This window comes from Strix aluco, chromosome 6 (assembly GCF_031877795.1).
Source record: "Strix aluco isolate bStrAlu1 chromosome 6, bStrAlu1.hap1, whole genome shotgun sequence".
NCBI lineage: Eukaryota > Metazoa > Chordata > Aves > Strigiformes > Strigidae > Strix > Strix aluco.
Window position 1 is genome coordinate 34,618,438 of NC_133936.1, and position 288,358 is coordinate 34,906,795.

At 43.6% G+C, this 288,358-nt stretch overlaps 3 protein-coding genes and 2 long non-coding RNA genes across 11 annotated transcripts; 2 read left to right on the top strand and 3 right to left on the bottom strand.

Moving 5' to 3' along the window:
* The first annotated feature begins 30,089 nt into the window (after nt 1-30,089).
* TMEFF2 (transmembrane protein with EGF like and two follistatin like domains 2) lies at nt 30,090-163,356 on the top strand. Its single transcript, XM_074829581.1, has 11 exons — nt 30,090-30,370; nt 31,767-31,876; nt 37,913-38,042; nt 40,836-40,862; nt 107,612-107,708; nt 127,348-127,496; nt 128,654-128,713; nt 154,506-154,629; nt 156,155-156,313; nt 161,597-161,683; nt 162,090-163,356. Exons 1-11 carry the CDS (start codon nt 30,193-30,195, stop codon nt 162,184-162,186), a joined length of 1,218 nt encoding a protein of 405 aa, XP_074685682.1. The 5' UTR covers nt 30,090-30,192; the 3' UTR covers nt 162,187-163,356.
* Nucleotides 150,342-179,550, bottom strand: LOC141925407 (uncharacterized). Of its 2 annotated transcripts, none has more exons than XR_012623863.1 (5): nt 179,342-179,550; nt 155,956-156,033; nt 154,349-154,493; nt 152,308-152,399; nt 150,342-150,603 (listed from the first exon to the last, which is right to left on the bottom strand). It is a non-coding gene; the product is annotated as an uncharacterized LOC141925407 (long non-coding RNA). The 2 variants fall into 2 exon arrangements; XR_012623864.1 differs by lacking the exon at nt 179,342-179,550 and adding an exon at nt 157,163-157,196.
* Nucleotides 179,551-188,201: 8,651 nt separating this feature from the next.
* Nucleotides 188,202-213,366, bottom strand: LOC141925406 (uncharacterized). 5 transcript variants are annotated; one of them, XR_012623858.1, is made up of 4 exons: nt 205,192-205,361; nt 193,843-194,055; nt 192,362-193,546; nt 188,202-189,204 (listed from the first exon to the last, which is right to left on the bottom strand). It is a non-coding gene; the product is annotated as an uncharacterized LOC141925406 (long non-coding RNA). The 5 variants fall into 5 exon arrangements; XR_012623859.1 differs by lacking the exon at nt 188,202-189,204 and adding an exon at nt 191,093-191,234; XR_012623860.1 differs by lacking the exons at nt 188,202-189,204; nt 205,192-205,361 and adding an exon at nt 213,256-213,366 and having other exon boundaries at nt 191,189-193,546.
* Nucleotides 190,728-201,281, top strand: CAVIN2 (caveolae associated protein 2). Its single transcript, XM_074829583.1, has 2 exons — nt 190,728-191,180; nt 198,687-201,281. The coding sequence occupies exons 1-2, from the start codon at nt 190,788-190,790 to the stop codon at nt 199,479-199,481; spliced, it is 1,188 nt and encodes a 395-aa protein (XP_074685684.1). The 5' UTR covers nt 190,728-190,787; the 3' UTR covers nt 199,482-201,281.
* A 32,756-nt stretch (nt 213,367-246,122) lies between the features above and the next one.
* NABP1 (nucleic acid binding protein 1) lies at nt 246,123-255,566 on the bottom strand. 2 transcript variants are annotated; one of them, XM_074829585.1, is made up of 6 exons: nt 255,253-255,566; nt 254,977-255,115; nt 251,789-251,860; nt 250,301-250,373; nt 249,976-250,033; nt 246,123-248,515 (listed from the first exon to the last, which is right to left on the bottom strand). In XM_074829585.1, the coding sequence occupies exons 1-6, from the start codon at nt 255,341-255,343 to the stop codon at nt 248,328-248,330; spliced, it is 621 nt and encodes a 206-aa protein (XP_074685686.1). In that variant the 5' UTR covers nt 255,344-255,566; the 3' UTR covers nt 246,123-248,327. The 2 variants fall into 2 exon arrangements, with proteins under 2 accessions (XP_074685686.1, XP_074685685.1); XM_074829584.1 differs by having other exon boundaries at nt 249,976-250,039.
* Between the last annotated feature and the right edge of the window lie 32,792 nt (nt 255,567-288,358).

A 288,358-nucleotide genomic window follows, 5' to 3' on the forward strand; every position in this document is an offset into this window, starting at 1 on the left:
AAATACTGTCCTCCTTTCACGTGCATTCAGTTTCAGGGCTTTTTCTCATGGCAGCCTCTTTCAGTTGTCTGTCTGTGGCCTGATGCTAATGGAGCTGATGGTCACCAGTATTCAGAATGTCCTGATAAGAGTGTTTGGGTTCAGACAGCCATTCCATCTGCAACCCTTTCCTCTAAAAACCTGTTTTTCATGAAGCAAAAGAAATGCAATTGAGGTACAGGGGATCCCATTTTATGCTACCTTCTTATTTATCCAGAAGTTTTACAGGCTGCTTGAGAAGCTAATTAGTCATTTAGTAGTTGTTCAGATTCTATTTTAAAATACCAGAATGCAAACTTATGTATCCATTGGTTTGACTCTGGTGTGAATAATACCAAGTCTCTAGTGTTCCCCATTGATTTTCTTCGGAAAGAACTCAGATTGGATGCAGCTGCTACAATGAGAGCTACTACACTGCATCTAGAGCAGACCTGGGTGCTATGTCTACCTACATGATCCACGCATCCAGATTTGAGACATAGAGGCAAAAAAATGGTGAAACTTAAAAATAGACTGATCTTCTATTTCCTGGCCCTAGCTAGGGAACAGAGATGTCATGGAACTGCAGAGTTGTGAGATGCAGTTTTTGTGGGAGTTAAAGTTCAAACCCATTCTTGAAAATAAACAGCTTCTAAATTTAGCATGCTTTATCTTCTCTTTTTCAAGCTCATCACCACTTTTCACCCATTAGGCAGTGACATCCATCATACCCTCAGTGCAAAGAAGTGAGAGATCAGATCGCTTTAGCTAGAGGTGGGGAGGGAGAGCCTGACATCATCAGCGAGTGCCCACCCGGGCAGAGTACTCTGATCTCACTCTGCTTTGAGATATTTAATTAAAATAGGTGTAAAGGATTGACAAGACCCACAGAAAGTGGCTGAGTATTTCAAAGAAAAGAACTTGTCATGCTGGGCTGTAGGGTGTAGGAATCTACATAGGAGGGCAAAGAGAAAAAGATTTTTAGTTATAAAATATTCAGGAATATCTTGGCTCAGCTGGGGAAGGAGGATAGGAATCTGCTGCTGGAAGAGAAAGCTCATAAGACAAATATTTCAAATTTAAACATATCTGTATTATTCATCCTAGCTTGAAAGAGATCAGACATACCCTGTGCTTGGAGAAGCTGATTTTTTGTTTTGAAAATCCTGGATTTAAATCGTGGCCACTGTGGCCAGCTTGCCACCACTGGGTGGGGTGTTGTGAAGTGGGTACAAATCCTCTTCAGTTTGAAAAGGTGAATTTGCAACCACAGGTACAGAAACTACAGCCAGCCTTTGCACTGTTTATTTGGCTGACTTTTCAGCTGTATATTTTTCGAATGTGTGGTTGGAGATTTGCTTTATTCAAGTTGCTCTGAAGGCTGGTCTAAGGCAAAAGAAGGAACATTTCCTCCTCCCTTCTTGGTAGACTGACTTCAGGCTGATGGTTGCTTTCATGCTCCCCTGACTCCATTCACTAGGAGTTAAACTGGGATGATAGCCTTTAGTTACTCGTCACAAAATTACAGTTCATAATTCCCTCCATACCCACTAAAGAAGCATTTAAAGATTTTTCAGCTTTTGAGTATGTGATGACAATTTCATGAAATTACAAGAATCATGAATTTACAATCAACTTGTTATTCAAATGAACAGCCACAAGCTACACTTGCTGTCATGAAATGTAAGCAACAGTGGATTCCCTTCAAATCTCAGTTTCTCTGGTGGTACTCGAGCACCCTTAAATAGTTACCTGTCAGTTACTTCCAGCAGGAGCTGCTCTTTTCTTACATGCTATAATGGATATATAATAAGTTGTTATGAGAGAGGAATAAGGAATAACTGGACAATCCTCCTGGATCCATGAGTAAGGGGATCTAGGAATGCAGCTCAAAAACATTTAGGAAGAGATCAGCGAGGACATGCCAAGGTCCCTGTAGCTGCAGCATCCTCCTTTGTTGTTGGCACAGCTCATAATCAAAATAGACACAGACCTGGGCAACTGCCTGGAGAGAATCTCAGCAAAAGTTAGCAGCTCTTCCTCACATCCCTGGCAAACACATGTACAAGTCTTGTTTCCTCCTGTCTGGTCTTACATGAAGAACTCTCCTATATTTACAAGATGCTTAAGTTCCCTTTTCTCCACCCTACCGTATTTCAGGCCCCACCTCAAATGCCAGTCCAGGGCTGTGAAATGTTGTTTCCTGATTAATTGCTCACAGCCAGCATGTACGTGTCCTGCTGTATAAATGATTTGCGGGAATTCTTTGAAAATGACATGCACACATAAATCTTGAGATGATTCCTACTCATGCTGGTTTGTGGGGGCTTGTCTTTGTGAATTTACAGTTTACAGGAAACCAAATGAGCACCCTACTAGAAATTACTGGAAGGAAATGCTAGTCTTATTTAACTGGAATGTGGAAAGCAGTTTTTCTAGCACCTTTGCAGATCTTCTAAAAAAAACAGTAGAAAAATTATTGATACTGCATTTCTCTCTTCCTCCCTTGGTATGTGGAACACACAGCCTGCAGTTTCTATGTGGCTGGAAGTCTCTGATTTCTGACTTCACTTGTAAGAAGTGCTGGTCATCTCCAGCTTGAGTATCTTCCTGTGGGTTTGCATTTTAGGGGCTCTAGTCTTCTACGTTGGGGGATTCAGGCACCTTCCTTGGTCCTGTGGTTGGAAGTATCAGGAAGTCCCACACCTCTGGGTGTTCCTGTCACTTTTTGAGATCTTTGTGGCTGTCCGGGAGCTGCTTTCATAGGCATCTTCTCTTGAGATGCCTGTCAGGTGCTGTATTTGGGGTGGTAGGACAGACAAGCTCCTGGCTAAGGCAAGAGAGTGCAGGTCTCCTCTGCATGCCTGGTCACATGCAGAGTGCAGCCCCCAGCCTTGCCATTGCAACCTGGAAGAGCTAAGAGGTTTCTCTCACCCAGTGCCTTCTCTTGGTCAGAGCCTGTATCGTGGGAAGAGAGGGGAGTCAGGGAGGAGTGTCATCAGTGAGCATGACTGAGCCCTACCTGCAAGAGGATGGGAGCTCGTCCAGTCCCATGTCGTGCCAGAGACCTGGCAAGCAGGCAGGAGTTACCGCTGGGAGGTTGCTTTGTAGCCCTGGCTGTAACTGTTAAATCTTTGTGTAATTCTCCTGAGATTTCTCAGTAAATTCCCATTAGCAGGGAAGAACGTGGTGATTCATTGTGTTACCGTATGCACCAAGAGCAGTTTGCCAAAACCACAGAGGCTGTAAGCCACTGTCTCCTGCGTCCTGATTGGGGGGGACTGCAGCGCTCCCATGTTCCCATCGACACCTCCAGCTTCAGAAGGCACCTCTTAGGGTGGTACAGTTCAAGCTTCAATGTGGGAACAAGGAGAGGGATCTGCTGGACATGTCCACTTAAAACAACTATTAGGGATGCGCTGATCTGAGCTTTTTCCTCAGCCACTTTTCTGGCTGTGCTTCACATTAGGCTTAGCTGAGCTTGACTGAGTTTTTGTGATAGCTCTCCAGTGCTCTTCTTCCTTTATCCTGGCATGAGGGTCAAAGATGGCTCTCTTCCCTGGTTTGGGTAGAACAGGCTAAGAGATCAGTTGGTAAAATGCTGCAGCCCCTTCAACTCTGGGAACAGGCAACAGTTCAAGAAAGGATTGAGAGAAGAGCTGAGGGGACTGTTTGGAGGGGAGAAGGTCAGACAGGTTCATGGATATTGTCTCCCTGAATTAGTCTTAGCCCATGTTTGTATCCAGATCACAAACTGTCGAGTATCTGCATCCTTCCTTTAAATAAATGCTTTTTTCCTTCAAAAATGCATACTGTTTTACAATTAAAATACTTTAAGAATGTGTTCCTGCTATTTCTAGATCACTCATTTTATGGTACCCCAATAGTCTTTAGGATGTCACTGCCACTGTGCTGGGTGGATCTGAGCGGTTTGGTGTTTATACGTAGATCTGTGCCTGGCTTCCCCCCCTCTGCTTCATTCATATAGTGGATACAGAGCAGATCTAAAACTCTTGTTTTCCACGATATTTCAGAATGGCTTTATTCTTGACTATCCAGTGGAATGTTCAAATAAAGAAGTCTTACCCAGCTTCACAATCAAAACCTTCTGCATCTTCCAACATTAAGTGGAGAGCTTTGTTTTGGTTTGTTATTTAAAGAACAGATGGGGCCTGGCATTCTGTTAAGTGACAGCTGAAGTCATCCTGGACATGTTTCCTTGTGTTTCAGGATGGAAACCACACAGTGTGAATTGATCTGTGTGCTCATCCACTCTCTTGTGCGCACACCCCGAAATGCATGCCGTGCCAGTGTTGTCTCTCACAGCTCAGCAGTAGGGTTGCAGCTACCACAGGGTCTAGAAAGGGTCTAAACCTTTGTTATTTTAAGGGAAAGCAGATCTTGGTATTCTGAAAATGTTGGTGAAACCTGACATAATGGGAGAGGCAGCTGTGTCGTGGCAGCTTCCTTGTCCAACAGTTAAGAGTGGGAGTTCATACTCCTCGGCTTGTCCCTGTCTCCTGTCAGGGACAGGAGGAGATGACAGCTGGTCATGTTCTGAAGTTCAAGATGGAATTTATTAGAGAATGCTGCTATTAGCGCTGGTATTTCTGTTGACAAACAGGCGTGAGAAAGTCTCTCTTACCACCTTGCTCTCTCACAGGAAAGCATTAAGAGGAATTAAGTCTTGGAGAAGATAATCATTAAATACAGTTCTGCCGTATCTCAGAAACTCCTAGTTACTCAACTGCCATGGAGCTGGTCTGTGCTCTGAACATGCCAACTTGTTGCCTGAGATGAATAAGGTTATATTCTGCGCTGAGGTAGCTGGCTTATCTCCATCAAAGCAAGTAGAATATGGTGATACACATCCACAAATGTTCTAACTTTTAGACAGGTCATTACGAGTCTACTCCCAAATCTGCCAGCTTCAGTGGACTTTGGCTTAGGCCACGTGTCTACAAGAACATGGTTCTATAACACATAGTAATTTCCATAACAGCAGATTCCTGGGGCAGAAGCAAGTTGTTCTGTTTTCGTTACATCCACTGTTGTGTTTCAGTTCTAACACCAAACTAGAAAGGCCTCTGAAATATTCCAGTCAATCTTATAACATCTTAAAATATCTCTCCCTAATTAAACAATATCCAATTCACTCCTTGCGTAGAAAGAGAATGAAGCCATTCATCTGTGTCATGGTTTTGAGCCTGCTCTGGACAGTGTTTTTTACTGTGTGGACTGAATAAAGATATTCTAAATTATTTCAGATTCTTCAAGCTTAACCCTGGCCTGCCTCTCAAAATACAAAAGATGCCTTTGGATACAGTATCAATCAAACACTTGTTTAAACTGTTGTATTTGCTATCATGCTGGTTTATTTTGATAGCTTTTGATGTAATCCTCTTTAACTTTGTCAGAAATTTTTAATTGTCTTATATGTGATCTAATGTGACCCAGCAGATACATATTCAACAATATAAATTCCACCAGGACAATCAATATATTGGTACCAAATAGGGTTTGATCAGTGTATTGCTGTTGAATCTAAGGATGTTCCTAGAATTAAATGAAGCTAGCAACATGGAGTATTTGGCTGAAGTTACATGCAACTCCACCAGAATGTATTCATGGTGTAACATTCTGTGTTGTCATATTGATTATTTAGCTTATTTTACAGATGTTGGAAAGGATCATAAATCAGAAAATTGTGAGCATAAGTAGTGGAATTCCACATAACTATCTTTTCCTAACTTTTCTTCAAGATCTTTCTCCATCCTACTTGGTTCTGCAAGCAATGTCTTAAAATGAGTTTAGATTGCTACTAAACTCTCAGCACTCCCCAGCTCTTATTTGAAGCCAAATTTATAATCATTTTTTTAATGTGTTCTGTACTGTGCAATTACTTCAGGACAATGGTGTTAAATTAAGCAATACAGAATATTTGGAAAGGCTTATTAGGTGTGTACAACTGCTCAAAGAAATGCCAGGTGCAAAGATGCAGTCTGGAGAAGTTGCCACCTACATTGAAACATGATGTGAGCCGCGAAGATCATGAATACAGTAGGGAAGAAGCACTAAAGTTAAAGTTACTCCATAACTCTATGATCCTTGAAAACTTAAGCTCTCCAGCAACATTCAATTGAGCAGTTCTGTTAAATATAGCGATCTGATTTAGCCTTTCGTTTTGGCTGTGACTGAATTCTCATCCAGCCTCCTCCACTCTGTCTGTCTTGGTAGTTTTCCTGCTTCCTTTTCCCCACTCTTGGCTCTCTGCTCCCTGGCTCCCTTGCCAGCCTTCCCCCATACCCGCTCTGCCACGGAGCACGAGAAGGGGCTCGGTCACAGCAGTGGTCCTGTGAAACAGGACACTTCCTCCTGTGAGGGGTCAGGCATGCCACAGGCTGCACAAGCACTTTCTCTTCAGATGGTTGAAAAGCAGATATCTCACAGCCTGTTTTGTAGCTTTGGGAAAGAGAACAGAGAATGATAAGGGCTGCTTTTTTTTTTTTTTTTTTTCCTTCACCTCACAATGCACCAGCCTCCTATTTCTTTAAATCTGAGCGGGAAGATAGGCAGGAGGCTGGGAAAAAAAAAAAAAGTTTTAAAACCATAACAACAGGTCTCTAAGAAAAGGGCAAATTTTACCTGCTTCAGCTGAGGCAGCCCGTGAATTGAATTCTGCCAAATTCTTTGTTCATCTCGCTTTCCAGCAATGCCCTCGCCTGCTCTGAGCACGATCCTCAACTTCTCTTTTCTTTGACTATGCCCACATGTTGGAGGAATTCACATGCTCATTTAAAATGCTAGTATTGCTGGCTCCAACTTCTCATATTTTCTTTTCTTCAGACACTTCCAATACTTGGATGTTTTTTTCTAGACAGAGCTCAAGAATCCCAGGGTTATATGAAAAGCTGTTTTTATTTAAAGACAGTATTTTTCTGGACTTTTTGAACATGAAGAAAAGTTTGCAAAATAACTTAAATGCTCTCTACCGATGCTCAAAAGGCAGCAAGGGGGCAATTCTCTACTTATTAATATCTTGGGGTTTGATCAACCTTGTGGTTTTAGGCAATGTGACACATACTGTTTTACAGCTGGAGATTAGTAAAACTGCGTGCAGGGGCTGTTCTCTACATCTACAAAGAGAAAAATCAAGACCCTGCATCCAAACACCCTGGAGTTAGATGTGGATTCACTTTCCTGTGCAGAGTCACCTCTCACCTCGGTACCAGTGTGATCTGAGGTACCACACAGATGTCCCTTAGAAAATATGCATCTAGTTAAGGCTTCAGCAAAATGACCCCATATGAAGCATCCAGGCCTGATGAATGTATCTTCATGCCAAGGCTCATGCTTTCTCCCTTAATGCTGCTGGTGACTGATGGTGAGAGTGGACTGATGACCCAGATGGCAGAGCCGCGCTCTCCTGTCTCGCAAGGATCCTGGGAAGTGTAAACAATGCACCTCACTGGCACGGACAGGCTCCCCGGTTCACGATGTTCCTGATGACTGCTGAATTGCAGAGCTTTGTGGAGCCCAGGCTCTCCTAGACATCAGCTGCTTTCGCTGTGCTTGAATGGCTGAAGGAGGTGCCTGTGCCAGGGCTAGGAGATGGAGATTGCTCCCTATGGGGAATAATTGCCCATCTGAGGAGCAAGGAGCAAGGGGGCAAGAACTCCTTGCCGTAAGTCTCATCAGGTCCAGGTGAACTGAGGGGACAGCACATGTTCATTTACCTGTGCCAAAACCCAGAAGAGGCCAAAAATAAAATACTCCCATTAGCAATATTCCTTTCTCATAGCAATGTGTTAACTCTGTAGTAACAAGGACTGAGAGAAGGTAACCGCCCTAATATAATAATTTTCTTTCCATGATAAGAAACAAAAGCTCTGCTCACCTAGAACAACCTTTCTGCTATTTGAGAGAGAAGCACGAATATGGTGGGTCATGACACTTGTGCTGGGGAAACTTTGAAAAGAGTAAAGACAGTATTCTTATTTCTAATGCCTTGACTGTTCTGTCAGTGGACTATATGAGTACATATTAAGCAGTATTATCATATACTCCAGCAGTAGCCCTCCAAAGGGAGCTCACTGGTGGTGCTGTGTTTATGGATTCTAACCCGTATTTCTTCAGAGGTCATGTAACATCATCCAGAAGCTTTGTGTGTCTCTGCCCTTTTTTGTGATGGGTGAGAAATGGAAATCTCTAGGCAAAGTCTGTTCTGTGCACTTAAGCTCAGAAAAAAAAAGAAAGATCCAGATTTACTATCCCACCACACCAGCTGAGAGAGCACAGTCACCACTGCTCTGCCTGAGCAGTGACCACAAGTCCATAGACTCTGTCCACTTGTAGCTAAAATACAGCTAAAATACAGGTGGAGAGGGGTCACACTGAATATTTTACCTTCATGTGCTCCAGCAGTTTCTTGCAGAATGGCAAAAGCTTAGTGCTCTAGGCCTGCACAGGTCCCTTCACACCACCAGGATTTTCACCCTAGAAGGGAAGCTTAGCAACAATTCAGACAGTGCTGTGGAAGGGTTGAGGGGGGCAGCCTGTTTTATTCTGGTTTATATGGTTTATGCTGTTCTTGGCCCTATAATATTGAACACTTTCTACTTTCCACCAACATATCAGGCAATCTAACTAATGACTGGTGTTGAAACAGTTACCCAGTATTTTTGCCTGAAAGCAGAGGCTGGGTATTTCTTTTTTATAATGGATTTGTGTAGTCCATAGAAAATGGAGCCCATATCCTTAGGTGTGCTAATTCAGTGACTGATGTGATTTGTTTCCTTTAAATTATGAGTACTCACATGGTGGTTTGATGTACCAAGTCGGTCCTATGTTTATTAAAGCTTTCATTTTATATTTGCTTCCTTATCTTTTTAATAAAGTGAGCATATTACTGAATAAACGTGGTACAGTTTCACTGATATAACCAAAAATTGATGCGCTGACTGAATCTTGGCCACAATTAAATAGAACAGATAAATCCGGAGACTCAACTGAGCAAATCACAAGATTAATATGGCAGATAACTTGTCAAGGGTTATGCAAAAGATACTTGCTTTGTGGTGCTTTGGCATGAGGGAAAGTTGAAGGAGACTATTTCGTCTCAATCCAGGACTTGAGCCCGTTCTAGGCAGCATGGTGTAGTGACCTAGACAGCAAAGATACACCAGTCCCTTCTGGTCTTAGACCCTTGCCAAGTGAGACTTCCCAAAACAGATGGTAATCCATCCTGGTTCGTTTAATTTGCCCTCAGCAGCTCTACGTGAATGCTCTCTCGTTAAATCTCACTGTTGTTGCAAGTTTCTAATTTATTGTTGTTTTTTTGTTTCTTCCCCCTTCTGCACAGTAACACAGAATCTGTCAACACAAAGATGCTATTTAAATCCTACACATTAGCAGTTTTTAAAGAATGTCCCTTGCTAACTGTGGACTATATATGCAGCTGATGGTGGCAGATGCAGAAAAGGGGGAGGAATGGAGGAGTGTGCTTTTGAGAAAAGAGAATAGCTAAAAAGTAACCAATATTAAAAGTTCCCTAAAATCCATGTTGTTCACATTCACTACTGAAATATGAAGACATTTTTTCAACGGGATAAAAATAGAATGGCTTTGAATTTTCTCTGCTTTTTTTTTTTTTTTTTTTTTTTTTTGGTGTCTGAATGTCCTGTGGTTCCTGGGATCCAGGCGATGAGCCCCTGCCGGAGGTGGCAGCACAGCAGCCTGTCTCTGCTGGAAGCTGTCTGTCAGGTTTTTGGGGGGCCTGACCAGGCAAGAGAGGAGAGGCAGTTACTCAGGTGACATTGATGCTGGCCAGGGAACTGGCGCTATCCGTCCTTCTGGCCCACGGTTTCACACACTCATTTCCCAATGAAGTGGCTTTGGGATCTTTAGTGCCCTGAGCAGTCTGGGTGGGAAGAAGACCCACTCCCACTCCCCTTGCACTGGTCACTGGTGGAATCCAGGTTACAGTGGAAAATCCCATAGCCAAATAAGTACAGTTGCTGTTTTCCAGCTTAATTTTTTTTCCTGGAATTGGCTCGCTCTGCTGTCACCAGGTGTTCTTCCAGAAATGCGGATTACGGAGAGGCGGTGGGTCCGTGCCAGGAAGAAGGGTGTTAATGCTGCCACTTAGGTTAATGGACATTAGTTCTGCTGACTGTGGGTCTAATGATCTAATCTGCACAGTCACTGCCTTTTCCTTACAGTTGTTATTCCTTGATCTAAATTAGGAAACTAATAGTTGTAAGATCATAACTTGCTCTAATGACTTTTAACCTAGAATCAGAAGCTGCTTTTGCATGTCTCAGAATAGATTGCTCTTCTAACTAAACAATTAAAATTTTCCCAGCTCAGCTGGAAGCTGAGTCAGTGTCCCTCATGTGTAGTCTAAACTGTATGTAATTAGCTCTTTAATTTCTATTAGAACATGAAAAGGCAGCCTAAGGTTCGTCAAAGACAAGACAAATCCCATAACCTTTACACAAGTGGTAGTAGTTCAGTGTTTGTGTGATATCGGATTGTGGTCACCGTGGCAATTCATTCAAAAGGAGTTTTGCTGCTCTTTGCAAGGACTCCAGCTTCTATTTTTTCCCTAAAATCCCTGTTTAGGTGAGTTGATCCTTGGTGATGATGTAGAGAAAAGAAAAAAGTATGCGTCAGAGAGAAGTAACCAATCTGAAAGTGGGCAGGAGCTGAGCAGGCACTGGTCTGTAACACGTGGGTTTCTGCTGTTGGAAAAATCTTTTCCCCTTCAGAAAAAACCTTTCCTTCTGCCCCCACCTCCTTATTTTACCTCCTTACCAGGAGCAGTGCTTTCAAGTGCCACACCAGGGGAGGACAGGTGGACAGTCAGACAGGCTGCGAGGACAGTGGGTCACCAGCTCATTTCTCATTTGTGGAGGCTGAGCCCAGGAAAGGGGCAGATATGTCCGTAAGGCCATGTAAAACTTCTTGGAAACACTTTCCTGCTTAACACCTTTCATCAAGAGTAGCTGATTGTCAGTGCCCTGAGAAAAGGGTTGATCTAGCTTCAGTACATGTTGCTCTTGACCTGTCTTCTTTTAATATTTGTCCCTCTCCTTAATGGAGGGGGATTGAGGAATAGTACATGCATTGGCTTCTGTATTCAGCCTCTTACTGCAATTAAGTGTTTAAAATGTCTTCTCATCCCCTGGTACCATAAATATTTAGATAGCTTATTGTATGATTATATTTTTGCATGCCTCTTGTGGTATAGGCTGATGAGGATTTTGAAAAAAATCCATAATGCCAAGAAATTGGGGAAAACTGAAGAGGTCCGTGGGGTTTTGTACATCTCTAGGCATATTTGTTTGTGTTGCATGTAGCACACTATGCCATTTATACAGCTAGAATATTTCACAATTTTTGCTTCCTGCAACAATTACCCTGCTAATAGTAATTTTTCATTCTTTAGACTGCAGTAACCCAGGTGTGCTATTTGTGTTCCAGAGGCAGAAGCTTTGTCTCCAAGACAGATAAAATCTAGAAAGGATGTAGACACGGAAACACAAAAGTAAGGGCGGGGAGCGTGTAGAATCGAATGATCACAGTAAAGGCTGGGACAAATCTCATCGTGTTAGAAGTGTGCTTGGTTTTCTGTGTTAAATACATTTATTTCCTTTTCCCCATCATATAAAATCAAATCAGATAAATATACTGCCAATGTATAGTATGCCAATTCATGCAGACTTATTAAACAAGCCTTCAGCTAATGTGAACAAAGAGAAATCTGTCAAACGAAAAAATCTTGGTAAAATTTTAGTTTAAAAAATATCAGTGGATATTTTTTTTTTGCCATTCACTATTGTAGGGCCAAGACCCAAGTCACCCCTTCTACTTCACAGCAGGTCAGGAAAGATAAAATAGCACCCTTATTTTTGTCTAAAAATGTCCTTTATTAGTCAACATTGATACTGTGTCTTGTGTATATTTTTAAAGGATCCATCCCAATAGCCCGTATTTTGCTATTTCAAGATGCTGGCCTCTGGTTTGTCGCCATCCTTCGGGGTAAATCCAGAGCCATTTGACTGAGGTCAGGGGAGTTATACCAAGCCAGTCTAAATGACAGATGAATCAAACCACAGAGCTAACTCAGACAAAGTTTATGCATTGCTTGAGTTGGGTATAGATTTTTTTTCTGATCTTTCTGCACACAGATGAATTTCGTTTCCAACAGTCATCTGCTGGGAAAATAGAGATGCTGTATTTAGCACAGTCTAACTCAAAGTGCAATGAAGTGTGCAGAGACATTCCTGTTGATAACTATGAGTTTTAGGTTGGACTCATACAGTTTTGAACAAAATTCACATTATATTGATTAATCAAACTCTCAAAAGCAGGAACATTGTAACACCTTCCAAATCGCATGACAGCTGCTTGCAGAGGTGGCCTTCCAGCATATGGGAAAAGCAGTTTCTGTCCAGCAGTCTCCTGCAAATGAACCTGTATCACAAAGCCAAAAATTGCCTCTAGTGAGCACCCTCTGACCAAGGAGAAGGTAGCTAACTAACAGCTGTTTTCCAGCTGACTCAGAGAAAACAGCTGCTACCAAAACAGTTGCATACCACTCAGCATAACTGCAGCCAGGTTTTTTGAAGTGCCTTCTAGGTATAAAGCCAGAACTTAGCAACACAGCATCTGTAATTTGCAGGCATAGGTTTATGTGTAAGGAAATGGAGCCAGCAGGAAAAAAAAAAAAAAAAACAAACCACCAAACCACAAAACCCAACAACAACAAAAAGTCAAACTCTGCTTGCACAGTAGATGCAAAGTGAGTTTATGTTCCAAGATGGGGGAGAAACAGAATGTCACTTCTCACTTTTGGGTGACCATATATACAACAGCTGTTGTATCTGCATAACTTTGTGAAAGATGTGGCTACCTTTCAGAAGGCAACTTACACCAGATGTCCTCACGGAATGAGCAATTCAGAGGTGTAATTGGAACCCAACTTTGTGAGCAGATGAATGATAATTCAGTGGTCCATCTAGAGCTGGCAGATACACCTTGTTTTGCTACCCAGAACTTTGTGTTGGTTTGGCCTTCTTTAGTTTGGCACTGTAATAGAGAATGTTACCCAGGTATAACACCAGGAGGAGTCTGCTCTTTTGAGATCCACTTAGCTATTTGCAAGCTGTGTAATCTGTTGATCTGCTTAGGTATGAAAAATCGTGGATAGTTATTAAGTATGCATTTTAAGTGGAAAACAAGTGATCCAGCAATATAGGAGTGCCATTCTTACTTTTCATTATCCTCTGCACAACAGTAAGATGATCTATGACTAGATATAAAGGGATCTGTGGGGAGCCACTTAGTTTCTGTCTTTGTCCTGGACTGCCTACTGTATATGAAATGGGTAATTCTTTCATTTCATCCAGATGAAATAAATAGAAGTCACCTTACTTAGACATTTGACATTTCAGATTTTTTTTTTTTCCAGAAAGGGAGATGGTTTGAGAATAGCAAAAGGTGAAGAGAAAATGAAAAAGATGATCCTAAGCAGAGCAGAATTTCCACCAATTAACAAATATTGAACTTCAAAGAAAAAAATAATGAAGTGGAAGGGGAAAAGAAAAATCTATACACTATACATTTGAGGATATATTTGTAGTGCGTGCGGCTGAATCCTGGGATGCCACCTCTTTAGATGCTTTGGACTCTTTCCTAAAGTTTCACTCTGCAGCCACAAGCTGTTCCTCTAGTGTTTCCCAGGCCAAGTACGTATATTGAATCACCTGGAAGGAAATAATTGGTGACAAAGGATATCTGGTCAAAAAAAAATGAGAAATGAGATATGTAAAAATAATGGGGCTAAAATCTCGAAGACAAGTTACACAAAAGTGGAAGAAAAGGAGGCCTGTATGGTAATTTCACAGTTTTCCCCAGGCTTAGGTATCTTAATTTTGTCTTTGATATGCCCCCTTTATGTCCCCACACTGTGTGAGTACCTTACTATCTGTAACATGTTTCTTTATACAGGCCAATGCTGTCATCCTCATTTTATGGATGAGGATTTGTACAATGATGCTAAGATCACCCAGAAGTGTGTGGTAGAGAACTAATGTCTCCCCAAATCTTAGGAGAGTGTCCTAACTTTGGACTACCCTTTCAACTTATCAGACATTCATGCAAAATGCAAGGTGTACACAGCAGCTGAGGGCAGCTGGTACAGATTCACTGTGGCAAATCTCTGCTGTGACTTCCTGATGCCTCAGGGCACACATGAGGAACAGCAGAGTTTGCATGGCTGGAGGAATCTGTGCCTTTACCATTCCTGTGCTGCTGATTGAATCCAGTTCAGAGCGGTCTGGTAGTATGTCTTGGACTCAGAAGTTGTCGAGCTCTAAGAGCATCAGTACTAGATTTGTGTCTAATGACCTTTGACAAAGGTCAAGGTTTCACATGGATTTTACCTGTAGTTGGGATCATTCAAGAATCTCCTCTTCAAGTCCTTTGGTATCTATTAATGAGCTTCGTTCCGAGCATGTCTAGGGTCTCTGTCCTTTTCCTATTTGTCTACTTCAATGAAACTTGTAGGAATTTAATTACTTTTGAGAAATTTGTGATTCTCTACTTTGGTTGAAAACAGACAGTGAAATAAATAATGGATGAGGGAGGAAAGAGTTGCATGCTCATAATCAGTGTGATCACATAAGCCCTGTTTCCACTGGAAACAAGGCTGAGACCTGACCTCCTCACTGTACCATAAAGCTGTTTGACATTTCTGATTTCAGCAGTGGGGATGTGGCAGTAGTTATCTGTGCTAAAAATGAGCAATAACTGAAGATGATTAATGCCTCTACAAAGAAAGCACACATAAGAACTTAATACCTGTTGTTTCTTTGAAGTCCTGTATGAAGCTTTTTCCCCTGAAGTTTTCACAGTGTACTTTTATGAAATTATTTAGCCCAGACGGGCACATACACACAAAGCAGTCTAAGGTTGCGGAAGTGTATGTGTGTTGTAACAAGGTTAAATAATTTCTCATGACACGTTAGTTCTCTTGTGGTTATTCCTCTAGTTAGACACGAGCCAATGGTGATTTCATTAATAGCTTGCAGTGTTCTAGTACTAATGGAAGTCCTGATTTGAGTGACTTAGCTTTTCTAGCAATAGAGAGACAATCTCATTATCATTCAATGAGCCAAGCAACTTCTGCTGGTTTGAACTGCTTAAATTGATGGGACAGTGATTGTCATCGTTTTGAGTGTTTCTGTGATTACTTCCTGAGGGTATTACCTGGGAAGACTCTCTTAACATCAAACACCAGTTACTGTTTTGTCCACTGTTGCATGATAAATAACAACAAAGAAAAGTCTGTAATCTTTCTAATCTACTCTTTGCCAAGCTGTACATTTTATAAATAGGGCAAGAGGAAGACAAACCACTCCTTCCCATTTCTCAGCATAGATCAAGTGACAGAGGGTGATTTCCTCTGTATTCCTAAGGTTTCATTACTTTTTATAAAATACAGTGTAGCCTGTTAAGAGGAATGATAAATTATTAAACCTAAATTACAGTTCTCTAAATCAATACACAATATATATTTTGGTCACAGTATTTTTTTTTCCTCCCTTTCTTCACTTAGTAATTAACAAAATTCTGTAATGTGCTATGGGTCTCCTAGGTATTACAAACAGAGAGAGTATGTGGTAATTGCAATTGAAAACCCCAAGCTAGCTATTTACTTAATGCTGATGTATCTTCATGCTTTGTCACTATCTACAGCAGTGCTGTAATTTTGCTTTGATTTTGTACATTTTCCAGAAATCTTCCTTCTAAGCTGTTTGATGGTCTTCAACAAACACATTGCTCGCAGAATGCAGTAGAGCATCTGCCTCTGGAGCACCAACTTTCACGGGTAGGGGTTCTTCAGATAAGTAGTCTTGCCTCTGATCCTCCACAAGCTTATGCATGCCCTTGGTTGCTGCTGATCTGGGCTGGGAACCCAGGCAGAGCCCACCACCAGCCCGTGTGGCCTTCATGCCACGCTTGCTGCAGGACTGCCTGGCACAGGGGAGGGACAGGCCACGTGCTCAAGTCTTTCCCCGGTGTGAAGTCAGAAAGTCCATCTGAACCCACATTTGGGAAGCGTTCCTGAGTTTAGAGCCAGCCACTGCTTCCCACCTCTTTGGGTCAGCTGTAGCCAGTGAATGTGACTCGGGTGAGCGACGGTGGGCAGCTCAGGTCTGTCCTGTGCAGCTTTTCTAATGAGCTAGGGAGATGTTGTCTTTTACATCTCTACCAGGGCTGCTTCCTGGCACAGAACGAATTTCTGCAATAAAAGTGCTTGTATGCTGTCTTTAGGAACTATATAGAAAGGTAGTGGTGCAGACATACTGTTGCTTTTGGGAAAGTGTTTTCTCTATGTTTCAAGGTGCCAAGCTGGTTAAAAGTGCTCTTGAAGGTCAAACAAGAAAACAGTTAATTTTGGTTCAGCAAAACAACCCAAATGTGCTTATAACAATACTAAAGAGGATGTGACCAGGCAATCCAGACCTCCATCCCCAAATCTTTTTACGTTCTCTGAATGATACCTGCAAAAGTCGTGGCTATATGTAGGACAGAAGAATATGATTGGGAAAACGGTTTGGACTGGATCTTCCCCATTACTATTACAAAACAATACACTGTTATGGCAGTGCAAATTCTTCACAATGGTTAAGCCTAAGAAAGAAGAAACAAGTATTTTATTATATGCAAATAATTTTTACTTTAAATAAGTATTATTGGCACAAAAAAGGGCAGCTTTCTTAGTCTGAGAAAAAAGTGAATAGTTCTAAATAAAACTTGCAGCTTGAGGTGTTGAAAATCCCCAACACTGCCAGAAGGTCTGTTGTACAACAGCTAGTACAAGGATCACCGCTTCCTACATAGAGTCAGGGTCCATTACAGGAGGACTGCAGAAAAAAATACTCCATCTGGGTTCATGAGCTCTGAAGGGTTCATATAATGACACTACATTTAGTGAGCAGTGTTAAGAGCAGTACTGCTGTTACCAATAGTTCTGCCTTTTGCAGTCCTGAAAGCCTCGAACCTGTGATCACTTTGCTTCATCTGCTGAAGCTGTTGGCACTAACTTCGTCTCTGAAGACATGTGATGCTAAAGAATTTTGTATGCAATGTTCATATCCAATCCAGATTGTTTTAGCTTTCTATATGGATAGAGCTTAGAAGGTGCTAATCACCTTTCTATCTCCCAAATACAGTTTGTGCCAGCATGCAGCATTAACAGGCCCCTTATATTTGATTGTGCACAGTTGGAAAGCGTTATGCCTCAGTATCAAAGAACATTTCAGGCAGTAAGCTATTAAGGCAGCCATCATTTAAATTAAAAAAAGATGCTTTGGCTTAAGTGTGGGTAATAGGCACTGATCTCAAAACAAGGGCTGAAACTTCCTGATGCCACCCTGCAACTGAGAGAGGGTCCATGCACTCACACAATTAGCTTTTCCTACTGTTTGCATTTCCCTCACATAACCTTGGGTGTTGGGTATAACTGGGATGCACTAACTTTGAGAGGGTAACCAGACTGAAGAGGGCAGGCACTGAGCAACATTGGGACATTCAAACCGCTCTGATCCCTAAACATTGCTCGGACAATCTTTCAAGTAGTCTGGTGTGCAGAATTTCTGCCTTCTGGTCACTCAGAAAATACTTTTTTTCACTTGTGGTCCCATATCTGTTTAGAGCTGGATTCAGGAAGTACCAAGATAAATGAAATGGTTTTACTTGTCTGCTAAGTAGGCTTTTCTAAATCTCCGATGCTGTACAGTTTGCATTAGTTTTAGATTAAGTTTATTTTTTAGATTATCCATACTGGTTCAGCAATCCCTTCTAAAGCCCAAACGATGCAATAAATAATAGCTGAGGAAATCAGGAACCAGACTCCACGTGGAAGAATCTTCATTTTTAAGGCACACCAGATGTTCAGAATGGGAGATTGAATCAGGGCATGGATCCATAAAATGAGAAGTATAATAAGTGAAACTCTGTATTTCATTTTTATCAAATTAGTGTTCAAATATTCCCATCATCCCTCACTGCTACCAGAACAGTTCTGTAGGGGAAGCCATGAATTCATTAGATAGCCCATATTTGCAGAAGAACCACCTTGTCTTCTACACTTCAAGGTGAGATTTTCTTTAATAGATTCTAGTGCTGTAATAAAAAGAAATGAGCACGAGATTCTCCAAAGTTCATAGGAAGATAATAGTATGTAAATCAAGGACTAACTATATTAGTCATGAAAGCTGATGGAAAAAAATCCTGGCAAACTAAAATAACAACTAACTCGCATTGATTTCAGTGGGATCAGAATGTCATCCAACTTTTTACTGATGCTAACACCAGTCTCTACCTCCTTATATGGGAAGAATTTTGGAAAAAAAGATAAATTATAATCTTGTGGAAGAATGGAAGCTCTTTTACATGACTCCCAAAGCTCATGGTACCCCTATTAATATGTTAAAGGCTGCAGTTCAGGGATGTAATTTACACTGACGTAGTTTAACAGTTCTTTCTTTAACCTGAGAGCAGACTTTCATGTAAGGTTTTGAAGAATACCATGGGTTGAGTGACATTCATCTTCTGTAAAAAGCACAGTGCAAAAACCAAAATAAAGCAATTTGATCCCAGCTCAACTCAGCCCAACTTCTCAGCTAAAGTTCATCCTTTTCTTAAAACAGGCTGTAATACGAGAAGTCCTGCCTGTTTTGCTTGAAGGTACACCTAACTTACCTGGCAAAACTAACTCAACTGCTTTCCTTAAATTCTCTCTGTAGCCTGTGCTAGGAGTGGAGTAGGAGGGAGCAAGAGGAAACACACATACACACGCACACAGACTTAGGAGCAGGACCTGAAATTAGGAAGTATTGTCCCTCTGGAGGACACAGAAGGAAGGCAGATCACTCAGGGGACTCCAAACACTGGACAGTGTCAGTATATGCCCTGTGCCTTCACCCTTATTTTGCTTGTGGCCATGTACATGGTTTTGGCATGCTGTGTATGACAATAATACTATATATTATATCATTCTACTGTATTATATAATACTGTAATATTCTGTGTACTTCCACTATTGCTTGCTGGGGGGAAAAAATACTACAAGCCTGCATTTCTCCTTCCTATTATAATGGGAAGCAGCAGCTCTACACCTTCACTTCTTTAGCTGCCTTTATCAGGCAAGATTGAGAGAAAAAGGTATCATTAGTCTAATAATGAGTGTGTGAGCTTTTAGCAATTACATTTTCTCCCTACTTTGCTCCCGGAAAGTGCCAGGTACCTATAGGGAAAGAGATTATGAAAGTAAGTTACATTTTCTCACTAGCCTAATGAGTACAGATACATACAGAGAAAGTGTTCCCTTGGCTAATTATTTAGTCAGCAATCACTCCAGTTGTCCCTGCCATGAAACCAAGAAACAGAAGGAGTATAATAAATATAGACTGGGATTGCTGACCAGGAAAATATATCACAGTTGGGTGGCACAGGCCTCAGGACATGCTATGTGGAAAAACTGCATTTAAAACATAGACAGAAACAAATTTAATTAAAATTTGAATACATTTTCAAGCAGAATTTCTAGTTCATATGGTACATGGCCAGCTGTCTGAATAAAGTTATGTTGTACAAATCCTCTCCCTTGCTTTAGGAGTGATTAAATAGCTGGAAGAATTTGATTGCTTTTGCTTTTGTTATCTGTCTTAGTTCAATTCACAAAATTTAGGCTTGGGATATAAATCACTGCCCAGCTTGAGAACAAGATTTCTCTTCTCCTCCCTTCTCTCTCTTCTCCTCCCTTCTCTCTCTTCTCCTCCCTTCTCTCTCTTCTCCTCCCTTCTCTCTCTTCTCCTCCCTTCTCTCTCTTCTCCTCCCCTCTCTCTCTTCTCCTCCCCTCGATGGCAATTAAATGTTATCTACTGCACTCATACAGTACTAAAAATTCATTTCAATCCTCTGTAGAATTGCTAACTGTGAGCTTCCCTCCTGGACCACCTCCCCTTAGGGGTGTTAGTTCATATGCTTGAAAAAAACAACTCTAAATAGACATGGCTCAACTGTTTAGTTAAGAAAATCTAACTTATTAACTACATAACCCTGCAGGGACTGGCAATACCTCTTCTTGCACGGAAACAGGGGTACTATAGAAGTATTCTCTCGGCTTTTTCCAGTCTGCTTAAACAGCCCTTAAAAATCAATTAAAGAATTAAAGGGGAATTTCGAGCATGCTTTACTGAAAGGGGTTGCATTTTTGCCTTGAATTATCAAAAATAACTGAGAACTTCATTTTTGGGCAGGTCTGGAGAGACAATGCCCCAGTTTCACACAATCTCTGTCCCTTCACCTTCCCAAAATACAGTTTGAGTTGTTATTTTCCTCCCAGCATGCAACAAAAGCAACTATTATTCAATAACCAAGAAGTTGTCTCAGTCCTGTGAAAGACATAGGCCTCATATCTTGAGAGCCATCTACTGGCACCTTATCTATTATCCACATATTATATATCCACACATCCTTCTCAGTTACAGAGCTGACACACAGCAGATTTTACATCTTTCTGCTATGACATAAATAAGAGCTATTTAAAGCAGTCTAAAGTCATAAATCATCTGCAGGGGATCTCTTGGAGACTTTATACCACTGGTCTCCTCCATGCCTTGTTTGCATGGCGTACAGCAAGGCAGTGGCTAATGCAGGACACGGGACTGCAGAGAACTTTTCATAACTGCCATGTATTTCTTCTTCACAGCAATTAATAGTAATTGTCTTGCTCCAAAATTGTGGCACATTTTATGAAGCAAAGGAAAAACACATGGCAAGGCTGTATTCTGGGCAGAGTGTGCCATTTCCATAGGAAGTAAAAGCCTTTGCCATTCATATCCTGCTTCTTCCCAGCCCACTCAGCTGGGATTGAGACCCTCCACTGGGGCTATGGCAGAAGGAGGGTGGACACTCGACCAAGGTGGCTTTTTGTACCAGAAGGTCCCACTTCTCCCAGAAGCATGGGACCATTGGAGAGCAGGGTGCATGCTGTGCCTCAAAACCTTGTACAACAGGGCCTGGGAGTGGAGAGGGGTCAGCAAAGACACAGGTCATCAGCAGAGCTAAAAAACAGTTGAGAGATTATGGAGAGGGATGAGTAACTTTGTGAATATCACAAGTGCAAAGACATCTTGTTCACCTTCAGTTTGGGTCTCCCAATATTAGTAGATGCAAAAGGCAGTTTTATTTTCATGTGTTCGGCGATGAATACCCAGGATACTTTCTGTTTATGCGTGTCACAGACCTATGAAAAATGACTCTGTGCCACCATTTTCAGAGTAGATAGGAATGGTATTTAGGGTTGCACTCTGCCTTTAATTCCCCTTTCTTTAAATGGAAGCTATTAAACTTTCCATTTAAGGCAGCAAGGGTCTCTTTATTATTACAGAGCTTTACTTGATGTACTTTACAAGTCTCCTTTTTTTCTAAGTTACCATTTATATGTATCATTTGACATCAATATTTTAGCTAGTGAAGTACCTTCATTTGCATTTTTTACTGTTTTGAGTTGGTATGCCTTCAAATAATTTCTAAATAAGTTACTTTTGCCTGACTAATCATAAAAAATATTTCTATCACATACAAGCAATGACATTTTGAATAAAAAATGTATTACGTGATAGGAAGTGAAATGTTTTCAGGTTTCAACAATGCTTCTCTGTATTGCTGTTTTGTTTTGTTTCAAGTAAAGTTAAATATATGAGTGATAGCTTGCAAATCAGATAGGAAATTAGTGTGGCTTGATAAAATACTACACCTGGTTAAATATTGCTGCTCTACGTTAAATGGGAAACAATATTAGTTTTCCTTAGAACAGCATCTCTGTGCTAGCTGTTGTTAGTTTGTTGTGTACAATGTCAGTATTGACAAAACATCCTTTTCAGATCCTTACAGAGAAAATGCCAAATGATCTGTTTTTCAGAACTATAGCTCTTCTGGGCTTTTCCCTTCTCAGATATAGAATTTGATTTCATAATACCTAAATAGTGAATTTTTATGTACATGTGTGTGTAAAAAAAATTTCTAAGGATATTGACTTCTGATCCTTGTGAGAATCCTTCTTATGCACATCCTTCAAGAGTCTTAGCACTTTCTCTGTTATACTTAATTTTCATTGCTGTCCCATTCTCAAGAACAATCAGAAATGCTTCCGTGACCCTTCGTTCTCTGGCTTGCGACAGGCCAGACGAAGGCTGCCCATCAGCCTTTCACTGGTTAGTGCATGGGATTACACCACCACTCTGGCATAGCGACCTTGGCACAATACCATGACAGAGTGAAGTCAAGTCCACATTCACGTGTATCTTGATATTCACCTGGAGCTTACGAGTGCCCTTTGTTCCCAAAAGCCTCATGTGTGACAGGTAACAGTGTCTCTGGGTACATGCTGTGGTACCCACACCATGTGCTCAGTTACTGTGGCAGGGACACTCATACTGGCAGTGCACACAGCGGTCAGACACTGCCCACTGATGCTTCTCCTAAGTAGGGATGCTGATGGTAGATCTCCATCCATACGCAAAAGGAAAGCATGGACAGGCTGTTATCTGTTAGAATGATTTAGCAATGTATCAGGAGACATGGAGGAGGGCTTACCAATATGGGCTGGCACAAGGTGCTGAATACAAAATGGTTGTTTATTGTTTCATAATGCATGAAGTAGGAGTTTCAAATGATGTTACCAGGTGCCAAGTTTAAGAAAGTTATCTTCTCACACAGCACGTGAAGCTCATGACCACAGGTCCTCCCGGCTGCCATATGTTTGTGTGGTTCATGGGAAATTCATGGAAAGAAAATCTATCGGGAGCTATTAACCACAGAGACATTAGCTCTTGTCCCTGAGCAGTCCCAGCCTCCAGCTGCCTGGGAGAGTACAAGGAAAACATCACTGTAACCTTGCTCTGATCTCCTACTCTTAGCTACACATCAGAGGACCCATATGAGGTATTTCAGTACAGTGTGTAGTGTCTTCTGTGGGCCTTCAGCAGTGCTGTCTCTCTTGCAGGAAACAGTACTCCTCCTTCACCACATCTGTTAAACAGCTGAGCGGTACAATCTACCTGTCCTCAAGGGTCTCCTGAAAACAAGCAGAAATGGCTCATACATCTGTACGTTGAGCAGTACTACATCTGTCTGCGGTTGGGCCCTCTCGCCTCTACAGACAGACACAGTTCAGGTGTTTCTGTTGACAGCATTGACACATGGAGACAGGACTGGCTAAGTTGAACTGCTTGGGATTTGTTCAGTTAAACTATTAATTCCCCTTGGTGGTCTGCAGGAATCATATTGAGGTAGACGGATACTGTGCAGTCAGTTGGGGTGAGCTGAATGTAACTTCTGCAAGATCCACCTTCACAGAAGGTGAACCTAAAAGTTGACTGAGATATGCCATTTGAAAAGGCTGGTTTATGTCTCCAGGTTGTTCCTCTTTTTCACTGAAACAGTTCCTGCTAGGAAAAAAAAAACACCACTACAGTTCCAATGAGGTAACGTAGCTAGAGTAGCTAGACAGACCAGTGGTATGCTAAGTCTGTACTTACTCTTTCACATTATAACACTTTCATGCTCTTTGTCTTCAGAACAACTCTGGGCAAAAGAGCCCAAAGATAGAGAAGGAAAATAATGGGAAATAAGAGATGGATGTTATACTGCATCAGACAGAATAGTTTGCACGGCCAAGGAACTGATGTCACCTAGAAATGGTATCAGTGAATAGCTGCCATAGGTTTTCTCCTTGCAGGCCCCAGTTCTGCATCTCCATTCGGAACTGTGCTGGGAAGAGATCTGCAAAAATAAAGCTCAAGTATCTCCACAATGGTGAAGGTCCCCACCACCACCTCCACCACCTCTTTCTGTATCTGACTCTTTGAAGAGCTGTCAAGCCACTGAACCCATTATAGTGCTTTCTGGGAGGTGGAGGTGATTTCCACAGCTGGTAGCAAAATGTCCAGTGCTACAAAGGTGCTTGTAGGAGCAAAGCTCTTTGTAAATCAATGATGAAAGACTGTTAAGTTGGGTAACCCTGGGAGTAAATCAGAGTTATGAATTTCTTCTTCTCCCTGGAAGACATTTGTTGCTCTTCAGGAATAAACACTGCTGAATAACCATGACTTTATATAAATAATACACGCCCTCCTACAAGCTGCATGAAATGTTAAAACTCCAGAATGGACTATAAACGGATGCATAAATCTTTAGGATCCATGCATTTCAATCCATCTATTTAAAACTGAAGGTAAAAGGATCATAATATTTATTAGCATTTTCCATGCCCTTTGTGCATTTTTTTTCTGACATCAATTTCATGTGTGGAGCAGTGCAAAATAGTCTTCCAGTATATATTGCAATACTTTGTTCTGTTTCTTGGCATGTGCCAGCACATTCAGTTGAAAGTAAAGTATAACACAAGACAGCTTTTTTGGCACAACAGGTCACCAAAGTAGTGGAATGTTTCAGTCAAAACTCAAAGTGTGAGACACAGTGCTGAAAGGCAAGTTGTCTTTCAGGAAAAGCTGAGACCTTTCTTCATCTTTATACATGAGAAGTCTTGCTCTGAAGCAGTTAATTACAATGAAAAATACGGCACACTTTTCTCATAACTGGCCATGAATTGTACTTGGATTACACACTAGTTCAAGTGAAGAATAAGAACCATATTTCTCTAACAAGTAAGGGGAAAAACAGTCTGACAGTATGTAGATGAATGTCATCTACTTGTTTACAGACCCGAAGGATCCCTCAGAGCATTAAAAATCTGTGTGATATCCAAGAGTGGTATACTTTGCATTGAGATATGCAATTTAGCTGAAAGCTGTATAAAATCTGTAAAATTGCATGTAGACAAAGACTACTGTACTGCCTGTGCATTCAAGTGAAGCCATGTGTACTTTTCCTGCACACATGAAAAATAGATGATCATAAAATCTGCTTGAGATTCACAAACTTCTGACGGGAACATGTGTGTAGGCTAAGTCTGCCAACTTTTGGTCAAACCAGGCCTGAAAATACACAGACCTGAAATAAGCATTGTTCTTCCATGGTGGGGAGAAACTCCAGCTTCATACACAGCAAGTCCATACATGTTGTGTGTCCTTTGCTGGTCTTCTGCAGGCAACATTCTTTCCTTCTGGGTTGGGTCTTCTAACTGGCAACTGGGCTCCCAAGCCTTTTCTGGTGAGGTCTTTGGAATCAGACCTGCTCTTCTATCAAGAGGAATTTCCATTGAAAATAGGTGACCCCTACACTCTATTCTTTTTAGTACTGGCTAGGACCTTATTTGGTCAAGTCTCTTGTAGATTAAATAGATTTTTTCACTTTTTTTTTCCTAGGAAGTAACACTGGTGGTGGTACCTTGCGGTAGCTCATGCACATGGTGTGGCTCTCATTCTCTCAAGAACTGTGCAGCGTGTTTTGGTGGGTTTTTTTTAATTCTGTACATGTGTGTTTCATAAACATATCGCAACATGGTGTCAGTGGTGAAGAGACTAACTCATATGTCCCTTGTACATTTGGGGGGATTTGTTCTTAGCAGCTGTGGAACTTTATCCTGTACTTTTAGTGCTGACTCAAGGAAAATGTTGTTAATAAAAATTAGCTGGACTGTAAGAAGCCTTTTTTCATTGGTATTCTTGGCCAAGGTCACCTTCCCAGGGCCTTTAGAGACATCAGACACAGGCCATAAAGTGTTTTAAAGATAAGGATCCACAAACTCAGCTTTATAGTCTTTGGGTAGACAGAGCAGAATGAAAACGGTGGTTGTGTTCCTATAGCTTGTATTGCTAAGGAGGTTTTGCTACACTCGTCTGTTCCATTTGGCTTGTCCCAAGTTCTGGGAAACTTTTTGGAAACTGCAGGCTTCCAAGATCAGCACAGCCAAGATATAATACAAGTGTGAATAACTGAGGTTGCATAATTTGTCGCTAGTACACCATCTCCTAGCCAAGCACAGCAACAGAAGGCATTACTCACAGACGTAGCTATGTGGGACTGGGATCAGGTGCAGTCTGGCCCCAGGCCTCAGCTGCTGGCTACTGCTGCCCAGACCTTGCTAAAGGAGTGCAGGGTACAGCCAGGGCAGACCCTGCCCTCACCTTGAGATCTCAACCAACTGCTTTTCATCTGAGAGCTGCTCTCTTCCCAGCACTGGTCCATGTGGCATGACTGCGTGTACTGGATAAAACTGTATCAGTATCAGCTGCCCTTGAGGCCTCTCATCTGCCCGTTTCTTGTAGTGTAAGCATCTCAAAACTGCGCAGGCCTCAAAAAAGCTCCACAAGTAACAGGTTTAGTACTTGAGATGTAGTCTCCCCTCATCATGTACTAGAAGGGCCCTTCCAAGAAGGATTCAGATTGCTTTTGCTGCTTATCTGGCACTGGAGCCAAACACGTAACCACAAGGAAGTGTACCAATGGCTGTTGGTCTTTGGTACTTGGTTTGGACATGGAGAATGGGGGGCCAGGGCACACATGTTGTGACCTCAGTATCTCACTGAGAAGATGCTGGTTGCATTATGTACCTCAAACTAGCATAACGCCACCTGTGTGGTAGTGGACCCATCGCATGGTTTAGAAGTAGTTGTTTTTGTGTAGCTGTGAGATGGGATGGGGACGTCAGGGAGTACGAGACCGCAGGTGTCAACTAACCTAAGTGTTGAAGTACAGCTGGGAGTAATGTCTTACCGAGAGATTGTGTGCACAGTGTCACGTTAACAGGGCAGAAGAATGTATGCTTTGGAGCTAGGAACTACATGAAAAAATGATTTTATCTCAGTCTCTATAATTCAGAAGAAATTGCTAGAGAGCGTAATGGAGAAATGGGGCTCGTGGGTCCAGCTATCCCTTTTGGAACACTGACAGATGTATTTTTGTCATAAAAATGTTTTCATAAGTAAAGTTTTCATATCAACCAGGAAAATCTTTTTACAGAAAATACCAGTGCTAGTCACAGTAAAAAACGTAATACCATGCCTTAAGCAGACTGCCCTTCAGACAGCTTCAGGTTCATAGTTCAAGCATCATGTTGTGACAATTACAGGACCTCTGGTGGAGCTTCCATATTCCAAAGTCAGAAAACAAGTATAAAAATAGAGGGGCTCCTTTGTCTCCCCAGGCAGTGCCTGTTTGAGTGGCTGAAAATAAAGCAGGGTAAATGTAAGTCAGAGCCGTGTGCCTGAGTCTCGGTCGCTGCGGTGTTATACGGCACTCTGGGGACAACACGGACTGTAGCCAGGCTTCTGCTGCTGTATTTAATGCTACTCTGTGAACGCCGGATACACTTGCGGTATCATCTTGGGCGTGAGTTACAGTGACAGGAGAGACGGATCAGAGAGGACCTGGCTGCGAGACTGGGAAAGAGTGGCCTAATAGTTTCATTCCCTGTATAGTCTGGTTAAACTGGTCTCTAAATGAGGAGGCCAGTGATGCCTTTATGAGCTTGTAGCTATGTGGAAATGAAAGGGGTTTGGGGTGGAAGAAGGGAGGAAGTGGAGGAAAAGAAGAAAAAGAGAATGACAATAGAAACTGTGGGCCATGGTAATTGCAACCAGGGGACAATAGAGCAGTGAGACCAAATAGAGGAACCAGGGAAGTGGGAAAAAGAAAGGAGGGGGGAGCAGAAAGAAAGAGCAAGCGAGCAGGACATTCCCCTGGTGAGGCCGTGTGACTGTGGTACGTGGCCAGCCAGGACATTTTTTATTTTAAGCACCTCAGTGATCAGCCAAGCAGAGAGCTGAGTTTCAGCAAGCAACAGATAATGAATGTGAGAAAGAAGAAACAAGTTAAAAACAAAAAGAAAGAGGTGAGAGGGGGAATAGAAACAATATGATAGTAAATGGAATAACAGAATGCCACGAAAAAGTGAAATAGAGAGCTGAAGGGAAAGAAAAAAATTGATCTGGCACCAGGTGTTCAGCTGACAGATGCTCAGTAAGCCCACGGAAGATCAAGGATGAGATTCAGTGCAACCACTAGCAGGCAGTAAAAATTAGTATTTCCTTTCTGTTAGGTGCTGCTTAGAGCTTGATTAGTCAATGGGAAACAGTAGGCACAGGGATTTCTGTGGATCTTCATCAGAGCCTTAGCACATACTGGAATGTGCAAATTGATACCCTTTTAATTGTAGCAAAGGCTTCAGGATTACAGGTGGGTAGATGGGGTCAATGCAGATGGTGGCAGATGTACATGTATGGGGCAGAAAGGAGGCAGAAGAAATCCCGTCTTATAGTTTATGGAGAAGCTAGATAGGAATTATATGAGCATAAAGTATTCCTTGGCTCTCGCATACCAGGCCCCCATAGGAAGGGATACTAAGCAGTAGTACTGTTGTATGGATTTGTGTAGACCCCTCAAAGCATACTGGCACCAAAGATGTCAGCCAGTATCCTTGAAGAGCGAGTCTTAAATCTTTAACTCAAGGGTCGAAAAGGAGGTCACCCTTTCGGGGAAAGCAAACTTTCCAGCTGGGTCTCCCCCACGCTCGTTCCTGGGTCTCAGGGGCAGCGGGCAGACCGTGCCTACTCCCGCCCTCGGGGCTCGCCCCTGCCCGCCCGACGGCCGCTGCTGCCCCGCCGGAGCCCTTGCTCGGGGGTCTCTGCACCCCGCAACGAGCTGGAGGGGCAGGGCGAGCCTCCTCGCTGAGGCGGCCGGGCGCCCGCCCCGAGCCCCGGGGTCCTGCCCGGCGGGCCGGGCTGCTCCGCGGGCGGCTCCCGCCTCCCGGGCCCGGGGGTTCGCGGGGGCTGAGCGCCCGTTGTCTGGAAAGCACTTCCCTGCGGCGGGACTAGGGCAGGGGCCGGGGCGAGCGGCTCCAAGAACCGGCCGCAAAGCGGATGGCACCGACAGCACCGACCGGGGGAGTTGGGGGGCGGGGGGACGGGACGACGACAGGCTGCTGCTGTGTCCCCGCAGCCCCGGGAGGGTGGGGGAGTCCCACCGTCCGTCCGGGCCGCCGCCTCCCAAAACTAAAGCTCCGGAGAGGAGGAGGAGGATCCGCGGCGAAGGGCGCAGCGGGGGGAGGCGGCTCCCGCAGCCCCGGGGTCGGCTGCGGCGGGGCTTCCGCGCCCCCCGAGCGCATGTTAGGCGTGGGGGGGGCAGAGCAGCGCTCCGTGCCGCCGTGATGGTGCATTTTTTCCTCCGGTTCCCTCGCGGGGATGGTGATGCAGCCCGGCAAGCCCTTGGCCGCTGCCTGCCGACGCTGGGCAGGATCTTCCCCCCCCCGCTCCCTGCTTTCCCCGCTGCGCTCGTTTCTCCCCCTCGTCACCTCGCCGGCCGTGTGCCCGCTCCAGACCCCGCCGCCGTGGTGGTGTTTTATTTTCTTAACGTCGCATCCGCGCGTGATTAAATACCGGCCCCCGGGTGCGCGGCCAGCAACTTCAGCAGCGCCCGGGCGCCCAGCGAGGGGGGGGGGGGAAGATGTGTCGCGTTTGCGGACGGCCGCGCACCCAGGTGAGCGGGGAGCTGCCACCTGCGGCTCTGCGCCGGCCGGGGGGCGACTGGGGCGCGGAGAGCGGCGCGGCGCTGCCCGGCCCCCGCCCCGTCGGGGGTGCCCGTGTCCCCGCGGCGGAGCGGCGCGGCGCGGGGGTCGCCCCGGGCTCGGGGGTGCCGAGGGCGGGCGCGGCGCTCCCGACCCGCTCTCCCGCCCGGCCCGGCTCGGCCCCGGGCGCTGCCCGCGGGGCGCAGCGGCGGCCCCGCCCGCCGGGCCCCGCATCCCGCTCGGCCAATGGGGGCGGCGCGGCGGCGGCACGTGACGCGGCGGGCCGGGACCTGCTGCTTCCCCCGCGCAGAGGGATGCGGGCGGCAGAGCGGGGCAGGCGGCGGCGGCGGCGGCTGCGCGGCGGCGGCCCCTCCGCGCCCTCCCCCCGCTCCCCGCCGCCCGGCCCCTATGGCAGCCGCTCCCCGCCCCGCCGCCGCCCGCACCCCCGCGCCGCCCCGCCGGGCTCCGCCGCTCGCCCCAGCGTCGCGCCCGCGCTCGGCCGCCGCTCGCTGACCCGCCGCCGGCCGGGGCCCCGGGATGCCCAGCGGCCCCGCCGCCCGTCCCTGCCGCCCGCCGCGCCGCCCGGGGGGCACGCCGCCGCCGCCGCCGGAGAGTTGAGTTAGGAAGTCATGGTGCCCTGGGAGCCCTCCCCGCCCCGGCAGTGCGGCGGCGGCTGGACGCTCTGCGACTGCTGCTGCTGGCTGCTGCTGCCCGCCGTGCTGCTCGTCCTCGCCCGCCCCGACAAGCTGGCGGCCTTCCCTACCTCCTTAAGCGACTGCCAGACGCCCACCGGCTGGAACTGCTCCGGTAAGCCCCGCAGCGGCCCGCGCCCGGCCGCGCCGTGCCCCGCCGGGCGCTCCAAGTTGCGCGGGGGAGGGAGGCAACTTCGGAGGGTGATGCCGCGTCCCGCTGAATACGCGTCAAGAGACGAGCCAGAAAGTCCGGGGCGTCGGGGCTCGCCGCCCTGCCCGGCGTGGCCGCAGCCCCCGGGCGCCCCGCTGTCCCCCGCTCCGCGGGGCCGGGCGCGGCGGCCGCGCCCTCCGCCGGTGCGCAGCGCCGCGGCTGCGGGCGGTTCCCCCGCGGCGCGGAGCGGCTCGGCTCCCGCCAGTGCGCAACTCCGCGCGTAAACGGGGCAACTCGGCGGGCGGCCGCGGGGAGCCGGGCCGCGTGTGCGCAGCCTGCGGGCGGCTGCGTCCGTGCGCACCGAGCCGGGCACGGACACCGCCGCGCCGGGAACCCGCCGCCTGGTCCTTAAAGTCGGGCTGACCTTTCTAATGAGTTTCCTATGTAGGTCAGCAGCCGGCCCTGCTCCGGCACGTGAAGTAATTCTGAAATTAGACAGTAATAGCCTTGCACGGGAAAGGGCGTTATTTGGGGTAACGTGGGCATCGCACAGAATACGTGAGATCGAGGCGGAATTTCCACCGTAAGCTCTTCATTTTGAACGTGTAGCGATATGGTTAAGAGCGCTCGGATGCTTTTTCAAAAAGAAAAAAAAAAAAAGAATCGATGGATTTAGATCTTAATGGGTTTGGAGTCTGATATAGCTTTTTTGTTTAATACCTTGCTGCACGCTGTTGGAGTGGGAAGTCAGCTAGCGAAATCTGAAATTCATGCTTGTATTCGTGAACTGAATCTTCAGTCAGATCTGTTGGTTTTTCCTGGAGAAAATGAAGGCAAAGAGCTAGGTTCACTCAGCGGCTTGTGGGGAACCTGGCACTTCTCCTGTTAACTTAGAGGTGATCAATCTTCATTGGGATCAGGCAGACCATCACGGAAAACACACAGCCTGTTTGTCTTTATTACTGGGGGCTTTGTTGCATCACGGGCTGGAGAAATTCCAATTTGGACTTTTGTCCAACAGATTTGCGCTCGGATGGGGATAAGTTGATGACATTTCCAACCCAGAGCCATGAAATAGCATAATTACCGGGTCACTTTTGAGGAAACAGAGTCTGTGAAATAGACAAAAAAGTGTGTGAGGTAGTGGGGAATAAGGACTAAGAGAGAGACTGAGGGAGAAACAAGAGAAAAAGTGGAAAACTGAGGACAGGGAAGGACAAGAGAAAATCTGGACTCTATCGTTTCATCAACAAGGTTATTGTGCTGTGTGCATTAAAATGCAATCATCCCGTGTTGTTCCTCTCGCTAGACCAAAGCTGACATCTTTTTTTTTTTTTTTTTTTCCCTCTTTACATTTGAGGTTACGATGACAGAGAAAATGATCTCTTTCTCTGCGACACCAATACCTGTAAATTTGATGGGGAGTGTTTAAGGATTGGAGACAGTGTGACTTGTGTCTGTCAGTTCAAGGTAAGAAGATTGATATTTCATTCTCTAATTCACTAATGAGAATACAAATCAAGGATCTCCCTTTATAACCTATCACTTGGCAATTTATTTCTCTACGTGCAGACAAGTTAGAGGGAAAACCTGGCAGCATGTGTAAAAGCTGGCAGGAAAACCAACTGGTGTCAAGAAGACATAAGTTTCTCTGGGAAAATGCAGATGCTGTGGCTTTAAATGTCCCTTCAGGTCTGTGGTTTCAGGTTGTGCATTTCTTATTTTTTGTCTCTGCCCTTTTAACAAGGATTTAGAGTCCTTTCTAAATTCATTTCTGATACAGATCATGGCTTATTGTATTCGGAGTTCTGATCTAGTTAAAGAAATGGATCTGTAATGTGCTTATGCAATATTTTCAGGAAGGGCTGCATAGTGACAATGCTTCTGCCTGTTTATCTGCCCAGCTGATCAGATTAAGGAGCAATCCCTCTGTTCCAAAATCATGGAGCTTCCTTTAGGTTTTATAGAGTTTTAGGGGTGCTATTACTGAGTCGTAGGGGTTTTTCCTTCTATTTCTTGTCTCTCCTTCTTGCAGCTACATCTAAACCTCAGGCATTCTCAAAGTCAGACGATTTCATTATGAAGGATTCCATTTAATATGTTTTAGCCAACTCACAAAACAGCTGTGCTTTACATAATGACCTGAATAAAAACTGGACAAATTAAAGGGGTTTTAAGCATGTACCAGCACGTGTTGTATGTATGTTTATGCCTCTGTGGTTTCTTGCATTTTAATGTGGATCTGTGAAGTTGTGGAACTTGTAACACTGATTTGAATGTTTAGAGTAAAGCAGGCCAAATAGTGCACAGTTCAAGATTGTGCACATCTGTAATGATTAATTTATTATTGAGCTTTGATAGACTATTTGCTTTGAAGCATGACAAGTATCGTTTATATTTCTAGAGCCAAATGTGTCTTTGGAGAAAAAAACCTGAGTGATAAATTCCTTCATTTAAAACAAAGAAGGCGTTTTCTGTAATAAGACAGTTGTTTGATGAAGTGCTCGTGTTTCCCACTTTGGAAGAGAATTCATATTGACCATGGGGTTTTTTTAAATTCTATTTCTAGTTTGCGTGCAATCAGAAATTCAATGTGAGAGTGCTGTTTTGAGCATTTGCCTTGGCTCAGCATGTGCAGTGATTTAAGGGTTGGTCTGTTTTCTCTTTCTAAGAAAAATCTGTAATGCAGTGGAACGTCTGTGACTTGTCCCATTGCCTGATGGTAAGCTAGGGCAGATGTGCTGTGAGCATTGGGAAGTTAGAGCAGCCACAGAGAACGCTTGGGTCTTGTCTTTTGTCCCAGTTAGGTGTCGCCGTTTGGCATAACGTGGTAGACTCATAGCCTAGAAGGAGCAAACTCAGAGGCTGCTATCGACAGGGAAGAAGGCATTGGAAGTGCTGTTTTCCCAAGGTAGGATGCTGGTCCCTGGTGATTCATGGTAAATGAAGCTAAGTAAACCTCTCTGGGCCGTGTTGTCTCCTCTTTGAGAGGTGAATGCTATATATATGTTGAGTTGAGCAGTTCTGTAGGGGGCAGCTGAAACAGATTTAAGGAAATCAGATAATTAGTATGTGAATATGTAAATGAGATCGAAAGAATGAGCTGGGCAACTGTGGGCCAGATCACTAATAAATGGGTTGAAATCAGCAGTAATCTTTGGTTTCAGTGGCCTTTGGATCAGGCCCTGTAAACACTTGGAGCTCTTTATCTTGATTTGAGCCCTCCGTGGAGCCGCAGGGCTGACTGTGACCTTGGAGGGCAAATTACCTGTGGCTGATCCTGTGCCAGTGCTGCGAAGGGCGGTGTGGTGCCGGGGGCTTCTGTAGTCAGACGCGTCCGCTTTGATACAGGCAGAGCTTGGGGGGATGTTAGCTTCTCTTGCAACATCAGTGGACAATGTGACAAGCCCAAAAGATACACCACCAGAGTAGAAAATTAATTTCTAGCGTGGAGTCTGAGGCTGGCCGAGTAAGGCAGAGCCGGCCAGGTAATTTATGTCATGAGTAAGGGGGTCCTCCATCAGAATTCAGGTCCCCTGTTTCAGTGACAGCTCTCTGGGGTGATAGTGAGCAAATCAATAGCAGACTCCTCATCACTATAATTACTTTTTATGTTTGCTCCAGAATTTGCCAGGGGCTTTAACTGCAGCTTGAGAGAATAGACAGGGCTGGAAAGCTAATTTTGCCTCTGTACTGTTGAAAAGTCCTGGGCTGGCCAGCCTGTGTCTTGAGGGGCTGGGAGAGGCAGAAGTGGGGAGCGCAGGGCTGCTGCAATCTCAGTTTGGGTTTTTTCAAAACAGAATCACAGATGCATCATGTCTGTCCAAGCAGAGTTAAAATTAATTTATTTTTTATTTGAAAGGGCAAATATGATCAGACTGCTCTGGAACACCTGAGTTAGGCTTCGATCCCTGGAGAGCTAGCAGGCGTGTGCTGAGAAAGGGTTTCATATTGGTTGGCTCTCTCGTAGGGCTATGCTGCAAAATGAGAGCCCATTCACTGACTCCTTACGATGAGACATGTATTGCATTGGAAAACACCGTGTCCCACTCTGATCAGTAAATGCAGACCTGTCCCCTGCTCAGGGCAAGCCCAGACCTTGGTGCCGTCAGGGAGGGAGGGCACTGGGCCCGTGCTGGCTCCAGCAGTGGGGCTGAGCATGGGGGTACCACCACCCCTCCCCTCCCTGCACTGAGCAAACTCCACCAGAAGGTGCAGAGCTGTGCCAGTGGGCATGTGGCTGGAGGTATGGCTCGCTGGGATCTGTACCCCAGTCTGCCCAAAGCCATAGGTCTGGCGGCCTGGGTTCTCTTCCTCTTAAATTTCATGAACGTATCCAAAAATATACTAGGGTATTTCCAGCAATGTTTCATATCTTTTCTCTTTAGTCACCAAGATTGTGGACATTCACTGTTCTTTATGTGAGGAAGGAGTCCTGTTTTCATGCGTGTTGAATCCCTCACATGCTTCCGTGTTTGTGGAGCTGGAACATCACCTGGCCAACTTGCAGCTTTAGGTTGTATTTCCAGAATATATTTTTGTGCTACTTGGTTCAAGACATAGGTGGCGTTTTGGGAGTAGTTAATCCATGAGAGTAGGAGGAGGTCAAAACCTTTAACAGTGTTACCAGGAGGAGGAGTTACACAAGTTGCTATTTTCTTTAGAAAACAAACCTTATGCCCAGCACTGACCCCAACACTTGCAAAGCTGGTTTGTCCCTGGCTGTGACAGTGGACACTCGAGGCTGGTAGTGTTGAGGAAGGCAGCCTTTGATGGATACTGGGCTGAACTGGGTAAGTCCGTTTCCCTGCTCTACAGCTGTATTTTAAAAACGTGAATGTATAGAGGGAATGGACAGAATGGAACTATGCTGCTGGTTTTAGTGGGAGTTTTGCTATGGATTTCACCGAGTGCTTGATCAGTCCTTACTTGAGGGATGGAGAATCATTCCCACATCTAGGGCTTGGTCTATTGAACCCTAAACCAATGCCAAAAATATGTCACTAGACTGAGGAAACTGACAATGTCTAATATTTTCTAGTATTAGCAAGAAGTATTTTATGACCATGAAGAGCTGCGAGTACTGGATTCAGCATGGTCAAGTACAAGAGTCTAACTCTAGCGGATTAGGAGTAACCTGGTGGCTAGCATCACAACCTTCTCATTGGTGGTCTTGTTTTCTTTCCTGGGTAACTTTACTACGGTTTCCTGGTCGCTTTCAGAGCAATCCCAGCTCAAAGCCAAGGCAGGATCCATCTGGAAGATCTCACTTCTTTTGTTCCTTGTGACTCCTGCCTTTTCCGTCAGAATACTAGTTGTCCAAAGACAGTGATGGGAAAAGTAGGCAGCAGATGAAGAAATACATCTTTGACCAGCACAGTTTGAGAGAGAAAAGGATGCATCACCTGTGCTCATCATGTAGTACCCGCCACCTCCACTGGCCAAAGCCAAGTTTGAGTGTGGCAGGAGCCACAGAAGAGATGAGGAAACTTCTGCCAGAAGAGTTAATCCTTCCTGGGGCCCTGGTGTCTCTCAAATGCATTTTAAAATTGCCAGGCTTTGGAAGAAGTTCCAGCCTAGATCATAGCAGCTCTGGCACTCGTTTCTGTGGATCAGGATTTCACTCTCGATGCTGTATGCGGTTAATGTAGGGCCGTCTGGCCTTTCAGATTTGCAGCTGAGTCAGTGTAAAAGATCGTCCCTTGCTCTGGGCAAAACCAGCAGAGAGTTTGCCACTGCCTTTCTTGGGAACAGGATTCAACATTGTTTCTACATGTAACAGAGCCTCTTGAGACACTTTGGGCCAAATCCTTCACAGATTACTCTGGCAAAAAGTCCCATGGGTGACAAGCAGATAGTATGTCTAAAGCAAGCGTGATTTGATCCTTCATGCGTTAAAAATTTTTACATGATCGTGTTAATTGTCCAGTTAAGTATTCCAGATCAGCCTCCAGCAATTGCTGTTGAGCTTCTGGATGAGGTTGGCATTTTCTGTGTGAAACATTGCTCAGATTTGGAACATAATGGTGAAAATAGCGTAGAAACACTTTTTAATCAACTGTTTAAAATCTCTGCGTGGAGGAGCCTTTTGTTAGGAGCGAAAGGAGAGGATTTCTACTGTTGTGGCTGCTGGTTTGTTTTCTTGTTCCAAAGGAAGAGAGCGCTGAGGGTGGGCAGCAGCTTGGGAAGATTTAAGAAAATACAATGCATAAGGAAAATGTCATTTGATTTGGCCCAATCAAAATGTCACTCTGACCAACTATGAATAATTTCTTGGCAGCTGCTCTGTGTGGAGGCCTGCAATTAACGCAATCTATGCAATTGTTTGTGTTAATCACTTCTGTAGTCATTCACTTCGAAGCATATTTGATGTTTGTATCCTAGGGATTTCAGTCCTGCATTTTACATTGTGCCTGACGAACACACCTCAGACACTTTGTGGCATAATACAGCTAAATAGGAAGTATGATTTCTTTTTAATTTTTACTTGGATTTAAGCAGAGGTGAGAATTTGTAAATAATAATTGTGATCATTCCATTTGTTATAATTAAACAATGAGGCATACCAGGAGTACGGTAATCATGAGATAATCATATCCCTGGTATAATTACCATGTACAGGGTACATCCAAGTATTTCTAAGCCTCCGAGTGTGATTATCTTACGATAACTGCACCCGGTAGGTTGCCTAATTTTCAATATAAAATGGAATTATTTTTATTAAAATGAACAAGAGAGGGCAAAGCTGTCTTTCAGTGATAGAAAGAACAAAGCGGGTCGTTTGCAGAGCTGAGCAGGAGTTTGAGCCGAAGGCGGGGTGCGTGGTGCGACGAGTAACTTCTGTGCTCCTTGGCGAGATGGCTGCGGTGCTGCTGCTCCTGCCCGCTGGCCACTGCGAGGAGAGCTTGGACCTTCATAGAGCATCCCAGCTGCAGCTCACTGGGAACAGAAATGTCTATGCAGAAAGAGGGATAGGTTTTGATCTTAGGTCTCTCAGAAATCATTTCCCTCTGTCCAATCGGTTCTAATTATAGCTAAGAACTTAGAGAGTTATACACGCACAGGCAGACACTTCTGTGTATGCAAACGGCTGTCTCCGTAGCAGTGAGGGTGTGTGTCTATGTGCAGGAGGAGAGGAAAAGCGAGCCTGTTTGTTACAATTTGTCTGTAGCCATGGAGTGGAAACACGTGAGCTGCTATTGCAGATGTGAGGAGCTGTTTGCCTTGCCCCTATGCCTTCCCCGGGAATGCCCCCACCTTGCTCTCCCAGGCAGAGGCTTTCCCGGGAGCAGTTATTGAATGCTTTGCCCATTCAGGTTATCTTTTTAAAAATCCCCCCTTCCTCTCCCCTGGTAGCTGTAAAGGTGAAGAGGAGGGTCGGCGTCTCCCTCTCAGTTGTTTTCCTAGGGTTTTAATACTGGAAGGGGGCGGGAGGGGCACCCAAATGGATGCTGTGCCACCCCGCTGGTGTGACTAACGCTGCTGCTCTCTGTCCATTCCCACCAGTGTAACAATGACTACGTGCCCGTGTGCGGCTCCAACGGCGACACTTACCAGAATGAATGCTACTTGAAACAGGCTGCCTGCAAGCAGCAGAGCGAAATACTCCTGGTGTCCGAAGGGTCGTGTGCGACTGGTACGTATAACGCACTCCAGGCTGCATGCGGACCTTGCCATGCCCCCGAATGAAATAACCTGTGGATGGCAAAAGCCGTTTGAATCCCTGCTTTGAATTCTTTGTGTGAGAAGTTGCTGCCATCCTTCCCTTTCAAGTAACTAATTTAGCATAGGCTCACAGTCTACCTTGACACTGTTTTGAAGAGTGCAGCACGGAAGTTGATTTCTGTTTTTAATACGTATCTTATGCCCCTGACCATCCTGTGCACTGCATAAACTTCTGAGCTGTTACCACAAGTAACTGGAAGCAGATTAAATGAGCAGATGTCTGATAAATGGGCATCTGGATTACCACAAACCTCTCCATAATCTGGAGAGATAGAACTGGAGTATTATTGCCTGCAATCCAGTTTCTTAGGTTTTTCCTTATGCATGTAGGGCCAGATTCCCAGCTGGTATGATTCAATAGACCACTGGTTGTAATGAGCTCTTCCAGTTTATACCAACTGAAGATTTGGCCCAAAACCCACTTAACGGACAAGTCTGTGCAACAGGGTTTTTTTTTTTTTCTGGACTCGTTGGAAGAATTCATTAAAGAACATATGTGAAAACCAACTGGCATTTGAGACGTCTTTGCTTAACTCTGAGCATTGTGAGCTATTTGTATCTGCTTTTATGAAACAGCTAGAAAGGTGAATGTGCAAAATCACTCAGGAAAACTGAGTTGCTTATGTGCAGGAGTTCTTGATGTTTTTTCTTTTGTGCTCAGTATCTGTTAGAGGTGGGCAGTGCAGTTAACTTGAAAAGAGCAGGAGGAGTAAGTCTTTGTTCTTGAGAGTTCTTTAAACTTAAAGCAGAAGTTTTCTTGGCTGAGGATGGAGGAGTCAATAAAAAGTGCATTAGACAAACTTTTTGCAGTGCCGTAATTTTGTGTTTTGTACACCTGAGAGAAAATAAACTTCTTCCCCTGGAAATGTGGTTCCTCTCTGAAGCTGTTACCTGACAATTTTCAAGAGGGGAAAAAACACATGCCGCAATTTTTTTGTCTATAAATTGGTATTAAATGGAGCTCAGACTGACAAAGCCTATTGTGGCATAGCATTTGTTCAACTTAGTAAATTCTCTCAGCACAGCAACTGGTCTTTTTTGGTTCAAACTTTTTGACTAAAGGGATAATTGTAGTGTGTTGCTACATCTTTTCTTAAACTTGCTCGCCTACTGGCAATGACCATGTTGGAAGCATTCTCTCTGAAACACATTGTGGATTTCAGAAACAGAGAAGGAGAAGGAAAAAAAAGGGGCTTTCCTGATGTCTTGACCTTTGGCCTCTTTTTCCTTTTCCCAAGGAGGAGGCTCAGCATAGACGGGAGCAGCCATGTACCTCAGGTTTTCCCTGTGGAAGGGGGCAGAGAGAGGGTGCACAGGACCCCCAGCAGAGACCTGGGCTGCTGGGAGGTCCAGCGGTGAGCAGCACCCCTGGCCGTGACTGGCAGGGGTGTGGGCATCGTCAGGTAGGGGCAGGAGGAGAGACATGAGGTCCTTTTCCTCCAAAGAGCCAGAGAACATGGTAGTTCATTGTGGGAAGCAGGTGCCAGCAGGCATTTGTTTCCTTCTCTGTGCTGGGGAGACCTGGCACACCTGGAAAAGCAGTGCTTCCCAGAGCCATGAGGGCATTTTAAGGAAGACCCCTTGCTTTCCTCTTTCCTCAGTTGCCCATTTGGGAAGGAGCATCAGGACAGAAAATCAGATCAGGAAAATGCAGGAGATGGTCACTGGGAAAATGCCATCATTTTCTGTTCTATTTTCCAGCCCCCTTTCGCATCTGTCCTATGCTACCATTTTAAGCCATTCTTGTGACAGGTTTATTTAAATAAAGATTTTCCTTTTTCTTAATTTGGAGCAACGATGGCATGTACAAGCCACCAGACCTTGCTATATCAGTAAATTAGATCTAACAGTTCATAGGGTAATTGGATCCCAAAGCAGCCTTTCCAAACTCTTTCTATTAATCTTGATGTTGATAAATGGATAACCCCTCCACTAAGGGGGAGGATGGGACAACAACTGCCCTCCCTTCCCAGAAAAAGAAACTCCTCTTACGGATTATTTTTGGTAACCCTACATGTGTGTGCAGTTCTGTGCTTTGCCTTGCCTAGAAAGTTTCATAATGAAGCTCCAGGCTTGGCAATTTTGTGATGCTGCGCTTTCTAAATTTGTGACTCTCGTCGTTCCAGCCAACAAAACATCTACCAGAAGAAAAATAAAGATAAATCAATCTGTTTTGAAACTCAGCAATAACCTCGACAAAAATAATTTATCTAAAGACTTAGAATAATAATAATTTTAATGGTTTATTCCAACTAGTTATGATCTAATGAGATGTCACTGTCTTGTAAAGATAATGACATGAATTTTCAGTTGGTATGGCCTCAAACAAATGGGTTTAAAAAATTCTCTTTGATGGTGAGTGTTTAGTAGTGGCCAAGTGAAGTAACTTTGCACAACTGGGGGGGGGGGTGGGCAGGAAAGCTTTGTCACTCTCAGTACAACAAAACGAGGCAGAGGCTTATGAGGACATTACAGCACTCCAGGGCTTATGTTATTTTAGTCTGACATAGAGACTTTAAAGAAAAAGAGTTGAGACATGAGAAAGATGGTTTGAGTGAACTATGTTCAGATTAGATCTCTATAATTTACCCAGGAATGACATCAAACATAAGGTACACTGCAATACACTTAACAGTCTTGCTTTGCATGCTTAGAGGACATACTGTAGCACATGAATATAAATTTCTTTCTGTTCTTTTCTCAGATGCTGGCTCAGGATCTGGGGACGGAGGTAAGAGTCATCTTTTATTGTCTCTGTGCTTATGTGTACACACATTGTCTTTCACAATTTCAGATTGTAAGTGGATATGCTTTGCAGTTTAGTTGTTACACTGCATACTGTTTTTCGTTTAGCTTTTTCTCTGAAAAAAAGTGATATTTTGCATTTTAGTCAAGCTGGAACCTAACAATGACAGGGTGTTTTCTAGGGAAACTCAGAAAGCTGTGTTACTCCTAATAGGACTTGGAATTATTCATAGGTTGTGCTAGGAGCTCTATCTCCATCTACTGTTACAATTGCACTCATTTGTTTTATGTTTAGAGTAATATTTCTTCTGTTTTTAAAACATGAGCCAAACCCTTGGCTCTTCCTCACTGGAGGATTCAAGCCAAATATTTTGTGGTAACAGAGAGCATTCTTTCAAAGATATGAAGAAATGCCACAGGGAAGGAACAATGTTTTTATAAGAACAGCAGCAGCAAAAATGAACATGGAAACAGTCCAAACCATTTGCTGCATACAGGGGATACTGTAAAGTGTAGGCAAACTTGCATTTAAGTTTGGGGTTGTTTTTTTGTTTCTTAGGTGCAGTCATTTATGGGTTTGCTGGTTTAACACTGGTCCTAAGGGTTGAGACTGATCCTTCTTGGAAGTAGAAGTGTTGGGCCTGGATAGTGACCTGCCTTGGGTCAGGGAACATGACTTTTGGGAGCTACTTGAATGCTGGGGCTTGTGGGTCAGGCTTCTCTGGGAACTAGGAGGGCCAGGGCTAGTTTGGGTTGCTGTGGAAGGTTGTCCTTAAAAATTATGCTCATTTCTGCCCAAGCCCCCTAGGTAAGCTCTAGGAGCCCCATAGCAGGAGAAGGGTGAGGTCAGCATCAGGCTGGGATGCCGCTGGGCCAGCCACCAGGAGCTGAGCCAGCTTTCTGCATAAGACATGGACAGCAGGTCTGGGCTCTTACCTAGTTTTATGCCTGGTCCTGGTTGGATTCGGGTTTTTCAAATACAGTCCCATTATTTGGTAAAATATCACCTAGTCCTTGTGTAGTTTTGGTAACCAGAATATTAGTGCAGTGTGTAGGTAAAGTATTATTTTTACCTATGGTCAACAACATGAGCATGAGGCACTTGCAAGGGACCTAATTTTCCAATATTGGACTCATTCTGCTTTCTGGAAATCAGGACGCATTAACATGCTTCAAATCTGGTTTCCCAGAAACTATAACCTAAAATATTGCTGTTTGTTTTCAAAAGTTTTGTCCAGCTATTCCTGTTTTACTCTAATGTCCTTTTAAATTGTCTTTTTAAACTGTTACACCGAAGAAATTCCTTATTCAGTGCCTAACAGAAATCTGGTGATGGGGTTTTCACACATATGGTCAATCAGTTTTTGAATGAAGTTGAACGAAATTCATCATGCACGTACGAAGGAAAACACATAAGATTTCCAGTTTGTTTTATAAGTGGGGAGGCGGGGAAACAAACTTGGCCACTTTCTAAAAGTAATGAATTCCATACTCAAAAAGCATAGGAATTTAAAAACATGATTTCCAAACAGTTTCATTTTAAAAGCTAAAGTTGACAAAAGACGATCAGAACAGGACCTTGGGGACTGACTGGGCAAGATCGTAAGGAAGCAGATTTGTGAAGGAGACAGAACCAAGTTGGTGCGTGTGTTTAAAGGTCTACAAAGCTGCCTTGTATTATTCAAGATTTAGTAGGCAGCTACGGCTGTTCTTAAAGTACAAAAGTATATTTATGTGCCCTAAGAAGCTAAATCCAGCCAAGTAAATGTTGTCACTACATCACTCTTTACTAGACGCACTCTTGTTGTAAAAGCTGTAATAAATTTTCGATGTCATCACAGTAAGTCTTGTAAAATCCACTCCAACAATCATGAGTGGGATGTTTTTCTATGAGAAGCCTGAGGTCTTAGGCAATCTTGTGTGTTTTCTGCTTCTGTGAAAGTTTTCCTTTCTTATGCTTCTTCAAGCAGCCTAGGTTTACAAACTGTTAACCAATCCAGCATAATTTTTTTGCAAAACTACAGCCATAGGGACCCTCCCAGCTGGCCATACCTCTGCCTAAATCAGCAGAATGGGGCTGTGCTGGATGCTGTAGGTATTTGCAGTGAGGTCCCTGAGGTGTCTTGGACGCTAGGAGCCCCTAGGAACAGCCATTCTCTTGGTGATTTGCCGCATTTCTTGTTGCCATCGAAGTGCTGGCAGGACACAGGCTCTGTTTGCTCTGTGTTGCGTCTATATATGTTGTGTTTTTCAGAGCTGGCAGACTTTCTGGCAAGACTCAGGTTTGTGTGGCTGTTGTGGTCTGTCTTTGGGAGGTTCCTTGCAGCCAGGGAGACCCAGGCTGGGAGCCCTGAGGGGCTGCTGTGTGCAAGATTAAGAGGCTCTGGTTAAAAAGACAGAGTGGATGGACTTCTTGAAGACATGTGTAAGGGCCGATTCTTCAGTCTGAATTGCTGAGAACTGTCCTTAGCAGCAGGAATCTCTACCTTTCAACACTCGTAGGTAGAAAAGGATGTTGCTTCTTACCAGAGTCTCTCCATATTATTCTCATGGGTTCCCTTAGTGGTTTTGTGTATCACTCTGCAAGCTGTGAGATGAGGGAACCAGCTTTGCAACAGAGTTTTATCTTGTGGTTGGATTTCCTTGGTCTGATAAGGTACACATCTAATAGGAAATTAACTCAAATTGTGGACTAGTAGAGGACATCATGTTTTTCAGGTTCTTAGAACATGGCAATTTTCTTGCTTTGAGGTGGTTTCCCCCATGACTGACACCAGTTCAGCTCTCAGTACTGTTTCTCCCTCAATGGATCTCTTGTCACATGAAATTATAATTGGTTAAGGGTTCAGAAATTGCTGGAAAGGGGTTGGTGCAGTGGCCAGACATACACAAACACACAGTGTGGGTCACACAAGCCTCATTTTCTTAGGAAACTGGACAGAGCAGGAACAGGACAACCAGGGGCCATGTTTTGCCTGCCATGTTTCTCTTCCATGTGTTGCTACCTTGGTTTTTGCAGAGAAGTCTTCTCAATTTATTATCTGGAATTCGGGGTTTTCTGCTTTCCTGTCAGGGATGCTGGGATCACAGACGTCCCAGCTTCTTAGCACTTCAAAGATCTTGAGGGCTTTCCAGAGGTGATTTTAATCCTTTTTTTTAATGCAGCAATAGCGTACAAAAGTCCCCTTATTTGTAAAGTGATGGGGAAGTCTTAATCTCATTTGATTACTGAGCCTTCAGCAGGCACTTTTGGGGATATCCAGTAAATGGGTAAGAACAGTAGGTGTTCAAGTTCCTTACTGCAGAAGACATTTTCCCCTGTAAATGAAGACTAAAAATGCAGAATCAAGAGCCGTTTCTGTGTTTTGATTGCAGAAGCGAGGAGTATGGTGTGGAATTACTTAAAAACCCATATCCCAGAAAGATACTAATCAATGGCAGAAAGAATGAATGTGAAAGAGTTTATACAGAGAGTAATTTAAAGAGATTCCATTCATTTTCATCTACGCTGTTCTCTAGACAACTGGGTTTTTTTAGAAGCCAATGATTCATGTTTTGGTCTTGAGCAGCTTTATAATGAATTCTTGCTCGTTTCCTAGCTTCCTTCAAACAGCGACAAACTCAAGATGCAGTATTTCATTATAGCTCTTAATGTGCTAAGAACATCTCTCCTTGGTTTCTTTCTTATGTTGAACACTTCTTTCCCCTCCCTGCATTATCTGTATTCTTAGCTCTGTTGATTGACTTGCATTCACAGTCCGATGGATTTACTGTGGGTGACTATCGCACTAGGTGTTTCTGTGATCCTCAGCATGGCAGTGCATAAACACCTACGTTGAATTAGTTTCAGAGCCTCATTCAATTTCCATTCAAGTCCTACTGACTTCAGTGGGAATTGCATGGGGCCCCTGGGTACACAGATCTTATCCTAGTTTGATTTTTATGTTAATTCTTTTGATCTAGACTAAAGCAGAATAAAGAAAGAAATCATAATTCATCAATATCATTGTCACCATTTATTTTATAGTAACATCTAGAGGCACTAATTATAAGATTAAGACTCTGGTGTGGTACACCCTCATACTGTGAGGCACTTCTTTCCAGTGAGGGAGAGAATAAAATCTGTGAAGCAGAGTCTGGATATCCGAGTTGGGCAAAGCTGGAAGTTGCACCACACTTCAGCAGCTGAATTGGGAATAACACATGCTGCTTTCAGAGCCAAACCAGTGCTGTGTCCTTTGAACCACACTGTTGTCAGCAGACCCATATGTAATCCAGAAAGAATCTGAGATTATACTGCTTTTAAAATTATTCCTAATTTGTTAGACAAACCTGGAAATCAATAACCTTACAAGCCATCTTCTTTTCCCCCCTTTGTCTGTCTCCCTCGTTTTGTGTGTGTATTTTAAGGATGAGAGTGGCTTTGTTTATTTGTTTGTTCTTTCAATTTATCCCTTCAATCTTATCCAGAAAAATTGAAGTCCTGCGGCTCTTTGTAGGTGCCAACATGTAGATTTAATGATAGATTTGGAATTCTGGTCTGCCTTTCCTGTTGGCTTAGAGATGTGTAAGTAAACACATACATATTATAAATCTGTATGGAGCAGCAGTCATCTTGAAACATTAACTCGGAGAAAATAGGGAGGAAAAAATTAACACTTTGAAGACTAAATTATTTTTTAAGGCAGACTATAATGCAGCACATATATCTTTCTTTAATTGACAGGCAAATGGCTACTTTGACCCAATTGCATTTGTACTTGTCTCCATGCTGGTTTTGTATGACTAACTTGAATTCAGCAGCTCTGCTGCTTTTCCACTGATTTCCCTTTCTGCTTTATTACAATGTTGATTGATGGGCAGGGCTATGCAGAACACAATGAATATTGCTGTAAACACTGTCCTAGCAATAACACTTGAGCCAAAATACACCGTAAAAGCTGGAGTGTGTGTTGCTTTGAATGAAGCAGTGTATAAAATGCAATACCGATAAACACACACATACACACATGTTCTCAATATATGGGAAAATACTGAAAGTGTTCTAGTTTAACCTCTGAAAGAAAGGGAATTCATATTTTGAGCTACAGATCCCGTCCTTTCTTTGCCTGGGTGTAACAGGTGATAGAGGTTTCTCTTGTGAATTTAGAGTATCTGCTGACCCCATGTGCTATCATCAACTGCAATGAGGCAATAGGAAAGCTTCTTCTACTCTAATTTAATTTGGGAGGTATAATTTAAAGCAGCATCAGAAGGTACAGAATCAACTATAAGCAACGTGCACTGACTGGGTAAATACCTCTGGAGGGCATGTTTAAATCTTAAATGATTCACCTGACTGTGGATGGTCAAATATACGTCTCCTTTGTTAAACAGGGTTTTACCTTGTTAACCTCAGCATGGCACTGAGCCCAAACCAATAAGCTCTTTGAAAGGCTGGGTTTATTAGCTCAGGCTCTTCACTGTCCTAACGTGATTACATGACTTTTAGTTCAGGGCTGCTGCGCATCTGACCTATATAAGAGTTAGGTCAGGAAAAGGCAGTTAATGTCTCTTTGTGGCCCTTAAAAATTAGGAAAGGATGAAGTCCCTATGTTTTTGTTGACTAGATAAGAAGCATGTGGGCATTCGCAAGTGCTGAACTTTTAGGCCCCTGCCGTGGGCATTCTGGGCTGGGTAGGATGCATTAGTGGTTTTGGAAATCCTAGGGAGGTATGGGAATAGCAGGAATACCAGCCTTTGGATTCCTCTCAGGCTGTCATTTGAGCTAAGTAATCGACCCTGCCTGACTGAGATGTTCCAGCAAATCCCCACAGCTCCTATGAACTTGAAGTTCTCCAGGGTTATATATGAAGTATCAGTCTGGGAGATACTGGGTTTGGATTTAGTTGCCTGGGTTCTGCCTATGTTTCACTTTCTGCTTCTACTGCTTCTGAAGTTAGAATGCAAAAATCCAATGAAAAGTGATGCTTTTTAATTCCTGCACTTGCTTTGTTATTAATGGGCCAAAGTCCTTGCTGAGTTCTTGGTGTGAATGCACAGGTCCCATCAAGCAGACTCTCAACACTGAGAAATACCATGGGAAAGAGTTGACCCATAGTGAATGATTTGTGGCCCATTTTCAGCCATTCATGCAAAACGGAAGAAAATGAATAGAAGATGCCATAAAGATCCACAGACTTCTGTAGGCGAGAAGTAGCAATGACATCTATTCATAGGCTCTTTCCTAAATTATGCAGTCCTTTGTGGGTTTTAGCACTTCTTTTAAGTAGTTCAGAGCTACACAAGGAGACTGTGAATGGAAGATGCTCACCTACATCAGAAAATACTGAGGATGCTCTGGTTTTGCTTTAAAAGTCAAAATTGCCTGTCCACATCAAAACAGAGAAAAAAAAAATCCAAAATATGCTGTCTAATCATGTGCAATCTGTAAATCCACAAATAACTAAGTCATCAAACAGCAAGCAAATCCTATGATATTCCAGCAAACAGATTAAAAAGGGGCATTCGATCGCTAATACTCATTTATTGGTCTGTTACTGTAAACACAACGAAACAGACACATAGTGGACTAGATTTGCCTGCTACATCTCTGTAAACCTGGATTAATTTTCCTTTTGACAACTGTGGAGTCACTGGAGATTAGCTGTGATGACAGTGAGAGGCGAATGTAGCCCACTGTTTCGCTTTCCTATGCAGGGAGTTCTTCCATAGGGGTGAAAAGTGCTCCTCATTTTTCAGATGGCTCTACCGTGCTTACAGTGAACACCTTACTTCATGGGGTAAGAGCATGCGTTCAAGCACATGCTTAATTTTTATCACGTGCTTAAAATGCCATCAATTTTAAAGTTTTCTTCTGAATGTGAATGTCTTGCACAAGTGGGACCCGAGGCAGCCTTGGAGTGACCAGAAATTCTTCAGATCTTTGTGCATCTCTTAGTTATATATTCTGTGGTTTAGTGATTGAAGAAGCTGATTCACTATGCGCTTGCTTTGAACTGTTTCTGGCATGACACAGGATTTTGTTAGATGCTCTCATGAGATCTTGAACAAATGGAATGAAAACTGCCAAGTCTTTCTCAAGGTTCATGTACTCGCTTTTCTTTAACTCTTACATTTCAAGCCTCAACTGCATCTGGCAAATTTAATATGTTTTGCAGTGATGTTTAAATTCCCTTTTGTCTAAGAGGCTTTCTTTCCTTGCAGAGATTGTGAAATAAAACCAGAAATCTTGCCTGCTGGCTTTGAAGTCAGTGGGAGTTTATCTTCAGGAAGGGCATGACTGATTCTCAGACACTTAGCAAAGTGGCGATTGCCACCTACTTTATGTAGGTGCACGTGCAGGACAAGTTTAATGAGTGTGGTGCAAGCAAGAATCCAGAACAGTTCATAATCAAATCCAGACAAGTTAAAATTTTATGGTACAGTGCTACCAGTTCTTAAGATGTTGCCACAAGCCTTTCAGCTCAGGTTTTTCAATAGTGTTATACAAGATGCTTAGTTTTTCATTTAAAACAAACACATAAAACATTTTAAGTCCTCATTGCTCAGGAGAATACTTGAATAGAAGCCCAAAATGCTCAACAGCAGGGAGAACTCCAAACTGCATTTTAAAAATATCACGATTCAGGAAGAAGAGGTCAAAACTCTTCCATGATATTTCATGTGATTTTTTTTTTTTTTTTTTTTAATGCCTTGGACTTCTTGATCTCATTTGTTCCAGCTGCATGGGAGTTAGATAACGATGGTGCCTACTTAAACCCATTAAAAAAGCAGCTCCCTTTTTACCTCGGCAGCCCCAGATATCTTGTAGGCAGGAATTTAGGGAGAGCTAGTTAAGGACTTTAACATTGGTTTTTGATAAGACTGAGAACATGGGAAAGTTCTAAAGGTCTGAGAGAATGTGGGTGTGTCATATTAAAAAGGATAGGGGGGAAAAAATCCACATATTTATAGGCATGTCAGCCTGACACTGATTGAAGTAAAGCAGGACATGCAGACCCAGACCTGCTTAATAAAGAAATAAATGAGAACTAATGCTGAGCAATATGGGCTGATGTAATAGATTTTGTCAACTAATTGAAATGTTATTTATGAAGCTACAAGTTTGCTTGATAAAGACAACAATATTGATGTAGTGTACGTGGATGTCAGTGAAGTATTTGGCATGCCACTACATGACACTATGATTAAGGAACAAGAATCATGTAAAATTAACGTGGTACACAATTAGTGGAGTAAAAACTGCCTTTCACAATGTAATTATAAGTGGATTTATCATTATTAGACAGACAGCATAGAGATCAGCCACATGCTATTTATTTATTTGTTTTACCAGTGACCTAGGTGGGCTTATTCTTTCCTCGTTGATCAAGTTCTCAGCAGATATAACTGAGGAAGTAAGAAACAAACAGTTCACTGACACAACCCAATCTGAGTTACTAGATACACTAGTACAAGAGCAGGCCTTCTGATGTGGCCAAATGTAAAGCCACAACCATAGAACAAAGACAGGAAACCAGAGGAGCGAGATGTGGAAATTCCCCTGGAAACAGTGATGCTACAAAGAAAGATAGAGTCTTGGTAGTTAGGGGCTGTTGTGAGAATCCTTTGCAAACACAACAGACCAAAGGGCCACTGTTATCCTGGTGTATTTCAGAAGCAGACTCTTGAGCAAGGATAAGGATTTCAGATTACCTCCACCTTTACTGGAATTGGTGCCTGCAGCTCCAAAGGTACTGAGAAGCAGGGGAGAAGGCTGTGCACAGCCAAGGGCAGTGGCTGGCAAGCAAACTTTTCCATGAAAGCTTTGATGCCCTTAGCTTTGTCAAGGAAAAGGAAAGGGGTGTGTAGGTCTTGATTAAGTACCAGTGTGGGGAACAGAAATGAGCAGCAGGGCTCTTTATGCTGACAGACAAAGGTCTAATGAGATGCAATTAAAGCTAGACAAACTCAGAGTACAGTTTAGATGCGTGTTTGTAAATGAAGGCAATAACACATAGAAGTAAGTCATTAAAAGTTATGTAGGATTCTGTGTCACTTGAGGTTTTGACACTTGGATGACTACATTGCTCTGCTCAAACAAGGATGAGTTTGAAAATCTGGGGCCTCTGTCGTGTGGGAGGTCACAACAGATGCTCAGTGGACCCTTAATTCTAGGTACCATAAATTAGTTTACACATGAAATAGGCTGAGTTTAGCCTATTTTGTTCAGCAAGATTTCTGTGTTAAGTAGTCTGGAAAGGGATTGATTATGTGGATACATTTGTTCATTTCAAAATGCACACAAGTGTTTTTCTCTCTGCCCTCTCCCATCTCATTGTGTACATTTACATATGCAGGTAATGGAAGAGATGTGGGCTTTAGTAGCAAGTGGAAAACCTCATGCATAATGCTCTGCTAATTGCTCTGTATTTAAAAATAGGGCACGCTACGCTGCATTTCATCCTAAGACTTCTTTATGTTGTCTGGCACTGGATAAGTTCATCAGCTCCCAATCTCATCTGAGTGATGACAGGCCCCTTTGGGCTTCTTTTTGTCCTGCAGTGCTGCTCTGATTCACAGTGTAATTACTGGTCTACCCCCAGTTGGTGCTTGGAGGGATTCCTGAGGAGGATCACCAGCTATCTCTGGAGGATCTGTCCAGGATCCTTTTCCTTCCCATTTCTCCTGGTGTAAGGGGGCAAGAGCAAAGGGGAACATTGCACCCAAAGAGCTCTGAAGTTGGAACCCCTATTGATCATGATTAAATATAATTTGATTTTTATCTGTTATTACAAAGATCCTCCCCAGCTTTGATGTATTAGTGTATGTGATGGGTTTGGGAGGTGAGAGAGAAGGTACCAGAGTAGGCTGTAATTGCTTTGGCTCATATCCATTGTCTACTAGATTCAGACAGAGAGGCATGTTCATCTTTGTTATAATAGAGCCTTGATAAACAAATAACTTATTCTTTTGTACAGTGCCCGAGATCTTCATCAAAAGAGGAGGGGGCCAGTTATATGAACCACAAGGCCAGTCCAGGACAAGTCTATGCTGTAATTCATTTAGACAAATGTTGAAGTAAATTGATGGACTCAGGTTTATTTACATTAGTGGCGTTTTGAAAAATGAGTTGTCCTGTGTGTACAATTTTTCAATCTCTTTACATCTAATTAGCTGTTCAGATTAGCTAAAATTAAGTGATGTCACTTGTAATGCATTCAGAGGTGAAGATATGATAAAATAGGCTCTTTTATAATCTCTTCAGCAAGTGGCTTGGAGCACTGGCATAGTGTGAACTGAGGGCGTATGGAAGATCAATCTGTAATGGGGAATCAAATATAATCCAGCTGCCATCTCACAAATGTAATGAATAGTCTATAGCATCTCTCCTGTACTTATTCAAAGAGGGGGCAGGTTTTTCCATCATCCTCTCCCACGACTTCTTTTCAGTAGATTTGCCTGGATGTCTGGGTCATGGTGTTGGGGTGGCTGCCCCTGTACACTGGCATCTATACCTGTTTCACTATTGATTCCTGTGCGCTAGATATTCCTCCCTGGAGACAAGTCATTTGAACAGCTTGGAATCTAAAAACTGACTGCTGCAATGTCAGGTTTCTAATTCTGCAGCTCAGCTGACAGCTCTGGAAAGTCCCTATCAAAGGCAGAAAATACAACACTCTTCAGCAGACTTTGTTCTGCCACCATACGGCCCCAATTCTATTTTACTGCTCCAAAGCCTACAGACTTTCACATGTTTCTGACCGAAAATTCTGCTATTAATATGTAAGCTTCTCAGCAATTAAGCTGTGCTTATTTATTGCTGCATCAGTGCCTTTAGACCGTGACCAGCAAGCAGTACCCTCTGTACAGCAGCAACAATTTAGTTCTCATGCTTAGTCATTGATACATGTCTAAGGAGATTTTGGCACAGGTTTTCTCAAATATTTTTAAAAGTTTTTGTTAGTCTTTTCTTTCTTCCTTGGCTCTCTGAAGGCTTTTGCTAGCAATGTGCAGAACACTCCCCTGCTCTTGTGCAACAATCCCCAAGACTCACAGGACTTGAGTATTTGCCAGACTGTGAGCTTTCCCATGGTGGATATAAGGCGCTGTCACCTGGCTTCTGCCTCCAGCTTCCTACTGCATAGCACGGCAGTGCTGTCCCCTCTCAGGTGGCCACTTGGCCCCAAAGCACAGCGTGTCATGGGGAATGGGCAGGTTCCCCTGCCCCATTTGTGCGAGGAGCTTCAGTGGGGCAGTGGCCCCCCTCCTTGGTGTCCCGTCTCTCTTCCTATGACCTGATGCGCCAGGATCGGTGGTGATTCACTTGATCATGCTGGAAATGAAAGCTGAGCTCAGTGGCTCAGGACTTAAGCAACAGGGTCCTGTCTTTCACTTGGGTGCCACAGAAGCAGCAGAATGGGAACTCTAAAAGCTGGCAGGAAGATTACCCTCTGAAGCCTTTGCAGGCAGTGCTGGAGAGGTTCAGCAGGTGACTTGGTGACAGCACAGCTCGTGGCGAAGATGGCCTGGGTGATCCAGTCCATGTGCAGGAATCAGGCTGGGAGCTTCTACCTAGACAACAGCAGTGAAAAGTCCAGCTGACACCTGCCCAGGCACCTTTGTCATCACAACCCCTTCTGACTCAGCTCCCTCAGGTACTGCCTGTAGCTGCTTTCTGACCCCTTCAATTTCCCAAAAGGAGCTGAGGGTGCTCAGCAAGTTACTGGGTCAAATCATGAGATCCCAGGTGCCAGGGCTGCGCAAAGCTTGGCTACATCCTTGCTGTTGGAGCTCCTTCTGCTTTTCTCCTGGGGTTTCTCTCCTCCTGCCCCAGTGATGGCGACTGTCCCCTTGCTGTAGCGGTGGTGACTGGGTCAGGCAGTGTTCCTTTGTGTCAGCAGGGGAAACTTGCATCTTGCCTGTGTTGTGGGTCCTGGGAAAAAGCACTTGGTTATTTTCCTTTGATTTTTCATTTACCACTTTACAATAGGGTTACAGCATTGATGGATAAGGGAAGAGCAACTGACGTTATCTACGTGGAATTGTGCAAATGTTTTGACACTGTCCCACGTGACATCCCTGTCTCTAAATTGGAGAGAGATGGGTTTGACAGATGGACTACTCAGTGGATAAGGAATTGGTTGGATAGTCGCACTCAAAAAGTTGCAGTTAACAGCTCGATGTCCAAGTGGAGAGCGGTGACAAGTGGCATTTCTCAGGGGTTGGTGTTGGGGCCAGTGCTATTTAACATCTTTGTTGGCGACATGGACAGTGGGATTCAGGGCACCCTCAGCAAGTTTGCCAACAACACCAAGCTGTGTGGTGCAGTCAACACACTGGAGGGAAGGGATGTGCCATCCAGAGGGACCTGGACAGGCTGGAGAGGTGGGACCGGGCAAACCTCATGAAGTTCAACAAGGCCAAGGGCAAGGTCCTGCACATGGGTCGGGGCAATCCCAAGCACAAAGACAGGCTGGGCCATGAGTGGACTGAGAGCAGCCCTGCGGAGAAGGACCTGGGGGTATTAGTGGATGGAAAACTGACTTTGAGCCAGCAATGTGTGCTCACAGCCCAGAAAGCCAACTGTGTCCTGGGCTGCATCAAGAGAAGTGTGGCCAGCAGGTCGAGGGAGGGGATTCTCCCCCTCTACTGTGTTCTCATGAGACCCCCCGTTCAATGCTGTGTCCAGCTCTGGGGGCACCAACATAAGAAGGACATGGACCTGCTTGAGTGGGTCCAGAGGAGGCCACAAAGATGATCAGGGGGCTGGAGCACCTCCCCTGTGAGGACAGGCTAGGAGAGTTGGGGTGGTTCAGCCTGGAGAATAAAAGGCTCTGGGGAGACCTTATAGCGGCCTTCCAGTGCTTAAAGGGGCTACAGGAAAGATGGGGAGGGACTCTGCATCGGGGAGTGTGGGGATCGGATGAGAGGTAATGGTTTTAAACTGACAGAGTGTATATTGAGATTAGATATAAGGAAGAAATTCTTCACTGTGAGGGTGGTGAGACACTGGAACAGGCTGCCCAGAGAAGCTGTGGCTGCCCCCTCCCTGGCAGTGTTCAAGGCCAGTTTGGACGGGGCTTTGAGCAACCTGGTCTAGTGGAAGGTGTCCCTGCCCATGGCAGGGGGGGTGAGAACTAGATGATCTTTAAGGTCCCTTCCAACCCAAACCAGTCTATGATTCACATGCTATACCCTATCAGGCTGTATCCTGTGGGGTGGATCAAATCTGAGGCCCTTGATCTCAACACTTCAGCATTCTTCTAAAGGTGAGGGTGGCAAATGCCTAAGCAGTATCTATAGGCAGCAGCAATAATGTGATGTGATGTTTTGTTTTTTTCAAAAAGAGCATTTTACATTAAGAACTCTTCTAACCAGTAGAGTAAATCTGTATCTGAACCTGTTATTGTTACAAATTTCGATTGGAAAGCAGCAGCATCCTCTAGCTCCTCTGTTACAAGGTACTCGTTTCTGGATGTCTTTAGCTGGATGACAGGTGCTTTTGGGCTGAAATCTTCCTTCTATTGTTCAGTAGGATTTTCTTGGATTCTTTTTTTACTTGAAAACAATACCATGAGCCATTTTTGAATTGACAATACTATGTATGAAGTGAAAGGTTTTGTTTTTAAGACATTCGTTCTTACTATTTGAAAACAGCAGTTTTAGCAGGCATGAGCTAGTGCTGGGCAGTCTTTAACAGATTTTCTTTGTGCCTATCCATCTACTCTCTACTCAAGTTTATGTACCTCCTTTCCATCTCAACTTCTGTGCTACATTTGTTGGTTAAAAAAGATCCTCTTGATTTCATTGGGCAGTCAGGCAGTTGTGTTAAGATAAGCCTGTTTTACAGAGGTCAACTAGATGGAGAATAATCTATGTTTGTTACAGTCTAAAGCCAGTGCCAGGGCGGATGAAAAGTACCCTTAATTTGGAAGTAATGCTGAGAAAATCTATCAGGAATTTATGTATTGGAAAGAATATCTGATGTAAGTTTCTAGAGCATTATAGTTATTTGAAAACAATTATAAACATAGACCACAAGAACATTGAGAGTTGATAACAAATGGGAAGAAACCTCTACACATAGTAGCCTGAAAATTCCCTAGGCTACTTCATCATATTTTCCTGTCTTCATCTTTAGGTCTTTCTGCTTCATTCCTTTTCAATGTAATTCATAGGAAGGAGAGATTTTGCTCTGTCTTAACTAAGAAATTGAACAGCTGCTAGGGGCAGGAAAAATGGTAGCACAAACAATCTTTCATCCTATTTCATGAGAAACTTCAGAAGTTTCTTCTTTCTTGAAGAGATTGCTCGTGCTATCTATGTAGTTAGGCATATGCACCCCCGTTTATTTTAGGCGATACGCGGTGGTGAGGCATATAATCTGCATTTTCTCCCTTATTGTAAAAGTGCCATGACTTCAGGATCAGGGCTTCAGAAAGTCATCTCTGCTGATTCTGTGTTTAATGGCATTGTAGAACTAACTGATGAAATGCTATTAATTTGAAGAGATGTAGTGGGAACATAAGATCCTTAGCAGACTGATCTGACAGCAGGTGAACAGCATGGGGAGCTGTCAGATTGCACAAGTTTCTAAGGTCAGGTTAGATTAGTGCCCAGCAACTTGTACAGTGGTAGTAAGTGCTAGCATGTATGATACAAGTGTCACTGTATAAATCCCTGCAAATTCCAGTCTTAAATTAATGTCATGGAGAAGTCATTTAGCCATGTCACTTGTCAAACGGCAGTGTCTCACAGTGGGGCAGGCAATGAAAATTCTTTGTGTTTTTTAGGACTTAGTGTCACTTTTAGTGTATCATTTGTAAGGGGTTAGACTGGTTGAGCTTGATGTCTCAGCTGAGCTTATAAACATGCTGAAAGTTCCAGTAACCCTCATCTTCATTACCTCCCATGAGGAGAAAAAAATGGTGATGAAGGTGCCATCATCTTGTGGAGACAAAAGCAAGCATACTCTCGTGATCATGTATGTACATACAGAAGAGAGGGAGAAGACATTGCAGAGTACCCTGGCCTGGTGATCAGCCTTTGGGACCACTGCTCAGGGGTGCGTGCTGGATATGTCCAAGGGAGGCAGTGAAGGAATACAGTGAAGCACAGGAGAAAAAAAAACAGTAGTGAGGGAGGGAAGGCTCTTCCATTAACTCATCCCCCTTGCTATGGTTGCACTGTTATTGTCTGGAAAGATTTAGTGCCAGAGGGCTTCATAAAAGACAGCAATCCTGAAAATGTAGTGGAGAAGGTTGTTACAGAACTTCTCTTCCTTTAAGGTAAGCTGTCGCACAAGGCTGCTGTAACGCGGCTCTTAGCAGTAGCAGCCAGTTATGCCATAAACACTGTTGAGACAAATGTAATGTTTTACCAGAGGCAGCCAGCAGATGCTTCGTGTAAACCTTAGTCTGCTGCTGGCCAGATTAATTTTTGGTATATTTTACATTGTATTGTCTTTAAACAAATACATTTAAAATAATAATCCTCTGGTAGCTTAAGTTTCTTCAAAGTGCTCAATAAAGATTCCCCTCTGTTTGAAGGAAGGGCAAAATTTGTGCTTTTTAAGAGCTCCTGTTGTAATCGCCAATTCACTATATAGTTTACAGGCATTGTAGAGGATTAGCTACAGAGTACTCCAGAGGTGCTCTTCAATTGTCATCCTACAGCTGACAATGTCAGTTGAGGGAGAGGAGTGTAGGTAAGCAATGCAAATAAGCCAAAGAGAGTGAAAATGTTGCTTTATCCTTTGGCTGGTCTTTTGAAAACAGAAGATGTAATTTCTGATCCTTTAAACCTACCCATGAATGAAAGAGTGTCAGTGGATGCTCCAAAACATTTGGCTACTAGTGTCTCCTATGTAGTACCTGTTCTGGGTTTGAAAAGCTGCACCTCTGCTTTTATGCTCAGAGTAGTAATATTGTAAAAAATGGAAGCTTTACCACAGTATCCGTGTGATGAAAAGAAGAGAAAGTTCAGTGAAGCTTGTCCTTGATGAGAAACAATCCCAACTGACGTTCAGAAAACTGCAATGGTAAACTAAGCTGTGCTCATGTGTAGCAAAAAACAATCAAGCTTTTCACTCATTTCAGCTGCTTCTGGACAATTCTTTTCAACTAGATCTAGTCTTCATCTAGACTTAATTGAGAAGCTGGTCTTGCTAATGAATTTGTATGAGTTTACTGGCCCTGGCAGTTTTCACTGTAATGCACTCAGTATATTATATTAAAAATGTATATCACAACTGAAGCAGTTTTGTAAAACAAGCTTTAATGCAGCATCTGCTTATTTGTGCCTTGGGGATGTGAGACAACAGCAAACTGCTTACTGCTTGAGAAATCAGCACACCACCACAGGCGTTGCTCTGGTGTTAGAAGTCAGGGCAATGCCTTAATCTGGATGCAGATCAAATTGTTGTGTTGATAATTAGACGACAATAAGCCTGCATGAAATTGAACCAAGATGTATTAAAATCAGGTAGTAATTCTCCTTATTCCTGGCTGGAAGTAAGCCATGTCAGAAGGTAACCAGAATGCATTATTGTTTGCCATTATAAAAAGGTCCATTTAAATAGCTCTCTGTCACCTACGGCTATTTAACCTTTTGTAGGTATGAGCATTACAAGGGAGCCTAATGCATATTTTGTGTGCATTATTGTGCATAAATGCATGCTGACAATTTTTATGTTCCTATGTGCATAATTCATCATGAATCAGACTGGGGTCAGTGTATTTCCAAATCATGTCACCGGTGATAGCCAGGAGCAGCTGTTTCCAAAGAAGGTGAAAGAAGCTTCATCCTTGAACTACCATAGTGGGAAACTGCGTTATAAAACCTACCAACGAATGCTCAGCTTGTGCGTCGAGATGGGAGTGTAAATGTGAACATGCATGGTCTCTCATAAAAAACCATGTTTGTATGTGAGAATCAGCAGTAAGTACACCTAAATGCTGGGGTCTGGCGATACGATAATGAGCTTAATAGCCCTTTGCTGGAAAGAAACCTGTTTCCCTGGATGTCCTATTTTCCTGGGATTCTGAAAGCTCAGCATCACTCAGGCAGGAGGACAGGAGACACGTCCTGTGGAGCTTGGCCTCCTTTGGCCAGTGATGCCAAAGTAATGGAAAGAAAAGAAGAAGCTTCCCATTGACCTCTCTGCTGTTCTCAACTCCAGAGCACCACTTCAAGTGGTGGTAGCAATACAGGGCAGAGTATTAAGAGAAGATGTCATTTCTGTTTGTGTTTGTAGTGTTTATTCAACTATCAAAAACATCAGTAGAAGCTCTTGCTGAAACTGAAGGAGTTACCGTGCTGTTCACTTAAGCAGAAGAATAAGGAAGATTTTTAATACCCTTTATCTACTCCATGCCAGAGCAGTCCAGGTGCAGGCTAATAGACAGGACCAGTGACATTGGCTGGAGATTTATAGCTTCCAAGTCTGCAGCTCTAGGAGTGAATCTTGTCGTGTAGCTCTGCCTGAAACCTGAATGCTAAACTGATCCATATTTAATGCTTTCCTTAATCATGTAATAGTGCAAAAGGCAGTACAGGTGGTCTGAAACTTGGATCCTTGAAGTCTGATGCCTCAGGAAATGACTTTGTTTCTGAATTGTGTGCCTCTAAGTAATTATTCAAGTACTTACGGACCATTTGGTCAGTTGCTTACACAGCAGATGAATTCCTAAAAGTATGTTAAATGTTTTTCATCCATAATGCCTTGAAAAAAAATGTGAGGTAGCCTCATCAGATACGGCAGTTTGTGCCATTTCTCAGCGAGTCCTGGATTCAAACGAGTAGCCCTTAGTGCCTTCTTTTCAAAGGCATTTAAATGGCTGATCCTTTTCCTGCTTTGTTCTTTTGGAAGTTCTCTTTCTCTAAATACAAGGGTAAAGATTGTGGCATTTTATCGCTATTGCTTAGACCAGTAACAAAAGGCGAGAGGATCTGTGTGAATGTCAGTGTTTGTATATGTAGCACATAATATATGGGCATACACTATAAGACCACTACATAAAATATGACATATTTTTGTTAAAAAATCAAAATAATTGTTTAATTTATTTTTAAAGACGTGAAAGCAGGATTGTTCTTTTTTCTTCCTTTTTTTAAAGGCCTGCAGTAGGCATAGACTGTGAAAACCCGCATTATTAAAATTCACAATCACAATAATGCTCTAAAATCCACGGGAAGAGGCTCTGCTGATTGAAAAGCCAAGGAAACCATAAGTAGTCAAGGGCAGACAGGGATCCTAAAGGGATTCCAGCTTGTAGAGAAGAAATAATACACCAGGAAGTAACAAATGGAATTAATTGGTTCTTCAAGTAGAACAGTTACAGGAGGAAGGAGGATTATACATATGTATTATTATTTAAATAATGCAAATGAATAGAGGACTCCAGACCTGCGGGTAGCACACAAACTCTACCAAGAGACCCTGGGCTGCTGAAATAAATCTGCATTACAACTGGGCAAGGAGGGAGGAGTAAAAAGGTACAGCAGCTCCACTTGAACTTATTTCAGCTGCTGATGAATTTGTTAAAACATTAGACCTTCAGGTTTTAAAATCCCATTTTTGAACACTGAAAAGTTCCATTTGTTTTTCATTTGTTTGTTTATTCACGGGTCCTTGGTTGCTCTGAAATAAGCAGCTTCAGAGTTGGAACTCTGCAAGCCTGACATTTAAATGGCAGTTTCAGTTGTATGCAATTTTCTTCTTCAGTTCTTTTGGGAGTATTTTAGTGTCCTGTTAAGCAGTGACTGTACTACAAACTAAAGTTGTCTACGTACTGTGGATTGCATGTCCTCTGCATTTCATCACTGGCTCTAGGCAGGAGTTCTGTGGGGGAAGCTTACAAGATTTGAGAGATGTTGTTGCTTGTAGTTTGGCTCTTTAAGCATGAAGGTGTTGGATAAACATAAAATACTTTCTAATTGTAAAGTGGAAAATCTTCAGCAAGTTTTAAGTCAGAAACTTGTCATAACAGCTACACTATTTCCATTAGAGGAAATCCCTATAGCATCTTCCAGATAGACTCCGTGTGTTTCTCCTAAAAGGCATAAACCAACTTTTTGCTTTTCACTGCTCTGATAATTAGCAGGGATAAAAATGTTCAAGATTTCAACAAGCCTTTCTGCTGGAGTGCAGATGTGATTCTTGGTGACTCAAACATTTCCCAGAACTTAGTTACCCTCTGTGTAATTATTCCAAAGAATTATCCTTCCAAAATTAGAAGAAAAAAACATGTAATTACAACTGCAATATTAACATACTTAATGTCTGCCTAATGTCTGAGCATCAAGTCAGAGGCTGTATTTTCAAGCAATATACACACTGTAAGCAAAATGAATTGGGCCACGCAATTTCTTGAACAAAGATGCTAAATATATGAGCTCTGCATCATTTATGCCATGATTGGCCATGGAACTTGAAGAGAAACTGAGGAAAGTAACGTTTCTTTCTAATTACTCTTTCTCTACCCTCTTTCTCCTTTACATATTGATCTGGCTGTTTTGTCAAGCGCAGCAATCTTGGCTCATCTCACTGTGGGCTGCTGAGGTCCTGCCCTGCGTTTTGCTGGCCTTGCTGTTTTCCTGGCCCCTTGCCGCGTGCTTTCAGTACACAACCCCGCAGAAAATAGCTTGTGCGTCTGTCCGTAGCTTCGTCCTCTGATGACTGTTGCAGGGAAGTAGCTCAGCACAGGGCTGGGCACAGGCCAAAAGCGCCTCAGGGAGGGGGCTGAGGAAGGGCAGCGCCCACCCTTGCTGGAGGGGTGGCAGCAGAGCTGGAGAGGATAGGTGACCCTGTGTCTGATGCTATGCTGCATGGTTAAAGAGTGGTCTCCAGGCACCATGGTTGTCAGTCCCACTTCTCTCTTCCTTACTGGGAGAATTTGCTTTTTAATTGGAGTGAGTGTTGCACCCACCAGCCCTGAACTGTTGTGGAAAATGGGGAGCAGGAGACAGATCAGGCCAGAGGTGTATGTACTGGCAACGGTGGTGGGAGAAGAGATGCTGTTGAAAGCCTTAGAGACGCATTTTGTTGAAGGGGTTGGTTAAATAGAAGCACTAGAGCCTTAGATAAAGTCAGGTTGCATTAGACGTGCATCATTTATGAGTCATTTCTCTTAAAATCTAGCACCTGGTTCAACTCCTTCTTTTTTTCCAGAGAACTTTGTTTTGTGCTTTATACTTCTTAATAGATAATTTGACTTCACCTGTTTAAAAAATGAGTTTTCAGATTGCTCAGCCTGATTAAATCTTGCTGTACTTTTGTTTGCAAGGAGCTGTGAGAGCTGGAGTGAGTGGAGAGGAAGGCTGCATGTTCATATATGCGCTAGAAAATGTAACTTGCAGCACGGTGTTACATTTATGTGACACGACATGCTCATGTGAATCAAATGTGCTATTTTTACGGCATATATTAAATGTGAAATTGTGACTCGTGTTACTCAGAGCAGTGCCAGAACTCCTGCCAACATGCCATGTAATTTTATTTTAAGAATGAAAGGTCTTGAATGAGAACCCTGTATTTCCAGCAAATTTATTCCATTTGTCTAGGGTCAGCTATGCCCATAGGTTGTTGCCCCCTTTTTGTTTGATTTCTTCCTTACACGACACTTGATTTCATCTCAGAATATGAGCAGAGAAACCTAGATGGCTTCTGCAGCCGTAAAATCATGTACAGTGCAAGGGAATGTCCCTTTTGTACATAGTGTGCTCCACATCTCCAGCTAGTGTTGACTGAAGTCGCTGGAGCTGTGTTGGTGTATGTAAGCAGAGGATGAGCCTAACCCAAAAGGCGCAGCTGGTCGATGGTACCCTTGGCTAGGAGATAATAGTTGGGTTGGAATTCATGCCAAAACTCATGGTACTATCTATACTGCAAACCTGGGCCAGGGGTGTGTTACTAATATGGCGATTAGTCCCAGAGTGTGGTAAGTAGTTTGTGGATGCCTAACTTGAGACATTGTGAAGGGACCTGTTTTCTCAGAAAAACTTGAGATTTCAGAGGAATCAGCTACTTCAAGTCATGTCATGCTGTGCCAAGGAAAATACCTGTCTGTTTTTAAAATGTAAGCATGGCTTTGATCCTCTGTCACAATGAGTTGATTAACACCAGGGACAGACTGAGGAAAGGAGAGTCATGATGGCCATCAAACTGCTGTGGGCCCCCACCAGCTGCCACCACGCTGCAGTGTGGGCCAGGTCAGGCGGCAGAGGAGCTGCAATGAATCACTGTTTTGGCTAATTGGGGTCTGTCGAGTCCAAGTACAAGACGGGATCACTGGGGACAAAAGGAGGCAATACACAGATGAGCTCAGTGAAAATAAGAGTGAGGGGGTTTTAATATTTACCTCTGAAGTATTTCTCGTCTCTCATATGTTCACCTGAAGTTCATATCTCTTAAAAGAAAAAAAAAAAAACAAAACCCTACAAATATAATTTATGATTTCAGGGAATTATTTTATTGTAATTATAGCTAATCCAATTAAAGGTGATTTGTAATGACTGCAAATTAATTACAGAAATACTGGATTTTATGAGTGGATTACTATTTGTTTTGATAAAAGAGAAAATGCAAATACCAAGCTAGAATATTTGGTTCACTTAGATCATGCTGAGCTCGATACTGCTGGATTTACAGAGCCATTTATTTCCAAAACGAGGGAGAGCATAGTCCCAGCTGAACACATCGAGACAAATATCAAGCTCTTTTCCTTTCAAAGAGTGTATCTGTACGACAGGGTCAGACTTTCTTGATTTTCTTATAATGGAAATCAGATGTGTTGTCTGAGGTCAGAACTTGGTGTGATGCATTGGGAAGCAGAGAAGTATCTTTTTTTTTTTAGTAGGTTTTTATCTAATTTTCAGTATAAGCTTGCTAGCTTGTACATTGGGGGCTGCTTGACAAGAAGTTTCCACACCACGTACCTTTTCTCCCATTCAGCAAAAAGCTGAATCATTGCTGGCTTGCCTGATCCTGTAATGAGTAGGATATGTGGAGAAATGACAAAGCATGTGATCAGGCCAAGCAGCTGACAGCTCAGTAAAACCAAGGTGCGAGGTAGTGGTCACTGGCTCTGCAGCAGGTGTGGTGGTGAGCAGTTGGGGCAAAAGGCCTCATACTGACGCTGCAAGATGATAAAATTCATAGGTGCATTGCATCCCTCAACCCTGAAGCAAAGCTGTCCAGTGCTTTGCTGGGTAGCGTTTTGTGTAAAGGTGTTGGTTGGGAGACACAAAGCAGGTACCACAGCTCTGCTTCTGTGCCTTCTTGATCAGAAGTAGTGTGAGGTTATCCTGCTTCCTACGGGACCAAAACATGGGAGATTCAAAGGCTAGCACTGAGGGCTGCGTGTGTGTGTGTTGAAGGTGGAAGAAATGCTTGTTGATAAGGTTCAAGTCTTGGGAAGTCAACAGGTTTACAAATCCAAGAGGAGCTCCCACATTAGAAAATACAATTGTCTTGAGGCTCTGATGGGGTAGTCTCCCAGTTACCAAGTATTGCACAAGTAGAAATGGAGAGTCTTGTTCCAGACATGTGCACAGACATTGGCCAGGTGGTTCCTTAGCAGGTGTGCCATCATCACCGCTTTACATAACTCTTCCCCTGCCTTTTTCTCCTCTCATCAAACCTCACTTCATTTTGTCTGTCCATCTGCTTCTTACATAAGTGCCACCACCTCGCTGTCCTCGTGCTCCCCTGCACGTGGCTCGGACTCACTTCATCCTCAAAGCCTTTGCAGCTGTAAGTCAGTCTCTAAGTCTGGGTCATGCAATTGTATTAGCGGATTTTTTTCAAGCAGCTAACTGTTTTGGTTATGTTATCAAAGGTGATTGACTAGGCAAATGGAAATGAGCTTCCTTCCCAGCAGCTCTTGCAGCAAATTAGGTATGGAGCAAACTCTGGTTCCTAAGGAAGTCAGAAACTACTGAGCAACCTGTAATCAAGGTTCTCATAATGTTGTGTTTTAAGTAGACCCATTATCATAGCAATGTCTTCCTGAAAGCATTTAGACTTCATTACCCCATTAGAGAAATTAACATATTTTAGCTGATAAGCTTCTGGCACATTCAAAAACTTGAAATAATGCTGGGTGTTGAAGCTACTCTAAAACATGCTTTCATTAAAGGGGTCTTGTGCCACATAGGAAATATATAAATAGGAAAACCATAATTAAAATGCCACATTATCTTGTTCTAAACTTAGTGTGTCTTGAAATTTAAATATACAGCACTATCTTTAGAATTTTCCATGAGAATTTTCCCAATTTTATGAGCATAGCAGAAAAGAAACTGGGTGGTGATGGTGTTTTTTTTAAAAAAAGAATGACTGAATTTCAAATGTGACTGTAATAACTGTCTTTTTAATTAAAAAGTTGGAATAAGTCTTTTTAAACCGGTCACTGATTCTAAGAGGTAACTGATCATCGTTGTGGTATTCAGAGCAGAGATTGCACAAGAGCAAGTCAGGAAGAAATGACAAGGAGGATCAGCAGGGTCAATGCAGAGCCAGTGTAAGCGTTGTGTGTAATTGCAAAGTCAACAGAGAAGAGCCAGTTTATGCCAGAATTTGATCTTGAACAGAAATGAAAAATAACGAAGTCCATAAATACGGATGTAAGAAGGCCTTCTTTTTTGCTTTTTGCAAAAATAGCCAAAATTCAGATTTCCAAATGCTTTCATGGTCAGAAGAATGTATAAAGCTAGTTCCTGTGGTTTGGATTCACAGCAGTTCTCTCCTCCAAAGCTCCTTCATGTTGCAAGTACAGCACAATTTCTAGTACAGCCTTTCCATCAGTGGGAGCTCCAGTTGGGGTATCTCATCTGAATGAAGCCACTTATGAGGCTTGTAGGGAATTAGTATTCTTTTAAAATCTGATCCAAAAGTTGTGGGAGTCATGCAGAGACAGACGGAAAGAGAAAATCAAAAAGTTATTGTGCTTCTCTAACAGTGATAGAAATGGCATGTGATCGTTGGAGGGCAAATCTCACTATAGAAGAGCTAAAAGGTTTTTGTATTGTAGGTATCTGTGGTATTTGTGGTGCAGGGCTGCCCCGCTCTGTTCCAAACCAAATTCAGTGTCTTGCTGTAACGGAGTTGTGAAAGCTCAAGCTACAGCCGATATGGAGAGCACTGCATGGGCCCTGGGGTAAAAGGGAAAGCATCAAGGACAGGTGATCAATAGTGACTTGATTAGCAAAAGGGTGATGCAGAGCGTAAGGCTGCATCATTGGACAACTTCTGATTTTAATTACTGTCACCTCTTCCAGGTCATTTCATGCAAAGGGAGAGATTTTACAAGTTTTGCCTTTTGAAATATTCTGCAAGTGTTTAAAAAAACAAGCAAAATAACCCCACCCTCATTCCTGGTTCATGCACAGAAATCTTTGGCTCATTATTCTTTTCACATTTTCATAAGTTAAATACCGTTCTGCTTTTTAAGAGGGACTGCAACAGACACAAGGAGGCATGCAAACACACTCCTGTCCGCATGGGGCACTGAGAAACCTTACAGATGCGAGTAGAGGTTTGAGTGTTCATACTACTTAATGGTCCCTATAAATGACCTTCTGTATGCTTCTAGAAAATTATACCGTGATCAATTGTAGGCATGTTATGTATTTTTGTTTGTTTGTTTCTGCTGATAGGGAACACCCCAGAAGCGTGGTCAGAGGCAATCTAGATGCCATTCCCTCGGCACAGCTTTCTGATGTATTGGCCGAGCTTAACGCAAAAGGAGCAAGTTCTCATTCATCAGACTGAGCTTCAAAAGCATGGCAGGGAGAGAGGGTTGTCTCTGTGCTAATGATCTAATACACACTGTTTGTATCAAAACTGTCATAGCAAGGACACTGGTGGGAGTAAGAATGCAGTCAACTCAAAGCTGTGCTTCTGGCATTATCTGGCACATTTGCAAAATACATCCTCAAAAATGTAATTATACTGAATTCACAGAGGTCTTGTGAAAAATGTGTCAAGTTGGATGTTTATTCTGATGGTAAACCAACTCTGACATTCCTCTCTGTTGAAATGTGATCATCTGTGGGTGTGTAATGATATGTATGCATACACATATAGGTATCTCTGTGTATTATATACAGACAGAAAGTATATGTCAGTGTCTGGGTGCATATTTATGTATTTGCTCTCTCACAGATGCAGCAAAGTGGTGATTAGATGCTGAGAATGCTAAATTTTCACAGTAACTTTGTAAGGCCGATCTGTAATTATCTGATACTGCATCTTATATAAAAAACCATGTGGCTTAGGCCTAAATCCTGTCTTCCTCAACTGCTCTAAAAAGTTGGTAAATTCCGTATTTCAAGTGGGGTTTTGAGGTCATGGGAACCACCTCACATATGCACCACCACTGAGTTACATGCATAGACGGGCAGGCGGGCATCAGGGTGTGACTGCAACTCCCCCCAGCACTGCACTGGGCAGAGGACAGCCTGGGAACCTGATCCTGGGCTGGAGCAAAGACCCAGGTACAGGTAGTGCAGGGACCAGGGAGTGCTTCCAAATGCTGCCTTTGGCCTCTCCGTGCTTGACTTTTAGCACAGCGTTTGACTTATACGGCCTCTGCTAAATTTATAGACATGGTTATGCCAAGAAAGTCTCTGCTCCAAAAACGCTTACGGGCTCCGCAGAGAAGACAAGCAAGTGGGCAAGGAAAAAGTAGTAGCTCTCCTTCCGTTTTACTGCTAAAGAACTGAGATGCAAGAGATTAATGGATGTGCCCAAGGTCATATTGGAAATCTGCAGCAGAGCCAGGCACTGAATCCAGATACTCTGCCTCTCAGTTCAGTGCTGTAGCCATATTTTTTTTTTTCTGCTAGTATTTAAAAGAAATACTGTTCCTGGAGAGTGAAACAAATCAGAAAAATAAGCTGGTAGTGTGCGAATGAGAAAAGGTCATTTGTCCTGTTTCATCACTTTGTTGTCGAAAGATCTAATTACTTCTGGAATTACCTCAATGGCTTTCAATCAGTGCCTGTCTGTCTTAGGTCATTCTACACACCTCACCTTGTCAGTTTAAGATCTTTCTAAAGATTTTTTTTTCCCCCCTCTTAATTAAAAAATAATGCTCCTGGCCAAATCTTCTGCACATGTTTTTCAAAGCTATGCATGAGGCTGAATACTGGTAGAACCGAGCACTTGTACTCCTGACATCTGATGATTGCTGTGTAAGAAGCGAGGTGATTTTACCTGTAATATACCAGAGCTTTCCACAGGTTGGAGATGACTTATAAATTACACCGTGGAACTTCTTCACCTGCAATTGAAATGTAATCGCCATGGTGCTGAGAGGTGCAGGCCATTTAAGAACACAGAATTTCTACGCTGTGCAGTCCCTCACAGCACATTTCAAAATTGGGAATGACTTTAAATCAGCTTGTTTTAAAATAATGTGTTTCAGTTCTGTTATTCCCTTTCAGTTTCAGGATCTTTAAGGGTGCATTTAAATTTTCAAGTTTTTTTCTCTGCAGTCATAGAGTTGGGCAGGACTCCTCCTCAGTCCTTCCCCCACCTGCTCCACGAAATCACTTGTGTGTTTTCTTGGTTCCAGCACCCAAGGCCTCCACAAAACTGGCAGGTATCATACATACCACAACAGAGCAGTGATTATAAGTGGTTCTCTGCATATGGCAGGTTATGCAGGCAGCTGACCTGGAAGAAATCGAAAATCAAAAAGAATGTGCTCATTCTCAGTGAATAGCACTTTCAACCTGAAAGGTAGTTGGGATCATTAAGAGATCTTCCCCCCTCAACTTCGTAACTCTTCCAATTTTTTTTTCACTCTTATCCAGATTCTGGATGACTGATCTTGGGTAGGACCATGTTTTCCTGAGTTCCTAGGAAAAGCTTTTCCTGTCCTGGCTGCTGACTCATGTGGATGTCTGCACAGGGAGGATGGTTACCTAATCTAATGCCAGAGATACTGGGATTTCATGGAAGGACGATTATTAACCTGAACACTTTAATTCTTCCCACTATACCTCATAAATCTCAAACCACATTCTGCCTTGCTAGCTGTCAATGCCAAGTGAGAGCTTCAGAGGTCCTCTCCCCGTGGGCACAGCTCCTGGCACGTGGCTCACCGAGGCTGTCTCACCTTCATGGCGTGGTGGGTTCATACACTGGGGCCCAGGAACCCTGGTCAGGGACACAGACCGCATTTTCCAAGACACGCAAGTACAGGGAAGAACAAGTAATTGCCCCCAGAAGTTTACAATCTAAGTAGGTCAAATCTCAGTTAATGGCTTGAAAATAATTTTTACAAAGCCATAATTAGGTTAGATTGTACCTTACCCTCCTTTCTTTCCCCCTTCTATGAATGGAGTCAGTGACCTAAAAGCTCTGCTAGACTCCATCCCTTTGTTTCTATTATTAACATTGTTTACTTAATATTTCCCTTACTGCTGAGAGGGACAACAGATTTTTTTTTTGTTCCCCTTAGATGCAGTTTGCATGATACTGTATTTATTTAGAGTTACATGACAATAACCATGTCTATTCTAGGCCCTTTTGCAATTCATCAATCTCCCTCAAATTCTGTGTGCAAGAATGAGCTCACTTGGGTGGCAGAGAAAAGAAGAGTAAATCTGCCTCGTTCCACAGCTTTCCCAAAAATGTACCCTTGTTTTCTCAGCTCTGCTTCCTCCTCTCTGCCTTCCCTGGTTTGCAGAGCAGCTTTCCTCGCTCTTTGTCTGTGCAGTCTGCTGAACCTGATTAGTGTATTGCAAACTGATCTTTATCTAAGAGTGTAGTTGCAAATTTAACCCAGAATAAGATTAAAGTGGCTTCTGAAAGAAAAGTAGAGAGCAAGACACTTTTTCAGCTATGCCTTACGGCATTTGTTCAGTCGGGGACGTAGAGGAATGAACTCTTCAAAGGAAAAAGTTTGGCTGTTTTCTCAGACTTTTTGCTTATTTAGTGTTAGGACATTAGCTTTTATCGAAGATCTAAAAAGCGATGGACAAGCCAGTTCAGTGGAGACTAAGTAGAAAGGAGCAGCAGGTAAAGCCCAGCAATTCTGTACCAGCTTCTGTCAGTGTGAGAGGTCACAGATCATTATTGCGCTTATTGTAGAGGAAAGCACCCAGCTCACCTGAGCAAAGGAAACACTAAGAAAACATCAGCCAGTGAAACAGAGACATCCACTCTGCAGAGCTCTGCAAAGAGTGCCAAACACCAGTTGGCAACGCAATGAGGGTGATGGTGAAATGCTAAAAATGTCAAGAATGAAAGGTGTAAGTCAAGGATTACAGTAGCACTCCGCTGAGGTGCTCTTATTTGTTGGCAATTCTGTATCAGATTTACATCAAGTCCTAAACTAGCAAGTCCCAAATTGAATAAAGCTGTGTTACTCTCCATTTCTTCTTTCATGTCAGCAGCTAATTCAAGTTACCATTGACCAAAGGTCCTTTCACAGTCACCTGGCAACTTCTACCGTATCACATTAATAATCCTCATAAAGATGTGCAGAGGTGGAAGAGCTTTTACCGGTTTCAGACTGAAAGTGTATTTTGAAAGAATAAATAGAATGATTTTGTGGCATTTAAAATACCACAGTACCACGCTTCAGTCTGCATATCCTTGGGTGAGTTTAGAGTTGTCCTTGCATTAAGCACAGTTAATGGGTCTCTTTAATGTGTCTTTAAAACAGTCTGCTGTAATACATACAAAGGATCACTTTTTTTCACTCAACGGGACAAGAGCAGCAATATCAGTTTTGAAACTTTTAGACTGATCCGTCAGCTTAGTCCTTTACTCAGCATGACCTTTATTATCCCATATCTCATTAGAGCCAGAGATTAGTGATTTGTCTTTTGAAAGATCAAAATCATCATTTTTAGATGGTGTTTCATATCTGTATATTTATATCATACTCTTTTCCTTGGCATTTCAGTACATGGTATGAAGCATTGGTTTTTAGATGTAACAATTCTGAGAGGGGAAAAGTGAAACACTAGTAAAATGTCAGCATTATTATGGCTTAAAGAAGAATATTACAGTTTTAGTAGTCAGATTGTACATCTTGTGATGAAGTTAAGTTCCTCTATGAGAAGAGTACAGTTATTTTCATTTTACAAATAAGCAACTGAGATATAGATAAGTATAATAGTTTTCCTGAGATCGTAGAAGGAGCTTTGAGAGAGCCAGTTCACCCCTCATCAATCTGACCCTGACTAAATGAGCTAATGGAGGAAAAAGATTTATGCAAGAATAGAGAAAATGGAAATCACTGGATATGTGTAAGAAAACATCCATAACTGCCCCAGATCAGTGATTTCAGAAGCATCATTCTTTGTACCTGGAATTTGGTTTCTAAGCATTTACTACAGTGGAGTGGAAAGTGTTTGTGTTTATTAATACTTCTTGATCAAAATCATGTAGTAAGAGGTATTATTGGTTTGTGGTCATCATAAACACTAGTACGAATCTACATTTTCACATAGGCATAGTGTCAGAATTATATTTTGCCTTTTGAAGGGATGGTGTATCATTAACCAAAAAGCACGCAGAATCACAGCTTCTTACTTGCTTCTCCCTTGATAATGTGTTACTTTTGATACTCGTGCAAGGGAGATGACAGGTTATGATCCCTGCCTCCCTCGCTCATTGCAGGGTGAAGGGAGGCAGTCGCCTTGTCCACTTGCCTCTAAATGTCAGTGCCTGCAGGGGAAGCTCAGCCTCTGCGGTTAGCCCCGCACACAATAGCGAGTGGGACAGGCGGGGCCAGAGGGTCTTCAGAGCACTCAAATTAGGCTTTTCCTCTGAATTGCTATATGCCCTCCAAAGTCTAGGGTGACTCAAGGAGAGCAGTGTTTGTGAGCACCTAGTGCTTTGTCTCTGCTGGCAGGGGCAGTGGGGAGATGGCATCAAGGCCTGGCCCCTCTCCACCATGCTGGATCTACCTGTCCAGAGCAAGCATTGCCCTCTCCTCCCCTGTGCAGAAGGGCTGTGATCAGGGGTGGGCAGAAGGCATAGTTTGTCCTACACTGGTCTCCTATATGATGGTGTGGGGAAAGTTTTGACCTTCTTGGTGCTGTTATGAGGAGGTCCATCTGGAAACAATGCTCAAGGACTTTGTGATACATCTGGGGTTACCCATGGGATATGACAGGCAGAGAAATATGCACTGACGTGGGTTAAAGTCAATTTACCATATGTGGCAAGAATTAATGTATATCAGTAGTACCCAGAGAAATTGAATATAACTGCAATAGCTAGAACATACCTATTTATACAGTGCCTGGCACAACTGAGTCATGGGCTCTCCTCAAAGCATAGCAAGAACTTCCCACATCACCAGTGCCTCTCTTTATGCCAGTGGAGGACATGTTCCAGCCTTATTTAGTAGTGAAGTATCAGCCTGTAAATCAGATTGACCAATGTTGGGTTGTGTATGTAGCAGTTCTCTTTTTCTTGCAAATAATCATGACCAAAGCTGGACAGAAAAAATTGTGGTTCATACATTAAGTATGGCATTTTATGAGTGTTCCACACAGTATTCTCATAGTATAGAAGGGTAATATTTAGGCCACGTGATAAACCTAAAGCCTGATAGGAAAGACCTTTTTTTTCTTTCAGAAATTATATTTTTTTTAACAAGAACCAAACTCTGTATTATTTGTTGAACAAAATGCATGAAAGTTTATTAAGCAAAATAAATAAAGGAAATCAAAATAATTAATCACACAACTACAAAAGGAGAAATGAAACAGCTTGGCGAATTGCATTTGCAGCACAGTAAAATGTGTACTGTGTCTGCATAATAGTAAATCAGCATTTTTATAGCAATACTATGTGAAGCCACAAACTAGATATATGTAAATATTACAAAGTACAGATATATTTGAATATAAGAAGGTAAATACACCAAACCAAAGTCCAAAATTAGGTAATCACCTCCTAATAATTATTTGTAAACATCCTGTTAATCTTAGAACTCTTTATTTGATGCTTTAATACACTGTTCAGTGATGATACATTGAGTCTAAGACTACATTCAAATATTCGCTAGTTTGGAAGTTGCTGTCGTTAGCAGGATACCGAGAAGATAAATGATGAATTGTGGTTTCCTGATTCCATCTTTTCTTTGCTCCCTGTAGGCTTCATACTGTCTTCTCTTGATTTATGCCAGAATCAGAGCTTGTTTTCAGTCTGACTGGTCTAGTCCGAGTACAGAGTCACTTTTGGGTCTGTGTCAGGAAATCAAACCTTTTGGGAGCAGCCACACATCTTGCCTCTGGGGTCTGAGAAAACCTCCATGTCAACACCGCTGGTTTTCTCTTCAGTGGCTCAGAGACTGGCTGTCTCTAGAGGCCTGCTCCGGAGATCATTAAAAGCGTTGGGAATGCTGATATTGGCTTAATAGGTTCAGATGTAGGTATGTATTGTCAAGAGAGCTGTAAATAAATGCTTTGGGAAGATGGCTTCTCTTCCAGCTGTGCATAGCATGGGGTGGCACTTGCTGCCAAGTTTTGTGGTTTCATCATGGGCTCTGTGGTATTTTGAATTTATGCGCAAGCTTAGGATCCTCTGCATGTGATTTATTGAAGATCTGAGCTCTCTTTCATTGTTTTTAAGGAGATTCTCTTGCCCCTCTGTGGTAGAAAGCAAGCTGGCAATGCAATGTGGAAGCCCAGGGAGAAAAAGGTGGGCCTCAGATTTATTATTTTTGATGAAAGACTTTTTTCAGCTGGTCTCACAATTCATCATCAGTCTCGAATTCTTGTCCTTGTTCACTGAACCTTTGCCCCGCAGCAATGCTGCTTTGCTTTCTCACTCCTCTTAACCGTGCTGAGTATTAATGTATTTTATCCTGTATTCACCCAGTTTACAGTCATCCAAGGTAACTACAAAGAGAGAAAACACAGAAAGGCCTAAATGAAGCCTGTGTTTAAAATGAAGAAGAGTAGCTGTGGAAGGACAGCTTCAAGGATTCAGTCCAAACAGCTCAACAGAAATCTTTTAACTGCAGATCAGGCCCTGAACACAGATGTCCTCTTCTTTTTCTTTGAGTCTGAACCTTGACAAAGTACCTTGATGTGAATACATTTTGGGAAATAAACATCAGGTTCCCAGTACAAGGCAGTTGTTCCAGCACAACCTGAATAGTGGAGGAGCTGCTTATCACTCACGGCCTCTGCCAGTGCTTTGAGAGAGTACAAAGAAGATGGAGAGCCAAAGGAGGGTGGAACCTGAACAGGAACTTGCTCCAGTTAGCAGAAGGCATCTCATCAGGCTGAGCACTGAGCGCGCATAGGGTTAGCTCCCATCTCGCCTTTCCCCTTGAATAGTTACATAATAAGTATTTGGAAGAATAACTTTGCTTGGCAGAACACGGTGTATGGAAAATGAACTCATTTCTCATGATGATTTAGATGCCATGGAGATTATGATGTTAAGGCTCTTGTTTTAAAGGGTTGCAGACTTTTAACAGAGATCACAAGGAACATCTTCTTTTGGGATTTAACATTTGTTCATTCAGTTCATCAAGTACTGATATGCACATAGTACTTTGTTGCAGGCATCACAGTGCTGATAGTAGCCTGAGGTTATGAACAAGAGATCTCTAGACAGTATAGAAAAGGTTGGCCTTGCGTAGTTCCAACCCAGTCGTCATGTAATATTTTCTTAGATCTGACTTGCACGTTTTGTACTTTGAACAAATACATGCAGTGCTTTTGCTCACCTCCCCTGCTTTCTGTTTATAAAAGGCTTTACCAACTGATTCTCAAGGCAGCTGTGAAATGGGTGACTTTTCTTTCCAGTGAGTTTCAGCCATACTGAGACTGTGATAAAATCACCAAAGCCCGTCTGTTCTGAACACTGAAGCAATCCAAATGAACATACTACTAATTTTAGCAACAGACTTTGAGTTAAAATTATTAAACACCTTCTATTCCTTTGAAAACGTTAACTTAGCCTGGATCTCATTATTTGCAGAGATTGTACAGTAACCAGAGCAGGGTTTCAGCTGAGTTCATAATGTCAGAATTTCACTGGCACCATTCAGGGGGAGAGAAGGGGACATGACAAATATGGTGTAATGTAATAAAAACCAATATTCATTGATTTCAGCAAGGAATAATATTTCCATGTGCATTTCCTTCCCTCTTGCACTCTCTTTCTTTCCCACTTTGGAAGATTCTATAACAGGCTTTAAAATGTTACAGAAATGCCGTAAATTTTTCCAGAGGGGTGAAAAGTTTAATGTAAAAATTCCAACAGAAAAGTTGAATCTCATGGGAATTCCTGGGTGTGGATCCTCTGTCAGGAAAGAACTTGGCCAGGGTCACCCTCCAGATCTTCTCTGATGAGAGCTAGCTGAGTAGCTCATATAGAGGTGGCAGAGACCAAAAGGCTCATTGATCCCAGTTCTTTCCAATTCCTGACACATATCCTCTCTCTCCACTCCCACAATATCCCATGATAGCCATCACACTTCTTCTCAACCTCTGTCTTAGGTCAAACAGGCTACAGTCTCATGTAATTTCTCTATTACCCCTTACCCATAGTCAGCTAGATTCAGAAATTTGGATTCCTTGAGCATGGCTAACTAGAGCTTAGCTCAGCCCTCCAATAATAGTATTAATACTTCTCTGTTTCTCTTGATGGTGAAAATATGTCATCTCAGAAATCCTAAGATTTTGTTGCCTTTCTCGCAGCCAGATGTCTCATGGTCTGTCCATCACTGCCTCATTAACCCTGTCGTGCTGCTATATCCACAGTGTTGTGGTCATTGCTGCTGCCATCTAAATTTGACTCTAAAGTCTGGATGCTCAAATATGAGTGGAAGTTAGTTGATGCTGGAAGTAATTTTACTGTTGACTTCATGGGGAGGTTTTGTGCCCAGACAGTGTGTAGCAAATTTGTTAGTGTCCATCTACCGCTTTGGCTGGTGACAAGTTGTTCTCCTGTGTCACTCATCTCCAAGGAGGGAAGGGATGCAGGTCAGGCATAGGATTGCACATGAGAGTGTCTTAATTTTGTCACAGGTACTTCCTGATGGATAACATGAACAGTGGGCTGTGCTTTGAAATGCACTGTGGCTGTTGCTCATTGACACTTTTTCAGCATTTTGCTGAGTTGGGGTAGAAGGATGAAGAGTATGTTGGTTTTTCTAGTCAAGAAACTGATGATAGTTGATGAGCTGGATGCCATCAGGCTTGTTCTCCATTAATGCTCTTTACAACTATACTGCACAGTGCCAGGATCTGCTGTATGCAATGTGTTTTCATTTGTGCTAAGCTGTTTGGTGTTTTTTTTCTCAGAACTCCGCTCTCTGTATATTCACAGTACTATTATCCTAAAAATCTTCATGAAAGGTTATTGCAGTTGTAAGTTAATTTGATGAAATGACACTCTTAATGCAATTATTCATGATAACAATGATCATAGAAATGAAGAAAATACATGTTGAAAAAATTTATTATAAAACTGGTAAAAGCAATATTGCTCACATTGTTACTTTAACAGCATTCAGTTGCTTTGCATTGCTTCCTACATTGAAATCAATGGCCTTGTTCACGCTCTTCTTTTTTTCTATTTGTGTAAATACAATCTATGTTAATGAATATGGTATTTGAGCACATCCAAACTGGTTTGTCTTGGAGACTATAAGTAAAAGTTTATTTATAACCTCATCGGAAGCCGATCAACATCCAGGCCAAGCTTTTTTTCTCTCTCTTTATTAAGAGAATGGAATAACTTTCATACAGTAATATTTATGTTGCTAGAATAGAAATCACGTAGTGCTGGGAAGCTCACAGCACTGGATTATTTGCCGTGTCACTAATGTTTTCAGCAGTGCTGCAAGCTAACCGTTTAGAAATCAGTCAATGCTTTTACTAAATGGTAACATTTAATTTTTGAGTGCTTTTACAAAATCCACACAGTTGATGAAAGCAGATTAAAGGAGCATGAAATTAGTGGGGCTTACATCTCTTTATGGCTTGTGAGCTGAACTATTATTGGTCTCCAGACCTGAGTCTGAATCCCAATAAACGAAGGCCAAAGTTTCTTATATTTAGATTTTCTAAATAAAAGAGCTTTTAAATTACCTTCTTCACACCAGATGAACAGCAAATCTCTTGTACATTTGTGTATGAAATTACCCTCTGTCCTTTTTTTTAAGCTGTAACAAAAAAGAGCAAAATGTTGAATGAACTAACACTTTGGCATGAAATTTAAGGGCCAATAGTGATTACTAGGGCCTAGGGGGAAGCATTCCCTGGGGCCACATTATTGCCTTGATGTCTAATGATGGGCTGGCGCTGACTGCATTTGGAAATCAAATAATGCATCAGACTGTTAAACTCCCATTAAAACCACAGTGTCTAATACTTCTGTGGATTGGAGCTTGCATTACTATAGAAATTCCAGTTCAGAGTTAAAGAAGAAATGCTCTGTAGGAGCACCTAGAAAAGATCCCTGCTTGTCTACTGTTCAAGAAGACTATATTATACAACTATTTTATTATTTATTATGATAATATTCATACTCTTCTGGCTGAAAAGGAAGACCCAGAGTTCAAATTCTTAAAGCAGAAAGGTGAGTAAGTGGAGACTGGCATTGCAGAAAGGCTGCAGGATGCAAGCAAAGCTGTAGAAATTGTTTGTGGTCACACCTGAATGTAGTAACTTCCCTCTTACTACATTGCTGATTTTATTTCTCTTTTGAAGTATGATTCACGATAGAAAATGATGTTCAGGAGAGGTGACATGAGGGTTTATTGCCTTTATAGGCCTTCTATGAAAGGAACGGAACAGTGAATGTATGGGTTTGTAATGGTTGTAAGAGTCAGAGACATGAGAAGGGAATGGGATGGACACCAGATGACCAGGAAGGTGCCAGGGATTCAAGCGCATGAAGGAATGGGGGAAAAGTGTCATGCTGCTGAAGGAGGTGTAATGTAAAAGCAGTATTGCTCCCTGGAGAAAGGGAGAGCTGATCAAAATACTGGTTTGAGAATGTTTTCACTGGCAGAGAATCTTGTGTTTGCAGTGTTGGAGTGCTAGGCTGTAAGACTGCATGGAAAGCCATGAAATCCCAAAAGATAGACTTCTAGAAGCAAGAAATGGCAGGTGGAGGAAGATCCCCACTGTGTGATGCAAGACAGCAGGAGCTTCAAAAAGTTCGGATCAGTGGTGGGTTTGGGCAGGTGGTTTCAAGTGAGAGGTCTCTGGGATTTATTCTATTCTTTGGAATATTATTCTTTTCCTAAAGGTGGTGTCTGAAGAACTGTCTGACAAACTGACAGCTCTTTTCTGCATGGTCTTCATGTATATGGAAGCTCTGTTGACATTTTGGCATGTTGCTCTCCCTTTATACGCAAGAATATATGGCACATACACTTCACCCTCTTCAATGACTGTTCAGAGGTGTGAGGGTAAGGGCCACATTAATTCCAGCAACATGTCTGAAAGGCGGTGCAGTGACAAAAATGTTTTGTTTGCTATGAGGTTTAAAACTCGTGCTGCCAAAACCACTTCAGTGTTTAGATCATCTGCTTTCATGCCAAAATTAAAAAATAAAAATGTTTCTGATGCAATCAGCAGCAGAATGATCTGTGATTCCTAGAAAGCTCAGCTAAGCAAGTTTCCACAAACATGAGAGGCTATTGCTTAGAAAAAAAGAGAGGAAAAAGGAACAACCTTTTCCATATGTGAAGTTACACTTGCACTTTGACTTCTGCTATTATTTTCATTTTTAAAAAATTCTTCCAGTGCCTTGATCACAGAAAATCTGGTTTTAAGTTTGAGGCTCTTAATGATCGTGGATTCTCAGCCACCCCCAGGTAGTTTTAGTTTTTGAATATAAAGGCCTTTATTCTTCTACCTTGCTCTAGTTACAATTCTGTAATTATTATCTTTTAAGAGAAGAAATACTTTTTCATCCTCATTGTCTGTAGAGATACACAATCAAGTCCTACTGGCATCACCATACTAAGAAAATATGTAGCACAGAATTGTATCCCAGATATTTCTAATATAAGAAAAATGCCAACTGAATTGCTGCCTATGCGTGTTCACTTAATGTTAGCACAGTGGTAGAACAAATATGTTGTAACGGCTGAGGATGGCAGGGGGTGTTGTCATTAAGAGGAAACCCTGAAAACATCAGTTATTTGCAATGAGCCTGACACCATGGTAAAAATGTACAGTTTGAGTCACCTAAATATGAAAATAAGTTCGAGTTCTTGCACAAAAAAATCTGAATTTTCCTTTAAAGCAGAAACCTTTGCATTGAAAGCCACATTTTGGTTAAAAAAGACATTTTTCATTGAAGGAACATGTTAAATTTTCAGTCAAATTTAGTTTCTTATGCTTTCATTTTTCATCCATCCATCTATCCATCCATCCATCCATCCATCCATCTATTCATCAAGCTCATTAGCTATATCTATGCCACCTTTGGTTGCTGCGATCAAGTTTGTGTTTGGCTATAGAGAGCCACATGTCTGAAGATATCTGTCAGTGATGCTTCTAATGGGCAAAGTCTGAGTGTGATCCTTTCCATCTCCCAGGCCTAAAACTGCCTTTGCAGAGAGCTGGAGGGTGAACTAGCAAAGCAGACAAGCAGTCTCCACAGCAGAGAGTTTCACCTGAAGCCTTTTTTGTGTTCGTTTTTTATGTGCTGGGTTATTGCTGAGTTATTGCACTCATACCAAGGTACATAAACGTTGTGGGGTTTTTTTCCTTCTCCAAGTGCACAGCTGTAAAACCCTCTTGCTGGGAGAAAAGGCAGTCCTAACAACTACGTTTTCTTCGATCTCTTTTTGTTTCTGTTTGGTCCCTCTAGCTGAAAAGTATTTCAGTCATCAAAGGTTTGATCCAAACTAAGAGAATATGCACATCCCTCTGTTTTCAGTGGGAACTTATATTCATGAATCATTTTTGATTAATATTAACATCAGGTTTTAGATTCTCAGTTCAGATGACAGAAGAGACCTTTGAATACAGCTTGGCTGCACTGCCTGCATACTTAAACATCTTCACATATTTCAAGACCATGAGCAAAATCAGCTGTGTGCCCACAGTGGTACTTTTGAGGTGGGGGACTCGGAGGAAGGCCAAGAAGTGACCTCTGAAGAGATCTCGCAAAACAGACAGGGCACTGTGTTATTATGCAATATCACAGGGAAATAAATCTGGATGAATCCTTTTAATCAAATAAAGATCAGAACATTAGGACCAGAAGATAGCTTTTTCATCTACAGGATATGAATTCCTGATGAAAAATTCTTGACAGGTACTCACAAATGTATGCTCACTTCCAGCTAACATAAGAGCAAAGATCAGATTTACCATCTCACCTGTAAACAATTAAACAAGTGAGAACTAAAGGAACCATCTACCAGTGACCTTAAAATATGTCAAAACCTGAAATTTCTGGCAAACTTGATGTGAATCTCAGTCCCATTAAGTTCTCATTAGGGATGGGAGTTTAATGTTGGCACCAAGAAAAAGTAACTTGGCAAATGATGGGATAATGTGCTAAGTGTTAAAAGTAACAGTGAAGCTATTGTACAGTTTGCTTAGAATGTAATGAATTAACTCAAGATGGATCCTCTAGGCTAGGTGCTCTGTTCATTGATGACAGTTGAGATCTTCATGGCTGGCAGAGAAGCTCGCTGATTTATTCCACCTGAGAAATTGCCCAGCTTTTCCAAACCTGATTTATTTTGCCTTTGTTTGTTTTAGGATACTAGATTTTTTGAGGCCAGGCTACCACGGGCTATTATGATTTCTTTATCTAATATCCTGCCCAAGAAAAGCATAAACCAAAATTTTCTAAAAGGTCAGTCATGGTATCTCATTTACCTAATCAGATCAACACTCAACAAAGGGACATGAGACAATGAACTGTGCAAATGCCGTTCTGTGGATGGTAAGCTGTTATAATCTGGTATGTGAGGGTCAAAGCACACAGAGATCAACATAAAAATCTCTGTTAATTTTGGTAGATCATACCCTTGGTTTCTAAGGCTTAGCGACACATGCAGTTTTTAGATCTGGTAGCAAAGAATGTTATCTATGTTCGCCAGCAGGTAATACCTGATGCATGAGCAATACTCTAGATCTGAATGGAAGACTCTAAAGGCCATTGGGATTTCTAGTTTTTCCATTCCTCTTTTTTAAAGTACCATTTGTTATCAAAATTAAATTCTGCATTTTATTTGTAATGATTGGTCTAGCAAACAATTGAAAACACAGGTCACTACTTGTCTGAGCGAATGGTCTAGAAGTCCATTTAAAAGAAATGGATTGGCCAAGATAAATCTAAAGGCATGCGTGGCAAAATAAAAATTGTACATGGTTTGCTTGTCATTTTTTCAGCTGAAGATTTGTACCCCGATATTAATATCTGAAGATAACAAAATTGGTGCAAAGAACATACAGTATCTGTTGTGTTAATGACTGTATTAGAGTTGTCTTGCCGTACATGATTTTCTGATAGTCCTGTTTAATTTACAAGAGAGTTTTTTTATTGTGTCACACAGGGATATATTCTCACTAATTGTAATTACTAGTAGTATTTCTGATTTGATGGATTAATAAAGAACAGGTTGCCAGAGTCCCTTTATTACTTGAGTAATCTGTGTAACTATTCCTACTATAGTCCATAGCAGTCGGATGTGGTAACTGTGTATTTAGTCTTAGATCCTTCTGTTGCATAGTCCAAGAATACATGTATTGCAAGTTACCACAAAGTTCATGATACATATTATACTTTAAAGTAGGATGCTACTAAGCTGAATTTATGACAGGTCTGTGGAGCTCCTTTTGTGAAAGGTACTGAGTTTCTGGTGTTCATAACTTTGAAGTCAGCCTTGAAGAAGGTGAATCGAACTTTCTAGACTCAGTATCAGTGATGTGATTATACGTGTGAACTTTCTTGTGATTCTAGAGAACTGGACCGAGTGACTCAAGTCCCTTTCAAGCCCATTTTTCTACAAGAAGCAAATTTCTGAGATGGTGGGAATGGTGATTTGGGATTTTCTCATTGGATCTAGTATCGGGCCATTGCTATTAAATGATTGTAAAGGCCACTGTAAGGGGAGAGGTGCTGACTTTCAAACACAACATCATTAACTTGTGGTCATTAGAAAAATCCCATGATACTTTTTGAAAAAGTAAAGTAGTTAACCTTGGTGGCTTGGCCAGGCTCCAGCTTTTGTAATTGCATCCTGCCTAACTAAAATTGCATTGCACGCATTCAATTGGATGGGGTATTCTTCACCTTTTACCCTGAGCTGCTGAGTAGTTCTGTTCAATATTTTCTATATTTCAACCCAGAAATGTCTTCATTCAGCGTTATTTGTTTTGAATGATAGTTCATAAAGTGCTTTGAAATCCTCCTGGCTGAAAGTTGCTGTCTACTATAAATGTAAATTTTCTTTGTTGCCAGCTGTAAAATCACACAGGATTTGACATCAAAAGATCTATGCCTTGCACCGTTATGATTTGGCTTGAAGAGCTCCTGAAAACCTAGGCAGAGTATGCATTAAACACGCCATTTTCTGCAAGGGTGCCAGAGATAGAGTGCGTATCTCCTGAAGCCAAGCAACTAACATAATCTACCTATGGATCAATAGTATGCCCTTCAGGGACACTGATACTCTGAGGCAGTCGGAGAATTAGCTACGCGATGTGCAAATACTGTGTTGCTTTAAGAGACCATGGTCATGCTTGAAATACTGTAGGAGGTTAAAATTCATCACCCTGGTAGACTACTGGCATGTCTGAAATGTAACTTTTGTAGTCAGCCAAGGGAAGCCTTTGCTTGTTTGCACTGAAACCTGTCAGGGGAGTTTGGAGTGGACTGTGGTCTAAATATAGCGGTGATGGTTTTCTAAGCAAATCTTACTTTTTTTTTGACAGAAGTCTTCCATCCATGCATCAAAGCAAGTGCACTTCAAGGGGCTTTATCTGTGTAGATAAGGCTATGTGATACAGGAATTAGGAGAGGAATAAAGCTGGAATTAGTGCTAAATCCACAGTAATATTCTGCTGTGAGGTACTTTGACCCACAGTTCTTTTCAAGTTGTACTGTGTGGACTGCGAGCCGGCTGTATGTGCTTGTAATGAAACATTAAGGAAAGTTTCAGGCACCTGAGGGAGAAAATCACCTGTTTATTGTTCTCTGAGTAATATCTACCGTGAGAGTCAAAACCTGCCTGTGTCCCCAGAAAACAAACAAAGAATTCAAGGGTGAACGTGAAAAAGGAAAGAAAAGATCTGCCCAGGGAGAGGGGTAATAAAGACAAAGCTTTGTGCTTTACCCAAGTGTAAATTCAGGATTATTTTCCCTTCAGATAATTCTCTGTACTTCTCCTTGATTTTTTCTTGTGGGACGTGGGCAGACTGCACCAGCACAGTCAATGCTACTCTTGGGATGGCCTTTGCTGGCATCTGTGGCTTGATCCAAAGCTGACCAAAGGCAGCGCAGTGGTCCCTGTGGACTTTGGGGAGTTTGAGAGTAGAAAGCTCGAGTGCTCCAACGGTGTCTTTATTCTGCCAATCTCTTCAGAGGGAAGATGCTTAAAAATGCTTTTCATCCAAAAAGTCTGAAAGTTTTCAAACTTTCACGTGTGCAGACTGGGCAAGTTTTCTTACCTTTTTTTACCATAAGCCTGTGGCCCCTCTTCATAAGCACATAATCTGTTCAGCATTTGATGTGTCCAAGTGGCATATCTTAATGTAGGGCTTATGTGGAGCCCAGCAGATCTGCAGCCTGTGAAGGGGGTGCAGGCATTTTCCAGGCAGTGCTGTCTACTGTCTTGTGGAGCATTGCCACTCAACAGGCAGTATTATATTATCTGAGACACAGCTTATAAATGTCTTTAGAGGACCGTTGGGTGTAACAATCATGGTCCAAGGAGCAAGGATAATGATGGCTTTGTAGCGAATGTGGGGCTGATCAGGGACCCTTGGCACAGATGATATTTTGGAGTGCTTTGCCCTGGCATGAATGACAGGCAGAGGTGACAGCCTGCCTGCAGCCTCCGTTGCAGGGGTTTTCAGAAGCAGGGAGACCTTCTCTCATCCATCATGCTGCTTTGTGGTGAGGCTGGAGCAGGCAGGGAGAGGGGAAAACATCGGCAGTTTATAAAACAAACAGCCGACCTCTTCAGTCTCCTGGCAGCACGACTGCAAATCTGATTTCAGATCATGTTCCAATATATGCAGTGGCAGCCGGGTTTTATTCACACACAGCCAAACCCCCTTCCTTAGTGTGATGACTTTCCTTCCCCACCCAAGGAAATATGGTACCCACCCTTCTTCATTTCCACAAATGGTTCATATTGAGCCCACAAGGCTTATTTACTCAACTACGTGCCTAGCTTCATGAAATGCTGAAGTCTATGAAATGAATCATAGACAGAGGTGGTTTGGATTTTTTTAAGTACCATAATTAACTTTTGCTCTTGGCCCTCTTAATAGCCACTTTTATTCAGAGCATGCAAAATTGCTACCCAGACAGTGTTGCTACAGTATCCTAGATTGCCTTAGAAATGCAAAATTCATAGAAATATGAACTTTATAGTTGAATTTAGAAAGTTGGTCATTTTGACAGGTGAAAATATATGGTCTTATTTAAGTGGGCAAGGCACAAATCTTGGTGTAGCTAGCATTGTTCCTCCAAAACCTGATGATGGAGGCTCTGGTATTCTTTGTCCTTATACACTGTGCTTTCCATGTGCTCTGGCAGTATAGGCCAACCTTCTAGTTATCTACACACCCACCTGTTTTTCTCACGGATTCTCCAACTGTGTAGCCATGAAGATAAGTTTGTATTTGGCTTCACAGAACATGCCGCTCTCCTGAGAAGAGCTCTTCTACCTCTAATGAAGTCATGTAGTGTTGCCATAGTAATTTCTTCTTACCTGTCTGTGAAACATCTACCCTGTTTCATCACCACAAGTCCTATCTTCTAAAAAGCCTTCTGCTCCACACTGGGATGCTAATCTTCAAGAGGAACACTGGCTGGTGGTGAGAGCATTAGCCTGGACTTTCGGAAAGTTGAGTTCAGAGTCTTACACTCAAAGACTATGCTGAGAGTGGCCATGTCCTGTCCCTGTATAAGGATGGCATATGGTGCATAATCTGAGCCCCTACCCTCAGTATGTGCAAAGTGAGAAAATCCAGGTTTGTCACCCCTGAAAGAAGCCAAGTCAGGCCACAGCTGGGCAGTGGGACCACACAGCACTGTAGTGCCCACACAGCAGGCAGCCTTGGCATAGCCTCCCTGCTTAGGTCTCTTCATGTGAAATGTGGACAATGATACTCTTCCTCTAGATGTTCCATGTAGATAGCTATGAATATTTAAGATACTTCATGGGACCATATAGCTACAAGATATGTTGCAATAGAAAGGTAGGAGCCAAAAAGGCAACTAAGAGCTAGTGAGACACTATGACTGGCCATCAACACTATCCTCTGTCCCTTTCCATTGCCTTCAGCATCACACAACCACTGTAGAGTAGATGCAAACCATGCAAAGCCACCCTATCTCCCACTCAGGGTATACGGTGACAGCCCTGGTGGTTAACATGTGCATGGGAGGAAATGTTTCCATGATGCTATTGCTGAGTTCTTCTCTGGCATTCAACAGCTTTGAGAGTAGATGACAGGTAAATGAGAATGTGGTAGCTATGTTTTGGTTACAACAGTCAACCTGCCAGAATAAATCTTTGGGCTCAAGGGATAAGCTCAAAGTCCCCCCTTCAGGGGACAAGCTCTTTGATGTGGGTCCATGGCAGTTAGTCCTTGTGTGACAATGGTGGGATCTTCTACCATGTATCAACAGATGACATCTTCTCTTTTGAGCTTTTCTAGCAGATTCTTCATCTGGTAAAGGAGGGGTTATCTTTACAGTTTACAAATAGCTGCCTAGTCCTAGGAACAATAATTTCAGCACCTAAAATCCCAAACCCAATTAAGGCATGGGTATGGGTGCTAGAATACGTAGAGAGAAGAAAAATATATTAGCAATAGCATGAAAGCATTATCTGCACCCCTTAGCCTGTTCTGTGCAGGCAGGGTACAAAATTGCTATGAATTACAGATCTACTTAAGAGGTCTAAAAAAATAGATCTGCAACAAATACTGTGTTCTGAGTAGTCGGTGGAAGTTGTGGTTCGCTCCTTCCCATCTAACTCTGAAGTAAGAGGCGATAGTGATGTTTAAGATTCGTGGAAGCAATTAAGGAAGAAGCTGTGGTGTTACGAGGCCTATTCAGGATTGTGGGACTGGTTTATGGGCTCACTGGAGAGTGCGAGCAGACAGGGAGGCTGGCGGCTGCTCAGACAGCGGCATGGAAAGGGGGAATATCAAGAAGGTTTGGCCTTTCGCACAGTGTGCACCAGTGAACGGTGCACTGAAACATTATATAGGTGCTAGGGAATGTCTGCTGGCTTGAGGCCAGGTGCAAAAAATAAATAAGAAATGGAATGATGTGACCAAAGACTCTCTGGGAATAAATCACTGAACTCTGGTCAAGTCTCTGGGATCTCGAGCCAAAATAGTGCAAAGAAAGAATGTGGGTAGGCTACGGGAAATTGAATGTCTCCTAGAAGGACCTGTATCATTTTTTCCATTTGTTAATGATACCTTTGATGTGATTTAGAGCTCAGCTGGTTGGACTATTTAGATCCATCCAGTTGGATACTGGTAGCAAGAGGGAAGAGTAGCTCACAAAGGCATAGTGTTTATGGCCTGGCAAGGATTTTTGCAGCTGATATAGCATTTTTCGTGTGGTTAATGTCCTTGTCGGCTTTGAGGTTCTGAACCAAGTATTAGAGAAGCGAGCGTAAAGCAGGTGCACTGTTTTACCTTGGCAATGGTGAGAGAGCAGAAATGATTCAGGATGGCATTTACTCAGATGCTTAGGTTTGCCACTGTTTTAGAAGGATCAAAAATAATATGATTCAAAGCAAAAGTAAAGTAATAGTACTACTAGGTAAGTAGTAATATGTTTCATCATCAGATCCTGTATTTGAATAGGGATCAGTTCAGAGCAAGAATAACCTATTCTGGACCTGTCAGAGAGGCAGTGACAATCAGTAGGTATAGAGTGCTGTACAAAATGGGGAAAAGATAAGTACCTATCCCACAAGTATGCATGACCCAAAGCTGTGCTGAAGCTTTCTGATGCTTCGTAACTTCTGTTAATCTATTTACATCGTAAATAAAAAGTAACCATTAAAAAACCTTAATGCTTCCAAAGGGAAAATAGATGCTCTGTAAAGGTTAATATCCAGAATCAAGTCTAAATATGGACTTCTGTTTTTAAATATATTTTGTAAAGGGCAAGAATAAAATTGAGTAAGAACAAAAATGTAGAAGCTGATAGAAAATATAATGCTGCAATTTTTCTTTTTTTTTTTTTTTTTTTTTACTTGCTCTAAATAATGGTAGTGTGGTAGAATAGCTTTATGGACACTTTTCCTTTGATCAGATGCAAATCCAAGGGCAAAACAGAATCCACTTAAGTAGGATATGCATATATGTCTTATAGGTCACATACTGCAGGGGGTATTTCAGTAAACCTGACCACATGACCCTAGACACTACTTCCGATAGCAGAGAGTGTCTAATGCACACTGTTCTTGAGGGTAATTACCAGGAAATGCAGAGGGATCAATCATGCTTGATGCACTGAGCAATTATATTTTATCCCCTGAAAAGTCTTTTACTGTTCAGGGGATGCAAAGTGTATGAATTTCATTTTAACACAGAAATATTATTAGGAAAACAGCAACATTAACAAAGCAGACAGGCACAGTGTAAGACCATGAAGCTGCTGGGATGTTAGGGAGGTGCTCCCTATAAAATAATCCCATTTTAGAACTAAGGGAGAAATACTGCCATGGGAATTTGCAAACTGGGAGGAGGTCTTTGAGAAGAATAGTCCCCTGCACACAGACCCAAACCCTGCAGGGGCAGACGTTGTGCCTCTGTCAGTGTGGACCCTGAGATGGGAACAGTGGAGAATGTGAACCCAGATCCCAGCAAGAAGGTGGGATGTGATGAAAATAAGCTGCAGCTGATGTAAGAGTGATAAATACCAGGTTCTTTGAGAGACTAGAGAACCATGTTTTGTGCTCTGCTGTAGGGGTTTGGATATGCTGGCAGGGACTTGGAGCTCCTTGTGGGCTTAACTTCTGGAAGTGGACCATCATATTGGCAGAGTCAGGTCACCTGTTTTGCAGCCAGCTCATCTACCAACTGTTGGGGTGCTGGAGGTTTCTCTTACTTAAAGCATCTTTCTTGGAACTAGTGCAATGCGTGGCTGTATTTTCTCTGCTTGCTTTGTTAGCTCTTTCATTAAGCTACCTGTGATAGTAAGGCTTGAAGAGATGATTTCTGTTTTCATTAATACAATGGTTACATGGAGCTAGGCAGAGTATCTGGTAGATGCTGGTTATTTGGTGCAGCTGGGATCCTCTCGGATAGCCTCCTGCTGTCCACCAGCCCTCTCCAGACTTCCGCAGCTGTCCGTGGCATGCTGTTGATGCTCCCACCAAAACATTGGAGGGCAGAAGAGTTCTGCTCTGCCGAAAAGCGAGGCCATCTGCAAACTTCATACATCCACAGTTATCTTAGAAACGGGCCATCAGCTCTGGTTTGGGCGGCCAGGATTTTGTGGCCTTTCCAGATCTCAGGCAGCGATACAAAAACCTGTACCGTCGTCCTTGATCTGGTCCCCCACGGGTGTTCAGTCTAAAAAGAAACTTGAAAGAATAAATTAAAACTGGCAATTGCTTCTGTTTTGTTTGGCCAATATGATCAGAAAGGTGATGCTGCCTGGAGCTCAGAGCGTGGCCTGTGAGCCGATGGCAGGTGGCGAGGGCTTGCTGCTGCCGTCCCATGGCAAAGGCAGGAAGAGTCAGCACCGATAGCTTTTTACTTGAAACCACAGAATGAGATATGTGACACAGACGCCAAGTTTTGTTAAGCTGAAAGAAGCCTTATCAGGTAGTGGGTCAGAGATTTGGGTGGGTTTGATTAATCACCTTCAACCATGGGCAGGAACACCTTGCACTAGACCAGGTTGCTCAAAGCCCCGTCCAACCTGGCCTTGAACACTGCCAGGGAGGGGGCAGCCACAGCTGCTCTGGGCAACCTGTGCCAGTGTCTCACCACCCTCACAGTGAAGAATGTCTTCCTTATACCAAATCTAAACCAACCCTCTTTCAGTTTAAAACTGTTACTCCTCATCCTATCCCTACACCCCCCGATGCAGAGTCCCTCCCCATCTTTCCTGTAGCCCCTTTCAGTACTGGAAGGCCACTATAAGTCTCCCCAGAGCCTTTTATTCTCCAGGCTGAACACCCCCAACTCTCTCAGCCTGTCCTCACAGGGGAGGTGCTCCAGCCCTGTCATCATCTTCGTGGCCTCCTCTGAACCTGCTTGAGCAGGTCCATGTCCTTCTTATGCTGGGGGCCCCAGAGCTGAATGCAGTACTCGGTGGGGGGGGGGGTGTGTCTCACAAGAACACAGTAGAGGGGGAGAGTCCCCTCCCTCGACCTGCTGGCCACCCTTCTCTTGATGCAGCCCAGGACACAGTTGACTTCCTGGGCTACGAGTGCACATTGCTGGCTCACAGTCAGTTTTCCATCCACCAATACCCCCAGGTCCTTCTCTGCAGGGCTGCTCTCAATCCACTCATGGCCCAGCCTGTGTTTGTGCTTGGGATTGCTCCGACCCATGTGCAGGACCTTGCACTTGGCCTTGTTGAATGCACTCCATGAGGTTCACACGGGCCCACCTCTCCAGCCTGTCCAGGTCCCTCTGGATGGCACATCCCTTCCCTCCAGTGTGTCGACCGCACCACACAGCTTGGGGTCATCGGCAAACTCGCTGAGGGTGCACTCAATCCCACTGTCCATGCCTCCAGCAAAGATGTTAAACAGCACCGGTCCCAACACCGACCCCTGAGGAACGCTACTCATCACTGGTCTCCACTTGGACATCAGGCCATTGACTGCAACTCTGAGTGCAACCATCCAGCCAGTTCCTCATTGCAACTCATTGCAAGTATGTCTGCAAAGCATGCAGGTGCTAAGAAATTAGGCAGGCACAGAACCTGTGTGAGTACTATTAAGTGAAGAGTCATGCCTGGGAGCGCTGTATAAACCAGATCACATATGCCACACAAAGTCCAAACCTGTGTTTGCTCTTCACCCCTTCAGTCCATTAACATGATTCCACTTGCACCCAAAATGGAAAAGTGGCATAAAAAAAGCTTGGAAAATAAAGCAGGCAAATAATCAGGCTACAGAGAAGATGCGTCTGGTTTTTTTCAAGTGTACTCACAAGTTAATTCAGGTAGGAAATTATTCTGACAGGTAGAGAGTAAAGTTTACTCCCGTGGGCTATTTGTGCTTTATTTAGGGCTTAAATGACGCGCAAAAGCTCATGAAAGACAGAAAATCCTTCAACATGGAAGACAACCCTCTGGAGGTGAAATACAGCTAATCTAATGCCACCTTCCCTCACAATGTTTGCAATTGCTGCCTGAGAGCGCTACAAGGGATTGGCAGCCCCTGTTAATCCCAGCCTGGGGACCGGGGTCAGAAAGCCAGTTTCTCCAGTACCTCTCTCCACATATAAATGGTCTCTTTTAAGCTCACTTGTGCACGCTTTGGGGGTGCCAGGCTCCAGGGAGGATAAACACCCCTTGGAGACACATGTGGTTGTTTTTTAAAACTACGCATTGCTGTCAACAGGGTTATAAGCAGAGGCAGGCACCCACCTTAAATTGAGACAGCTCCTGACCACTGGTGGCCGGCAGAGAGAGTGGTTTTTAACGTGTGGTTTTCCCCTCAAATGAGTAGTCTTCTGTTCTTCCTATGGTTAAAACACAGACATGAGCTATGCACCTTGCACTTACATTTTAATGTGGAAATACTGCTGCAGAGTCTGAGGTAATTACCCAGTTGTACTGCATGTAATTACAACAAAATACTATGGGGATAGTTTATAGCAACTCAGTGTAAAAATGAGGCACATGAAAGCAGTGGTCAGGTTAGGTGATGTTTACACTGCTTCCACTCTGAACAGTCTTTTGCAAAGAAATGTACCCACATCCACCATATGCTAATTGACTTCTAAGAAATTTTTCTGGTGAACACTCAGGGCTTGGTCCGAACCTGTTAGGAGGCAGCTCTGCTCCACTGAAGTCAAGTGGGCACCCACCTGAGAGGAGCTGAAAGCTGTCCTCTCCTCCATGAGCTAGGAAGCATTTCCTCCCCCTTCACTCTGCTATGTCTGAGGCCACAGCATTTCTTACGTTTTAGACCAGCACATGCTGGATGGAATTTATCCCAGGGGTTTTCCTGAAGCCAAATTCACACAGCATTTTGAGCAAGAAAAACATTGCATCTTTTATTGCAAATACTTAATATGTGATAATGTTTAGACTTTTCCCCACCACACCGGGCCACAACCTTTTATTTCCGTCTCTGTGTATGTAGACATGGGGTTGCACTGCTTAGCTACATTTACATTGCTTGGTTATGCTTATAGGGTCTGGCTGCCTTCTGTGTGATTCTTTTTTTTTGGTCCAGATCCCCTCTTCCCATGTCTGGGGGGGAAAACACAAGGGGTTTGCTCTCTGCTGAAATAGCAGCCATACCATCTGTATGTGTTCTATGTGTATTCATACATACAGATTTACTGCACCAAGGTGAGTTCAGGTGACTTACCTGATGCTTAGCTGCCATTCCAGGGACTAGGCTTTCTTGCTTCTTATCTCTGTGCTGTATCTACTCAACCAGACGTAAAGGGTTTAATGTGATTGTTAGCAGAGGTAATGAAGAGAGTCCCATTGATTAGAACAGGACCTGAAACAGACCCTTCATTTTTCCAGCTGTCACATGGGACACATTTATTATTCTGGCCTTTCTTTCTTTTTTTCATCAGAATTCACCAGACATTTTCTCCATCATTATCTAAGAGTTTTTGGAAGGAAAAGTTGCATTTTAAAAAGAGCCTGCCTTGGTGTGATTTATTCAGCTCACCATTTCCTGACTCCAGCTGTGCCCTTTTGCTCTAATAGACTTAAAGAGGTTGAGTTCCCCCAATGCTAAGTAGACAGAATACCTCAAGGTGATCAGGAACTGTGCATGTAATATTCTTAATTGTTCTGTGCATCATTAAAATGTTCATGCATTTCATGCACTCTGGCTGAAAAATGCCCATTCAGCTTTAACAGCTAATTATAAGAGTGACCAGACATTGACATGGCACATGCTTGTTTGTTGGTTATGACAGATGGATATGTCTGGACCTCTGATTCAGTATTTTGTTTTTCCTTTCTGAAGGGCTGTGTTAGCACTGTGCAAATAAACTGTAATTCTGCCCCAGGCCCAACTGCTTACAAAGGAAAAAAGAGGAGAGAAAAATGCACCCCATGTGCACCTGGGCAGCTACGTAGCATGGGCACTAGCTGCAAACACTGGAGGCTGAGGAACCTCTGAAGACTAGCTTTGCTGTAAAAAGGCTGCTCACTCCTTGGAAGCAGGAACAGAGGGGACAGATCTTGTGCTGTGTCTCTGGTAGATGCAGCACAGAAACAGGGGGACACAGAACAAAGGTGGCTGTGAGCCCTCTGCACCGTGTGACTCTTGACTGTTGCATGGGCCACTGAGGCTCCAGACACACATTCAGGCAGTCACAGTGTGCTCTGGTTGAAAGTAGGGCTCTCCAAGATGCCCAGCTTTGCTGTCCACAGATTTGGAGCTGGCATGAGGAGCTTCATTCCCTCCTCCACCTTCTGCCCTTTGCATCAGGGGCGCAGCCGCCACAGGGTCCATGTCAGGTAGCATCAGTCTGGTATGAGGGTGGCGGGCTGCTGGGCAGGACCTCCACCCTGAGCAGGAGTGGCCCCCAGGTTTTACCTACGTAGCGACGAGCTGAGTGATAACACTGGAAACTCATTGCCAACTGCTCTGGGAAATGCAGGGCATTACCTGAATTTCTGTATTAACGTAGATTTTGCAACCCATTTAACAGAATTTTAAAAAATGTTTTCCCTTTAATGACATCTATGCCTTTTCTCTAAAAGGTATTTTATTGTAATGGAACAAAAACTTAGTCAGCTGGAACAGATATTTTCAAACAACTGTGTCTAAAAAAAGAAACTTCTTCCTGAGGGAGGAAGATGTGGTTGGCTCCCCTACCTCTTCGGCATCAGAAGAGCTGAAGTCTTGTCCACAGGGTCCTAGGTGTAACCAAATCCTCTGAATCTGCAGGAGTCAGGAACTTTTAGAGATTATGCAAAAATATATACTGGTCCCATACATGGACAGACATCACACACCCAGCTGACATTAAGATGTTTTAATCATGTTACCAAAAAATGCCCCTTGATTTCATTGGGAATTTGTGCAAGTAGAGACTGAGTTGTGCATAGTATGGAGCCCAGCCATTGCCTGACCTGCAGAAAAGGGATGATATAGTTGTAGACATAGTTCTGGAAGTAGCTTCAACCGATCGTCTCATCCATCCTTCTCAAGTCTGATGGGAACAACTAGAGTTAGACTGTCCTTTGCTGAGATTTGCATGGACCGATCTCAGAAGCCTCTTCTGAGCACACCAGCTTCATTCGGGTGCAGCCTGTTCCAGCACATGGTAATTCTTAGAAGTTGGGAAAAAAACCTTCCTAATATCTAACTTAAATCTCCTTTGCTGTAAATTATATCAATTATTTCTTGTCTCAGAAATAGTGGATGTGGAGAACAATTGATTATCCTTCTTTTTATAGCAGCCTTTTTAAGATTCCTTTTTATATCAGATGATTAGTCTCTTTTCGGTCTTCTCTTTTACAAAGTAAAAATTTTCCATTCCCCTAAGTTCGCCACAGAAGTTGTGTTTTCTGAATCATGTCATCCTTGCAGCTCTGCCTTGGACTGTGCAAAGGTGGCTGCCGTTTCTTAAATGCTCTGCTGAAGCATTTCTCTACATGAAACCAGAGCAGCATCAAGCAGAGTGGGATAAGATTGTCTTATAAACATGTCAAAATGGGGAGGGGGGGGCAGTGAGGGGGTGGGGAATAAATAGGCATCAGACGAGCCAAAATGTTGATTTATTTTTTCTGAGAAAAAAATTAGGAGTGAAGTTTATTCTGCGTTACACATTTTTTCTGCTAGTTGTCCTGTTTTGACCTTTCTTGTCCCCAGAAGGTATGTACTGACAACTTCTATTGTATTAAAACAATCTAGTCCTAGTTAATCAATGAGCAAGGCTCTCGATCTCTACTAAGGCAACATGTCTGCGTTTTCTCCTCCAAATCATTCATGCTTTTTACAGTTTGATGTTCAGCCACCCCATTAATAAAACCTCTGAGAAAATTGCTTACTCTCTCTGTCAAAGGATAGCATCTTGCATGTTCCAGTATCTTGGAGGTCTGAGTTTCCCCTAAATAATTGTTCTTACTCAGGCCTGGATTTCAATTTAAAAAAGCATTAACCCGGTATTTACTCAGCATTGGCAGCAATAGACCATTCATAGGTTTTTATGTCCTGAGGGTAAATAGCTCTTTCCCTTCATTGTTCATTACAAACATACAGTTTGCACCCTTTGTGTATTCCCCTAAAAAACCCCAAAACGTTTACTATATTGCCCACTAGTGAACATTTCATTATTTATTGTTTAATTGCTGTTTCATACTTGGCATAAAAGATATAAAATAGGATGTGACTATTAGAGGAATAATTATTAGTGGTGAAGAGGAGAAAAAGACCCAAAACATCAGTGATTGTGGAAATGCTATTTCTCACTCGGTGGCGTTCGGTATCATTAGCCATGATAGCGAACCCTCTCAGCTGGCATGGTGAACCCTCGCACCATGAAGCACTTGTAAGCATTCCTCTGTGGCGCTGCGCCACGGAGAGATACCATTTTCTAACTCATTTCTATTGTTTTGAAATGAGATCTACAGTCTGCGGACGCGACCTCTTGAAAGGAGCTCCATGCTTGATCATCCTCGTCGTATTTAACTGGGGTTTATAGTGTCCACTTGAGTCTACTGACACAGTGGGTGAGGAAATAGAGAATTAATCTTCTATCACATTCCCTTCTGTAGAGAAATTTCCTAATTAAACATAGCAGAAAATTACTTTAAAAGTAGCAGGAGGAGGAAAAAAAAATCTTTCCTCTATTGTGGGCATGGGCAATATTAATTGAAAAATTGTAATTTATTCATGCAAAGCTTCTAACTGCACCTCATGTCCGCAGTGATTTCCCTAATGTGGAACTAGCTTTGCCCCCAACAAGGACTTCTGTTAGGAAAATAGAAGAACGTACTATAATTACTGTTTTGCTTCTGGTTGGTTTGCTTTGGCTTTTCTGTTCATATTTATCTGTGTTTCCAAAGTTGAGAAAAATCCCTTGATAATTGCCTCTTCTCTAAGATCTTCTCACTGTGGCAGTTGTCACACACACTGAGAATTTTCTATTTGAATATTCTGGTCTATTAGCCGCTAAGAGAACAGATAAGATAACGAGAAATGAAAGTCCCCTTTTTAAGCATTTTTGTTTTAAAATGACAACTTTAAATGTATTTCTCTATTTAGAAAGAAAAATCTGAGTGGATGGCATGATGGGTAATGATATGTAAATGACCATTCATGCATGAAAATCAGGGCCACAGTTGAATGTATTAAGCAATGACTGATATAATCATTATTTTGGATTTTGCATCTGAAGAGGGGGGATTGCAGATATCAAGTGAATTGCATATTTAAAGAAAACATTCATGTGTGTGTGGAATAAAGAATGTTTTCGACATTTTTGCGTTAAGTATCCTAGTGTTATGCTGTTTGGACTTAAATAAGGTCAATATGTTGGGTTTATGCTTTTCATATTATCTCTGGCTCTCACTTTGGCAGATCCTCCCTTTCCCTGTTTGTGCAGCATGCCATCGGAGTGCCAAGTTTGTAATGTCAACTCTTTTCAGCTCCCTGTAATGCTTTTATCTACAGAAAGCTGCCTACTGCTCACATGGGGGGAGAGCTCAGGGAAAGCCAGTCACTGACATTTAAGAAAAATATGTAAAAATTCATCATCGCTGTGATGCCTTTGTTGCGCTCACACTTACACGCGCTTCCTGCGCTAGCAGGGTGGTGTGGGAAAGCTAATACTGTGGGTCTGGTGGAGGTTGAGCCGGCAGCCCCCATCACGACTTGACACCGGTCCCTGTCTCCACACATCACAGCTGTGACCAGGGTGATCACTTAACTGCAGTTTCTCTTTCAAGGGTCGGCGCGGCTGCTGTGGGGTTTGGGGCCGTGGCACTGGGGTCACAGGTGGGGAAGGCGAGGGGTAACACGCAGGCACTGACACGTCGTATAGCACCTCCTTCATCCCCCAGCCCACGCGCTGGCGGTGCTTCTGCTGCTGCTGTTACAGAGGGGGAAGCAGGACCTTAACGTGGGCTCAGAGTGCGGCTGCTATTCAGTCACCTCTGTAAATTTATAAAATTTGTATATGTGAGTATACGCCTATTCTGAGTAGTGCTGGCTAAGTGTAAGCTGCAGGTGCTTTGTTCTGGTGACCAGGGGTGGCAGGCAGCGGGAAGGCTGTCTGAAACTGACCCAAAAAAATGAGGAAAGTGTCTCTGGGGATTATTGTCTGGGAGGTGACAGTATAACTCACTTCTTTGCTTCCTAGCCAGAGCTCTGCGGCTGTTCTGCTTTTAAAGCGCCGCTTTTACAAGAATAGTCAAGACAGAAATAAGGAAAGGACATGGTATTGGTAGATACTTGAGACAGTGATGTTTTCTTGTCTCATCTCATTTTGTATTATAAACTTTAAAGAAAAAAGAAAATTCCATTTTGGAATAGGAGAAAAATAAGCTTCTGTTATACAATAGCTATGTTAATGAATTTCTTATATCAAAAGCAGAAAATAGCGTGTTACTAAATATAATTAATGCATCTCGAGTTTGTAGAACATTATGCTAAATGTCCATGATACATTCTCTGTCCCCTTCGGCAGTAGCATATGATCAATTTTGCTACTCTGTCCTTACCTAATTATTGCTGTTGCTAATGAAGGGAAGTAGAGAAAAACATGTCTTAGTAGGTTAATAAGCCATCCAGAAAATTATATTAGCATGATCAATTCTTAATGATTATGGTTTCTCATAATGTGAGATCACCTGAAAGGTGTTTTTGGTAGGAGATGGGAGGGGAAGTAGATACCATTTCGGAGCCATTCTTCCAGGTGTACTCAGTTGGTTTTTGGAGAGAAAAGCAGTTAAACTTTGGCTCAGGAGTTTTGACTGCTCTTGCAAACATTGATTTACTTAGTGGAGCTGGTTTATTTTATCATACAAGCATCTGGAAGGGCAGCAAGTATGGGAGATTTTCTACGTTCCCTCCTTCCACAAATATTTGTGGCATTGGCTTTCACCTGGGCTGATGGTGTGCGTGTTCTGTGTTGCTTTTCGTAAGTTTTTGTGAGGAAGCTGGCAGTCTCAGATTAGTCTGAGCAGCTTCCAACTGGCATTTTCCCCCTTCTTCTCTCCATGATGATACACCTTCATTTGCAATCTAGTATCTGGTTTAGCATCTGTCAGGATTTCTTTCATTTGTTTGGTTTTTTGTCTCGTTGATGCATCTTTAAGTACCCGTGTATGCCAGTTCTGCAGCATACTCAGGACATGTTTATTTAGGTGAAAGCATGTCCAAGGCATTAAAATGAATAGCCGACAGGAATGATCCTCAAACATCAGACTCTTTTTGTTTTATTTATTTAAAGATTTTCCCCAAATTAAACTGAATCACGATCCTCCCTTTTAATTTGTTAATTACACTTCTGCAATGGTAATGCAATCAGTGAATATAGCTAAAGTGTTTGTGTGTGGGAATCAATATTAATGAGAAAGAGCATATTTGCAAAGTGTGATACTTATCAGCTATTTGCTTTGCATCTGTCTGCTGGTGTAAGGCTGCTCTAAACCGGACCCACCTGAGTGATGCAAGGAAGAGCAGTTGCAGGAGGAGAAGGGGGAGAGTCCCTCCAGGTCATTCATTCCTTATAGTCCCTTATATACTTTCCATACTCGGGGGCAAGGTATGGAGCAGAGCGCACTGCCGTTCGGGCAGGAGAGGCCTGTGTTTCTGGCAGCGCAGCCCTCAGAGCTCAGTCTCAGCAGCTGTGGCACCTTGGCCAAAGCAGAAAGTCAGGGCTTTCACAGCCTGCCTGCCCTGAATGACTTCGCAGGTGACAAAACTCTGAGCGAGCTCATAAAGGTTAATCACGACTAAGTGAGAATGAAATCTGGCATTTTCCTGCTGGGCTTCCAATTTTCTGTATATGCAGTGTATTGAAGCTAAGTGAGATTAAATGTTTAAACCTTTCATGCCATATGGCTCCCCCTATATCATAAACACATCTGTAAAATTATACTCAGAAGGGCAACATCGTTCTGGTGTAAATGGATTCAAATCCACGCTTCTCCGCTGCTCATATCAAGGCTGAGTTTGATGTGTCACACTCAACCTGTTTGTCCTATTAGTGGACGTCTGGGAGGTTTTTCCCTACACAATCATGTAATTCAGGGTGACAGCACAAAAACAGATCCCCAGTTTATCCACAGACCTGGCCCATGGAGGCTTCTTCTCCTAAATCTTTGCCGCCCTTCCAGGAGCGGCTGTGCTACTCAGAAACTCCCTTGCCTTTCTGCTTAGGCTGTCAGCAGTGCTGCCAGTATTTGTCATGGATTTTGTTCTGTGGACACGACTGTTCCACTGCATAAAACATAAACCAAGGAGTACAATAAGCCAGTAATGGTGCGGCTCGTGCAGTGCCTCAACCTGCCCACTAATAATGGAAATAAAAAGGAAAAACATGGATCAACTGATTTCTTCCTGTTTGTCCTAAAAGGTCATCTTACTGCTGAACATTGTCATGCAATTAACTGATGTAGTATGTTTTCATGTTTGTTGAAGATTAGGGTTATATAAAAGATAGGATCTATGGTGCATAAATATTTTATGTCCTCCTGCAGGACTTAGAAACTTTGCAGTTGCCCTCATCTTGGCTTCTAGCAAGTTCCTTAGGTGCCTGCACTCCTGTGCGCTCTTGAGCTACAGCAGAGGCCAAAGGACTGCCTAGCTACAGGCTTGGAAAGGCAGAAATATCTTTACACGTGTCAGGAGGCATATTTTTACAACTAGCTCTGAGCTGGATTGTTGTTTTTTTTTTTCTTTAAATGGAAATTCTCACTTACAGAGTAAACACAGGGATGAGCCCTGATTGTACAAGTTTAGAGGATCAGCTCGGTGGTGACAATTGCAGATCAAGGAGTGCTACTGCGGAAATATTAAATTCTTCTGGGGCAGGAGCTGTGAAGGGGGTGTGGGGATCACCCGTTGCATACAGGCCAGCCACTGAGCTGGTGGAGGGAGAGGCAGATAAGGAGCCATCTATCATGACTCCCAACCCCAAGGGTACAGCCTGGCTGAACATGGGTTTTGACTGCCAGTTTTGGCACCTGACTGAACTGCCTCTTTCTGAGACCCCATTACAGAGCATGAGCAGCTTGGCACACGTGTCATCTTGACTTCTGAGCTTCGGGGCAGCTAGAGCTCTCAATTACGTGTGTGTAACCTGCATTACCACCACAGAAATAAACAGAAAGGAGTATAACATGGAAATAAAACGGAGTGCAGGAAGAAAACTGCACTCCTCTCGTTGAATTCAGTGAAAGGTAGACCCAAGTAATTTTTACAGTAGAGTCACTTTACACCACCCTGATTATGTAAATGGGACATAAAGTAAATTGGACTTTCACTCGCTCTGACACTCCCTTCCATCGCCAGAGTGATTTACAGAAGCCTTAGTGTAAATTAGAACCAGGACCAGTATCTGCGGTCCGCATTTTAGGATTTAAAACCAGTCATTTCCCAAGATAATTGTGGTGCAGTCAAGACTAAGAGCAGCTTCCTAAAATTGGTTAATACCCAGATTTGGGTTTCTTCAGTGGCTTAAATGGAGTGGCATATTATCTCCTCTATAGTCTGCCTAAAAGATAAATTTGATGTCTGTGAGCAAAGACATGAAATTGCTATAGGCTTCCACTCTTATAGCCTGCCACCTATTTGATTTATGTGATAAGTGATCTCAGATGACCCTCCAAGGCACTGAACCATTAGAGAGTTATGTTGCACAGCGATAAGAAATCTTCAGAGATACCTAAATCTTCTTTTACCACTGGGAGTTTCATCTGTTCTGGAATAAAGAACATTTTTATGTATGATGTTGCTATCTTGCTAGCCATACTAATATTCAAAAGGATACACAGACTTAAATCAATAGCAAAGTGACAAAGACCTTAAAACTGACGTAGTCACCAAGTGGGTGCTAGATAGCTCTTTTAGGTTTTAGCTTTGTTCCCTTCATTCTGTTTCTTGAAAGATGAGTAACTGTAAGGGTTCACATTCAAGTCTTCTGTTAATCTTTCCACCAGGTAGGAAGCTGGCAAAAGCACCCTTTCAGTGCGGAAAGCCCTGGGAAGTCACATCACCCATTTGGGACTTCCTTACTGTAGGCTTTGTGAAACCATGAGTTGGATCCTTCTTTATTTTTTTCACTGAATTTCTGAATTCGGTGATCCAGGTTCCTCTCTGCCTAGAATGAATAAAAGTGCTTAGGACCGCAGGTGGGATGTTAATTCTTGACAGAGGTCGGGGAAAGCACAGACAGGTAATTTCTGTGGTTTATGTCCAGCTGTAGCATCTTCCCCTGCAGAAGAAGGCACTGCTGACTCATAGTGCTCCAGCTGAACCTGTATCTGATGCAGTATTTGCTTGATAGAATTTGTTGTAAGTGCAATGTTATAGCATGTATATAGTCCATATGTTCCATCCGTCAGATTACCTTTGCATCATGTTTAGTGCATCAAGCATAAGGTATCCAGCAGCAAGCTCCTGTTCCAGGCAGTATGGGATCCAACTTCTGCCCAGACACACAAGAGGAAGAGGAGGGGCCAGAGCCAGCTCCTGCTTTTCAGCAGAGCCCAAAGATGCCAGGGCTCTTTGCAGGTCGGCAGAGAGAGGGTGTTTGGCAGTCCACAGAAGGGATGAAGAGGGTTTCGAGCCTGGCCTGCTCTACTCCCTTCTGGCACGTAGGACCAGCAGGCCACAAGCAGCTCACACTTGACTCCTTCTGAGTAACCGTTGAGGGCTGTTTTTCTGACAGTAAGGAAAAGCATTATGATATTGGGTGCTTTCCTGGACTGCGGCTTATCATCTCCCTTGACACATTGCTGGGGTTCAGTGATCCATGTGGCCAGGCAAGCCAACCTGAGGGAGGAATCAGACAGCATCTTTTTCTGTTTTTCCTTGATCCTGAAAAATCTTCTGGTCCTTGCAATTAGGACTACAGTAAGTTCCTTCCAGGTCCTTTAATAACGGCCTTGGTTGGTGACCCGTCGCATTGCATCCATCCAGCTGTGGGCATGTCTACTTGGTTGCTTTGTTTGCACTGTTGTGCATATCAAAATACATAAGAGCAGGGACTAATGCCACAAAAGCTTTGGCAACATCGCAGACATGTTTTATAACAAGCTATATCTATTCCTTGAAAATTCTCCTGCAAGGAAGTGATTTCTCTTTAAAATTAAATTAATGCAAGGCAGAGATGAATAGTCCCCACGTGCTATTTGGCTTTTTATTCAAAGCTGTTTATGAAGGGAAGCTCTTGGCAAAATTAAATGAGCCTCCTCTTCCTCAAGCTGGCAAATACTGTCAATGCTGGTCATCATACACCTTCATAAATTTGCAATGTTGGCATCCCACACACACCAGGCAAACATCAAATTTTGTAGGGGGACTGCACAAGGGTGCAATAATCACAGCTGTTTCATGTCAGCATTCAGAAAGCTTACAATAGGGTTTTATTCAATGAGCCATTCCTTTTGAAATGCCATTAGAGATATTTGCTAGGAGAAACTGGCCTCAACTAATCGTATTTAATTTTTTATCAAATGCACTGTGGGAGCAGCAGGGATATGCATGAGACAGAAACAAGCAAATGGTGTTTATTTAGAATAAATAAACTTTGAGTAAGAGTTGAATCTGTTCCCTCCTGGCCACAGTTGTACAAATAAAGGCAAATCCCTATAGAGGTCTGTAGGGGGTCATGTCGTGACTTCTGAGCCGGATGGTCTTGGAGACCTCCAGTTGCACCAGCTGAAAGGAGAGAACTACAGTCAGATAGATGGAGAGGAGCAGTGCTGTTCCTGTGAAACCATTCCTGTCCCATCCACTTTTAGCCATGCTAAATGAGGTTCAGAGGGTGTGAAGGCTACCCGTCTCACCAGGGGAGGCCTCCAAGCCCCCAGACTGTATGACAGCTGGAGAGGGCTGGTTGCTAAGACGCTGGAGCTGTGCGATGTGAGAGGCACATGGCTTGGCATGGGTGGGCCCACGCCTCTCCCCACAGCAGTCGCACCTCATCTGCAGGGCTACCAGAGCTGCTCCATGCCGGACCCTGTGTTAGGGTGATTGCAGCTGAAAAACTGGGGGTGATGAGGAAAAGAAAGAAGCCAAAAGAGAATGGGAAGGCAGGCATGACAGAAAGCAAGACAGGAAGTAAAAAAATAAAGAGGGAACTAGAGGTAGCAGCAGTACTCAGCGATAATGTGAAGCAATTTTTATACTAGTTGTTTACTGAACTCAGGGCACTTCCCAGACACTGTTTTCTTGCACTAATTAGACTGTATCCAGGGCAGAATCTGAGCCTTCAGCACAAGGTGCGGGTGAGCTCAGCGCAGGGCCTTGCACAAGAGTGAGCTATTTCAGAAGTGCTTTTTTCCTGTCTGACATAAACTCAGCATTGCACGGGACTGAAAAATCATGCCTCAACCCTACAAAAATAATTAGTTTTTTAAAATTATAAACTTGATAGTTTCTGGTGTTTATTATATTCACAAGCTTTTTCTCCACAACCCTAAAGCTTAGGCATCTCTTTAAAATCAAATATACATAGAAACTGAGATCTGTATACCTTCAGATAATCCACAGGCTGTGATTTTAAGAAAAAAATATAAGGCACAGTAGAAGTATGAGAGCTGAAAACACTGCAAACTGAGTATTATTGGCATCGAAGCAGTGCCAGGCTGTGTCTACATGGTCTTTAGTGAGAAGATAAGAGCACATTTTATCAGCAGTCTGAGCTGGCTGGATACATCTAGTTCCTCCCCCAAAACCCTGTTAGGTATTTGCATCATGCTGAACTCGCCCCATTAACCTTTTCCAGCATATGGCTGAGAATGGCAACGTGGAGGTACCCAGGACAGGGCCTGAAGCGATATAAACGCTGGGAAGGGTGGTCTAGTTTCCACCCATGGAATGGCACAGTCCTGGCACTGTTTAAACAACCTGCCCATCAATAGCAGAGATGCGGTTTCAAGCACTGACCCTTGGTGGTATGGAGAAACCAGTCAAAGCCCTCTTGGCATAGAGGAGTCAGGTCTCCCTGAGAAGATCTGAGTCAGGTAGAGCTGGGTAGAGACACTGTTTTCTTGCACAGTAAGTAATTTCCCCGCTGCGTTTGTGTGTGTGCAAGAGCACAAATTTGTATTTATTGAGATGGAACCAGACGGCAGGAGTAAAGCAGAACAAGGCATGTCAGAGTTTGGATTTATTACCAATATGGTAGGCCATTTTCTTTTCATTTTGACCATAATGCCATTCTAAGCCTCTGCCAGACTTGGAGAGCAGAGTCATTCATGAGTTGACCCCCTGCTTCGCACCCTTCATTTTTCTCACTTTGCAGGTTTTGACTGAGCTAATGCTTTCAGGAAAAAAGACTTATTGATTAGGATGAAGTCCTTTGCAGCATCTCGGGCTTCTACTGGTCGAGTTTGTGAGGTGTTTTTAGCCATTTGGTAGAGGTACAAGTAGTGTTTGTTCTAACACATTTAGTAAATTCTGCTGGCTTCTCTGCTGTGGTTTTTCAGAGCTTTCTCACTTCATCCACTCATCTTGTCACCTGCTCAGATCACTCCTGTTAGGACTGAAGCATGTGGTGAGGTCATCTCTGCTGCTCTGAAGAGCGTTCTTCTCCACATTTTAATTTGCACATTGTCTTTCATTCCAAAATACAAAAATGTCCATCAACCCGCATCTCTACGTGATTTTTGTTATTGCCTAGATTTTATAGCTAAAAACAAGTGGATATCCTGTTAGGATGAGCTAGAACAAGCTTTGTTTGAAGTTCTTCTTTCAACAACAGCAAAGATGTCCCACCATGAGGAGTCAAAGTCAGAATCAGCACACATGTGATCACATCAATCAAAGGAAGACTACATAATACAAAAAACAATTATAACAATTCATTATAGTCATATTTCTGTATGTTCAAGTGCATGGTGATGATGATGTTTTATACTGTTTCTTTGTTGTGTTCTCCAGTATAGCTAAAACCTATTGAATAAGGATTATTGTAGAGTGTTTGCAGTCCTACAGAGCCACATGAAAACTGAACTGACACTCTCGAGTTTGCCCTGTTGCCTCCAGAGACATGTTAGCAAAGAGAGATTGAGAGATTTAGCCAGTGTCGCTACCTAATTGTCTCTCTCCCTCTTGGCTCACCAGCTACTCCTTCCACTTCCATTTACTCCTCACAGTATAGTCCATCAGGCAAGTTACATGCATGTCCCTTGTGTCACTTAGGAAATAGGTGATGCTTTGTATATCAGATCGAGGCTGTGAGCTGCTGTGCATATTCCTGTCCATCCCACTGGAGCTGTTTTTCTGGAAATTGGAAACAGTTTATTTCCATCCTGCCTTTGACACTTGTCGAGCATCTTAGGAGGACACTGAGTGAAGGTTATGCAGAAGCTTGAGCACGGAGATTTTGGCATTCACCACCAGTCATCAGCTCCTAGTAGAGCATGAGTCTGGGAAGCTGTGTGGATGAAGTCATAGCATGATTTGTTGGGGTTGTAGCTCCTACAGAAGACTCCTGACTCAAAGAGATTGAAATGTAAAGAGAAAGTAGGGGTGTCTATGTCAGGGGGACAGCTTGGGGCTTTTAGTGTTCTCCTGATATTACGGGAGATAAGCACAGAGTCAGACCAGTCTACTGGCGATACTTTCAGTCTGGTTTTTCAGCTATGGAAACAAAGTAAAATATCTCAAAAATTATTTCTTTCTTATGGGGCTTGTGAGCAATACAGATTCTTGAAATCGTGACTATTTGATCTGAGTGCAGTGAGAACACCAGAAAAGGACCAAATGATTAAAACAGGAGCTGTTGTGGTTACCACAGTCCATTGACTCTGTAAATTGTGTGTAGTGCCTTCCCAGCTAAAGAATTTATATTGCTTAGGAGATTGAGATAGTTTCTGAAGTGACTTTCAGATAATATTAGTGACCTTCTAACCCGTGTTAGCACATTTCCTTGAACTCTGGAAGTTGCTAATCTTGCTAATACAAATAGGAACTTGCAGCTTAACATTTCTCAGTTGTGTGAGTAATAAGGAGTGGGCTTCAGCGATTAGCCTCCCTGGAGCCCTGCTACGTTCCTACAGGATCTTGGTGTTAAACCTAAGCCATTGCTAACATGAGAACTATGTAACATGCATGAGAAAAAGAGAATCGTACTCCTTTTATTTTTGGAAGAGGAATCTAGAAACTAGATTATTTTTGCTATTTTTTTTTAGTTGAGATATGAAAGCAAGTGCAAATCAGCAAGTGCAGTGAGGGGAAAAAATGAAAGAGAGTCACCTTAGAAAATGAGCATCCACTAGTCCTCAAGCTAAAAAGCAGCAGGAAATATCAGGAAAATAACTCTTTCTAAGATGTCCATATTTATCAAAGCACTTTCCTGCACAGCATGGAGGAAACAAGCCCCTGTGTGTGTCAGTCCTGGGTGTGGATGCCCATGTCAGTGTGTATGTTTGCGCAGGGAGAGAAAACACATCTCAATGAAATGTAAAGAATAATATTATCTGTGGTTAGTGACAACAGAAAAAAAAGAAGAGAGAGAGGTAAACAACTGTCTTTTTTAATCAAGATTGCTTCAGGCTTGGACATTTAATGACAACGTGCACATTGACTATGGAATGCTGGATGCAGAGTTTCTTCAGAAAAATATGAAGAAGTGACCTATTATTTTCTAGTAGAAATTAAGAACATCATTGTGCCTTAGTGTGGATGTTCCTCTCTAAATCAGTTACTTCTTTTCAACATATGCAATCTTTCAAATGCCTTCCTTTAGTGACTTAAGTAGCTATTTTACTCAGCTTGTGATGTGGAACCATGTGAAGTCCCTGGTCAAACCACACCTGCTGGACAGTTATAAATAGAAGCATTACAGGGAGGAAAAAAAAATAGGGCATATGTCTTTAATTAAAATGAAATACAAGGGAAGTGATTTGCAGAACAAAATAAATAAATTATAGCTCTTTTCCATAAAGAATATATTCTCACCCTCCTGAACTGGAGCAATTGTCATATTCCTGGGAGGTAAGGAGTGCTCGGCTGTCATAAGAAGTCTTCTGCCCATAGGTCCCATTGTCCTTTGTATACAGTCATTTGTTACATATCCTGTCTAATATTAACCACTGGAAATTCCCTACCAAGATTGGCTGTCAAAAGTTATCTCCTCAGTAAAAGAGATTTCTGTATTTAAAATGTAAATGAAACTTAGTGAAGAACTCAGACCTGGATGCAGTGGCACAGAAGTGGGGAGGAGCTGTACAGCAGCATGGGCCTCACGGTGCTGTTGGGTCAGGATCACACACGTGGCACGTGGAGATGCTAATGGTGTGAGAACATGGCACTTGGATACCTCCACCCTTGAACATTGGCTCTTACAAAATGTGAGCCTAAAGAGTTCCACAGTCATTTAAGGAAACAGAAAAACCACAGCTCAGACCCTCCCTACAAAACCTGTCAATGAAGTAGAACAAAAATCCAGTGTATGTTTTCTGAGTTTCCCCTTTGGTTTTTTTGTACTTGAATTTTATGATATAAAGGTGAGCAAACTTCCACAAAAAGGGAAAACCCCTCTTTTTTCCTTTTAGGATCATCAGAATGCTCATCATAGGTTTTATTTTTTCAATTTAATATAGTCTAAATTCCAGCACAGCTGATAAAAAATTGCTGCAGCACAGCTCATACGTAAACATACCAACACTTTCTTTGACTATTTTAAACCTTAGGAAAAAACTTCTGAGACAAACTGTCTACCTTGGGTTTTCTATGGTCTGTATCACTGTAGTATCTAGGCATATCATGATCTTTTAATATACTTGTTTCCATATTCTCTGTTGGCAGAAAGTGGTATTATTCCCATTTACACAGTGGGAAACATGACAGAGGTTAAATAACTTACTTGTCCAGGGTAAGAAAGCAAGTTTGTTGAAAAACAGGCATTGGGGTCACGCTTGCTTTTCTAGGGGCAAAAGCCCTTTCTCCTCCAATAGCTTTGTGAAAGCTTGGGACTCTTTTCCTTTCTCAAGTAAATAACAAAAGCAGCCTATTCAAAGTCAGAGCACTCCAACCCGAAAGCCTCTGGTAACAGCCCCGTTGATGGGTAACACCTGGGTTAACAGTCTCATGCAGTGGATGTACAACATCAGGCAGGTGATTTGTCCCATCAGTGTCACCAGGACTACCAGCACACTTCAGCGTGTCCACCAGCTTTGGTAGGTTGGACCCAAATGTGCAGTAAGCCTACACCACAGTGCTGACTCCAACTGAAAGAGAGAAATGAAAGGATGACACTGCAGAGGCTGTTTATGCAGATAGCAACATCAGTCAAAGCTGATTGATACTTAAAAGTCTGGGTTGGTTTAATTATTCTGTAACTGGCAGAAGGATATCTCTACATACAGTGTCTTGCTAGAAAGCAGCACCTATCGAAAGATATCAAAAGGTGCTTATACACTTTAATACAAATGTAGATAATGTTTCTTTTGGATCTTTTAGCAAACCCTCTTCTTGGTGCCTACTTCAGTGGTCTCTTTCTCTCTTTCAGTACTCAGCCGTCAATACTTTTTCACAGTCCTCTTACCCATATTTCTATTTTCCCTTTAGTCCCTTCATGGTTTTGACTTAAGGGCCAGGTACAAACCTCACATAATTGCAAACACTGGCGTTGAATTTCCTGGGTTTCACATTTAACCTACGCTGGAGATCGTCCCCTTATCTGGACAGCACTAAATCTTTCCTGCCAGAGATAACTAGTCCTTGGGGCTCATAGCTGTACTTCTGAAGAGAAAAATGTTTTGCCTTTGGAATGGACTAGATTGCACCACACAGCAGGTAATTTCAAAACATTTTCAAGGAAAGCATCCCTTTGGGTCCATCTCAAGACCTTCACCAGTAAAGGACACAAGGCAGCATATGATGCTATCAATACACCTCTGTTATTTTCCCAGGGAACAAAGCAGTGAGGCTCGGTGGTGACACAACCTTCCAGGGCTGCAGCTTGAAAGGGTCATTGTTTAAGTGAAAAAGGAAGAGGAAGGGTCTTTCACCAGTTTCCCTTTTAAGTCTGTAATTCAGGGAATTTATCAGAGACAAACATGGAAATGTCTGTGTTGGCCCCATTCAAAAACAGTCTGTTGGCCAGGCATCAGCTCTGAGCAGCACATTAAGCTGACACAATGAATAGATTTTTCTAGAGCGAGAGAAGTGCTTTGCTACAGTGCTGTCTTTACTAATGTATATTCTTCTGCTTTCCATCAAACAGTCAATGAAGGCTCAGGTGAAACCAATCAAAAAGAGACATCGACCTGTGACATTTGCCAGTTTGGGGCAGAGTGTGACGAAGATGCAGAGGATGTTTGGTACAGTACTTTGGTCTACTCTTCTATTATAATGAATGTTGTATTATTTAAAGGTACTGTGGTTTAGAAAGCATTACAAATATTAAATATTCAATTTTCTTCACCCAGAGATTCATCACACAGTGATTGGGTGGTTATTACTCTGAAAAAATGTATAAACCAGTCTGGTTTATAATTTTGGAACATGCACAATTTAGACAAAGTCTAGAAACACAGTTATCCATTTTGTTGCTGTTATAACTTATGTTATTCCATCTGGGGTTTTACAGCTTTATACTTTGGTAAAAACAGAATTGGGAAAAATAATTGACCTAAAGCTTTTCTGGTTAAAAAGTATCATTAGTATTATCATCATGTTAATTCATGTGTGGCATTAGAAATGCTGGGAAATCTGTCTCGCTTTTTCCTAGTTGCTGGAGTTGAAGACCTAACCCTCAAATGTTTGAAATAATTAGAGTGTACATTTAGACACTTTCTCAATAGAAACCATTTTATTTTTTATTTTTTAAAATAAAAGTAGTCAGGGTTTTTTTATTTTAAACCTTAACCTTAACCACGTAAGCTGAAGGGAAATGATTCTATCTACTCAAAAAATTTTTTTTTTCATTTTGCCTAGAAACTATGCAAACATATGTTAAGCCAACTTTAAACTAATCATTTAATTGTGATTTTGGAACAGCCAATAGATAAAAAAAGCCACTATTCACAGAACTGTACTTCTAACACTGCCTTAATGCCAAGCCTCATATTTCTATCTAAGTAGTTAATACAGATTTAAAGAGGCAACAAAATAGTCATGCAAATTGTAGAGCTGTTGTCTGGATGATGGTTCTGAAGATGTGGGCTGGTGGTAGCTAAAGGATGGATACAGAGACTGGGCAGTGAGATGTCAATAAAGCAATATTACCCCAACTGTAATTTGAACGAAAGGAAGGAAGGAAAGAAGGAAGGCAGGGAGGGAGGGTGAACATGATAATTGGGCCCAGTGTTGGGCACCTCTTCCAGGCAAGGCAACCATGCACTGTTGGTCAGGCATGAAATTATGAACATTTCTGCTATTCAGTGAAGAAGCTTAGGAATATGGTCATGGCCATCCATTTGTCCTCATTTTGATTTTGTCTTGACAGGCTTTTAATAATCTCCAGTTCTAGTCTTTAAAAAACACCAAGCAAACAAATCACAGAGGCCTTGCTGTGGCTCTAGTCATCAAAAGAACTTGTGTTGAAAACCAGGAGCAAGATGCATCATGGTTATAGGTTTGCAGTAATGTAATGAGATTTGTGTGGAAGCAATTGCTTAATTTTGACTTTGCTTAAGAAAATTACCCCAGGTGTCAGAATTTTCATTGTCTCCTTGACCAGTTGTCCTTGAGAGTTTTGGTGATGCAGTGTAGAAACAAAACCGTGGTAAAATTAATATATCAAAATTCACAGTCTAGTGCTCATGTGTTCATAATTAAGTGCACTTCCAAATTGGAAGGCAGGAGAAGAGAGGGGCAAGGAATAAAATTAGCTACAGGATAACATTATTAATCATAAGCACTGAGTAGCAGTGTTTATTTTTTTCCAGAAATAGCTTAGTAGAATAGCCTGATCCAACTTATCCCAGTTATGTTCCCACTGCAGCTTTTGCACTAATTCCAACCCTTTGAAACAACTTGGCTTATATGGAACAGTGTAATGACTGCAGGAGCTGAAGTTCTCAATCTTCATTGACAGGCAGCCTTTCTGCAGGGGAAGACACTTCTTGGGGCAGGAAGCAGGGGAGGGCATTTCCTGGGAAGATGCAACCAGACAAACTGTTAAAAGGCAGGAAAGCAGATTTCCAACCAGAAGTACAAAGACCATGTAAAGCCTGTTAAAGTTCTGCTTTGAAGTAAACAACTTCATATGCCATGACAGAGCCCTGTTTTCCTATCCCTGCCCCCTGATTAGTCTTGGATAAACATCTTTCTAAAAAATGAGCTTCTGGGTATTAGCTCTTTGTTATTCTTATTTCTAGAATAAAAGCGGACTATGTATGGGGGACCTAGATTCCTCTTTCAAATGTACATTAATTGAATTTTCATGTTTGGCACAAGATAGACATATTCCCCCACTCCCCCTGCCAAGATTTGGTGTGCAGAAAAAATCCTTAGATTAAGTGGGAAAAGAAATTTCAGTTTATTATTTGATCACTGTTTTTATGTGGATCAAATTTCAGATGTAAACAAGGCTCCTCTAGCTAGCTCACCTAACTGATAAGGTTTGTAAAATCCAAATGGGGTCAGTGGGTCCCAGCAGCCCCAGGACCTGTTGTTAGAGGGTGACGAGCCCAGCACCGGGAGCGTCCCCTATCAATCAGAAACAGTTGAGGGTGCAGGGTCAGTGCCTGATCCATTCCAGGTAAGAGGGATGCAAGCTGGTAGCAGACCACAGAGAGCTGGAGGTACGAGGCTGGCTGTTTGCCTAATATTTCTAGGGTGCCAGAGTAGATCAGAGAAGAGAGGACAGGTGTGATAGCAGATGTGGCTGGGCTGCTGATGATTTAAAGAGACAATTAACATTATTCTGCATTGCCACAGTCTGTTATTTTGCAGTCCCTTGTCTCTGGTTTTACTCTTCCTTTTTTTTTTTTTTTGTTGGTTATTCATTGCCAGTTGTCACTCAGCTAAATTGTGCTATTGTACTGTGTCACCATTATTTTTAAATCTTCTTATTTGCGTAAAACCAATCTGTTAATGGCTAGGCTCCTGGGATTCTTACAGAGGGTTTGTCACACAGAAGACTACTCGAAGGGGTAAGAGATATGTGTCAACGCTTTCTGGAAAGTACGAAGAAAAGGCAGAAAAGAACCCACTGTAATAACAGGTTTACCACAGCATGGTAAAGCACACGTGTTATTATCCTATTCTGCAGTCTAATATCACGAGAGTGAATGCAATTTGGCATTCCATTAGTGAATCTCTTTCTCTAAGTTAAAAACAAAGACTCTTCAGTTGAAAGTCTTTAACATCTTGCTACTTTAATATATGAAAGCTTCTTGTCACTAAGAGGATCGTGTATTACTGGCATTATTCCCACCTTTAATGCATTTTGCACCAGTGGGCTTCATGAATATTTAAAGCAGGGCAGTGGCTATGCTCTTTAGCACTGGATTGCAATCTATTGGTAAATCAGACATTTGGTGTTGCTTACTTTGGGTTTTATTTCTGAGCTGGCTAAGGAATAATTGATTTTATAAGACAGGGCTACTCAACATAACACCCCGAGAGATATACTTAAAAGGAAATGAAGAATGAAGCGTAACATTCTGAACCGTGGTGTATTTCTAAGATCTTCCAAAAAGCATCTATGAAATACTCACTCACTTTATATAAATAGTACTCACCAAATGGAGTGCCTGCTCATCTGCTAAAGTGGCTTAGTGTCAGTGCATAACCACGTCAGAAACCTGGATTCCAGTATTAATCTCCTCCTTATGGGCCACTGAGGAAATAAGACCACTCTCTTCACTGGACAAGCCATGGTTTGGATAGATACTGGGCAGCTATTTCAGAGGTCCACAGTGTGTCCAAGTAAGTGGAAGGAGATAAATAGTAGGAAAAACCCTTCTGTTGAATTTCCTGTTGGAAGACGCCGAGAAGAGAGGACAGGAGTATTTTCTTAAAACAAGATTAAAGCCTGCAAACCTCTGACTTGTAGAGTTAATCAAAATCAGAATGATGAATTGGGGTTAAATATGCATGCTTTTCCTTTGAATTTCAATATCAGCAGGTCAGCCAGCAGCAGTCTGGAAGTGCAGCGTTGCCCAGAATAAGATGCAGTTTGCTAGCTACAAGACAGGCACGCAGAGATGTACAGTGTGCTCGCAAGAGAGTGCTTTCCCTGCAGCCTGGCAGTGTCCGAGGAGGTGAGGAGGCCGTCTCCGTAGATTGCTCCTCTGCCTTCCCCTTCCTCTCTCCTGGAGGTTGCAAGTGGAGGAGAGAGGCAGCGGTATCCCTGCCAGGAGGTGCCTGACCTTGAATGGGCCACTTAGGGGTTTGCACCAATGATGAAAAGGGGTGTAAATACCCCTGCTGCTTCCTGCAACTCCATCCCACACACCCCAAGGGCTCCCCTTTGGCTGAGAGTAGGGTTTTGTGCTCTGCTGTAGGCACCATGCTTGTGGTAGGCAACTTTCCTCCCTCCTCATGAACCTGGCCCATGCTGCAGGGGCATTTTCCATTTCTTGCAAGTGGACAAGGATCCCACCAGGCAGGTTCAGCTCAGGAGAAGATGCTGAAGCCTGTTCTGTGCAGACACTGTGTCTCTGTTGACCCAAAGCTGGGAGCTTGGATGAAGGCATCCAGACCTGAATGAAAGGGCTTAGCATGTTCTGTGTTTAGGTCAGTGGGTGAAGGAAGGAGCATCGATCTCAGGCGTGCTGTGCAGCTGGGTGGTATTCCCAAGTGAGGTGGTGACATTGCACCATGATTACAGCAGGTCCCTTGTGTCCTGTGCTTCTTTCTGCATGGCTGGGATAATAAACTCCACTTAGCCACAGCAGACAGACACACACACAAAATGTATTAAGAAGATGAACTGTTTCAGTCCTTTGTTTTATATTTTACTGCTAATCACTGATATATATATAGTTTGGGTAAATGCTCCTATAAGGCAAGTGAACAGTCTGCAACATATGAGGATGGTGAAACTGAATTCTCATGCAAATAAGTGGCGCTGTACATGGGAGATATTTGTGCAAATCATGCAGCTGCCATCTGCAGTGACCCCTACAATCAATATTGCTCTAGCAATCAATATTTATCTTTATTATAGTATAGGAAGAAAACATATAAAAGAAACTAATGATCTTGCCAGCTTCTCAATCCACAGAGCAATTAGGTCAGTCAGCTTTGGGTCCCTTCCCCCTTCCATCAGTTGCTCTCAACCAGAGCATCTGCAAGCAAGGTGCTATACTACTATAAAGTACTAAAAGGTAGTTTGAAAGCTCACATACATTACACGGGTATTGGCTGCTTCATGTTCAGCAGTGTATATAATAACTGTGTGTGACCTACTTGTTCCAGATGCAGAAACAACGAGCTTCTTTAACATCTGCAATGTCCCGTGCATTATACAGTAGATATACTGCCATTTGCTGCTGCTTTCCTTTCTCTTTTAGAGAAAAAGTAGATCTTCGTTCATGGCTACATATAACGCTTAAACATACTCACTGGACTTGTGGTTCAAATAAACACAGAAATTGAATCAAATCATTAAAAAAAATGCAATCCTGCAAATTTCTGCTTAACTTGACATCATACCTAAGGCATGAAGTGAAGCTGCTGCTACATAAATCGTCATGTGGAGCTTAGTTGTCATGTCTAAAAACGGTCCAGGCAAGGGTTTACAGAGGAAAGGAAAGGCACTGCAGCATGCAATCTCTACATTGCACAGCAGGAGACAAGCAAGCAGCTTACACCATCTTACACCAGCGTCACTTCTCTTAGCCCCAGCCTAATAACAGAGCTACCTCCAGTCCCTGCCCAGAAATTAGCCCAAATCTGGCTCTGTTAACTGTTAATGTTTCATTTGGTCCGTGTTCTATGGTTAAAAGATTTTGAAATAAAAAGAAAGCAGTTGACTTCCCATGTAACTGTTGAGACACCATGTTGAGATAACTGTAGAGATACTGTGCAGTGGGCTAAGAGTCAGCAATACTGTTAAAAAGTAGCCTAAGCAACTGGAAATTGGTCAGTGAAGGATTTTCAATGAAAGACAGAACATCAGGACCATTAGAAAAACAAGATGACACCTACCTGTCTATATGTTATATTTTAACTATTAAGCCTGCTCTGAGAAATGTTGGTGGCTTTTATTAGGAGCCTTATCAGCCAGATCTGCTGCCTGGGGTGTAAGAGCTGAATAGAGAACTCAGCCACGTTCCTTCATTTGGACTGTGGAAAGAAATGCCATGTGAACTGGCACAAAAGTGGGAAAACTAGCAAAATACAAAATTGTAGCTTGACAGCACAAACAAGAACAAAGTTGCAGCAGTTCCAGCTTAGGTGAAAGCTTCGGGCTTATTAGCAACCAGTGTCTAGACATCATGTAAGTGTCAGAAAATAAGGTCCCCAGGTGAGCATTGCATGAGCACCACAATTCCTATCAGGTTTCTCACTAGCAAGCTACTGAAATATTGCAGGACTGTTTCAGTGGGCAGTTTCAACTTAACACTAGCCCAGGTGAAAAGGTGACTTTGTGCTCAACCATAGCCAGAGAAAGATCCCCACTGACTTTTAAAAGATGTTAAATCAATTCTCATCAATGAGTCTGCAGAAAGACCAACGGAAGATACAGGAACAAGAAGTTAGCTTTATCTTCAGAGAATGTTTCGCTAAGAGCAGCTTATGGTCCAGTCTTTTTGAAGAGTAGGAGGCAGGAATGAGCACCCTGTATTTCAAAACGGAATGCACTACCAGTGGCTTGGCTAGAAAGTTAATGCTTGGGAAAATGATGGCTTGTTTGGCCATCTGGTGAAATTGTTTTACTCTACATACCTTTTATTTGGCTTTAGTTAAAAACATCCATTTTTACCAGTCAGGTAAGTTTCACAAAATCTTCCTACCACCTTTGCATCCTTCATCCTGTGCCAAAATAGCCTATTTAATTTTGAAGTGAGTCTGATTCCTAACTCCCTTAGGGTGGTGGTTTGGAGAATTTGACCTTTCCATCCATTGAGTCAATGCAATCCTTCAGAGGCTTATGTTCATTTGACAAAGTCCTGCCTTTCCAGATTCTCAGGATTTATTTTCTTAATAACATTCTTTTAAAAAAAGCCCTGGTTTTAACATAAGCCAAGATTGTCTGGAGTTACTTATACTTCATAGTGTTTTATTACCAATACACTTTGGAACACTCTGGTAAATAATTCAGCCTACACAAAGAAATTGGCTATATTTTCTCTATACATCGAGGAAGTCTGTTATGTAGACTATATATCACAGCTCTAAATGTACTCAGATAAATGCAAACCCACATTGTGTTCCATCTGTACAATTCACCCAAGTAGGTCTTTTAGGGACCCTATATGACACATACATCTCTTATCCAAAAACTAGAATCCCCGATGTTTGGTTTTGTAATAAAAAAGACATTTTTAATCTTTTGCAATTACAGCAAAACTCGCTGTGTGTCCAGGGGATAATACCCTACACAGTCATAAAGCTTATAGATTTTTTTTCCTTCTGCTCCTCCTTTCAGATGCTGATCCAGACTTGGTTTTCAGTTTCAGAAGGTGAACTTTCAGCTTATGGAAGTCAATGAAAGTTATTCCACTGACTTCAGTGGAACAAAATTTCTCTCACAGTTTCATAACTGTGGAGTAACTTTTCAGTAGCCAATGGAGCCTTTCACTGGCAGTAGGGAGAACAGACTCTGTCAGAGGGTAAATGCGCAGTTGTTCACAGAGTGCAAAGGAATAACTTGGAAATTGTGATGATAAAAGCAGAATTTGGCTTACTGACTGCTTCAGTTGCTTCAGAGGAAATATTGATTTGTGAAAAGCCAAAAATAACTTCTGAGATTTTTGGGGCTTTTCTTGTCTTATCATGGTGCCATGCTCCCATAGGAGCAAGACACAAATTCTTCTGAAATTTAAGGGGAGGAAGGCTTGTAAGACACGCAGACCTGTCATTTGTCTTCACAATTATTAGTCTCTCAACCTTAGAGCTGGGGAAAAAAAAAAAAGCAGCAATAATTTAAAAAGCATGACTCAGAATAGCCAAATTTTCCTGTTAGGTTGCCATGGCCAAGATGCCTACCCCTACATTCGGCATGTGATGTGTGGACAGCAGGCACGGAGGCATAGAGGGATGAGTGGCCATGGCAGAAAAGGCTGGAAGAATGGACTGGGAAAGGACGGAGGAGTGTGAAAGCAGGGAGAAAACCTAAAGCTGACTTGCAGCTAGTCCATTTTGCTGTTTGCTGGAGAGTGGGGAGGAGCTGGAGCAGCTGCCCACACACAGCGGCTCAAGGAGGATTTTGGGGACGCTACCTGAAGATGGCAGGGAGGTCCTCCTCACCTGCCTTCCCTCTGCCTGGCTTGGCAGTTGAAATGGCACACCCAGCATGGAGGAGGTGAATTAAACATTTATATGGCAGGCACAGCTGGAAGATGTGTGAGGTAGTGGCTCAGCTGGCATCAAGGTGTTGTGGCCATGGACTGTGTTAATGCTGATCTGCGTGTGTTACAAGGGTGCACGTGTGTGGCTGGGTATTGTGTGAAATAGCAACAGCATCCCTCTCTATTTTCAGAAAATGTCCATATACAACATATACATGTGACAGCATGGCAGACAGCAACCGTTTTATGTGCCCAATTTAACAGGGGAACAAATAAACTCAGGGTTGGGTTTTTTTATGCCTCTGCCACCAGCTGTGACTGCAATTTTCAGTCCTAGGTAGTAAAATGTAGCAGCCTTCTAAGCACACACCTTTATTTGCATTTGAAGGAATGGTTTTGGCAGTCTGTTTTGTGCTCTTGCTGTAATACAGGGTGTTATAAAGATCATGCCCGGCTCCTGGCGCTTCGTGGGAGGCACACAAAAGGATCCCTTTTGGCTCTGTGAGGGCAGAGCTGTGCACGGGTGCTCCAAGGCGAAGCCACTGCTTGATTGTGTAACCCCATGGCTGGGAGAGCCTGGGCTCACCAGGCTGTGAAAGTGCACATAACGGATAATATGATAATGCACATCAGATATTAATGTGCATTGACACATAATCGTCTGCGTACATCAGGGCATTACAGCATGAAAGAGCAAGTGCAGAGACCTTGGAGAGCAACATGCTTTTGCACCTTATTTTTCCTGTTTTCCCTTTTTGTTATTTAAAAACAAGGTTTCCTCCCTCTCTGGCCCCCCATTTAGCCAAAGTCATACTCTAGTAGTAAACTGAGCGGTGCCTTCATGACGGCCTATTTAGTCGCAATAAAAAGCCGATTGGCCTAATGTGCAATCAAGAAAGGAGTGACATTTATTGCTTTAGTTTTATGATGCTGTGAACTGAGCAAGATTTGGAGCCTTACGGTGCCTTCAGGGGGCAGGAGATCACCAGCAATGAATTGTATTTATACCTTTTCCAATTTCCTACTAGCATTTTAGCAATAAATAGACTGTGTTGTTATTGAGTTTTATGTAAGTATGTTTACGAAAGCAGGAATACAACTTTGTAGCTCAGAATTACATGTGTTGGCTAAATAGATCAGCAGAGAGAATAATATGTAAAGCACTGAGAAAGCACTTTCCAATTTATTATCAAATGTCTTAACAGAATGCTTCATCTCTTCCATTCCACTTCATGTTAACTATTAAATTAAAACTGCATCCATTGCAGAAGGTCGGAGGCTCCTTCACACACCCATGTTGGAACATCAAGGCCACAATTTGTTCACACATCTAAGCCATTAAAAATACATCCCATGCATTAAATATGAGCCTGAGGAAAGCTCAATAGGAGCTGACGTGCAGGGCTGACCTCGGCTCTCACAGCCCCTGCGGGGTGGCAGGTGTGCCTTCCCCACGGCGTCCATCTCCTGCCCTAGTCCTTTCCCACATGCAAGTCGCAGCTAAAAGCCTGAGTGAGATGTGCCCAGATGTACAGACTTAATTGCCGTCTCTCAGCCTGCCCATTTTTAGCAAAGTTCTCCCTTGCAGAGGAGCACGGATGCCCCAGGGATGCCCATCCCAACCAGGGTGCAGGGCTTGTGGCGCATCCCTTTCAGGAGCTGCAGGTGAATTCCACTGATCTGTGTCCCAGACCTGAAGAAGGTTACTCTCATCTCATTAGCTTGCTAGCAAGGACATGTCCTTGAGATAGCACATTTCATTCATTCATTCGTCTTCCTTTCCCTGGCAGCAGTACCTTCCCTTGGGGCTTGCTCCCAAAAGCAGCCAGCCACTGTGGTCATCGTGAGACATCAAGAGAAGAGGCAGCATCCCCAGCCAGTAATAATACCTAGTTGTGTACAGCAGCTTTCACTTACAGACCTGAATGCTCAGAGGAAAAAGAGGGTTACTGCTGCTCTCTCCTTCTTGCATGTGCAGTGATTTTCTCGGGCCCCAGGCTCATGGCTATGGGCCAAGATCTTCCCCACCGGCAGTGGGCTGCTCACATGCTGTGTGGGATGGGGCTTGCAACACACTGGTCTGTGCTAGCCAGAAGGCCATCATCCTTTTACTCTCACTGATAAATCAGAGTCCACTTTCTGCTTTCAGAAATAACTTCTAGTGTTATTAGCGAAGGTGTTACCAGAAATTTGTCGTTGGTCCCAGCTGGTGCCACAGTTCTTTGTGAGAGATCAAGCCTTCCTGCGTGGCAAGGTCCACGCCAGGACCTGCAGTTAGATGGTCGTCCCGTGATTCCCACCAGATGTTGCAATATTCCCACTGGCTGTTGCAGGCCAGGGTGAAAGGCTCAGATTCATGGGAACAATCTTCATTATTCTGCTGGCTTCAAGATAGGAGCCAACAATATCAGCAGTCTGAGGCACACAGCAATAAAACGTTCGTGAAGGACAGCCTCAAATGTTTACAGAGGGAGAGAAACGGTCAGCAAAGCTTTGTTTTAGCACAGACTATAGACACGTGAAGGACACCAAGTGTAGGCAAACCATAAAAAGGCATTTATTTTATTCTATGTGCTTTAAATAAACTTCACACATTAGATACCTGCAGACACTTGAATTGGCATGTGGACAGAATCAGAATTTTCTTCTCTAATCACACAGCTAGCATGAGGGTTTTTCTATCACTCTTCAAAACCGAGTTGTCAGCCTTGTATTTCTCTAGTTTCTCTGTTTGGGTTTAAAGCATCCAGTCTAGCAAAGACTGCTTTACACAACAAAATATCATTCCTTTTAAATCAGAATGGTATTTTTAAAAAAATAAAATGAGACATTTATTTTGCCCTAAAGGTGTTAGCATACAGTTCAATGTGCTGTTGAGGGCACTAGAGCCATTGGGAAGCCAGATGAAGGTCATATTATAATTGGTGCTTTGACTTGTAAGAAGGAAGCAAAGGTGAAATTTGTGATTTTTTTTGTCAAAAACTTGGTAAAGAAAGTTACAGGAAAAAAACAAAAGGAGAATTAGGAATCAAGTTGCAGTGTCTTGCACAGCCGATTAGAGTGGTTTTCATGAGCTGCAGACTACAGGATGAAGTCTTGAAAACTGGTGGAGCATGGGACCAGCTCCTCACCAAGCTGGTCCGGCTCTGGGCAGGAGCCAGCACCTGGGCGGCTCTCCTCACGGCTGTAAGGCGAGGTGCCTCCTGGAGCAGTCCGCAAAACAGTTTTGAAACAACCTTCGTGAGCTCTCATAACAAATGTGCTCTGAAAAATCCATACATATTTTTAATCGTTGCCAGTCACTCCCTGCTATTAAGCAGCAGCAGCAGCAGCGTGGCAGCTGTACGACAATTGCCCCAGCTCCTGGCTCTGGGCTCCAGCTAGACTCCCAGAGTATGTTGCATTTGGTATGCAAGGAAGGGCATCAATAAATATATTCACCACTTTAGTTCATTTTAGCTTGACATATGTCCAGTAAACAATATTTTGGTCTCTTGCAGTCAAAAAAAAACCCCAAAAAACCTGATTATTCATCGCTTCCTTCTGTTATGATGCTTTGGGGTCCTTCAAATCATTTTCATTATGCACTACATAATAATAAAAATCTCTATGCAGTATGCTGATAATTCCATGCATGGTCTCTGTGATTTCTAATTGTTTGAATAACAGGATGCTATTGAAATGCCATGCAGAAACATTGCATCACCCTGAGGGAATCAAGCTTTTCTCCTTTTACTCCTGCTGAAGATAAACATTTGAACAGTTGAAATAGGTAAAATATCCCGGGGAAGCTACTGTGAAAAGTAGACGTGCTAAAGCCCTTAGTGCAGAAGCTGGGCTGCAAAGGACAAAAAGGAAAAATAAATTAGATAAATAAATAAATAAATAAATAACATTGAATGGAAGGCATTCAAAGTAAGCCGTGCTTTTTCTTCTCTTGTGATCTTAAACCAGAAGAGAAGCACTAGCAGGCCCAGGAAAGAAATATCGCACGCTATTTTTGTGCTGCCATTATAAAATATGTATTGTTTATTGTTCTGCACTGCAGCTAAAGTTTTGCATCAGCCTCACAAATACAGCAAAGTTTGTTTTGAAGGAGACACGCAGCATCTCTATTCTTTAAGCCTCTTAATGATGTTCTTAAGAGTGCGGTGATAGGATTTCAATCTCCTGGTAAGCACAGGCAGGTTGTAGGATATCATTCATAGAAAGTGTAAAATATTGTATGCCTGTGTGCATTATGAATATATTTTATATATATGTTTGTGTGCGTACCTGATGTTCAGCTGTATGCAAAACCAGGCAATGCCAGGCAGTTTTGTCTCCTGGCTGGAGGCATCATTGGGTGTCATCCTCTTGGGCTGTGCTCCACACGCTGCAGAGAGCACTGTAGGGTACTCGAGCTTGGCCGAGCTACCAAAAGTCTGTGTTGACCCTGTATTGAGAGTGCCAGGACTTTACACTAAAACTGACTTCTCTATAAAATAGGTATAATAGTACCAAGTCATTGCTGCTACGGGACTGTATGAGATTACTGTAAAGCTTAGTGGTGTACTTGTAAACAGGCTGAGGGTCAGTGGAAGAAGCTGGTATTTATGTGGCCCTTTTGAGACTGATGTCGAAAAGGAGATGCGTGCAAGCCCCCTGGAGCAATCCAGTTTAGCTGCCTGTGTGTGCGGGCAGCTTTGAGGATGACTGATGTGGTGTGCCAAGTTTGGTAGCAGAGGTGACCTGTCACTGCTTCCCAGTAAAGGGTTACCACAGGTTTTAGCAAGGCGCGATGCCGCAACACACGGGCAGTCTGAATGGGCTAGCTGAGCTCCCGGAGGCTGGGTCTGCCCAGCCTGGTTAACCTTGCCAGTCCCTGCTTAGAGCTAGTTCAAGTATCTCTGCGTGGTGTTGTGTTGAGACATATTAAACATACCCAGAGCTGCCTGGGTAAATGAGCGCTCCCACCAGCCTCCTGACACGCGGCTGAACCATGGTACAATGCGTGTTCGAATGTTGAGGCGTAATGTTAAGCCTGGCTTCATTTCAACTTGCCTGCTGGTAATGTCAACAAAGATGCCCTGTGTACCAGAAAGAAAAACCTTGCAGGAATCCAAATGATAGAGAAGGCATTTGGGACTGATTTCCAGGCTCTTTATGCAGGCGTGTACTGCCAGGTTTGCTTTAAATGGGCATTTAATGTCCTACTCGGAGGGGCAGCGGGATTGGAGAGGACCGTACCGACATCCAACCAGAAATTTGAGTTTCTGATCACTGTTTTCTAGTCAGAACAGAGGAAGATAAGAAAAGTCTCTGGTGGAAATAACATAAACGTACAACAACTGTGTTTTTATTTATACACTGTTTTATGGCAAAGGGAAGGCTTTGGGCTTTTTTATGCTACAAAATGTTGTTGGTTTTTCCTTGCTTTTTTTATTTTTGCCTGGAGAAAATATACGACGTTTAAAATGATTGCAGAATGGAACATCACTTTCCCTGTAAAATAGTGCTCGCTGAGACATGGTGGGATCTCACACTTGACCAAATTAGCATATGCGCTCAAATATCAGAGCTCTGACTAGTAAAAATAACACTAGATTTGCATTTTCACATTTTTAGCTCTCGCTTCCCTGTCTGTTTGGTTTTATGCCTTTTTTCTTGACTGACAATTCTCTTTGTGGCAGATTTATTGCTGTTCTGCTGTTTGGACCCTGTAATCAACTAGACACTTGGCTGAAGACGTTAGTCATTTCATTAAGTACTTTTTTGCAGATATCTCAGACACACAATTTTCTGTTGCTCTGGTTCCAAAAAGCAAATGACCCATGGCCAGCAAAGTCTGAATATGAATGTTTAATAAACAGAGGTAGTACCAACAATGCTCTCAGGTTTCCAAACTGCAGAGGGCTAATTAAAAGATGTTGAATAGGGAAGAACTGCCATTGCCATCTCACTCTGACAAAAATGTGCCTGCATCTGTTCCCAGTAAAACCACTCTTTTAGAAGCATTGTCTCATTTATCCTCCTTGCTTCCCATCAGAGCTACATATGAAACCTTCCTCGTGCTATGCACAGATATTGCATAGTAATTTTTTAAAACTTATTTTTCAGTAATACATTGCTGAAAACAAAAGATGAATAGTTGTCTTAGGAGTAAAGATAAAGCTTGGAGTGGGGTTCTTTTTATCATCACTGTGTCACTAATGATTATACTTTATTCATGAACTAAGGAAATATAATTATAGCATTCCCCTACACTTCATGGGCAGAGAACCACTCTCTCGTTTTATTGAGACGCCTCCTTAAAACGCAGTTCCTCCCTCCAGGGACAGTCCTTCATAACTGTGAATCCTCTCTTCAGTGGCATGCTCTCTGCAGGCAAAGGTACTCTCTGTGCCCAGAAAATAATACCGTATGTTATTTGCAGAAGAATGGGGAGTTAGGAGCCTGTACACTCACTGGTGTACTCACCCATGCCTGGTTTATTGATCCCATTAATTTCTGCAGAGACTACTTCAACAGAAAGCCAAGTTGGTGCTCCAGCTTGGCCAGGCAGCCTGGTGCAGCACATCGCTGTCCCTGCTGGGACACAGACCTCTCTGAGGTCTGGGCAGCTTTTTTTTTTTGTGGCCAAGATCTGTACAGGAAATAACTACTGGTCTACTTCTGCACTCTTCTCTCATTTCCCTGGGAAGGGGAGAAGCATGTTACACAGGTGAAATAGTGACAACCACTCCCAAAATGCACATGGGTGCCCTGTGCTGTTTATTGAAGTTACTGACTTGACAGAAGCTCAGAGACAGAGGTGCAGTACCTTGCACCCCACAAGTCAGTAGTGAGGCACACAGAGGTGCTGTCAGCATCTTACCTGTCACAGGCTTAGTTCACCTGTGCCAGCCCTCCCACAGGCAGCCTCGTGTGTTTCTCCAGTGTGTTAGCTAATACCACCTCTGTCTGCAGAGACCTTCCAGTTCTGCCTTGACATGATATTTTCATCAGAGAGTCCAGCAGTGTCACCAAGCTGTGCTGTAGGATGCGTCTGGGGTATGTAGCCGAAAATCCCCCCAAGGACTGTGCCCATTGGACAGTCTTTTTGGTTTGCTTTGATTTTTTTGCTTTTGTGATCACCAGAATAACAAAGTGGATTACTGGACATTCAGCTCCTCCAAGATTTTCATCACATGAAATGAAATGGAATAAAATAAAGCATATTAAAAAAGTGGAATTCATCAGAGACTATAATAATGACCTGGAAGAATAGACATAAGAAAGTGAGCCTTGTTTAATGATTGTTTACGGTGACAGCCCAAATTTTAATCAATTAGCATATGAGTCCATTACTTGAAAGATGCGATGGGCCTGTGAGATAGCATTCAGTATTTCTTCCTTTCTCAGGGGAGCTGCAGGGTATCGGCTGACATCTTGGAAGCACTCCTTCCTCACAGATGCTTTTAAAGCTGCTTTTCTGACTGCAGAAGGCTTAGTTAAGCCTTACCACATGTATTTTGTGTATGCTCTTGGGTACAGTTTCATCCTGTGACCCCCTAGGAGACCTCATTGACCTTCTCACAGCTTCTTGAGCCTGAGGAAAGCTCAGTCAGCCTTTATATTGCCAAGCTTTCTTCAGCGCTACACTTAGGAACACAGAAACCAAATAGATTTATTGATATAACTATAATCAGAAGTCATAGCCAGGATGATAAAATGGTCAAATGATCAAATTACTTAAAATTAGAGGCGTATTGAAGTGCCTCAGGGACCGGGATGCTGCAGGCAGGCAGCCAGCCAGCCAGCCAGCTGTGTCACAGCGGGATGCATGCTGGCAGCCCTGTGTGGGCAGGAGGACCTGGGGGAACCCCAGGACCAGTACAGCCAACAACCAAAAGAGATGAGGCTGCTCCGATTTTGTCACTCGTGAAAGAATAAGAAGGTGATGGGGCAGAGCCTGGACGTGGCCAGTTTGAAGGTTGAGTGTGAGAGGAGAAGCACCAACACTGGGTGCTTGCTAGGAGCAGGACGGGATTTCTGGGCATGACAAGTGTTGGGGCGAGGCTCTCTTTGGGGTAGGGGATTCCTGTGACCCACAGGATCTGAAGTCTTGTACACCATTCGGACTCTCACCTTACGTATGCCCTGAGGGCCATGCAGGGACTTCACAGTTGGATTCTGCTTGTTTAACAGGAGACAGTCCCACTTCTGCGTTTTATAATGCTTCAAGAAGTGAAGGCACCTTTTCCTGTGCTACAGGATTTCATTCAATCAAATACATTAAGTGCCATTCGTTTTGTATTTATTACATCGCCACTGGATCCCACTTAAAGATGTTGTATGCTCTGTGGCTGCGTGCGCCTGGGCATGCACATTTGGAGTAAATGCCCTACCTTCTTCTCTGTAATTTATTCTTCTGGACTTTGAGGGCATGGTTGAAATGGCAGACTGCTTGTTCCTCTAGTTTGAAAAAACATGTTTGAATATACTGTCATTTTCCCTGATAAGATGAGCACTATAAATTAAACAGAGTCAGCAACCCAGGCACATTAATCTTCCTGATGCAATCCTACCTTTAGCATTTCCTGACATATATTTGATGTTGACTTAAGTGTGCAGCCTTAAAGTAGGATTTGAGTAGATATGTGCAAAAGCAGTAAGAAACTGCAGATGCAAGCTAGAAGCTGTCTACTGAAAACTGTGCAAGGGGTGGATGATGCACACACAGATCCTTGCAGCAATGAGATTGGGGTTACAAGTTTATTGTAGAGTTTTTTCACAGCCCAGCTAGTCATCCCTAAAAATCACTCTTCACACAGGAGATCCTATAAGACTTGAGCAAAGAGTGTCATCCCAAGGTTGTCCCTTTCTGCTCTGCCTCGCACACGAGCAATCTGACATCAGTACAAGTAGCGGGTGGTTCGTGGTGCTCGTGTGATGCGTCCTCTTAATGCAGCGTGCACCTACAGAGATCTTGCTTGGAAAGAAAGGCTGGTCTCGCATTCAAGGTTTTAGAATGGAGTTGAGAAAAATCTTGATTCTCTTCTCACTTTTACTGAAAGAGGTCAGAAAAGTCATTTTGGAACTTCTGTTTTTTGGAGGGTATCAAAAGATGCAAATAAATGCCTAGTGGGCTCTGAAATGGTCTTTGAAATCAGTGGGAGATAGGTCTCTGAGATTTCAGAAATCCCACACAAAGTGTTTGCATGCATCTTTAAGCATCTAAACACCTTTAAAAATATGTCTCTTAAGTGCCTTACTCTGAGCATAGGTTCCTGTGTCCCCTAGGCATTTCTGAAATTGCATCCAAAGTTGCTTAGATTTCCCCTAAAGAGCATCCTTTTGTTTTAATTTTCTCGTTGACTTAATTTTCTCTTGACTTGAGACATAATATATATTAACCTACACTCATTTTTTGTAGCAAAATGTAGAGAAGTGAAGCTGTTTCTGAGCTGTTTTATTACAAAAAGGAGCATATGGCTGATTGTGTCCCATCTGAAATGCAAATGGTGGAGCTACGTGGAAAGAATTACTATTACTTGAGCAGTAAATGTTTCCTAATGAAGTGAGTTTGACTAAGGTGGGAAGCTGGAAACAGCTGCGGGAAGATATGACAACGGTTAACATTTCGTTGGAGAAGAACATTCTTATTCTGCTGATAAGGAGGTTCTTAGGAAATGGACTGGATTTTTTTCTTATATTCTGTATGTTCACCAGTGTGGGGAAATTGTTACAGAGGGAGCTAGACTTTTTTCTTCCACTAGTTATGAAATCATGTAATTTAATTTATAACCACAGCTTTTTACTGTTGGCCTCTTTTTGAGCAGGAGTTTTCTGTATTTTGTGAACATTTGGGGAAAATAGACCTACCCAACATAAAAAAAAATCTAAAAGAAGGTGAGTATTGGTTCCACTGATTTTCATCACCCTGGGCACGTTTGTGGAGGCCAGAGGCCAAAGGGGGTGATGGAGAAATCTGACCCACGCTGTCTAATTTCCTATGCTTCCTCTTTCCACCAAAGTTTTTCTCTTACGTACATCCCTCTACACTTCCAGTGGTCAGAGGTGTCCAGATATCTGTTGCGAATGGGAGGTGAACTGACTTTTAAACGCTTTCTTAAATCAAGCAGCGAGGCTGGAGGCTGACATTTCCATTACTTAACTTTCCAAAGGCAGAGCTGTGGAGTCGGCGCTGTGAGGTTCAGTGCAACCAGTGGGCTGGAGATAAAGCATCGGTCACATTACTTTGCCTTAAATGTCAGAAGGAGCCGGGAAGAGTTTAGATAGCAGCATGTGCACAATTACGTGCTCAGAAAAGCTGAAGCAGCTGCCAGGTTAGACCTCTGGCTTTGTCCCTGAGCAGGATCACGTCGGTGTTAATGTAAGCGTTGCTGAGGCTGAGCTGTCTGTTACATGGCACAGTCGGGGGACAGAAGATTAACATGCCTTTCCCTTGTGGATCCCCAAGGGTGTCTGACATCACTAATGATAATGAAATAGGAGAAACCTAAAGAAAAAAGGCTGCAGCCTGCTGTTGATGGAAGTAATTAGGTTTCTCCATCTTCTGAGCAATGGCGAGGCTTGCTGCGATCAGGACGTGTCCACGTTAGTATGTTAGTTCAGATCTGGACCAGACTTCTGAAGTGAATCCCCCACCGTGCTTTGGTTCACATCTCAGGGCAGTCCAGAAGCTCACGAGCTGGGTCGCTGTGGCTCTGGGGATGCCCCTAAGCTCCCTGAGGACAGGGCCACCGCTACCCTACTCATACTTGCCCACACTCTGCTGTGCAGCCCGCACAGAACACGTCACCAGATTGGGAGTGGACACTGATCTTCCTGAGTGATACCTGGGTAAGGCTTTTTGATTGCTGAGTTATTCGAACACTTCAGAAAGCATTTGTACACAAAGTCTCTCCTAAAAACCTCATTCCCCTGGTTTTAATACTGAGTAGCCCCACCACATCCAGGAGGTGGGGGAGATCCCACCACCCCTAGGCACAGAGAGTACAGTCACATCACTACTGTCAGTCTCAGTCTTGGCAGGTGGTTTTATCCCAGTAGGGTGAGATGAGGCTTCAGTATCACATCTTTTATTATGATCAGAGTGCCTATACAGGCTGTAATTATTATCAGAATTAAATCATACATCAATATCAAACTACATTTATGCAGTGTTACATGCAACAGGCAGCACCTCAACAGAGGTGAATTTTTGTGGCTTCTTCAATTGCAAGAGGGTGCAGCAGCTTGAATTATCTGCATATCTGCTTATGTGTTCTTTGGTTTACAAGAAATTACAAGTGGAAATGCTGTGGCATAGTTTTCCATTTATAACACTCTTTCTTATCTTTCCTTTTGCTTGTTTTTCTTTTCTGTGTCTCTTCCCTCTCCCCGCATTTAATTTCCATCCAGAAATACAGATGACCCTTGACAGAACTTTCCACTTTCATTCTGTTCATTTGCATTGTGCAGTCAGGAAAATACAAACACTTTTATTTCTGAGATGTATTTATGATGTCATGAAAAAACTTTCTCATATTAGCCTCTTCTTTTTTCTCTTGCTTTATCTTTTCAGGTGTGTGTGCAACATTGACTGTTCTCAAACCAACTTCAATCCTCTTTGTGCTTCCGATGGGAAATCTTATGATAATGCATGTCAAATCAAAGAGGCATCATGCCAGAAACAGGAGAAAATTGAAGTCATGTCTTTGGGTCGATGTCAAGGTAACTCTCATAACAAAACTCATTTCAAAGAATGTTTTCAATTCTTGTTCAGGGAAAAAAAGACCCAGGGCTGGCTTCTTATTTGGCACTTGTTACATTTCCATTAGACTCTTGCAATTTATGTTGTAGAGCGCAGGCTGCAGGAGGAGGCAGAGCCCTCCATGGTACAGGTGCCAAGCAAGGGGTGAGGAGGGGTGTGCATAACCCTTCCCACCCCTGCCCCCAGCCCTGCACTGGTTTCAAAATCAGGCCCCTGTGTTTTGCCCAGAGAAGCTTGCCCAGAGCTCTGCCCTCCGGGTAGGAGTCAGAGCAGGACAGCAGGAGAGCTCCTCAGATACATTTTGCCACCCAGGGTGGATCCTCTGTCGCTCCCTTCGCTGGAGCAGCATGAAGCAGTCTCAGGAAGCCAAAGATGTGCTCCTGATCACAGTGCTGGTGCTTGTTTCTCATGTGACCTGCTCTGGGCCCACGGGATGCCAAAGGTGCCTGGAAGAACATTTTGCCAATAGCAGCTCAAGACTCTGTGTTTCTCCATGAATGCCATGCTTCTCTGTGCCCAGCTTATAGGCTACTACATCACCTGTAACCCTTGAGTTGACTTTAAAAACTGTTTTGTTCTAAAATAAAAATGAAGAAAATTTGCCTTTAAATAGCTCCTGTAAATAAAGTGTCTACTGAGGCTCAGACTCTTAATAGCTTTTTTTCCCCTTAGCTTCTGACCTATAAATCCTCAGTACATCTACTTACAAACCCATACTATACAGGTGTATTAAACACATTCTAGTTTATTCCTAGCTCTCTAAAGTTAACCACCCTACATGGCAGTTCATTTCAGGGTACATATTAAAACTCCCCAATTACTTCAAATAGAGCAGAAGTGACAACTCCTGCTTCATACTGATATATTTATCCCAGCTGCAATCTGTTATCACATATTGTTAGGAAAAAATGTGTTTTCTTAATGGAAGATGTTTCATATTTCATTCCAAAAAGCCGGATTGTGCTGTTTTCACCTGGCAGACCCAGGGGAGCCTTGCAGCCAGCAGCGATGCTGTGCATGCAAGCGAAGCTACGTTTGCCTGGGCACTGATGGTTGGGGCATAGTCTGTATCAAGTACAGGCTCCCCAAGTGATTCAACATATTTCTCTTCACACAGATAATACTACAACAACTACAAAATCGGAAGATGGGCATTACGCAAGAACAGATTATGCAGGTACGGTTCTTACTCTGTGAGAATCACAATTCACAGGAGCTGTGTAAGTTTCTTTTCTCCTCCATTTGCTAAGGTATCCTCATCTTCTAGTATGGTTTTCTTGGTTTGCTTTAAGGAAACACTGTCTTCACATTCTCTTTCTTTTGCTAGAAACTCTTCTTAATAAATGAGCTTCTTCCATTTTTATCAATGTACAGATATTCTGGCCATAAAACATCTGTTCTGACAGTGGAAATAAGTATTGTAAACTATTTGGCAGAATTAGCAGACATTATTGAAAATTACTGTATCAGTGCACTGGATTATGCGTAGTTTTGTCACTATATACAGGTTTAAGAAAGTGAAAATCCAGAGCATAGCACAGCTGTGATACCATGAAACGTTGCCATAATAGATAATATTACCTGTCGGAAGTTAATAAGGTTCTTAAAATGGTTTTTTTAAGTGATAAATGGTTTTAATTTGTTTCAAAGCTACAATAAAATATAATGGCTGAATAGCCTTATATGGCATTTGAAATTAAAAACATGTAAATACTAGTGAGGTTTGGGAGACATTTTTCACACCCTTTGCCTGGGAGGATTGATTTAGAAATTGAATGTGTGTGTGAGCACGCATGCAAATATTCACAGCTCGCCCTGAGAATTCAAGCCTTTGGGAAGGTATTGTGAAAATGGGTCAGGTGATGCATTCATTGCTTAAGTTTGTGATATTTTTGTGTTTTGAAAGTGTTTAGAGAGAGTAGGTGCAGATCGCTGGGTTTACCTGAGCAGCTTGCTGCATGGCTTAGGTGAAATCCAGCTGATGGTTTCACAGGTCTTAACATTTCTTACAGGGAGAGTCCTCTGGCAGTAGTTAATTCAGCTGGTCGTCTCTTGTGAGGGCCCTTTGTGCATGACGTCCCTGCATTAATAGAGTACCCAGCCGTTAGAAATGATTGTTCTGTTCCTACTTAAAAATGGCGCATGATGATTAAAACATAGAGCTGTGAATAAATGATGTCTCGGTGAGGCAGAGGAGTGCTAGGTGTTGGGGATGGCTGCAGCACGAAGCAGAGAGGGTAGAAATCTCTATGGAAAGTAAAAGCTGAGATTAATTTCCAAAAGATCAAAGATGAGCTGTGGTCCAGGTATTTCCTACTGCCAAGGCGCCCTTCCACGGGTGAAGAGAGAGTCATGCAAAGAGAAAAAAGTCTTCAGTCTCTTTCCCCAAACTCTTGATTACTCTCAGTTTTTTTTCTGGGAGGCAGCAGTCAGTTTTCTTATAAGGCTGGAAGGGCTGAGGTTGTATCCTGTGACGGGCAGGAGGTACAGCCAAGTAGGCCAAAATTATTTATTTTAAGTTAGAAGTAAGGGCAAGTAATATTGTTGTGTTAAATCCTTTATCTTCCTGGATGGAGAACTGAGGAGAGCGCTGGCATTCCCAAGTCAAGATGAAGGCCTGCAGACCCTTTTTAAATGTTGTGCAACCTGTCCTACTCCGCTACTGTCTGGTGGTTTAGCTTTAGGATGGCAGTGACCCACATCACCTAGAGAGGAGACAGCACATTTAAGCATGAAGCAACTGAATTGTAACAAGAAGGTAGGAAAGGCAGTTTGAGGATTAGGGAGGCAGAGGAGATCCCAGCAATGACAAGAGAAAGCCAAGTCATGGGTCACAGAGGAAGAGGCGCACAGAAGGCACCTTCCGCTCAAGTGGGCAGGAGGAAGAGAACAGCTCTTGCTTAGGAGAGAGATGATATTTCAGCCCACGCTTGAGAGATGGTGGGTAGAAGAAAATTGATTGCAGCAAAACGTTGTCAGGGTCTAGGAGTCAAGCAGGGAACACAGGAGGAAACTGGGTGACTGGGCAGGGAGGATGGCAGAGCTACGGCACAGAGGAGCAGGTCTGTAGTGGAGATGGTCTCCAAGTGACAAAAGGTCAGAAGGAGTATGGGAACAGATGGTCCAGCAAGAGGTGACGGGACCCTGTGAAGAGGAGACAGGGCACCTCACTCCCCGAGAGTCATGCGTGGGGTGGAGACATTCTGAATCATCAGTGAGGTCCAGTAGGTACTCTGGCACAGAAAGGCACCATCACTGCACCTTAGCAAGCAGCTCTTTGGGGTTTCTGGTATGACTCAAGCCCCAAATGGGCTTCTCAAGGGCAGCAACTGTGTCCCCAGGGTGGGTCTCAGCAGGTACCATCCATTGGTTTAAGCTGAACCACAGTCACTTGCACCAGCTGATGTTTTCTTTTTGTGCACCTAACTATTATTCTTGCTTAAATTTTTCGTTTTTACGTACAGTGACAGCATATAGGATGAAAGTTGCAAGTTCATGCAGGGCAATCCACATGCCTCCTGTGTCCCCAAATGTTTGTGGCATAACCCTGCCAGGAGACCCTAGGGGAAAGGGACCGCTGTATCAAAAAAGCTGTAACAGCTCTAGTCTTTCGGAAATAGTTCTAAAAAGGAAGACAGCAGTATAAAACTGAGGCTCAGTGAACATTCAGGCTTCAGTGTTTGCCAGGCAGGAAGCTCCATGCAGTCCTCATGTTCTTTCAAGTGCAGAAACATTTGATGATGGCTATTATAGGAATGTGGTATGTGCTACTTTTTTCACACCTTCGTATCTCCTCAGAAGGGAAATGCTGCCCTGACCATGGGGAGCTTTGTGTGAAAAAGCAGCAGTTCCTTAGCCGTCATGCCTCTGAATCAATTTCCCTCAGCCTGCGCCTTCCCAGAGAATACCTTTGTTCTCTACCATTTAATGGCACTAAAAATCGCCGAGACCGTGAGCACTACACGCTTTTAAAAACATTGACTTTTATGGACTGACTTTCCCAGGGGAGAAAATAGCAGTGGGCATAATTGATGTTGTCAATTATGCTAATACAGTAGTGCCAAATGCTCTTTGCAGAGATTGTGGTAGCTGAGTGGTGCGAGTTTTTCCATAAACACCCCCACATGCTCAATGTGGGGTCCCAGAAAGGCAGCAGCTTTGCGAACAACCACAAGTCCCAACACCCAGCTGATTTTTTTCGTATTGAACTATTCAAACCGTCTGTTCAATCAGTGGCTTTGCTCGCTCCTGTTCTTTCAAGCCCGTTCATACTTGTAAATAACGCACAAAGCTTTCAGTTTGCAAAAATGAGAGTACTCATTCCTTCGGAGCGTAAATCTTTGCATTAAGTTTGCATCGCCTTGGGTTTTTAAGGTCTCTTACTTTACACAGGCAAGATTTACTGTAGTATTGGAAATGCCTGACTAATGTCAGACACGCCCAAAAAGCAGTGTCCCCTTTTTCAGCAAGGCAGACATGGGGAGAGTGAACTGTGGGTGCCCTTCTCTGACGGTGTCCGCCTCTCCAGGTTCACCAGTCCACTCTTGCCATGGCTGCATGTACAATAGGTGTCAGCAGCGTCTGTGCATGGGTGTGGTTGTGTCTCTCTTTGTGCATTTCTGGCCTCTCGTTTTGCTGAAACCACAAAGTGTTTATCGGACTTGGGGGATTTTCGTTCTCTTCAACAAATGGCAGATTGCTGACGTTGATCAAGTTTGCGAAATAAGATTTGGTTTTAGTCAATAAATGAATGGGTGGGATTTTTCCCTCAAATCCAATAGAAATACACTTTATCTTGCAATTTCCATGAAAGAGCATTTTTAAACATCTCAAGTGTAATGTATGTTTTGGAATGTAGTGTCTGAGCTGAAAGTTCTGTGATTAATGTTTTCTTAAATTTCCTCATTATATGCATAAAGAAGTTGGCTGTTTTGGTGGCATTTTTGCATTCAGAGTCTGGGCAATCAAGGAGTTTTCATCTTGTTTATTCATTTGCCTATTTATTTTTATTCTTCAATATTTATATTCCCTTCTTAAGATCTGGATATTAGCAATTATCCCTCTAACTGGTTTTATCCTTTCTCATTATCAAATTACAGAGATTTTTTCCAAGCCGTTTTGAGCAATATTAAGTCAGTATGGATGAGCCATATTTCAATGTTATATATTCATGAAAATTGTCAGCAAAGACATTGACAAATCTGATAGACCTATTCAATAATATCATCTTCCAGGCCAGACAAACCACCCTATATGAGCATTGATTAGATCAAGTCTCAGCAGCCAAACGCCAGCAGTGCAGTGAAGCTGATGGAAAGGGGAGGAAGGCATTTTCAGCCCTGATAGTCTCCTTTGGTGAAAAATGCACATCTGCAAAGGGTCACTTTGAGCCGTATTTTTGGGTTCCTCGACAGTGGTAAACTTGCCCTTGGCAGCAGCCTCAGGTGGTGCCTTGTGTGGTCTTGGCTAGTTCGGGGACTCTCTTGCAGGCAGTGCTGTGGCCCCTCTTGCTGATGCTGTTGCTGTGCCCGGGAGATGCTAACGAGCACAAAATGCTGCACGTCTGCTCGTGGCTGCTCTGTTCCCTGCTTTCCCCTGTGGTTTCCCATGGGATTTCAAATCTATGCAACAATCTTGGATCTTTTTCAGACTGCTTTCTGGCACTGAAGCCTTCCTGGCACTACCGGAGGTGCTCGGGCGAGTAATCCAGCAGATGGCTGTGTTGCCCAAGCAAACTGAATGCTCCACCAAAAAGGGCAAAATCCATCTGTGTCAACACATCATCTTGAGGCCAGGGCTGGCTGGGCCAGGGCTGTGGGATGAAGGCTGTGGGAGCCATCGCAGATTCCCCCCTCCAAGGTTAAAGTCTTGGACTCTTCAAAGAGCCTCCTCAAAAGTCCAAGAGTCCTGGACTTCAAAATATGTATAATGTAATACTGATGTTTGAAAAAAAGAAAACTATCCTAAAACTTTACCAAAACCCAACACTCTGCATCATTAACTTCTAATCCCTTTGTACAGGAGAACAAGCCGTGCCTATCAAAGAAAATGTGGAGAACTGGCAGCAGTGCACTGACCCAGCACATGTGAGAAGCACTGGGGTGTGATGCATCCCTTTCTTCACAGGCTCGATACAGAGCCCGCCAAATTCAGTCACAGTCATCTTCATTGTCTGTAATAGGCCTGGAGAGCAGCCAGGAATCAGACAGCAGCACTGGATTTCTATAGAGTGACTATTTTTTTTTTTTTTCCCCCCAGGAATAAAATATGAGAACTTCAGACTAGATTCCTTCTCCAGATTATAACATTTTCAAACTAGGTTAAGTTTTGAGTGTAAACCACTTGACATTGTCCCTTTAAATTAAATTTTGTGTCTACTACCATGTCAGCCGTTTCCTAAACTGGTGAAGAATAATAAAACCCCAGAGCTTAGCTTTGGGATATAAACTATCATGCAGTTTTGCTCTGCCTTTGTGAACCAGGCTTTCCTTTCTTCTTAATGGAATTAGCAAGTGAGACATAGAGCTGAGCAGCGCGCATCCATCACAGCTAGAGAGAAACCATTTCTCATCTGCAGCTTTGTAAAAATGCCGGGGAAATTGCATCCTTGCATATGCAGATTTGCTTGGCTTTTGATTCCGCAGACTCCCAAGTCAGAGGTTGTCACACTAAACAAATAGATTATTTAGGAAGTGTTCCTGCTTTTCCATCAAATCACTTAAAAATTGAAAAAAACACGTTTTAATATTTTGACAGCTGTGTGGCAGCATGAATGCTCTCTAGCTGCAGCCTCCACCTGTGCTCACACGCACAGGCACTCACACTTGGCATTTGGGAGTACAAGAATAATACAATTGATACATTTCTTAAAAAACATGAAGCTTTTAAACATTGCTGCAATTAGTTGCATTTATAAGTACAAGTTGGTTTTATGAAAATACATGTAAGTTTTATGCACGGTGAAAGTCCACAAAAGGTGGCAGATGAGCTCTACAAAACAAAGAACAATAAACAGTATAGTTGTATTTCAGGCTGTATGATTTAGAGTTTTTTGGCCTGTGACTTGAAGAAAGCAATGAGGGCATCTCACTCTGGAAGGTGTGACCCTATTGTGCACCACATGCCTGAATGTCCTTTAAGATGTCTGATTGTTCAGAAACGTCACTGTCTGCAAATAGCTGAAGTCCTGGGCACATAAACTCAAGATGATGCAAGAACAGAGCCAGTCTCCTTATAAAATAATTTCCTAATAGAATCAGGTGGAGAAGACATTTTGGTCTTGTTCTGCCTACCTAATCCAGGCACTCCTGACAGAAAAGTTTTCAAAAAGTAGAACAGGGGAAGTGTCTCAGCTCATAGCATGGATCCAGGAGGCTTCCAAAATTTATCATCACGGAGAGTGGTGTATGTTTACTCGGGAATAATACCTGTGTGTAGTTTAGTTTAATTTACAGAGTACTATAAACACAGATAAGAAAACTATTCCTGTTCTGGGATTCTTGTGAGTTATTTTCAAAAGCAGGGGAGAGATCACCATATTCTGATAGCATGGTGGTCTCCAGCCCTTCTGCTACTTGCAGCTCCTCCACTGTGGTTGATATCCAGAAGAAAATGTAAAAAGTAGAGATAGAGGCCAGCTGGTAGGTTAATAAATCTTACTTGTCAGCTACTTCTGAACTAAAGTCTGAGTAGCCATCAGTGTCAGTCCCAACTACTCACTTGGCCCCCCAAACCTTCACTTGTCCTGGGTGCTTTTTGAAATGAAAAATTGTGGATGCTTCTTTTTGTAATTTAAGTCCTGGTTTTCAAAAGGTGGAGTGCGGTAAGTCCCACTCCAGCATTTTTATGTGACATTAGGAGGACCGGATGCTTTATTTCTAAAATATGAAAAACCAGGCCATTAATGCAATTGTCTAGAGGTGGGTGCTGCAGCATAGGCTACCCCAAGTGTTTTTCTTCTATAGAACACTCTCAATTTATCTTTAGATCCTGCTTGGCTGCATCTGACCAAAATGTATGTAAGTTTTTTGGAATAGGAGACAGACACACTGTTGTAGAGGTCACATAATAGCCTCACAAACAAATCCCATGCCAGGAAGGAAGCTGCAGCACTCTGGAGTGCCACACCATGTGATTTAACAGCACTTACTCCTAACAGTCTTTTCCTGAGGAGCATGCAAAATCAAAACAGGCTTATGGAGATTTTAAAAGCAAGAAATAAGGAGAGAGAAATATTGCTCATTTAATCTGCCAGCCTCAAGAGAATACCTCACTTTTTATGAGACTTCTTCTTTAACTTTGAATCGCATATGCTAAGCTTGGTAAAATGTGCCTTGTTTTTTGGATTTCTGTTTTTTTTGTGGTTTTATAATGAGAGAAATTGTGCCTTTTCATTACTTACAATTTCCCAGTGTCATGCTCATGGAACCTGTAATTGTTAGCATTAAAACTTAAATTAGGTCTCAGGTGAACCGCTAGACATCTCTTTACCTAGACTGATGTAGCTCAGGAAAAAAGAGCATTTCCATTTGTGCCTGTAAAGCTTAGCCCTTAATTTAGTCACTAATGAATGTGAATCAGAAGTTACAGAATTCATTTGTACTTTCTTCCCATAATAAACAAATTCAGTAATGTTGTGAGTGAACATCATAAAGAAAGCTATTTGATTTCCATAGAAACTTGGTGGCCTGAAAATTCAGTATGTCATCATAGAATTATAGAATGGTTTGGGTTGGAAGGGACCTTAAAGATCATCTAGCTTCACCCCCCCGCCATGGGCAGGGACACCTTCCACTAGACCAGGTTGCTCAAAGCCCCATCCAACCTGGCCTTGAACACTGCCAGGGAGGGGGCAGCCACAGCTGCTCTGGGCAACCTGTGCCAGTGCCTCATCACCCTCACAGTGAAGAATTTCTTCCTTATATCTAATCTCAATATACACTCTGTCAGTTTAAAACCATTACCCCTCATCCTATCCCTACACTCCCTGATGCAGAGTCACTCCTCATCTTTCTTGTAGCCCCTTTAAGCACTGGAAGGCCGCTATAAGGTCTCCCTGGAGCCTTTTCTTCTCCAGGCTGAACAACTCCAACTCTCTCAGCCTGTCTTCACAGGGGACGTGCTCCAGCCCTGTCATCATCTTCATGGCCTCCTCTGGACCCACTCGAGCAGGTCCATGTCCTTCTTATGTTGGTGCACCCAGAGCTGGACACAGCATTGAACGGGGGGTCTCATGAGAACACAGTAGAGGGGGAGAATCCCCTCCCTCGACCTGCTGGCCACACTTCTCTTGATGCAGCCCAGGACACAGTTGGCTTTCTGGGCTGTGAGCACACATTGTTGGCTCACAGTCAGTTTTCCATCCACCAATACCCCCAAGTCATTCTCCGCAGGGCTGCTCTCAATCCACTCATCACCCAGCCTGTCTTTGTGCTTGGGTTTGCCCCGACCCATGTGCAGGACCTTGCCCTTGGCCTTGTTGAACTTCATGAGGTTTGCCCGGTCCCACCTCTCCAGCCTGTCCAGGTCCCTCTGGCTGGCACATCCCTTCCCTCCAGTGTGTTGACCACACCACACAGCTTGGGATTGTCAACGAACTTGCTGAGGGTGCACTCAATCCCACTGTCTGTGTCACCAACAAAGATGTTAAACAGTGCTGGCCCCAACACTGACCCCTGAGGAACGGCACTTGTCACTACTCTCCCCTTGGACATCAGGCCATTGACCTCAACTCTTTGAGTGTAATCATCCAGCCAATTCCTTATCTACTGAGTGGTCCATCTGTCCAATCCATGTCTCCCCAATTTAGAGACAAGCATGTTATGTGAGACAGTGTCAAATGCTTTGCACAAGTCCAGGTAGATAATTCTTAGCCTGATGTGCAGGCTAAGAATTTGATCTGTAGGAAACAAACAGGAAAAGCAAGTACCAAGTTGTAACAGTGATATTGGCATGGCTAGTCTAAAAAAATAGAAAATTGGCGTAGACTATTTTACTGTTGTCAGCATCCCTGAATTATTTAAGTCCTGGAAATGAATTCAGGTGTGAAGTTTCATCAAGATTTGGGGTGAGGGTGGAGTTTGTAATGCATTTATGTTCTTCCATCTGGGGTTTCCATCAGAACTGTGCAAAATTCATAAAGCTTGTTGGCTCCCACTTCTTCTGCTTCCCCAAGACTGTTTACCTTACTGGTTGTTTTTTCACTTATACTATCATGTAAGCAGTCTTCTGTAACATTTTGTTCTGTTAAAGGTTATGGATAAAAACAGAAATTGTATGTGCACTAGAGATGAGCAGACCTGAGTTCACATAGGCATTTCTACAGATTCTTCCGTTTGTGTCCCATAAACACATCATGTATCGCTTATACATGTTTTGTCTTATTTGGAGCATAGAAACCCATCTTCCTGAGCAAATATGAGCCTTTCAGTACCCACTGATCTTTTTGTCCTCCGCTCAGTATCTGTGTTTTGATCAGAAGAATGAATAACCTCAAAGAGAGGTAGAGCTTGCAGAAAAAGAAGACACTTTCCTGCTTACACATAAAAATGAGATCCCTAAAACTCAACACAACTTGAATTGTGCCTGATTTCTCAAGCTGTCTTTAACCAGATACCTTCTTTCTAAATAGGACCTCTAATGACAAGAGATACTCAGAAGAAATTAATGCAGGAAGGGACCCTCAGAGAAACACTTTCATGGTTTGCAGTCATGCTAGTTGTTATGCTCTAGTTAAAGCCACTCCCAGAATTTGTTTTTCCCAACCTTTGTTTTCAGAGGTTTATGGGAATGAAAATTCAGCAACATGTTCTACAACCACTGTTCAGCTGCCTTGAACATGTGGAATATGCACCGTAATACTTGGCCCTGCAGAGCATGCGGGCTCTGCCATTGTGAAAGGATTTACAGTTATCAAAAAAAGGTCATTTTATATCTGACTAAATCACATTGTGGCACCTAGTTAATACTGTATCTTTGCCACTTCTTAGATGAGATACCCCTCGCTTGCAGGCCCCTCCTTTGAGATACACCGGCATTAAATAAAAGGGCTCTATATTAACTCCGTCTAACAAAGCAGAGAGTCTGGCCATGAAGTTGCTTTCACAGATCTGTACTTAAATTTACTGCAGACAGACCCAAACCCACTTCACATCACAAGTCACAGGGAAGCTTAGATTCTTCTGCCTTTGGGGTCTAGAAAAACTGTGCAACCTTGTTCTTCTGTGGGACCAACAAAAGTGTGTGGGTACAGTCTGAGACTTACTGTGATGCTGGGTAGTGGCAGACGTGCCTCTTCCAATTCTCTGCTACGATGGCTGGGTTTCACCCTGTGTCAGCTGTGCTGCTTCTTTAGGTATCGGTCTGTAACTCCTAGCACTTCATCCACATGTTAGGAAGATGGTAGACACCAATTATCTTTCGCCTTTTGACATTTTGGTGAAGGCATTTCCCTCTTGATAGCATCTACTTTCCCTTCTCAACCCTTCTGCCTCCCCTACAAGAAAGGAAGGTAAAAAAAAAGTATTTGAGACAAGATTCTATCCCCAAGGAGTAGGCTGGGAAAATTAATCCCGTTGTCTGTATTTGGGGAGGAATTTCACTCGCCCTCAGTTCCACCCTTCCTCTGGGCTCCAGGCACTTTGATTAGCTCAAGAGTCGTCCTTGAAGGATGGTGTTCGAGATGGTGCACAGCAGCCGTTTGCCATCCACAACACTAGTTTGAATTAGTTGATGGATATTAAGGAGTACCACAGTGTATTTTTATGCCTAGCAGCAATATTTTAGGCCTAGTTTCTGTAAATCTGCTGTTAGGAATTACAGTGTCTTCCCAAGGATTTGAGAGTTAAAGTCGTAATGAAATGCTAGAATATCCGTTTTCAGGAAACATCAACATATAAATATTTGGGTTTGATCTAGTCTGAAATGTAAAAAAAAATTATTTTGAAATATTCATAGGACTGAATTTCTTCAGAATTTTGTTTCATGGGATGTTTTGGCATTCTTTATGAAACGTTAGATATCAAAATACCATGAGATGAAAGCATGTGACAGTTGTAATAAATAAGTTGTATAGTAAGGAAACTTGCTACTTAGAACTGACTGAAACATCGTCTTTTCTAGAAGGAGTCATCATGTCAAATTACAATACAAACACAAGATAATTTGATCATTTAGTCACGTGAAATGGTAACCTGAGCCTTAAAATAACAAAGGCTTTCACCTAGGTTCAGGAAATATAAATGCATCTGGTAGAATGAAAAGAAATATGGTTGGGGAAGAAAAGAAGGAGCTGGTGTGTTTATTTTTAATAGCCCTTCAGAATTAGACTACATGGAGACAAGTAGCAATTTTTGCCTAGTTTAATAGATTTGAGTAAAGACAGACAAATATCTTGCCACATCAGTTTCACTTTGCTGATGGTTCCGCTTCTTTTCATTGAATACATCTGCTAAAACTCGCATCTTGCACTGATTGTTTGAGCGATGCAATGTAGCTCTTCTTTTTGTATTTCTTAACATTTAGTGTATGAGACACTGAAACCACGAGTGACAGAAATTTGTTAAGAAAAACAGAAATGGTTCATAGGAAGTAGGAAATGCTGTGGGAGATGCAGAATTTTGAATATTAGCTATACCTTCTCTCATGCTTCTGTCCATAGAAGCATTTCTCTGCATTTGGGAGAAACCCAGCCTCAGCAGTTGGAGTCACACATGTGTACCACTGAGCAAGCGGAAGCACTCTTAATAACTCACGTTTGAAAAGCAGCATTTACCTGCTTAACAAGGTGACTTCTTACACACTTGGGCTGTCATTTTGCCATGTACCCATGAGCGTTAAGTTAGTGTGAAACTCTCTTCCTGGAAATACAATGGCTGTAGACAAAATGTACTATTACAGAACCAGTGGCAGTGCATTTCAGAATGTTATCAGCACTGAATCGAAATGCACTTCTTTGCCTACTGTTGCTATCACCAGCCTTAGCCATTTTAGACAGCATTACATAATAGCAAAATATTTTTCAGGAGGAAGAAAAAAAATTAAACCCCTCCCTATGGTTTTAATCTCCCTCTTTTATTTTGTCTGTGGTTTAAAGCTCTGTCAGGTGTACATCAAAAAAAAGCCCCTCCCTGGGGTATTTCATTTACAATTTCATTTAATAATAGAAGTGTACTTCCATCTAGCTAGGATGGGAAAGGATTAAATAAAAACCACTGTCTAAAATCAAGTTGCAGAAGTCTAGCCTGTCTCTGTGCTCTGCAAATGAAGTAGCCATGGAAGGGCTTGTTATTAGTCTATAATATCAAAACTGATAAACTATTAGTGTTTTGTCAGGCATGATATATGCTAAACATTTTCATCTGCAGATTGACTCAACAAGAACTGTGACTGTTTTTAGACACATCTGGCACTGCAGATTTTTTTTCCGTCCTGCATTTCAGTGATTTAAAGGGCCTTGGCTGGGCAGAAGGATGTCAGCTGTTTGGTTTAAAACACTGTTATAAAAGTGAATAAGATTTAAAGAGGCAGTAGGTAAAATTCTGGCCTTGCTAAAGCTAGTGGGGAAATGGCCATTGAGTTTAATGGCTTTGTGATTTCTCTGTATGGCTTTTTCATCCATTTTTATACTTAGTAAATTTTCCATTTCCTGAAATTGCCCTTTCTTTTCCATTCAGCTTCTCCCACTTTGAATATTAGCTCTAGGAGTGAGCACTGAGATAAAATACCAAACCCTTTACTTATACAAATGCCATCTCTACAGCTCACTTCTGTGGTACTTCTGTAAGACAATAATAATGGGTGAGGGTGCATAAAAATAGTAAATGCAGGTATTCATTTAGAAAAAAGATGTTCTTAATAGTTTTCTGGCTGTGCTTCAAAATGGTCTGTGTGACCAATGATGAATCTCAGGACCTCTGAGGCGTAGAGAAGCTATTCTGCTCTTTATGGAAAGAAAGCAGGGCAAACTCTGTGCTCACATTGTGTTCTGTCACGCCAAAATACGTGGTGGGGGGAGCCATGAGGTCTGAAGAGAAGAGTTTAATGGGAGATGGACATCACAAGGTAACCAGACCCCATCTGTAGTTGGCATCAGGCAGAGTGAGCTGAGTCCATGCAGAAGTCACTTCAAGGACTTTGTGCTTCTGGAAGAGTATGCCGTCATCAGACCAGGAGAGGTGATGGCTCTGAAACAGCATCCAGTGCGATGAGCAGCCTGGAGGGGATGCTTTCAGCTCCTGAGGCTACCGATAGGCACAAAGTATGTTCTGCAGCATGGGGTGGTCTCTCCGCATCTCAGAGACCAGTTATTGCCTGATAGACCTTTGGCATTTGAGTAGTAGACAAAAAACTTAAATTTGTATGGCAAGATTGGACAGTTTTGTTGCAAAACCAAGAATATGCAAAGGTTTCAGCTTTCTCTTGCCGTTGCAGAGTTTCATGACAGATGGGAAACAAAGCGTATCTTTGGTAAATTAGGTAAAAGAATATAGCAGGTTTTGCTGCAGTGGCATTTTATATTGTTTTACCATTTTCACCTACACTTAAAATTGGGAATAGTAAGGGATATCTTTCCAGCTTCAGGCATGGGAAAGGAAACATACTGAACTCCTGATTACTGAGTAGGAATTTCTAACTTAGAGTCTGCTAAAAACTGATCCTCTGAGCAGACACAGAAGATTTTAACAGTAGAACTGGGCGTATAGAGAAAGCAAAGTTGTACACTGTGTGGACCCATTACCATCACAGTGTTACAATGAAGGACCCAGGGGAGACAGGTGAGTAAAAATAGAGACAAACTGAGCAGGATTCATCCCTCAGCAAGTGTAGTGCTTTGCTTTGTATGGAGCGGTGATCACAGTTTTCCAACATGCCAATAAAATGTATTTACTTTTCTGAATAGCCCGAACAAAAGCAGTGAAAAGCATGGCTGAAACCATGCTTTTAGCCAACAACAGACAGATCTCTAAGTAGTCACAGGCCATTCAGGGTCATGTTCTGGCAACTAAAATAGCCAGGATATGCATAAAGGATTTGCCAGACACATGATTCAGGAAGCATTCAAAAATGCTACATATAGGATTTACATATTTTTATTTCAGTCTCCTATTTTCTTACACACACTTCCCCCAAATTCTGCAGCTCTTTCTTCAGTTTCCTGCATGAATTCTCTTGGGCAGCATGTTTTTACAAGCACAGATGCTACCTTGGAAAAAAAGAAAGAAGGGAAGGGAGCCAAATGGGTGACACACTCCAGCTTGGCAGCACCTTACCAACATGCGCCCCCCCCAAAAAAAAGAAAAAAAAAAAAAAGAAAAAGAAAAAGACTGCTTTTAGTAATCAAAACTGAATATAAAATTAGTGCAAAACTAGGACTGTAAAACCTTCAGGTTGTCAAAAGGACTGAAGGAAACGCCTTGTGGCCAGAACGACGTCCCTGACCTACTTGTCTGCGCTGTCACGTACCTGGGTAACCTTTCCATCTCCATGCCTTCCATCAAACCTCTCTGACAGTTTTGCCATTCATACTTGCTTTCAGTTGTAATTTTTTGAGTTTGTTTGAAGTGTGCAACCAAAAAGTAAATTCTCATAACGTTGTACTGGCAGGCCTAAATATAAGTCAGAGACCTTTTCAAATACTGCTTCTTGCCATCCATTGATCTCTGCAGAAAACAATCTATTCAGACCTGGAGTTCCTATTGGAAATTAGGGGACAGCCTGGTAATTGGATTAGGGTGCACTTTTATTTGCAGCAGTTTCTCAAAATGAATCTCCTGGTTAGTTTCATTGATTGCCTGTCCGATCTTTCTGCCAGTAAAAGCCACTCACATAGCTGAAGAGACAGGGCGAGCGATTGATGGAAAACGCAGCTTCGTTTTACATAAGATGTACATGTTCCCGTGAGTATGATCAGGTAGATGCAGATGATAAGTGCATCTCCATACAACCATGGAAGCATACTTTGTTAATCCACAGTCAAATTGCTTAAAAGCAATTTTTATTAATGTAGTCCTTAAAGATTGGAAGAGCCGTTAGTTGCATCAATACTTAAATTCCTGCCAGCCCCCTGCATAGGTTAGGTGCCAAAGAGGGAATAACTTCCGGACACTGGGATTGCATGTGTGAATTGGAGACCTTTGGAGTCTACATTATTGTAGGGATTAGAGGGGAGAGGAAAAAACTGTATTTGACTTCCACACTTCCAGAGATGGGTTGGAAATACTAAATTAAATTTACAGGTGTACGCCTAGAAACATGCTGGGCTTGATCATGTATGGAGCACAAGTTAGCCTGGCGGCAATTGCAAGGCCATAATTTGGGGCACTACAACGCCCTGTTTTACTAGTTCTCCAGAACAAATCCGCACCAAAGTTGTTGTTTATAACTCTTACCCAATCTAGCATTTTTTTTCCATCAGAACATATGCCTATTTTATCCCACTGTGTTTATGAAAGATGTCCTTAGACAGTTTAATTCCACTATAGCCCTTCAGAGCCGTACAGCAGTTGCAGCTGGTCACAGCCTGCCCAAGTGTGGCCCATGTTGCCAGCCAGCCACGCAGTGTCCCACCAGGCACTAAATGCACTTGCACCCCATTTCTCCCATTTCATCATCCCCATGGAGGAAGAGGTACATCCTAGGTGGGCAAAGCTGCGCTACCAAGCCAAATCCTTTTTTTCTGGATGGGCAGCCAAGGTGCAGCCCTCTCCGAGCCCCCTCCCCACACACCCATGGCTAGGAGACAGGAGACATCGTTACTCATGCAGCTGTCCCCCAAGGCAGTGCCAGCAAAATGGTCTTGCTCCCTCCACACATCAATATTCTTGACACCCATCTTAAAACTTAGGTCATGCATATCCATCTACTCTTCGAGAAGTGTCAGAAGGGTACAAATATCCCTTCACTATTTTTAGGGCCGTTTCAAAAGTATTTATCAGCTTTCTGGCACTTCATCCCATTTGTCATGTTCGATGCTATCTACCAGTTGGCAGGGGAGGAGGATGAGTCTTTCAGAAATGCAGTGACACATGGGTGAAACTCCATAAGCTAAGACCACAATGATGGTGACTCCTGGGGGTTGTTGTGCCTGTTGTCACAGTCAGGAAGCACCTGTCACAGTCCCCTGACAGCAGGCAGAGCAGGGACTCGAGGGAGTAGCTCGTCCTCACCTCTGCGTTTGCCTACCCATGGGGTAGTGGGGACATGGAGGAGGTCTGCTCGCAGCCATGGAGCAGGGCTGAGCTATGAGAGAGGAGTACAGCCGATGTGTGGTGACTCCGCCATCCGCCCTGCATGCCATCAGCACTCCCACGCTGCCTGGTGATGCTGAAAGACCGCTTCCTTCAGCGCACACCCTTGGCTGCGCATCCCAGCGCAAATGTGTACGAGGACAGGGCTCAATCTGTGTATTATACATAATTCATACTACAGACGCTAGGTGGTACGTGAGAGGTGTTGGGATTCTTGTTTTTCCATACACACGTTGCCAACAGGGAGCTCTTCCAGCTCCTCTGTAGCACATACCTTGAGGCCCCGCATTGAGCGGCTCTTTAATGTGCAGGTAACGTGTTCATCTGCCTCGTGCCACAAAATTAGGCTGTTTCCTAGCGCTGTTGGTTTTTAGAAGGCAATATATTCGGGTTGAAACTTTGCCCACATACCATCTGCTTCAGCCTTATCTTTCTTTGACGAGAAAGCTGAATATATAATGTCCACTTGGCTTTCCCAGCGTTACATAAGGTTGTGGTTTTGTGTTAGGTTTGCACTTTCAGAGCTCCCCAGCAGCTCTTGCAACAAGCTCCTGCTCTTGTTTTCAAGTGAAAGATCGGTGACAAAAATCAATACCATCTTTATAGCTATAATGAATGTGACCCACAGCCTTTTTTAGGATGACCACAAGCTTCCATCATACGTCTGAGGCCTATTTGCAAATATTGATTTGTATTGCAGATTATCTGTAGCCATTTCATATGAAATCTTAAGGTCTTGCAGTTTTGCTCTCTGTGCTCGGTTTGGTATCAAAGGTACCGCTGTAAATCTAAAAGACCTGCCCGTAGACACTACTGATAGCCAAGGTTGCCAAGTTATGAAAATGAGGTGTTTCAGCAGTTTTTAAGCTTCTTAAGGAGGATAGTTCTCAGAAAGCTCCAATTGAGTGAAAGCACGGGTTTGGAATCACAGCAGACTCTGTTTACTCGAAGTGGAGAAAAAAAAAGTGGAACCTTCATATGCAAATGTATGGCATTTGGAAATGTCATATAGCCACATCTACATATAAATAAGCCACTCTCCAAGTGCTGCACTAGCAAGGCTGCTTTGATATAGAAATTGCATAGTAGCACACAAAGCAGAAACAGCAGGACACCACTCAGTCAAGTTCGGGGAGTTTGTTCCTTAATCACCACTTAACTAAGTTAAGTAATATTGCTGTGTTGCTACATGTTAGACCAGGAATGGTTGAATAGCTGCTGTTTGGTTTTGCTGCTAGGGAAAAGCATATGTTTTTGTGCTGCATGGGACTGTGAGGTAGGGACGATGGTCTGGCTCCTGAGCCCCAGAAGATAATGCTGAACGTAGAGATGCTTCTATGTCAGGACCCCTCCTAGCCACCCTCTGCCTCATTCTGTAGATCCATGCCTGCTTACTCTGAAGGACACACGATTTAGCTCATGTAAAGAAGCATCTTCTATTGCTAACATCCACATAGTGGGATGGTATTTCCATCTGTTTAGTCTAGTGTTAAAGAGTAAATTGCAACTCTCAGGTGTACTTTTTCAGAGGGGAGGACATGGAGAGGAGGCTTGGTCCAGTTCCCACCTTCCATTTTTGACCCCCTCCATCACTGGCACTAATGAGTAGCTCGAGGAAAGGCAGGTGGGAGGGAAAGCGAGCTGTCAGCCCAGCAGTTGAGAGGAATTTCTCACAGAGGGGTGACACTCCGCTCATTCCGTGCCACATGTGATGGATACAGCGTTCGCCCCTCTGCCTTCAGGCACGCAGCTTAATTGGAGGGAACCTCACAAATCTCTAAAGTGGCACCAACTTTTTTTCAACACAGAATTACAATAATAATAAGGTTAACTCATCCTCTAAGGGCTCTGTCATGAGCTGCCTAAGGAGATCATATGCAAGGAGAAAAACTACAACTTTATTCCTTTACATGGCTGGTTTCTGAAGGGGGAGGAAGCTGCTCCCATGGGGCCGGCGGCATCTCTTAGACAGAGGAAACTGAGTGAAGGGAACGTCAGCGGTGTGCCAAAAACAAAGACTATCTGAGTTAGCACAAAGAGGGATTTAATCTATTCTAGGAATGGGGTTAACGCAGATTTATTCAACCCTGGCACAAAAGAAGGAAGCACAAACTGTAAGGGCCCCTTTACCCAGGGTTTTGATAAATCCACAATACGGCCCCACATCATTAAATCACATCCATAGTGATGATTGCAGTCCTCAAGACCGGCCCCCGCAGTGGTGGTCTTAAAGAGCTCCGTCTGTGTAGCTTATCTACAGAAGTATTGAGAGGTGACTTGGTGTCATCTAACACAACAGTGAAACAACGTGCAGAGCTGAAGACATTTCCAGTCTGCCTGACTGGGGAGCAGGCAGGTGCCATTCACACACAGCGATGAACCACTTCATGAAGCTGCTGAAGGAAGAGATCTGTGTGTCATCTCTTGATGTCCTCAAATCAAGTGTGGAGGGGCTTGTGCAGCAGTGAGTGCTGTTTTACCGATGGCCTCGATAGGGGTAAATGGATGAAATGCGATGGTGGGGAAGCAGAGGAGGTCAGACAAAGTGAGACCGCAGCCTGCTTTGCCTCCCTGAATGAAACAGTCACCCCAGGGAGGAGTTGTGTCTAATGTGAGCACCTGAACACTGTGAAAATGATGGTTTGGAGCAACATGTTAGCCCACGTGGTGTTTTTTTCTTTTCTCTTTCACCTTGGCTAATATTGCTGTGTGTTCCTGTTCAGACATATGAGCAATGGTTGCTAGCGTGTACTTGTATCACTGTGCTATTTTGGGGTTGTATTGCACATTGTATTGCAGTAGCTACTTGGTAGCACCTACACATGTGTGTAGGAGCCTCAGTTGCTAGGGGTTTGTACAGTCTCTGGGGTAAGATATCTGTGTCCAGCCGGTGAATGCAGGTAGACTATCACCACAAAAAAAAACAAATGAAGGTAAAAGAAAGGTTACATTTAGTTTTGAATAGACAAATGGAATTGTTATGTGCAGGAAAATGATTAACAAGTTGCCTAATTTCAAGCAGTCTTCTCAAATAAGAAAGATATGTTCACAGATGTAGCAAATCAAAGTAAATCAATTTCAAAAGTTCAGAGATAGCTTTAACATATATAGCATAACCCACATATATATGCTGACAAGCTGAAAGTATTTTGTTCTCCATTTGAACATCTGGGGATTATTAGTGTCTTAATTCATTGGTTTCTATTATTAATTATGGCAGCAGGCTGAATAATTATGATACATTGCTGCAAAAGACAGAGCACAATATTTTTTTTTCCAAGTGCACTAGGACATCTTGCCATCATCTCAAACATAAAAAGCACTAGATTATTTTTAAAAAGGAAAGTGGATGTTATCTTATTCCAGGGAACTCATTTGCATAGGGACATTTAAAATTAATAAATTACTGTGTTGAGCAAGCCTATTTTGTGCCTGAGAAAAGAAGTGAACGTAATTTAATTCACAAAGTTCCATTTCTTTTTTTCCTCTTGGTAAAGTAGCTAATATGGGGAGGGTATTTTTTTGTGTAGTTTATGTAGAAAGACTAGCTTGAAGTTCATACTTGGAGTGGCTGCAGGATGAATTTAGACTAGGACTGCAGCAGAGTGGTGCCAGACGTTTTCAGCTGACATTTGGTGTCTCACTTTCCACTAGCTCTCAGGGAGAGTGGGCTGGTGAGCTCCCTCTTGAGCGACAGCAAGCACTTCCTTCTGAATTTTCACTCTTAACACCCACCCAAACAGTGATTTTCAGGCAAGTTGCTTGCACACATTTTCTTCATTGTAAAGAGACACTCTATATTTGTAATACCAAGATCAGGGTTTTAAAAGAAGGGGACATACTGTGTCAAGATAATTAATAGGTCAAATTCGAGCAGCTGTTAATGGTGAGGTATGGCCGTGTTGGTGGATGGCAGCGTGGCCACTGGCAGCTTTGTCAAGGGCAGGGTGTCTGGAGCTGTTGAGTGAAGACTCCGGAGAAATCTCTTTTCTCTCATCAGAGCTGGGTCTGAGCTGGGATTTATAATCACAGTTCTTCATTACAAGTAAGTAGGAAGCTTGCTTAAGGACTTCATCCTAAGTTGCTGTGGAACTTCAATTTCTTTTAGATGCTATTAGAGAGGAGGGAAAACACCAGAAAACCTGCTAAAGCAATTCTGCACTTTCAGAGGGAGCAACACCGCTACCACCCTATTCCTCCTGACTTTGCAGAGGGGCCTTTGAACTGTTCCTGCAAACGTTCATGGGCTGAGGAAGCTCCCTTTTGCCCCAAAAGAGCAGCAGTTGCTGACTCTGTGAATACTGCAAATGAGTAATGTAAACTGTCCCCAGGCTTATCCTTAGGATTCAGATTCCCACCCCTAGTCAATTGCTGAAGCTCTTCCACAAAACTCAGGGCATCTTCTACCTTCTAGCTACTCTCTGGACCTTCATTTTGATTTCAAATAAGAATTGCTGTGCCAAGTCTCTAGCATGCAGAGCAGAAGAGCTTTGTTAAGTTAGTTCCCAATGCTATGCTCTGCAGCCTGTCTTTGGGAGAGCTGCCAAGGAGGTAAAATGAGTGGGGGGCACACAATTCCAAAAGGGGTTAAGGACATACGATTGACCCAAGAATCCCTTTCCCCCCTTCATAAATCCTCTGATAATGTCATGTGTAAGGAGTCACTACCTCAATATCAGTGAGAGCTTTCAGCTGCAAATTTGACTGACCTGAGTGGTATTAAAAGATTAAATTGTTATGTAAGCCAATTCTCCTTAACCACTGTTTCCAATGAGATAGGTGTCAAAATAGCTTCTGCTGCACATCATTCACCATCTCATCCCTTATTTGATGAAATACATGTATATATATTTATTTTCAGGACCTCTCTTGGTCCAGCGATGACTGTACACTAGGTATTAACACTGTACATGAGCCAATATTTTCTCATATGGGCATAACCTATCAGTTGTTATTTCCATAAGCTCAACATTGTGTGCTGTGCAACGCTGAAAATACTAATATGAGAATTTACAGGCTATAACCCTCTTTGCTTGCCTGAAATCACCTAGAAAGTCTCACTGATTCAAACATAAAGAACGACAGAATTATCAGCCCTGCAGAACTGATTGTTAAGTGCCTGGCAGTCAATTTTTGGACATAAGAATCCTATTTTTGCCTAGATTTTTATCTAATTTCTCCAAAGTGGATTGCAGGAACTTATGTCTGGGAAGAATTTTCTGGGCACTCCAGGCAGTACTTCATATAATCCTCATCAAGGACACTAATGGATTTATTCGTTTGTCAGCGGCACTACTCCACATGTTCAGTTGTGTAACAGAAGCTCCATGCTAGCTCAGATGGGACCTTGGGACCAGTGAGGGCTGCCCAGAGAAGAATCTGGCTGCATTGTTTTCATCACTTGCAGTCAGGTCCTGCAACCAGGGAGACTGTTTCGGCTTTTGAATTTCAGCCTTCACTGAAATATTTACCTGAGAATCCTAATGGGCACATTCAGCTTCTAAAAACTGAAGGAAAGGCGTATAGCTAAACCAGAAATTAAATAAAAAGAACACAAAATGTATTTGCAATCATTCTTCCACTCCATCTTAATGGAGGACAGAATCAGCCATAGATAGAATTTAGACAAGATAGCTTTAAATAATTTATTTAACATTTCGGAAGATAATCCATCAGAAGAAGAGCACTGAGTGGGTGGTCGGTCACACTGGATAACTTTTCAGGATCCAATTTCTTACCCCAGTGAAATAGTTCAGTGTCTTGATATCTCCCTGACATCCACAGAAAGGTTGGAGATCAAGTGTTCAACTGGGAGACGCTTCTAGTAAGCAAGAGGATAAGCTGTTTCAGTCTACACAAAGTAGCATCTGGCCTCAATGCATTTAAAAATAATCTGTTTTGACTGCTATATCTTATATGATGGGCTATCATGTCATATTCTGGCACTAACAAAAGATGTGAACAATATGAGATGTCATGTTAGGGTAAAGATGCAAAAAACGTTGCAGAAATGCAGAAGATGTTGGCTTCATCAAACTTCTATCAGAAAATGCTTCAAGAAAAAGGTTTCTGAATACAGTTGATCTGGAGGGTGAGGATGTATTTCTTTTTACAATAAAAAGGAGAAGCATTTTAAGAAATGTGGCGGGAATTAACATTTGTCCAGAGATAGAAGAGACTGACGCTGTCAGTCCACTTTTTATCTTTACGCTTTACAGCTTCTGTCTCAAATTCCAACCATCACAAAAAGGCACAAATCTGTCTTTTTGGTGCAAATAAAACTTTCACACGTAGATGCCAGTAACAATACAGCAAGTCTAATGTTTGAAGAGGAGCTACTGAATTTAGCATTACTGAAACCTGACTAACTTTGAATTTGGTCTGTGTCATTGCTTTATGAATACTGATCTGCTGTGCTTGGAAAAAAGTGGGTAACTTTTTATTTAAGCTTTGTTCTCTGTAGGCACAAGGTTGGTGGGGTAGAGGGGCTCCTTAGTTTAGTGGTACTATAATCTGATTAGTACGGATTGCCTCCAGTATTGAATTTATAAAAAATCCAAAATTATAATAAGGCGTGAAGTATTTCATTTAGGTTTACTTTTCTGAACTTTGTACAGTTCTTATCTGAGTCATAATTTAAACATATTTTTTATTCATAGCCTCTTTAGAAATGATTTGTAGTTGTCGTTTCATAGTGATGTAAACGCTGTGATGCATTCATGGTAGTTAGTATTTCATTGAGATTGGATTACTGAAAAGTGTTTAGATCCTTCAGGAATGAGAACAGTTTTAATATGAAGGAACTTTTAAGGCATATCTTGGTGTTTGGATCTCTATTTTGAATCTGAAAAGATGTTTTGTGTATTGAGAAAAATAACCTGTTTTGAGGCAGGATAATTATATTGTGTGAATTCAAAATGTGCCGGAAGAGAGGGGAACTTCTTTGTCTGAAGTAAATGATGCTTTCGTTGTGGTCTGTCTTTCAAATGACCAAAATGCTGTATCAAACTAAATACAGTTTTTTTTCCTCTCTCTGCCTTCATGTTCAATCCCTAACACTTTTAGAGGAGTCACCAGTCAAAATGAGGCGCTACAGACAATTTGTGTCTAAGTTTTGTGGTTTCTTCCAAGCCAGATGACAAGTGTTCCTGTATGAAGTGTTTATCCTATGAACTGCTAGAAGAGCTTGGGCCATCTCATTTTTGATTCAGTAAAGCATTTTCCATCATAACATTACACTCAGAGGTGTAATTACAAGTTCTGCAGGATCCTAGATTTACTTTAAAGTATGTTAGAGACCTTTTTAAAGAAAACACGGTTTCTACCCACATGATTGCAGGAGGAGGAAAAATCATTCCTCTTTTTAACAGTCCTACAGCCTACACACAGCGAGAGCATCTGCAAGTCTGGGAGAGGTCCTGGTCCCCCTTTCAAGTCCTAGCAGATTAGTCTGTCCTGAAAGTAACAATTTCCTTCACCATCTTGAAGCGTGCCTTTGAAAAAAAGAAACCAAATGGTATTCTACCATTTTAGCAACACTGCTGGCTCATCTGAGAGAGGAGGGATTCTCACACTGGTTGGTGGTGGTGCACGGACATCGTGGAGATATCTTGGTACCTGAGAAGGAAGGATCAGAGAAACACACAGAAACACACACATGTGCAGAGCAGTCTCCTGTTCTTCAGAAAAGAAGCAAACTTCCTCTTGGTAATGGAAGATTTGAAGGAAATGGCATAATATTTTCCACAATAGAAAAAATGCATATTAATGAGGATCCCATATTTCTTGCTGCAGTTTTCTGGACAGAAATATATTTGAATGTGGACCACAGCAGAGGTCCAGTGCACCCAGAAACCATCGGACATGGTACATAGATGATCACTACATGGGTATGGAGTCCAACAGGTCCCAAGCACATTTTGATCTATGTGTGGGCACTGGGCAAGTCCCTTGATAGCTGACACACATCACACGTGTTTTTTCTGTTCTGGGAAGATTTCCAGGTGGAAAAAAAGCAACGTACATAAAGTCCTGGTGGGATGATAACTCTCTATGTATATATTTCATATGCTGGTAGCCAGTGTCTCACTTCGAGTGTGATAAGTAGCCAAAAATGTTTGGCACCAGACCAAATGGAGCTTCTGCTCCCACCTCTTTCCAGTACCAGAAATTCCTGGGCAAGTTCTCAAAGGAGGTTATACCATGCCTGTAACATGCCTCCTATCAGCCCATCCTGTCTGTGCCGTCCCAGAGACCACTGTCAGCCCCAAACCATCACCGCAGCGTGATACCCTCTTCTATGCTGCGTTGTCATTAACAGCCTTCATGGCAGCCTCACACAGATCCCAATGTAAGCAGGGATCCAGGAGAGGCAAACAGGTCTGTGTTCAACATATGTGCATTTAAAAAGATGTGATAATGGTCCATAGTGCAGACATCCTCAAAGTCCTAACAATGAAAGATAAGTTAATGTTGTCTACAGGGATGTAGAGGTTGCCATGTCATTCTCGTTTGCTGGGAACTTGTCCTTGCCTGTTTTAACATAAGGACAATATAACCAACTTCATTAGTGCAAGTTGTTAGAGACTCTTAAAACTCTCCTTGGACAGCAGCGACAGGAAAGTAATTCATTATGAAAATCTGAATCTTGGATGTGCTGCACACACTTTTCCCAAAGGTGGGATAATACCTAAGCATACCTACTGCTGGCACAACTGGCTGGGAGGCAGAACACAAATTGCAATTGCTTTATAACACTTGGGGACTTCCTTTGGAAGATACAAATGCTTTGACTTATTTGTGTGCAAACTACATTTCCTCAGATATCTATCATGAGATTTTTTTCTTCTGTTTTTAATTAATTGTGGCTAGACGATACTATCACAGAAAAAGGATTTGTACCATTTGAGATATCACAAGTATTGGTTAAATGGAAGAATTTGCCAAAATTACCCAGATTAATTAACACCTCAGTGGCCTACAAAATTCATGTGAATTTATTGCAAGTAACACTCTGCATTTCAACCCGTGATGTAAATGTTGAGCACATACCTGTTTCAAAACTAAATGAAACCTCCATTTTCCTGGCTACATGGAGGGAAGTATTTTCGAGGATTTGGAGTCTCAGTGACTAACAGCTGCAGAAGTAGGCACAGAAAGTCAAACTAGTTTAAAGGTACCTGTGCTGTGGGACAGGGAGGAGGCCAGCAGGTGCTGGGGCACGGGCGTGCAGCACTTATGATAAACTTCAGCTGTGGAGTCCTGCTCCTCTACTTCAGCCATAGAATTATCTTTCTGAATATCTTGTATTGAATGACCAAATATATTGTTATGGTATATTACGTGTAAATGTCTGGAGTCTTCCTCCAAGCCTTGCCTGGGTGTGAGGAGACAGTTCATAGAGGATAGCAGAAATGATCAGGCATTTTTCATGTGCTATTTTGTAATCAGTTTTTGAATAGTCAGATTATTTTTTCTGGTGTCTCATTTGCTGTTGCTTGACAGGAATTAGATATGCAAAAGAATGACAGAAAACCTTGCAATGCTTTGCATCTGTATCAGCCTACCTGTTTCAGGGTGCAAACGCTTGCTCTTGCGTCCCATAAACAACATCTTTCACATTTTGTTCTTCTGACTTCCTGTTCTTTTATATGTTGAGTTCTTTCCATCATTTCACCCTATCCTGCATTATCAGCTTAACGTTCCCTTCACCTGTGTTCACAGAGAATGCAAATAAACTGGAAGAAAGTGCAAGAGGGATCTACATCCCTTGTCCAGAGCATTACAATGGCTTCTGCATGCATGGCAAGTGTGAGCACTCCACTAACATGCTGGAACCGTCTTGCAGGTAACCCTTCTCCTACCAAGGAGGAAAGGCTATATTCGTGAAAATACTGACTTACAGAAATTCTTAATCTAGATAAACTATGGAAAATGATGGTAACCATGGCCCTTTGTGCTACAAAACCCATTAGACTTAAATTATTCAACAATGTCCCCATTTTATGTGGCAAAAGTGTATTGAGTTATGCACAATGTTAATTGATTGTAAAAACACTTAGTAACCTTCAGTTATATTTAGATATATTTTAAAAAGCACTTCACAAAGTGCTCAGACAGCTGCTAGGTAGCCTCCTCAGTCTGAAGGAGAGGAGTGCCACCAGGGGTATGTCCCTGCTGTGGCAGGAGTGGTGCTCATGGGGCAGCGAGCTGGGGCCAAGGTGGCTCCTTCGTGTGGGAGGTGGCTTTGGAGGAGGTTAGGGCAGGGAGGAGGAGTAATAGTGGAAGCAGGAGTTTCTGCAGCAAATGCCTCCCTGCAGAGGTGGGGATATTACTTCTGAAGTCCAACCAGCAGCCTGGTGGCAAAGAAAAGGACTATTACGCATGAAGCACCATTTTCCTGGGACATTGCACTGGGAGAGCAATGGTACAGACCAGACTTAGCCCCCAGCGCAGATCTTCAAGCCAGCTTCTCTCAGATCCTGCAAATAGGCAGGGCACGTTTTGCTCTTTGCAACTGCTTCGGTTTAGGTTCTCCATTCAGCTGGAAAATGTCCTTTCCTCAAGCTGCTGGCTGCTGTGGGCATGCAGGAGAGGAAAATGGTGGAAGCTCAAGGCTTAACCCGCCAGGGTTAGTGCACCACTAACACTTCTGAGAGGAGCCCAAGCAATCTGTCTTGGTCTCTTACGGTTGCTGCTGCCATTGACCTGGATTTTTGCATCTTCTTGCTTGGGCTTTTTAGGGGAAACAGGGCAAGAGCTAAAATGGGAACATCTCCCCAAAATCACAGAGGGGAGATGTCAGGCTGCAGGATGGGAACTGGTGAGCAGCACAGCAGGTGGCATTGGTTGCAGCATCAACAGAGGGTTTTTTATAGCAACCAGACAAAATGTAAATGATGTATCCACTTGCAGGAACATCTAATCACATTTCATATGGAGCTTGGATGATTGCTTATCACCTCCTTAGGGGTAATCTGCATAAGGAGCCACAACTAGATGGCTTTTCACCCTCCCCCACCTCCCCAAAGAAAGGGAGAAATCTAAAATATGTTGTGCAAGGAACTAAATGGATTCTCATCACAGCATGCAAGTAGTTCCACTTGATACTAGATAAGTCCCAGTCTCCTGGGCACCTCCTGGCACTATCACAGTGTCATTCACTCTCGCAGACCTTGGTGACGCTGAGGACCTGAAGTCTTCCCTCTGAAAAGTCAAGGAGGCACTGGTGCTCTCTCTGAGGGGGCCCATCCTGAAAAAAAAAATACATAAGCTTATGCTTAGGCCACTGATTATTTTTTTTTCAGATATCTTTTTTTTTGGCATTCTTTAAAAGCAGCAGATATAACTGGAAAAATTATTTTTTGTTTCAGATGTGATGCTGGCTATACTGGACAACACTGTGAAAAAAAGGACTACAGCGTTTTATATGTGGTTCCAGGTCCAGTACGATTTCAATATGTCTTAATAGCAGCTGTGATTGGAACCATCCAGATTGCTATCATCTGTGTTGTAGTCCTCTGTATTACAAGGTCAGTATCTCTGGTAGTTTGCAATAGAAAAAGAAAAGACTTTTGTTTTTCCTACTTTGTCCGCTGATTATACAGATTTCTGCAGTGACACTACTGATAACAAATGCTGTTTAATTCACCAACAAACAGAAGATATCGTCTGGTCCAGCCAGTCAGTGCTGCTTCATTATTACGAATTTTTACTTCCATCTTAATCAAACTTAGGTAGCAATGGTGCCTACAGCAAATGAAGTTTCCTGTTTTGTATTCAGATGCTTGGACAAATATTGCTCATATAAATAAGGGGAATATAAATACAGCAGCTGGATCAACACTTAATAAAACTAATCATATCTCCATCTGGTTTCCTCAAGGGCCCATTCCCTTAGTCCTAATCAGGCAGAGCATACAAACTTTTAAGCCTGTTTGCAATCCTGTTGATTAAATGATTTCATTAGGCTTGTATACATGTTCAAAGGTACTGTACATGTTTAAGGTCTTCACTAGATGGTGGCACACCAAGCCATATATGATTTATTTATTTTTTCTATAATGAAGAGGAAAGGGTTGTTTGAATGGAAATCACAGCCCCTGGGTAGTTCAGAATGAGAGGGGTAAATGCAATTCTTCCCCTCCTACATCTGCTCCTCTACTTCCCCACTGAACTGTGTTATTGTCTTGGGGAGGGCTTGGGGTAAGTTCTGAACTACAGACGTCTTCAGGCTTCTCTCAGAAATCACAAGGTTAAATTAATTCAGCTAGAACACTGATAAATCACTCTCAAAAATAAATTCCCAAAAAATAAAAGCCAGGTATCATACCTCTGTAGAAAATAAAATCTCAGATATTTCAGTCCCTATGTTGCAGTACCTGGCTGGAAGACAAGTGTAGCATTTGTTCCTGGAAAAGACACACAAAAAAAAATCATAAATCCTTCTCTGGCCTAAAGGCATAAAGCAAAACCATCTGATGAAAGGTAGCTGCTTTTTTGGCCAAGCTGAGTCCATCAACTCAATGGTAAATGCCAAATGAGGCTGTAGATTATGATGGTATTCACAGAAGTAATTCAAACAACCAAAAATGCAGTGTGTAGTAAGAAAAAGAAGATGGTGTAGTAACTGATAATGGAACAAATGCTCTGTATCATTTTGTCGAGTGACTAGTTTTGTCACCTTGATGCAGTAACACAGAGTACTTTGTATTGAAGAATGAAGACAGTGTGCTCTGAGTGATCTGGTACTGTAGTGCAATTTACCCACCACACTGTTTTCGTACAGAGATGGTACCTTTTCCTGCACACTTTGTAACCGAGTTAATTTATGATCTTTTGACTTTTTTTCTATAATGCATGTAATTACTCCCGAGTGTCCTCCATCCCAGCATAATGATTCAAGATACGTTTGCAAAAGTGTACCCTTAAGTGGCCTAAGAGAAATACACATGACAAGAGAGCATTGTGGCAGCACACGCATAAGTAATTGAGTTTTTTAAGTCATCTGCTGTGGAGAACCTGACTGTACTGGTTTGAACTCCTGACCCTGAACTCTTGAAAGTACTAAAACTACCCTGCCAGGTTCCTGGGAGAAAGAAGGGAAACTTCACTCACTCAGAGGCCACTGCAGCCAAATTGTTTGCCTCTCATTTCAGTGCAGCTTCACCTGATTAATTTATCAAATGAGTTTGGTGCACTCTGTCCAAACCCTGCATTTGAGCTGCATAAGACTACCAATTGTAAATCTTTCAGCTGTCGTTACTGTTGTTGCTCTTAAAATCATACCTGCACAGTGATGCAAATCTATGGGGTGTCCTCCATTGCTGGAAGGCTCTGAGCAATTCCCAAGCACTTTTAGGGCTATTGTTGCACAGACACTTTAATCTGAATAAATGAGCTGTGCTGCTAACAGGGGCAGTCTGCCCTTGCCCCTTCCCCTGGCTCCTGGGCACTTGATCCTGCCAGTGCTCTTGTGCCACCATTAGCATTTCTGTAGCCACCCAATGAACACACTCAGGGGACGGAATCAGCTGAAAATTCAACCAACAAAACTGATCATTTGTTTTTAAGCAGCTCGATTCCTTGATGAGGTTGGCTGCCTGGCTACTCATCACTAGTGCCAGCAATGGGAATAAGTGGCTGGGGTGGAGGAGTAGGGGACCAGAGGTCAAGAGGTATGGAGGGGAGGAGGTGGAGCATTGAGGCACAGTCCCCATGCCCAAAGACTTCTAGTTTAGATGTAAGGCAAAAGAGAAGCAATGATAAAAGTGAAGGAGGATGGTAAATAATATAGGTATGGCCTAGTGTCATAATGATTCTCAGCAGTTTTCTTTACAGCTTTGCATTTTTAGTGCTTCCCTAATGTTTAGTCACAGCAGCTTATTTATGTGAAGAAATAACTTGATTAAAAATGAATGCATAATGTGTTTTACCTGCTACAAATCACATTGTGAGTAACTCAAGCTTGTGAGCAAGCATCAATGGAGGGAAGGCAGGCAGCCTGTGCTCCGGTACCTAGTTTATGCTGATATAACTGCTGTGTTCATAAATGAATGCATCCCACACACGGAGCACTACAAAGAACTTTTGATTAAAGAGTTAAGGACCAAGGAAGAGCTGTCACTCAATTTTAGCAGATGATTAAGTCTAAAAATCTGGTTAAATGCCAACGCCCCTCTTAGGAAACCCAGATGCACTTGAGGTACAGCCTACCTGTAAATGCAGTAGCATTGCATTTAAGCAGTCATGGTGTCAGTATCTGGCCCTGGAGCCTTCCCAGGCTTCCATCAATGGGTAGCATAGTGTATTATGCAATTAAAACATGGGCATTTTTGGTTAAAAGATGCTTTTTCATCATCTTAATTGGAGAAACCTCTGCATGTAATCGATTTCTCTCGACCTTGGACTAAGTGACTGTATAGATAACTGTCAATGTCAGTTTTGAGAAAGCACCTATGAGATGCTCATCTCCTTGCTTCCAGCTGGAGCAGTCGGTATCCACCCGTTCTCTGGGAATGCACGGCTGCATCCCCTGGGATTGCTGACCATCCTGGTCATCCCCCAGCCACCTGGTACCTCCATGTTTCTTACAAAACAGGTCTGGTTGTGCCCACTGTGGCTTCCCATGCGTGGTTCCCCAACCCTGCTTCTCATGGCTGAGCGCTGGGGCAAAGCAGGGCTGCGCCTTCTGGTGTACATCCTCATCCTCGGGGACTCGGGAGGAACCCCTGGGAGCTCAGTCACACCGTGTGGCTGCCGGCCGCTGCAGCAGGATTTAGCGGTGCTGTCCCTCAGCGTGTGGAGGTGTCAGTGCTGTCTCCCACGGAGCGCTGCAAGGTCCCGCTGGGCAGGCTCCGGCTGAATGGGCAGGAGAGGCCGCTCGGGGACAGTCGGGGCTGGGAGGCTGTCAGCGCGCACATGACATGCGGCTCAGTGAATCAGCCCTGTGTTTGCTAACAACCGCTCCCTGACTCACTCAGAAACTTTGATCGCCTTTTTAGGAGCACACAGTGAATAATGAGTTTGTCATGAAATCGCAAAACAGCTAAAGTCTGCATTAGTTTCATAATGAAAGCTCTGCCATGACCTCCGAGCGCGCTGAAGACGCAGGCTTATTTTTCCTGGAGTAATGATAGCAGCCTACTTTACTGCTTCCAAGAAAGGAACGAGGCAAAATATAGTGCACAGCCACACAGTTTCTCATGAGGGGGTGGTCCTTTTGGCTTAAAAGTGAGGCGAGTCAGGACAATCTGACCCATATTTTGTTAGACAGTTGTATAATTGTATTTCAGCATTTTGAAATGCTTTATAAGTCCTTATGCTCTTGTTTAGCCTTTCAGTTGGCGTCACCAAACTATAGCATCACTCCCATTCAACAGGGGAAAAAAAAATATGGCCTTTTTGATTTTAAGGGGTCCGTAAAAAATTATTTCACTTTATTTTGCTGTTAGTTATTTGACACAAAGCTGAAGGCAAGTGCTTTAAGCTCTCAGTGCACTGAGAGGGTGGGCTCTCCCCAGTGCATAACCCCTAGGGTTTCACAAGGTCCCACTGAAAGCCTTCCTGTAACAGAAAAATAAGTTAGCCCAATACAAAGGGAATTTTTTTCCATGTCAGTATGGTCTGAAATATCATGGGGCTTTCTGTCATGCCACTCCAAGACGTTGTTCCAGTCTTTCTTGTGTAGCTGCCCACACAGAGGGCAGAACGAGGCTCACCCAGACTAAAATCTTGTACTGAGCTACACCTGAAGAAAGAGAACAAATGCATGGCCGAATTAGGAATAGCTTGTTCCTCCTCCTGTGCAAAATGTTAACTAGATCACCCTGAGTAAAGGACTATTTATTGCTGGTTGTATTTCTGTAGCTCACTGTTTTCCTACTGATACCACAAGTGCAAAAAGTTCAAGCATTTTTAGTGGGTGTTGGTCACCTTGCTGTGGTTCTGCTTGCTCAACAGTTTCTCCCGTAACCCCCTTGGCTTTCAGCTGCTTAGAATTTTCTGTGGCCTGCACCTGGGACTAAACTTCCATGCTTTCTGTCGAAGGGTGCCTTTCTGTGGGAGGAAACCAGAAACACATTATCTTTCCGTTAAGGGGAAAGGCTTTGTAGCATCCCCATAGCTGATGCTGCTGCAGGTAAAAGGTTGAAACATGCCCTTGCTGAGGACCACCATGAGGTCCCAAGGCAGAAGAGATTTGCTTTTGCAGCCATCCAGAGGAAAATAAGATTTTGGTCTTTCCAGTGCAATTGCTTTCCACATTAAGCTAAGCAGCCACATGAGGAGCACAGCGCAGTGCCCCGTAAGTAAAGTAGGTGCTCACTAATGAGCTGAGCATGGACCATTTCCATGGAGATTAATAGGGGTTGCCGACACTTAGCTCCTCAGAAAGCAGGCCCCGCATCAACTTTGTAAATACTTCACAGACCCCGGATACTGAGCAGGTGAGCATGAGACCATCCTAAATCTTCCACCTGTGCCTTGCTGAAAATAAATCCATTATTTAAAGATGAGAAATGTGGTGCAGATGGGGCTGTCACAACGCAGCAGAGTCACCACTGCTCACCAGTAAGGAGAGGAATCTTAAAATTTCCCATACCATATTTTTGTTTACAGTGTGTTTTATGGAATATGTGGGTTGTTTTTTTTTTATGGTACCATTGCCATTAGCCAGCCCATTTCATTTCATTGAAGAGAAAGTGCGCTACAGGCTGGAGGATGCCTCTCTCACCCTCACGTCCCCTGCTGCCCTTGCCACCTCTTGAGCAGGCACATTGTTATGAGCTGTGTATTCTCACAATTCTCTTTTCCAGGAAATGTCCCAGGAGCAACAGAATCCACAGACAGAAGCAAAACACAGGGCACTACAGTTCAGACAACACAACAAGAGCATCGACAAGGTTAATTTAAAGAGCGCATGTTTCCACAATGGCAAAACTAACTGCAGAGAGCTTGGACTACAAAATACAGTATTATAGACAAAAGATTAAGACAAGATCTACACATGTTGCCTTGCATTTGTGGTAATCTACACCAATGAGAACATGTACTACAGCTATATTTGATTATGTATGGATATATTTGAAATAGTATACATTGTCTTGATGTTTTTCTGTAATGTAAATAAACTATTTATATCACACAATATAGTTTTTTCTTTTTCATGTATTTGTTATATATAATAAATACTCAGTGATGAGAAAAAAATTGCCTTTCTTAAATTTGCTGTATCTCATAGCTGTGTATAGTCTTGGGATATTGTATATGGACACTAACAAATCTCTTCTTTTTTTTTTCTTTTTCCAGTTCTAGTGGCAATTTTGAGTCTACTGAACTCAGTAGTAGGGTTTTGAGTTGGTCCAAGATCAGCGACAATTATGGATGTGGGAAAGGTGAAGAATAATTTAACCTACATTGAGGAGGGATAAAATATTTCAGATCCGGAGTCAACTACATTTCATCAGCCTTCTTCTCCCATACCATCTATCTTTACTCTCCCATAGCTTAGGAAGTCTTTGCCTTATAAATTAAATCCTAACCGAAGGGGAAATGGAAATTCTTGGTATCCGCGACAAGAGTGTCAGGGGTAATGTTTCGATTTGGGAGGGAATTAGGGGTCTGTCAAGGTGAACGCTACAAGAACACTTTGCAGAATCTCTAACTCTGGTCACTGGAGTGAGTGAAAATTGCTTCTTACTGTTGATTGAAAATTATTAGGTTAAAAAAGTTAATAACATAGTAACAGCTGAAATGCCAGCACCATTTGTACCTCGTGAACATGCTGATATAATTTATTTTTTCAAAGAGAAGGTGAAAACCACTCAGAAAACACCTTACGAATAACTTTATGGGTGACCCTACTCCATTAAATGTAATGAACTCAAATGTTGGCTATACCTCAGGAGAATAAGGGCATATGTTTTGTCACATCCACATGATGGACAAGATGCAAAGTTATTTCCATGGTAGCTGAAACTCTCCAAAACACATTCTTTTGAGAAGCTAGTATTACTTTAGTTTGTGCTATGAATTTTGAAGACGGCAGAGTGAGACTGAAGGGCAGAGTGCAGTAACTTCACTCCTGCTAGATAACATCCACTCCACTAATTGACTATCAGAGTACTAGTCACACTAAATAACATCACTGAACTAAAGATACCTTGTAACAGTACTCATTGTGCTGCTCCTTTACAGAGACTTTGCCTAGGCAGAAAGCACCCATGACAAGAGTTAGGAGTATTTCTCACTGTCATCACCATGTAAGAAATGGCATTTGAGTCAGAGTCAGCTCTGGGGTTACCTGGGATGATGGCTCATGAGTGTGTTTCCATTTCCTGCTTCAGCATCAGTCCGATCACTCACAACAGTCACCACCAACCCCATTGGTGACAGTCCACCCGATCTGGCCTTCAGACATGGGTGAAGTGATACTTCTACTCTAACACGGCTTTTGGTCTCCTCCCCACCCTAGCCTGCTTTGAAGTGAATCCATTGCATGATGTTCACACGGTCTCAGTTTTTGTCTTGTTCTGGGTTTCTTGGCTTTTTAAAGGTAATAAAAGGTGATTGGCAAGAGATATTTCCAGGCACCTGGTCTGTGCTGATTGATGGGAGTGGGAGTGTGGTGCTTTCGCAGGCAGCGGGGCAGACAACAACGGTGCAGGGCAGCCCCCCAGCGCTGGGCTGCTGGCCCTATAGGCACCATCTGCTGCCTGGAGCTGTGGGCCGGGGCAAGGCAGAGGGAGAGGGGGGCTCTACAGCCGCTCCCTGCTCCTCAGACCTCACCCCCAGCTCTCCCATCATCAAGTTTGCAGATAAGAAGAGTGATGGTGCAGGTTAGAATGCACAGCAGAGGCAGCAAGCAGGCATGATGCTGGCCTGCTAGACCACAGGGACATTTCCATGCTCAGACTCACTGTAAAATACTCCTCTTTGTTCCAGTCCTTGCTGGTTTTGTCTCCCACGCACAGGCTCAGCAGGGGTGGTACGATATAGAGGGGAACCCAGGCCCAGCAGCGCTGGGATGTACAGGTTTGGAGGCACAAGATCCATTCTAGGGAGACTGCAAGCTCTCTTAATTAAACTGATACCTAAGTGGCATTATAATGCCCCTCTACAGATCCCTCCATCAGCTAAACCCAATGCAGCAATGGCAGCGAGTCCCTCCAAGGAGCACTTCAGCGTGAGGTTGAGGATTAGGTTGGAGATGGCAAACTTAGCTCTACCCTGCACACACACACCCCCCCCCCGCCCCGTGCTTTGTACTGAGTGAGGTGTTGGAGTCTAACAAGCATCAAAACCACAGATTTGGAGCCAAATCCAAATGTCAGTTCCCCCACTGGGACTATCAGATCTGGATTGTTTATTTCAGTCACTTACATTAGATACAAAAATCAAATGTTAACACATACACACCGCCATGTAGCTATAGCAATAAACCTAATTAAAAAAAGGCAAGGCTTGGCCTGGCCTAAAATAGCATAACATCGCTTAGAAGTGAAAATAGGAGTCTGACACACTATCTCTAAACTTCCCGAAGTTATTTGCCTTGCTTTCACTGTGAAAGACCACATTTAATCCCTAAACAGCCTACATTTCTGAGGTGTTATTAGCTGCATCCCCAGCTGCAGTGTTGTGCCACAAAGCCTTCACACCTGCGAAAACAAGAACTGCTGCAGACCAGAGGGCAGAGAGGGGAAAGTGATTTTGGTTTTACTGCACAGAGGGCAGGTCCCACCGAACATTAGACCTCTTTGGGCCTTTCAAACTTAACCTGAAAATAATAGTATCTTGGATTGTACACACAGGAATGGAGATTTCTACAGAAAACAGTTGCAGAACTTGTACCGAACACAGCAACAAATATGGAGACGTGGATTTGGGGTTGCTTTTTCCTTTTCTGAAGGGACTGGAAAGTGCATTTGTTAGAGCTGTACGCTGGCCAGAACTCAAGATGTGAAAATCCTTGTGCAGTTTAACTTCACTAAATGAAGGGAGGTGGGCTGGGCACAGAAGGACCTGGCCAGGTGAACCACAGCCATGGGGACAGTGCCACACACAGGGGCAGAGCCCAGCTCCTCCACCCGGAGCCACATGGAGGGGTGCTGATGTGTTGCCATTTGTCCACTTCTCAGAGCACTCTTACACCAACAAGAACAAGCTCTTGTTTCTTATCGGGGGGGGGGGGGGGGGGGGAGCGGGCAGGCGAGGTGGTAATCCATTTATTTTGGCTGTTTCATAGGCTTTTTTTGTCATGGCACTGTGGGACCTGTAAATAACCTCACATTCCAGCACACGCTTACTTTAGAAGGACACAAGAGAAGACGTAGATGCACAAAGCCACTGACCAGACCAGTAATACCACACAGTGTGACTGCTTGGGCAACACACACCACTGACTTCCCAACAGCCTGCGGTCACTTGCCAGCCTGGCTGTTGTTTTAAGGAGGCCAAACCACTTGGTAAAAATAGGACTGCTGGCACACCCGTTCCCCAAGGCTTTTCCTCTCAGCCTGTAGCATTTTTTGAGCAAGAAGCCGTGTGCTTATTTTGTACGTGATGCATTTACACAACAGCATCCTGACCTTGGTCCTTAAAACAAAGCCAGGCACAGTATTGGCACGTGCTGAGTGCTGGTGAGCAGAGCCCACCTGCCCTCCCCAGCGCGAGATGTTCAGATGATGTTCAACCCCTCAGTGTCTACCACTGCAGGTGAACAAGCCCGCTGTGCCGGATCCCAGCCCAAAAAGACACCGCCTGTGTAGGTACATACAGCCTGATGGCAGCCGGTGGGTGACACACGACTCTCGCCTTCTCCCACCCCAAACGCTGCACTATAGGACAGGCACAGCTTCCACGCCTCTCCATCATGGTGCTTTTCCTTAAAATAAAGTCTGATCAGATGTTCATTATCATTCCCTTCCATCCAATGATAGTAAGACATGACTTACATAACATTATCATTACAAAAATATAATTAATGAAGGGAGGCTGGACATCCTATTCTAGCTGCTGGCCCCCTTAGCTGCACACTGCATGCTGAGGAGCTGTAATTACCTCAAATGCAAAGACATGGGGGCAGTTTTTCTTTGCTGCTGTAGCCATTAGTGTCTCATCTCCCCCACAAGCACGAGATCAGCTCAACTTTGCAGACACTTACCAGGTGCAAGCCTAGAGGTCCACGTGCTGAAGGCAGGGATGCGTGCACGCGTGGATGTCCCACATGCAGGTTAAGCGAGGGGGCGGGTGGACGTGGGGAGAAGGTGGGCGCCGTGTATCCCTGACTCCTATTTTCCAGAAGCAGCTCTCAAAAAGCCTCATCTTCAAAGAGCTCTCTAAAGTTTCTTTGAAAACAAAATGATTAAAGGCTATCTTCCCTCTCATCCAACATCAGACACATCTCGCGCCGCATCCTTGCTTTCACCCCTTATTATGCATACAGCTTTTTCCGCAGCTCCCAGTTTTGCGTCAGGATGGAAGTTACAACCCGGAATTAAAAGCGAAGTTCATTACCGCACATCAAAGTAGGCACCGTGCCTCGGCCAGGCCTGCCCTTTCTTTTATTTATAGGTATGTGGCTGGGCCAGGGCAGCTGAGGGGGTCAGGGTTGGTTGCAAGGTATTTACAGACATCAGCCCTGCAGGTTTGTAAGGCAAGCTGGAGGCGGGAATGTCCACATCTGGTGGTGCTGGTGGGGTTTCTCCCCCCAGAATAATCAGTAACCTCAACTGGGCTTAAAGGTAGATGGAGACACACTGGGCCATTACAATTAGGTCTTTAGAGCCATTTTATTAATAATATTTTAGCTATAGTTCTGGTCTGGACAGGCCATAATCTGGCTGACCAAGCCTAATAAATTTGCTCTGTTTGACACGGGAGGCAAAAATCTCATTTTTTTGCCCCACATGCATGCAGCAGCCAGAACACTGCACCCTGTCAGTGCCACCAAAGAAGCTTCTGCCAGTACCTGCAGGCAGGAGCAAGCAGGAGGGGCAGGAGCAAGCAAGGAGGGGCAGGCACAGCCAGATCCTACCCCAGATAGCATTTAGACTGATGCTTTGCCTTCAAATGCTTTTCATATTAGGTGGGCTTAATTTATTTTAGTTTCAGTTTAATTAACAGTTTTGTCACAGCAGGAGGGTGGTTGAAAACAAAGATGTATTTTTTAAAAAAAAAAAAAAGCCAGATTTTTGTCAACTTTTCCTTTTTTTTGCTGTATTGAATGTGAGCCACAAAGCAGTAAAATATTCCGCAGTCTCACACAGCAGCCGCCAAGCTGCATAATAAAAAAGCATGTGAGGAATCTGCTCTATAATGCTAACTAGGTGGCATCAGCCACAGCTTTGTAAATAAAACGTGAGGCCCATTTTGCTCAGCTTAGGCAGAGCAGACCCCCAGGTAGGAGCCTTGATTTCAGTCCCTCTCCCATTTGAGTTTCCCTGGGCGGCGGGAGCCTTTAGGCTGTGTGGCTGTTCCTCACCGGGGATGAGGAGGACAGGAATGGGGTTTCATCCCACCAGTGACCAAACCCCACAGATGCAGATGTGACCCCAGCCACTGCCATCCTCTGGCTCACTTTTCTGAGGTCACAGTGCCTCCACCTGTCACCACCCCAATGTGAAATAAAAATGATTGGAAGGTGAAAAATGTTAAGAAAATGTAGTAGCACCTCATAAAGTTGCCATGAGAGAAGCTTTAAAAGGGGCTTGCTTTACATCGGGTCACTCAGAAATTAAATGTAATTATTCAGGATAAAATCGGGCTTCTAAATGCAAATGCATGTGACAGACCATCGACCCTGATGGGGAAGAGGGGCAGCGGCGGGTTTTACATTGAGGAGCTTTCAGCAGAACAGGGACGAGCTGAGAGGTGAGGAAGAGCCATTTAATGTGACCTGAATTAGTGGCTATAGATAGTGCTTCCTGCATGTTTTACATTTTCAAATAAAAAGGATCTTCTTGTTTAATGGTTAATAAAAATGATTAGTGCTCCCAGGGCACGGATCCTGACAGATGCAGACTGTGCTGGAGGGACCAGCTACAAGACACAAGAGAAGATTAAACCGATTTTTTTTTTCCTGTGGAGTACATCTCTACCAGCATTTGCAAGTTAATTTGTAATATAATTATATGTTGTTTCTGTCACAGAAGTGCAGCACGTGTGATGGGCCAGGGGCCTGCCACTGTCACCGGCAGCCTGCAACAGCCCAGCAAACACTTCTGCAGCAAAGAAAAGACAACAGCTAAGAGGCTCTGTGTGTGTGTATGTATATATTCACATTTATATATACACACATATATGTGTGTGTATACATATACACACATATATTATATATGCACATGTATATACATATATATGCACACATACATATAATGAATACATACCTATATTTTAAAAATATAATTTTTAATATATATTTGTCTGTGTATATATATAGATATATTTGTGTGATGGATACTGTACAGCAGAACAAGCTGATTGCCTTAGAGCACGTGCTGCTTTAAAGCCATCCAGGCTAACTGGCCAGAAAAGCTTTGTCCTGCCCAGCTCTCTAGTGCAGCACCCAGCATCACCACCTTCCCAACAAAAATAAAACCTGCCATGCCAGCCTCTTGGCAGCTCTACAACTTCACTCTGAAAGCTGGGTTGACTTTTCTTTTTTTATTATTTTTTATTTTCATGGCATGCCATGTAGAGGATTATGGTCAGTAATAGTTTTCTAAGAAATAAAGTCTATGAAAGTAATTGTTAGAAACAAGCAGCAATAGCAAATGCTTGCTGAGTGGTTGCCATAGTGCAGGAGCACAATTTGAGATTTAATATCATTACTAACGATATTTACTTGGCCTGCAGGAGAGAGTGAGACTTGCGCTCCCTAAATGTCATTTGACTGCTAATATGTCAGCAAGCGCACCCAGCCCAGCCCCGGGAAGGGACGCAGTGTGACCCAGGGCATCACTGTCTGCAGGAAGGCAATGCTGCTGCTGCCGGTGTCCCATCCACAGGCTGTGCCCACTGCCCCAAGGAGCCCACATTTGGCAAGTATGTGGTTCCCCAAAGAGCCCACACACATGCAGCCACAGTTCTGGAGCTCAGCTCCTCCCTGGCACCCATGGGGTAGCACTGCCCAGCACCCAAAACAAGCCCCAGGCTCCTATTTACTGGTCTTTTTTGGCCAAGTTACACAGACTGCAAGTTCAGGCTTTCTGTCCTGTTGGGCTTCTCCATGGGAGGGGGAGACATATTGTGTTGCTGTAAAGTGGGCCATTTAGTTTATTAAACGCTGTTAAGGGTGCCCTGAGGTCTCTGCACATGTGGGACCATCAAGGCGGAATCGTTATTATTATGCTTCTTATTAGTCATAGTCATTTTCCCAGTGATACGTCTCACGTCCAGATGTCTTCCCATCTATCTCTTAAATTTTGTGATGCCAATGCAAAAGTATTACGAAGATGGACTAGTCCAAGTCCCACTTCACATGGTACAGGAGCAGAACATTCATGCAAAAATAAATATATATTTTTTTAAATTAAAAGACAAACCAAAAAAAGGGTCATAGTTGGCTAAAAATGAATTGCGCAGTGCATAAAAGAGACAACAGATTAGAGAAGATAACATTTTAGTTTAAGTGTTCCATCATTATTAATTCATTTGGTGCTCTTTATGATAATACCAATCATTTGGAATTCATTTGGTGTTTATGTGGATGTCATCTCGACTCCTGCAGAAATTCCAAAGTAATTCAGCATTAATGTGCTATTAAAAATTGTTACCAGCCACTACCTTCATTACTTCACCAGCACAGACTAATCTTTCTTCTCTCATTCTCTAAATTCAAATTTCAGTGTTTATTTTGCTTTTATCTTTATTAGGGTTTTAAAATGTAATGCTTCTATTTAAAAATTCTCCTTATGCTACATGAGTGTTGTCTGGTTTTGACAGTATCAAAACTATGCAAATAAAGGAGGGGGTTAATGGTGATTTTTCATTTTGTTACTGGCATTTGACTGAGAAACAACCAAAAAGGTTTCATCTTATCATTTACAACAGTGAAGTTATCGAGCTGGTATTTATGTTCGCAGCAGATGACACAGAACCAAATCTGTATGAAATACCATCTGTACCATACTGTACCATACAGTAGAGTCAGGCAGGGAAGAGATGGGGCTGTCCCAGCCCTCCCGGGGCGCAGGGTATCCAGGGAATACCGCGGGGACCGAAAGGGCCAAGATGCCACTGACAACCCTTTTCTGGACTCACCCCATCAGTAGAGCATCCTTCTGCTTCCAGCTTGGGAAATGCTGGGATGGCAGCTGCAATAATAGATATTCTCAGTCCAAACTCCATCAGTAGAGGACAAAAGGCTGCACTTGCATGTAACAGTAAAAAAAAAAAAAAGCCCTAGGAGATTAAATGCAGAAAAACCCTGCACTAAAAGAGCATTAATTAGGTTTTATAGTCAAGGACTTGAAGATTAGAAAATGCCAGTTTGCTGGGAGTCTGAAAAAAAATTTTTTAAAAAGAAAGAATATACAAAGGTTGGGTTTAGTTCTTAGCTGTGCCTGTCTTGTGCAGCCCCCTAATTACATGATCACATACAATTTTTCTCCTGGACACCTGCTTCTTTTGGACCACAGAACAACAGCATACAGGGGCAGAGTGAAGTTTGGGCTTGGCAACTCTCAGTCCAGCATCCACAACAGGAGGGCTTGACCATGCAACCAAATGACACTCTTCCAATGCTGCTTCGTAAATATTACTTGTTTGAAATTACAGACCACCACAGACCCGCACATATGTGAGCAAAGATAGAGGGGTGGGTATTGTTCAGTGCTCTGTAGCCCAGAGAGAGTAGAGAATACAACATAAAGCTTGCCATCACTTCAAACACACTTCTCACAGAAGGGAGGGATGAAGTCCCCCAGGTGACCGATGAAGCCAAGCCCATCAGCAGGGTCAGGTCGGTGCCTGGGCAGCATGGGCGGGACAAGGGAAATGGTCACACCGGAGCTGACTCTAAATACCCCCGGCCAGTGGCAGGGAAGGAGCCAGCACCCACCTGGCTCCTGACCATGGAGAAGGGAGATGCCACCATCATCCCCTGGCACCACCGGGTCCTGGCGGGGGCTGAGCATCCTCTGCCACTCACGCCGACCAAGGATCACAGCTTTACATGAAGAATAAAGCCTATCACAGAGGAATTTTCCACTTAATCAAAATCCTGTGAAGAATATGAAAGCTTACAGGTTACAGGAACCTGGCAGCTCCTACTTGTCTGTCATGTCTTTAAGGATTGCCATTAAGTCATAAACGTGACAAAGATTAAAGAGTTTATTAATGTTATTAGAGAGTTGAGATAAAATGCCATGCCTTGCAGGGTCTCTCTCCTTCTCTCACTATTTAATGAAAACATTTTCATCACTTTCTGAATCTATTATACCAAATATTCATTTCAGGAGTCCTAAGATTATTTTATTTTAATTAGAAAAGATGTAGCAACCACCTGAAAGTAATACAGTTAAAATACCTTGCCACGATTCCCCTTCTCCCTGCTGCTGGCAGAGGACCATTTCTCCAGCTGTGGTGTGGTGGCAGAGCGAGCCCAGGGTGACCGAAGGCACGCACGGAAGTTTTGCAGCGTGGCAGGACGATCATGCTGGTCCCTCCAGGAGACCCAGAGAGTCAGCAGCACCTCAGGCCAGGCCTTTCAAATGGCTCCACACATCTCCAAAAGCCACTGTGTTGGCCAAGGTTAACAGGCAATGAGAGCTGCTGTATCTGCAGGTTGGACGGGGGGCACATCTCTGAGGACCAAGCAAAGGGTGGCAGTATCTTCAGCAGGTACAGGAGAAAAAAATGAAGTCCTTGCCAGTGGATAAAAGCAAGAGAGGAAAAGAAGCTTAAAAAAAATTAAAGAAAAACGGACATTTGTGATGGCCTGTGAAATCAGCATTACCCTCTGCAAATCTATGGCAACTATTCACAAAACCAGAAGAAAATAAGGAGCCAAAGTCCGTCCTTGGTGTGGCTGCTTTGACTTCGGTGGGCATTACACCATGGCTGAGTTTTAATCCATGTTTAGAGCAAGTCCAGTCTTTGGTGATAAAGACTGAAAATCAGCCACTTTCAAGCAGCACCTGGACAGTTACATTTTCCTATGTGTGCCTTCCGTTCCAGCTCAAGACTTTTTAACTGTATTTGCAACACAAGCAGCTCACAGATGTTCTTTCTTTTAAACTTTCCAACTAACCCAATTTAATTTGTTAATTTATTCTGTAACCTGATTTACTGTTAATTTATTTTGGTGAGTAAGATATCCCAGCTTTAAGTTCCAATTAATTAAAGGGGAGGGCTTAATGTTTTTGCTACGCAGTATCTTCATGCCACATTGTATTCCATTTTAACACTGCACTGAAGCATTTCCAAAGTTTATTGCCATTACCTAATATAAATCCATACATCTGAAAATTAATTTCATGGACACAAAAGATTACTCTTTGCAAATGTACCTTTAAGAGGGGAATATTGGCTATAGCAATCATCACTTGTTGCTTAGCAACAGCCATAGCATCACTTACAGCAGCTTTATCCTAAACAGCAATGTAAAACCCAGGGACATGGCTATCCATCCCTGCAAGTGCTGCTCAGAGCTGGGTTAATAGATTCGGGTTTTGCTAATTTTCCTTTTTTTTTTTTTTTTTTTTGGAGGGGTGTCTGATTTCAGGGATCTTAAAAACAATAAAGTAATCCTCAACCATTAAAATAAATTTAAGCAGCAGTTAAAAGCTTGGTGCCCCATTATGACCACGATGGCAATGCCAACACAAGTCAACGTAAGAACAAGCACACCTGTTCAGGTTGTGGCTATGCTACAACCAGCTCAGCATTTTGCACTGAAGCCTTTTAAAAAATTTACACATAGTCTGTTGCAATCAACTCAAGATTAGAAGAGGGAAATCAGATTATATTAAGACCATCCTGAGGGTATCCCGAGGCTGTTCTAGTCTTCCTGAAGCCTGGAGTAGTCCCTACAGCCAGAAGCTGTCAGCTCTCATCTCTATTCTTGCGACTAGCCAGAACTGAGACAAATGACCTTTGCAATGGTGCATACATCCCTGCGCCCGCCCGTCCGTCCGTCCATCCACATCGCTGTGCCTCCTCCAGCTCCTCCCCTTGGCACGCTGCCTGCCGAGCAGCTCTCCAATGTGATGCTCCCGCCTGCCCTTTGCCAGCCATGGGTGCCAGCCAGCTGCTCCCCTTTGGCCAAAAAAAGTGGCAAGTAAATATTCTAACAGCATCCATTAGCCCAGCCTTTGATGGCTCGTGGAGAGGGGCCCACAGGCTTGGGCCTGGGTTTTAAAGCCATTATGCCGTATCTGTAGGCATGGCTAATTCACAAAAGATGAATGCAGGGTTTGCAATCAAGGAAAAATTAGCACCTCAGCCAGCAGAGAGGGTGAACATGCGAGCCAGCCAGCACTGCCAGCAACCTTGATTCTGTTTTTGGCAAAGCTGGATGGCTTGGCAAACACAATGGTAATGAGATAAACTGAAATACCAGGCAACGGAGCTGCTCTTTGAAGTAATTATCCTCCAGGGCAACAAGGAACACGATGAAAAGGTTTTTTAGAGACATGGTGTGGATGCACAGGGAACATTATTTGCATTCCTGAAGTCAGCCCTCAATTTGCAAGGCTCAGGTGTAACAATGCCAAGCAGCCAGAGAAAGAGCAGGAAAGCCCCAGCAGCAGCTACAGAAACAAGGCAATACAGCAAGAAGAGGAGCTGTGCAAGGAGCAGCACTACAGGGCAGCACCACCCCAGCAATGCCGGTGTGAAACCTTTATTGCTCCTGAGAAAGGCCTGCCCAGGCAGCTGTGCTGTACCCAGTGTACTGACCCACAGACAGAGGCTTCATTGCAAACATTTAACTTTCAGAAATACACATCCATTTAAGGGGTAGAGCAGTGGACTAGAGACGAGGCGAAGGATGAAATCACACACTGTCAAATCTCATAGTTGGGAGCTACAGGTGAGCACCAAGTGGGATTTCATCTGGCCAGCTCTGCAATGCCATGCACGCACAAGAAGAAACAAAAGGCAAGGCAAGGCAAGAGCAACACATGGCACAGCACACTCCCTTGGGTCGCTTGTGGCTAACCGAGTAAGCCACTGGCATTTTCCTATTGGGACACTTGAAGCTAGTCTAAATTTGAGGTCTTAAACAAAATTATTTTCAAAGCAACCACGTAACAGCTGGCATCACAAATTCCCCACGCACAACCTGCTGTGATGAGTGGGTTTCACTTAGAGAGGCTCAGGGTTAAAGCTGCACCAGCAGCAGATCACCTCTCACTCCCCAGAAGGTGGGCGGGTGAGCATCTCCCCAGGCCCCACTGGAGGGAACAGCTGAGAGGGATGCAGGACATATCCCACTGCTCCAAGGCTTCCACTGCAGACAGCAGGGCTTGCGTGGTACTCTTCCAATACTTATGAGTTAAAATCTTTTCAAAAAAAAAAACATCCTAAGTGGGTGAAAGGTCTATTTTTTTTAATATTTTTTTTCAAATACAAATGAACAGAGTGATGCAAACCTAGGCCTGGACCAAGGACCAGATGCGCAGACAGAGCAGCTTTTACTCTATAATAATTCATCTGACTTCAGAAACTTGCTTGAGCCACTGCATGGTGACCCTGTCCTTGCCCACAGTCCACAGGAGGGAGACAACTGCCCAATTCCTGCTGAACCTTAGAACCTTTTCCTTCTCTCACCCACAGCAGACTTTATAATCTTTTTTTTTTTTTTTTAATAGAAAGACCATAAAAATAAGAACACATGTGAGGACTGGGAGGTGACAAAAGGCCAAGTGGTAGGGACACATGTGGAGGCAGCAGGACCGGCAGCAGCGTGATGGGACAGAGGAGAGGGACACGCAGCCCTGGCCACGAGATTCTGCAGCTTTCCCAGTGCCATCCCTTCCCTCTGCCTCTGCCACCACCGGGTTTTTGGCAAAGGAGCTGCAGGTGAAGCGGAGTGCGAAGCCCAGATGCACTTCTACGAGTCCCTCAAAAAACACCCAAATTTTAAAGATGGTGCAGGAATGCCTCCTGGGGCAAGCCCACAGCTCCCACCTAGGCTGGATCCCTGCGAATGGCAGTTTCACAAAGAAAAGCTCTATTCTAGGCAAAAGCTCCACATTTCCTTCTGCACAGCAAATAGTCCCTGTTAATGCAGAGCCAACCAAGGCGAAAATGTTTATTACAGAGGAGAATTATAACAGAGGAGTACCTGAATCCAGAACAAAATGTAAAATCGGAAACAAATGTAAAAAGCTCTATAAAAGTTTTAATGGATCTTTTCAGATGTGGAGTGGCATTTTACAGTGATGTTTTAAATTATTTCTTCTTTTTAGCTTTTAGGCAGACCATCAATCTGAGGGGCTCTTTCTGCCTGCAAAGGCACTTCAAAGCTTCAAAGCAGGCACCTACCAGATGACTGCTGGTGGGCAAAGCGCAGCTAGGCTTGAAAAAAGTCAGGGCCCCGGGCTTTGCAGCAAGGGGAGCTGCAGCCTAGCAGGACAGTCTCCCAAACGCCACCACCCAGTGAGACCCAGCAGCACCCGAGCCCGTGGGACCTTTGCTGCTGGCTTGAAAGGGAGCAGCACACGGCGGGGGTTTGGTGTGGAGGGATGAACAGCCGGCACAAAATGGAGTGCGTACATCTCCTGCTGCTTACAAATGCATGTATATACAGTGAGGCAGTCCTCCCTAGAAGCTTCTCCCATACTTACTTTTTTAATGCCAAGGACCTAATTTCAGGATTTGACTCCAGCCTACGCATTTCCAACACCTTAAAAGTCTCAAAGTGTATGCTTAAATATCTTTGGCCTATCGCTGACCTTTCCGAATCTCAGGAACAGCCATTTCTTCTTGCTGATGCAGATGCAGGAAATTCTTAAGTAAATCCTAACTGAAAGCCAGAAAAGCAGATAAGAGGCTAATCCTCCAGCCTGTCAGACCCCAGGTTCCCTCGGACTGCAGGTCGAGTGAGTCCTTGCTCTGCAGACCAGCTCAGCAGTTTGCTCGCCCCTATCTTGACTGTGTTGGTGTGTGCTTCACCAGGGCTGGGGAGGAAGGCGGCCCCACTTTCCAAAGAGGGAAATATTTTGCTGCTCTTCATTCACTTACTGACATTCATGGTTCATGAAGCCCATCTCTCGCTGCTGCTCCTTTCACAAAAGACCTTGCAGAAGTCTATGGAAAATGCATTCAAAGCAACACACCACGGTTCAGGTGGCGGTTTTTGTCAGTATTTGTTAGGTTTTGTCTACATAAAGCCCTCTCTTCCTCAAAATCCTAATTGGAAATACGGGATGCTACTCAGTTAGGAATAGCAATGATGTCTTTTAGGGATATGTCTATGTTAGTTAATAGGGCAAATAGTTTCAAATGCAGTAGCACTGTATATGCAAAAAGTATCGATTTTGATGCCTTCAGAGACTTTGCTCTGGCTAAAAGAAAATCAAAAAGAAAAAAAAAAAGAAGCAATTTTATCTAGAATACTGTAGTATTGCTCTTGTCTGAATTCTGTCTGCTTTCTCAAGAAGGGGTCTGGAAAACCAATACAGGGAGAAAATGAAATCCTAGCCACTCACTCATTAATGAAACAGCAACAAACTCATTAAGAGCAGCAATTGCTGCCGAGGGTGCCCTGGTTGCACCAGCTGCTCTGTGCAGCAGAGCCCTGCCGGGAGCCCCAATTAGGCTGATGGAGCTTGCCAGACCGGTGGGGGGCCAGCCTGCCCCCACAATTTAGAGGAGCTGGGCCCATGTGGGACTGTCACAATGACAGAGACCCCACCTATATTAAAAACGCTAGCGGTCGCCACAAAAGCTGCTACAGAAGAAACCCGCACAGACAAATGGCGTGGCCAGGAGGGCAAGCGTGCCTAATGCTTATCTGTGGTGCTTCTTCGCAACTCACATACACTGACCCCTGTCCCCTCCACCACCAAAGGCTGGAGGTCTCAAATCACCCCTTTTTCCCCTTATTTCACGCCCCCTCTGCTCCCGGGCAATTCTTCCTGAGCCTGAAGGAAGCAGGCAGCATTAAAACCGCAGGTAGCATGAAGAGAGTGAGAAAACAATGAAGTTGGTTGAAAATAACCTCAATAAATTAAACCCCTTGGAGGTTAGTTTTGTCCTGTTGCCTTTCAGGCTTGCATAGGACTGCTCTTACTGAGTCCGCTTGTCACCACGAGAGACCCATGGTCTCTGCAAACACCAGCAATCACTTGGTTTTCCTGTGCTGCATTTGCCAGAGCCCAGCCCTAACCTGAAGGACAGCCTGGCACAAGCTCAAAAGACAAGTGGGCAACCTTTCAGTTTGGAGTCATCTCATGCCCGAGAAGCTGACAAGTCTTGTCGTGCTGGAGGTGGAAGCCTGAAGGTCAAAACCCAACTCCATGACCAAGAGTGAAGAAGTAATTTCAGATGTGCTGCTCGGAGAGGTATGCGGGGCTGATGTCATGCCTGCAGGACAGCCTGATGACTTGGCCCCGCTCTCCTCAAAGCTAGAGAAAGGCGATCCTCAGAGGACAAGAATACAACTTATACAGCTCTGTTGTTTCAATAATGTTATTTTCTAAATGCATTTGCTTTACCAAATGGCACTTAAAAGCTTGGCTACAAATGACCGTTGTCATTTCTCCCCCAGGGAACCGAATTGCTTCATCCCAACACACATCACCCGCTGAGGTAATCACAGCTGCTATGCCAGAGGCTACATGAAGAACGCAGGACCCCCCCATACCAGGGCATACCGAAGGTCCAGCCAGCCCAGTTCCTCTCCTCTGATTTTGGTCAACAGCAGAGGGTAAGAATGTTGGGTCCCTCGCCAGGACTCCCCTGATGAACCCTTACTACTGCTGCCTGCTGGCAGTCACTCACAGGCCCTCTTCCATCAACACTACTGGGTCAACGCTGGGGAGAGGCAGCCTGGGGACTTTGGAGTGGATAGATGATGCAGTGAATGACCCACTGCTGCTTTGAGCAGTGACAGCAAGTGCAGGGACCTTGTCTTCCCCCTCTCTTTCTCCCATGTCCTCCTGACTCCTTCTCACTTGTAACCAGGGATTCACTAGAGCGGGAACTTCTCCCTTCTGCTCCTGCTGCTCCTGCCAACAGTTCTCTTGCTCCTCCCCGTCTAGTTCAAATTTCAGACTCAAGGTTTTCCCTAAAGGCCTTCCTAATCCTCCCAGTTCTTCTCCTTGCACACCTCCATCCTGTCCTCCATCAAGGACGGCTGTAAAGTCACTTGGCAGTATGTCTTCACAAATGTTGGTGCATGCTTGTTCAGTATTAAAATTTGTCTACATTAATGTTGCCATAATTAGTATTTGAATAAAGTAAGCAAAACCCAGAATACTAAGAAATACTAAGCTGTCACAAAAACAGGAGTTCAGCAGCACAGCTGAAGTACTTCCAACCCTCTCTTATCAAAAATAGAAAGACAGTGAAGGAACCTCTTGACCATGTCCTTATCTCACCCTTGCAAGAACTCCGGGGACTAGAAGGTTGGTGGAGCTTTGTGTGCCTTACACACCAGATTATGAGAACATTAAAGGTCAGTTCAATAGATACAGGATGTATTTGTATATCATCTATTGCATAGGTGCCCTATGTTACATTACCAAAGCTTCACCAATATTCATCTACATCAGTGAAAACAGTATTGCCTACCCATGAGGTATTAGAACTCGCAAAGCCCCCACAGGTGGTGGATATGGTCTTCTCGCTGGTTTGACCTGCCCTTTCACATCCCTGTACCTTTGGCTGTTCTATGTACTTATTTCTAGATGAGGGTTTTTTTCTGATGCATATTGACATTCTCTGATGACAAAACATGTTAATCATAGCATAGTGGAGCAGCAATACCAAGAACATTACACAACACTATTCTTCACCAAACTAAGACCTACCATCCTATACAAAATCTCTGGTCCCATCAGAAGAGTCTCAGACATGGTTTATCTCTGCCCCTGTACCACTTTTTGTAGTCATTGCCTGAAGGGAAGGGCAGGAAGGTACCAGCTTGCTGAGCAGCAGTCACAAAGAGCAAATACCCCACACCAGATGATCTTTCCTGAGAGCAAGCTGCAACAATGCACTGGCCATCAGCCAGGATTTGGTGGCTTGCCCCTAACTGACCACCACTAGCTGACTGTACCGCACCACTCCCCAGTGCTCCTGGCACAAAGAAAATTGAACTACTGTAGGGCAAGGATCTGTAAAAGAAGAACACATTATGGCCCCTGATTTTGCTGGACATACCCAGGAGAATTTGGGGACACTGAATAACCTTTGATGATAACTAAGACTGATCTGGTCAGCTGGTGAAGCCATGCTGAATTTGATTAATACTTTTGATGAAAAAACAAAATCCTGAATCCGGAAATAGATACATTGAAAAACGTTTTGACATTTTCTAAAACTTTCTTTTCTTACCTTGAATTTTCCTAGAAGGGCACACACAACAGATTTTATACATCCATCCTTACCTGGGTAGTCTCTCTTTGTAACCAAAGGAGAGGTTTGTTTAAAATGCTCTTAAAATTAGACTCTGAAAAGCCTCTGCAGACAACTGTCATCCTTCACAAAGAAAGTGTCGAGGGACACCAACTAGTTCTTCTAGATGCTCCACAGTGCTGATGGTGAAACCTCTCCTCCTGCTGTGTTTGGAAATTCCCACATGTCTTAATGCACCTGGAACAACTGCCAAAAGGTATTGTTGAAGCAAAAACCTTTCAAACCTAAAAAATAATTACATGGATTTCACATGAAGTGACACTGGTAATATGCTTTTAAACAGAGACATACAAGGCAACAGACAAAAATACTGAGATCAGAAAATGACTAATACTAAAAAGCCATTTTTACAGGACATCCAGAGGAAAGATAACCATGGTCTGAATATCGGAGAGAAGGCACTAGAAGGTGCAGAACCTTTTCCTAATTAATTATGAGTTGTAAGGCAAAGGAAATCAGCCAGTTGAGAGCAAATTCAGCGAGACAGGGATTTCAACATTTGAAACACTTTGGCTGTCCTTTAAAAGCAGAAGGAGAGGAAGGGAAGCGGCTGGTGTCAGGAGTGGGGGGTGAGATGGAGCTGCGATACTGCCCCAGCACACCAGCCACGGCCATGGCCGAGCCCGCCAGCTCCGGAAGGACCATGCTCCGAATGACGGCGGGGAAGATTTCATTACAGGATGTAAGCCTACAAGATAACGATCAGTAAATGCATTTGAAACAGGGTTATTCGAAAGGCAATCAAATTTTTGCAAGAGGAAAATTATTTGGGAAGCTGGACTTCAAAAGACTCCTTTAACCTCCTACAACCTGATATTTCATATGCTCCTACATTCAGCTCTTAATTCTTTAAATATTACCATATTTAGTAACTGGAGAAGATGTGGAAATATTTGCTGAAGGTATTTGGTGGAGAAAATTTGATTGTTTTCTTTTAGTCTGGATCTTAGCTTCTCAAATCACCCAAACTCACCGCAAACCTCCTGCATCATCCCTATGGCAAAGACCTTGAGTCCAACTTTGCCAGAAGCTTTCCTTTTTGGCTTTTTTTTTAAAAAAAAAAACCTCTTTATTTTTATTAACACCCACACTCTTACATCTCAAGATGAAGAGCTCTCATGGATGCAGGATTCTTACAACTGCAGTTATGGCAAATGACACAGAGAGGATTCAGGTGGAGAGTGACACTCTGCTCGGTCTGCCTGGTCCTCATTACAGTCGTAGAAGGTGCAGACCTGCTGTCTGGCTCAATAATGTTGAATTTGGGAAAATAGATGCCTTTAAAGCATGCCGCTTCTTTAGATTGTGTCACCTTGAATTATGTGCTGCTGCACTACACAAAACTGTGGACCGACGTAACAATAATCAGGGGGAATATGTTTATCAGCATTTAAAAAAAGAGAGAGGATGGAAAGAGTGCTATGTTTTAATGCAGAATTTAGCTTGCTTTTTTTTCCCTTACACTTCCCATTCAGCTGGGTGTTGTCCAAGACCAGAAGATATTTTTTGAGTCCCTTGAATGATATTTTTAATCACAAGTCTGCTAAAGAAGCCAGTATTTCCATTCATACTAGTTCTTGGAGTTACATGCAGCTAATTTACAACAGCCAGCTTTTTTGCTTTCTGTGCATGAGGGTTAAAAGCTAAATAGCATAGAGAATAACCCTATAGCATCTTGCTTGCCTTAACCCACTGGGGTATCCTCAGATGCCTAGAGATCATTCAGAAACAAACCAACAAACAAACCCGACATAGCTCTGTAAAGCAATACACTGCAGAATAGTTGCTATGATGCCCAGTGCTAAGAAACATAGTAGAGCTATTAGTGAAGCTTTGAGGTTGGACAAACATGTTTAGCAGTCAGGAACCAGGCTTTTTTTGTTCTTTTAAATGTACTGCTTTTTAGGATGCACTTTACTAAAGCACGGCTCCAACTGAAATTTTGAAAATTTTTTTTTTTTTTTTTTTGTTTTTGACTCTATAGGTTTTATAAAAGGGAGTTTATCTGGGGGGAAAAAAAAAAAACAAAAACAACAAACAACAAACAACAAAAAACCAAAATCCTGATGCTCCATTTCTTCAGTCACAACCTTCCCCTTCCATGGTCTTCCTTGCTCCCATTCAGTATTGTATTTGTGGCTACTGCTCCTAGCAAGCAATGAAGAAGCTGGAAAATGAGATTCTGTGGAGAAAGAAAGCTAGGAGAAAAAGTCCTCCCCAGATGATTATTAATTTTCTCAACCCTTCTTTCAGCAATCTGCAATGCTGTCAGAAGATTCAGAGGGGAAAATGCTTTGGGTTTGGGTTTTTTTGGAGGGATGATGTCCCCTTAACAATAGGTCTGCACTACCAAAAAATCCTATGCTGAGGAAAACTCTAAGCTAGATGAGATTCCCACATTCTCCTACTGTGCCCTAAATCCCCGAGCTCTTCCTGTCCTCCCCTTCTAAGCGATGAAGAGCAGAAGAGATGAATCTCCATTCACAGGGGAAGCCGTGGGACCTGGGGATCTGCCTACAGCTGGCATTGCACAGACGGGGATAGGTACAGTTGCCACTGATTTATATGCCACTTATGAGAAATTTTTTGTGAAATTATTCAAGCAGCACCGTGTAGGTATGCAGTTGGGGTGAGAGGCAGCTGGAAACCAATGGCATAGAAGCTGGTTGGTTTGGAGGACTAATTATGGGGTGGAGCCTTACACATCTGGGTCATCGCTTCACATCCATCTCCGTTGCATACTAGCGACAAGGTCATTACTCTTTGATAGTTCCTTGGTGACAGGCACAAAATGGCTCTGCAGGTCCAGTCCAGTTTGTAGTCCATGGGTCTCCTCCTTAGAGCACCCCACATGACAGGGACTAATTGATCTTTGCATTGGCAGCATGAGCAGAGATCTCAGGGCTGATCTGCTCGGGAACAGCATCCAGATTTGACGCACACCAAGAGGCCAGCCTGGAAGAAGGCTATCCCACCAATTTCCCTGCCACACCACTTCTGCAGCCACCAAGAGAACAGAAAATTCTTCCACAATCTTGGTCAAACACATTTGACATGACAAAACAAAATGGGCTTCACCAAAGGATCATTAGTGGCAGAGTGCACCCAGTGCAACCACTTCACCATCCTTTCTCACAGCAGGAGTAACCGTTTATGTGGCTGTGGTTACTGTCTGAGAGATCTCCAGAAAGCCTGGCAACACAGTCTGGAGCCTGCAGCAGAGTCAAGCCTTAGTAGTTAAAGACCCACGACCTAAAATAAAAATAAAATCTTTGCAGGGAAAGACATACACCTGCTTCACAGCTGCAGCAGCCCCTCAGTGCCTCTGGAGCTGGCAATGGGAAGCTCTCTCAGATGACAGCCAGAGGAGGCACACAGCACAGGGATGAGTTACAGGCTGCTGCAGGGCACAGGCAAGCGGTCATCTGAAACACTGAACAGCACCATGGGTTCAGTTCTGCAGCCAATACATGTAAATAACTCCTGGTGAACTGTGCTTGGGTTAAAAACCAAGTTCACCCCGCTCATGGCTTTGATTTCAATGTGGGTTCACCGCCTGTAACCTAGAGCATGACAGCATGCAAGAGAGCAGGTCTAAAATCCTCAGTGCTTGGTGCGTAAACAAACTAATTTGCAGCCTGACATTTTAGCCGTGTCCTATGTAGATGACTTTCTGCTTATTCAATACTTCTGAATAAAAACACTTAATAGCTGAGCAATAATAAATAAGGTATTAATACTATGCACTGCAGATCCTCGGTACCTGATTTAACCTTCTTTTTTTCTTCTAACCTCAACAGAGGCTCTGAAAAATATGCAACTTTTTTATAACGAAGTTAATAAGTGTTTTCAATTGATGAAAATAATTACTAGGAAGAACAGACAGCAGCATGCATAGGGCATATATAACACAGCAAGGGGAGAGTGCAGGAAAGAGGGAGCGAGACAACAAGAGCGGAGAGAAGATACTGTCAAATACACAAGAGCCTTCCAGCCTAGATTTCTGTTTTTCATGTACAAGAATAAGCAGTTTTCTAAATATTCCTCTGTGAAGAGGAGGTAACTCCAGAGGCCTGGGACGCACCCCAACTTTTTGGAGGCTCTCCGACCCCAGCTCTCCTGGGGGGCTGAGAGGCTGGCTTCTCCACGGAGCTCTGCCAGGTCACACCAGATGCAGTTTTCATGACAAATTGGCTGGTCAAGGTTTAAGTCCCAGTTTGTTTTTTAATCATTTGATTTCAACAGTTTCTCATTTACCCATATTCACACAACTTACTATATGTTTGGGGGTTTGTTTTTCTTTCCTTCTTCCACTCACTACCCTAACACAGGCATGCTAGTAGTGACCTGAGGGTAAAAAGGATCAAGGAAAACCAAGAGTGCTGCGATGGGCAAATGCTATCACTGGGACCAGCTGGCCCGTGACAGATCCTGTTTGTCTCTGTTTGAGAAATCACATCGTTATCATGCTCAGCCCCACGAACCTTGCCTTGACCAGGTACTTGGAGAAGAGCTCTGGGATGCACACCCAGAGTCTGCTGTTCTTTCATCCTTTTCATGCCATCTTGTCCCATCATCGCTGTTCATCAGAAACAGTAACTCAGGTTGACATCATTCCTACCAGAGACGGGAGCTATTGAATTATCTAAGGACAAATCTAAATACTAGCTTTTAAAGGATAACTGATCTACTAAAAGCAAGTATTATTTTGGACATGCCATGTCATATTTATCACGCTTGGCTTTGCATTGCACTGTTATCTCCTGCAATGTCATTTGAACATGAAGTCGCATGGCACAACATGACAGATGCCTCAGCAATGAGGAAAAGACACTCTCTAGATTCCAGGTCCATTATAGCTCATCCCAAATCAAAACTTCAAGGGATACGAATGATGGTGTGTCTGTAGACCAAAAGTGACTCGAGTCCTCCCAGTTATCTGCAGAAAACAGATCTCCTCTATTCACCTGCTTTTCACATAATTAATGTTCTATTTGCTTCCATTAAATGTGATTTCATTATCATCTTCTTCCAAACAACCTGATTACAAAGTAGGAAAAGCTCTTCTTTCAGCTTTTTACCAATAACAATCCAGAGGAATGTGCCAGATAGAGGCAGACTCCTTTTTAGCACAATGCTGATCATAATCCCCGATTTGCCACTAGAAAATCTCCCCTCCGTTAAGAAGAAGCATAACCTCAAGCAATCTCCATAGAGCAACATGAGAACACTCTGCCAGTCTTCACAGGAGCAGACCATCCGTGTCCTTTCCAAGAAGGTTGCTCTCTTAAATGTTCCTTGAGAAATTTCAACAATAAATCATTGAGAACGTATTGTAATATAAAGTATCCTAGAAGAAAAAGCATCCATGTGTATTCAGCTTCAAATTATTAAAAGCTTTCTAATTTTTACTCTCTTTTAGTAGAGGAGGAAAGAGAAAGCAGACAGGTTATCTCTGCCTTTCACTGAAACCTCCCCTTTTTCAAGAAATATTGAAAAATGAAAGGGAAAAGTAGCTCTGTTTCCATACATAGTTTCTGATCTGAAATAGGGAAAAAACCCAGCGCTTTCTTCCAAAGAACCTGACACCTTTGGAGGACTTTTAAAACGTCAGTGAGCATTTTAATCACACTTCCTAAAAGCCCATCTTCTAGTTGGAAAGGGCTTTCTCCAAAAACAACAACAAAAAACCCTCCCTCTAGGTCCAGTTCCCTAGTCCCTGCGACCTTGTAGACCCTTACACCCACCACAAAGGCTTGGCCACAGGAGCAGGTTTCAAGATTTTGAGGACTGCTGGTTCTCTGCTCCAAAAGCAGAGCTAGTTCTCTGTAGGTAATCATGGCCCCTCCTGCAGATTCTGCCATTTTTCATGTCCTTTTAATATCACCTCCATATCTTTTTTTATTCTGATATTAACGGACTTGCTTATCCTGCTCTGTGCCCCACATATTCGCTAGATGAATACAATAAATTGGCAAGTCTGGTCTGACTGGCCATATGCTGTTCAATTTGTGTCTGCTGGTGTCCTGACCTCACTTTTGTCTGAGCTGCTAAAAAGTCCAACTGAGCAGCTGAAATATTCTCCTTTATCTGAAGCTAAGGAAAGTATTCTTTCCCCTTTCACAAAACTTAATTTGCTTTTCAAAGAAAAAAAAATAGTTTATTATTATGCTCCTCAAATGTCTGAGGAAATACACAGAAAACGCCTGGTACATATGGTATTTTTATGTGGCTTATTTTTTTCCTTGTCTACAAGTCTGCACAGAATTATTACTATTTGGCACACAGCAAAAGGAAGTCTCCTGTGCATAACATGATTTAGTCTGGCCGATAAAGTGGAAGTGGATTTCTTCGTTGCATATTAAGTTCTGCTGGATACCATTTGCACAAGAGAGCAAAATTGCAGTTTCATGTTCTATGATGATACATTTCCCATCAGACAGCCTCATCTCTCTCTTTCCCCAAATATTAAAATCCCTCTCAGCAGTGACTCTCCAAATTTCCCACTCTCACATATTGGCTCTCCAAGGACAGTTACTCTTGTTTGCATGGAATTGCCAGCTGGGAGCCAGGTCCTGGGGGGTTCCCTCCTTCGGTGAGCAGACCGGATGGCTGTCGGGACAAGCGGAGCCCTTGCGGGGAGGGTGCAGTGCCCGGCTCCCCACGCACCCCAGGGACAGTGCAGCAAGGAGGGGCTGGGCTCTGCCTGGAGCCTCTCCCAGCCGGTGCCTCACCCACAGCCTCTCACCGCTTCTCAAAGGCTCGCGCTGTCAGTGCACTGAGGATGCTGCTGCGGCTCCCTTTTCAGCAACCTCCTCCTCTCCCAGCAGAAGTCCCAGATCCCAATCCACCATGTACACAGGTCACCTCATGCTAAATATTCTGCATAGCCGCCACGCGGCATTTCCAGCTTCCAGGGTTGTCTCCATCGCCTGGGGAGCTGCGAAGCAGTGAGGGATTTCTCCTCCCCAGCCCAGTGCTTGCTCCTATATGCAAAACACTGCATGGCATCTGAGATACTGATACCTTCTCAAAATGTTAATACCAGTAACTATTGCTAAAGGAGAGGCTGTCCATAATCCACTTGCATTTACTGGCATCTATCAGCAGGGTTGGGTTAGTTGTACTGGTCCAAACTGGTTGCTCAGCGTCAAAGACAATGCAGTAAAATCAGCCACTGTTTCTCTAACCCATTACGTTTCTTCTCCAATGCTTTTACAGCACAACACAAACTGGGTGCTGTCGGTGAGACTGGCTCATAACAGACGTACAATTTTATTTTAAAAAAACATCAAAAGGCAATGTTAAGGGTTGATGGACTAATTTCTCTGTGATGTGCCACTGGAAGGAACAGCCTGTGGTCAAAGGGGGGAAAACACCTTCTGCTGGGACAAATCTCATCAGCATTTTTAGCCTCACTGCCTAATAACACAAAACTCATTCAATCACCATGCACGTTTAATGAACCAGCCAGTCTGGCCTCCATTTCCCCAGAAGCTCTTGGCCAGTTTCAAACAACCCTGGCTGAAAGGCAGAGGCTCTAATGGTACGACAAATGTCACTGCAACAGAAGGAGCAGACCGACGGGAAGGAAATGTGACCCAGAACCAGCCCTCAGAGAAACCCTCCAGCAAGAGGCAACCAAGTTTCTTGTCTTCAGCCACTTGCTGGGAGCAGACACCACTGGTCCCAGTGCCAGTAGACGCAGCATCACTTCTTTCCATCCCATGTGTATTCTCTTTTCTCCCGTGCACCCCTGGAGCAGACATCAGCCCACTCGAGGCAGTCTCCCTCCCTTGCTGGGCTCTCTCCCCACGCCTCCCACAGTTCCTCTCATTAACCAGCTCCTCGCCTACCTGCGTTCGCACAGTCAGATGGCCTCACGCCATACCTTTAAAGTCAGTGGGAGCTTGGACATGAAATTCAATAAGCTGAGGATGACCCGTGCGGTCCCTGCCGTTCTTCCTTCCCCTATTAATTCCCCTCTCCTTCCTTTCCTGCCGTATTGTTTTACCTATTACTCCATGACTAATAAATTATCAGTAATGCTCCAGCATCAAACATTTATTATCCTCAGCACCACGTGACTAATGAGCAAGTTAACCTCCAATTTCTGTCTGTATAATTCACGCACATTGATTTTACATGAAAAGAACTCTTGACTTACATCGGATGACCCTGATAAATTTAATCTCTTTAATGCTTCCTCTTTCTAAATAAACGTAAAATGTTTTCCTCTAGAAAGTTTCTCACCAGTAAAAGCTGCATTGCAACTTGGCAAAAAAACTCCTCCACTACTCTGCCGAATTAATCAATAAAACTAAAAAAAACCCCCAAACCTGCATAAGAAGTCTCCAATTCCTCCAAGTGCTGGCAGCTCAGCCAGTCTGACAGCATTGTTACAAACGTGACAGGTAATCAGAGCTGACAGCTGGTGTCAAAACCCGCAGCTGGAATTTAAAGGCAGGCTGGGAGAGGTACCAGTTTGGTGCCAACTTATTCCTGGTCTCATCACCCTCCTTTCCCCATGGCATGGCCTCAAGGGCTGGTGACCTGAGCAGCAAGGCTGGGCAGGGAGCACAGGGAGCACCCAGGCAATGTGGCACCTCCCAGGGACCCCAAGGACTCCCCGGCAGTGGGTGCTGACGGGCCTTGCAGCTACATCAACGCTGCTATCCCTGGCTTTGCTTTGCAGGGTCAGAGGGCTAACCAGGAAACCATACTTCTGGTTTTGTGCTGGCTACCATGGGGCGCTGCAGCTCTTCCTAGGATGCACACAGGGCTGGGAGTTTTAAACACCCAAAAACTTGCAGAACCTTTGCAGAAGACTCATAACACGAATCAGGAGAGTGTTTATTTAGATCACAAAGACAGCGTGACTATCCTCTCCATCATGCATATGTGCCACGTACAGTAGAAGATTTGATGCGGAAAGGCTTGGAGAAACAGGCTCCCAAGTGCAAACCAGAGATGGGTTGGAAAGCCAGTTTGACCAGCAGCCGGGACTACAGCCAGGCCAGGGCTTCGCCACAGCTCATCAAAACCAAAGAAAAAAATAATTTTGAAAAAAATAATATTATTTAGCCACAGGAAAGATACGTAGCTGGGCAGGGACAGAGCTGGGTTGCTCCTTCCATGGGGAAGGAGGGAGAGGAAGAAGAACTGGAGCTGAAACGGAGGCAGGGAAGAGAGCTGGGCTTGCTGCTCCTCTGGCTTTGCAAGGGAGCAGGCTGCCAGGAGAGCAAAAGCCACGAGTGGTACTGCTGGAGGCAGCAGCCTCTCGCCATCCCTCCTGTGCCGCCACGGCCGAGGCCAGCATCTCATGCCTCTGCTGCAGGCAGAGCCGGCAGCAGCGTGCGCTGCCTCTGCTAGGAACTGCGGCCGGTTTAAACTCCTGCCCTTCTCCCACCCAGTCACCCACCGACAGTGTGTTAGACCTCGCCAGATCAAGGTGTGCTGCTGCTCTCTGCAAAAATGCCTCCTCCTCGCCTGGGCTCCAAGGTCCCCGCCAAAAAGAAGGGAGAGAGCAAGGAAGCAAGCTGGGCAGGATCCTGTACTGAGAGGGGCAGACACCAGCCGCCCTTTGGAAACATAGATGTCTTAGGAAGGGCGTAGCAGGTAGTGCTGCCGGGGCGAGCCAGCGGAAACAGAAGGGTTTTGTTTAGGTTGCTCCTTTAAAATATGTCCACGCCCCTCTGAGCCTGCATATTTTACAGTCTCGGCATACTTTCCTTGTTGACAACTCTGGCAGACTCAGTGATTCTTTTTCGTAAGTGAACTCACTCACCGAATGCATTCTTCAAGCTCCCACAACTTGAGGAATAGAAGTTGTAGCCTGAAAAAAGCAAGGACCAAAAAAACCAGATACTAACAGTAATATTGCAGAACATTCAGCGGCTTGAACATGCAGTGATTGAAATGGCTAACTCATTTACATTACTCTTAAGTCATTAATTTTTATTCCTTTTCATGGTAAGATGATTAAAATGCTTTCTGTGTACAATAAAAAAGGTGAGGATCACAGCCACTAGGGCTCCAAATAGATGTTTTTAATCTACAGGATGTGGGAAAATTGTGGAGGAATTATGTATACCCAAGCATTAGAAAATATAATATTTCACCTACCCAAGTATTAGAATTCTATATGCCCAAGCATTAGAAACATCTGCGTTGCAGCAAGAAGTCCTGTTGCCAGGCAAATGTCAAGAACAGAAGATAAAAAGAAATTGACTGTGCTTGAGAACGTCAGTATACGGATGAGCAACCCAAGTCTGTGAAAGTTTGTAATATTTTCCCTGACGATAACAGCTTTGGATCAGACCTGGGAACAGTTATGTATTATTCTAAATAAACAGCTTGGTATTTCTTCATGCCAAGTAGCTCCTTTTGGTGGTTCGCAAAAGCTTGAAAACACCATCCCTCTGCCACCACACCCAGTTTATCGCTATTCCCCCGAAACAGCTGTTCTAACCCCACAATTTTTTAATCAAAGAAACGCTGGAGAATCCAGCCAGGGCAACCAGAGTGCCCAGCTAGTTTCCACATCGTGGGCAGCACATCAAATCTCCTGGCACTCCTTCCACCAAGCATGCAACACCAGACTGGTTGGGGTTTTTTTAAATAATGAAAAGAAGAAGAATGGAATGGAATGGAATGGAATGGAATGGAATGGAATGGAATGGAATGGAATGGAATGATCGTCTTCTAAATTATTATTAAAACTATAATAATAATAAGGAGGAGGAGGAGAAGGATTTAAATTGTTATTAAAAAAACCCCAATCTGGTTTGAGATTTGATTCACGATATGTGAATATATTATGTTAATTAATATGACAATTATGCGTAATTATCATTACATTTATATTATAGAAGAATAACTATCGTGATATTATGTATTGTTATAACATATTAATATATAATAATCGTCACATTGATTGTAGTAATAATTCCTTTGAAATCTCTTATTCTTAGTTTAACTCCCTCAGATCGAACGACAGGCTTTCACCCCAGTCGTCCACACTCACAAACTCTCCCGGACCATCACCACCACCCCCCTCTTGCCCCCCCTTTCCCTTCTCCAGCAGCCGCCTGTTGTCCTCCCATCCCCGACGGCATTTCGCGGTATCTCCTGCCATCTACTGATGCTTACGAGGAGCCGACTACTGCGTTTCGCCAAGTGTGGGGCGAGAATACACCCCTTGCTTTGGAAAAAAGGGGTGGGGGGGATTGGGAGCGGGGGGGGGACGCACCGGGGGCCCGGCCCACGGACCCGGCCCGCCCCGGGCGGCCTCGGCCGCCCGGGGCGGGCCGGGGCCGGGGCCGGGCTCTGCCCGAAACCTCCCCCGGGGGAGGGAGGGGGGGAAGGCGCAGCCCTTAAGAGCGGCGCCGGCATCCGCCGTCCCATCCCGGCGCAGCGATGGGGGAGGCGGCGGGTGGCAGCGCGGTACCGCCGTTACCGCCGTCGGAGGCGGTCGGGGGGCAGGTGAACGCCCTGACCGTCCTGGCCTTGCTGGAGAAACTGGTGTCGATGTTGGAAGCGGTGGAAGGGCAACAGCGGCAGATGGAGCAAAGGCAGCGGGGTTTGGAAGGGGCGGTGCGGGGTATTCAGGGAGACCTGGGGAAGTTGTGTCGCAGCCACGGCGCGACGGGGGAAGCGGTGGAGAAGCTGCTGGAGAAGTCGCGGAAGGTGTGCGCACACACCCGCGCCGTGCGGGAGCGGCTGGAGAGACAGTGCGACCAGGTGCGACGCCTCGAGCAGCATCACGCCCAGCTGCTCCGGCGGGACCGCTTCAAGGTGCTCATCTTCCAGGTGAGAGGCCCCACGGCCGCCCCGCGTCCTCCCGAACCTTCCTTCCTCCCGCACCTGGGGGAAGAGCCCGTTTCTGCTAACACCCAGCGAACTTGGGGAAAGGACGGACTTGCTACCAACTCCCAGCAGACTTGGAGAAGAAGGCCGTCTTTTTGCTAACTTAGCAAAGCTGTGAGAAAGACCTTCTTTCAATCTCGGCAGAGTTGGGGAAAGTGCAGGCTTTTTTGCTAGCCCTTGGCAAACTTAAGGAAAGAGCCCTCTTTTAGCAACCTTATGAGAAATACCCATGTTTACGCTTAGCAAAACAGGCTCTTTCCCCAAGTTTGCTAACCTCTAGTAAACCCGGGGAAAGAGCAGTTGGTTTTGGTAACTCTTGGTAAACTTGGGGAAAGAGCCCTCTTTTATTCTTAGAAACTTTATGTGAAATACCTACTCCTAGCAAACTTGGGGAAAGAGGCTGTTTTACTAACTCCTAGTAAACCTGGGGAAAGAGCTGGTTTTTGCTAACCCTTGCCAAATTTGGGGAAAACGCCCTTTTATTTTTTTTCCTAACTCTTAGCAAACATGGGGGAAGAGCCTTTTTTGGCTAATTTTTAGCAAACTGTGGGGAAGGAGCCATCTTTTACTCTTATCGAACTTGGAGAAAGATCTGTCTTTTATGAACTCTTAGCAAATCTGAGGGAACAGACCTTGTTTTGCTCACTCTTAACAACCTTGGAGAGCCACCTTTTATTCTCAGCAAACTTGGGGAAAGAGTCACCTTTTACTAACTCTTAGCGTATGTGGGGAAAAGAACTGTTTTGTTGTGGGTTTTTTTTAAAGCAAACTTGAGGAAAGGTCCCTTTTTTGGTTTTTAAGCAAACTCTTAGCAAACTTGAGTAAAGGGCCCATTTTGCAAACTCTTGGTAGTGGCCCTAAAAACCACCCTTGCATCTGCCCTCGGAAGTAGGAGAGGGGCAGCACTGCAGCTCCCTGCCACACTCAGCTCCTCAGGCTGTCCTGGCCCATTGAGGGATGAGCTCAAAATTCAGTTAAAAAGTCAGCTTCCTGGGAGTCCATCCAGTGATAGCAGCAGTTTGCATATTTTCCCCTTTTTAAGCAATGGTCTGGACAGAACACGGCATGAGCTTTGACTAAACACAGGACGTGACTCTCGCATCCTTAAAAAAAAGACAACTCACCACGCACTAGGAAAAGGGAGGAGAGCGAGCACGGGGCTGCAGCGGGCACAGGTCAGGAACATCACCAGCTCCTCAGGCTAAGCTTGTCAGCTGCATGTTACATCTGTCAGTAGCTAACTCTACCCCGTGGGTTGTTGGGGTTTTCCTGTTTAAACAAATCCAAAACAACAGAGCAGAACTTGATTTTAAAAGTTGGCAGGCCTGGTTAGTGCACAGGTGCTCGCCCCAGAAAGGAAGCCCCCCACCTCCCTGCTTATTGTTCTCCCAAATTACCGTCCTGGCTTGTCACGCCAGAAAAGGAGGAGCTGCAGTATGTACCGAGCTTGGTAGTTTCCACCCTAGAAGGAATGTGGAAATTATTCCAGGGACTGGTTAAATTAAGAGACACATGTTTTCTGGACTTCTCTGAGTAACTTAAGATCTGTTACTGTAAGTCAAAACATTGCTGTCTCCCAGGCCATGTTAGCTAACAACTGGCTCCCGCCTCCAGGTTCAGGCGTGGACCTTGAACACTTCCCCTGGGGGAACCTTCCACTTCACTGGGGAGGGTGCACCAGCTTGGCCTATGGGAAGGTAATTTTGTGACATTCCTGTTACTTGTGAGTGTGAGAATTAAGGCCTTGCTATTGCAACTACAGCATCTTCCTCCAGAGAACCCAAATTTTAGCATTTTAAGATGACAGTGTGTAGAGGAAAGACGAAAACACAGCTGTGTGTGGGCAGTTACGGTTGCCTCAGCTGGGGATCCCCGTTACTGCTGCCTAGTGGCAGTGATTCACGGGCACTGGGTAAAAGTACTGGTAAAACATGCCAAGAAGGGTTTGAAGGGTAGAGCAGCATCCCAACAGGAGAGGGCTGGCTTGGGTTGTTTCGCAACACTAAACAGCATTGCAAAGCTAAGGCCTATTTAAACCTCCAAACCTTTTCCTTAATACTGTGTCCTGAAGTGCACAAACCCAAAGCAAACAACCCAGGTCCACGTCCCAGAACAGCAGCTAAAGAAAATCCACTGCTTCTCCGCAGCTCATCACTGGGGTGGCACCTTTGGACAGGAGATCTGTTCTTCATTGCTTTTACAAGGATTTAGTTGATGATGTTCCCATGTCTCACTGGAAAATATGTTGCCATGGTGGGGCGGAGATGAACTTAACCGATCCCAAGCCGATGTGGATGAGGAACACAAGCCTTAGAAAAGAAATACTGCAGTTAAATTCAGTAAAAAAAAAAAAATCAGCTGTCAACAGGGAATTGCTCCTGGCACTGGCCTGTTGCTAAAAGCCAGTGTGGCGCTCTGCAAAACTAGGGTGGCCAACAGAACTTCCTGGGGCGTGGGAGGGTGGCCAGGGCGGGCAGCGCCTGGGGCTTTCTGCAGCCTGGGAGGAGCTGGGATTTTCCACTGGGAAGCTGCCGTGCCCCAGGCGATGGCAGGTGCTCAGAGGCCATGCCCGCACACCTGCTGCCAACCTGGGCAAGCACCGTACCTGCATGCCCACCTCGCGATCTCCCTGCGGGGTCTCCTTACAAGGTGGAGGTGAGATGACCTGGTAGCGGGGCAACCGCCTTGCTAGGATATTGCAGAGGGAAAAGAGCAGAAGTTCTGGCTGGGTTTCTGTACTGCCCTGAGCAGGAATCCATGGAAAAACAATTGCAGGAAGGAGAGGTCACAGCAACGAAGCCATATTGACGCCAGATTTCTGTAAAAACAAAAGGGAAATCTGGATAGATGAGACTTCTCTTCAGTTCGAGGATTCTTTTCCGCTGAAAAAACAATCCAAAATTTCACACAGCATGTTTCTCGTTAGGACGCACTTTTCCAGCTTAGGAAGACAGCTCGGTATGAAAATAAAAATACGTATTTGTGATTCAGTTCTGCATTCACCATATACCTCAAACTCCCTGATACTTGGTGGGAGCACTGAGCATAGCCAAAACACATGACTGAGCTCCAGCTCTGCATTTTATGAAACCGTGCTGCCACTCACCAGCATCAGCTTACCCTCAGCATACATGCTGAGAATGAACTGCGTTTAGAAGAGTTCAGCTATTTACATATTTCCCATTAAAATGCTTTTAGTTTTCTCTCCCTAGACTGTCTGCATTGTTCCTAGTTTGCATATATTTTTTTAATTGGTGACATATTTTAATGGAGCTCCATTCCAAGCATTTCAGGATGCGAAAGTTATTACAAATGCCACAAGTGACACAGCAATTCAGCAAAACACTGAAGTGACTGTTTTAAAAATCCTTGTTAAGCTTTGGCATTGTTCCCCTCTATTTTGTTCTCACCACATGACCAGCTTTTTGGTTTTGGTTTGGTGGGGTTTTTGTTTGCTTTTTTAGCTGCAAAAGCAAAATGCAAGATGAAAAAGGCTCATGTTTAATTTTTCAATTAAATGTCATGTTTACTAGTGAATAGCACAGATAAAATAAGTCAAAATTGCAGCTTGGGGTCAAGCACACTAATATTCAAGCCCTGTTCAGATGTTGCTCTTGGTAAATGCTTCATCCTGAAATGAAGCAAGAGGAGGGCACAGGAAATCAGCCATTTAGTTGTATCTTGTTATTTGGGTCGCTGTAATAATCTTTTGAAAAAGCAACTTCAAACTCAAAAATGAACAAGTGAGGTAAACAGAAGAATTACAAGCGGTAATGGTATTATCTACTAAATTTCCCACTGGAGCCTTGCAGGGAGACTACTCTTGTATTGTTTAATGACAAAAATACCTCATATGGCTCTTAGGACTTGATCCAGCTGTGCTGTGGGAGGTCAGGAGGACATGGCAGCCAAGGCCCCAGCCTGCACAGGACATGCAAATAGTCAGCTGGCGATTTCCTCCTCCTTGCCCACAGACCCAGCCTGCTCCCTGCCCTCAATCCTCCCCATGGCGACATCCAGGTCTGAAGAGCATGTGTTTGTCTGAAAGAAAGTAGGTGGAGCTGTAGCTGTTTTTAGAAGGATTTGTCATCTTTTGACCTATTTTGTGTGGCAAAACAAGTTTTAGACTAGTAATCATTTAGGCATATAACAGCATCTACGAAGTACAGAGGAGCCTGGACTGCTGTAAAGATGGGAAATGCCATCTCCCCTTCATGAAGGCTGTGGCCTCTTACGACAAATCTAACAAAAATCCAAACCAAAGCACACTGATTTCATTTATGCTGCATCAAAGATTCAGCACTCCTGACTAAATTGACGACCTGTTCACTCAGGCTGTCCAGTTCTGTAGTACACTGTTACGGATCTTTCCTTTCTGGTAAAAGATGGGGATGACATTATGACCTATAGAAAGTTCCTGAGAATGGCTGATCAAAGCCACAGGGAAGGCACTGCTTTTAACCTTGCAAGTATTACTAGTATTAGCAGGAGTTGTTTTACACAGAAAATTTGCACTATTCTATTCATCTCCTACATGGAAAAACGAAATTCAGAGGAGCTAGCTATCTACAGTCAAACTGAGAAAATGCAGGTGCTGTTTTTGAACTCGGATGTGGAAAATAAAAAGATGTATTGCTTTCTCAGAATTTTAGATTAGATCAAGAAGAAAAGATCAAAGTTCTACTTTTTTTTGGCATGGAAAATAGTTCCGCAGTTTGTAACAGTTGGCATTTTTCAGTGTATTGTTCTAGTCTTCCTAAATGAAATACCAGACTGCTTGAAAAAAGTATCAAAACAAAAATATAGCTGTCATGTAAACTTGTTAGACCAAAAAGTTACCAATAGCCCACATGTTATCGATAACTGTATTTGAAATAGAAACATCTGGTCCACCACAGAGCATTCCTGCTATACCACCTTTGTATTTCCAAAGCATTTCACTTAATTTATTTTCATTTGCATTTTAATAGTTCCTGTGATCCTAAGGTCTTTTAGAAACGTGAGATAGGAAAGCATGTCATTCCCATTTTACAAGCAGAGTAATAGATGCCCAGAGGCTGATGTTTTCCAGGGCCATGCAGGAAGCTTAGACAGGTGATTTCTTGAATGCCAGTATCGTCTGATAGCCAAAGACCACCTAGGATCTGCTTTTAATCAAATCATTAGCTCATTAATAAGTCATATATTTTTGTGGGGTTTTTTTCTTAATAAATATGGATAGTTTGACAGTCTCCCTTCTACTCAGTGACAAATTTGATAAAAATTGAAATAAAATCTATGTCCATATTCTTCTACAGACTGCATGCAGTACTTCAGTTTAACGTGAATACTGTAGACACAGAGCTAAACTGACATTGAGAAGAGCTGCACAGGCCCATCTCTGCCTCAGACTGCACTGTGCTCAATCTCACACGACACCACTTTCCTAGATTAAAGACTTTAAAAGTTACAACCCATCAGAGTTTTCTATGCCATTCAGGCACTTACACCTGAACGTTCAGATGTTTAAAAGTGTATGAGATTACCTAGGTTTGGAAAGAACGCACAAGACATGTAAATTATGCTTTATACTGAGTTCTCATGCTCTGGGGAATAATTTAACACTGCAGCCAGTCATGTAATCTACATTTCATTAACTGCAGTGGAGAGAAAATACAAATATTTGTACTACAGTTACAGCTGTTTTCACTTAAAGCTGGTACAGGTTTTCTTTGTTTTGTTATCTTGGTCGCTGTTGCCGATAGTTGCAACAACATAGTAAGTGTTGGGAGAAGAGCCCTGGCTTTATTAGATGTTCCACTGGAGCTTTATCTGTGCCAGTGTATCTGAACCCGCTGGTCCAGAAAGCTGTGCAGAAACGGTAAAAGTAAATCACGAACAAACTGTCAAACCGCTATCTATTTTTTTGATATTTTGCATTTTTATATTCTTGAGCGATATTCACCAACACACTTGAATCACAGTATATATTATTATATACTGTGTATATATGGTTTAAAATGATTCTGCCTGCCCACATGCATGTTCTCGAGTTCCAGAAGCTCTGCAAGGTATTCAGGGCCATTTTGTTTTTAAAAACAACCATGCACAACATCCTTATACAGCTTTGACAGCAAGTTTAACCCAAGACATTGTTCTCTCCAGTGATCACAACTACATGCTCAGTCCTGAAATAATGAGCATGAACTTGGAAGTATATGTGGCCTTTTTTCCCCTTAACTGTACACTCAGGCCCACTAGGGACAGATCTGAGACTATTACAACCATTTCACTCAGCACTTACTGCTTTTCGTATCTAAAGATAAATAGAAGGGGGGGGGGAGGGAAAGAAAATCCTTCCAATCCATACAACTAAGTGATATTGCATGCAGTCTGTCTGAAAATGACAAAAAAGGTAATGAATAGAGACTATGCAGATCTAAGGCGTAACGATTCTGAAAGGAAAAGGGAGTGTGTGAGGAGCCTCATTTTCTTTGCATGGGCAGATGCCTGCAAAACCTACCGCAGAACAGAGTGTTCATTGTGCTGCCTCTGAACTGCTTGGGGTTGCAGAGCTTCTGCACTCCGTAGTCACAGAGGTCCTTCGTTACAAGTTGCAGCTTCCACCCTTGTTCAGCCTGTTTTGTTTTCAGATACCTTTTTTCTTTCCATGCCCCTTCTTGGTTTTGTTTCTACAAAGCAATAATTTTCCTCTTAGCTAGAAGTGACTACTGGTGCTTTCTATGTGGTATAATGTCTGTTTATTTTTATATGCCATAAACTTTTATTTTTCAAGGAGTTGTCCTGTTCATATTTACCAATTTACCACCTGGATTTACTATATTTTTTCTGTAAATAGCTGTAAAACAGCACACACTCTGAACATCATGGGCTGCGTTGTTTCTCAGTATCAACAATCCATTTTAACAGCAACATACATTTTTCTGAAATACACTGAAAGTGCTAACTGCATTTGCCATCTAAGATACCTCTCAGATGGAACCAACATCTCTGCAGAGATAGTCCCAGTCTTTGGCTAGAGAAACTGAAAGCTTTGGGGGGTTACATAACTTCTATAGGTCTACGCAGGGGTCTGTAGTACAACCTCCTTAGCCACCATGCCATCCCTTCTCCCCAGGGATAGGTGTACAACTTCACAGCTAAACTCTTATTAAAGAATATCTAATTTAAATTACAAAGAATGGGATTTCCATTCTGTATATATTCCAAGTCACTTTGAAAGAGAAATCTTACAGCTGACAGCTCATTAGTCTTAAACTTTACCAGATAATGGTTCAGTGGGCTTTGAGTGGCTTGTTACTGGTTAAATATACTGAAACAACAAGAAATGTTCAGCATTCTTCATCTCATCGTGGGGGGAAAAAAAAAAGTAATTGTTCAGGGTTGTGCTTTGTTTATTAAATTCGTGTCCTGTGAACTATGAAACTCAAATATTGTCAATTCTTTCAGGAGGAAAATGAGATCCCTGCCAGTGTTTTTTCAAAAGAGCCTATTCCCAGCATTACAGAAGGAAAAGAGGAGCCTGTGGATGAGAACAAAACACTGGAAGAAACTTTGCACACAGTGGAGTTGTGTTCAGATGATGAAATGTTTCACGAGGAAGATGATATGGATGATAGTGCAGAGGAAAAAACAGAAGAATCAAGAGCTGAGAAAATTAAAAGATCCAGCCTCAAGAAGGTAGACAGCCTCAAGAAAGCATTTTCCCGCCAAAACATTGAGAAGAAGATGAACAAGATCAGCACAAAGATTGTCTCACCTGAACGGAGAGAAAAGATCAAGAAATCGCTTACTGTACATCATCAGAAATCCTCTTCTTCAAAGAGTTCGGCTTTCAAAGTATCTCCCCTCACATTCAACGTGAAGAAAGTCCGTGAAGGAGAAAGCCCTGCTGAAGCTGAGGACAGACCAACAGAAACTACAAGCAACGACCAAGCTGAGAATGAGGATGAAACATCATTTGCCGACATGCACTCAGATATGACACCTACCACCTCGCTGACCGAAGAGGGCAAAGCAGTAGCCGATTCTCTAGAGAAGGAAACCAGAATGGAAGGGAGCGCCATGATGAACAACAACATCGAGCTGTCCATTGTTGAAGATGACGAAGAGTATAGGATGCCTCTAGAAGTTTCTAGCCAGAAACTGTATGATGAAAGAAACAACCCAGTCAGCGGGGAAATGGAACAATCTGATGAAGAAACGACCCAAGCAGCAGTCCTGCAGATAGACCAAACAGCATAATCAACCCAAGTCTTCCTTCACCTTCCAGATATGCACGGTTTTACTTAAGCGAGTAACTGGTTTCTGCTACACAGGTGGTAGTAGCGATTCAGTTTCTTCCATCCTTTTCTCTGCAGTGGTAATTTATTGCATCGTGTTGGAATGCAGAGTGAACAAGGTCAGTGACACAGGCTGCAACATGCTCCATTTTAGGCTGAGTCACCAGTGTTTATTAATTTAAAGATGCTGTCCGCTGGTGTAAGAGACAAGCAGGAAAAGAGTATGTCTAGTAGAAGCAAGCTGGTCAGCTGTCTTTCTTATAGTTAGGTCAGAGGAACGCGTGGAGAGTAGTCAAAACCCAAACATTTCCGTTCTGTTTTCTTCCCTCTCAGTATTTCACAACACTGTGAGTAGTTTTGTATGTCAATGTAGAAATACGGATGAGAACATTTGATTTCAGTTTCCTTGCTATGCTCTGTGAATACTAACAGCCTCAGTAACTGTGCATACATGTATAGTTTGTTTGGGGCTTTGCTCCACGATGCTAAAAGAGCAGAGTACTTAAGAGGGCGAAGCTGAAAAGTGGTTCCATCCCTTTCAGTGAGGGAAAGATTTTTGCCAGTAGCTTCTCGCTATTCACTTAGAAGAAATGACTGTGTTTAGGTGAAAATTAAAAGATGTTTTTCAATATACTGGAGTTATGGAAGTACATTAGTGACAAGCATGAATGTGTGATTGGTTACTGTACCTTTAAGGGATCAGAAATTGAAAAAAAAGTAGAAGGAATTTGACAGAAGCATGGAGAGAGTCTGAAGAAAGTATGAAATAATATGAAATATTAAAAAAGCAAAACTAAAACCCCGCAATATTAAATCTATACTCCCAGCTTACAGAATATATACTCAGATAACACTAATTAATTCATTCTTAGTCTTTATAGCAGTATACTATCAAAATTTGCACCTGCACAACTTTGTATCTCAGAGTATTTTGAAAATAGCATAACTTAACTTTTTACAAGTTATTTCATATAGAGCTATATTTACACAGAAGAGTTAGAAAATTACAGGGATGTAAGGACAATTTTTTCAAAAAGGTGAAATACTCTTTTAGGCACATCTAAAGGGAACAATGTGTTATGGATTGAACTTCATGGCAGGGATGAGTTTACATGAGGATGAGTCTGCAAAGCCACAGGATTTGATTCTCTGCTAATAACTTTCATCAAAGCCACCTACATGCTCTCAAAATTACAGGTCTGTAATTTTTCAAAATTAATGGAAAATGAGAAGTTACAGGGTAGTTTGTTCACTATGAATGTTCATTCCTGTCACTTACAGGTAGGGGAAGGGAGGAAAGGGAAGCACAATACCCACAACAGTTACCTTACATCCTTGTTTGTTTATGCAGTGGGTTATTTTTATTTTTTTATATATATATATAAAGTTCTACTGATACTTAACATTGCACTAAAAGGTTGCTTCCTTTAACTTGTATTTAGAATCACAAATTACAGGGGAAATAAAAACTGCAGCAAAAATACCATTATGAAATGATTAACAGGTATTACTCCACAGGGGTAATATCTGTAACCAGTAAATCACACTGGAAGTTAGTCGATAAGAGCTTAGTGTAGGTGAGTACTATTAGGAGTTAAGCTCTTAAGTGTATGGTATCATATAGGAGATACTGTTCGTAAAAAAAGTCATGGCATAACTTGTGCAGCTATATTTTTATTTTGTATTAACTACAATGGATTTCAATAATTTTTAATTGTAACTAACTACAAATATGACAAATAAAAGCATGACAGAAAACTCAGCCATGTCAGTCTTTGGGAGAAGCAGTCTGAGAAGTTGGCAAAGATGAAATTTAAAGGTCAAGCATTTATTACTTCAGTTCATGTCCCTGTTGTATCTATATCATTTTCTTTCTCATCCTCTGCTGTTATTTAGCAATGCAAACACCAGTGCTTTGCTTTCCAGACACTTGCCAGATCTCTAGCCCATCCGAATGTAGTCAGGCACTTTCCAAAATCTGCGAGCTCCTTCTGCATTTTTTTTATTGGACTGCAGCATACTTCTAATACTTTAAATAGACCTGAAAGCATATTTATATTGAAGTGTATATTCTGTTTAACGGACACAGATAAACTCATGTCTTTTAGAGTGCCACATAGTCTTTAGCAGGCTTAATTTTACTGACAGACCAAAGAACGCACGTTTAACCTTTATGTAACAGCTGTCAACTTCCCGCAGCCACCAAGCGCTAACCAGGAACTCCAGCATCATGTTTACATTTTGCTTTCAGATATGCCTGGTTTGTTTGTCCTGCTAAGCTTTAATTCAAACAATACCCCTGGCCATGCTTTATCCAGTTTTAGAGATGCTGAAACGAATCCCATGCACAGTATTTTAGGAGCATTACAATGCCATCCAGTAAAACCATTGGAAATGCAGATACTGAGCATCTGTGACAATTAATTCAAATACCCACTTCAGGATACGCTACACATACAGCCATCAGTTGCAGGGCTAGAATTAAACATTTTCTGTTGTGATCGCACATTTACAGGGGTGAGTGGGCCTGCAATTCTAACAAACATAAGAAAGCATGCTTTGCAAGAGAAAAATACTTAGTCAACTCATGAATGTCTGCTTTTGTGCTATCTTATAAACCAGAGGAAGAAGCAAGCTCAGGATCCCGAGATGTCCCCCAAGCTGTTTCTTCCCCTCTTCTTTCATTCTTGAGTCCCGACTAAAAACATTAGTCTGCAAAACTTACTGTTTCGGGGAGGAGACAGACTGCAGCACCAGCAGCACTGTCTTCTTTCAAGTATCTGAAGTATGTGCCTGGATCTTGTCAGGCTGGCAGATGTCAAGCATATGCATGGGTATTCCATGCTTGTGCTGACAGGTTTGTCTACATAATTACTTTAAAAACTGCTTGTTTACCCTTGACACAATAACACAGGTACAGTGCCTGACTTTGAGCTCCACTCGTCCCATTATTCCTTGGAAGACCTCACCTGTTAGCTGCTGCATGGATTCAGAGTCTGACCTCCACTGAAATCGGCAGGAGCTTTGCACAAAGAAAGAGGGTGTGATAAAGTCCTTATGGTATAAATATTTAAACTAGCAGCACTCAGTGACTGCTGATACTTCCATTTTCAATGCAGAAAACCAGCTGACATTTCTGTCCCCTATTAGGGGAAAGGGCAAAGAGCATCCTGTTGACCCCCATGTGCTAATCCATGAGCCGGCTCTGCTGTGAAAAGGCACAGATACAGGCTTTCTGGAGCATTTCACTGTCAAAGAAGAGAGTGCAGTGAAAGCCCTCATACAGGCCTGACTGAGGCACGTTTGATGATTAAAGAGACAGAAGAAAGGGAAGAAAAGGATCAGAAGGTAAAATATACCTGTATGCCCTTTACACTGATGCAGTGAAACCCATTTGTTGTTATAGGTTGTAATGCCAGTTACATGACTGATAGTCACACACTTAAAGATGTAAACTCAGAAGACTTAGTGAAGTAATGGCAACTTGTTAGAGGGCAAACTGTTCACCAAGGAACCAGTACAACCCTGAATGTCAGTGAAAAGCCTTCATCTGGCTCAAGGGACTCTCTGAGCCGTACAATGTTTTTGGGCCACACGTACGATTCCTGTGACCATCAGTAAGAGCTGTGTGCATAGATGCAGGATGTGAGATCTCTGTATCTCCCCAATCCAATCTGCTTAGCTCATCAACAGAATAAAAAGTTTTACTGCCATCAGCACTGCATGTGGCAGAAAGGAAGGCTCTAGCCTGCTTTGCAGGGTGCATTGTGAGCAAAATTTCAAGCTAAGTTCTGACTGCAAGGTCTTTTCCTGTTGGTAGCTGCATACAACTGAGCAAGTGTAGCTCCAACTCCTGAAAACAAAGTCAAGTATGCAGATAGAAAAGTTTTACTGTGATCCACTAAAACACACACGCTGACTCTGGGTGTCAAGAGGAAGGTGTCAGGTAGTTTTCCTGCATGTAAAGAAAAAGATTCAGCACTCGAGCAAAGCAAACACGCAGCTGTTTGGCCCCAGTCCTGGTTAGGGTTTTGCCTAGGCAACTAAACAACTGGCAGGAAACAACTGCCAGAGCAGCCTGGAGGGTGCTGACTCAGCACGTAAGTATCTGCCACTCTGACTCACGGCCCTCGCTTTCCCAAATAAACGGAAAAAGGCTGATAGCCACTTTCCACCACTTTAAAATGCCTTTTGCCAGGGTTTTGTTTCAGGATCTGCGTTTGAACCAGCATCAACCCCAGGCTGAGTCTAATTGCATGCATAAAGAAATTTTAATCAGCATACTTGCAGCTGTTGGTGGTGGCTGATCTTTCCTGCCCTCCTTTTGATCAAAATGCCTTTTTTCCCTTCCTCTCACTCCACCAAGTCATTTGCGGGAGTCTGAAGTGCACACTAATTCAAATAAGGAACTCTAACTGCATGTTGAGAACTGATAATCAATGTCATCTTTAATTTTTCTTACATGGTTATCCCCTTTAATGGAGTGTGCCGCAGTAACGGAGAATAAATCTGCTTTGGGTTAAGCTAGAGATTGTTATTTATTTTTCTTTCAGATCAGAGATTAATATTGCTGTATGACCATTGGCACTAACCTCTTTTTCCATAGCAACACTAAAGAGAACATAAACTATGAGTCATAATTTCTCTCTGGAGGACTTTTTTGTAATTATGATCATTCCACAGTTCCTAAAATATGTTAGCTGATATATAGCTCTGGTATAACAGCTTTGATTTTCCTTCGTTTGAACACACAGGCAGAAAGAAGAGACTTCCATTATTTTCTCTTTCTCAGGCAGAGCTAAACACTACACAAAGTACCATACATTCATTATTTATTATAACTGCGCGGCTCCTAAAAACTCTACAGCAATGTTTTCTTTATAAAGGTGGAACAGGTTTCCTTGCTTTCAATAACCTTAAATGATACTGACCTTCTAAAAGAAAACTTGTGTCCTTCCCAACATGGTTAGCAAATTGGGGTCTGACAGCTGGAATTGATCCAAACTGGAAGCTGTATTATATTGGGTGGCAGCAAGGTTGCACGCTAGCATTGCTCCTCTGCCAGTCAGTAGCTTTAAACTCTCCAACATTTCCTCTCCCACAGAACACAGCTGCAATATACAGCCCAAATTCAGTAATAATCATGATTCTCTTTACGCCCTTCAGTGAAAACCTGGCCTTGGAACAACTTGTCCATAGAGCTCCTTAGAATATCTCAACAGATGATCACACCAGATCATCACAAGAGACTGTAAGACTTTTTGTGTGTGTGACTGTCTCCTACGTTTCCCTTAAAACACAGTCTGCTGCATGCCGATGTGGAGCACTTAGAAAACCTACAGTGCATGTTGCAGGAGAAGAATTAGGAAAAACTATTAGCAAACCCAAGGACACACACATTCAGTCAACAGTTAATATGCAAAACGGAGAGACAGAACAAGCTCGTGCCTCTCACTGCTCTGCAATGTGATCCCCAACAGCTAAACCAAACCCAGACTGCACCAACACAAAGGATACATGGTTCACTCTTGCCTTGCCAGTATGAAGCGGTGCACGCAGGCTCAGGCTTGTGCAGACACACAACGAAAGACCAGAACGCCAACTAACGTAGTATCAATCACTCTACAGACTTGTGTACTCCTCCCTAACGCTTTGAGGAAAAAAAAACAAACCTTCAAATTCCTGAACACAGGGAGCGGAAGGTCATTGGAACGCCCTATGCCATTAACTCCAGTGAGGAGAGTCTGGCTCTGTCTTCTTTACTCCCTCCCATCAGGCTTAAGCTGTGTAGAAGTGCGGGTGATGTGAACTCTGCTGGATACTGAAAATGTGCGAGACAGTGTTAGGAACAAATAGCACACAGGGGATGTCGACACTGCACACCATGTACACATACCTCATTTAGATCAAGTACCAGGCACAGCCTAACTACAGAAACGCAACGCTCCATTCAAGCAAATTTATCTTATTTCTCAGCTACTTAGCTCCTGATGTCCTACGCTATTCATTTAAAGTGAGCTTCAGCATCTTTTCAGTACACTGCCAACTACAGTTATATATGCCCTTATATTACTTGTTCCTTCTGACATGCCTGTAGGCAAATGAGCCCCATGAGGGTGACAACATGAGCTGCATTAACCAGCCGCCTGGTCCCTGAATCATTACAACTCAACACAGTGCTGAGAGACATGGAAAAAGGGACCGTGAGAATGTCTGACTAGCAGTAAACAAATTATGAACACACAGAAGTTGTCTGCATTTGCAGAGTCAACTGACACTTCCACACTATCACAGTGAAAGCTATATGCGCTATGTGACTTCTAAATAACCTTCATTTTCCTACAAGGTTTACCATTTTACTGGTGATGATTGTTGGAGATTGAAAGTCAGTGAGCAGGCTATGACTGAAAACAGTAACAGGTGACAAGACACGTAAGACCTGTGTAAATAGGTCCTACGTAAATGTCAGAAGGGGGTTTCTGTCTGCATGACCAGGCGTAAGCTCTTTAGATGAATGACTGCGTCCTCTGCATGCCACCGCACACCTCTTCAAATGAAAGGCAAGCCTGCAGTACATGGAAGTATGCATTTCTGGGTTAGGTTTAACAGCGTGGAGATCTCAATTAAAACAAGATCGTGTTATGCAGTAGCTCTGGAACACTATGTATGACATATATATGTAATATATATGACATTCAGTTTCAAATAAGGTGAGAACCTGGAAAAGTTTTCATGGATTTTGGAGTTGTAAATTCTTTTGCTAAAAAGGAGATAGACTGATAGGATCCTATAAATGCAATCCTAAAAACCAATCCATCAGATTGGGTATTTTTAATCAGTTCCCATTACTTCTTAGTGATACGATAGTTGACATCCAGCTGGGAGTGGAGGGAGGCATTAAGACAGGGAGAAGTGTGTGGGAGGAGAAAACGCATAGGAAATTGTGGATAAGAAATGAAACAGTGGGATGTGCATGAGAGAGGGAATGTGTGAGGGAAGGAGTCAGTGGGAAGGGTGGGGAACTGGAGGAAGGAGCAAAAAGTCTACTGAGAAAGAAACACCGGCAGAGCGCCCAGAACAGAGATAAAGCCCTTAAAGCAAAAGATGGGACAGAACCAAGAGGCACCACCAAAACAGGGAAATAAGAGTCATTAAGGTCTAGGGTTCAAAAGTATGGAAATGAGAGTAGGGAATCAGAAAAGACTGTGGGTAGCTGCCGTGTAAAAGACAACAACAGTGAGGAAAGAGCACCGTATTTATTTTATCATGTCTCTACCTGCCGATCTGTATTGCAGAGGCAGTGCCCAGGTCTTAGGTCTAGAAAAAATTTTTACTGTGCGATGTTGTCAGTGCTTTTTGTTTTGCTTGGATTTTTTTGTTTGTTTTGAGGGAGTAAAGTTAGTTAGGCTAGGCAAAAAGCAAAATCTTATTCACACACATCAAAATAGCTCAGCCTGAGCCTGCAGAAGCACATGCTGGGAACATCCCCTTCTCAGGTCTGCAGTGCAAGCTGACGCAACACCACACATTTTCCATGCCTACTTGCTTCCAAAAAGGCTTGAGGGGAAGAGGATAGATGCTGCTAACAGCAGGATGGGGTCTCTTGTCCAGACATTTAGCTAATCCCCTACTGAATACAGACCTCGTGTGGACAAGGGGCAGGCAGGATCTGCTAGGAAGCACTGAGGAATGCACCTTCAATAGCTGGATTTCACTGCCAGATCACTGAATCCTCATGGTTTGCTGGAACAGAGCCAGCAGGATTTCTTTGCTATTGCAAACAGGTTTTTGGGAACGCAAACCCAGCTCTCCTCCTCCACCAGGCCTCACCCCCTTGCTTTGCCAAGAAGTCTGCTATATTAAGATACAAGGCAGCCATGCTGGCTGGGCCGTTTCTCCTTCATGCTTGGCCTCCCGTGGGAGTTGCTCCATTCTCACATATCTGCTGAGAAACAGCTTGTTCTTTCTGGCTTTCCTCAGTTTCTTTTTTTAGGGGTGCCTTTCTGCCACTTCACACAGCAGAGGCCAGGTTCTGCTCCAATGCCTGCACGGACCTGCCCGGGTCCCCTCTCACCATGCACCCCTCAGATCAGGAGCAGCTTTCTCCTGCTCCACTCCTAACATTTCCTAGGTTGTTTCCTGACGTTTTTGTGTACTTTTCCAGAAGCTCTCCAGTTTGCTATATAACTCTCTCATAAAATGAAAGGCTTTACTATGAATTCTTGTTAATGGCTCACAGGATGCAGGTTAATGGATACAGGGTTTTTCCGTACCTGCCATACCTGGATCATTTTCTACGCGGAAGAGGGAAACATAGGGACAAAATGACGAAGAACTTTGGAGCTGATGGAAGGAAAACCTGGATTAGGACTCTTCAAAAGGGAAATGTCTCCTTGCTAACTTGTTTGTTGCTGTCAAATTTCAGTGCCTGAAAAGAAAGTCTCCTTCTACAGAAGAGAGGAAGGGGGAAATGCATTGAGAGATAAAAATGACAGTGGAAACTCAGGAGTTGTTTCTTTGTCATACAACTCTACAGTGACATATATGTATCTCATACATGTGTACATACATATACATACACCTACATGTACACGTGACAAATATATCTCTATATGCACACCTGTATATCCATCCTTACTATTTAGTACAAGGATTACTGTGCTAAACCCTACAAAAAATATTTGGCATCCAAGTCTCATTAATTCTGAAAACATCTGCACACCTGTAATTCATTCTATAAACTAATAAAGACAAAGTTCCGCAAAAGTTTTCCTCCTGACATTTCTTATAGTGCCTATGCTATCACAGTATTCAGTATCCATCCCGAAAAACTACAGAAATTCAGGCAGTCCCCTTTTGCATGATATGACAGCAATCTAAATCTATGCCAGCAGTGGGAGACTAACAAAATCCAAATGTGTTTAGAGAAAATCAGGGACAAGAGAACTTGAATTGGTGGTTCTTGATCATATATAAGAGTTACTCAAGCTGCAGCTCTAATAGGAGTAATTTCACATTACAGAGAGTGTTTCACTTTATAAGGATTTCACAAAATCACTTTGCAAGTCTTTCACAGTTTTGCGCAATATTTTTCAGGCAGAGGCAATGTTCACACTGAGACAGACGCAAGCTCCCTCTGCCCATGCTTCAAGCCAACTGGAAGACATGTTAAATGTCAGACGTTGCCCCAAGCTAATACGCCACGTCTCTTATTAACTCAAACAGGGCACTGCACTAACTACATCCATATGATGCCTGGTCAGCTCAAAACGCAGACAGGGTGAGATCATCTCTGCCTGTACAATACTGTTAGGCAACACAGCCAGAGAGTTTTGCCTGCATGAACAATGCAGTTGCAGGGGGTATTATTCCACTGTTGCTCCGTTAATGCCTAATCTACCCCAAGTAATAGAACAAAATAGATCTTCACACTATAATTTAAAAAAAAAAAAAATACATCCAGTAAATGTTTCACCTGTGGTAAATACTGAAGTTGGAGAAAAAATTGTCTACTCAGAATTCATCTGATTTTCTTGTTATAGCAGAAAGCATGGCAAAAATTCCTCTTTGATGCCATCCTACTGGAGCAATCTGAAATAGTATTTTGGCTCTATAAATCTTAATCATTACACTACAATGCAGTGCTCTGTGTCTGCTCTCATTTTCTTTGTACAAGGCTCCAATATGAGAGTAAAGAACAGATCAGCCAAACTCTGAAGTGGTTTTCTTCCGGTCTAAATCCTCTGAGGAAAGTGACATGAAATAATGCCTGTGGACTCAGCAGCAAGGCATGTGCCTGCCCCGCCATTCTACAGGGGCTCATCCACTGGGGCCCTGGGCAAAGCTTACAGTCAGATTTGCCCGTCAACAGCAGTTCTCCTGCCATGGCTTTGCCACCCAGATGACTGCAGGGACTTGGGGTGGAAGAAGTGGCAAGATACTTTTCTGACATTCCTGAGATCCACGGAATTCAGGAAGCTTACACAGAATAATGACTTTGCATAGGTAAGGGCAAGGCTTTAGCCTACTTCCATATCCCCACTGTGATGGAGACAATTTATTCTTTACGATTATACATTATTTAGTGAGTTCTGCCATCCTTCTCCAAATATTATTTTCACTCAGCAATGCAGCTGGCCAAATACGGCAAAAAAGCATTAGCTGAAAAAATTATTTGTCAGGAAATAGGGTTTCCTCTTCTCCACCTAATGCATTCCAGCAAGTTCCAGCTCCATTGCTTCCTCCCAGCATTCAACTTGACAAAGCATACGGTGAGCCTGGCAAGAACCTGAGATGTCAAATGTTCATGATTACCAGCATTAACAGTTGTTATTGTTCTTATATCAATAGTTAAATCTTGCCCTTAGTAAGAAACGGTTCTTTTTTCCTGTTTACTAGAAATTTCTTTTGCACAATAATCCTCTTTACATAGCATCGCGATATTTTCAGATTTTCATGTTCAGCTTTGAATGCTACATGAATACTGCCTGCTGAGGAAAAGCCTACTACATTAGAGTTTCATTCTTAACTGGATTTAGTACACTGATCATTTGTTGTTGTTCCCAAGTTGCATTGCTGTGGCTGCTACCTTCTCAGTTTCTTGCTTGTTTTCCATCTATATTTCACTACTATTACCACCATGATTTGCATTATCAGATTGTTTTTCACCAGGCTTCTACTAACCCGTGTTAAAAATTGCAGCCACCTAACTATACTTTTTTTTTTTTGGCGGTGGTGGTGGTGATGGGGAAGGCAGGGTCCTGATATCCATCAGCAGTGGCATCCTAGAATCATTTGTTGCACCATCCATTTACTTACCTTTATCCTGACCATGTAGTAAGAGTCCTTATCTGGCTGCTTGCTTTCAGATCTGAACGAGTTTGTACATAAGATACTCAAAAGTGCCATTTTCATAAACAAAACTGTCAGTGGTTAAACTGAGTGAAAGGTGAGTAGGGGGAGCTTAATTCTACTCTTGTATATGTGGATGCAGTTTTCAATGAATGCACTGAAGCCAATGGAACTGTGTAAGCTCTGTCTATGCTGTGTAGCAGAAAAGATTATGGACTGGACTCCCTTGCACAGCTAGCCTGGGATTGCAGAATTCTTGTCTGTAGCAATACAGAAGCCCTATTTGAGCTTCTTCAAAAGACAGTCTCTTCACTACCTTCAGGACTAAAAGCCTGACCTGAGACCCAGTTGGTGGATTCAAATCAACTCCAGCATGCTTTGCATCTGATTAAAACCAAGATCCCACTCTTTGCTATAACTTCCCCAAATACTTTCACTACATAAACTAGCTTTTGAGAGACCTTTCTCTAAACACAGATTGAGTACACATCTGCAAGGAACTTCTTTGGATTCAAGTTAAAGTACCCAGATACTGTTCTGAGGAGTGTGATACACAATATCTTAATTCTGACTCAAACAGTTCCTGTTTATCTTCATGGAGGACTAACTCAAATATTAGCTTTTGGATTTGATAAGGGATACATTAAACAAACGCTGGTGCCTGTATCATAAAAAAGCTGGCTCTCAGCCAGATAAGTGGAGCACTGCTTACAAGTTAAGTATTACTATATTCAGGTTTTGCTTGCAGTGGTATTTTCTTCTACAGCCTGCATTTTTTTCTGTAGTGCATAAGCATATCTAATAGAGTAGCTTACAGGGAGATTTCAATCACCCCTAGCATGTGATAAATGAGACATTTTTTATGCCGGCCCTGCTGCACATAGTACTCCTCTCCCTCCTGAGAACTCCAGTAAGAACTTCAGGCCTGAGACACCATTTTGTTACTCCATTATCAATGCAGTGATGAAAGAAACAACACTTTAATTGTTTTCTATCCACAAGATAATGAATTACTCCTCTCTCTAAAATAGAGAGGCAGCAAAAGAAGGAACATGAATACTCATTTCCTTTTCCAGTCAACAATTAAAACACTTGTCAAAAGATGTGACAATCAGTAAAAATCAATGTAACAATTGCTAATAGCTTGACACCTTCAATACTGCAATAACTCTCACCTAATACTCTCAACTACTCAGCCTTACTAAAGCTGAATGGTTCCTTGAAATTAATGGTACTTCCTGTGGAGTACGCTGCTTCTCAGCATGAATTAGACAAGCAAAAAGTCCCAGTGTTTTACAAAGAAATTTTGAAATAGATCTACAGTAACTCCCAAGGAGTTTCTTCTGATTTAAAAAAAAAAAAAAAAAAAATCAGCCAACAAAATAAAATAGAAAAAGAGGGGTAAGAAAAGGTCACACTTAACAGAAAACAATGAAAGTTTCCATGGGCATTTACCAACTTCCTCACCCTGCACCATGCAAATGTTTAAACACACTCTTACTATATCTTCCAACAGATAGTGAATATTTTGCCCCTTGAAGAGGACTTCCACATCTTCTCAAACCCATGTTTTACCTCAGTATTTTCTGAAACCACAGGCACAGGCTAAAAATGCCAGAATTTGCCACTGAAATGTTCCACCTGAATACAATAATGCTTTCAGAGCTGAGTTTACAAGCTCCTCTTGCCAGGACTGAGCCTTCTGCTGCTCACATCCTGAAGTAAAATGCTGAAAGGAGTCATATTGCTCACGTTGACCATAAATACCAGCACCTCTGTCACTCATTTAGAAACTAATGTATTTTTCCATAAAACTTGAGAAAAATACCAAACTTCAGCCCATCCCTGAGGAACTGTCCCCTTTCATCCCAGTCCTGCTCATAATCAATTCCCTGCACAAGGGGGCACTGAACCATGACTGTGGCTCTCAGATACTACCACAATAAAGAGTAAATAGTGGAAACAACAACAGGTTTCCCCCCGAGAGGATTGCATCCAGGCACTTGCCTCACAGCGATAAGCAAGCATCCAAACAATCAGAGGCACAGACAGCGTTGCTCTCAGAATAGTTCCTGTGTTCCCGAGTCTCATGAGAGGTGAAGGAGAAGATTTCCCTCTCAAGGGCCACTGCTACGCACGCACACTTTCCTGAAGGCCTGGCTCACCCCTGGTCCTCATTGCTCAGCCTCCCCTGCTCTCCAAACAATTCAAACAAGAAAATGCCAGAATCGGAAACAGTGCAGCTCACTTGTGCACTATTTGCCATAGATCTAGTGTGCTCTCTAACCAGCCCCCAGGTTCAACAGCATTGGTTATAGCTGAACACTACTGTCTACGCAGGAAGCACTGCTGAAACGGGTCATTGCTGATGAGGGTCACCTCTCAGCAAAAAGCAGCACTCTATTTCAGAAAAACTAGTGCTAGCTTAGAGCCCAAAGTAGTGAGAAAGAAAAGATGAGTACTGTCTTTTCCTCAGGCAGGCAAGTATCCATTAGAAAGCTATTTCCAAAGGTTTAGGATAGACTGTGATACCTGCCAGGTGAAATAAAGCCCTGAGCATCCTTAGCAGATCTTGTTCCACAAGCAGGTAAATAAGCTTCCCGCAGCTGAAGCAGCACGACACCCAGCTTTTGGCTTCCGTCTAGTAGAATCACCCAGGAAGCAAGATTTATTTTGCTTAAGGGTACAGAAGGTCTGTTCCCACAGGAGAGCTTCACTTCCTGCTTTGGGAAAACTAAATAGGTTGATTATGTCTGCTACAGCCTCATAAATCCACGTCAGCTGCTGCCTCAGGGAGAGCCATTGCTCCTCTGGGTGATTTTCTTCCCCACTTAGAGGAGATGAACAGCTGGTCACGTATATCACAGCTCCGGCAAAACACTTACCCATAGCCTTATGCCACTGAAGGAGCAGGTTTCTGTCATTGAGACCACAGGAAAGTAGGAGGCAAAGCAGAAGCAGCTTGCTTTCTTTTGCACCAGCTTTTTCAGGTCAGAAGACAAAATGGTAGTCAGAGTGGGCTTTGGTAGTTGGCTTCCTGAATGGAGCTAGAAGAAACCAAAGAAGCCAAATTTTAAACCTGCTTATGAACATCAAAGTAATTATAATTTGCATGCACAAAAAACCAAACTTATATAGTAAAAAACTGCATGAGCGTAGATAAAACAGATTCTGCGCTTAAGATGGAGGGCTGGGAGAGACTGTGCCTCATGCCAGATGAACTTCACATGCAGTTACATGAGGCACCAGTGCCACGGCCACGTCATGCGGCCAGCGTTGTTGCTCAGGATGGACAGCACCAACAGCTATGGTGCTGTGAACTTTAGACTACCCATGGCACGGCACACCCTTGTAACCCACCCCAGTTCAGCTGCAGGGGCAGCCTGTATGCTGCCTGCGGGCAGGCAGCGGCAACCTGGGCAGTGCAGTAAGTCACTGGCTCTGCTCAGTCATCTGGAGCTCACATTGTCCAGTGAAGCTTCTGACTCCACGGTTTTGTCTCCAGGGTCGGTCTGAGATTTAGGGAACTCAGGCTCAGCCCTCAGGATACAGACATACAGGCAAAAATATTAATCCTTATAAGTAGGTTTAGTAAAACCAGGTCATTAAAAAGCTCCAGGAACTACACAGCTCTGAAGTTTTCTCAGACAACACATACAGGTCCACTGACACCGACAGAGATACATCAGCTCATACCTGCTGAAAATCAAGTGCAAAATACATTAGGGTAACACTGGCAGTTAATAACTCAGTGCTTAAAATAATTTTTTAAGACATGCAGTTTTGCACATGAATGGCAAGTTTGCAAGGAACATAAAGTTTCTTTATACTGGGGCAGAAGTATTACCACACGAGTTCTCAACAGTCTGGTTTTCCTTTCATAGCTGGACATTTCAAACAGACCAGAAACAGCAGATAAGAAATGCCTACAAAATCAAAGAGCAGATTAGAGAGGCAGCAACAGCAGCTGAGAGAACCATCTACCACAGCTGTGAGACAGATCAAGGGACCTGAGAAAAGCTAAGTGCAGTTTCAAACTTTACATGACATTCAATCTATTACATAAATAAATAGGGCATTACAAGGCTGTGAAAACACTGATTTTCTTTCCTGCTTGTTAGCCATAGACTCTGTGACATCAGTTGTGGCTAGTGCTGCCACTCACGATGCTGAAAGGCATGAACGTAGAGCAAAACTAAATTAGCCTCTTCCCTCAGCTTAGAGGCAAATGTTCATGTATTGGTGTTTGTGAGGATGTATACATCTGTTTTTCAGCAAACTGCCACAGCAATATTAAAACCTAGAACTATTAATATGGGAGTGCTCTGTGATTCAAAGACATGCCTGACATGTAAATCTTTCCCTCCAATATATGCATTCCCTGAAACTAAAACAAGTACAACTACAGCAGAGTTTGCATATCCAGGAACAAATTTATGTCATGCAGTGTCAATGTAAGGAATGCAATAAACAATGCATGGACAAGGCCTGCAGTACTTTCCAATGCTTTAGAGTTACAAGTCAGCTCTCATCAGGGACACTGGCCAAACTCTCTGTGTAAATGAAGCTATGCGATATGGAAGTGGTCCCTAGTAGAGAGACCCAAAAAAGGTCATGAGATCATGAATTTCCCCAACTCGGACAACACAGTGCTCTGATCAGGCAGCCCATACCCACACCAGTGAGCACCTGATACAGCAGGATCTCCCACTGGATGAAGATCAGCATTTATGGGTACTCTGTGGGCTTCAGGCAAGCAAAAACACTACATCTATGGGAAAACTAAATAGGATCGTGTGGACAGATGAAAGCAGTACCAACTAGGGGAACTTAATTCTCTTTAATAAAGTATTGCTTGTTAAACCAATTGATTCGTGTCTGCAAGTGAGGAAAATTAGTTTATTAGGCACCAGGTAGTTTGGTTTAATTTTCCAGAATTTCCGGGTGGGACCTCCAACCAGTATTTAACTAGCAATCCCTCTCAATTTGAGTTGGGTCCATGCAGCTGCATGCCAGCCAAATTCTGGCAGAGGCTTATCACATCTATAACAATAAGAATATCACCTGACAACCAATGCCCTGTAACACCAACTAATACTGAAGAATCTTGTAACAGCCGCTGAGATTTCTCAGCTGCTACCCAGAAGACAGGCCACATATTTTATCTTAGCTTTAAAGTTCTAGTTAGAGCCAAGAGTACCCTGAATATACCTGGCAGAAATCAGACTATGCAATTTCTGATTTCAGTGCCAAAATGGAAATGTAAATTAAAAAAACTTAAAGACCATCTTCCTCTTCTTCACCATTTTAGTCATTTGATCTGTAACAATCCTTCCAACTAAAATTCACCGTTTCCAAAACATCTTTCTTCCTCCTATGAGAGCAACAACTCAAAAAGAAAATATCAAGTGAATACAACTGTGTCCCTGATGTCAAAACAGGAACAGAATCTAAAAGTAAACAAAAAAAAATTTGCATGTCATTTGTCCTTCCCTGCAAAATAGTGGTATGATGCACTGAGGTCCATAACACTCCTTACAGCACTGCTTTTTGTGCAGCTTGAAACACTGAACTTCAAGGACTGTATTTTTTCCCCACTCATAATAAGCTAAATAAAACGGGTTGGAACGAAATTGTCAAACGTAACAAAAGCCATTGTTGCAGCTTCAAACATCCACCCATTTCCTGCTCCATCTCAATGCAGCTGAAGACAAGTTTATGCTGCAATGATGAAACTGCTACAATGCACACACAGTACAAGAGCTAAGAAAAACATCCAGGGTGTTATTAAGTGTCGGTAGAAAATCTTACAGCACTTAAAGTATCCAGTTATTTTTACCTGGAGTTCTGGTGATTAACAAGCTGTGAATGTCAGATCTATCTAACTCACCCTGAAAGTACAGGAGAGGGAACCGAGGAACAGGTCCTTAGCACCACTTACTGAAACAATACAAAAGTAAGAATTATTATTATTGCTGGTTCCACTGTTGCACTTCAATTCAACTGAAAATCTGCCCTCCGATAGCACAAAGGTGAGTCAAGTGCCTCAGGAAATGAAACAACTAGCATTACTCTCCAACTTAGTTTATATTGTAGCTTGCAAGATGAAACTATTAGGAATCAACATTCTTTGTATTCCTCACATATGCAGGTGCTTTTAATTCATAGCCCTGCCTTCTCCTCCCCTCCCCATGAAAGAGTTGGAGGGTTATGAATATCAATTAAGATAAGAATATGGTGCAAAATGCTTAACATGCCTCACTATGTACTATCAATGGACCGCATGCCTGCACGGCAAAGCATCGGGCCAAAGCAGGAGACAGCATCTGCTTCAGGAAAAAGCATGTAGTCAGGAATTACCTTTCAGTGGAAAATATTTAACCAGATGGGAATGTTATTTATACGTGATGCTTCCCATTAGCGGCGACTAACGTTCATGGTATGAAATCTCATCTTATTACAGCACTAGAGTTATGTCATGCTTTTAATAATTAGTAGAACTATTCTCTTTTTCCTTCCCCAGCCTGTACTTTGAAGTCATCTATGCAAGAACGACTGAACTATTATGGTCTGGTGACCTGCTTAGCATGAAGCAAGGCGGCAGCCAGCAGATAAGCAAGGGAAGAGGGGCAGTCACGGGGACTGGAATTTGTCACCGTGTTATGATTCACCACTAATTTATGTGGGATGCTGCGTAGCACAGGCAAAATCTAAGGATGCATTGAAGTTCACCCTCTCCGTTTTCTTTTCTGCTTATAGGTGGGGCTCAGTTCACAGGATTTCCCCTTCCTCTACCCTTACAGATCTTCAAGGTCACTTACCCAACAGGGACCACGGGCTGGAAATGCTTTGAGAAAACCCAAGTTTCACTGCAGCTAAGGGCGGGTCAGTGCTATGCCCTCAGGACAGCAAGTTTTTGGACCTGCAAAATTTATCATGAGTCAGTATGTTCATGTAAAGGCTATACTTTCCTTCCACAGATCTTGTGTTTAAAATTACAGCATGTCCAGTACATGCATCTTTTCTAAGAATAACATCTATTGCATGTCCGGTAGCATGAAGTCCCAGTGCAGCCATTTCGCAGGCAAACAGCACCCAACTCCTGCAGCTGGAAAAGCCTGGCCTGACCCCCATGAGCTCACTCCTTGCCCAGCTCCAGGACAGCCAGCTCCAGGACAGCCTCTCCTCCTCCTCTTGAGTGCAGGCACTCTGGGAAAAATGCAGCCCCCACTCTGACACAAGATCCTCACACTGTGGCATCAAGACCATCCATGGTAGATGGGCCACAGGTGTTCCCAGGCTGCTTTTCCACGGATGAAAGAGGGGTCTGACAGCTCAGTGGGCTGAAGCCTCCACCCTCTGCCTCACCCCCCAGCAGCCTGTCTGAGAGCCCCAGAGGCCTCGAGCTGGCTTTTGGCCCTGACAGACCGCACTGGGCATTGCCCCGACATGACACCCCCCAGATGAACAGGTGGTGTTCAGCCTACAGCTCCTCCCATTGGCCTCTCTCTGTCCATGAGGGTGCCATAACACCTCTTCTAGAAGCAGCAAGGGTTTCCTCTGGCCTCCTCCAGCTCCATGGCCAGGGGGGAGGGCTCCCGCGGAGGCCTGATGGGTGCTCCCTCCATCCTCCCACAGCAGTGGGAGCCCAAACACAGCCCCTCCGGGCCACCCGGCTGCTCGCTCCCATCACCCAACTCCAATGAAAGCTGGCCTGCAGGCTGGAGTGACCCCAGAGGGGGGCCGGGGCAGATAACCTGGCTGCTTTCCGCTCCAGATCATCTTGCTTAGACCTCTCTGTGTCTCCACAGACTGCAGGCTGGCAGGGGCAAAGGCCTGTCTCACCGGCAGGGGCACTGGTGACAAAAAGGGCTAAAAACGACCAACACTCTGACAGCGGTTCTCCGGCAGCTTTCCATCCATGTTCCCCTCATTAAATCTCTTTTAAATACAGCCCTGCTGAGACAGCAACTTTCAGAGTTGGTGCATTTTCTGGCTGTGTTTCAAGTCCTGGTTGAAAGCAATTAAAACCGCTAGTGTGGTGCTGAGCTCCCAAGGTCCCAGGCCTTGTTTAGTAGGTCGAGGCTGGCAGGGTAACACGAGAGCGTGTCCAGTCAGCACGTTCATGCCTTGGGTTTCTGTAAAGGCAGCCTGGTCAGAATGCGGTACATGATTATACTTAAGGAGCCAAGAGAAACAGACTCACCTATGCACTGGCTAACATGAGAATGTATTCTTCTGTCTTAGCCTTGGTCATCCAAATCCCATAGGACTCAGAGTAAAAAAAAATGTGGAAAGGAAAATCCCTTGTACCCATTCCTTCCACTCTGGCCTGTCCATCACATTTGTCCCCGGCTTAATGGGCTAAGATAGTAGGACAGAACAAAACTTGCATGACCATCCATGATAATCTTGTGCTGCCCTTCTTATTAAAAAAGGAGCGATGATACATACTTTGCCTTCAGCAAGGCTTTCTTTGCAGATATAATCATAAAAAAGAGAAGGAAACATGACCTAGAGTGCAGAAGATACTCTGTCCTCAGAGAGCAGTATCAGTGGTTCACTGTCAAATTGAAAGGATCTTTTCCATGGTGATCTGTCTTGGGTGACTTGAACACTTTCATAAATAATTTGGATGATGGAAAAGAACATGCTTACTGATTCTGTAGATGACAAAAACTTTAAGGAAGTTTGAAGACAGAGCTAGAATGAACATGTTCTTGACAAATCAGAAGAACAAACAGTCTTAAAAATGTAAGTCTTAAAAATGTAACCCAGTTTGTAATCTTAGTGAAGAAAAATGCAGTGGCCTACGCTTAGTCAGTATAAGCACCTGTATGAAACAGGGAAGGGCAAGGCCATGGCACAGGAATGCTTCTGGGACGTTTGTAAGGAATCATAAAATTAATGTGAGTCCAAGTTATGCTGCTGCAAAAAGACTTGCATCATAAAATTCAGTATCTATAAGAAATCCCCACGGTGTAGCAATAACAACAAACCCAGCAGTCCTTAGACCTTGGCTGAAATACTGCATTTAGAAAGCTATGAGCCAACTGGAGAGAGCCAAGAGTGCCAAAAGAACAGAAAATATGTCATGATGCATTCGTCATAATTCTTTCAACCTTCCTGCACAAAGAGGAGAAGATTGAAGGAAAACATAACTAGCTGTCAGATACAATGAGGACTTCACAAAACTAGGAAGAAATCATCTAGGTATTATCTCCCTAAAGGGGCAAAAGTAATGACCTAAAATGTCAGCAAAGAGAGTGAGACTGAATGTCAGAAGGGGTGAGGTGATGCTTTTTAACAGTAGCCACCATGAAGCACTAGCAAGATTGCTCAGGGAGGTTGAGCAGTCTCTGTTATCAGATGTTGGTAAGACCAGGTTGAACAAATCCCTGTCAGGAATGAGATACCTGTAGCTGGATGAGGTTGGTGGGACTAGACCCTCTGCACCACTGAGCCTCCAATTATGTTCACTGGCAAGGGTGGGAGCCAGGATGCTGCCGAGTCAGCCCGTTCCCAAGTCGTCATCAAGAATCCACTCAGCTTTTTGCTACCCTCAGCCTGAGGTGGGAGCAGAAACACGCATTGATTTTTAAGAGGTTGACCAGTCCTCAGAACAACACTGCTTAAAATACCTCCCTTCCTCCCAGGGCTATAAACAATCTCTGCATGTGAAATGCAAAACTGGAGTTAAGTCTCTGACTGGCCACAGGAAATATGAAATTATATACTCTGACTTGAAGGGTTTATGTGAATCCAGTCAAAACTTTCTGAAGTGGATGCCTCAGATCAGGCCATTAAGTCCCTACACAGAAGCCTAAATCAGTGGCCTCATTTTCAAACACACACTGAGCACTCAGCAGCTCCTGTAGAGTCTAAGAGGAACGGGTGATTACTTGTCACATCTGAGAACTCGTGACACTTTGGCTCTGAAATGTGGACCTGAAAGCAATTTTCTATGCAATTTTTCACAGTCCTAATCCTGGTGTTTTGTGAACACTTTCCCTATTTTTTTTTTCCCTAGGCCATTATTTTCTTTGTAATGTAAAAATAAATATTTCACATTAAAGCAACTCCGAAGCTCCAACTTTGGAAATCTTCAATGGGTGCAGAACTTCAGGCTGAGAACTACAGCACACCAAAGATTTTACCATATCAAACACAGTTTGCACTCCCACATCCCCTCCTGCATTCATAATTATGTTCTGACTCACATTATAATCACATTTGGGTCCCAGTCCTGCTTTGGAAATTTCATGGCTGCAGGCAGGGACATATCTTCCAATGCACAGCACCCATCTTCGCTTAAGCCGTATGCAATCATTATTGCCACAGCCAAGAGTTCTTCACCATTTGAATGCACCGGTTACCGCATCTGGATTTTTGGCTGCAAAAGCCATATGGTGCAGAATCCTTAACACCCTCTTTATTAAAGAGATGCAAAAAAGGAATACAGTTCTAGCATTAAATGGAGAGATTTGTTTACTGTCACTCTCAGAGAAGTTATAATGCTGGAGTTTGTTAGCGCTTAGCAATAGAACAAGTATGCTGTATCTGTAGGAGGGACAAGAAGCTGTGGTTACCTACCCCCAAACTCTGAGTATTTTATGCAAAATTCATCAAACACATGATTTTGGGTAAGCTTTGAACAGAAATTCCCAACTTTTCCCAGAATTCATCCTCAACAAACTGTAAGAACATATTTCAGGAATTTTGCCAGAAGGATGCACAGCCAATAGCAGATGCTTGCAACAGTAATTAAAGATCAGAAATAGGAGGAAAAGGATCCACTAAAAATCTTATCCTATTACTATGGAGCATATGACATATGTGGTGGGATTACTCTCACCTAACTTCAGATATCTACAAGGCAGACTTCTGCATGGGACATAGTCACCCTTGGCTGGCACCATAGCCAGAGAAACGAGCATGTGGTATCAGGTGAAATCAGCTTACCTGGGGCAGCAGCATTTGCACAGTGGGGAAAGGAAGAGCTCCTACTTGCTTTAATAACTGAATTTCCTTGCATTGTCAGTTGGCTTTCTTTAGTCTATTGCATTTATCTTAAGTGGTTGCTTGTATTTATTTTAGAGTGTTGCAATTCAAACATCTCACAGTTTGCTCTCCTTTACCCTTCCCTTTTTCTTCTTCACAAACCTTACAGACAGTTAGCAGATTTATAGGGAACTACACACATACCAGAGAATAAGAACCCTTACCTGACCTAAGGTGCTTAGATTTCAGCTATCTTAAATGAAGTACCAGTTAATTACTAATCCATTTACAGTATTTTAAAGACATATTTCTTAAGAAAGCTTTATTTTATGTGTGTTCATGCTGCCCTCTCATTTCCCCACCTAGAAATCAAAACATCCCAATGATATCCTTGAACCATGCTGAAACTGGAAACATAGCCAACGAGTACCTGCTGAGGCCGCTTGGGTCAAATGCAAATATCAGTACCTTCCCTTATTTCACTAATTTTCTCTTCATCGCTATTAAAACATGAGATTTTTCTTATCTTCACATTAAAAATCCTACCTGCCAATGAAAGAAAAAAACCCTTCCACTTCCAGTGAGTAAGTCACCCTGACATGCAGCAGCTATAAAATTGGAAGCTGTTTCCCACTCTCACATGTGACACCCCCAGTTTCTCAGGAGAAAGTCAATCTAACATCATCCTGCAGTCCCAGCTGCTTAATTGGAGTGACTAGGACATGGTGTCCCCACGCCTGCATGAGACAGATGGAGAAAGCCACGTGCCACCATCACGAGGGCCACGCGAGGTGGTGTGTTTTCATGCATCTGCTCTAGCCATCCTGCACACTGCTGACACAACTCGCCCCTGCAGCATCTGAGAAGGCAACAACCTGCAGAGCCAGTGAGCAATTCTCCAGTCTTATCCCTCGCAATATGTTTTATTACCTTCTGAAAACAAATCGGCAACTGAAAACAAACCAACAACTGAATCAACATCAACAGGTGTCCGAAGTAGCCATGGATCTGAAGAACTGAGGATGAAACAGTTCTGCAGGAGGTTAACAATATTAACATTATTTTGGGGTAGAGTTATACATATTTCAAGAAGTGACTCTGAATGCTTCATCTCCTACCAAGGAAGCTTTTGTTAATGTGAATTCTTTTGTCTGACAAAATTATTTGGGTTCAGAGAAAGAACTGGCAGTGGGTTTTTCTTCATAAGAATTCGGTTGTATTTTAAGGCGAGTAAATAGATCCTAAGCCAATTACATCTATTAGCTCCTCCAGTTAGAGATGTTCGGAACAATACAGGCAATACTAATCACAAGCTTACAGCTCTTCATTAAATGATAAGACAAGACATTTGTGTTTACCCTTAAAAGCAAGTACTGAATACTGAGTGCAATCGTCAAGGAGTTGTTTTGAGCAGAAGAGTCGGGCTTGTGGGCAGCTCCAGCCCTGGGGGACACGGATGTCAGGGATCGATCTGTACGGGGCAGCCACTGTACAGACCTCTTGAATATCCGCTGTCAGCCACAGGAGGGCAAAGCGAGCCGAGCCCAGCTCCAGAAACCACAGTCAAGCAGCCAAACCGAGGCAGGACCACACGTGGCAAAGGGGAGAAGGTGTCAGGACCAGCTAAAGGAAATACAGAATATTTCTAGACGTCCTCCAGACCAAAGTTGTTTTTCCACTACTCATGAGCCAGCTCAGGAGGGAGCGGCAGACGGCGTGGAGCTGCCCGGCACGGGCAAGGGGTCTCCCAGGGACCAGGTCCCCTTTGCTCAAGGCGAGTCCCAGCCAGCAGCACTCTGCGCACCAGAAAATCAGGCTCAAAACCTCAATAGCTGTTGAGCGGTTTGCCAATCACAGGGCCGAGCACTGATTTCAGAGTAAACTTATTTGGCCATCGCAGACACTGCAGCTATTCATAATTCCCCCTCAATCAAAAACAATTTTGTGATTTGAAAGAATACTCGTTTTTCATAAACGCTGGCATCTCCCCAGCAATCAGTGAACTCCCTGGCAGCCGGCCAGACACATCCACTGGTGGCAGCAGTAATTCCTTCTCATTATAATGTTTATATGTGCATAAATCTGAGCCAGGTGAATTCACAATATGCAGTAGAATGACAAATGTATCACATACAGCAGAGGGTTGAGAAGGTGACTCTGGAGATTTTTTCATCACTGGATGACAGCATGATCCAAATACTCAGTTCTCAAGGTTTTCCAGTTCCCAAACTCGTTGCCAAGTTTCTGCTAGACCTTATCCTGTTACTTTGCCCACAGATCTGCTTTAGTTTTCATTAAACAGATGATAAAGGTAACCTGTATATGTTTTCTTTGTAACTCAATTCAAATGTTTTTTAACTTGAACACTCAAGAAAATTTTCTAAAAGTAAACCTTGTTTTTTCCTTAGAAAGTTAAGGCAGATCTCTCCCAGATTTGCTGCAGGACCTGTGGGAAATAAAGGGTGCTTATTTTATGCATTTTTCATCCCAGCTTAGAGCTGTTATAGAAAGGTTTGTTTTCTGCCCTGCTTGGACACATTCTCTTTTCTCACTATCAGAAAATCAAGTCAGGGGGGAGAACCCAACAGAGCACGAAGGTTGCTCAAGATTTGAATTTGTTCGTTGTGTGTTTACATCATCCAACAGAAAAATTACTTCAACATACATGTGTTGGAGACATGACCAGAAAAAGACAGAGGTACTGCCTCCACCTTCACTGGTGGTGAGCGATCTTTAACCACGGTGCATTCTCCTCAAAGTGCACATCAACAGCCATGTTCAAAACAGCTCGGCTAAGAAGCCACATCTTCTAGTCTAAGAAAAAACAAGATTTCAAACAGAAAAGCATTACTAAACAAAGACTTTTCAAAACGATCCTTTCCACCCTGAGATATGTCCCAAGAGGCAAAATCAGGGGAAAACATTCTTTCAGGTGCCACCTTAAAAATAAAAGCCAGCTGTGAATAGTTCCCAATAGCACACCAAAATTATCACCCTGGTTTCCTCCAGAGAAATCATGACCTCTAAAGCCAAAAAGCTTTAAAATGGGGGGTCATGTATCTTTGTCTTGTGGTTTTCAAGCCGGTTGTGTCACCCTGTTGAGCACCCTCATGCTTTCAGGCCAATTTTATTTAATGAAAGCAGTCTGATCACAAGACTGGAAGCTTGAGCCTTAAGGAAAATACTGATTATCATGAGACTCCCTAGTAAAAGAACAGGAGTGAACTGTGAAGTACAGAGGTCTTTAAACACAGAGGCTGTGTTTCATATCTGTGCCATTTGCCTGCTTGTGCAGGAAGCTCGTGCCTGGTTTCTTCCCTCGGGTGGCAGGCAGTTGAGCTTTCCATCTGAGAACTGAATTTGCAGTTTCCAGGTGTATTTCAAAAGGAATTTAAAAGATCCTCCGCTTGTCTGCAGGTATTTCAATCCCATCAGTCAGGCAGGAACTGAACAGCTGCTACATTAAAGGGAAAGCCCATGCGTCAGAAGCAGAAAAGAGGAAGATGTTACAAGCAGACCTGAGCAAAAGGCAGCTTATGATTAAGTCATGAGAATGTAATTAGGGGTATAAGAGCACTGGAATACCCTAGCAGATACTTTCTTTGGGGCCTCCACCTTGGGAAGGCAAGAGACTCTGCTGTAAATGCGTGCAGGATCTATGTCGCTTTTCTTCGTCATAGATCCCTGCTAACTTCCAGGGCTCCTACAAGGAGACAGGCTAAAGTAGGACCTCATGAAGGAAATTGGTGCCACCATGCTTGTGTCAATTTAAATCTGAAGAACAGTTAAGTAATAAGGAAGACTGACTTTTACAGCACCTGGAAAAAGGTATTGAGCCTGCAGTAGCCTGTCCTGATGCATTCAGGTCTGCTATTAAATTGCCCCGGTTACATCTTCCCAGGTGAGGATTTTTAGCTCATGGCTGCAGCAGGGCTGCAGACAGGCAGGAGAAATGGGATGCACCAGAGCGCTTAAGGCAAGAATGAAAAGAAAGACTAAGGCAGCAACTGAAGAACCAGGGAAGTGCTACTGGACTGTGGGATGCAAGAAGGTGCACGCAGGCAGAACAAAAGAGCATTATTTCAAAAAGAAGGGAGGGGCAAGAATGGCAGAGCCAGAGATAACAAGAGCTGGCAGGGAAAGGAGCTCAGGGCAGACAGAAGCAGGAGGACACTGCCATTGTAAAGTTTAAGTGACAAAGAGAGATACAGGAGGTTAGCAAATACAGGAAAAGAGGAGGAAGTCAGAGTCTCTCTATACAAGGCTGTTCTGAGGAAGGTCAAGGTCTGTTCCTTGCATTTGGCAGGAGGTGGATAAGAAATATTTTTTTAATCCTTGAGCTGCTTTGAGGTCTTTTGAGTTAACTTGGGTTGAGCTAATTCACTATTTGCATATAATTAGTTTTTGCTGCTAGGCAGTCGTATTTGCCATTTTGAGTCTAATTAATCATTAAGGCACCTGAAGTCTTTGTACCAGTGTTTGAGAAATTCCATATATAAAGGCAGGTTTGCTTTGGTTTGTGTCTTTGTTGAAAACAGGCTTGCTAGCCAGGGACAGAGCTGACACCACCCTGCACGCTTATAACCTTCAAACCTTGACCATCAGGTATCTTTATAAGCATTTCTTGTGTGCACTTCTAAGTCAAACTCTATACTCAGAATACCTTTCACTGCAACAACTGATCTATTTGGCACAGAAATAGATTTTTAAAAGCCAAATACACACAAAGGGTATAAGGGAGGGAGTAAAAATACTTCCCTGTCTATATGTGCCTAACCAGGGAGCCTATGTTAGATGCCTTCTCAGCCAGTCATAGCTGGTGATCTGGGCCTCTCCAGGGGAGGATTCAGCATCATCAGGGTCAGCTGTCCAAATGTTTAGGACAACAAATCAGACCCTGGGGAACGGCACAGCTCAGGGTAGAAAACCTGGGGCTACAGGTTCAGTTCTGCCCATTTTTACAGGGAGCAAAATGTGTTTTGGTGTTCCCAAGGGGCTGGGATGCAGATGGTATGAGGCAGTGGAGAAGGAGGTGTCTCAAACCCAGCCCATCAGAGACCTTGAGGAGAGACCTCACAATGCCCTTCCGAAACTCTGGGCAAGTAATGAAGTATTTTGAATAAACTCACATTGGTCATCTGGGCAGCCAACAGGAGTCAAAAGGGTAAAATTTGTAACAGAAAGGTCTGTGAATATCAAAACTCACAATAAAAACCTCAACTCTTCCTGAATGAATCAGACGGAGGAAATGAAGCACATTTCTGTCTAGCTCTGATTTAGTAGAGCTGCACTTCACATTTTTGCCATTACCATTAAAGTAATGGTTTTGATTGACAGGAGCTCATTTTTAATTAGCCAGATCAACCAAGGCACAACATCAGCATTTCTGAAAGTGTCTGAAAAAGCAGCCTACTTCTGCAAGAAAAGCTTATTTCCATTTGAAGATTAAAGGTTTTAGACAGCAGCAATATGTTTCTATCTGCCATTTCAAAAGGAAGACTTGAAAACATCAGGCTGTACCACATGAGAGATTAAAAGATACAGGGAGATAACTCACAACCAATCCTGCTTCTCCTAGGCCTTTCTTTCTTAAGCCTGTCCAGCAACAGCCTATAACAGCAACAATATAACCGCATTAATCAAGGATTATTAGCAAGAGATCTTAATGCAGCGTTTTCACCCATCCATCTCAGATGCACTCTGCGTTTCAGTGGAGAGTGCCATCACCCCCAAGTTCATCAACAAGAGAATCACACACTATTAAGTGAAGTGACCCATCCTGCTTGGCGGAGCGGGTCGCGTGGTGGGCCAAAGCAGGACCTGCCCACCCGGCAGGGAAGCTGGGTTTGACGGCAAGGTCTGATCCTTGGCTGCGGTGACCAGAGATCACTGCAGCTTTTTCCTGTGGCTTGTCTTCAACAGCAGCAGCAGAAAGCTGTCAGCCCGTTCAAAACTGTGCTGTGCAAGGAGAGGCACCCGGGAAGGGGAGGGAGAGAATGGCAGAGATACCAGAGCATGATCTGCCTTAACTTTGCTCTTCCATCCTATCCGGCAAAGGCCTTGATTAATCCACAAACGTAGCAAAGCAACAACGTAGTAGAAAAGCTGTCGAAACCCTGTTATCTCCACTACTCCTATCGCCAGTAGCGTTCTTGCTGTTTGAGACATTTTTAACCAAGCAATATTTTCCTGAAGCATACTGCTGTTCCAGAAAACCTTTCACCTTGGAGATGTACTGCTTTCAATTAAAGCTGCTTGGGAAAGCAGGCAGGGAGGCTGGACGGGGTGCAGGCACGCACACACACACCCCAGGGGTTTTGCAAGTTGGTGACCAGGGGGGACCAGAGTCTCCCAGTAGCTGCATCTAATGCCCTTGCACATCAGGACAAGCAGAAGCAAAATGTGCACTGCATTGAGAACAGAGATGCTATTTTTACACCCAAACCAGATGTTTCCATTTTGATGAAAACAGTCCAAAAGAATTTTTTTTTTGTTTCAGTATGAAACAGACACAGTTAAAAACCTTGAAAGCCACAGCAAAAAGAAACCGTCCTTCCCTGGACAGCTGTGAGCAGGATGACTGCCAGCTACAGGGCATGGAAACAAACCCTTTTAGAAAATATTCCTACAGCCAGACTGCACTGCTTACGTTTGTTTCTCCTCGACTTCATAGTCTCCTTACATTAAACACTGGAGGGCCTGAGCATTAATTTCTTCTGCTGTTGGGTGGACCTGCAAACAGCTATCCACAGGGATCTATTTTGAAGAAAAAAATGAATCAAATATTTCCATATAATAAATTTAGACTCCACAACCCCAGTTAACCACTGGAAACACTAGGACAGAGCTCCTCCGGCAGTGAAAGTCCTGATGGCCTCATGCTCCTACAAACGACTAACTCTGCCTCTCTGATTTATACCAGATTTCCCAAACCTGCAACACAACCATTTGCAAACCTTACAGGACACGTTTACAGTCTGATCAGCAAACTATGCAACTGCACGTTCAGTGTGCAAGGACTTGTTAGACACACAGCTTTGGTTTAGATCGTCTTTTTTCTTTTTTTCTTTAGCAGTCCTAGCTGCTTCAGCTGACACCAGCTCCGCTCACTTCTGCTCAGCATCAGCAAGGTTTTCACTTTCCGTCACAACCACTTAATGCTATGCAGAACATGGAGACTAACAGTCTGATTGCTTCGCTGTCCTCCCTGCTGCAGCCTGTTTTCTCCAGCAGCACATTCTGAGGGAGCACAGCTCACCCCTCTCCGCTGCAGCAGCTGGGCTGGGCGGTGCAGCTGGGGGAGCCCCTGCAGCAGACTCAGGGCTCCCACCGACCTGGTCATTACCCTTGGGAAGTCACCGCTGCCTGGCCTGTCCCTCTGCTGCAAGACCTATCTAAACACCACCTACCAGGCACAACCCCGAGCACCTATGGAAGTAACGCACACAACATGACACTGCCTCTGCTGTTTTCGTACTACCCAGACTATTGAGAGTGGTTATATTTAAGATTCTGCTTTTACTTACAGCTGGCACAGTGTTTAGCTTTTCCTTCTCCGATCCCACTATTAGCCTAACATGCGTACTGCAATCTTTGAAAAAATGCTCCAGCTTTCCAGAAACTGTAGCAAACTTGCACCACCTATCGACACGACAGAGCCATTGGTTTAGGGCCAGAAACCCGGCAGAGCAATTCAGCAGTGCTCCTTAGTATGGCCACTCAGCACTGTACTTCCAGTATCTTACATTGTAATACGCATCAAAAAAGCAGCACTTGATCTTACCAGCTGTTTGGCAGACACCAGGGTGCACCTGACCTGGCTGTATCTCCTGCCCTCCTACACATACACTCATCCTGGCACAGTGGGTGAGCCTGGAGGCCCCGGGGTGGCCAAGGTGTGCTAATGCCCCTTCATGAGCAACTGTGCTTTGCAGAGAAGGTCCTGTGCCTCCTCACCTCTGGCTCAGGCATTTCTGGATTCCTTGTCACAAAAAGCCCTATTTCTTTCTCACCTTTGACCACCACTCTCTGCCACGGTCACCATCTCACCATAATCACCACCTCAGACCACAGTGTCTGCGGAGGAGGCATCTTGGTGACCCTGAGGACACAGCAGTCTCTCAAAGTACAGAGCTGGCATGACCAAGACAGATACCAGCCCTGCTCCACACACAGACACTGGGAAGCTTTTCCTTTGTTTTCCCCTGGAGTGGTAAAGGAGATGTCAAAAGCTCTCAGAACAAGAGCTCAAAAGGAGTATGGGGTTTCTGGCTAGGCTCTTCCCAGATGATTTAGCTGTTCTTCAGCACACACCACATGTTGACTACAGAATTCCACTGTAATGCACTGAGTTTCCTGCTGTGGGTATTGCGGATTTTCTTCATATTACAACAATTTTAACTTGCAGGCTTCAGCATTACCAGCACGCATTACGCTTCTACTCCTTCAAAGCCATGTACTTCCTGGGGAAAGCTGGTTTTATTCCCACTTTCCCCATTCTGCCTGACTGATGCTCTACTTTCTACCTGCTCTGAATTTTTTTCCAAGAATCAAATCAAGGCAACAGTGCCAACATTTTCAGACTAAGTCCAGGTGTCTATGACCCTCAGGGATTCATTTAATTTTCTTCATAAAAGGAACACAGGGGAAAACATTACCACATGAACACTCCGGATTTGTACAGCACTTCCCCATTCCTCGTAATGAATCTGTTTCTCAGACACACACGTTAAGTCACATCTCTATCAAGTTTTAAGTCAGATCAGTTCCACTGAAGATAAACAGAGGCAATACCCACCAGGTAAGAATTTGCCCAACAACTATAAAATGCATGGTGCAGAGTGCAAAGCTGCCATTTTCTCCTTTTGGTGGTGACCACCATTCTCCGCCTTCTGCAGTAACAGGGCTTTCCTTCAGCCCTGCCAGGACTCATCCTTCTCTCCTGCCCCTGCAGCACGGGTATGTTTTGATCTCCTTGCCTACAAACCCAGTGGCTTCCAAGTCTTTTCTAACCTCATACACTGAAACACACGTAGCTGACAGAGACTAACACATGTGTGGGCACCGCTGCCATCAGCTCAGCCCGTGGGCTTGCAGCAGGCAGGAGCCAGCTTGAAACCTCTGGCTCAGAAGGCAAAAGTTCTGGCCACAGGTACCACATCTGGAGCCTGCCGGGAAGTGATGGGGAAGGGGAAAGGCTGAACAACTCTTTTGTCTGAGCCCTGTACCAGAGTCTTCACATCTCTGAGTGCCACAAGACATGCACAGCAAACCTTAGAGACAACCAGAGAGGGGGCCCAGGGTGGGTTCAAAGGTGGGATGTGATGGTGCTGGTTTAGAAATGCTTCAGCAGCTCCAGCTGAGTTGCCTCAAGCTCAGAAATTCTGCTTTTTAGGGCATTTTGACGCTCAACAATTAGGTGGAGCTTCCTTCCCTAACTGAAACAGCACACAAATCCTTCCAGGGCAATCAGCAGCTGGGAAAAAAACGTTGACTTGGGAAAATTTGGGAGCTTGGGATTTCAAAGTTTAGCTTTGAATGTTATTAAGGTGTAAAACTGCTTTAAACCTGTATCAATTAGGAGGCAGTTTTCTGGAGAAAGCCAAAAGTACAATTCAGTTCTACTAAGTGCAATCAATGTCCAGTTGCCCCTAATGACCTTTCATATAACAGAGACTATTTCAATGTTTATGTTATATTGATGCACCACATGTAACTACGATACAAGGGATTCAAAATTTGGAAACTACTTTTTCTGGCAGTTTTCAAAGACAGAGGGAGAAGCCCACTTTCAACACAGAGCTTGTTCAAATAAATGAATAAATAAAAAGCTATTTCAACCTTACTGGCCTGATCTGGTATGATAGGAATCCATCAGATCTTTGAGAGAGCCGAAGCAGCTCACTTTTGTGCTATGTGCTTACACCCAGGGTACATTACTCAGCACTTGGAAGAGAAATTGGTGGCATCCAGAGGCAAATTTATTTATTTTTGCAAAGAATCAACTTCATACCAGCTTTGATGCTCAGTTTTACGTAGTGCAGCATCTGCCAAATGACAGCAATCTCCAAGCACAGGTAAGAACTCCATGCCAAGAAGATACAGCAGTTATTTCTTCAACAGTTTTTAACAAACTTGTCTTAGCTTTTCAACATATCTATTAATATTACCCAGTCCATTACTCTACGTGAGCTCTACAACTTGAAAGGTCTGTCAGATTTGAGGTATTTTAATCCATTTTCTTCCAACTCTCTTTTTGATATTTGGAAAAAATACACTGATGTCTTTCTTCATATATTATATATTGGTAGTTAATTGCAGAATAATGTACTGTGGCCTAGAAAACAGTATTATTATTGTTGACTGTTTCTCAAATGTTCCTTGCCCAGGACACTCCCTTGACTGTGATAAAGCAAGCACCAAAGAACTGCAGTGATCCAGAAAGTGCTTGCTGACTCACATGAGGGCCAGATTCTCATCTTTATTATAATATTATTTCTTTCCAAAAATTATGTATGAGACAAGTCTTTTGATATTCAATAACCTGTTTACAGGAAATGACTTTACACAAAACATCAAATGAGTTGACAGCAAATTGAATTTAAAATATGATTTTTTAAAATGCTCATGAAATTCATATTGCTTTAAATATAAATTAGCAACAGAGCCAGAAGAGATGAATGTATTTCACTACTTGACTGCAGATAATTTAAATGTACAGTTTTACCTACGTTTTCTGTATTCATTGTATTTTCCTATTAAGGGGTGAAGGAGCCTTCTTAGGAGCCTTCTGCTGCCTGGTCACACACATTTCCTGGGAATGTCAGGAGGTGGAGGAGTGAAAGGAGGAGCCTTTGGAGAGGCACCTGGCTATCCTGGATCTGCAGGATCCCAAAAGAAAACCAACCACTGCATGAGATGAGGGGTATCATTTTGTTTTCCCAGCCAGCTTGCTACCTTTGTACCAAGAACATTAACTGCACTACTGAACGTGCATGTATGCAAATTAAAAGTGAAACTACATCCTTATATCCTCTGATAATGTTCACCCTATAGTATTTTCCCTCACTGAAAGCAATATCATGCATACCGGTCAAATTCCAAATCTAATAATTATATTCTTCCAACATAAATTCTTCCCACAGCTTTAAATAGAGTCAATATCCTTTATTTTCTGCGCATAAGTATCCTGTGCTTTTAAAGATTTGCTGCCTGCTACCCTGAAGTGAAGCTGAAGTGATACATGCAAATTATTTTGAAAGGCCTCTGTGCTCCTAGGAGGAAATATGGTCACCTTCAGAATCTTACCATCATTAATAAATTCATACAGGAAATCATAATAATAATACACATTTGACGGTTCATACTACTCTGACAGTCACCTTCAAAATCACACTCGCACAGATGAACAGGCTTGCATAGAGTTATGTAAAAAAATTCACTTAATATTTGAATTCAACCTTTTACATGAGAAATAACTTTCCCTTTGCTTCCTTACTTCCCATACACACAACCAAATGCGTCTGGACTTCCTATTTTTGTGGTGGAAGCAAACCAGGAGTCAGCCAACATGATCAACCAAGAAGCAAGCTAACTGATCTCCATAGCCAGAACCAACATACTTGAGATAGAGTCCTCAAAATCCCGATACCTGCACAGCCATGTGCTTTCTACACATTAGCGCTTGTTTCACCCTAACTACAAAATATTTAAAGACATAGCAAAGTGCCGCAGATGTGCAAAGTTTAAGAGTGCTTCAACAGAGAGTGACAACTAAAATAAACCTCTCTGCATAAAACCAGATCTGTGTATTTTTCCACCTTCTATCAAATTACAGCATCCCCAAATTACGTTAAGAGAAGCCCTGTCTAAAATGTGAGTTGCTGTATTTCATCAGCTATCAGAAATGACTCAGGAATACAAGTACTGAAATAAAATGAACATCCTGTTCCAGTTTCTTTAACTAAATTCTCTCCCTCAAATAGCATCAACAAGTGACTCAGTACAATGTCATAACAAACAGTACTTTCGCTACAACAATGTACTTGGCAAACAGCAACTCTCACAAATAAATCAGTCACATTTTACTGTAGTTGCTAATCAAAAGATCTTCATTTTCTCTTTGGGAAAAAAACAAGGAAATCATGTATAATAACCAGATAGCAAGTAAATAATGTTATTTCCATAATAACTGGGAAAACTATTTGTCTGCATTTGTGTGAACCAATAAATAATGCCTAGGACTAAATTTGGCTTCAAGTTGTGACACCAATGTATAGAATTATAGACTGGTTTGGGTTGGAAGGGACCTTAAAGATCATCTAGCTTCACCCCCCCGCCATGGGCAGGGACACCTTCCACTAGACCAGGTTGCTCAAAGCCCCGTCCAACCTGGCCTTGAACACTGCCAGGGAGGGGGCAGCCACAGCTGCTCTGGGCAACTCGTTCCAGTGTCTCACCACCCTCACGGGAAAGAATTTCTTCCTTATATCTAATCTAAATCTGCCCTCTTTCAGTTAAAAAACATTACCCCTCATCCTATCCCTACACTCCCTGATGCAGAGTCCCTCCCCATGTTTCCTGTAGCCCCTTTCAGTACTGGAAGGCCGCTACAAGGTCTCCCTGGAGCCTTTTCTTCTCCAGGCTGAACAACCCCAACTCTCAGCCTGTCCTCACAGGGGAGGTGCTCCAGCCCCCTGATCATCTTCGTGGCCTCCTCTGGACCCGCTTGAGCAGGTCCAGGTCCTTCTTATGTTGGTGCCCCCAGATCTGGACACAGCACTGCATGTGGGGTCTCATGAGAGCAGAGTAGAGGGGGAGAATTTCCTCTCTCGACCTGCTGCCCACACTTCTCTTGATGCAGCCCAGGACACAGTTGGCTTTCTGGGCTGCGAGCTCACATTGCTGGCTCATAGTCAGTTTTCCATCCACCAATATCCCGAGGTCCTTCTCCGCAGGGCTGCTCTCAGTCCACTCATGGTCCAGCCTGTCTTTGTGCTTGGGATTGCCCTGACCCACGTCCAGGACCTTGCACTTGGCCTTGTTGAATTTCATGAGGTTTGCCCGGGCCCACCTCTCCAGCCTGTTCAGGTCCCTCTGGATGGCACATCCCTTCCCTCCAGCGTATCAACCACATCACACAGCTTGGGGTTGTTGGCAAACTTGCTGAGGGTGCACTCGATCCTACTGTCTGTGTCTCCAACAAAGATGTTAAACAGCACCAGTCCCAACACCAACCCCTGAGGAACACCACTCGTCACTGCTCTCCACTTGGATATTGAGCCATTGACTGCAACTCTGTGAGTGTGACCATCCAGCCAATTCCTTATCTACCGAGAGGAGAGCATATCACTCTTTGATCTCACACAGACCAGCAAAAGGGACATTTTTTTCTTTTTCAGATTTTGGTTGAAGTACCCCAAGTACTAATGCCACCAGGCAAGGAATAAAATGGTTTATGGCACAGCAGCACCAGCCAGCTCTAGATCAGAATCAACTGTTCAGTGACTTAACATCATTTGGGGGCTGCTCACAAGCTGTATCGGTACACTATTCTAGGGGTTTTTTTAATGCACTAGATAGATATGGTGCTCTCTCCCAGATGCCCAGTTTCCAAGCAGTGACTTTATTGCCACATCACTGCTATCGAAGCATCAATATCTTTGGACTATTGTCTGCACTGCATGTTTCTTACATTCGGGAATCCTAGTAGAACGCTTAAAGCCTCTTCTCAAATAGCAGTCTTTGCTCCTGAGCAGTCAACCAAGTCACCACACATTAAATATTGCATTATATTTTGAAAAAAAACAAAACACAACCTACATCACTACAATATTCAGTTTGTGGTAGATAATTCTGGATGAAAGGACATGCCATTTGGAGAATCCATTCATTTCCATCAAACAAAAATCTCATTAAAAATAAGCTCCTTCTCACCTGTAGTAACTCAATAATTAGGTGTAGCTACATTAATTAGTTATAATCCAGAGATTACATGGGATAATAGCATGCTCTAATAAGGAAAAATTATGTTTGGCTTTTGAACATGTGGGTTTGTGGCAATTTTCTTAGAGGGGAGCATGATTTATAAAAACTATGGATTCAAACAAAATAACAATTTTAATTCTTTACTGTGAGAAAATATGAAAACAATTCTCAGAAGCCCAGGAAACCAAGCTTGCTGTTTGTTTGGCCACTCTCTTCCAAATGTCGGGTAGTTATTTTGAAGCTTGGATTTTCACTGATTAGTGGGAGTCCCAGAAGCCCCGTGCTGCCCCAGCCCTTCGGGCACACAGGTGGGACCCGGGCAGCCAGCACTGTATGGCACACTACAGTCAGAGGGTTCATTTTCCCATCAGGAGTGCTGCAAGCAAGGTGGCAGGGCTGTGACTGGATCAGCAGAGGTAAAGGTTTCTTTTCTTGCTACAGACCAGGAGAATCAAAAAAATTAGCTTGTGTTCACCTTCTCTACAGCCCTTAATAACCTCCCTATGAACCCCACCCCCCAACCACTTTCAGCTGCCCACTTGCCTATCAATTAATCTTCCTAATCTGCATGTTGGGGTTAGCCTAGTCATATACACAAAATTCAAGCAATACACAAAACCTCCCTTTATTTAACACCTTGTTTCACCCTGACAAACAAAAGCAACACATGTACTGCTTCCTTCCCCCTTTGACCTGCCAGTTTTCTGCTATATTTTTCAGCATTGGTTTCACCACATGAGACAGACTACATGGCAGCCTCCTTCAACAATTAAACAGGCAGCAGGGCATTTGATTTCACCGCAGTACAAACATTAAAGTACTAGCAATGAAAAGCAAGCACAGATTTTGGTGAATGGGTTGCTTTTGTTACTGTAAATGGTGACCTATCCTATGTGCCCGTGGAAATCAGATTGTCCCCTTAGACCCACAGATTCACAACACTCATTTTATCACATCTAAAATCATGCAGTGGTAGTTCAGGCATTCCCATGGGTAAGCTCTCGGTTTTCAACCCTCTTTTCAACTTAAGAAACAAAGTTGTAGTCTTCCAAATAGTTTTACAGTGACTTCATATTTAACTTGCAGCCCAGCAGGTCAAAATACTTTTGATCATTTTTAATACACTTACTCATGCAGTGCAGATATGACCATATCAAAGCAAACGCAGTATTTGCAGAATGCCTTCTTCAAATCACATACAAGTTAGTTGTTTTGTCTCAAAATAATTATTTGTTCAAACCCTAACAAACTTTATGCTATGGAGCTATGGAACTATCCACAGAAACACGATGAACATACACCAAGCAATTTTTTAAAACACTTATTCTACAATGATGCTACCAAAGTTACGTATTTTCTTAAGCAATTGTAGAAAGGCAGATCCAAGGAAACAAATGGAATTTTGTCTTGTTAAACTAAACATTTTTCTGCTGAAGAGACATACGGTTTTTAATGTAGATCTGCTTTGAAAAGGGCACAGCTGTTGCTCATTCACTTACCCCATTGCTGTCATAGTCTCCAAAAGCCTCTTACTGCACATTCAGGCTCAGTCTTGGGATGTTCAGATTTTGTCTGGAACCCTTGAATGGGAATCCCCATGAAGTAGGCTTTGTGCCGCCAGGGTGGTTAGTACGCTGAGATGTCACTCTCTCACCCAAGATTTCCACATCAAATGCACAGTCCAACTTTTTGATAGTTCAGAGGTTTCAAGATATCCTAGAGTAGTATTTGAGGTCCTAAATGCTGTCATCAGCCCAATGCTCTATTTCTGAGCCCTCACCCCCCTGCCCACCCCTGGGAGAGCCCAGGAACGGCTCCCTGCTCTGCTGAACAGTCCTGCTTTTAATGAGTTTCTTCTACAGTTCTTTCTGTCACTGCTGAGTAGATAAAAAAAAAGATCAAACTGAGATTAATTACAGTAATAATTAAAAGCTGACCTTCCAGCAGTTAAGCCAGACATCTTGCCTTCTGAAAGAGCCCATCCTGCAGGTGCAAGGGACAGCTTTGATGCTGTAATTCTTCCTGCTGAGTTACTCTTCACCCATTTACAGATCTGCAATTTGCCTTATTTTTATAAATCACTGCCTCAAACAAGACCAAAACAACCCAAACCACTCTCATTTTCCATTTGCAAGACTCAGTGCTTTTTCAGAAAGCATAAAAAATTTTACTTTGGTGGTAGAGGGAGAGCAGACTTCATTTTCTCCAGCACTAATCCCTCCTGTGCTTGCATACAGAGATATAAATCTAGATGCTAGAGATAACCAGGAGAGACAAAATTTACCCAGTCTAGATTTAATTATTTTATAGCACAGCTTAGAAGAAGATCCCTTTAAAATAGCTTGAGCTAGCCTGGAGATGAAACAAGAGACCAACATCCCCACTTCCCAGCAGAGACTCCTGGTCCCCTGGGCACAATGAGGAGGAAGGACAGCAGGCAGCCCAACCCACTGCCTCCTCCACCCCAGCCACATGCTGCCTTCACTCCACAGGGCCTTGGCCACAATATGTACCATAGGAACATCCAAGAACCTTCTCAATATCCAGTAGCAAAGCACTACGTGTTTTTCTGGACAACAAAAAGCTACTGGCATGAGACACAAGTCCAGCAGCCACTCCTCCCCTGCCTCCCCCTCCATCACTTCCCTTAAGATTTGGTGTAGCAATAGGTATTTCCAAACCCAGCCAGCCTGGTGAGACAGAGTTTGGTATTTGGAAACACCACAGTCTTGGTTTAAGCGGATATTTTGTTATTTGTTCATCTCTTTTCCCCCACATATTGGCATCTCACTAAAATGGGCTTTACTGGGCACTTATATAGTAAAGCTGTAAAGAAACCAGCTGGTTAATTTAAAAGAGTGCAGTCCCTACAGCGTTCCCCTCTGGGAATTTCTTGAAACACACCAAAAAAATTAAATTGTATCACTTTTTCTACCACATCATTAGTTTTATTTCCAAATCCATATCCTGAGTGGAAAAAAAAAAAAAAAAAAAGTCTCAATATCTCTTCTGCGTTAGGCTACAAACTTCGCAGGGGCAAAAGGAGCCACTACATTACAAAAAGAAACGTAACAGCAGGATTACAGTCCCACTTGCAATCCAAAGCCATGAAGATGCTACTGTCCCTGCCAAAAGTACATTTTGTCACTAAAATAGTTGTTGCTGCTGGCCAGCTTTAGCCCAGATCAACCACATATCAATAGAAAACATCTAACATACACCTATATAGGTCTTAGCTGCAGCTCCCCGGGAGGGACAATGACAGGCTGTGCCAAGAAGCTTGTATCAGGCTGACAAGGGACAAGCTTAGGATGGGGCAAGGTGCCGAGCCCACGACACTGATACAGGGCAGAAGGAGCAGAGAGATGGGCAGGGTTCTGAAAGCCCTCGGAGGTGGCAGATTAACAAACAGCTAAACTGTCGGAGCCACAAGAGTTCAGACAAGCCACAAAGCAAGGCTAGAGGCAAAGGGAGGCAAAAATCATCTATAAGCCTATTTCAGCTGAAGACATGGGAGCAAGAAGAATTTGAAGGAAGAAAGGGGGGTATCACCCTGTAGGAACAATGCACATGTAGACATACAGCTATTTTAGTGGTCCCCTTTTAGCAGGATCAGGTATTGTTGTTTAGACAGCTTGAACAGCAAATCCTTCCAAGGCCATGAAGCCAACCAACAAACCCTTATCCTCCCCTCGTCCCCAGAAACTACCCATTAAAAGGGTACTCCACAGTCCTCACTTGGCGTCCTGCGCCCCATCTCCCAGTTCAAGGCATGATGGTGACATTCAAGACATCCAGTTCCACACAGGGCCGACCCACCAGATGTCAGAGGCACAGAGCCACCCCAGCAAGTCTGCAGAGTATTTACAAAGCAGTTTGCTAAATTATACAAAGGGAATAATTTGCAATGTAATGGTGTGTTTGCATTCTGAATATCTGATTTCCTGTTCAACAAATAACCTAAACACTCCCAACCAAATGAAATGTAGACAAGACTTAAAACGTTTGAAGAAAAGCACTCATCCAGAAAATTAAGGTCAACACGGAACAGATGGTGCCTCTGAAAAATGTGGCTTCAACATTTATCTTTATGTAAAATCTTTTAAAAACCTCCGGCTGTTTGGTGACAGTCCTACTTGAAATATTGAATCTCACACTCCATGGATAATAAAGAAGCACTAAAAAATTACTTCAAAATACTAAATCTAAATAAAGTTCTCTCAACTACTGTGCAATAAGATTTTTGTGGGCATGTAAATACGTATCAATAAAAGATAGATTCAATCGCTTCTGTAACCACTATAAATATTGCAAGTGCTCTCCCCATTTCCATAAATATGACCCACGACTCCCAAGTGAAAAGCATTTTCATTTGCAGCAGTCAGGAAAAAAATGATCCTTTCTTCTTTATCAAAGTCTTTTGAAAGGCTGAATTTGAAGCCCAGCGCACAGGGAGTTGTGAACAACTTGTTATGATGATGCATGAAATGCCTTCTCCAGCCTCAGAGGATTCGATCAATGGGATTGCAGGAGGCTCGGCTGTTATCCTGGAGGGCAGGCAATGTCGTACCTACCTGGGGAGGGAAGCAGGGGCTCTAATTGGGTAGGTCTGCAAATGACTTTGGTAATATAGAAATGCACCGGAACAAGCAGAAAGAATAAGAGACAGACCTGTCAAACACCCAATGAGTAATAACATGTTAGAGACAAATCAGAATTATATTAAAGAAGTGGAGCACTGGCATAAGCAGCAGTGCAAGTAATCACACGGCAAGGTGAGCAAGTCTCGGCAGGACAGCAGGTGAGCCTCCTTCGTGGCTGCTAGCAAAGACTTTCTCAGGACAGGTTAAAAGAGAGGGCAGTCAGAGAAAACACAGAGCTGCACAGCAGGGATCTTTCAAGCTTACCTAAAACAAGAAAAAAAACAAACACAAAGTCCACATATCTGGGGCTGGAGTTAACCAAAGATTTCTGGAAGCAGAAGAAACACGTGCAGTACCTAAAAATACAGTCCCAGGGGGACCAGCTCCCACGCGTCACCCTGCCGACAGCCAGGGCCCTCTGACAGGCTGTTACTTCTGATCACAGGCTACACACATCACCCAAATTGCTGCACACATCACCTGAATCCCTTAATTCCTAAGGGGCACCTCAATGCCTGGACTAAAGAAGTAGCCTGTGGTAACAACTACAACTCACCAGTTTTGGACATCAAAGAAGCCACAGCCATAGAAGGAGCTATCTGCTCATACCACCCCAAAAAAATCAAAATTAGCCCAGTGAAAATAGACTGCTGAAGCACATCCACAAAAACACAAGGTAATTACAGATCTCCTACCCATTTTTGTTTGACAATCACCAGACATCCAACAGAACAACCATTATCAGTGCGTCTCTTTTTTCCAGTGTGGCTTCCAGTAATTTGCATCTACTAGAAATACTCAGATTTTTGTAACTAACGCCTTCATCTACAACACTGATGAAGTTGCACAGAAAGCTTCTGCAAATCCACTTTGCTAAAAAAGCTACAGGAAGCTTACTGCAGCAATTTGCCCGAATTGACACATCCTTCTTATTGGCTTCATGATACTGACTTACTGATGTTTTGGGTCCCGCTTCCTCTAGAAATTACCTCTGATTCCCTGCACTACTGGGGAAAATAAGCTCAGCAAGAACATTTAGACTTACTGTCCCTAGCAATGGGCCCTGCCATCAGTAAAGCACAGCCAAAATGAAGCTAGATTGCGCATACCAGGGAAAGGCTTTCAAGAGTGGCTTTTGCACAGGGGTTTCTTGCTTCAAGGTCATCCTAAACCACATCACAGACAGCTCTGATAAACAACAGCACAACAACAGCTCACCTGAGTCTTACAAACAGTAGAGAGTAGATCAAGTTCTCTTTCCCTACCTAGGGCTTTTTAAAACTAAATTAGATCTTTTATTTTTCTTTCAAGAGAAGGTTGTGTTGATTTTGTCAGTCCTATTGCATAGCCAAGCACTGCTGCTGCACACAGAAATGTCTATCTGGATCAGACCTCAACTTAGTATTTCCCAAAATAAAAGAAGTCATATTAATTTGTTCCTCCAGCACCTGGTGTTTAAAGTTATTTCTTGGCAACTTCTGTTCTTGGCATTTAAATATTTTTCATATTCAGCTTAAGTCTGACAGCACTACTGGTTATCCTTCTCTGCCTCGCTAATAATTCAGTTGATGGCATGCAGGTGGGTTTCTCATAATTAAAAAACCCATTTGCGAAGTTTGCATTAGGTGATCTGAAAAAATAGAGCATTCCATTCAAAGGTTAAATATAAGCAGGCTGCAGAGCTCCATGAAAATATTGCATAATTTAGAGATAAAAATAGTTTTGCTTTATTCAAGCTAGGCTGGATAGGTAGATTTTTACTGCAATCAGCCTAAAACTCATCTCTCCAAGTTACATGCTCAAGTTGATTACAGAAAATTAAATTTAGTATTAATCAACCTAGAAAGGAGGAAATTACAAAAATTAAGCTAATGCATAAATCATAGAAAATAATGCTGGAAATGGCTACAGGAGATCAATTAATGCATCTTCATGCTTGTCCCACACCAGAATCGACTCCTCCCCTCCCCATGCCACTCCTGATAGGTATTTGTCCAACTGCTTTAAAAATTTACCCATGACACAGGTACCAGAAGCCACCAGCCAGAGCCTGCCAGGGCCCCACCAGCCCTCCTGCTACAGACCTTGCCCCAGCATCCTCCACCTATCCTGATTTGGGGTATGCCCCCACACCTACCCTGGTGGGAATGCACAGCAGGACCTAGCCAAAGCAGAAGAACCAGCTCTGACAGATCAGTTGCCAATGGCAGAATTTCTCACCTGGCAGGACGTGGGTGTTCCCTTTCTTCAGCAAAAAATAAAAGCAAGCTTCACTGGCAGGTCCTGCACAAGCAGTTTTTACACCGCTGGACCACTGTGCCCAGCAGGCAGTCAGCGTCTGGAGCCACAGCTTTCCACCCACGCGTTCGGAGGCACCAGTAACTGGCACTGGGGTGGAAGGGATGGCCTTGCCCTACCTGCTAGGGGGCCATACAGATACCCACAGACTCTGCACTGGGAACCAGCACCGTGAGCTCGAGCTGTGCAACTGCTGCACAAATGCACTCCTCGAAGCAGCACCAGCAGGCAGGTCCCAGGGAAGCGTCAGCCTTTCCTGGTCTCACCAGCGAGCTCTCTGCGACTGGCGGGTCGCTTGCAATTTTGGGCACACAACTGCAGCACTTGGCACCTCTGGAAAAAGAGCAAACCCAAATACCTAACTATAAAGAGTCTGACTTTAAGAATACATATTCTTAAATGTCTCTTGATTTAGCAAGAAAAATCTACACATTGGCTGTGGCTTTCAGCTTTTCCACAGCATTCAACATCTTCATAAATTATGACTTAAGCATCTGATAGACCTGCCCTACCATCTTATCCTCGTTTTACAGATGAGAACCTACTGCCTGCACAGGACCTAATCCAAATCATGCTTGAAGTCAGTGGGATCTCCTGGCCATCCCCATGGGGCATACAGAGAGCTGGGCAAGTGTGGTTCCAAATTTCCCAAATAGTTGTCCAGTACTTTGCAAGACCATTTCACCCTCTGGCCACGAACCTGAAGAAAGCTTGATAGAATGCTCTCCTGATACACTACAATATAGAACTACACTGCTGTGGCGTCTCAGTTAATGACATAGTAAGATGATTTTCTCCTTTATATGCTAATTTATCTAACCCGTAGCAGCTAGTCAGCCCTGAAGGCTGCACTGCTTCGGGTTCTCCAGTCTGCAGAGCAGATACCATCCCATTTAAACTTGTACAGTAAAGAAGCATTTAGCTCTGAAGATACATTTACAGCACAAGAATTTTCTTTTTTGAACTAAATCCTGTTGTTTTACTCCTTCCCTAATCTTGCTCCCTAGGAAACATACAAATCCAGACAGTCTTTATCAGCTGGGGCTGTGGGATGGCAGTTTTAGATGAAGCTCTTATAAGTGCATTGCTTTCTTCCTGAGAAAAAACATCAGCAATTTAGAGAAATTAAAAAGCTAAATGAAGTCCTTAAGTGTCACTTCCAAACTTTTTTTCTAATCCCTTTGAACTCCATCCTCTGTAGTTTAGTCAACGGCTTGTTTAGGATTAATTTTTTCTATCCCAATTACAAGACGCTGTGTATGCTTATACATATTATATACACACACACAACTGTCCATCACAAAATAAATTAAAAAGCATAATCCTTATAAAGAGCCATAACAATTTCAAATTCTCTGGGATCAAGAATAAAGGAATTAGTAGCATAATTAAGGCTGAAGTCAGAGAGTGCATCTCTGAATGAATTCCTGAAGGGCTTTGCTGAAAGCTTCAATCTCAGTTTTCAGGCAATTGCCCCTGGTTTGGTATGCGTCTTCCAGTGGGAACACAGCGGCTTTTTTTGTTTGTTTGTTTAAGCCATGTCCCCATGAATGGTTCCCCCCTTCAACCAGCTCCAATCTCCCTAATTATGCAGAAGCGAACAGGAGCAGGCCAGCAAAGCAGTCCTTCAACCCGCCAGGCTCACGGCCCGGTAACGTCTGGGTGTTTCCGTGGCCCGAAGCAACCATCGCCCCCCTCACAAAACAGAGCAGGCCCTGGGGACACTGAGCGTCACCAGCCCTGGCTGAAGGACCAGCCGAGCCACCGAGGCTGGTGGAGCCCCTCTGAGCTCCGCAAACACAGCAGCTGCAGCTCCTGCAAACAGGCAAGCGAAGGCAGCAGCCCAGAGCAGAGGCCGTGCGGCGCCCGGCACCTCCCGCACCCCCCCGCAGCCCCGCACCGCGCTGACGTGCCCCACGCTCCACCTGCGGCACGAAGGGGCTGGCGCTGCTGGAGAACCAACCCTCGGGGCGTTGCTCCGGGCCATCCCGAGCAGGGCACCCAACCCAGGCCGGCCAGGGGTCCCTGGGATCCCTGCACCGCCCGGCTCAGCCCGCTGCATCGCACGGCACGGGGAGCGTCCGGCGCAGGCACAGCAAGGGTTAGCTCCACCGCCATCATTACAGAGCCCCCTCAGAGCCTGGGCAGGACGTCACAGCCCTGAAACCTCCTCAGTAACTTGCGCTGGACTAAGGGGAAACTCCCCAAAGCAACCAACTCTAGCTCAAGAGCTCGAAACCAGCAAGAGCTGCAATGCACCTCCCTGGACTTGCCCGCAAAGCGCTGCCAGAGACTGCACTCAGCAGGGCAAAGAATTGCTCAGGTCAAGAATAAACAGTACCTCTGAAAGGGCAAATCTACGGACACTTGAGAGAAGCAGGGGAACCTGGCACCTGAGAACATACAGGCTATGAAGCAGCCCAGGAAACTTCCCCAGAAGCACTCAAATCGCTATTGTGTTTACTATTTCCTAGTCCTAACAAAGCACTTGGAGAGTGGCTGATGAAGCTGCCTTATAGAACAGGAAAGGATCCTTTGTTTTGGGGGTACAGACATGAGCTGCAGAGGCTGATCATAGCACAGCCAGGTCATTAGCAAAACACATGCATTGATGTCTACAAAAAACGTAAGGCCCCAGTGGGCTACAGGGAACCACATGTGTCTGCTGAACGCTCCCCTGTGAGCAGAGACATGCCCACGGTGCTGCTAAGGGTGTCACCTTGCAGACCACACTGAGGCAGAAAAGGTGTTTCATATCACCTGTAGCTGCTTTGCACTACAGACACCCTTACTGGAATTTGTGCCATGCTGAAGAGCAGCATTATTGGAGCACACAGGCCTGCAACCTGCCAGTTTCAAGCTAAGGCCAAAGCTAATTAAATGAGTTGTGAAAGCAGATTATGTATCACATGCCTTGGTCTGGCATTTACACTTGTTCTTACAGCACCTTCCAGTTTTCACTGTGGACATGGATGCATAACTACCACACATCCAAGGTTAGGACAGTATTTCACAGTACAGGACTTCTTTTCCACTTTTGGGATCACACTGAGAGCAGACAGAAGGCACACATGAAGGACTGCAGCACACAGCAGCTCTCCCCTGCCCACTGCCGCAGGCTGCTGCCAGTCCTTTCGTTAGGGCAGGTAAGAGATGAGCTGCTGTGGGGTGATGAGCTGGGTGTCTTGTGACTCAAGTGTATCAGGACTACACAGCTGCACTTTAGCACCATGCAGCTTCTATCTGGACACATTAACACCTTCCAGAGGGTTTTTTTTTTTCCTTTGGCAATCTGTATGATCTAGAATGAGACTACCCTAACTGTAGCCTTACCTTTGATATCTTGGGAAACCATCTGTGTAGAGACTCCCTAATGACCTAACCCCTGGGAACTTATGAACTGCCTTATAGTGTCAGAGTAATTCATGACAACTGCTTGTTTGCACAGAGGAACGTGTATCTCTGTCTCTCCATACACCGAGGTGGTATGATCCAAAGAGATGTATCGCAGGCTCCCAGATTCCTCTGCAAGCTGAGAACTATCTTGACACTGTTAAGAGGGAAACAACTTACTTAGGTTCACTGGAAGATCAGAAGACCTTGAAAAATTACTATATTTACATTAAGTCCATGTGACTTTTCAGGGCACAGATTTCCCCTGCAAAGAAGTAAAAATTTATTAATAAACTGAAATAGTTTCACATAAGAAACAGGGAGGCAGGAATGCTACTAACCTTGAGAACATGAAGACCAGCCTCTTGCTTTTTTCCTCCCAACTGCAAATCAATCATCCACTTGACAGCAAGCTTTTAATCTTATGCCACTTATCAGCAGTAATCATCTCAGCTTTTATTTGGAATTTGTGAACAAGTATTCTGTTTATTAGCTTAATAAACACTCTAATGCATAGAGCTACAAACATCAGGCACCTCAGCACACACTAACAGAGTTCGCCCCCTATTTCATCCTCCTTTTTCTGTAGCACCAGGATTTGAGATCCATGGTGGAAATACCCCAGTGAGTATAATGTCCCCACGATGCCATCACTTGCACTGTTCACCTGCTACCTTTACAGCTACTACTGGAAAGCATGGCTCTCACACCACACATCTCATTTACCTCTGTATCATGTCATGTATTTCACAGATTTAAAGTCCTCTCGGCTTCCTTCTCACAAGCTTATCAAATATCTTAATGCAACACTGCGTAAGAGGTTGTCCATGCATCTAGACTATACAAGACTTAAATAAGCAATTTAAAGTCCCTGAGTTGCACATCACCTCCTCACACCGCTTCCCCAGAAGTCACTGCATGCTTTCTGTTCACCAATTAGCATTGTTCTTCCCTAACAGCACCCATGTGTGATCTCATGAGGCATGCCACCCTCTTGTGTCCAAGACAAGTTTCACTAGTTCTCCCTGGAAGCAGGTATCAGGATATCACCTTACCAGACCAGAGGCAAACAGCCCTCAGGTGTCTGGGCACACACATCTCTCTAAACCTCCCTTCAGAAGTTTGTTGCTGCTGCTGCTTGCATTTAGAAGAAAGTTCAGTATTTAAGACTAAGCAAGTAACTTTTACCAACTAGAAGCAATTTCCAACGAATCATGATAGAGCACCAAAAGCAGAAGTATCAAATGTAAATAACTTGTAAACATTAGTGACATAGTAGTAGATTCAATTAACATGAACAACCACAGAGACAACTCACAATTCAGAAATAGCCTTTTGTCATGAAGTCTTTATGGCTTGACAGAAAGAAAGTTAGATTTGTTTTTGAAATGGTTAGTGCAATTTTTTTTTATTTGAGAGGTCAGCTATAAGAAGAGTTAAACAGATGAATCCAGTATGACACCTCAGCTTCCAAGTTGTTTTTGAACCTGATCTGAAATATGGCACTAGACTCCTATCTAGAGTCAAGGCATTTGTGATCTCAGAAAAAAAAAAACCAAACACAGCTATTTTCCCCAAGGAGATGGTGGTGGCAGGGTTAAGTTCTTTAAGGGATAATTTGTATTTCATATAAAACAGAGGAAAGAAAGCTTAGCAGCTTAATAGCATCAGAAGTGCAGCTGTGTGCTTGGCCAGTACCTCTGCAATCCACACATACAGCTTCATCTAATACATAATTCATTTGGAAAAGTGAAGTAAGGAAGGAGAAGTAGGCAGCCTCATTGAAGAGATGGGTAATGCAGCATTTGAAAACACTTCTTTCCTGGAAATTCAGTGTCCTGCAAAGTAAACCTTGCTCTTTTACATAAGGAGTGGCTACAAACAGCATATTCCCCAATACTGTCTGAATTTAGATCTTCCTCTCCTGCTATTTCATGCAAAGCAAGAATGAATATCCAAGCTTCTATCAAAAGCAAAAATCAGTGTCACTTTCCTTGACAGTGATAATGGTGTTTATGGAGAATTTTTAAGTAGCGTACACCCTTTTGGAATCAGAAGTCAAGCTTCGAGACACTCACTATGCCTTCAACTTTCATCTGAGTTATCCATTCTCTGATTCAGGAGACACCACTAGGTGCTGGCACCACCATTTCCTTATACTTATTGCTTTTACAAGCTATATTCATTCCAAGGACACCTAGTTCACTAGAGCATCTTTGCTCTTCCCCTTCATTTCTCTTCCAACACAAAGAACTCCCATTGACCCTAATGGAAGTCAACATATGCGTGCACAGGACATAATAGACCTTTTAAGGCTATATGGCTGACCAACAGGAACAGAAAAATACATACATGTAACTCAAATTTTCTTCCACTTAGCAAAGGGTATTGAGTTTTAATTGAGACCCTTCAACTCGTTACCCTTACTTTCTTATATCCACCTTCTGGGGAAGACTCACTGTGCTTCCCTAAGCAAAACAAGAGATAGATCACATCAAGTTTGCTCCATAGACCAAAAGGTAAAAAAACAACAATAAAGGACAAACTGGTTCACAGTTAACTATAAATAAAAGTGCAATTAAGTGTTCAAGTAGAGTGTAGAGTTTAAGCAAGCTGTACAACCACATTTGGCATAGTCATCTTTTAAAGGCTCTGCGTGGGTCCCTCCCATTACTGACAGCAGGGAGATGAGGCTGAACGCTATTAGCTGGTGCTGGATTTACAGGTCCTCGTCCATTGCCTCTCCCACTACCTGCATAAGCGTGGCCATGATTATACGTAAATGGAAATCCACTTGATTCAGGTCCAGTTTGTAAACCATTTCCTAAAAAGACAGAGAAAAGGTTATCACAAGTTCCCCGGACTGAAATCACTGCTCCCTTACGTTAAGTTTAGCAACAGGGAACGCATGGAGATTGCGGCAACCAGCAAACCCTGAGCACTAGAAGGAAAAGCCCCTCTGGCAGAGCGAAACCCCAAACCACAGCTTACCTTTTTCCCCTCTCCCAGACTACCATCCCCTCCATCCCTAGCCCCCACTCTCAAATAAAACAAGAAGGGTCAGAGTTGCATGCTGACTCTTTGCCCAGGAGAGAGACTGGAGTCTCATGAAACTGGTGCTTTCAGAAACATGCACTGGCTTGTAGGTCACACACCAAGATGTTCCAGAGAGACAGCAGGGCAGCAGAAGTAGTCAAGGAGAAACCAGCAAAAGAAAAGCAGGCTACACAAAGCTCCTTGCATCACTCCCCACTAGCAGGCACACAGAAATAGAAAGTGGCCTTGTGAAGTCCAACCACAGAAGCAACTCAGCTAGCACCAAGTTCTCATGAACTTGAGCCTCGTAAGCATCACTGCTCAGTTTTGATGGTAGGAAGAGGGGCAGAGCTGAAAAGGTAGAATAATGACAGGAAGCATGGGAAGAGAGGAAAGAGACAAGGAAATCATTGCATTTAAAGACCACACACGAAGCAGGAAGAGAAAAAAGAAGTTTCAGAAGATGTGCACAAGCTCAGTGAGAACAGTGGTCTACTGCCCAAAGGAGGGACACCAAGGAAGTACCTGCACACTAACTGGGCTGAAAGCCTACGCCTCACCCTGGCACTGAGGAAAGGCTGGCCTGAAAGCACTGCCCTTCTTTGCTCAGAATTATTTATTTTCAAGAGAACAGAAAGGGCTTGTAAGAGAAGTAAAATGAGAGAAATGAAAATCACGTTGCTAAAGAGGAAGCAGACAGTCACTGAACTGAAGGGACACACAGGTTTTTAACAGCAAGTTATGGAATCAGTTCCTTGTCATCCACCAGCAGGGCTTAGCTATACAACACCAGGTACTGAGTTTAAATACATCACAATATGATCCAGCCAGGTCACATACTGGAATTCAGATTACCACCACTTCTGTACTGGGGAGCTAACCTGGCAGGAAAGCCATGGTGACTGGCATGATTAAAGTAATTTTTAAAGCCAAGGACTCAGGTGGTTTAAAGTGCTGGAAAACCTCTTTGAAAGCATTAAAACAATTTAGGGTTGGTCAAGTCCTGTTACATGATACAGGCAGCTTGAATATTCTGATCTCTTCCTCTTCTAGAGAAGAAATCCCAAAACCACTATTCAGGAAACGTTCGTGCTTACGTGCTTGCAGGTTCAGGACTCAGTCTAAAAGACTTTTTAGAGCATAGTACACTTTTGCCCCAGAGTGGAGAACCCTTAGCAAGATATACTTCTTTTTATTCCCATTAAGTGTTTCTCATCCTTTCACTTCCACAAAAATCAAAAGACTTACCCAGTGGCCCGAAAGTACAAGAACCCATATAACTTGATGCAGAACTATTCTGTTCACCCTGTGCCTTCAGACAAATGTAAAAAAAGAAAAAGAGACATGATCAGAGAAATTTCACATTTTTATAGAAAGGGGCTGGTTTGTTTTTTTTTCCCTGTGTTCTTAATAGTGGCTCTACATGGAATTTTTCTGCTACTCTTAATTACTGGCTCATTTTTATCTATACATCACTTCAAGTCCATTTTTTCCAGAAGAGTCACATCTGATCACAGCCTAGTGTGAAGTATTCAGAACAAAGAGCCAGAAGGCTCAGACAAGTTTAACATACCAGTTTGTTCTGCCCGACGTGTTCTGAGTTGGGCTCACTGAAGTTTGGCACTTCTGAGTACACCATGCAGAACCTGGGGAGGAATTAGAATTGTAAGTTTTAAAGCGATTTTTTAAAAGTTCTTAAGCCCACAACTCAAAGAGCGTTGTTCTTGACATATCCCATCACCTAGAACTAACTAATCCAGACTGTTCAGAGAGCATCCACAGGTATTAAAAGTCTCTTTGATCCCCTTATAGACTTGTGGTGAAGCTGTTGCATCTTCCTGGTGAGGGTGTTTCAGTCAAGCAAAGGCAAGTACACATGTACTAAGAGATAAATGGCCTAAAGAAAACAAAAGGTGATGAAAGTGCTCCCTTCGCCTCTCTCCCAACTGCACAATCTTGTCCAGCACCCATTCACAAGGTCACCTGAGGCACAGTCACCCAGTCTGCTCCCAGACTGTGGCTGCATTAGATCTCTAGGGAAAACTTAAACCACCCCCATGCTATGGAGTACTCCATTAACATAATAGCATAGGGGAGTCCAAAACAGGGAATGACATTCCAAGCATCCTTTTCCACTCAAGGGGACTATGGATGAACAGGCCCACCAACTCACCACATGGAAATTATGGCAGAGGGGGAAGAAAGATTTGGATCATTACACAGCTTGGAGTGGTTAAGCAGAGGTGGAGCTCCCACCTCCTCCTGGGAGGCACAACCCAGATGAGGGTTCACCTCACTCCTGACTGCTGGAGAGTAAGCCAACTGGATGATACTTCTGAGGTGATGGCTTTGAACCAAAGATCTGCAGATCATTCCTCACAAAATCCAGCTGAGCACTGGGCATTTTTGAACCATCCAAGAAAACAAGTGGCCACCCCACAGCCCCACTTCCCTGATGACTGCAAGGTCTCCCACAGCACTTTGTGCAACAGCGGAAGTACTGTTCTGGTTAGAAAATGTTGCTACTTTTCCTGTTGCTTGTCAAGTATGTTACTCATGTTTGTTCTTAGTCAGGAGGAGTCACCGCCTCAGTTGTGGACAGCTTAAAGAAGGTTTAATGAGGCTTGCTTCTGTTTAGATATGATTCACTGGAGTTACCTTTGTCTTCCTTCTTTGCGCTGCCCATCTGTCAAGCATGATACACACACACACACAAGGCTTCCACCAAAATAAAGTGGTTAATCAAGCTGAGGCCTAGGTAAGCAATGCAGATTAAGTCCCTTGTCATTTACACACTTCCTCCCTCTAGGTAACCCAGACCCGTGCCAATGATGGAAACTGATTTTCCTCAATGTACCGAGAATCCAGAGAGGGTCAGAGCCCATTACCACAACAGCATGTGGAAACTCACATCACAGTTGCCTGCACTGTACCTGTCCATGGCTAGTCAACACTTTTGCTGCCCTAGCTTCCATTTACTAAGACACCAGGTCATATACTTACCATGACGTTCTGCTGAGAAGAGGACAGAACACTGCAAGTATAAACACACAATACTTACTCCCCAATTTTATGCAGCTCGCCTCCTCGTCCTGTGTAAAGTGTCAGGCATCCTTTCCACAGAGATGCGTACCTGGCCAAGGAAAGGAGAAGCAAAGCAGTCTCTCTTAGCAAATGACAAGTATCAGTATTGAAAAAGAAAGTGGAAGCATGCTAGTAAGTATTACACAGCAGCATGAATGGACTAAAAAAATTCCCAGGGACCCCATCTTCACCACATTAAAATTTTAGAGATCTCCATGTCTTACTTCTAGCAAAAAGTACTGGAAGGTCAGCTGACTCCTTGGGCAATTCCAGGAAAGCAGCCAATTATTTTGAGACTGGATGCTCTTTCCTTGGCTGGAGCAGCCCTTATGACTGCTCCTGCAGAGGCGAGGCACCTTGCCAAAAGCAGTATCTGTGTTACCATTCACTGACAACTCTCAGTTCTGCTTTCAGCAAGAGTCAGGAAGAATTACCTTTGTTCACTGGAGAATATTGATACCGCTACTGAATGTGTGTAATAGGAAGTGCTTACTTTTTTAGTATAGGTCCTTACCAGATTTTTTTTTTAATGGCACATGTTTGACCATCATGTTCCAAGTGACATACAGAAATGCAATGAAATCATTTTATGGTTGCAGAAACATTCACTTACAAGACAGCATGAGTGCACAGTGGCATTTGACTTCAAGCACTGTAATTTGAGTTATGCAAAGAACTTAGTGTATAATTGTTCCTTTCAGTGAGGGGCATCATGTACGTGAAGAAAATAAATGAAAGATTGACCAGAAACCCAGGTGCAGCACAAGGGAGTTAACAGAAATACGGGTGTCTTCTAGCAAAGGAATGGGGAGCCCCAGCAATTGCACTCTCAGGAGTCACAGACAATCTGGACAAGTCACCACTTCCTTATGCTCCGGGTCTATCTGGAACATAGATAACAAACCTTCCTCTTGCCCTTTGCCTCATCTGCAGAGACTGGAAGCCATCCGGCTACATGTAGGGCCCTGAACAGAGGCAACAGGGAGGTGCCAGGTTGGCAGTACAGGACCATAATGCCAATGCAACAGTAACTTTCTCTGTACTTCAGCACGAGCAGTAAAGCACAGTATCTACAGTTACGGTGCCTGTCTCTGGAGCTCTCCAAGCAGAAGCCGGATTAATGCTCTTCACTCCATAAAGCTAGCGTTCACTTTAAAGATTCCCTCAATGCTTAACCTTTAATAACCAGCTAGCTGGACAGTCTTGTAACAGAGCACAAAGGAAAAGAGCTACCAAATAATAAATGTACGTCAAACATACATTTACTGGGACATGACCCAGCAAATCATGGGACTGATAACCTCCAGCACAGTTATTCCATGTATGCAAGCATTTGTTTTTGTCTCAGAATGAGCTGGCCACAAAGCACTAAACTCCAGAACTAATTTCAAATTTAGAAATATTAACTGCAGCAGCTTCCTGTAAATGAGTTTATCAGCCAATGACAAAAATCAGCAGCAGTGTCTGCTTTTGCAGAGGAATGCATCTACAGCTTGAAATTCAGCAGGAAAGAAAATGTTTACACATGGGGCCTAGCTAAGCTTTTCTGCTTGCTACAGTGAGCATCCCGCACTGAATGTCAGATTAACCTACAAAGCTGAAATTTACCTGCCTTGCAATGGCAACATCACACTCAAATTAATCCTATTTAAGTATAAAATTGTGTTTAGAGAACCTTATATGCACCAGCGTGAGGGCATTTTTCTTAAGATGAGAGCCAAAGCAGAATGTATTCAGCTTTTGCCATTTCACTCACTACACAGTCCTAAGTAAGCATGCAATTCATGTAAATGAAGGCATGACTTAGCCACCCACCAGGAATGGTGATGTCAGCTCATAAATTTAATTCATACAAGCCAAACTCACTTTTTAACATGAAGGGATGCAATGACCCTCCCATTTGTTGCACTGAAACACCAGAGCAGCTACCGTAAGCCAGTCACAGAGCTGAGTACAGCAACATTGTTGAACAGTATCACTATTAATTTGCTTCAATGTCACCTACGCACAGGGCTTTGTGCTGGCCCAGAGCTCTGGTTTAGTTCCACCCATCTCAGCACCCCAGCACTCCACGTGCTCTCCACACAAGCAGGCTTCCCCAGAAGCACCTCTGCTGAGGAGTCAGCCTATTCTAGTGTAGAAGGACATTTGCATAGGAGGAAGCAGCTGGAGTTTTGGTGGCAGGGGTCATCCAATTTCACAAGAATGACAATCAAATGAGCACCTTAAGAGCAGCTAAGTTAGGAGCTCCACTAAGTAACCATTTACGTACTTTCGCAAAAACAGATTAAAAGGACCTTACACACGCTGTAGTTCCACCATCTTCTGGAGTGCTGTAGGCCAAAGGATCCGTATAATAGATTTCTAAGTGTAAGTTAACTGGCATGAAGAACTCAAATGGAAGTGACTATCACTTTGCTACTGACAATTTCAGTGACATGGAAAACGATTTTTGAATTTAAACTTCTTTCTCACAAATAATAAATGTAAGGGTTTTCTTTTTAAAAAAAATTAAACCAGCTCTGAGATAAGTGAACTGTACCTAACCAAACTAACATGCTCTACAGTGTAGCCCTAGTATGAATTTTTATAGTGAATTTGAAAAGCTTATCCTCCTCTGCCTGTCATTTCTGTTAAATCCAGTGCAATGAAAAGCAACTTTTCTGCATGAGAGACATTAATTGTTTCCTCCTTTCATTAAGGAGTGGACTGCTAGTGTAAAGAACTGGCTGTAACAATAAGAACATCCTTTTGACTTCCCTGCTTGATTTACAGACCAGGACTGACTGTTGCATTCCCCCCACCCCCAAAAAAAGTATTTTCCCAAGGAGCTTTTCTTAAAGCCAAACCAAGTGTCTTAAACACCACCTCCTCATTAAAAACACACGCCCTTCCTAGCCATCTCCTAGATTGTACGCTCATGCTAGGCATGTTCTGGGGTGGGAAAGGCGGTTTGAATTTGGCAAGTGATGTTAGGAGGCTGCCTCGGTAACAAGGAGCCAGCTGTGTCATCCGTGCCCCCCAAAAGGCGGTCGAGCCTGCTCCGGACCCAGCACCTTCCTTCGCCTCGGTGACAAAGGGCTGCCCCCGCCCCGACGCTGCCTCGGCGCTGCCCGGCCGGGCCGGGGAAAGGGGCGGCAGGCGGGGGCCCGGCCCCGTACGCACCCTTTGGTCAGGCGGATGATGTCCCCCGGCTGGATGAGGCCGCCGATCTCGTCCCACACGGAGATGGTGATGCTGCCCGTCTTGTCCGCCACTTTGCAGGACCTCACCTCGTGCCCGTCCTTCGTCTTGGTGACTCGCCCTGCGGGGAGAAGAGCGGCTCAGCGGAGGGGCGGGGGGGGGGCACGGCACGGCCCTGCCAGCGTTTCCCTCCCCCCCCCCCCCAACGCGTGACACGCGTGGGCGGCCCGGGGGTGGGGCGTGCCGGACGCCACTTACCGATCTCCAGCACAATAAAGATGACATTTAAGTTTTTCAGTCCGGGTTTTATGTCTTTTATGAGGAGGTACGTATCGCTCGCCGCGCTCATGCTGCGGCCGGCGCGGGGGGCAGGGCTGGCGGGGCGGGCCGAGCCCGCATCCCGCGGGGGAGCGGCGGCGGCAGCGCAGGGCCGGGCAGAGGGGCACCGGCAACCCTCACAGGGGACGGGGACACGAACACCGAGGGGCTGCGCGGTGACTGTGCGGCACGCCCGACCTCCCACCGCTTCCTCTCCCGCCCCACACCCAGCGTAGGCCCCGCCCGCCCGCCCGCTCCCGCCGGCACTGAGGAGCACATGTGCGCGGCGCCCGCTTTTATACCCAGCGGGCGGGCTCACCCCGGGCGCCGGGGGGGGTGGTGCCGAATGGTACCGTCCGGGGCACGCGGAGCGCCGCGACTGGGCAACAGGCGGGCGCGAGCCGGCGCCGCGCGCTGATTGGGCCGTGCCGCCGCCATCTTCTCCCTGTCGGGGCGCTGCTGGGCCAGATGCCACCGCGGCCAGCGAGCCGAGCAGAGCGGGGCTGGGCAGCGCAGCGCTTTCCTCATCGGGTGCTCTGGATCGGCTCAGTCCTTTCCTCCCTCCCTCCCTCCCTCCCCTCCGGAAAACCGCCCTGTAGCGCCCCGAGCGCGGCCGGTGGGGCAGAGGGGAGTCAGGGAGCGATTTGCCTCCTCTCCACGCCATTTTAAGACCGAGAGGAGTCTTGTAGAGATATACTAGAGGGCGCTTTCCCAGCAGTTCTGGCCTCCTTCACTGAGAAAAAAAAATACACGTTTAAGAGAAGGATGCGTCGACTTGGTTGTCGGCTAGAGGAGGTTTTGTTGTTACTCAGGGGAAGTCTGATATGCGCTTTGCCAAGCAGAAATGGCCGTTGCAGGGGCTGGAGGTGCTGCCTGGCACCTTAGGGTTTTGTGGGGCTGCACCACATCAAAATGCTTCTGGAGCCAAATGCTCAGCATAGGGAAAGTCTAGGGTTATGCAGTACCATGCTTTGGTCCTTTCTGTGCCAAAAATGTGAGCCTAAGTCTTGTTTAGCACTAAAAAATGTGTCAAAGCACCGTGAACCCTTGACAGGAGCTTCCTGTGGAGACACATTATTCTCTGAGCTTGGCTACGGGCTGGGTCAAACATGAGGGGAGGGCAGCTTCTCCAAGGTGAAAGCCATCAACGTGGTTGACCAGCGATGAACTCCCTCAGACTTCTGACATCCTTGGCTGGAGAGTCTTGAGGAAATAGCTCCCTACCCCAGAACAGCCCGAAGACGTGCAGATGATTCTATAATTCACCTCTCCCCTCTCAGGAAAGGTAGCAGAGCAGTGTGTGTGCACTTTGCTTCTCATTTTCAGAGACAGACTTAGCTAGCTGGGCTTTCCCCTTCTATTTCTGTAAGCAGAAATCTATAGATGACAGCAGTTGTGAAATGCTTGGCCACGCGTTCTGCCACACTGGAGCTCTGGTCCAACAAATGTTGTGCAATGCTTATCTGTAGGCAGTGGAGCAGCTCTGCCTGGTGCAACTCGGTGCTCAGAATAAAACGTGCTGCGTGCAGGAATCTGAGAGGAAGACCACATGAGCCACAGGAGAATTCTCTTAAAGCCCCTAAGAGCTTAATCCACTTCTATCCAAATCTTTCAGTCAGTGCAGATGGGGTGGATGACAGACTCCTTCAGTGGCCTCTCTCCTAACTGGCTATAATCTGATAACGCTAAAACCTTCAGGGTGATCAACTGTATGTCAGTATGTGAATGGCTTTAATTTGGTCACTTGGGAAAGAGTTCAAACTCCAGGAATGACGATGTCCCTGGTAAAGGTTTGACAAAAATAACTTTTATCTGTAGCACTGGTCAAATTTTCCCATACGGATGGGGTTTTTCTGGCTTCCTTTCTACCTTTTGTCTGCTCCATCTATTTAGAGCCCTCGGGAAAGAATAATTTTGTATCCTGTGTTTTCAGCACCAAACACAGTAGGATCCTGTCCTGGATCACTCACCAGGCCCTATCAAAAGAAAACATGACTGTCAGTACTAAAATGTCTGGGACAGGACAGCCAAAGGCCATATGCTGCCCTACCTCATGGAGAGCAACCCTATGGAAAACCTCCACAACCAGTCCCAGCTCTTGTGTTCCGATTTATTAGGAGGAGAGAAAAAACAGAAGGTGGATCATACAGCAAATCTCATTGGAGAATCCTTCATTTTGCAAGAAAAAACAGTTAAAAAGAAAATAATACCTTATGGCAAGTCTCGGGCAGAGAGGAAGTCACAAGGGTGGTTAGCTCAAAAACAGAAAACGCCAAAAAACACTTCACCAAGGACATGCTTCTTGTCGTGTGTCACTGGTAAGATAGTTTCAAGTGAACATCTGTCCAGGAAGGCAAGTGTCAGCGTAACACAGCAGCTGGGAGAGGTGCAAAGGACGCCAGATCTGGGCTACCAAGCCACCTTGCTGCAGTACTCAGTCTTCTTGCAAACAGACAGGCAGGCAACCTTTGTGTCAGTGAGTGTGACCACTTCTCTGTCACACATCATGCTCAGGCCACCTGGTGCTCATCGGCCAGCATGGAGCCACCAGGCCTGCAGCAGGGAGAACAGGCACCAACCGTGAGCACGGAAGGAGGGGGATTTATTTTATACTGCTAAGTTTAATGCTGGTAGGAACAGGTTTAAACTAGAAGTGACAATATAGCGAGGCCCAAACGATGTAGGGGAGTTCACAAGCACACTGAAAACAACTCCCTGGCACAGGTAATTGAGGAGCTAACAAGGAAGGGTAGTTTCCTGGACCTCATACTTAGAAATGAGGAAGAACTGGTTGGGGGCAGGAAGGCGGGGTCAGCATTGGGTGCAGGGCCCACGAGATGGTGGAGTTCAGGATCCTAAGTGGGGAGAGTGGGGCAAAAAGCAGGACCACAACTCTGATTTTGAAGAACAGACTTTGGCCTCTTCAGGGATCTGCTTGTGATATGGTCCTGGAGAGCACAGGGGTCCAGAAGAGCTGGATGGCTTTCAGCGATCCTCCTCCAAGCTCAGGGAAGATCCATTACAACAAGTAGGAAATCAAGCACAGCAACAAGGAGGAGGCAGAATCTTTCCAGTAGCTCTCACTGACAGGATGAGAGGCACAAACTGGAATACATCAGATTCCATCTGAACACAAGAAAACTTTTTTTACTGTGAGAGCGCTCCAAAACTGGAGTAAGTTGCCCAGAGAGGTTGTGGAGTCTCCCTCCATGGAGATTCAAAACCCAACTGGACACTGTCCTTGGCAACCTGCTCTAGCTCACCCTGCTCGACAGAGGTTGGACTAGATTATTACAAGAGGTCCCAGCCAGCTTCATCGAGTCTGTGATTCCGTGAAATATTTCCTGTCTTCTCAAATGCAAAAAGAGACACAGAGCTCCAGCAAGCTTGATGTGTGGCGTAGGAAGGCAAGGTCACAAGCTCCCTCTGTATCCATAAGGGGCTGGGACTGCGCTGGGAAGACAGAGCTGGTCATCTTCTCTGTTATTATTGGGGAGATACACATTCTTTCCAGATTCATTTTAAGACACTGTTTACAGTGTCTGTTCTGCCACTGATGAACAATTTTGCTCTGTTCGTTTCACAAAGAGACACTTAAAATCTTACTCATGTTTTTTTAATTGTCATTCCAATTGCCAGCCCCTGAGAGCGATCTTGGTATTATCCAGCAGTGATTGAACAGTTCCTATTTGCTGTGAAGGTGACCTGCAAAGCAAAACAGTTTTTTCTCCCCTGCTTCTTTACCATGTATAAAGGAACCCAAATTATTATTAATTTATTTGGGTTTTCTTGCATCTTCTTTCCTGCTTCTTTTTTAACCTCAGAACCATAAGGCTATCAAGTCACAGCTGTGGGTGATGGAAGCACCAGCTTTCTGACCTCCTTGCTGGAGGTGCAGTCAGTCTTTGCAAACAGGAGGAGCACAAAGGGCTTTGACACAGGTGTATCTTCAGCCTCAAGAGCTTCCAGAAGACTCACAAATACCTTGTAACAATGGGTGGGCCTAAAAGAAGTTGGGAAGCCACAACAGCAGTATGCAATGTAAAGAGAAGAGAGACATGCATTGTCAGTATCCAGGATTCCTGCAATAACCTGGCCTTAAAAAAATGTTAATGAGCACTGACTGCATAGGTGGGTCACACTGAGAGACAGCTCCAAAACTTTGCTCATGCAGTTCACAGGAGCAACAGGGAGCATGTCAAACTGTGATTGCAGCCAAAGCAGGAGCCTTTCCATCTCCAAGGCAGTTGAATGTCAGTGTGCCACTTACCACACAAGCCAAATTTAGCCCGCCATGAATGTCTACAGCAAGGGTTCCACTGATGAAGTTAAATCTGTTTCCAAGCTCATTTGCTTGCTGCAGAACATTTTTCTTCTGTGTGCAAGATGCAAGTGTTTATAGGCTAAGACTCACAGGGAGGTTTCAGTCCAAAGCAAAATCAGGGTTGAGTTGTTAAAAGAGTTCTCAGCAATCGCAAGGCTGGCAGAAGTCCCATGCATCTCAGCAGGGCTGGGATTTCACCCTCTGGCTGTGATGGAGTTACGCCAGCAGAGACATTGGTCCAAACTCCCCCTTTTCTGTCAGTTGCTCAGTATTCAGTGCTACTGGGGTTCCAGAGTAGATCTTCCCGCAGCAAATCTGCCAGCAAGAGCAAGACCTGATGTTTAATATTTTACACAGAGATTAAAAATGTACAGAAGCCTGCAAATGCCACCTTTCACCAAGCCTTACCAGGTCTGACAAGCTCCTAAATTCAGCTACAGGTTTGGTCAGCTGTTTTTTAACATTGATGACACTTCACTGCCCATTTAACAAGCTGGCAGCCAGTCTGGCATTCTGGAGACCCCAGAAAACAGTGGTTTGGTGCTTTCAGCATCTCCTGAGCACACCATATTCAGCCGTCAGGGTCAGGATTTCCCCAAGGAAATACAGATGACTCCACGGGAAGCCACACAGGCTTGAGAGGAACTTCAGCCAGACGTCAGTGGGACAGATGCCGTGGGGAATCCCCACTCTGTTGGGGTCCCGCTCCTGGCTCAGGAACACAGACCTGAGCTGCCTGCTGCCCCCCCACGTCAGGGCAGTGTACCTGCAAGATGCCTGAAGCAGGGAGCACTGCCAGGTGTCTGACGCCAGGATTTCAGGCAGCTTTGTCTGCCTACTTAGCTGTTGGCCAAGAAAGCCAGCTGAGTACCAGGGCACCATAATGTACCACAGGAAAAAAAAATAAATGCAAAGTAAACATTCTGAATTGGCAGCATTCTTTCCCGAGGAGCCACGTGTGCGTCCTGCAGCACTAACATAGTCTTTTCTTCCTGGGCTTCACACATTTTAGCAGATGTTTTCATCTGAGGACCCAGTCCTGCAAGGCGTTTATGGAAGTTCTTTACTTCCATCTTTTGATTAATCCCACACACATCAGTAGGATGATTTACATGAAAACCCTGATGTGGGGCAGTTCTAGGGCAACTTTCCTGCTCAGCTGTGAATCTGGGCTTGAACCAGAGGAATTTGGGTCTAAATTTGCTCTATAGAGATGGAGAGCATAGGAGCTAGTGTCTCCTCATCTCTTCCATTACAGATCCAAAGGACTCTACACAAGTCTCAAAGATTTGTGGGCTTAAAGTCCAGTAACACTCACAATTGCTGTTTCTTGGGTCTCTAACAAGTGCTATAGCAAAAACCAGACCTCAAAACCTTGCTTCTTCATCAGACTGATCTTTACTTAAAAGGTTTAACAGGTGCAGGTGAGGGGATTAGCACTTTCCCACTGTAGTTATGCCAGAAGAACCCCCACTCTGTTCAACAGGACACCGGTCACAGCTGCCTAAACCAGTTCAGTAACTCCTGTTTACATAGGTAAAATAGAGACTAGTTTTACACCAACAAAAACGTGGACTGATCCCTTAAACTAGCCCCGCTGCCATGGTCGGTTGGCTGATACAAGAGACAAATGCTTCAAGTCAGAGGCAGAAGGCTGCTCCAGTGGGGCACCAAGCTCTGCACAGACCTCTGCCTTTCCCCGAGTGAGCCGAGTCACTTGTTTCACACCCGTGGCTCAGCACAGGGCAGTCAGCACTAGAGAGTTGTCTGAAGTGGCTCAGAAACCCTTAAATACCAGCAAGGCTAGACCTTTCCTATCGGTTTTAGCCAGGGGAGGCAACATTTCGTAAAGCTTTGCAAATGCCTCCTTCTTTCACCAGCTTTGTCTCTGCCAGGGGTCATTCCTGCAGGCCAGCCCACGAGTTTGTCCCATGACACCCCCACGGCAGCAACACATGGCCTTAGAGATGAGGAGGATCTCTTTAACTCTTTCCACCCCAGGAAGGGTTTTGCTTCTCACCTTTTCTCCAGTGCCTGGAGGAGGTATGCAGACATACCACATCACCCTGTCTGCCGGCTGGCTCCACAGAGGCTAATGGGCTGGAAGTTCAGTGTCGGTCTTGCATCATCTAATGCTGACTTTCAAAAGAAAAATAGGGGATTTATGCCCAGGAAGGAGGCTTTGAAGATTTAATTTGGTTTGGATTTATTTTTTTGTAATGGAGTTTTGGGTTTCTTTTCTATGTTTGGGGTTTTTTTCTTCTTTTTTTCTGTAGCAGTGTGCTTTTTCCTGAAAGTTTGTTGGACTTCTACCTTTCTCAAATCTTAATAAACAGTAGGGTGTGTTAAAGATGGAAAAAAAAAAAAAAAAACACCTTCCCAGAGGTCTGTTTGTTCCCTAGGCAGAGGAACCACATTTTGTTTGCACTGCCACAGAGCTGGATGGAGATGTGATGACCCCCACCCTGCCCAAGGTAGTCACCACCCCTCCTCCCTGACCTCCCAGCATGGCTGCACGCGTGACCACTGCATTCCTGCTAGGCAGACCCCGTGCCTGCCACTTCACGGACAAGTCACAAGCGGCTGCAACACCTGGTGGAAAAAGGGGGGTGCGGTGCTGGGATGAGTAACTGTGGGAATATTAGCCCTACCTTCCATGCTGTGCAAACAATGCGACCATGCTGCCGGTGATGTGGCCTACAGCTGGCAGGCGCAGGGCACGGAGCAAGCTCGTATCTGCAGAAGAGCATGTAGACACAGTCTCAGTTGTTTAGCTCTGTGTTAACAGCGAAAAACAAATCCTAAGTGGACTAAACAAATCTCATCATGGCAAAGTGCTTCATAAATTACTAATTCAGCCTCCGGCAGACTAATAGCGAATCAAGCTGTTTACCTCGGAGTATGACACATTTTTCTTTCTTGCCTTCTCCCTGTGGCACCTGTAGATAGATTCTGATGTGCAAAGCTTTGTGTCAGTGACTAATGAGTACCTAACAGTTGCTGCAGATTTCCATAGGCTGCACATTATCACTGCTATTTACAACATCAGGAAAGGACCTAAGAATCATCCACCTGGGCCAGAAGGGGTCAGCAGATAAAAAATGTTCTTTCAGAACATCAAACCTGGTGATGCAGCACATTTCAGGTGCCACTGGCAACACAGAAAGGTTTTGTACCACAGCTTTTGCATTTCCACTTCCATTTTCTGACCATATATATCATCCACTTTCTTGTCCAGATGGGATAACAAAGGAAATTGTTCCTTCTGAAAGCCACCAATGTATGTGGAATCAAATGGGTACTCCAAGTGGTCCTTTGTCATGAACACCTCTGGGAAGGTACTGTTTGAAACCAAGTTGTAGTTTGGGATATTTTAAAAGAGAAAAAAAAAAAGCCTAACTCATAGTGATAACATGTCTGTAGGAACCATTTTACTGCAGCCTGTGTTGTTGCCCTGTGTTGTATTAGGGTGTGGGAAGGAGTGGAAAAATAAATGGAGTACAGTGAAAGCTTCCTAGGGCTTCCCAGCTCTTGGGCTTGCTGAAGTCCGACCGTTCAGGAATACATGTTCCCAGATATTCCTGAATAATCCAGGCACGGCAGCTCAGAATAGGACCATCACACTGCAAGTTACTTACAAATAGGTGTTGCACTTTGAATTCAGACACAACTGAAAGGCGTGCAGTCGGGAGGGCAGCACGGCCGAGCTTCCCGCATTGCACAAACAGGGGCAGAGCCGTCCAGCTCCTTGTGATCCCACAGCAACTCCAGGCACAAAAGCTGTGCAGCAGGCTCTCGGGTTTCAAGCCTCACGTCATCAGCCACAAACCAGCCGAGTGATCATTCCCTCCTGGCATCTTACCCCTACCAGCAGGTTAACCTTTAGAGGCCTGATTTAGTTCTGCACTCCCCAGGAGCTCCTCGGAGAAGGCAGTGCCAGTGGAGTAGGCACCACTAGTCAAAGGGGATTTTACCCAAGCTTAAAAAAGAAAACCAACCTGTATCAGATGTCTCAGCTTCAATTTAGGAAAGAGGAGTGTGATTCCTCACTGGCACTGCTGGGCATCAGATGCCTGCACTGCTTTTATTTAAAGGGGTTTGCCAATTGGGTGCATTTCCGCTATGGTGAAACTTGTACTACCATGAAATAACTATTGTTTCTGTTCTGTTGGGTCTCCTTGACCAATAAAAGCTTTAATAATATAAAATATCAGATAACATCTTCATGTTGTGTAGCAAGTCACTCTGTTCCCTTCCTGTTACTTTCAGATATATATAAAGGAGAGCTAAAAATTCAATTTTGTATGGACTAAATTTTTCTGTGTTTTTAACCGTGAAGACACTAGTGCTGCCAATTATACTTCTTCCTGTTGAGGTTATATTTAAAGCATTTCTAAAAATCTCATCTTGATGCAGGGTGGTATTAGATAACACCTAATAAAATATATTTTCTGCAAAAGAGTAATTCATTATTGGAATTAAGCTTAACAAGCAAACATAAATAAGAAGTCTTATACAGCTGGAAGACCAAAAATTCCTCCAGGTTGTTCAGTTTGCAGTTGCATTATCTATTGATGCCATAGTTTCATTAAGTTCTCCAGTCAAGCTAGACAATACTGAAATCTTCACATACAAGAAAAATTATTTAGTATTACAGATATTTCAAGCTTCTTTTGTAATTTATAAAGAAATAGAAGAGCATCAGTCCAACTGTTTTATGTAAGTCATCTTTAGTGTATGTGGATGTTGACCTCCACCTGATACAATCCAAGGGCCATGTCTGGCATCTTGAACTTCAGGAGGAGCCAATCCTTAAAAATTCCATCCGGCCATTGCAGAAAAATACCCTTAGCCTCTACTCCAGAGTCTGACATGATGGCAAGAAAAATCTGAATGACCCTACTTCAAATTTGAATCTTGGTCCTCTTTTTCTCTTACATCTCTGGAATAATTACACTTACTATGGAGCAAGTAGTGTCAATGACAACAGTGAAGAAAGGGTGTTCCTAAAGCGGCAACTACCTGAAGGCAACTCGTAAAAGACTCCAGATGATGGCTAACTAGCAGAGCTTTTGCTGGGCAGGTGACCGTGAGCCTAGAGTATGGTTCCTGCCATGTTGATTTACTTCATATGATGAAGCCTTTAGTGTAATCAAAGTCTTTCATCTGCTGGGCTTGTCTGTATGCTGGACTTCAATGTGAAAGATTAAAGCCAATACACATTTATTAGCAGAGTTTTGTCTTACTCCTTCTACAGCAGTATTTTAGCTTCTGCTGGGTTCTCTGATTTTTCCTGTACCAAGAGGGAATTTTTCCAGTAAATTCCACTACAGGTTTGTTAGACTACTGCTTCATACACTGGTAAAATATTGTTAGGTAAACTAACAATCCTAGAACAACCACCCACTTATCTTCCAATACTGATGAAACAAATAATACTTTGTCTAGCATCTTCCATTGGATAGAATCCAGGCATGTTATTGATGGTATATTAATTTAACCTCTTGAAATGATTGTGAATTCATGGATATTACATTTGGTTAACAGATGAGGAGATATTAAGGAAAGTGGGTACCTTCTCAGTTTGGGACTTACTAGATTTGGGAGTAAAATCTGTATTTCCCCAGTTGTATTGCAGTGTTTGCGATTTCTTTCCAAAGGAAGCAAACAGCAAACTATCAAAATGATCTCACCACTGACAGAAGTGGGAGTAGTACTTCACTCCCTGATGCAAAGTATTTCCCTGTGATATACTTGGCGCATTTTACAGGGTAAAGTCGGTCTGCCTCTCCCTCCCACGTGGGCTCGCACGCAGTACTGAATGGGACATAGGTGTGTCCACAGAAAGTCTTCCATTCTGTCTGGTTTGCTTACTTCCCATAGGATCATCAGGAGGTACATCATCTGCTCGTTGTCATTTAGTCATCCATCTCTTGTGACTGAGCTTCAGCTGCTGTCATGCAGCACTGAGAGACATGAACACCTCAATAACACGGTTCAGTAACCCCCTAAATAAGTTAGATCCTGATCATCATCAGATGCCGTGTAAAAGAAGAAACATAATGACACATGTTGTGACTATTCTTTGTACAGGTTTTCCATATTTAAGCTCATTTTTATCTCGTGATACAACAAGAGCTTTTTAAATGTTCATATAAGCCGGGCTTTAAGCAGATGTTAATTTCAGAAGTCTGATGGCACCTTCTGGTTTTGAAAGCCAGCCCTATATTGGAACTGAAACGAAACTGCAACATACCCGTGACATTTGTCAGCCTGTCTACCAAGGTGAAAACATGGCCAGTCCAGCATAACAGAGAGATGTGCATCCACTTGTCCCTGCCCATCTGCAATGCACAGGGACCATCGAGCAATACCAAGAACCCATTGCTGAGATTGAGGGGGTTGTTTAGTCTGACAGAAACCCTCTCAGCACAGCCCCTGCCACAGCTTCTCACCGCCAGGAAACCCTGCTGACTTCCCAGCACCGGGAGCAGCTCTTGCAGTTCCCTCAGCCTTCTCTGAAGCCTGCAGAGCAAGGGAGCTCCCTCCTCTGACAGCTGTTCTGCAAGCCTGCAGACCATGGCGTCATTTCTCTCCCTGCTGTTTGTTTTTCCAAAATGCATCTGTGCCAACACGGCTGGATTTCTTTTCCAGCCAGATAAGAAGAAATGGCTTTTCCTACCTCAGGGTGTTCACTTCCCTAGAGTTAGGAACTGTGACATTTACATGTATTTATCCCAATCAATATTGCTGTATTTCTGAACAGGAATATCCATAAATCCTGAAGAAGATTAAAAAATTAAAACAACCAACCACTGTTGTACTAGCCATTCCGGGTTCTCTCTATTAAAATTTTTATCCTCCACCTCCGCATTCAATGAATTTGGTGGTCACACATCTCAACTTTGCAGCTCTCCTTAATTAGCAGGTAGCAGAGCAACATGTAATTAGCGATAAGTGTTGTCTGCTTTCAGCCAAATGATGCACCAGGGGAGGGTGCAGAAAGCTCACATGGAGCATATCTCACTCAAGCCACTCCATGCTGGCATTACGGCCACATAGGCCCTTCCTGGGAGAGCCCATCAGGTCCGTGTTACCCAGCACCTCAGCAGAGAAGTGTTAGACACTCAGAGCATCATTTTGGTAGCCACCCTCTGATTTCATGGGGCTGAATTGGCATGGAGATGTCTGGTGTGAAAATCGCAGACCAGGTTAAGGGCTTTAGAAATAGCCCCAGGCTTTCTGTCAACCATCACTGCCCTCATCCCCATAGCAAGAGGTGTAACAGCAGCAGGAACCCCATTGCCAGTGGTGTGTCAAGCAACTGTAATCTGCAGTAGTGGCCAGTACAAAACACATGCTTTCTTTGATGTCGAGACCTAAGAGTGGGAAATACTCCTTTTTACCAAAACATGAGTAAAGATATGGCAAAACAGTTTCAGGTCCGTGGGAATTTAATCAGACTGCTTCAGTTTGTCAAGTGGAATAAAAAACCCAGTTAGTTTTGGTTCACCTTGACATTAACAGATACCTACTCAAGTTGCCCGAGTACTTTATAGCCAATCATAGGAACTACAGTTAAATTATTTCATGCCCCCATTCTCTTACATGGGCTGCATTTCCCCATTTAATTTACCATCCCAGTGTCCCCCCTCAGCAGTGACAGGGTCTCATGTTGTTTCCCTGGCCAGGACGCAGCGTACGAGATGCTGCCCTGTGGGAAATCTGGGCCAGGGAGGAGAATCGAGAACACAGGGCATCCAAGCCGCCGGTTCCCATGGGCACTGCTGCTGCTCAGGCAGGGGACTTCTCTGCCCAGCTGACCTGGCAAACACAGCCTCAGCATTTCAGAGTCATGATCTTTTTCAGCAAGGAAAATGACTGTCTTTGTCCCTCCCCTGGGAAAAAATAAGTGTCAAAGTACCAGAGTTCACCATGGGACAAAATCTGTTGTTATCAACTCTCCTGCCACAAGCCCAGAGCTGCTCAGGCCTGCCTGGAGGAGGTCAGCAGGGTGTGAAGGCTGCCCTGCATATCCCCTGCCAGCAGTGAAAGGGACCGGGCATCAGCAATGGCTGGGAAAGCAGGGTAAAAACAAAAACCCAAACCACAGTCTGACACTGAATGCCAGAACACCATCAGTAAAGCTTCCCCAGGCTTCCTTATCAAGACTGACAATTTTGCACGAACACTGCCAGACTGTGCGCAGCACTGCAGTCCCCCCAGGACTGCCTCCCCCCACTACACACAGCTGTGCTAGGTGGCCCGGCGCATACCTGAAGCCAGCACCCAAAGGGTTAATTCTGCTCAGGGAAGTATCACTCATTTGAAGAACCAGTCTCTAGACACCAAGTAGTTTCCACGGCTGGTAATTAAACCAATTTGGACATCCAAAGGGCAGTTCTCTTGCCAAGGTGCAGCAGCTCCTGGCAGACAGCCCTCCCAGCTCTCCTGCATCCCGCCGTTGCCATGGCAGCACGGAGGATGTGCACCTTAGTGCTTATTAGGCTCCAAGAAGCATTTCCCATGTGAATCAGGCTGCACAGTCACAGACACAGAACTGTTAAACCATCATGGTATGAAAATTAGCAATGGCCACAATTGCACAAAACCTGAAAAGCTGGAAGAGCACTCATCTTCGCGCATTGCCTGTCCCTGTTTAAGGCTTTATCTCTTGACTTCCAAAACACTCCAATAAGCAGTGTCTGCTACGCGGGGACATGAGGTAAACAGACATCCATTGACTGCGTTTGACAAAGGAGCCTTCCTCCCTTTCCACTCCTGTTACAGTAATTCCTTTAATATTTACCCCCCATGTAGTGTTTATTTTGCAGTCAGAAAGGAAATTCATCTGTTGTGCTTGTGCTAGCAACCCCCTGGAATTGCTAGCAGCAAATATAAACTCCAGTATGACCTCCTGGGTCTATAAAGCCCATTGCACTGGACCACGCTCTGGTGGTTTAGTTTTTAGGATTCCACAGATGCCAAAAGTAATCTTAGTTTACATTAAATACAGGCAGGTGAAAGACACTCCACTGAAGCCAAGAGCACTACTTGCATGAGTAGGACCTACTCACAGCAGAAGGATTACTGGTAGAAATAGGGATTAAAAGACTGAAGCCATTGGACCGCAAGACTCTTTTTTGCTGTGTCAAGCCTTGACTATGTAAACTGGTCACTGGAGCTGAAAGACTCCCAGCATGACGTTGCCTGGAGATCACAGCCCCACCTACATTACCCCAAGGTTAGGCTTGGGGCTTTTGAAGTTTCTGCCATTTTGGAGGACACCCAAACCTAATTACAGCAGGGACTGGGTGCTGCCAAAAGCACAGAAGCTGCTGAAAATGTCTTCATGCTCTAATATTGCAAAAGTGGCCTGGTGAAGCTGAGCAGTTGGTCCAGGCTCTGGCTCCCAGCAGAGTGGTGTATTAAGGAGCAAGGTGGTGACAGGTAGTGATGAAGCACTCACAGCAGTGACCCTTCAGGGTTGTCACAACACCCTGCACCAGAACAGAGCGTGCACTAGCTGGCTGGCATGAGGGTCTTCCAAAGCATGAGGGGCACAACCTTTGACAAGGTCAGTAACTGTTTTAGGGTGATGCAATGTGTTAATTTGAGACATTGGCAGCAGAGGGGGAACCCTGCAATGTTGAGTCATGCCACACAGCCACTACTTTGGGCTAATGACTTGGCTACCGCCTGGGACGCTGCCCCACTTCCCACTTGTTAGCTGTGGCACAGGGAAGAGGGGTTGTGCCCAGACAGTGTCCTGAGAGACCCGAGAGCATGAGACACAGTGGCTCTGGTCTCTCTCTCTTTCTCTCCTACTTTTAACTAAAAGAAAGTCTGCCTTTTACAATGCATCCACCACCAGGGAACTCAGTGGTCTTATGTGATGGCTGCAGCTCTCTCACACGCTCTGTAGCGGTGGACATCACAACACTGACATCTTTGCAGGATGAGGGCTAACTCTGGTTAGGACTTCCCTGCCTACATCGCCTTGGTACTAGTTTCTCTCTGACCATACACAGTGCACACCTCCCAGGGAGGATGACTAGCAGCCTGGTAAAAACCACTGTGCTGACAAGAGCAGCAATCTCTATGGGGTGGGTAGGAGCAATGAGGAGAACGTCAACACAGGGACAAAGCAGAGAGCCTTTTCCTAGCAGCCGCCAGTAACAGCAGCATTTCAAACCCCCACGTATGTGCAAGCTGGTATTTCAATGCCTTCATGTTGCTATGGACAACCAAAGATTTCGAAACTGTCTTACAGAGCAGAGCCCTGTCACACTATATGCAACAACAACCCTTGGCGTTTTTATTTCCAAGAGCTCTATGTCAGAAGGGAAGAAATACTGTCATCCCTTTGCAACTGCAGATACTGAAGGTATGATCAGTCTTAGGTAAATCTTATCCCTCAGTTAAACCCCACCCAATTAAATGCTCTAGTACCTGAACTCACCTCCTCAAACATACAGCAGCCCCTTCAGATAACTCACACAACATCTGGGGCTGAAGCACAGGCAAACTGTGTGGAAACAAGTCACTGGGATAAGAAGAACAGGCTCTAGAAAATGGCGGGGGGGGGGGGGGGGATTACTGGGAAGAAAGGTCCCTGGAGTGAAGTTTCCCCATGTGTACAATCCTGGCTGCAGTGAAACTGCACGTTTATTTAGAGAGCAGCCTGCTGACTGCACGCACAGTGAGTGGCGTTTCCAAGGGCGTACATAGAGCTGTGAAGAGAAGCCAGGGACAGGGTGCAGAGCCTCAATGCCCCCCTGTCTGGCCAGCTGGCATCCGCCATGTGCAGCACATCCCTATCTCACACAGCTTCAGAAACCCAAATATTTAAAAAAAACACACCCACAAGTTCTTTCTTTGGATCTCTCATGAACATTAATGTGGCGTTATTAACGCTGTTCCTTCTGGATGTAGGGAGCACTGTTACCTGCATTTCAGACAGGAGAAACGAGGTAGAGCAAAATGAAGTGACCTACCCAACGCCATGCAAGAGGTCTGTGGGGGAGCTGAGGCAGACTTAGGTCTCCAGAGTCTGCTGACAGCATTGCACTTTCTGTCAGGACCAAGACAACTATGCATTACTCCTGTTTTAAGCTGGTGAAAATGCCTGTGCAATCTGCAGTTACAGAAACTCACCCCCTCCAACCTGTTGCCTTAAGCACAGAACTATGATACAAAATGATTCAGGGTAGTTAATAAAACTACAGTCTCTGAACCATTCTTTGGCTTGGCACAGAGAAAATGTCAAGGAAAAAGATCTAGGAGTAGATTTTGCTTATCCTCCTCCATCTATACTCAATGCGTGCCCTCCTCTCTTTCAGCAGATCTGCAAAGCACCATCCAATTTATCTTCCCACCAACACAGACACAGAGAGCACACCTCCATGATTAATGGAGTTTTATACCCAAGGAGTTGGTTACATTGCAGCAGACAATGAGAAATTTGATTACCATTAATATGGTATTGACACAAATGTCAATGCTGTAAGGCAGGCAATATCATTTTGAATCAAGGATCCCTTTCATCATTATTATTTTTGTTTGCTTCTTCCATTTTAATAAGCTGTTGCTCTGTGTAATACCCAAATACTCCCAGCTAAAACTATCTGGGGACAATTTAGTTTTTATGTAACGCTTCATTAGGTAGGAGGCACCTTTAACAAAAAGGTGCTGTGTGTTCACGTAGCCCTATTATCATTTAAACACACTATACTCCAGCTGAAAACTCCGGTCAGCTGATGCCTTTATCTCAGTGATAACTAATCCATTGTTTTATCAAAGTCAAATACAGCAGGAAGTGGGAATAATGGCTTTTTTTTGTCTCTGGGGAATTGCACCGATCAAATCACTCAAATCTTGACGGGACAAAAATTAAATTAAGCCTGGCAATCCCATCACTCAGCCAAATGACTGCAGGAGTCCGATCTGCAGGTGGGCATCTTTCCTTGCAAAGGGTGTAGGGGCTTCAGCTGGTCAGGACTTGTGTTCCCCTGGTCACCCCTTCGCTTGGGAAGAGGACTGTCCTTCCCAGATGGGCAAAGGCGTAACAGGGCTACTCTCCTGGGCTGTCTCGTGGGAGCAGTGGCTCGGTGCAGGGCTCAAGGGCTTTGCACTCAAACACCTTTCCTGGTTTTGGACTTCCTTGGCCAGGCTGCCAATTTCGGACTGCAGTGCCTGACCTAGGCCTTACCTCTTGCCTCCCTTCCCACGCCCATCCCTTCCTTTCCATTGCAGAGGTCTTGGGATCTCCCTCCCATGAAGAATGATGGCTTCAGCTGTTTTCCCTGTCTGCCTTTTCATGAGTGGATCTCATTTCAATGCTTTCTGACGGTGCCTCCAGCCTCTTTGGACTCTTCCAAGCGCTGCCTGCAGGCTCCAGGTCTCAAATGGCATCCAGCTTGGTGGATGGAAGTGGGTCCATGAAGAAACCCAGTTACCCTCACTGAGCGATCATTGAATTTCCATATCTTCAAGAAGGAATTAGCTTAGCTTCTCACACAAATATTTCCATAAGGACTAGGATGGGAGAAGCAGCATGAGTTTCTGGGGGCTAGGAAGGGAGCTCTTAGCAGCATCCATGCAACCATTAAAATCCTTAAACTCAGCATGGAGAGTGCACAAGAAATTATACCAAGCCTTGAAGCCGATTTAATCTCTATCCAAAAATGAGGATGGAGTGGCGGGAGAGGAATGGGAGGCAGGAGTAGATGAGCCTTATGGCCAAATGGCAAAGTTCACACATCACTTTGAACTTTATACCTGTCCTTCAGGAAACAAAAGCAGAACCCAGGGAAAACAAGCACAACAGAGTTTACCTGGGTAAAACCTGAAGCAGAAATCGGCAAAACCAAAAAAGAACTTTAAGAGCTAGAAAAATTTTAAAATCTCCATATTTTTATTAATATAGTAAAAGCTGAAAGTCTGCAAAAGCATTTGTAACCATCTGAATAGAGCAGAGCATGAGATAGAAAAGCACTGAGGCAGCGAAATAATCTCCTTGTTGCCATCCTGCCACAGGATGCGATAGGGTGGCGTCTGTGTCCAACCTGCTCCTTGGGCGATGGACCGAAATACCATCAGGAGTGGGCTGTGAAAGGAGGATGCACAGGCTCAAATAGAATAAAATAGATAAATAAAACAGAAAAACCATTATCACAGGACTGGAGCACTTTCACTGAAATGGTATTTCTTCTGCTGTTACTCATTTGCTTACTATTATGCCTGAAAATTGGGAGTGCCTTAGCTGAAAATAAAGCATGTCAGCAATGGAAAGCTAAACTCTTTGAACAAGTGAGTGAGTTGCTCATGCTGTGGGTATCAACTCAGTTAAAATGACTGTCCTCTTTTCTTCTTTGGACATTATGACCTCTGACTTGTTTCATCTGATAAACATGTTACAACTTCTGGTCAGCAATTACTTAGGTGGCCATTTCTTTTTTCTTCAAGATCTAGATATTCTCACAACCCAGAGTTATTCTGGATTTGTTATTAGTGGTGACAGCAAATTTAAAAGCCAAAATGAAGGAACTGACTCACAAACAAAAATGATACTACTTCAAGCTTGGGAGAGAGTCAATTCTATAAATAAGGAATACAGCCCAGTGGACTAGATAGAAAAGGGCTTAGAGTCTGCCCAGCTGCTCTCCAGCCATGGAAAGTCAGAGGACAGTTCTGCTCTTCACCACCTCCTAAGCGTTAGATGATTTTATTCCAACTCCCACAACATTAAAAGGAAGACGACAAAGATCACAACCCAAATGGTTGGTCATTAGTGCAATCTATTAAACAACCAGAGAAATGAGCTACAATTACACCAGTGAGTATAAAAATTGTATGGAAATGCCATCCATTTCACGCTGCAGGCTATGAAACAGGCAACAGCTGTAACAAGGAAAAACATTCCCTTTCCCATCACTGGAGATTTTAAAAACCAAGTTAAACAAACACCTGCCTGGTGAAGGTAAAGCCAGTCATGCCCTGGGGCAAGGGGGTAGCCTAGATGACTTTGAAAATGTTATCCAAGCCCTATTTGCTACAGTCATACATGTGCAACACTTCACAACTGCAGTACCGACTGTTCAGAAGTCGGTGTCTGCTGGCGGATGAGATCACGGTTACTACAGTAACCACAGTGATTTTCTTTTCTAAGGGATAGACAGAGGAGTTTTTTTTTCCTCAAACTGTAAGTATGCTCAACTTACATGCTTAAATGCCAGCCGCTGCCAGGCTCTACAAACTAGCCCTGCAACAAAGAGTAAGCGGTGGTCCATGCGTGCGCAGTGGTGGTACCCCCCAGTACCCACACCAGACACACAGGGCTGCTACAGAGTTTAGCACCACTCTCCTAAGAACTTTTTTTAAGGGAAAAAAAAAAAAAAAAGCCTCCACAAATCGCCTTCCTCCAGATGCAATGCTTAGTTTTAAAAAATTGAAAATTAAAAACTAACTGAAATAGCTACAGAAACAGAGAACAGTAATAACCAAGAGAATTTAGGGTTCTCATTGGTAGGCCAGGAGCAGGCTTGCTGTGAGACTGGAAATTGCTGTGCACCCTGTAAATAAGATACGTGGACTGCCCTCTGCAGTATATTGTTAGACTGCGCTTAGTTGGCATGTTCCTCAGTCACTAGGACTATTTTAAAATTGAAGTTGTACATTTAATTTATCCTTCCACTTGCCCATACCGTTTGAATCTAAGTGTGAAACCTTGATCTGCCACATTTATCTTTCTTTAGACGTTTCTCCATTGCTTTACATATTATTTCCCTAACAAGATAAATAAATGTTATTCTTCCTTTGGTAAACCCTCTATAGGTACTCAAATTGCTGATAGGGATATTCTCTAATGATTCTGATGCCCCCGTCCCTATTCAGGGAGTTATTACTTGGGAAAAATTTCTTTTAAATCATCAGACTTGGCCTGAAATTGAACGGGTGGAGCCTTTATTCACCCCAAACAGAGCTCTGGTTTCGATGGCACGATGAGCATTAAATGCTCACCAGTAAGAGCAAAGGCTTTCTACACTGGCCGTCACCTATGCAGGTGGTGACTTGCACTGAACACCTCCCATCCCAGCACTGATCAACTGCAGAGATCATGCTAAGCATATTTCTAATGCTGTGTAAGTCTGATGTTTTCTATGCATTTACTGACGCCTAGATTTATGCCTTGTATCTGATTTTCATTGCCGTATGTAAAACTTGGGTTTTTTTTCCCCTCTATGAAAGTCTTCCACTGGGATCTGCTTCTCTGTACTGGGCACTTTTAACAGCATCACAAACTCCTTTTCCCCAGCACATAGTTTCCCATCCTATTATATTTATGTCTCTGCTTGACTTTCTCTGCCAGCACATTTGTTGAGAAAGTAACAGCCCTTGGGGGCAGATATTTCTTATATTTTCTTCATGCCTAAAATAATTGTACCTACTTATTAAAAACCTCACTGACAGTGTGATACAATAACCTTTGTGATTTATTTATCTTTCAGTGAGCTTTAAAGAGAGCTACTGCCTCTTTTCCAACTTTGTACTGTATAGTCCATCATCAAATGCAGCCCTACGCTCTGATGTTTGTAACATACTACAACAAGAAATTGGTCTTTGAATTACATTTATTCAACCCTTATCTAGTTGATTTACTGGTTCCTCAAATATTTGCTTCCTTATACTATCTTAATTGAAGATTCCTTCTGCCTATATTTTCTTTCACCACTATTCTACAGAGAACACTCTCCTAGCAGCACTTTCATGCTGTCTTCCCTATTTTCTGTGTACAGCACCGTACCTTTTTTTTTTCCATCACTTTAGTCTTTAAAAAATCCAACTAAAAGATTTCAAGGGCATTAAAACCAGCTGGATTCCATCATGCATTTTTTTCTTTTCCCCAAGGAAGGTATGCCTTCTGAAGGTACAAGCAAAACATTTATAGGAGGTACCAGCATACTTAAGGAACCTCATTAAGGTCCCTTGCCCTTGTCTTCTGTATGCCCAGTATTTTTCTGATCACTTGGCATGCAAGGCAAAGGACCTATTAGTGTGGGTTTGTTTATGTTTTCCAGTAGGCATGCCTGGAAACATTGGCAAAACCTCACCAGTTTCTGCTGTTCCTGCTGTTCTAGCTTGGAGTAACTCAACCATAATCGGCGTTCCACTGGTATAACGGAGATCAGCATCTGGCCACACAACCTGCCCAAAGCAATGTTTGATACACCCAAAATCAAGAAATTTAGCTTTCCTGTGGTGTCAACAAAGTGCTCGCAGTTTGCTCTGTATGGGGTATCACAGACATACTGATTGATGAACTGTTGGATAGGGATCCATGCAAACCAGCTCCTTCACTCTGTGCCTTGCTAGTGAGGGATGAATAGTAGATATTGTAGTGAATTTAATTCCTGTGACCAGGGAGGTGGACTGATCCTGCTTGCTCCACATCTGCCAACACTATCCAAATCAGCTTCGGGGGACACTGGTACTTTTTTAGAAGAGGCTGCTGGTTTCAAACCTCTGCCCTGCAGTAGAAGCTCTCGGCTGTGTGCCAAGGCTCTTGCAGAGACCAGCTTGGAAAGCAGGAAGAGCCCCAGCAGACTGAAACAGCAGAGACATGGTTTTTCCAAACAAACAGTGAAGCTTTGCTAGCTCAGCCTCGCTATCACTTGGATCTGTACCTGTGAATGAAAAGCAGATGAAAAGATCTACAAATTTAATCTGTTGGGTGTTGTGTTTTTTTAAAATCAGGTAACTGGAGTATGGGAACGCTCATCACAGAGCAGACCAACAACCCAAAATTGTAAGCAAGCAATAGCAACTGCTTGGAATAAAACAAAAAGATGTTCTTCCAGAAAAATACCAAACAGAAAAGGCAATTCTTAAATATATTAGAGAAGAGGCAGACATGTCATGGGGCTCATACAACTCAATGGCAAGGACTAAGAACTTCGCTTTACACTCTCTCCTGCACCATACCAACCTCTTTGATAAAGTGGTATTTAGTGGTAAGGATTCTGAGCATTTCTTTGATTGGTTTAACTCTTCTTGGTTTTCATATCTTTGAGCGTCCCCTGTTTATCCTTAAAAGCGAAAATGGAAATGAAGCACCTGATTATCTCCTCAGAATATCGCAGAGCATGGTGTGGCACATGATGAAACTCCTTATTCTTTTCTGGTACCTTCTAAAGTTTCCCAGGGCTACTAACTAATTGGGCTAATTTGTAGCCCAATTTTGAAGCCTCCTTTTTCACAAAAAAATAATCATCACTTAGAAGGGAGTTTAGCCCTTCAGAGAAAAAGAAAATCTCAGTTTTTCCTTTCCTGCTGTGTGCTGAAACAGAGCTATATCTTGTCTTTTTTTTTTTAATTAGATTCAAAAAGGTGACTAATAATGACCACAAATAGGAAAGCTTTGCCTGAAGTTGCTAATAATATTCTATCACCTTATCTTTAAATTATTTTTCATGGATTGTAGACGTTTATAATTATGAATCCCCCCAGCTTCATTTTATCTAGTAGAGTAACATAATCAAAATCATCCGGCTCTAAACTCTCTATAGCAAATCCTCTTTTTAAAGCGCTTGTTCAACATTCTCCCTCATTTTCATTTTCTTTGCTGCTGCTTATTATACTAAAACCTGGCATCTGAAAATTGAACTGTAGCGTTAACCATTTTTTTAACACAGACTGTACCTATTCTTTCTGGATATTAATGCTGTAAGCATATTTTAAAACACCATGCTGCTTACAATGAAATGCCTTGCATTCCCATTGTGTTTCTGTAAATACCATTATTATGAAGAAATTATTGACTTTAACGCACTGTTCACATAGTCTGCAGAGATGTCTGTCATGCCAGTGTCATTCCCGTGCTTTAATTATAATTTTAATCATCCATGATCTTCCATTTGTTTGTGCTATAAGCTAATCATTTTTTTCTGTCACAAAGCACTGGAACAATGTCCTAGTATTAATAATTTTTATTATTAAGTAGATTTGCACTTCACTCCTCACTTGCTTTGCTAGATCCTCAGTTTCCAGAGCTGCTCCTAAAAACCCAAGAAACACTTAATTTCTGCCTGCTACACTCTGCACCTAACCAGGACATTTGATGACTTGTTTAGGTTTGCACTTGCATTAGCAGAGAGTCACACCACAGGGTTAATACAGGTACATACCTACAGGGCAGCAGAACAATTCAGTACACCCCTGCAGCCAGGGTCTCACAGCTCTAGAGACCTTGCAAACCCTTTTCCTTGCCCTGTGGTCAATAATCTACATCGAATATCCTTCACAGCTTGCGACAGACTACATACTTTTCTCTCAGGTCTTTAAATTCCGACTAGAGGGGAGATATAAGAGGAACCCAATCTCCTGTGATACATCTCTGCTTTTAACACTACTCCTGTACTATCTTGGGCAGGCAGATACAGGAGAACTTGCTCTGCTCTGCCACCTGGACACTCTCTAGCCACGTAACATGGCACCAGTCCTGAGACAATAACTCCAGGTGAGTGGTGGCTGAGTTTGGGGCAGAGCACTCTACTAATGGCAATGCACCTCTTTCATCATATAGGGAGCTCACCTTAGGCTGCAGCAGAGCACACAAGCCTTAATTGCAAAGGAACAACGTGTTGCTGTTTCTGAGGTCACTCCCACCCCACGGAAAGCTCTGCCAGGAGCTAGAGGCACTCATCCTGAAAGCAAGCACAGCAAGGCATCATACCCAGAGGCTCCCAGGTGATTGTCATTGCCTTGCAGCAAGTAGGGGGGCCTACCTGGTTAATCAAGCTTATCCTAATATAAAGTTATATCTTTATTTCTTATTTAATTCCTAGGCATGCAAGGGGAAACACTGAAGCCCTATTAGCAACTACCCTCTGTGAAGCAGAAGACCCTGTAGCAGCATCCTGTATATACTTATAAGTCACTGAACTATGGAATGTCAAAAATAACAGAAAACACTGGTTTTGTAGGATTTGCTGTATTAGTTTCTCAGGAGGAGATTCACTGATATGTTTTGACAGAAACTGTCTTTCCTTGAATATAAATATCAGGATGCAACCAACAGATCCCCCGCTAATGCTGACTTATGGGAGCAGGTAGCAGCCACTGAAGGTTCACTGCAAAGGCACGCTAAAGGAATCTGCAGCAGCTCTAGCCTGACATTTGTGGGCTAAATGTTTCAAAGTGTCTGTACACACGTGCCAGCACACAAACAGGTATGTGCTCATCTGCAATTTTGAAAACACATTCAGGTAAAATAAAAATCACCCTTATAAGAAGATGCCTCAAGTCCAAATGCAGAAAAACTGGAAAAGGATTTAAAGCTTGTGCTGGGCTGATGGAACCGCCTGCTCCACACAGCCTTAACTCTAGCAGGGACATGAAGGACTCACAAGCCCTTTAGCAGATCTCCCCTCTGCTGCAGCAGACTACCTGGCAAGCTGCAGCTCGGCAAGAGAAAGCATGAAGGAAACCACTACTGATTTTAGGAGGTGATGCCAGGGCTGCACAACCTGACCCCCCCAGTCTGCTTGGCTACCTGCAAGAACTACCGGTTCACCTGCCTGTGTTCATCTGAGAAGTCAGAAAAAAATAACTCTCCATCTGATTATCAGCCTTCTTTGGATGCCTGTGCACACTAGAGAGCCTGCAGGTTGGCTCCAGGAGCAAGCAAAGAAATATTACTTAGAAACAATTAAGGAGAGGCTCAAGCTGTGGCGCTGGATTCAGTTTTTAAAAAATCCCTAAGTATGGCAGGTATTTGGATATCAGTTGTTAGTTCATGTCCACGCCTGGAAACGCAGGAAATTTGCATTACTTTTCTGCTTCTGTAATTTCAATGAGCAGACGTTAGACATGCTGTGAGGTCATATGATATTATGCTTTTCTGCTTTATCTATTTTGTGGATTTACATTTCTTACCTGCCTGTAAAGGGTTTCTCATTTGCCAGCGGGCTGCAGGCAGCTGCCTGCCCTCTCCTGGCAGCCCGATGCTGGAGAGGAAAGAAGGGACTTGCCTGTCAGGAGACAGTTTCATGCAGAGACAGTGACACGAAGCAGCTTCACACAAAGGTTTTCACCATCTGCAGTGCATGCCAGAGTTTTCCCATGATGAGTTAATCTTCCTATGTGAACTATGCCAAAATCTATATAAATGTATCTAAAATAACACGTTACAGCTACAAGGAAGGCATTAAACTAGGGTTAAACTGAATTTGTCTTAATTTGTCTGACATCAGGACAGGGAGAGCAGGCACCAGAGCAACCTGAAGAAAGCAGGAGTTGCAGGATGGAGTAAGATCTTGGTGCCACCAAAACCTGGGGTGAGGTCGTGGTGGACCTCAGGGGCCAGGAGCTGGCCAGGCTTCCTGGTCTCTGCCCTCCTCCTCCACCCAGAGAGACTGAGCTGGCTCACTTATGCAGCAGTGGAAATGCAACCCTCTGATGAAAACAAGACTGGTGGCTTTCAGGCAGCTGGACTGGAGTTTGGGGTGGCCGTTTGCCCCCTTGCATTACCCAGGACGAGCACAGAGCTCACGGGGCATCTGCCAGGCAGCACAACGAGGTCCTGGAAGCCAGGAGGCCCTCGGGGGTCTCGGCCTCGCTGCCCACATGCCCGCTAGCAGCATGCGTCTCGTCCGAGGGGACAGCAGCCCCGAGGGGGCCAAGAGATGCACCCAGCGCCCTGGGACAGCTGCGCAGTGCGTGATTACTGCTCCTCTCGGCTCATGCTGTGCTTGTGAACAGCTGCCGCGCAGCCTATGCCTACACTCAGCTCTGCATTATGCATATTTTTATGCATATATTCAGTTCTGCTTTATCCCCATGTAACTCTCCTGCTCGTATGGCTCCCTGGAGCACTACACAGAGGTGGCTGCCACCAAGCAAGGTCCTCATTACATCCGCCACGGTTATGCATGCCGAGGAGCAGCCCCACCAGCCTCAGCCAAGAGCCTCCTTCACAACACGTTTCTTACTAAAATCTGCCTGGAGCAAAAATCTGGCCCTTCTGGAGTGAGTGACTTCAGACTCCCTTAGTGCCTCTTTCTGACCTCCAAGCTTTCCTCGGAGAGGCTGTTCTCCAGCATTCCTTCCAAGTGATAGTGAAGCTAAATCAGATGTGACTTACAGTGATGACTGTCAGCTTCCTAAGAGCGCTGCCATTCCTTTTAAAGGCCACCCAGGACAACCATCTCCTTTTTTGCCTCAGTGGAAGGGTAATTAGTACCAAAACCATCAACCTGTACACTGAATGCTATGCTTGTGAGAGCTGCCCGCTCATCAGCTCCTATTTCATGCTACCTATCCAAAAGGATTAAATCATTCTCACTACGTGGTCACATTCACATATCGTTCTCAATTAGTGTGACTTCACTTGGTTACTGGCAGAGAACAGCCTTGCTTCTTGACTGATACGAGGGCCAGAGCAGAGAGATGCTGATCTAGAACCACCACCATTTCTGTCTTTTGCATTGTGCTGTCTTTGTTTTCTGCAGAGATTGTGCTTTCACATTAAATACTCTCTTCATTTTAATGTTGCTCAGCTAGATTTAGCTCTGTATAAAATGATTACAGCCTTAACAATAATTTTACAAAAAGCAGTGGCAGCCAATGCTTAGAAGTGCTGCCTCAGCTTCCTCTTTTCTCCTCGGTGAGACATGAATTAAAAACCAGCTCAGGCATAGGTAAAAGGCTAACATCACTTCCCCAGCAGGGAGAGGAGGAAACGCTCATCAGGAGCCAGCGCAGCACACAGGGGTTTGTGGCGCTGGAGCAGAGCGCTGCTCACGTACCCTCGCCCTGCCTTCTGCGTTTTGCCCACGTCAGCCCAACAGCATCATCACCTCATGGTTTCTGAGGAAATGCCTTTTCCTGGTGGCTGACAGCTGAGAAGATGACAAAGATAAGCTCCTCCTGCTGCTGCCAAAGCCACTTAGCACTGACTGGGGTGAGAGGCACCCCAGGACCTCATTTACCAGCTCCCCACAGGGGTCTAGCACAGGGTTAGGGCAGGCAGGTATGTCTGGAGCCACCACTGCTGTTTCCACAGCCCCCTTCTGCTCTTAGCCCCCACGCACTTCAGAGAGTAGACTCAGACTCAAGTCCCCGAGCCCCGTCTTCCACATAAGACTGTGAACAGCCTCAGGGAACAGGAAACCAATAAGAAATATTATGCTTTAGAACTTGAATAGGGTTTTAGCTGGCTGAAGACAAGCTTCAGAGCCTTCTCCGAAGTCTGTGAAGCTGGTGGTAATGCAAAGACTCCCTTGACTTAAGAGGGATGAAGTCCCAAGGGAAGAGCGAGTTGATAGCTGACCTGCTTGCCTCGCAGCGCAGGCTGAGAAAGGGAGATGTAGCACAAATCTCTTTGGTGCATCAAGTTACAAGCAAGTCCCCTGATGCTGCAGATGCTACAGGAAAGCTGAACAGGAAGTCTGGGTCTCCCAGGGTTTTTTGTTGCTTTGCTTTTGCTGAAAGCTGCTGTTACGGGGAGACTTCTTTGCTGATCTGATTTTGCCCAAGTGTTTGTGCTTTGGAGTCTTTTAATTTAGTTAACAAACAAATTACAAACTCACACAAAATCTTGGCATTTCAGAGCATCCCAGTGCTCATCTATACTCTCTTTGCTAATATTTGCCCATTCCCTTCCCTCTATCCCCAGCCACTCCACTTCTATCACAGCTTTCTCATCAGACTCTTTCCTAAGACTTTATACTCACAAACAAATAGCATCCTTTGTTGTTTCCCCCTGCCAGAATAGCAGGATATAAAGGACAAACCACAGGGCTGATACAAATATCAAATTAGCAACAAGCAAACAGGAGCAAAACCCTTCATGTAGGAGTTTCCACAGGAAAGCCCAGGGACAAAACAACATGGTGTGTTTCTTACCCCTCCACACCTTTCCAGACTTTGCTAGCAGTGTTATTTTTCCAGCCCAACTGAGGAGCCGGGCCCCGAGCATGCTGGTGATCAGTTGAGGGCATTGAGGGCAGAGAACATCAAAGGAGGAGATCACACACCATCGAGACATTGAGGCTGGGCAGGGCAAGCGCTTTTATCATCCAAATTCTAACAATTATTTAAGTGAAGGGGCTCTCTTTCCCTGCTGGGATGGGCTAAGGAGGCACACACAAGCTGTTTTGTTCAGCTGGTGTCTGGTAACCCATCAGGTTGTGGTAACCTGCTGCCTTACAGTTGTCCCTTCATGCCCTAAGGCCTTGTTCTGCACAAGTGCTGGGCTGTGCCTCCAAAATACATGTAGTAGAGGTAGGAAAAATGATGTAAATTAACCCATTTCTTTTTTTAAAAATATCATTTCTAAAAAAAAAAAACCAGAAAAAAACCCTGTTCACAGAGTATCATTCATGATAGCCTAACATCTGTTGCTTTATAAGCAGGAGTTTGAAGAAGGTTGTCAGTCCATGATTACCCTTTATTAAAATCATGTAGGTCAATATGAGAATAACTACCCTTTATTGAATAGATAAATTACATATACTGACAAAAATTCATCATAAATGAAAAGTCAGGAGCTTTTTTCTTCAGCTCTCACACTATCTTTTAGTATACTGTATAATACACAGTATGTGTAGCTTCCATTACAGAAAAAATGGTTTGTTGACTGTGACGGGCTGTAATTAGACTGTAATATAAAGCAGGGCCAGTATAACGCTCTGTATTCATAAACTGTGCATCTCAATGGGATCTCAGTCTTGGTTGCCTGTTCCTTGTGCCTGCCATAATAACCATCGTTAACGAGAGCAGGTAAAAGCTCTTTTCTTTGCACATAATGTACAAGCTCAGCCTATGAGTTCCATAAAAAGAAAGTGATATTACACTGATCGTACCAGACATGAATGGAGCTAAGAAATGAGCTTCTCTCTGACACTGAATTTGATCAGTGAATTCCAAAAGCATCACAGACAGTTCAACCTGGATAAATGTCAGACCTTTTGAGGATGCTCCATTATGAGGCTTCCAGTACTTTCAGCAACCAGGTGGAGCACGTTTTTTCCAGGGTTTGGAATTAAAGACAGCTCCATGAGTCTGTAAGTTAGTTCAGCTTGCAAAAATGCAAGTTCATTTTTATTTTACCCAGACTGGCTTCTGCTTTAATGTTGGACTAGCTCCAAATCCTGGAAAGTGTTGAAGATACAATCCGCTGCCCTATCTGAGGAAGGCCAGGGACACTTCTAGATGGTGGGGATTGCAAGAGACTGCTGCTGAAGGACAGAGCAGTATAGCAGGTACACTGGGAAGGGGGAAAAAAAAAAAAACAACTCAGACATATGGTGTAGGAATAGAAAGAGAGACAATGTTGGCTCACAGGAGAGCACACAGGAGCAAAACCCAAAGATGAGTAGACTCATGAAAGATCTTGAAATTGAAAAGAAGCATTACCTTGGTCATGCAAGAATTCAGAGAGGAGAAATTACAAGGTCACACTGGAGAAAGCTCAACTTAGCCATGTATCCTCTGGATTGGAGGGACATTTTATGCATACTAGCATGTAAGAGGGAAAGAGGCTGCAGCAGCAAACACAGGAGATGTTGAAAGAGACCTTTAGGTGGTAGGAGAGAAAATAAACATGAATACAGTAGGTGTTAGATGAGTGGGACTATTCTGATCTCTTCTGAAGAACCGGTGAGGAAGCTGGCAAGGAAAGGACTCTGCTGGGCTTGTCTCAGCAGTCATGCTAGTGAATAGTTCCCGGTGACCCAGAGCCACGTGTCACCAGGGTGAAAACTCTGGAAGGTCATTTCCCATCTCTGACTTTCTTTACTTTCCTCTGTGAGCAGCTCCCATTCAGATGCTGCGATAAAGCAGGTTTCTTATTTGCATTTTCCAAAACAGGCTAATGGTTTGTTTGCTTTTTTAAAATTCTTTCCTATGACCTTGGCTGGAGAAAGCTCACAAATTACTTCTGCCGTTTGACTTGACCACTCATAGGAAGCAGAGAGAGGAACATTTCAGCAGTTCTCAGCCCATGCACGTCAGGGGTAGCTCGGGCAGCTTCAGCTTTCCAGCTCCAAGAACTTAGCCTTTCAAGCAAGCCTGTTCGATATGAAGAACCACAGTATAGATAGGAACTAGAATATTGCATGTGTCTAATTACTGTTCCTCTGCTGCCCTAGAAATTAAGAGCAATTCTTAACGATCTGTGGGTTGTCACCCTCGCACGCTGACTCTGTGTGTTCTGAAGGGTTGATTTCAGGGGGACAAATGAGAAAACAAAGACCCCTATTTTTTCCAAGGCAGTGACTGCTTTTGAAAGCCCTTGCAGCAGTTTGTTACAGCTTGTGTCACTGAAAATGCAGCCAAACATTGAAAAGAGACAAGCAAAGATATGAAAGATCTGCAGAAAATAAAGCCAATCACCAGGGCTGGGATTTTCCAAGGGAAATTAAGTGGGACAACCTTACTGAAGGGTGGAACTAAAATACCGCGAATATTGCTGTCTTGCTGTGACCAAATTAACTTTTGTGTGACTTAGAATAGACCTGACAACTCCATATGTGATCCAAAATAGCTTCATACAATGCAAGACTCTCTCATTCACTTCCATTAAGAACATTTTCTGCCTTACGCAGCCTAACAACAGGCAAGGTACAAGAAGGTCTTAGTGAAGGGCTGAGGCTCCCAAGCACAGACGTCAGATGTGAAAAAGCAAAGCTGGGTGTCATGGACACAGTGCTTCGTAGGAGGATGTGCTAGATATTTTTTCTATTGAAAAACCTACCCTCTTTGTTCGAGGAAATCTAAGTGGTTTCATTTCTCTGCTGCAAATAATTCACTTCCTCCTTCTTCTAGCAGAAGGAAGCTGCGGGGATTTTAGGCAGGAGAACATTAACCCCAGAGAGAGGCCATCTCTGAAATACACCTACGTACACCAGTCCTCATGGCTGCCTCAGAAACGCTGGTTTGCTGCTTGACCTATTTCTGGCTTCAGCAAAGGTGAAGAAGAAAAACAACCCACCAATGATTTTGCAAGTAGTTGTTCTGCAGAATAAACCAGGCCAAACCCAGTGTTTATCTTGCTTCCTGGGGATCTGTCAGAGAGGTCACTGGAGAAGTTACAGAGATTTAGAACAGGAGATAAAGAGAACTTGCTTTCAGTTCAAGAGGTTGATACTTACTAAAGCTACCCACCTACCCTAGATTTCCTCTTCTTACAAGAGTTTAGTAGAAAAATAAATCTTGTAAAGGCCAAAACCTGTGAATTACGAAGTGGCTTCGATTTACCAAAGGAGGGGTTTAGAGCAGGCTCTTAAAGCCTGATGACAAACGATAACCCTCCGCGCAGGCTCCCAGCATGAAACATGGCCACAAGCATCCTTTCTCAATGGCTTTCTCTTACTCATTTTGCAGCCCCTTCTCTTGCCTTTGCTGCCACCTCAGCTCAGATAGCTTTCATTTCTGCTGCCACACGGGGATGAGTCCTGCCCTGAGCCCATCCTGCAACAGCTCGGATGTCCTCCGCTGGAAAGCTGTTCTTTGCTAACTAGAGAAAAGCTGCTCCTGAGCTCCTGGATAGGCAACTGAGCCAAAATCTCCTGCAGCAACAACGTTTTTGCCCAGCTGGAAGCTCCGTGAAGGTAGAAATGCTCATCTGGAAGCAGGTGGGTGTATCTGACCTCTGCAGAGCCCCTGTGCGGCACCAGCACCCGCTGCAGATCTCCAGGGAGGCAGCAGCACAAACGGGCTCAGACGGGTGGAGGGAAGCAGACATAATTTCTGGTAGGTTTCAGTTAAAGGCTCTGACTTTCAGTACTTGGTTCTGTGAAGGATAGAGGCAGAAAAGCAGAGGCTGGCTGTAAGGTGTAGTTTCCCAGTCAGGTACAGCACTGCTGGGGATTGCATTTACATCAGGTATAAGTCATTAGGCTTAGGAAATGGAAACATTTAGGCTCTCATGCATTAGCTGAGAATCACTGCACCAGCTGCAGTCACCTTAGAAAGAAGAAAATAAGTGTCATCTGCCCACACAGAGCAAAGTGAAATGGGAAGCAGGAGGCAACACCATGACAACACCCAGCAGCTAATTTTTTTTTTAGGACAAGATGAATGCAAGACCAGCCAGGCTGGGTGAAAAGAGAGGTCTTTCCAGTGCTGTTCCCTGTCCCTGACAGTAGCTACCTCGTAGAGAGTGGGAAAGGGTGTAGCAAAACTTCCCCAGAACATTTTATCTGAGGAACTGAAGCCTCCCTCTGAGACTTATGGTGGAGGGCTGGAAGTGCCAACGTGCCCACACAAGTCCTGTGCTAGGAAGCATGGAAGTAAAACGTCCTTTGAGGCCAATCCGAGAGGAAAAGCTGAGGTTCATGGCTACACCAAAGCTTTGTGAAATGGCCCTGTGGCAAGGAGTGCTTCCAGGAGGCGGGCAGAAGAGGCAGGCACCAGGGCAAGTGTAATCATTGCCCACCCAGTGCTTTGCTCAGTAAGTCTCCTGGCTGTAGCTGATGCAGCTGAGTGCACGTCTCGGGAGGTAGGCACAGGAGAGGGAGCCTGCAGAACATGCTGCTCCTGTTCCCATGTCTACCTCAGGAAGCCTGACCCAGCCACCGTGATCTCTCCATGGTTAACACAGGAAAGCTCAAACAGAGCAAGAAAAAGTTGATCAATTTGCAATGAAATAGACTGTAAGTCATGCATGCAAGCAAAATGGTGATGGGACAATCAGCTGTCATTAATGAAGTCCTGGATAAGAGACATGAGGAAGCAGAACAGTGCACTCTCACCTGCTCCTGCAATTATGCACCCAGAAGCATTAAGCATAATTAGACAGAGCCACCTATTTTTGGAGTTAGGAAGATGCAGCAAGAGTGCCTAAAATCAGATCCTCCTGAAAGAGAGTGGGGAGAGGGGCTACAAAGAGTAAATGCACTGCCTGGAAAGCACTAGCGATGGCTTGCCACGCTTTCCTGCCAGGGAGGACATCTCGCATCTGGGGGTCACAGCAACACAAGAGAGAATCCACAAGCTTTGGCAGCAGGATAATTGAAGACTTCATATTGCAGGGCCTTTTGCCATGCCTGAGGACAAAATGCTCGATCAGCACCTTGAAATCAAGCCTGACATATCAGATATGTTTGGTATTCTGAGAGGTGAGGAGGAATTTCAGAGGGGCTGGAGAAACAGCAGTTTCTCCCTAGCCAGAGGCTGTGTCTGCCAGTAAGAGGATGATGAAAGAACATCCAAGCTGAGAACAAAGGCAGCTAGGTGGAAAATTCCCCTCATTATAAGTGTGAAGAGCATTGTCCTAGTAGGAGAATACAGGGAAAGGAGATACAAAAAGTAAGTCCTCATCTCGTCCTAAACAGACATTTTTCTCTGCAATTCAGACCCAGAAACTCCCCTTCAAATATTCCCTCTCAGAAACTGGAGCTGTAAAATCTGCAAAGGAATGATGCATCTCACCTAGGAATGCAAGGAACTGATGGAGAGGGGTGCTAGGAGGAAAGAGAGACTGCACAGGCCATTTGTACCATCACCAGGTGCCTCCCTGTCATAAAGCTGCTTGCACAGAATTCCACCTGGCACAAGGCAGATCTGCCACAGAGCAGTGGGTTGCAAGTCTTTGGGAAGGAATGGAGATATACAAAGGATCAAACCCTGATCCTGTATCCTTTTACACATGCTTCTCTTATGAGAAGCCTACCTTTGTGATGGCGCTTTCCTTCTCAAAGAACTACTTGTGCTTAGACC

Coding starts and splice junctions, on each gene's coding strand:
- TMEFF2 (XM_074829581.1), top strand. CDS start 30,193: ATGGTGCCCTGGGAGCCCTCCCCGCCCCGGCAGTGCGGCGGCGGCTGG. Junction 31,877..37,912: donor CTTGTGTCTGTCAGTTCAAG/GTAAGAAGATTG, acceptor CATTCCCACCAG/TGTAACAATGACTACGTGCC. Junction 161,684..162,089: donor ACAACAAGAGCATCGACAAG/GTTAATTTAAAG, acceptor TTCTTTTTCCAG/TTCTAGTGGCAATTTTGAGT.
- NABP1 (XM_074829584.1), bottom strand. CDS start 255,343: ATGAGCGCGGCGAGCGATACGTACCTCCTCATAAAAGACATAAAACCC. Junction 255,116..255,252: donor CTTTATTGTGCTGGAGATCG/GTAAGTGGCGTC, acceptor TTCTCCCCGCAG/GGCGAGTCACCAAGACGAAG. Junction 250,374..251,788: donor GAGCTGCATAAAATTGGGGA/GTAAGTATTGTG, acceptor ATTCCTCCCCAG/GTTCTGCATGGTGTACTCAG.
- CAVIN2 (XM_074829583.1), top strand. CDS start 190,788: ATGGGGGAGGCGGCGGGTGGCAGCGCGGTACCGCCGTTACCGCCGTCG. Junction 191,181..198,686: donor TCAAGGTGCTCATCTTCCAG/GTGAGAGGCCCC, acceptor CAATTCTTTCAG/GAGGAAAATGAGATCCCTGC.